The sequence below is a fragment of the Cetorhinus maximus genome, chromosome 6 (assembly GCF_964194155.1).
Source record: "Cetorhinus maximus chromosome 6, sCetMax3.hap1.1, whole genome shotgun sequence".
NCBI lineage: Eukaryota > Metazoa > Chordata > Chondrichthyes > Lamniformes > Cetorhinidae > Cetorhinus > Cetorhinus maximus.
The window spans coordinates 157,207,237-157,495,594 of record NC_135884.1 but is presented as its reverse complement, the minus strand read 5'-3'; the positions used below and the strand labels follow the sequence as shown (position 1 = coordinate 157,495,594).

The 288,358-nt window shown below is 46.0% G+C and overlaps 2 protein-coding genes across 7 annotated transcripts in view; one reads left to right on the top strand and one right to left on the bottom strand.

Moving 5' to 3' along the window:
• Nucleotides 1-90,139: 90,139 nt before the first annotated feature.
• LOC144682263 (protein CBFA2T3-like) lies at nucleotides 90,140-272,823 on the top strand. Of its 6 annotated transcripts, XM_078544718.1 has the most exons (14): nucleotides 90,140-90,290; nucleotides 93,269-93,511; nucleotides 94,191-94,293; nucleotides 95,955-96,248; nucleotides 209,951-210,192; nucleotides 216,225-216,314; nucleotides 217,810-217,991; nucleotides 221,780-222,030; nucleotides 235,763-235,854; nucleotides 238,705-238,897; nucleotides 246,619-246,681; nucleotides 253,878-254,068; nucleotides 257,686-257,841; nucleotides 269,748-272,823. In XM_078544718.1, exons 5-14 carry the CDS (start codon nucleotides 209,953-209,955, stop codon nucleotides 270,183-270,185), a joined length of 1,896 nt encoding a protein of 631 aa, XP_078400844.1. In that variant the 5' UTR covers nucleotides 90,140-90,290; nucleotides 93,269-93,511; nucleotides 94,191-94,293; nucleotides 95,955-96,248; nucleotides 209,951-209,952; the 3' UTR covers nucleotides 270,186-272,823. The 6 variants fall into 6 exon arrangements, with proteins under 6 accessions (XP_078400844.1, XP_078400845.1, XP_078400843.1 ...); XM_078544719.1 differs by lacking the exon at nucleotides 94,191-94,293; XM_078544717.1 differs by lacking the exons at nucleotides 93,269-93,511; nucleotides 94,191-94,293.
• Nucleotides 272,824-283,866: 11,043 nt separating this feature from the next.
• trappc2l (trafficking protein particle complex subunit 2L) overlaps nucleotides 283,867-288,358 on the bottom strand; it is an 18,592-nt gene continuing 14,100 nt past the window's right edge. The window contains 2 exon segments of the mRNA XM_078543024.1: nucleotides 283,867-285,386; nucleotides 286,455-286,534. Of these exon segments, the coding sequence (XP_078399150.1) occupies nucleotides 285,341-285,386; nucleotides 286,455-286,534 (126 nt within the window). The 3' untranslated portion in view covers nucleotides 283,867-285,340.

Genomic DNA, 288,358 nt, shown 5'->3' with positions numbered 1-288,358 from the left:
CCCCTCCTATTTCTCATCTACATGCTGGCCCTCAGCGACATCATCTGAAGGCACATTGTTAATTTTCACATATATGTTGATGACACCCAATTCCAGGAGACCACCGTCTCTCTCAACTCCTCCACTGTTACAAATTTATCAGACTGCTTATCTGATAGCTGGTACTGGATGAGTTGAAAGCATCTTTTAAAGTGAAACTAAAACTCAGTTTGACCTTTCTTAACACATAGATACAGAAATACAAATCAAACTTAAACTTTAAAACTAAAACACATTCCTAACACCCACAAAATACAAATAAACTTACTTAAACTGTCTCTTTTTCTAACAACAATATGCTTCTCTTTTATTTTTCTTGCCAAAATGGACAATTTCACAATTTTCCCAGATTTGCCAGATCTTTGCCCACTCACTTAACCTATCTATATCATTTTGTAGCTTCCATATGTCCTCTTCACAACTTACTTTCCTACCTATCTTTGTGTCATCGGCAAATTTGGTAACTATCCCTTCATCTAAGTCCTTTATACAAATTGTGAACAGTTGAGGTCCCAGCACCGATCCCTGTGGCACACCACTCGTTGTATCTTGCTAACCTGAAAAGACTCATTTATGCCTAATCTCTGCTTCCTGTTAGCTAGCCAATCTTCTATCCATGCCAATATATTACCCCCTATACCATGAGCTTTTATTTTTTGCAATAACCTTTGATGTGGCACTTTATCAAATGCCTTCTGGAAATCTAACTACAGTACATCCACCGGTTCCCCTTTATCCACAGCGCATGTTACTTCCTCAAAGAACTCCAATAAGTTGGTTAAACACGATCTCCCCATGTTGACTCTGCCTGATGACCTTGAGCTTATCCAAGTGCCCTGCTGTAAGTTCTTTAATAATAGCTTCTAACATTTTCCCTATGATAGATGTTAAGCTAACTGGCCTATAGTTTCCTGCTTCCTGTCACCCTCCCTTTTTGAATAATGGAGTTACGTTTGCTATCTTCCAATCCAATTGGACCTTCCCCAAATCTAGGGAGCTTTGGAAAATTAAAATCAATGCATCAACTATCTCACTAGCCACTTCTTTTAGGACCCTAGGATGAAGTCCATCAGGACCCAGGCGCTTGTCAGACTGCAGCTCCAACAATTTACTCAGTACCACTTCTTTGGTAACTGTAATTTTCCCGATTTCCTTCCCCACTTCCATTTCCTGATTTATAGCTGCTTCTGGGGTGTTACTTGTAGCCTCTATAGTGAAAACTGATGCAAAATACTTATTCAATTCATCTGCCATCTCTTTCTTTTCCATTATCAATTCTCCAGACTATAGGACCAATGCTCACTTTGTTAACTCTTTTCTTCTTTAAAAATTTATAAAAACTCTTACTATTTGTTTTTATATTTCTGGCTAGCTTTCTCTCATACTCTAATTTTTCCCTCCTTGTTAGTCTTTTAGTCATTCTTTGCCGTTCCTTATATCCAGTCCAATCTTCTGACCTGCCACCCATCTTTGCACAATTATATGCTTTTTTTTAAGTTTGATGCTATCTTTAACCTTCTTAATTAACCACGGATAGTATGTCTGTCCCTTGGAATTTTTCTTACTCATTGGAACATATCTATTCTGTGCATTCTGAAATATCCCCTTAAATATTAGTCACTGCATCTCTATTGACCTATCCCTTAACCTAATTTGCCAATTCACTTTAGTCAGTTCAGCATTCATGCCTTCATAATTGCCTTTATTCAAGTTTAAAAATTAGTCTCAAACCCACTCCCCTTTCCCTCAAATTGAATGTAAAATTCAATCATATTATGGTCGCTGCTAACTAGGGGCACCTTCACTATGAGATCATTACGAGGTGTCAGCTGTGGCTCAGTTCATAGCACCCTCGCCTTTGAATCAGAGGGTTGTGGGTTCATGTCCCACTCCCGGAAACCAAGAACTGTGATTGTACTCGAAAGAGTTGCAATCTGTGACTGTTGATAACTCGAAAGAGTTTCACTATGAGATCATTAATTACTCCCATCTCATTGCACAATACCAGGTCCAGTATAACCTGCTCTCTGGTTGGCTCTGGAACATGCTGTTCTAAGAAACTATCCCGAAAACATTCAATGTATTCCTCATCTAGGCTATCTTTGCCCATCTGACTTTTCCAGTCTATATGTAAATTAAAACCTCCCATGAATATCTCTGTGTCTTTCTGACAAGCTCCAATTATTTCTTCTTTTATGCTCAACCTTACCATGCGGTTACTGTTAAGGGGACCTGTACACAACTCCCACAGGTGACTTATTGCCTTTACCATTCCTCGTTTCCTGAACTTAGGTCATCCCTCTCTGTGCTGATACCATCATTAATTAACAGAGCCACCTCGCGACCTTTTCCTCACTTCCTGTCCTTTCTAAATATCCTGTACCTTCAATATTCAGGTCCCAGTCCATGTCCTCCTGGAGCCATGTAATGGCTATCAAATCCTAATTATTTATTTCGATGTGCACTCTCAGTTCATCTGTTTTGTTTTGAATGCTACGTGCATTCAGGTACAGAGCTTTTAGTTTTATCCTTTTATTCTTTTTATAACCTCTAATTTCATCTGTTGATTTACTGTTAGATTTGTACTCTCTAGTCCTTCCTGTCACAGTCTGTTTTTCATTTCCCGTAATAATACGGGAATTTTGTCTTGTCTCTACTCTTTGGTTTACCACATCTTCCCAAATTTGATCCCTTGCCCCCACTATTTAGTTTTAAACCCTCCCTACTTCCCGGGTTGTGCGGCTCACAAGAACACCGGTCCCAGCACGGTTCAGGTGTAGACCACCCCAACGGTACAGATCCCACTTTCCCCAGTACTGGTGCCAGTGCCCCACGAACTGGAACCCACTTCTCTCACACCAGTCTTTGAGAAACACATTCATCTCCCGCATCTGATTTGTCCTGTGCCAATTTGCATGTGGCTCTGGTAATAACCCAGAGATTATGACCCTTGGGATTCTGCCTCTTAATTTGATGCCTAGGTCTTCATACTGACTATGCAGAACCTCCTTTTTTGTCCCGCCTATGTCATTGGTACCTAAATGGACCACGATGACTGGATCCTCCCCCTCCCACTGCAAGTTCCTCTCCAGCCCTGAGCAGATGTCCTGCACCCTGGCACTGGGCAGGCATCACAGCTGTCTGCACTCACGCCCTTTGCTGCAGAGAACAGTGTCAATCCCTCTGACTATACTATCCCCTACTACCACTACATTCCTTTTAGTTCCCCCCCACTTGAATGGCTTCCTGTATCACGGTGCCATGGTCAGTTAGCTCATCCACCCTGCAGCCCCAACTCTCATCCAAACAAACTGAAAAATCATCAAATCTGTTGGACAATCATAAAGGTTGAGGCTCCTGTGCTTCTGCCCTCTGAGTCCCCTTACCTGCCTCACTTGCAGTCACACTCTCCTGTCCCTCACCACTGACCAAATCAGAAGACCCTGACCTAACAGGTGTGACTGCCTGTACAAAGAATCCAGGTAACTTTCCCCCACCCTGATGCATCGCAGAGTCTATAGTTCAGCCTGCAGCTCATAAACTCTGAGCTGAAGCTGCTTAAACCTCAAACACTTAATGCAGACGTGTTTGTCCTGGATCAAACTGGCATCCAGGAGCTCCCACATGCTGCAGCTGTGACACATCACCTATTCTCACGCCCTTAATGTGTTCTAATTAACTATTTAATTATTTTATTCAATTATATATTTTACTTTTGTTTTTATATATTTTGTTAACCTTACCACCAGTTGCTAGACTATTTTGAACCTTAGGAATAGAATAAACCTTAGTCACTTACCAGATACTCACCAATTACTAGCTTCTTCTCCTCTAGCAGAGTACGACCACTTCCTGAAGGCTAAGAAAGTTAGAAAGCAGAAAACAAAAGAGCACATCTTTCCCTTCCTTCCCTAACTCCCTTAATTACCCAACTCCCAGTCGAATGACATGGTTGTGAACATTCAATTTTCTAAATTATTAATGAGACTGGTAAAAAATTGATGATAATTAATGCTGAAAATCTTACTGTTGCTCCCGAATGAAACTGTTCCAAACTTTCCCTGTTTGACTTCAACTTTGGCTTCAAGAGTTTGTGTGCCAGGTTGCTTTCAGTCCACGCAAAAAGTGTATGCTGTGAAGGATCAGTTTGCCTGCATACACAATCGCTGTAGTGTGTTTCAAACACTCTGAGAGCATGCCGAGTTCATGTAATGTGTCATACATCAGAGCTAAGTCTAAGAGAAACCGTTTTGAGGAAATTCTCTTTAACAGTGTTATGACAAGTCCCTAAGCAAGGTTTTCCAATTTGTTAACTTCCTAAATGGGACCCCAATTTTGTTATGTTCCCAGGTGAGAAGGAATAAGCTGGCTACCCTTCTTTATCCAATCCCCTCGGTTGGTTGCAACAAGGTTAATTATAAGGGATCTCTTCCACCCATGGATACCTTTTCCCAGTCCAAATGTATTTTTTTGTCAGAAAGAGCCAATTTAACCAGACTTTCTTGAGTCAAAGGAAAAGTAAGTTTATTAATTATTAAAAACCCGAGAAAAGTAATAAAAATGCAACGCGTACATACAGATGCATACATACAGATCAGAAATGAGAAGTTAAGAGTACAAATAAAAGTTTTAAAAATATATGAATCAGTCTTTGGCTTGTCTGTGAGGCGTCGATGGCGATACATTGCAGCTATTAAGTTGGGTGATTCTGGTAGAGCTGACTTTGACAGTTTCGCAGTTGGTTTGGAGACACTTGGTTCTGCAGGTTGGCTGAAGAAGCTGGCTTATTTTCTTTTTGATTGTGGCTTTGCTGAGCCTTGCCTCCAGCAACAGACAGCAAGAGAGAGAGAGACAGAGAAAGAGAGAGAGATCTCGCCAACTGCAGGGGAGATTAGTTGGTCTTCTTGTGCTGTCACTCTCACAGTGCACTAGAACTGCTCTGCATCTAACTTATTAAACCCATTTTCCTGGTGTATTCCTGTAAGAGAAAAAAACCATGTCTTGGACCCAGAGTCTGTTTTCTTTGATCTCCAACATTCTGAGATATGAATCAACAGCAGATGGATTTTAGATTCCTGCTGAAACATGGTAATGAGTCTTTGTTAAAGTTCAGTCTTTTGCATTTTTCCTGTCTCCCTTTCACATGTCTCTGCTTGAAGAAGACCATGATACCTTTTCTGGTGCGACATTCCATATTCCCACAGGACAGGTCTGTCAGTATAATCCACATAGGAATTTTCCAGAAAGTGGTCACTTTACATTATCAGCCATCTTTTGCTCAGTGTCCTTGCTTGTATTTCTTTAAAAACACACACACAATATTCCTTAAAAAGTTCAATATTCAAAGTTTAGTAATTAATGGTTGTAATTGGCTTTTCATGACAACAGAGCTTTATAGGTTTTCCTGTCAGACACAGACCTTGTTTCATCTTTCATTGCCAGTTCAAAATGAGCACGTAATGCTTCATCGTTGCACCACACAGCCGTTACTGTTCAAAATGAACTTGCTACCCATCTGGTCCTTAAAATGTGTCCTATTTTGGAAATTTGTTGTTCTAATTCAGCAGCTCATTCTACTAGTTGCCTCTGATTGAGAGGTGATCTGTTATACGCAGTGTATAATTTGTCCATGAAGGAATGGAAATGGTTCACTCCACTACCTTCTGTTACCGAATTGCCCACTGCAAGTTCTAATCTATGGTTCAGACAATGCCAAATAATAATATCCAGGTATTTCTCCATAGGTCTGTGAGCTCCACCTGATTTGGTGCCCAGCATAACACTTGCGCCATCACTAACAAACGCAACAAGATGCTGTTTCAGGTCGGAGTCATCAAAACTATGTTTCACAAGACATTCAAGAAGATACTTAACTATTGTATCAGCTTTTTGATCTGGAAATTCAATCATCGGATCTAAAAACATGAAGTATGGATCATCCTTCTTATCACTTTCACGTTTCAAGTAGACTACTAGAGTGGTTTTGGTCCTTAGGCTTGTAGATTCATCAATAAGAATCAATATTTTATCCTATATTACTTTGATATGCAGGCAAATTTTCATCCTCACCTGGGTACCTATGTGGTCAATAATTTCTGCAGCACAGTAGTGGGAATACAACCCAATTCCCGCGTCAACACCAACTGCACTTTGAAGTTCCAGCAAGCCAAAGTGGTCAGAGTAAAGTCTGTTGTTTTGACTCGGGTAGCAAGCGGAGTGGAAAACGGCACAAGTCACCTTTAGCTGAGATGCATTCAGGTTGCCACAAACATTTCCAAGAGTTTCTTCCTCTGCTTGTTCAGTGGCATGTTGCGCAGTGATGTGAGCTTTCGACAGTTTGTGTTCTAAAATGTTTTTCCGAGAGATTTTAAACATGCGCTGCAGTTGGTTCCATTGTCTGTCACTTAGTACAAATGTCATTCATTTGAAAGTCTGAATCCCTTGGACGTGAAAAGTGATAAGCTACTAAAATTTTCACACACTTCACACCCAAGTTTTTCACCCTTATAGTCTAACCAAGGACAGATATTCCTGGCCGGCACATGCATGAAAGTCCCGAGAGCTGCCAAAGCCTTCCAGGATATGTAGTTCCTGGCCTGGCCTCCAAGGTCCTGATCCGATTTCCGACTTCTAGGAACACGGCAATGCCAGTGTGTTCATCGGGCTCAGGGTTAGGGAATCATCAGTGGTCAGAACAGGAGGTGCCGGAGCGGTGTTCTGATGTGCTCCGGCAGCACTACACCCCTGCTCCTGACTTAGACAGTCGTAAATAGAATGGTTGCAGCACAGAAGAAGGCTATCCGGCATGTTGTGTCCATCCTACTGTCTACGAGAGCAACTCACCTTGTCCCACTCCCACGCCTTTTCCCCAGAGCCCTGCAATTATTTTTCTCTTCAGGTAATGACCCAGTTATCTTTTGAAAGCCTTTATTCTGCCTCCACCACACTCTTAGGCAGTACATTACAGATCCCAACCATTTGCTGCAGAAACATTTTTCCTCATGTCATCGTTGCTTCTTTTGCCAATTGCCTTAAACCTGTGCTGTCTGGTTCTCAATTCTCCAACAGTGGGAACAGTTTCTCCCTATCTACTCTGCCCAGACCTCTTATGATTTTGAATACCTCTATCAGGTATCCTCTCAACCTTCTCTTCAAGGAGAACTGTCCCAACTTCTCCAATTTATCCACGTAGCTGAAGTTGCTCATCCCTCGATTCACTCTCGTTAATCTTTTCTGCACCCTCTCTAAAGCCTTCACATCCATCCTAAAGTGTGGCGCCCAGAATTGGACACAATACTCCAGTTGAGGCTGACCCAGTGCTTTACACAGGTTTACAATAACTTCCTTGCTTTTGTACTCTATGCCTCCTTTACAAGTCCCGAGATTCTGAATGTCTTATTAATGGCTTTCTCAACCTGCCCTGCCATCTTCAATCATTTTTTAAAGTTTGTTCTTTCATAGGATGTGGGCTTCGCTGGCTGGGCCAGCGTTTCTTGCCCATCCCTAATTGCTTTTGAGAAGGTGGTGGTGAGCTGCCTTCTTGAACCGCTGCAGTCCATGTGGTGTAGGTACACCTACAGTGCTATTAGGGAGGGAGTTCCAGGATTTTGACCCAGCGACAGTGAAGGAACGGTGATATATTTCCAAGTCAGGAAGGTGAGTGGCTTGGAGGGTGGCGGTGTTCCTATGTGTCTGCTGCCCTTGTCTTTCTAGATGGTAGTGTTGTAGGTTTGGAAGGTGCTGTCCAAGGAGCCTTGGTGAATTCCTGCAGTGCATCTTGTAGATGGTACACACTGCTGCTACTGTGGTGGAAGGAGTGAATGTTTGTGAATGTGGTGCCAATCAAGTGGCCTGCTTTGTCCTGGATGGTATTGTGAAAAGTGAGAAGAATATTGAAAGATAGACTTCAAGAGGTCATGGACAAGGTTGGTGGAATGGGAGGACAGGTGACAGATGAAATTTAATACAGAGAAGTGTGAAGTGATTCATTTTGGTAGGAAGAACAATGAGAGACAATATAAAATAAAGGGTACAATTCCAAAGTAGGTGCAGGAGCAGAGAGACTGGGGATATATGTGCACAAACAGGGGAAGGTGGTGGCGCAATGATAATGTGACTGGACTGGTAATCCAGAGGCCCAGGCTAATGCTTTGGTGGACATGGGTTCAAAGCCCACTGTGGCAGTTGGTGGAATTTGAATTCAATGAATAAAATCTGGAATATTATGCTAGTCTCAGTAACATCAATTGCTGAGGGTTGTTGAAGCTACCTGGATGAGTGCTGCTCCAACAACACTCAATACTTACTAGTTTTGTGTTATCTTTGCCCTGTGCGCCAAGGTCTAGGTTATTAATATATCAGGAAGAGCAGGGCTCCTAACATTGACCCTCTACTGAATACCTTACTCCAATCCAAAAAACATCCATTAACCACTACTCTCTGTTTCCTGTCACTTGACCAATTTCGTATCCATGTTGCTTCTGTCCCTTTAATTCCATGAGCTCTAACTTTGCTCACAAGTCTGTTGTGTGGCACTTTATCAAATGCCTTTTGGAAGTCAATGTACACCAAACCAACTGCATTACCGTCATCATCCCTATTACCTCATCAAAAAATTTAAACAAGTTGTCCTTAACAAGCTTTCCTTAATTAATCCACATTCGCCCAAGTGACTGTTAATTTTGTCTTAAACTATCACTTTTATTACTAGTATTCCAGAGACCCAGGATAATGTTCTGGCAGATGGTGAAATTTGAATTCAATAAAAATCTGGAATTAAAAGATTGCAAAACCATTACCAATTGTCGTAAAAACCCATCTGGTTCACTTACGTCCTTTAGGGAAGAAAATCTGCTGACCTTACCTGGTGTGGCCTACGTGTGACTCCAGACCCACAGCAATTTGGTTGACTCTTAAATGCCCTCTGAACAAGGGCAATTAGGGATGGGCAAGAAATGCTGGCCCAGCCAGCGATGCCTGCATCCCATGAATGAATTAAAAAAAACTTTAAATGCTTCCCCACCACAAGGGGTAAACTGACTGGCTTGCAGTTGCTGGACTTATCCTTACACCTTTTCAACAAGGGTGTAACATGCAATTTTCCAGTCCTCTGGTACCACCTCTGTATCTAAGGACGAATGGAAAATTTATTCCAATGCGCTCCTTGCTGACATACCCCATTCTATTCTTTGTAAATTTGAGGTCATCCAGAATTTTGCTGCCTGTGATCTAACTTGCACCAAATACCATTCACCCATCACTCCTGTGCTCATTGACCTACATTCACTCAGAGGTAAGCAATGCCTTGATTTTAATAACCTCATCCTTGTTTTCAGATCCCTCCATATCTTTGTAATTTTCTCTAGCCTCACAATGCTCCGAGATATATGCACTTATTTAATTCTGGCCTCTTGAGCAATCCCTATTTTAAACGCTCCACCATCGGTGGCCTACCTGGACCCTAAGCTCAGAAATTCCCTCCTCACACTTCTTTGCCTCTCCTCCTGTCTTTCTTCCTTTAAGATGCACCTTAAAACCTTCCTCTTTGACTAAACTTTCGGGCATCTGCCCTAATGGCCTAGATCTTCCAAGCAGCAATGATCATTGGATTGCTGCTGCATTTGAAAATTCCCCAACTCCTCGCTGCTACTCAAATCTTCCAGGATCTTCCGAGCCCCGCTTCCACAGAAATGCGCAGCACAGCATCATTAGTAGGAACTCCGTCAGAGCAGAGTCGGGGTGAGACAGGACACGCTTCCTTTTTACAGCAGTAAGTTTAAATGTCCAGTCTGAATGCCAGTAAATGGGTGAGTGAGTGAACGGGTAGGTAGGTAAGTGGGTAGGTGGGTAAAGTGGGTAAAGCAGGTATGTGGGTAAAGTGAATAGGTGGGTAAGTGGATAAGTGGCTAGGGTGGGCAAGGTGGTAGATGGGTCAGGGGGTAGTCAGTTCTGGTCAGGAGGGGTAGTCGGCTGGTTGGGGGGTTTAGTTGGGTTGGGTCAGGAGTGTGGTTGGGACAGTGGTGCAGTCGGGTGGTCAGGAGGGGTAGTCAGGTCAGGGGATTCGTCAGGTGGTCAGGGTTTGCGTGGTCAGGGAGGTAGTCGGGTGGTTGGGGGAGTAGTCGGGTCAAGTCGGGGTAATTGGGTCAGGTTGGGGGGTAGTCTGTTGGGGTCGGGAGGTAGTTGGATGATGGTGTGGTAATTGGGTCAAGTCGGGGGGGGGCTCTGGTCAGGTCGCTGGGAGTAGTTGGCTGGTCGGGGGTAGTTGATTGGTAATCAGGTGGTCAGTGGGGTAGTTGGATGGTCAGTGGGGTAGTTGGATGGTCAGGGGAGTAGTCAATTGGTAGTTGGGTGGTCATTGAGTTGTCGGATGGTCATGGGGGTAATTGATGATAGTCAGGTGGTCAGGGGGGTAGTTGGGTTGTCAGGGGTAAAGTCGATTGGTAGTTGGGAGGTCGGGGGGGAGGTGGGGGTAGACAGGTCTGGCCGGGTTGGAGGCGTAGTCAGGTCAAGGGTAGCTGGGGATGTCATGGGTAGTTGGGTGATCAGGAGGGATGTCAGGGTGGTCGGGGGGTAGGGGGGTGTGATTGGGGAGTCGGATTTGTAGTTAACCCGATGTTGGACTCAGTTTTAATCAGTCTAACATTTCCTGGGTAACTACCCAGGTAATTACCGTGGAACTGTCCTACATCTCTGATGCTAATTCAAAGTCAGTAACATTCAAGGAGGCTCCTGTGCTGCAGGGCAAATGCCCTTCAGAAGTTGAAACATCCCAGGCAATTCCCACGTAGCTCCACGTGTCGGAACTTTCACAGGGTCCCAACACGCAGTCATACGTCTGGTCCCCAACAATCCGGAGACGGATGATTTGGGCCATTATCTCAACAAAGAACAAAGAAAAGTACAGCACGGGAACAGGCCCTTCGGCCCTCTAAGCCTGTATCGATCATATTGCCTGTCAAACTAAAACATTTTGCACTTCCGGGGTCCGTATCCCTCTATTCCCATCCTATTCATGTATTTGTCAAGCTGCCTCTTAAACACCACTATTGTACCTGCTTCCACGACCTCCTCTGGCAGCGAATTCCAGACACTCACTACCCTCTGCGTAAAAACTTACCCCACACATCTCCTCTAAAGTTTTCTCCTCTCACCTTAAATCAATGACCCCTAGTAATTGACTCTTCCACCCTGGGAAAAAGCTTCTGACTATCTACTCTGTCCATGCCACCCATAATTTTGTAAATTTCTATCAAGTCGCCCCTCAATCTCCGTCGCTCTAGTGAGAACAATCCGAGTTTCTCCAACCTCTCCCCATAGCTAATAACCTCCAGACCAGGCAGCATTCTGGTAAACCTCCTCTGCACCCTCTCCAACGCCTCCATATCCTTCTGGTAATGTGGCGACCAGAATTGCATGCAATATTCCAAGTGTGGCCTAACCAAGGTTCTATACAGCTGCAGCATGACTTCCCAGCTTTTATATTCAATACCCCTGCCAATGAAGGCAAGCATGCCATATGCCTTCCTGACTACCTTATCCACCTGCGTTGCCACTTTCAGTGACCTGTGGACCTGTACAACCAGATCCCTCTGCCTGTTGATGAACTTAAGGGTTCTGCCATTTACTGTATAACTCCTACCTGTATTAAACCTTCCAAAATGCATTACCTCGCATTTGTCCGGATTAAACTCCATCTGCCATTTCTCCGCCCAAGTCTCCAACCAATCTATATCCCGTTATATCCTTTGACAATCCTCTTCATTATCTGCAACTCCTCCAACCTTAGTGTCGTCTGCAAACTTACTAATTAGCCCAGTTACATTTTCCTCCAAATCATTTATGTATAGTACAAACAGCAAAGGTCCCAGCACTGATCCCTGCGGAACTCCACTAGTCACAGCTCTCTATTCAGAAAAGCACCCTTCCACTGCTACCCTCTGTCTTCTATGACCGAGCCAATTCTGTATCCATCTTGCCAGCTCACCTCTGATCCCGTGTGACTTTACCTTCTGTACCAGTCTGCATTGAGGGACCTTGTCAAAGGCCTTACTGAAATCCATGTAGATAACATCCACTACCCTTCCATCATCAATCATCTTTGTCACTTCCTCGAAAAACTCGATCAAGTTAGTGAGACACGACCTCCCCTTCTCAAAACCATGCTGCCTCTCGCTAATACGCCCATTTGCTTTCAAATGGTAGTAAATCCTGTCACGAAGAATCTTCTTCAATAATTTCCCTACCACTGACGTAAGGCTTACCGGCCTGTAATTTCCTGGATTATCCCTGCTACCCTTCTTAAACAATGGAACAACATTGGCCATTCTCCAGTCATCTGGGGCCTCACCCATAGCCAGTGAGGATACAAAGATTTCTGTCAAGGCCCCAGCAATCTCCTCCCTTCCCTCCCTCAGTACTCTGGGGTAGATCCTATCCGGCCTTGGGATTTTCCTTAATCCTGGTTGCCAATGACTTTTCATGACCCCTTTTAGCCCTCCTGACTCCTTGCTTAAGTTTCTTCCTACTTTCTTTATATTCTCCATGGGCTTCATCTGTTCCCAGCCTTCTAGCCCTTACGAATGTTTCCCTTTTCTTTTTGACTAATCTCACAATATCCTTCGTTATCCAAGGTTCCTGAAACTTGCCATGCTTATCCTTCATCCAAGCAGGAACATGCCGGTCCTGAATTCTTATCAACTGACGTTTGAAAGCCCCCCACATGTCAGTGTTGATTTGCCCTCAAACATCCGCCTCCAGTCTAGATTCCTCAGTTCCTGCCTAATATTGTTATAATTAGCCTTCCCCCAATTAAGCACCTTAACCCAAGGACTCCTGTTATCCTTATCCACCAGTACCTTGAAACTCACTAAATTATGGTCACTTTTCCCGAAATGCTCCCCTACTGAAACTCCGACCACCTGGCCGGGTTCATTCCCTAATACCAGGTCCAGTATTGCCCCTTCCCTAGTTGGACTATCTACATATTGTCTCAGGAAGCCCTCCTGGAAGCACCTTACAAATTCTGCACCATCCAAACCCCTAGCACTAAGTGATTCCCAGTCAATATAGGGAAAGTTAAAATCACCCATCACAACAAGCCTATTGCTTTTACATCTTTCCAAAATCTGCCTACATAACTGTTCCTCAACCTCCCGCCAGCAATTGGGAGGCCTATAGTAAACCCCCAACATTGTGACTGCACTCTTCCTATTCCAGAGCTCTACCCATATTGCCTCGCTGCATGAGCCCTCCGAGGTGTCCTCCTGTCGTACAGCTGTGATATTCTCCTCAACCAGCAGTGCAACTCCCCCACCTCTTCTACATCCCTCTCTATCCTGCCCGAAACATCTAAATCCTGGAATGTTTATCTGCCAATCCTGTCCATCCTTCAACCAAGTCTCTGTAATAGCAATAACATCATACTCCCAAGTACTAATCCAAGCTCTAAGCTCATCTGCCTTGCCTGTTATACTTCTCGCGTTGAAACAAATGCATTTCAGACCCCCAGTCCCACTGTGTTCAGTAATTTCTCCCTGCCTGTTCTTCCTCTTAGTCCTACTGGCCATATTCACTGGTTCCCAGTCATTTATTTCACCTGCTGACCTATTGCTCTGTTTCCCACCCCCCTGCCATACTAGTTTAAACCCTCCCGAGTGACACTAGCAAACCTCGCAGCCAGGATATTGGTGCCGCTCCAGTTTAGATGCAACCCGTCCTTCTTGTACAGGTCCCACCTGCCCCGGAAGAGATCCCAATGATCCAGATATCGGAAACCCTCCCTCCTACACCATCTGTTCAGTCACGTGTTCAGCTGCACTATCTTCCTATTTCTAGCCTCACTGGCACATGGCACAGGGAGCAATCCTGAGATTACAACCCTAGAGGTCCTGTTTTTTAACTTTCTGCCTAACTCCCTGAACTCCCTCTGCAGGACCTCGTCACTCTTCCTGCCTATGTCGTTAGTACCAATGTTACCACGACCTCTGGCTGTTCTCCCTCCCCCTTCAGAATGTCCCGTACCCGATCAGAGACATCCTGGACCCTGGCACCAGGGAGACAACATACCATCCTGGTGTCTCTTTCACGACCACAGAAGCGCCTACCTGAGCCCCTGACTATAGAGTCCGCCATGACAATTGCTCTTCTGTGCTTTGACCCCACCCTGCTGAACAACAGAGACAGCCATGGTGCCACTGCTCTGGCTACTGCTGTTGTTTTCCCCTGATGAGCCATCCCCCCCAACAGTATCCAAAATGGTATACCTGTTAGAGAGGGGGACAGCCACGGGATTTCTGCACTGACTGCCTGCCCCTTCTAGCGGTCACCCATCTATCTGTACCTTGGGTGTGACCACATCTGCAAAACTCCTGTCAATGACGCTTTCTGCCACCTGAATGCTCCTAAGTGCATCCAACTGCTGCTCCAACCGATCCATGCGGTCTGTGAGGAGCTGCAATTGGGGACACTTCCTGCAGATGTAGTTGTCCGGGACACTTGAAGCGTCACAGATTTCCCACATCCCACAGGTGAAGAACTTCACCCCATCAACTGCCATTTCTAGAACTATTTAATAAATTAATTTAAATCTAATAACTGCTTATTAACTCCTTATTAACTATACGTTCCTAGGGCTAGATTTCTACTATAAATGCTAAATTCTAAGAACAGTAATCACCTGCTTCTGGTCTAGATACCCTCTACTTATTAATTAAGTGATTAATTTATTTGGTTTAATTAGTTTAACAATGTTTTAGTTTCAAATTCAGTGTAGATTCTCTACCAGCCAACATCTCCTTATGTTTTTCCGTGTCATAACATTTAAGAAGTATTTAGATATTCACTTGCATTGCCATAGCCTCCAGCTATGGGCCAAGTGCTGGAAAATGGGATTAGTGTAGTCAGATCTTTGTTGACTGGCGCAGACACGATGGGCTAAATGTCCTCCTTCTGTGCTGTAGACGTTGATGAGTCTACACCCCTCTGCACCCTCTCCAATGCAATCACATCCTTCCTATAATGTGGTGACCAGAACCGCATGCAGTACTCTAGTTGTGACCAACCAGACAATGCAGCACTCCCTCAGTACTGACCCTCTGACAGTGCAGCACTCCCCCAGTACTGACCCTCTGACAGTGCAGCACTCCCTCAGTACTGACCCTCTGACAGTGCAGCACTCCCTCAGTACTGACCCTCCAACAGTGCAGCACTCCCTCAGTACTGATCCTCTGACAGTGCAGCGCTCCCTCAGTACAGACCCTCTGACAGTGCAGCACTCCCTCAGTACTGATCCTCTGACAGTGCAGCGCTCCCTCAGTACTGACCCTCTGACAGTGCAGCACACAATCAGTACTGACCCTCTGACAGTGCAGCACACAATCAGTACTAGTCCTCCAACAATGCATGCTCCCTCAGTACTGACCCTCCGACAGTGCGGCACTCCCTCAGTGCAGTATCAAGCTGGGCAGTCATTCAGCAGTCCACAAGATACCACCCAGTAAGATAGGTTGTGTGCAACCAACATTCTCTTTAACGTGTGCAAGCATGGCTGATCAGAATTCTTAAAGGGACTGCGCAATGCAACAAACACGCTGCAGAGAACAGAGCAAAGTTAGAGGGAGTGTTTTTCAGTACTGACCCTCCAACAGGGCAGCACTTTCTCCATACTGACCCTCCAACAGGGCAGCACTCTCTCAGTACTGACCCTCCGACAGTGCAGCACTCTCTCAGTACTGACCCTCTGACAGGGCAGCACTCCCTCAGTACTGACCCTCTGACAGTGCAGCACTCCCTCAGTACTGACCATCCAACAGTGCAGCACTCGCTCAGTACTGACCCTCTGACAGGGCAGCACTCCCTCAGTACTGACCATCCAACAGTGCAGCACTCCCTCAGTACTGACCCTCTGACAGGGCAGCACTCCCTCAGTACTGACCCTCTGACAGGGCAGCACTCTCTCAGTACTGACCCTCTGACAGTGCAGCACTCCCTCAGTACTGACCTTCTGACAGTGCAGCACTCCCTCAGTACTGACCCTCTGACAGGGCAGCACTCCCTCAGTACTGACCCTCTGACAGGGCAGCACTCTCTCAGTACTGCACTAAAGTGTCAGCCTGGATTACACGCTCAAGTATGTGGAGTGGGAGTTGAATCTGCAGATTTCTAACTCAGAGATGAGAGGGCTCTGCACTGAGCTAAGGCTAACATGATATATCTAAAAGCAAAGAAATGATGTTGAATTTATAGAAGATGGGCAGGCTACAGTTGGAGATTTGTGTACGGTTCTAGGCTCCCCATTATAGGGAGAGTTTAAGCAGCACTGCAGCCCCTTGTACAAACATTGGCAAACTCAAAATCCCTGAGCTTTTCCCTGCCTCCTGAAGGTGAGTGCTTTTGAAGGCACATTATCAGAGCACACCCAACATCCCACGTCCCACACTCAACAGCCTACACCTAATGGCCCAGACTCAATAGTCCATTCTGCAGATCGAGCAAGTGACTGAGCTGTGTCAACAAAGTAAAACATTCCTGAAAGATTGAAATGATCTCTCTCCTAGTAAATGCCGATGATGATGGAGCTCAATGAAGATTGTGGTGAGATACCAGAGTTTACACTTGGGAAGAGAGAGCCGTGACTGGACAAGCAATTCCCTTCATATTTCAATTAGATCAGAGCAACAGCATTTTATGCATTTCTGTACCTTCAAGATTAGAGTGTGCGCAATAACATCTGACACTAATTGCAGAGCTCAGGCAGTGCTGGAATGTGAACAACTTTATACATTTAAATCACATCCTTTGACATTATCTGAAGTGACGGTAAATCTGTCGGAAGACAGGACATACATTTAATATTTAATATAAGATAACAAGAAATAATTACAGCCTGTCATGGCTGCTCTTTGGTTAACAGCTGTGAGGGAGCAATTATGAAGATATCAGCATTGTCTAATATGTTGTTACAGCCAGGGTTTCTACCCAGGAATGGTCTCCAATCGCTCGACAACTCTGATCTAATTCATTCATTCGAAGTAATATTTGACAGGATGTTTCACAGGTCTCCCAAGGATCTGTCCTCAGCCCACTCCTTTTTCTCAACTACATGCTGCTTCCCCCCAGCGACATCCTCTGAAAACACAACGTCAGGTGCCACAATATACACTGCCGACATCCAGCTCTACTGAACCCCCATCTAGAATCATAGAATTGTAGAATCATAGAATCGTAGTTACAACACAGAAGGAGGCCATTTGGCCTGTTGTGTCCATGCTGTCCGTCTGCAGGAGAGATTCACCTAATACCAGTCCCCAGCCTTTTCCTTATAACCCCGCACATTTTTCCTTTTTGGATGATAATCCAATTCCCTTTTGCCTCCACCACATATCAGACAGTGCATTTTTAAAAATTCTTTCATGAAATGTGGGTTTCGCCGACTAGGCCAATATTTTTGCCTATCCCGAATTGCCCTTGAGAAGGCGGTGGTGAGCTGCCTTCTTGAATCGCTGCAGCCTGTATAGTGTAGGTACACCCACAATTCTGTTAGGGAAGGAGTTCCAGGTTTTTGACCAAGTGACAGTAAAGGAACGGAGATGTATTTCCAAGTCAGAATAGTGAATGACTTGGAGGGGAACTTGCAGGTGGTGGTATTCCCTTGCGTCTACTGCCCTTGTTCTTCTAGGGGTAGAGGTCATGGGTTTGGAAGTTGCTGCTGAAGGAGCCTTGGTGAGTTACTGCAGTGCATCTTTTAGCCATGTGCATCAGTGGTGGAGGAAGCAGATGTTGAAGGTGGTGGATGGGGTGCCAATCAAATGGGCTGTGTAGCCCGGGGTGGTATCGAGCTTCTTGAGTGTTACGGGAGTTGCACTCATCCAGGCAAGGGGAGAATATTCCATCACACTCCTGACTTGTGCCTTGTAGATGGTGGACAGGCTTTGGGGAGTCAGGAGGTGAGTTACTCTCCACAGAATTCCCAGCCTCTGACCTGCTTTTGTAGCCACAGTATTTATCTGGCTAATCCAGTTCAGTTTCTGTCAATGGCAACCCCCAGGATGTTGAAAATGAGGCATTCAGTGATGGTAATGCCATTGAATGTCAAGGGGCGATGGTTAGATTCTCTCTTGTTGGAGATAATCATTGTCTGACACTTTTATGGCATGAATGTAACTTGCCACTTGTCTTCCCAAGCCTGAATGTTGTCCAGGTCTTGCTGCATTTGGACATGGACTGCTTCAGTATCTGAGGAGTCGCAAACAGTCCTGAACATTGTGCAATCATCAGCGAGCATCTCTACTTCTGACCTTATGATGGAAGGAAGGTTTTTGATGCAGCAGCTGAGTACAGTTGGGCCTAGGACACTAACCTGAGCAACTCCTGCAGATATGTCCTGGGACTTTCCTGTCTTGCACTCCCTTTAGAATTGTATCCTTTATTTTGTATTGTCTTTCTACATTTTTCCTACCAAAATAAATCACTTCACTCTTCTCTGCATTGAATTTCACCTGCCACTTGTCTGCCTATTCCACCAACCTATGTCCTTTTGAAGTTCCACACTACCTTTCTCAACACCTCCACTGTCTTGAGTTTGTCACACTGCTTGTTCAACATCTCCTCCTGAGTGAGAAGAGATTTCATCTAATTAAATATTAGGAAGAGTGAAGCCATTTTCTTCAGTTCCTTGCACTAACTCTGTTTCCTAGTCCCCCCACCTTGTGCTTCTGCCTTGTCAATGTCTGAGGCTGCACCAGATTATTAGCAACTCAGGTGTCCAACTTAACCATGAGCTAAGCTTCTGACCCCATATCCTCTCCAATATTAAGACTGCCTGCTTTGACCTCTGTAACATTGCCTGTCTCTACCCCTGCCTCACCTCATCTGCTGCTAAAACCTTCATTCACATTTACCTCCAGACTTAACTATTCCAATGTTCTCCTGGTTAGCTTCCCATCTTCCATCCTCCTCAAACTTGAGTGTCCAGAACTTTGTTGCCCTTATCCTAACTCTCACTAAGTCCTGTTCACTCATCACTCCTGATCTTAGTTACCCTTATAGGCTCCCAGCCCAGCACCACCTCGATTTTAAAATTCTTGTCTTTGTTTTCAAATCCCTCCATGGCCTCACCCCTCCCTATCTTTGTAACCTCCACGAGCCATATGACCCTTCGAGATATCTGCGCTCCTCCAATTCTGGTCTCTTCCATATCTCTGATGCTTAATGTTCCACTGCTACTGAGGACCTAGGGCCTGGAATTCCCTTCCTAAAGCTCTCAGCCTCCCGAGCTGAAAAACATTCACCCATGGTATGCAACCACTGAGCGCTGTTCACCCATTCTACACACACGCACAAAGTATTGTTCCTCCATTGTACACATAAGGCAGAAATTTTGGCTCGACAGGTGGGAGGGTGCCTGACCCGCTCGAGTGTGAAATGAGGCACGTTGATGTTGGCTGTGTGTGCCGAAGTCAATGTGTAGACATCTGATAGTTCAGTCAGCAGGCGTGCACCGGAGACGGCACCGTGCCCACCAACAATTAAAAGGCCTGTTAAGGCCCTTCAGTTATCAATTAACATAAAGTTTTCACATTTTTGCATTTGCATTTTTTTTGGAAACCTCATCCACGGGTGGGATGAGGTTTCTAAAAGCAAATAAAAATAAAATAAAAACTTTAATTTTTCATAAATAACATGCCCCTGCACATGAGCAATGTTTTATTACATTTTTATTTTAAAAAATTTTTTAAATTGGGATTAAAGGGATGGTAGATGCGTGGATACAAAACTGGCTAAGAAACAGAAAGCAGAGAGGAGTGATGAAGTTGTTTTTCAGAGTGAAAGAGTTGTATTCCTCAGGACCATTTCTCTTTCTCATATATATTAATGACCTGGGGTTGGATGTACAGGGAAACTCAGGAATGCAGTCAACAATGAGGATGTTAGTAAAAGAATTCAGGGGGACACAGAGCGGTAAAATGGAAGATGAAATTGAATGCAGGGAAGTACGAAGTGGCATATTTTGGTAGAAAGAATGAGGAGAGGCAATGCAAACTAACTGGTATAATTTTAAAGGGGGTGAAGGAAGAGTTGATAAAGCTGTTAAAAGTGGTTCTCCAGAACTAGCTACACAAGCTGTTCCAGTACAGCTTCAACACTGGCATCTACCTGACAATGTAGAAAGTTGTCCAGGTGTGTCCTGTCCACAAAACGGACAAATAAAATCCGGACAATAATCACCCTATCAGTCTAACCTCAATCATCAGAAAAGTGATAAAAAATGCTGTTGACTGTGATGTCAAGTGGCATTTACACATTAATAACTTGTTCACTGATGCTCAGTCTGGGTTCTGCCAGGACCACTCAGCTACAGACCTCATTGCAATCTTGGTCCAGACACGGATAAAAGAGCTGAATTCCAGAGGTAAGAGTGGTTACGCTTGTCATCAAGGCAGCATTTTACTGAGTGCAGCATCAAGGAGTGCCAGTAAAATTGAATAAATGGGAATCAAGGGAGGAAAACTGGTTGGAGTCATACCTAGCACAAAGGAAGATGGTTGTGATTGTTGGAGATAAATCATCTCTGCAGATGTTCCTCAGGATAATGTCCTCAGCCCAGCTGCTTCATCAATGAAATCTTCCCTCCACCATAACACTTGAAGTGAGGATGTTCACTGATGATTGTACAGTGTTCAGTTCCATTCACAATTCCTCAGATACTGAAGCAGTCCATGTTCACATGCAGTGAGACCTGGACAACTTTCAGGCTTGAGCTCAGAAGTAGCAAGTAATGCCACACAATGCCAGACAATGACCATTTCCAACTGGAGAATGTTAGAATCATATCTCTCAGGAATGAATTTCTCTTTTACAAAATGGAAGGACATGGTATGATCTGGACATTTGGATGCTAACCTTGGATTTTTTTTAAAAGACGGTACAAGTTCATCTTGGGACTGTCAGCAAGCAGGCCTCTTCCAAGAAATCACCTGACCTTTCTGGTACTTGAGGAAGATCTGGTTGTTTGTTTTGAACAGCATCCACTTTAATTGATGGAGAAAAAACTGAACAGGAAGGTTGGTAACTTGCTGGAAATCACACAGGAGAGAGAGAAAAAAATCTTAAGCTGTGAACCTGCTGGTTTTGAAGGCAGTCTTACTGGGGACAAGCTGAGGAAGGAAGGCTACCCTAACTGGCTCTCTCTCTACCTTGCCTGCGATTGTGTGTGGCTTTCAACCTGTAGCCAGAGAACCCTCGTCTGAGTGTAACTGGTCTGTATTTGGACCTGCAAAGCTGAGACCAGGTGGTGAGAACATCCAGGTAACCACTGGGACCAGTGGCCTGTCTTCACACGAGGGAACTCCAGGTCAACAGCGTCGAGACCCTGTGGACTTTATCCTTTATTTTATAATGCCCATTCTCAAAAGCCCATCTCTGCCGAGAGACTCTATCTGTTTGTCCTTTGTTTATCTGTCTGTGTGTGTGCTCGGGAGGAATTCTTTAGGATCAGATAGATAGTTATACTTCCCGATTACAATTGTGTGTTATCCAGTACTTGCAACTTGTTAAAAGAGTTTTGTTTTAAAATAAATTAATCATTCAGAATTTTTCTGAAAGAAGCCTAGTAAGGGTCTCTTCTGGGTATTAGAGGCATAGGTAAATGATTATTGGTGAGAATGGTGAAATTGGTGAGAAAATTAAACATTTATATTATTGGTACGGCCTGCGGAGTAGTGGAGCTTGATAATTCATGAACTCTTCCCATCCTGGTCATAACAAGAGAGTTTAACCATCCCCCCTTTCACATTCAATGGGATTACAATTGCTGAATCTCCCACCATCAACACCCTGGGGGTCACTATTGACCAGAAACTGAACTGGACCATTTAAATACTGTGGCTACAAGAGCAGGTCAGAGGCTGAGAATTCTGCGGAGAGTAACTCACCTCCTTCCCCAAAACTTGTTCACCATTTATAAGGCACAAGGCAGGGATTGATGGAATATTCTCCACTTGCCTCTATTCTCCAAGTTCCAAGAACCCCATTTCCATATTCCTGCATCTCCGAGTTGCCCCCAGCCCACCAACAATCTACCAGATCCCCACTCCCCACACTCCTTTATTGCCCAGCTTCCCCATCTTCACCGCCCTCCTGTCCCCAGTCACCCCCAGCCTCCAGTACTGTCAGTAACAAGGCCCAAAGGTAAAACCTCGACTGGTTCTGAAAGTGCAAAAGGCTGTCATGCAGAAAGTAATGGCAACATGAATGTTTCATTAGCAGAGCAACATTGAGAGCTGTGAACATCTGGTCCAAACCTTCAGGGACAATGACACTGCTAAGATTGGCTGGAGTGTAACATTGAATACACACAATATAATACAGTCTGACATTCCTCTGATACATTCCCCACACTCCCCACAATAGCACAGATATACCCCAATCACCACACTGAAGAACTGATATTCCACATCCCACACTGTAACACTCAAATATACTCCACACCTCTCAGTGTAACACTCTGAGATACCCCATACCCCTCACAATAACACTCTGATATGCCCCACACCCCTCACTGTAACACTGTGATATACCCCACACCCCTCACTGTAACACTCTGATATACCCCACACCCCTCACTGTAACACTCTGATATACCCCACACCCCTCACTGTAACACTCTGATATCCCCCACACCCCTCACTGTAACACTCTGATATACCCCACACCCCTCACTGTAACACTCTGATATACACCACACCCCTCACTGTAACACTCTGATATGCCCCACACCCCTCACTGTAACACTCTGATATACCCCATACCCCTCACTGTAGCACTCTGATATACCCCACACCCCTCACTGTAACACTCTGATAAACCCCACACCCCTCACTGTAAAACTGATATACCCCACACCCTTCACTGAAACACTCTGAAATACCCCACATCTGTCACTGTAGCACTCTGATATACCCCACACCACTCACTGTAACACTGATATATCCCACGCCCCTCACTGTAACACTCTGATATACCCCACACCCTTCGCTGTAACACTCTGATATATCCCACACCCCTCACTGTAACACTCTGATATACCCCATACTCCTCACTGTAGCACTCTGATATACCCCACACCCCTCACTGTAACACTCTGATATACCTCACACCCCTCACTGTAACACTCTGATAAACCCCACACCCTTCGCTGTAACACTGATATACCCCACACCCTTCACTGTAACACTCTGAAATACCCCACATCAGTCACCGTAGCACTCTGATATACCCCACACCACTCACTGTAGCACTCTGATATACCCCACACCGCTCACTGTAACACTCTGATATGCCCCACACCCCTCACTGTAACACTCTGATACACCCCACACCCCTCACTGTAACACTCTGATATACCCCACACCCCTCACTGTAACACTCTGATATACCCCACACACCTCACTGTAACGTCAGATGGACCCCACACCCCTCACTGTAACACTCTGATATACCCCACACCCCTCACTGTAACACTCTGATATACCCCACACCCCTCACTGTAACACTCTGATATACCCCACACCCCTCACTGTAACACCCTGATATCTTCCACACCCCTCACTGTAACACTCTGATATACCGCACACTTCTTATGGAGCAATCCCAAATGGAACAAGAGTACTACAAGTTAGAGTATTGCTGAAAAACGAGGCATGCTATCAAAGATTTTTTGTTTTGCACACCATCAGGACAGACGCAGGAATGCCAAATTTCAAAGGGAGCAACAAATTATACTGCAGGAGGAAAGGGCACTGATTAGTTGGCAGGTTGACTCTGATTGGTTGAGGCACCAGGGGATTATTATCCCCCACACATTTGTTTTATTCAAAAAAGGCGCAATGCCTGACGATATTCCTTTTTACCTGCAGAGGACAGGCCTCTGCCTATGAATGTATGTAGCTTCCGGCAAGTGTAAGTGGGACAAGTTATGAGTTCAACTGATAATTTTAAATTGATTGTTAGTGTAATTCTTGTTCCATTTGGGATTGCTCCATAAGTGTTGTCCAATTGCAGAATCACATCCAGCAGTAGACATTATGTTTTGAGTTTTGCAAGCACGTGCTGGTTGAGTACAGTCAATATTCTGCTTATTGTAAAAGGGACGAGCTGTTTGAAACGATTTGCTAGTTGTTGGGCCATACCAGCACTGAAACTTTTCAGCAATACACTGATATACCTAACACTGTCATACTAATATACCTCAAACTTTAACAGTAAGGAGTTAAAATTGTTTTGTCACTGGACTAGTAATCCAGAGACCCAGGGTAATGCTCTGGGGACCCGGGTTCAAATCCCACCAGAGCAGATGGTGGAATTTGAATTCAATAAAAATCTGGAATTAAAAGTCTAATGATGACCATGAAACCATTGTCGATTGTTGTAAAAACCCATCTGGTTCACTAATGTCCTTTAGGGAAGCAAATCTGCCGTCCTTACCTGGTCTGGCCTACATGTGACTCCAGACCCACAGCAATGTGGCTGACTCTTAAATGCCCTCTGAAATGGCCCAGCAAGCCACTCAGTTGTAACAAACGTCTTCAAAGTCACAATAAAGTAACAAAACCAGTCAGACCACCCGGCATCAACCCAGGCACTGGAAACAACAACAGCAATCTCAGCCCTGTTGACCCTGCAAAGTCCTCCTTACTAACATCTGGGGGCTAGTGCCAAAATTGGGAGAGTTGTTTCATAGACTAGTGAAGCAACAGCCTGACAGAGTCATCCTCATGGAATCATATCTTACAGATAATGTCCCAGACACTACCATCCAGCAGAGGTGGCAGCACAGTGGTATACAGTCAGGATGGAGTTTCCTGGGAGTCCTCAACATCAACACCGGACCCCATGAAGTCTCAAGGCATCAGGTCAAACATAGGCAAGGAAACCTTCTGCCAATTACCACATACCACCCACCCTCAGCTGATGAATCAGTGCTCCTCCATGCTGAACACCATTTGGAGGAAGCACTGAGGGTGGCAATGGTGCAGAATGTATTCTGAGTGGTCAACTTCAATGTCCACAACCAAGTGTGGCTCAGTAGCACAACTACAGACCTAGCTGGCTGAGTCCTAAAAGGCATAGCTACTAGACTGGGTCTGCGGCAGGTGGTGAGGGAACCAACAAGAGGGAAAAACATTCTTGACCTCATCCTCACAAACCTACCTGCTGCAGATGGACCTGTCCATGACAGTATCGGCAGGAGTGACCACCACACAGTTGTTGTGGAGACAAATTCCCGGCTTCACATTGAGGATACCCTCCATTGTATTGTGTGGCACTACCACCGTGCTAAATGGGATAGATTTCAAACAGATCTAACAACTCAAGATTGGGCATCCATGAGGCGCTGTGGGCCATCAGCAGCAGCAGAATTGTACTCAAACACAATCTGTAACCTCATGGCCCAGCATATCCCCCACTCTACCATTACCATCAAGCCAGGGGATCAACACTGGTTCAATGAAGAGTGCAGGAAGGCATGCCAGGAGCAGCACCAGGCATACCTAAAAACGAGGTGTCAACCTGGTGAAGCCATAACACAGGACTACCTGCAGGCCAAACAGCATAAGCAGCAAGTGATAGAAGCTCTAAGCGATCTCACAACCAAGGGATCAGATCTAAGGTCTGCAGTCCTGCCACATTCAGTCATGAATGGTGGTGGACAATTAAACAACTCACTGGATGAGGAGGCTGGGAAAAGTGCCCTCTGCAGACACCATTGCCGGGAAGCGGGCTGGGAAGAGTGTCCTCTGCAGTCATCGTCGCCGGGAAGCAGGCTGGGAAGAGTGTCCTCGGCAGTCACTGTCACCGGGAAGCAGTCCGGGAAGAGTGTCCTCTGCAGGCACCGTTGCCGGGAAGCAAGCTGGGAACAGCATCCTCTACAGTCACCGTCGCCGTGAAGCAGTCTGGGAAGAGTGTCCTCTGCAGTCACCGTCGCCGTGAAGCAGTCCAGGAAGAGTGTCCTCTGCAGTCACCGTCGCCGTGAAGCAGTCCGGGAAGAGTGTCCTCTGCAGTCACCGTCGTCGTGAAGCAGTCCGGGAAGAGTGTCCTCTGCAGTCACTGTCGCCGTGAAGCAGTCTGGGAAGAGTGTCCTCTGCAGTCACCGTCACCATGAAACAGTCCGGGAAGAGTGTCCTCTGCAGTCACCGTCGCCGGGAAGCAGTCCGGGAAGAGTGTCCTCTGCAGTGACTGTCGCCGTGAAGCAGTCTGGGAAGAGCGTCCTCTGCAGTCACCGTTGCTGTGAAGCAGTCTGGGAAGAGCATCATTTACAGTCATTGTCACCGTGAAGCAGTCTGGGAAGAGCATCCACTGCAGTCACCATCGCCGTGAAGCAGCCTGGGAAGAGTGACCTCTGCAGTCACCGTAACCGGGAAGCAGTCCGGGAAGAGTGTCCTCTGAAGTCACCATTACCATGAAGCAGTCTGGGAAGAGTGTCCTCTGCAGTCACCGTCGTCGTGAAGCAGTCCGGGAAGAGTGTCCTCTGCAGTCACTGTCGCCGTGAAGCAGTCCGGGAAGAGTGTCCTCTGCAGTCACCGTCGCCATGAAACAGTCCGGGAAGAGTGTCCTCTGCAGTCACCGTCGCCGGGAAGCAGTCCGGGAAGAGTGTCCTCTGCAGTGACTGTCGCCGTGAAGCAGTCTGGGAAGAGCGTCCTCTGCAGTCACCGTTGCTGTGAAGCAGTCTGGGAAGAGCATCATTTACAGTCATTGTCACCGTGAAGCAGTCTGGGAAGAGCATCCACTGCAGTCACCATCGCCGTGAAGCAGCCTGGGAAGAGTGACCTCTGCAGTCACCGTAACCGGGAAGCAGTCCGGGAAGAGTGTCCTCTGAAGTCACCATTACCATGAAGCAGTCTGGGAAGAGTATCCTCTGCAGTCACGGTTGCAGAGTGAAAAAAAACAAAGAGTGACATCACAGGAAAACCTTAAGTTCATTGGTTGGTAAGTAACTGCTAGTTTGAACTGCCTATTCTAAATTGATTTCAGATTTAAGGTGACCACTGGGGCCCAGGATCGGAGCTCTAACACTTCAGCTTCAACTTAGCACAGAGAATGAGTTCCAGTTGATTTTAAAAAGTGTATTTAGAATCTCTATTCTAAGTTGCTTTCAGATTAAAGGTTAATAGGAGAAACATTTTACAGATTGATAAACTAAAGACCAGTAGGAAATTTTAAAACAAATTTAAAAAGTGATTATATAAAATAGAGATGCAGGGCCAGGCAATGTGTTGTAGCTGCATGATGGGGAACTTGTAGGCCCCATTGTGGTTCCTAGTGATCACATCTGTGGCAAATGTAGGTTGCTCGAGGAACTCCGGCTCAGAGTTGCAACACATCAGGTAGGGGGAGAGTTACCTGGACGCAGAGTTTCAGGAGACAGTCACACCCCTTAGATTAACTAGTTTAAATTTGGCCAGGGGTCAGGGACAGGGGGGTGTGACTATGAGTGAGGCAGGTAGAGGGATCCAGGAAGTAGCATTACAGGAGCCTCAGTCCTTGACCTTATCCAACAGGTTCGAGATTCTTGCTCCCTGTGTGGACGAGAGCGGGGACTGTAGGGAGGATGAGCAAACTGACCAGAGCACCATGGTACAGGGAGCCATTCAAGTGGAAGGAGAAAAGAGAAATGTAGTTGTAATCGGAGATAGTATAGTTAGGGGAATAGATACTATTCTCTGTAGCCATGATCGAGAGTCCCGAAGGCAGTGTTGCCTATCTGGTGCCAGGGTTAAGGATATCTCATCTGGGCTGCAGAGGAACTAGGAGTGGGAGAGGAAAGATCCAGTTGTCGTGGTCTACGTAGGTACCAATAATATAGGTAGAACGAGGAAAGAGGTTCTGCTGAGGGAATACGAGCAGCTTGGAGCTAAATTAAAAAGCACAACCAAAAAGATAATAATCTCCGGATTATGACCTGAGACATGAGCTAATTGGCACAGGGTCAATAAGATTAAAGAGGTAAATGCGTGTCTCAAAGATTGGTGTGGGAGAAATGGGTTCGAATTCATGGGACATTGGCACCAGTACTGGGAAAGAGGGAGATATTCCGTTCGGACAGGTTCCACTTAAATCATGCTGGGACCAGTGTCCCTGCGAATCGCATAACTAGGGTTGTAGGTAGGGCTTTAAACTAAATAGTGGGGGGGAGGGTTCAGTTGCATGGAAATATAAAAAATCAAAGTTTAAGGAGAGGATAAGAGTGCAGGTTAGTGACGAGGCTGATTGCTACCAAAAAGTGAAAGGAAGGGACAGAGTGTGTGAGCGCCATATTGCAAAGAGTCATATAAGAGTAGGGAAAATTGACAATAGGGCAAACTTAAAGGCTTTGTATCTGAATGCACATAGCATTCGGAATAAAACTAATGAGTTAACAGCACAAATTGAGATAAATAGGTATGATTTGGTGGCGATTACTGAGACGTGGTTACAGGGAGAACAGGCTTGGGAGTTGAATATCCAAGGGTACCCAGTGTTTCGGAAGGATAGGCAGAAAGGAAAAGGAGGTGGTGTAGCTTTGTTAGTAAAGGAAGAGATCAGTGCTATAGTGAGGAATGATATAGACACTGGAGAGCAAGACATAGAGTCAGTCTGGGTAGAAATAAGAAATAGCAAGGGAAAGAAGTCCCTAGTGGGAGTAATCTATAGGTCCCCAAACAGTAGTTTAGCAGCAGGGCACAGTATAAACCAGGAAATACTGGGAGCATGTAAGAAAGGCACGGCAATAATCATGGGTGATTTTAATATGCATATAGACTGGACTAATCAAATTGGTAAGAGTAGCCTTGAGGGAGAGTTCATAGAGTGTTTTAGAGATTGTTTCTTGGAGCATTATGTTGTGGAACCAACCAGGGAGCAGGCTATTCTGGATTTGGGTTTGTGTAATGAGATGGGATTAATTAATGATCTCATAGTAAAGGACCCTCTAGGGAAGAGTGATCATAGCATGCTAGAATTTCAAGTTCAGTTTGAGAGCGAGAAACGTAAGTCCCACACTTGTGTTCTGGAGTTTAACAAAGGTAACTACATAGGTATGAGAGCAGATTTGGCTCTAGTGGACTGGGCATGAAGACTACAAGGTAGGACAGTTGATGAACAGTGGCAGATATTTAAGGAGATATTCAATTCCTCCCAAGTAAAATATATTCCAAAGAGGAAGAAAGATGGTAAGAGGGGGAAAAAGCATCCATGGCTAAGCAAGGAAGTTAAAGATAACATAAAGGCAAAAACTAAGGCATACCAAATTGCAAAGGTCAGTGGCAGGCTGGAAGATTGGGAAACTTTTAAAGATCAACAAAGGGTTACTAAAAAAATAATAAAAAGGGCAAAGGTAAATTATGAAAGAAAACTAGCGCAAAATGTAAAAACTGATAGCAAAAGCCTCTACAAGTATATAATAGGAAAGAGAGTAGCTAAAGTGAATGTTGGTCCCTTGGGGGACGAGACTGGGGAGTTAATAGTGGGGAACGCAGAAATGGCAGAGACGCTTCATCAATATTTTGCCTCAGTGTTCACGATGGAAGACACTAGTACCGCCCCAATAGTGATAGGTAGAGCAGAAGGTATAGAGAAGGAGGAACTTAGAACAATCACCATCACTAGAGAAAAAGTACTGGGCAAACTATTGGGATTAAAGGGTGACAAGTCTCCAGGACCTGATGGCCTACATCCCAGGGTCTTAAAGGAAGTGGCAGCAGAGATAGTGGATGCATTGGCTATAATATTCCAAAATTCCCTGGATTCTGGAAAGATTCCAGTGGATTGGAAAAATGCTAATATAATACCCTTATTCAAAAAGTGGGGGGAGGCAGAAAGTAGGAAACTATAGACCAGTTAGTTTAACATCTGTCATTGGGAAATTGTTGGAATCTATTATTAAGTAAGTAGTAAAGGGGCATTTGGAAAGTCAAAATGCAATCCATCAGATTCAGCATGGTTTTATGAAGAGTAAATTGTGTTTGACTAATTTGCTAGAGTTCTTTGAAGATGTGACAAGCAAAATGGATAATGGGGATCCTGTAGATGTATATCTGGACTTCCATAAGGCCTTTGATAAGGTGTCGCACAAAAGATTCATACACAAGATAAGATCACACGGAGTTAGGGGTAATATATTAGCTTGGATAGAGGATTGGCTAACCAACAGAAAACAGAGAGTCGGGATAAATGAGTCTTTTTTCTGGATGGCAAGCAGTAACTACTGGGGTGCCACAGGGTTCGGTCCTTGGGCCCCAACTATTTACAATCTATATTAATGACTTGGATTCAGGGATAGAAGGTACTATAGCTAAATTTGCAGATGACACCAAAATAGGTGGGAAAGTAAGTTGCAATGAAGAAATAAGAAATTTACAAATGGATATGGACAGGTTAGGTGAATGGGCCAAAATGTGGCAGATGGAGTTTAACGTGGATAAGTGTGAGGTTATCCATTTTGGTCGGAAGAATAAAAAGGCGACTTATTATTTAAATGGAGAGAAACTTCAGAATGCTTCAGTGCAGAGGGATCTGGGTGTCCTTGTGCCTGAATCGCTGAAAGCTAGTATGCAGGTAAAGCAGGTAATAAGGAAGGCAAATGGAATTGTGGCATTTATTGCTAAAGGAATAGAGTATAAAAATAGGGAAGTGTTGTTGCACCTGGAGTACTGTGCACAGTTTTGGTCCCCTTACTTGAGGGAGGATGTAGTTGCATTGGGGGCGGTTCAAAGGAGGCTCACTAGATTAATTCCAGAAATGCGGGACTTGTCTTATGAGGAGAGATTGAGCAGTTTAGGCCTATACTAGAGTTTGGGAGGATGAGAGGAGATGGAAGGGTGCTTTTCTGAATGGAGAGCTGTGACTAGTGGAGTTCCGCAGGGATCAGTGCTGGGACCTTTGCTGTTTGTAGTATACATAAATGATTTGGAGGAAAATGTAACTGGGCTAATTAGTAAGTTTGCAGCCAACACTAAGGTTGGAGGAGTTACAGATAGTGATAGTCAAAGGATACAACGGGATATAGATCGGTTGGAGACTTGGCCGGAGAAATGGCAGATGGAGTTTAATCCAGATAAATGCGAGGTAATGCATTTTGGAAGGTCTAATACAGGCAGGAATTATACAGTAAATTATACAATAAACAGGGCAGAACCCTTAAGTGCATCGACAGGCAGAGGGATCTGGGTGTACAGGTCCACAGGTCACTGAAAGTGGCAACTCAGGTGGATAAGGTAGTCAGGAAGGCATATGGCATGCTTGCCTTCATTGGCAGGGGTATTGAGTATAAAAGCTGGGAAGTCATGCTGCAGCTGTATAGAACCTTAGTTAGGCCACACTTGGAATATTGCGTGCAATTCTGGTCACCACATTACCAGAAGGTTATGGAGGCGTTGGAGAGGGTGCAGAGTAGGTTTACCAGGATGCTGCCTGATCTGGAGGTTATTAGCTATGAGGAGAGGTTGGAGAAACTCGGATTGTTCTCACTAGAGCGATGGAGATTGAGGGGCGACTTGATAGAAGTTTACAAAATTATGAGTGGCATGGACAGAATAGATAGTCAGAAGCTTTTTCCCAGGGTGGAAGAGTCAATTACTAGGGGACATAGATTTAAGGTGAGAGGAGAAAACTATAGAGGAGATGTGAGGGATAAGTTTTTTACGCAGAGGGTAGTGAGTGTCTGGAACTCGCTGCCAAAGGAGGTGGTGGAAGCAGGTACAATAGTGGTGTTTAAGAGGCAGCTTGACAAATACATGAATAGGATGGGAATAGAGGGATACGGACCCCGGAAGTGCAAAATGTTTTAGTTGACGGGCAATATGATCGATGCAGGCTTGGAGGGCCGAAGGGCCTGTTCCTGTGCTGTACTTTTCTTTGTTCTTTATTCTTTGATATCTAATTGACTTATATAAGATGCTAAAGGGGATAGACAAAGTAGACGTGGAGCAGATGTTTCCCCTTGTGGGGTATTCTAGAACGAGAGCCCATAGTTTTAGGCTAAGGGGCGGTAGATTTAAATCAGAGATGAGGAGGAAATACTTTTCTCAAAGGGTCGTGAATCTGTGGAATTCACTACCTCAGAGTGCAGTGAATGCTGGGACGCTGAATAAATTTAAGGAGGAGATAGACAGATTTTTAACCAGTAGCAGGTTGAAAGGTTATGGGGAGAGGGCGGGAAATTGGAATTGAGGTCGAAATTAGATCAGCCATGATCGTATTGAATGGCGGGGCAGGCTCGAGGGGCTGAATTGCCTACTCCTGCTCCTAGTTCTTATGTTCCTTATGTTCCACAAATATCCCCATCCTCAATGATTGAGAAACCCAGCACAGCAGTGTAAAAGATAACAAAACAAAAAACGCTGGAAAAACTCAGCAGGTCTGACAGCATCTGTGGAGAGAAAGACTGAGTTAACATTTTGAGTCCGTATGACTCTTTCTCAGAGCTAAAGGGAAGTAGAAATATGGTGAAATATATACTGCAGAACAAGTGAAGCTGTATAGAAGGCCAGTGATAGGTAGAGGCGAAGGAGAGGTTTTCAAAAGATGTCGTAAACAAAAGGTCAAAGGGGTGTTAATAGTGGTGGTACAGGCTAAAGAAGGTGCTAATGGTGACATTAAGAGTGGAAAGCAGAATGTGATAATGGCAGGACCAGGGTAAGCACCCTGGAAAGTGACAGATGGCCCTAGTGGGGGGTGGGGTGGAGGGAGAGGACGGTGGTGGGAATAAAGATCAAAAAGGTTAAAAGCTGGGGATAAAACAATGAATAAAAATGGAAATAAATTTAAACAATAATAAGAATGAAAATAAGTGGGGAAAAATTAAAATTAAGAAATAAAAATGAACAAGGGAAAAGGGGGGGGATCAAAAAGGGGTGGGGATGGGGGAGAGAGTTCATGGTCGGAAGTTGTTGAACTCAATTTTCAGTCCGGAAGGCTGTAAAGTGCCTAATAGGAAGATGAGGTGCTGTTCCTCCAGTTTGCGTTGAGTTTCACTGGAACATTGCAGCAAGCCAAGGACGGTCATGTGGGCACGAGAGCAGGGTGGTGTGTTGAAATGGCAAGTGACAGGAAGGTCTGGGTCATGCTTGCGGACAGACCGAAGGTGTTCTGCAAAGCGGTCACCCAGTCTGCGTTTGGTCTCTCCAATGTAGAGAACACATTGGGAGCAGTGAATGCAGTAGATCAATTTGAAGGCAGTGCATGTGGAGCACTGCTTCACTTGAAAGGAGTGTTTGGGCCCTTGGACGGTGAGAAGAAGGGAAGTAAAGGGGCAGGTGTTGCACCTCCTGCGGTTGCATGGGAAGGTGCCGTGGGAGGGGGTTGAGATGTTGGGGGTGATGGAGGAGTGGACCAGGGTGTCTCAGAGAGAACGGTCCCTAGGGAATGCTGACAGGGGGATGAAGGGAAGATGTGGTGGCATCATGCTGGAGTTGGTGGAAATGGCGGAGGATGATCCTTTGAATGTGGAGGCTGATGGGGTGAAAAGTGAGGACAAGGGGACCCTATCATGTTTCTGAGAGGGAGAGGAAGGTGTGAAGGCAGAGGCGCAGGAGATGGGTGGGACACAGTTGAGGGCCCTGTCAACCACCGTGGGTGGGAAACCTCGGTTAAGGAAGAAGGAAGACATGTTAGAAGCGCTGTTTTGGAAAGTGGCATCATTGGAACAGATGCGACGGAGGTGAAGGAACTGAGAGAATTGGATGGAGTCCTTACAGGAATAAGGGTGTGAGGAGCTGCAGTCGAGGGAGCTGTGGGAGTTGGTGGGCTTGTAGTGAATATTGGTGGACAGTCTATCACCAGAAATTGAGACAGAGAGGTCAAGGAAGGGAAGAGAAGTGTCAGAGATGGACCATGTGAAAGTGATGGAGGAGTGGAAATTGGAAGCAAAATTGATTAATTTTCCAGGTCCAGATGAGAGCATGAAGCAGCACTGAAACAGTCATCGATGTAACAGGGAAAGAGTTGTGGGAGGGGGTCTGAGTAGGACTGGAACAAGGAATGTTCCACATACCCCATAAATAGACAGGCATAACTGGGGCCCATGTGGGTACCCATAGCCACACCTTTTATTTGGAGGAAGTGAGACAAGTTTAAGGAGAAATTGTTCAGTGAGAGAACAAGTTCAGCCGGACGGAGGAGAGTGGGGGGTGGATGGGGATTATTCGGGCCTCTGTCCAAGGAAGAAATGGAGAGCCCTCAGACCATCCCATTGGGGGATGGAGGTCTAGAGGGATTGGACGTCCATGGTGAAGGGGAGGCGAGGCCAGGGAACTGGAAATTGTTGCTATGATGTAGGGCATCACAGGAATCGCAGAGGGTACAACACCTACCACTTTACTTCCCACCTCCTCATCGTTCAAGGGCCCAAACACTCCTTTCAAGTAAAGGAGCATTCACTTGCACTTCCCTCAATTTAGTCTACTGCATTCGCTGCTCCCAATGCGGTTTCCTCTACATTGGAGAGACCAAACACAGACTGGGTGACCGCTTTGCGGAACACCTTCGGTCTGTCCGCAAGCATGACCCAGACCTTCCTGTCACTTGCCATTTTAACACTCCACCCTGCTCTCATGCCCACATGTCCGTCCTTGGCCTGCTGCATTGTTCCAGTGAAGCCCAACGCAAACTGGAGGAACAACACCTCATCTTCTGATGAGACACTTTACAGCCTTCCGGACTTAACATTGAGTTCAACAACTTCAGATCATGAACTCTCTCCCCCATCCTCACCCCTTTTTTGATCCCCCCCTTTTTTTCTTATTCATTTTTATTTTTTAATTTTTATTTACTTTTTTCCCCACTTATTTTCATTCTTATTATTGTTTAAATTTATTTCCATTTTTATTCATTGTTTTATCCCCAGCTTTTAGCCTTTTTGATCTTTTTTCCACCACCATCCTCTCCCCCCACCCCACCCCCACTAGGGCCATCTGTCACTTTCCAGAGTGCTTACCCTGGTCCTGCCATTATCACATTCTGCCTTGCACTCTTAATGTCACCATTAGCACCTCCTTTAGCCAGTACCACCACTATTAACACCCCTTTGACCTTTTGTTTATGACGTCTTTCGCAATCTCTCCTTTCCCTCCACCTATCACTGGCCTTCTATCCAGCTTCACCAGTCCCACCCCCCTTAAACATTATATATTTCACCACATTTCTACTTCCCTTTAGCTCTGAGAAAGAGTCATATGTACTTGAAACATTAACTCTGTCTTTCTCTCCACAGATGCTGTCGGACCTGCTGAGTTTTTCCAGCATTTTTTGTTTTTGTTTTAGATTTCCAGCATCCGCAGTATTTTGCCTTTATCTTAGTGCAAAAGATAAGGCTGAAGCATTTGCTACAATCTTCAGCCAGAAGTACCGAGTGGATGATTGATCTCGGCCTCATCCGGAGGTTCCCAGCATCACAGATGCCAGTCTTCAGTCAATTCAATTCGCTCCATGTGATATCAAGAATCAGCTGAAGCCACTGGATACTGCAAAGGCTACGGGCCCTAACAATATTCCAGTAATAGTACTGATGACTTGTACTCCAGAACTTGCCACGCCCCTAGCCAAGCTGTTCAAGTACAGCTACAACACTGGCATCTAACTGGCTATGTGGAAAATTGCCCAGGTATGTCCTGTACACAAAAAGCAGGACAAATTCAACCCTGCCAATTACCGCCCCATCAGTCTACTCTCAACCATCAGTAAAGTAATGGAAGGGGTCATCAACAGTGCTATCAAGCAGCACTTGCTTAGCTATAACCTGCTCACTGATGCCCAGTTTGGGTTCCGCCAGGGCCACTCAGTTCCTGACCTCATTACAGCCTTGGTTCAAACATGGACAAAAAAGCTGAACTCCTGAGGTGAGGTGAGAGTGACTGCCCTTGACATCAAGGCAGCATTTGACTGAGTATGGCATCAAGGAGCCCTAGCAAAATTGGAGTCAATGGGAATCAGGGGGAAAACTCTCCGCTGGTTGGAGTCATACCTAGCACAAAGGAAGATGGTTGTGGTTTTTGGAGGTCAGTTATCTCAGCTCCAGGACATCACTGCAGGAGTTCCTCAGGGTTGTGTCCTCGGCCCAACCATCTTCAGCTGCTTCATCAATGACCTTCCTTCCATCATGAGGTCAGAAGTGGGGATGTTCACTGATGATTGCACAATGTTCAGCACCATTCGTGACTCCTCAGATATTGAAGCAGTCTATATCCAAATGCAGCAAGACCTGGACAATATCCAGGCTTGGGCTGACAAGTGGCAAGTAACATTTGCGCCACACAAGTGTCAGGCAATGACCATCTCCAACAAGAGAGAATCCAACCATCACCCCTTGATGTTCAATGGCATTACCATCACTGAATCCCCCACTATCAACATTCTGGGGGTTACCATTGACCAGAAACTGAATTGGACTAGCCATATAAATACTGTGGCTACAAGAGCAGGTCAGAGGCTAGGAATCCTGTGACCAGTAACTCACCTCCTGACTCCCCAAAACCTGTCCATCATCTACAAGGCACAAATCAGGAGTGTGATGGAATACTCCCCACTTGCCTGGATGAGTGCAGCTCCCACAACACTCAAGAAGCTTGACGTTGTCCAGGACAAAGCAGCCTGCTTGATTGGCACCACATCCACAAACATTCACTCCCTCCGCCATCAACGAACAGTAGCAGCAGTGTGTACCATCTACAAGATGCACTGCAGGAATTCACCAAGGCTCCTTTACTAGCACCTTCCAAACCCACGACCACTACCATCTAGAAGGACAAGGGCAGCAGAAAAATGGGAACACCACCACCTGTAAGTTCCCCTCCAAGTCACTCACCATCCTGACTTGGAAATATATCGCTGTTCCTTCACTGTCGCTGGGTCAAAATCTTGGAACTCCCTTCCTAACAGCTCTGTGGGTGTACCTACACCACATGGACTGCAGCGGTTCAAGAAGGCAGCTCACCATCACCTTCTCAAGGACATCTAGGGATGGGCAATAAATGCTGGCCCAGCCAGCGAGGCCCACATCCCATGAATGAATTTTTTAAAAGTTAAAGGTAGTTTTAGATCAAAGGAGGAGGCTTATAATGTTGTTAAAAGAGTAATAAGTCTGAGAATTGGGAGGATTTTAGAATTCAGAAAAGGAGGACCAAGAAATTGATAAGGAAAAACAAAAGTGAATATGAGAACAGACCAGCAAAAGTAATTAAAACAGATTGCAAAAGTTTCTATAGGCGTGAAGATGGAAAGAGATTAGTGAAAGTAAACATGTGCACCTTTCAAGGCAGTGACTTTGGGGAACAAGGAAATGGCAGAGACAGTAATTATTTTGGCCGGGATTTTCTATGCCCGCTGGTGTGGGTGTGTTCAGCAGCATAAGCTAACACTATGGCACGAAGGCTAAAAATTAGTTTCAAGACATCGTGAAACCAGTTTCTGGTCGTCCGCTCCGCCCGTTGAAGGTGGGGCGTGTTCCCCGCCATCGGACATCGGGAACCTCATTGTCATACATCAGCATGTCATTCTTAGGCCAGCCTGCCAGTTTCATTCCCCCTCCCCGCCCCCCCAGCTGGATTGTCTGCCCTCGTCGGCGGGAATACACGCTGTCATGTTTCACAATAGCATCCATGAGGCGTGCACCTGGTGGGCTGCACTTCGCTCAGGACTTCACGTTTTGTTTGTCTACCTTGCTTCTCGCAGTCATCAGCTCCAAGCTGCACAGACAGCACCACATCATTTTTAAGGGGGCTCATGGGTAGGTCTCTGCCTACCAGGTCAGCCATATGGGGGTGGCTTTTCAACAGCTTTAGGGCAAGGTCTTGCTTGGCAAAGGGGGAGAAGCGGCCTCAGGCAAGGGAAGAGGCTGCAGGGTGAGGGCTGTACTGGAGATGGGGAGTATCCCAGGGTGTGTGTGGGGGCACATGTTGATCTGTGCAAGTGACCTCAAGATGGTGTGGGCTGAGGAGGTAGTCTCCGGAGGAGGTGAGGCCAGATGGACATGTGAGGGTATGTATGTGAGAATGGGTGGTGATGTCTCTTGAGCTGGCAGTGAGTGAGATGCCAGTGAATGGGTGATGGGCTTGAGTGTGTGAGTTTAGAGTGGATGAGATGGCTGCAGAAGGTGGCTGTACGGTTGAGATCATTCATCCTCCACCTGCACTGGATGGCCAACCTCTCCTGTGCAACATTGGCACTGATCACCACTGCCATTGCCTACCAAGCCGGGGTGGTAATGTAGCTGCCCCTCCTGCGGCCGGAGCGGGGTTAGAAGACATCACAGCGAGCCTACACGATGTCTAAAATGCGCTCAAGGGCTGCAGTCTTCCTGTCTTTCCGGGGCCATGTCTTCTTTGCTGCAGTCCTGGGCTGGAAGCACTGAGCACGGCTGTATTTTAAATGTGGTGCTTGGTGTAATGAAGCAGCGAGGTGACGGTGTGGCAGGCAAATCGAAGCCTGCCCGCCATCAAAAAGGCACATTTCCCGGGAATGCATAATTAACCCGGCGGGTTTGGAACAATACAGCGTGAAAAGCCGCCATTGCGGCCGGCGAGTAAAACATCGTTTTACATGCCCGCTACCACACTGAGTGCAAATCTGGGACGATTCTGCCCTTTGTTCCTGTCTTCATGGTGAAAGGCACAAACAACATTTTGGGAATACTGGGGAACCAAGGATCTGGCAAGAATTAGCAACTTAAAGAAAAAATGAAGAAATCGTACTGGAGAAATTACTGAGACAAAATGGTTACAAGTGTCCTGGACCTGATGACCTACATCCTAGGGTTTTAAAGGAGGTGGCTGCAGAGATGGTGGATGCATTGGTTTTGATAATACAGAATTTTTTAGATTCTAGAAACAATCCCAAGCATTGGAAGGTAGCAAAAATCCCACTATTTGAGAAAGAAGGAAGAGAGAAATCACAGAACTGTAAGCGAGTTAGCCTAACATCAGCAGTTGCAAAATGTTAGAATACATTATTTGGGACGTGGTAAGAGGGCACTTAGTAGATCATAATATGATTAAGCAGAGTCAACATGGATTTATGAAAGGGAAGATGTGTTTGACAAATGTGGTTTTTTTTGAGGATATAACTAATAGAATGGATAAGTGTACTTGGATTTTCAAAAAGCATTCATTAAGATGCCACATTTGTTATGGACCAGAGCAGGATTAATTTAAACAGTCCTGATTTCTCCTCTCACTACCTGTCGATAAACAAAAAGGAGTTTTTGATTTCTGTTTCCCACCTTTATAAATGATGGCGTGTTTTCCCCAACCCTTCAGTTTGAAGTGATCCAATCTTCTATTGATAAGTCCACAGCAAACTCAAGATGAGGGAAAAGAGGGGTGATTTATTTTAAACACACAAAACGTGGGGAAGGTGTTTCACAACATCCACCCCTTTTTGCACTCATACAATAAAAGAAGGATAAGGGAAAGAAAGAGGCACAGGGTAAGAACACGTTAAAAATAAGAGTTATGGTTTCACGTGAGTCCAGAGTCCAGAATCAAAAGTCCAGTGGCATATTACTTCAGGCAGGCTGGAACTGATGTAGGATGACTTGACTTTCCAGAAGTGAGAACATCCATGATGGGAGAAGGCACGTTGTAAGGAACATATCTTTTTATTTCTGTTGGACTATTGTAAAAGACATATCTTTTTATTTTCTGTTGGACTGTGGGTTAAAATTATAATGGCTGCAGTTTGAAAGACATGTCCACTGGAACAGGATGAGAGATATATACAATGTTGCAGCCCTGGAACAGAGTGTGCTTTGAAAAACAGGATGGTGCCAGAAATAAGTCCTGGACCAAGGGAGCTGCCTGGCAACAACGGTTTAATTGACTCCTGACCAGATGACCAGGTTTTTTGTGAGGACAGTGCAGCAGAATAGCTCCTGGCCTGAAAGGAAAAAGACCTAAAACCTCTTGCTCCTATGTATGAAAGATTCCAGTAATTCCACAGTAATAGCTAGCTGGCTTTTTCTCCTCATATTTCTATAACCTGCTCTCTCTCAGAAAACCCCTGTCAAGTGGCAAAGGGGAAAATCACTGTCAGAGACATTGAAAGGCAAGTGCTGAACCAGTGAACTAAATACTGAAAGTGCTGGAAGACCACCTCGTGTCATCAACAAAAACTGAAAGAAATTTGGAAGACATCGATCAAAAACAACCCATTGAATCCTATACTCTGGAATTGGTGCTATTGAACTGTTTTATCCCACCCTTAAAATCCATGTTTTTAAATGCCTTATGTGTCTTGTATGTTTGTGTATAGGAACTTAAGAAGGGGGTAGAGTTTAAGTTATAGTGTTAGAAATTAGCAGTTCATATTTCTTTCTTTTGCCACTGGTTAACAACAGTTTGTTCATTAAACAGTTATTTACTTATTAAGTTTACAAACCTGGTGCTCATACTCTGTTAACCGAAATTAAACATAAGAACATAAGAAATAGGAACAGGAGTAGACCATTTGGCCCCTTGAGCCTGCTCCGCCATTCAATAAGATCATGGCTGATCTTCTTGTGTTTCAATTTCCACATTCCCATCTAACCCCGGTTAGGTTGAATTGGAGCAATCTGGTGGTTTAGTCAAGCTTTTCATATTTAGAACATAAGAATTAGGAGCAGGAGTAGGCAATTCAGCCCCTTGAGCCTGCCCCACCATTCAATACGATCATGGCTTATCTTATTTCGACCTCAACTCCAATTTCCCACCCTCTCCCCATAATCTTTCAACTCGTTACGAATTAAAAATCTATCTCCTCCTTAAATTTATTCAGCATCCCGGCATCCACTGCACTCTGAGGTAGTGAATTCCACAGATTCATGACCCTTTTGAGAAAAGTAATTCCTCCTCATCTCATTTGTCACGGCTCAGGGAACAGTGGGCCTTACAACTCACTATCCCCAATGAGTCATGGCAATGTAGGGATGAATTAGTCTTGAAGGCACAGATACAGAAGTTCCAATGTTTCAATAGTTCACAGTGTAGGTGAGGGCCAGGCACTTCACCTGGATAGAGCTCTTTCTGCTGCTACTTATTAGATGGTAAAATGGTAGACTGTCTGGGTTCAGTTCCACACGGCAATATTACAGGTTCTAGTAGCTTGGATGAGGTCGTGTGACATATCTCCCACTTCCTCTCCCGGGTGTTGGACAAAGTATGTATTTTCCCTGGTCTAGAATCTTGAGGTGTTTAATAGAGCAGTCAGAGTCCCTGTCATCCTTGCAGACATACCATCTCCGTTGGCCATAGCTCTGCCTTAGAAATGCAAAGAGGGCTGGTGCATTTGATTGCCAGCCGTCACAGACGCATGAACACCTCTTTAAAGATAATGAGGTTCCTGCTGGTTTCTGAAGGTTAGAAATTCCTCTGGTATGAGTCATGGCTAGTTAGGGTAAAGCCTTGTCCATATTGAAAATAAAATTAATAATTTCATAAAGTAGTTAGTTATATATATATATATATATATGGCTTCTGGCCGGGACACATTGGAGGTTATTACACAAAATTCGGACTCAACAAATTGAGTGTAATATATAGCTTCCTAAAAAACAGCATGCTAATGAAATTTGCTTTCCCAAAAGAAAGCATGCGATTGTTATGACCACAGCCGGTGTTAATTGCTGCGCAAACCAAACCCCAGAGGGAAATTGACTTACGGATCATACCCTTTTTTTGTATTCTGAAAACAAGAAGAAGACATACCAATCTCAGCAGGAAGAAGCCAAGAAACACTTTTGGGATTTTAAAAATGAAAAGTACAAGTTTTATTAACAAGAATAAAAGAAAGCTTAAGATTACAGTTAAACTTAGTCTTACAAAACATTCCCCCCAAAAGACTCTTTTCTTGGTCAGACCCACAAGTACACACCTCCAGGCAACACTCCCTTATGGATGTTAATTATAAAAGAAATTCAGTAATATTACACAAGACAAACTGCTGTAGCTTCAATAAAGGCATACCACATGACCTCTACCCTCTTCCACTCTGCGGCACAATCCCCTTCGGAATAAAACTGCTTGTTGCAGCCCAAGACTTTTCTTGACTAGATGGTTGATTCAAACTGCACCTCCTCCCAGCCCATAGCTCTAGCTATAGCTCAACAGTTCAAACAGCTCCAGCTATCTCTCCCCTAAGTTCTCCACAGTAACTCTAAAATACCTTTTTCCCTCTTTCATCTTCAGTTCCATTGTTCTCACACCTCTTTGAAACTCAAACCCTTCCAAAGATAAAATCTTTTATGTTTCTATCTTGTCTTTGCTTTTGGGTCAATGAAATATCATATCCCCACTACTAATTTACCTATGGAACTCCTGCAAGATGCAAACATGTTCCTAGTTACCTCTAACTCCCCTTAGATATCCAAACTAACTCTCAACTTATCTAAAAATGCAAATGTTAGATCTAACCTATTTACTTGTACCTCAAACTTAACACCCCTATCCTTTTCATGTATTAAACCCCCACAGACAACCTGATTCCTATCAATCTCTAGCTTAATTAAATCAAACACACACAAACATACACACACACAGACACCCAACCTTCTTTACAAAATAACACAATATTCCCCAAAATATTTTTAAAAAAACATCCATTCTCACAGTGATAATGGTGGGGTTACAATCCTGACCTTTAATTTTTACACTAAAAACCTACCAGTTGCTTGAGCCTAACTGGCCCAAAAATCCTTTTTCAACATACTACTTATTAATTTACTACTCTTTCTACATACGTCCCGCTCACAGTTTCCCTCTCCTGAACTCCTCGCTCCCTCATGCTTGCTGCTTCCCTCTCCCTCCCTTTCACCACTTCCCTCTCCCTCCTCCTTGCTGCTTTGCTCTGCCTCCCTCTCATTTCTCTCACCCTCCCACTGAGCGCTTCCCTCTCCCTTTCGCTCATTGCTTCTCCCTCCTTCCCATTCACTGCTTCCCTCTCCCTCCCGCTCGCTGCTTCCCTCTCCGGCCTTCTCACTGATTCTCTCTCCCTCTTGTTCATCGCCTCCCTCTCTGCCCCTTTCACCACTTCCGTCTCCCACCTGCTCACCACTTCCTTCTCCCTCTCTCTTGTCGCTTCCCTCTCCCTCCCCCTTGCCCCTCCCCTCTCCCCCCACTCACTGCTTCCCCCTCTCTCCCTCTCACCACATCCCTCTTCCTCCTTCTCACCACTTCCCTCTCCCTTCCTCTCGCTGCTTCCCTCTCTCTCCCATTCAGTGCTTCCCTCTCCCTCCCTCTAGCTCCTTCCCTCTCTGTCCCGTTATCCACTTCCCTCTCCCTGACTGGCTGCTTCCCTCTTTGTCCTATTCACTGCTTCCCTCTCCCTCCCCCTTGCCCCTCCCCTCTCCCCCCACTCACTGCTTCCCCCTCTCTCCCTCTCACCACATCCCTCTTCCTCCTTCTCACCACTTCCCTCTCCCTCCCTCTTGTAACTTTGCTCTCCCTCCCTCTCACTTCTCTCACCCTCCCACTGAACTGCTTCCCTCTCCCTTCCTCTCGCTGCTTCCCTCTCTGTCCCATTCAGTGCTTCCCTCTCCCTCCCTCTAGCTCCTTCCCTCTCTGTCCCGTTATCCACTTCCCTCTCCCTGACTGGCTGCTTCCCTCTTTGTCCTATTCACTGCTTCCCTCTCCCTCCCTCTTTCCATTTCCCTCTCCCTCCCTCTCGCTGCTTCCACCTCACTCCCACTTGTCGCTTCTCTCTCCCTCCCTCTCGCCACTTCCCTCTCCCTTCTGCTTGCTGCTTCCCTCTCCCTCCCTGTCGTCTGTTATCCACTTCCCTCTGTCCTGGCTTGTCGCTTCCCTCTCCCTCCCCCCCTCTCCCTTCCTCTTGCTGCCTCCTTCTCCCTCCCATTCGCCGCTTCCCTCTCCCTCCCTCTTGCTGCCTCCCTCTCCCTCCCTCTCACCGCTTTCCTCTCCCTCCCTCTCGCTGCCTCCCTCTCCCTCCCTCTCGCTGCCTCCCTCTCCCTCCGTCTCACCACTTCTCTCTTCCTCCGTCTCGCTGCCTCCCTCTCCCTCCCTCTCGCCGCTTCCCTCTCCCTCCCTCTCGCTGCCTCCCTCTCCCTCCCTCTCACCGCTTCCCTCTCCCTCCCTCTCGCTGCCTCCTTCTCCCTCCCTCTCACCGCTTCCCTCTCCCTCCCTCTCACCGCTTCCCTCTCCCTCCCTCTCACTGCCTCCCTCTCCCTCCCTCTCGTCACTTCCCTCTCCCCCACTCTTGCCGTTTCCTTCTCCCTCCCATTCACCACTTCCCTCTCCCTCCCTCTTTCTGCTTCTCCCTCCCTCCCTCTCACCACTTCCCTCTCCCTCCCTCTCGCTGCTTCCCCCTCACTCCCACTCGCCACTTCCCTCTCCCTCCCTCTTTCTGCTTCTCTCTCCCTCCCTCCTGCTCTCGCTGCCCCCTCCCTCCCTCTCGCTGCTTCCCCCTCACTCCCACTCGCCACTTCCCTCTCCCTCCCTCTCGTCACTTCCCTCTCCCCCACTCTCGCCGTTTCCTTCTCCCTCCCACTCGCCACTTCCCTCTCCCTCCCTCTCGCCATTTCCCTCTCTCTCCCGTTCACTACTTCCCTCTCTGTCCCATTATCCGCTTCTCTGTCCATCCTGCTCGCTGCTTCCCTCTTTGTCCCATTCACCACTTCCCTCTCTGCGCTGGTCAAACAAGTACCTAACTATTCTAATCCCATTTTCCAGCACTAGGCCCATAGCCTTGTATGCCATGGCATCGCAAGTGCACATCCAAATACTTCTTAAATGTTATGAGGGTTTCTGCCTCTACCACCATTTCAGGCAGAGAGTTCCAGATTCCCACCACCTTCTGGGTGCAAAAATTCTTCCTCACATCCCCTCTAAATCTCCTGCCCCTTACCTTAAAATCTATGTGCCCTGGTTCTTGATCCCTCCACCAAGGGGAAAAGTTCCTTCTTGTCTACCCTATCTATGCCCGTCATAATTTTATACACCTCAATCATGTCCCCCCTCAATCTCCTCTGCTCCAGGGAAAATAACTCCAGTCTATCCAATCTCTCCTCATAACTAAAACTCTCCAGCCTAGGCAACATCCCGGTAAATCTCCTCTGCACTCTCTCCAGTGCAATCGCAGAATCAAAGAATCACACAGCGCAGAAGAGGCCCTTCGGCCCATCGAGTCTGCACCAGCATGTGAGAAACATCTGACCTACCTACCTAACCCCATTAACCAGCACTTGGCCCATAGCCTTGAATGTTATGACGTACCAAGTGCTCATCCAGGTACTTTTTAAAGGATGTGAGGCAACCCACCTCCACCACCCTCCCAGGCAGTGCATTCCAGACCGTCACCACCCTCTGGGTAAAAAAGTTTTTCCTCACATCCCCCCTAAACTTCCTGCCCCTCACCTTGAACTTGTGTCCCCTCGTGACTGACCCTTCAACAAAGGGGAACAGCTGCTCCCTATCCACCCTGTCCATGCCTCTCATAATCTTGTACACCTCGATCAGGTCGCCCCTCAGTCTTCTCTGCTCCAATGAAAACAACCCAAGTCTATCCAACCTGTCTTCATAACTTAAATGTTTCATCCCAGGCAACATCCTGGTGAATCTCCTCTGCACCCCCTCCAGTGCAATCACATCCTTCCTATAATGTGGCGACCAGAACTACACACAGTACTCCAGCTGTGGCCTCACTAAGGTTCTATACAACTACAACATGACCTCCCTACTTTTGTAATCTATGCCTCGATTGATAAAGGCAAGTGTCCCATATGCCACTTATCTGCCCATTTGACCATCCCATCTATATCTTCCTGTAGCCCAAGACACTCAACCTCACTGTTAACCACCCGGCCAATCTTTGTGTCATTCACAAACTTACTAATGCTATCTCCCATATAGTCATCTATGTCGTTTATATAAATGACAAATAATAGGGGACCCAGCACAGATCCCTGTGGTACGCCACTGGACACTGACTTCCAGTCACTAAAGCAGCCTTCTGTCATCACCCTCTGCCTCCTACAACTAAGCCAATTTTGAATCCACATTATCAAATTACCTTGTATCCCATGTGCATTTGCCTTCTTTATAAGTCTCCCATGTGGGACCTTGTCAAAGGCTTTGCTAAAATCCATATAAACTACATCAACTACACTACCCTCATCTACACACTTGGTCACCTCCTCAAAAAATTCAATCAAATTTGTTGGGCAGGACCTCCCTCTGACAAAGCCATGCTGACTATCCCTGATCAAACCTTGCTTCTCCAAGTGGAGATAGATTCTCTCCTTCAGCACTTTCTCCAGTAGTTTCCCTACCACTGATGTGAGACTCACTAGTCTGTAGTTCCCTGGCTTATCTCTACAACCCTTCTTAAATAGCGGAACCACATTAGCTGTTCTTCAGTCCTCTGGCACCTCCCCCATGGCCAGAGAGGAATTAAAAATTTGGGTCAAAGCCCCTGTGATGTCCTCCCTTGCCTTCCTCAGCAGTCTGGGACACAAATCATCCGGACCTGGAGATTTGTCTACTGTTAAGCCCGCCAACACCTCCAATACCTTGTCACTCCCAATATCAATTTGCTTAAGAGCCTCGCAGTCTCTCTCCCCGAGTTCCATACATTCATCCTCATTCTCTTGGGTGAAGATGGATGTGAACTAATTGTTCAACACTCTACCAATGTCCTCTGGCTCCACCTATAGATTGCCCCCTTGGTCCCTAATGGGCCCTACTCTTTCAGAGAATGGCTGCAGAATTCTGAGGTGCAGAGGGATCTAGATGTTCTAGCACATGAATCAAAACAAGTTAGTATGTTGTTACAGCAAGTAATTAAGAGGGCTTATGGAATACTATCCTTTATTACAAGTGGAATTGAACATTTTTAAAATTCATTCATGGGCCTTGGGCTTTGCTGGCTTGGCCAGAATTTATTGCCCATCCCTAATTGCCCTTGAGAAGATAGTGGTGAGCTGCCATCTTGAATCGCTGTAGTCCATGTGGTGTAGGTACGCAGTAGTTCAAGAGAGTCGGGGGGCAGAGGTGAGTATGGTGGCCATTACCAAGGAGAAGGTGCTAGGAAAACTGAAAGATCTGAAGGTGGATAAATCACCTGGACCAGATGGATTACACCCCAGAGTTCTGATGGAGATAGCTGAAGAGATAGTGGAGGCGTTAGTGGTGATCTTTCAGGAATCACTGGAGTCAGCGATGGAAAATCACTAATGTAACCCCCCTGTTTAAGAAAGGAGTGAGGCAAAAGACGGGAAATTACAGGCCGATTAGCCTGACCTCGGTCATTGGTAAGATTTTAGAGTCCATTATTAAGGATGAGATTTCAGAATACTTGGAAGTGCATGGTAAAATAGGGCAAAGTCAGCATGGTTTCATCAAGGGAAGGTCATGCCTGACAAATCTGTTAGAATTCTTTGAGGAGGTAATGAGTAGGTTAGACAAAGGAGAGCCAATGGATGTTATCTACTTGGACTTCCAGAAGGCCTTTGACAAGGTGCCGCACAGGAGGCTGCTCAGTAAGATAAGAGCCCATGGTGTTAGAGGCAAGGTACTAGCATGGATAGAAGATTGGCTGTCTGGCAGGAGGCAGAGAGTGGGGATAATGGGGTCCTTCTCAGGATGGCAGCCGGTGACTAGTGGAGTTCCGCAGAGGTCAGTGTTGGGACCACAACTTTTCACTTTATACATTAATGATCTAGATGAAGGAACTGAGGGCATTCTGGCTAAGTTTGCAGATGATACAAAGATAGGTGGAGGGTCAGGTAGTATTGAGGAGGCGGGGAGGCTGCAGAAGGATTTGAACAGGTTAGGAGAATGGGCAAAGAAGTGGCAGATGGAATACAACGTGGGGAAGTGTAAGGTCATGCACTTTGGTAGGAAGAATAGAGGCATAGACTATTTTCTAAATGGAGAGAGAATTCAGAAATCTGGAGTGCAAAGGGACTTGGGAGTCCTAGTCCATGATTCTCTTAAGGTTAACTTGCAGGTTGAGTCGGTAGTTAGTAAGACAAATGCAATGTTGGCATTTATTTCGAGAGGACTAGAATATAAAAGCAGGTATGTGCTGCTGAGGCTTTATAAGGCTCTGGTCAGACCACATTTAGAATATTGTGAGCAATTTTGGGCCCCATATCTCAGGAAGGATGTTCTGGCCCTGGAGAGGGTCCAGAGGAGGTTCAAGAGAATGATCCCAGGAGTGAAAGGTTTAACACATGAGGAATGTTTGAGGACTCTGGGTCTATACTCGATGGAGTTTAGAAGGATGAGGGGGGATCTGATTGAAACTTACAGAATACTGAAAGGCCTGGATAGAGTGGACGTGGGGAAGATGTTTCCATTAGTAGGAGAGACTAGGACCCGAGGGCACAGCCTCAGAGTAAAGGGAAGACCTTTTAGAACAGAGATGAGGAGAAACTTCTTTAGCCAGAGAGTGGTGAATCTATGGAATTCATTGCCACAGAAGGCTGTGGAGGCCAGGTCATTGAGCATATTTAAGACCAAGATAGATAGGTTCTTGATTGGTAAGGGGATCAAAGGTTACAGGGAGAAGGCGGGAGATTGGGGTTGAGAAACTTATCAGCCATGATTGAATGGCGGAGCAGACTCGATGGGCCAAATGGCCTAATTTCTGCTCCTATGTCTTATGGTCTTATGGTAGGTGGTGGCTTAGTGGTTTTGTTGCTGGACTCGTAATCCAGAGACCCAGGGCAACCTGGGTTCGAATCACACCACTGTAGATGGTGGAATTTGAATTCAATTAAAACCTAGAATTAAAAGTCTAATGATGACCATGAAACCATTGTCGATTGTTGTAAAAACCCATCTGGTTCACTAATGCCCTTTCAGGAAGGAAATTTGTCATCCTTACCTGGTCTGGCCTACATGTGACTCCAGACCCACAGCAATGTGGTTGACTCTTAAATGCCCTCTGAAATGGCCCAGCAAGCCACACAGTCTCAAAGGAATGAAAGTGGATGGACCACCCGGCATTGACCTAGGCACTGTAAACAATAATGGCAAACTCAGCCCTGTCAACCCTGCAAAGTCCTCCTTACTAATAGCTGGGGGCTAGTGCCAAAATTGAGAGAGCTCACAGACTAGACAAGGAACAGCTTGACATAGTCATCCTCACGGAATCATACCTTACAGACAATGTCCCAGACACCACCATCACCATCTCTGGGTATGTCCTGTCCCACTGGCAGGACAGACCCAGCACAGGTATACAGTCGGGAGGGAGTTGCCCTGGGAGTCCTCAACATCAACTCCAGACCCCATGAAGTCTCATGGCATCAGGTCAAACATGGGCAAGGAAACCTCCTGCTGATTACCATGTACTGCCCAACCCCCACCACTCAGCTGATGAATCAGTGCTCCTCCATGTTGAACACCACTTGGAGGAAGCACTGTACTCTGGGTGGGGGACTTCAATGTCCATCATCAAGAGTGGCTCGGTAGCACCACTGCAGACCAATCTGGACGAGTCCTAAAGGACATAGCTGCTAGTCTGTGGCAGGTGGTGAGGGAACCAACAAGTGGGAAAAACATACTCATCCTCACCAACCTGCCTGCCACAGATGCATCTGTCCATGACAGTATCAGCAGGAGTGACCACTGCCCAGTCCTTGTGGAGACAAGGTCCCTTCTTCACATAGAGGATACCCTCCATCGTGTTGTGTGGCACTAGCACCATGCTAAATGGAATAGATTTCAAACAGATCTACCGGTTGAAGACTGAGCAACCATGAGGCGCTGAGGGTCATTACCATCAAGCCAGGGTATCAACCCTGGTTCAATGAAGAGTGCAGGAAGGCATGCCAGGAACAGCACCAGGCATATCTAAAAATGAAGTGTCAACCTGGTGATGCTACAACACAGGACTACTTGCGTGCCAAACAGCGTAAGCAGCAACTGATAGAGAGCAAAACGATTCCACAACCAATGGATCAAACCTAAGCTTTGCAGTCCTGCCAAATACAGTCGTGAATGGTGGTGGACAATTAAACAACTCACTGAAGGAGGAGGCTCCACAAAAACCCCCATCCTCAATGATGGAGGAGCCCAGCACCAAAAGGGGAGCCCAGCAAGTCAGTGCAGAAAGATAAGGCTGAAGCATCTGCAGCCAGAAATGCCGAGTGGATGATCCATCTCGGCCTCCTCCAGAGGTCCCCAGCATCACAGATGTCAGTCTTCAGCTGATTCGATTCACTCCACATGATATCAAGAAATGGCTGAAGGCACTGGATACTGCAAAGAGTACAGGCCCTGACAATATTCCAGCAATAGTACTGAAGACTTGTGCTCCAGAACTTGCTGCGCCCCTAGACAAGCTGTCCCAGTACAGCTACAACACTGGCATCTTCCCGGCTATGTGGAAAATTGCCCAGGTATGTCCTGTACACAAAAAGCAGGATAAATCCAACCCGGCCAATTACCGCCCCAACAGTCTATTCTTGATCATCAGTAAAGTGATTGAAGGGGTCATCAACAGTGCTATCAAGCAGCACTTGCTTGGCAATAATCTGCTCTCTGATGTTCAGTTTGGGTTCCGCCAGGGCCACTCAGCTCCTGACCTCATTACAGCCTTGGTTCAAACATGGACAAAAGAGCTGAACTCCAGAGTTGAGGTGAGAGTAACTGCCCTTGACATTAAGGCAGCATTTGACCAAGTGTGGCATCAAGGAGCCCTAGCAAAACTGGAGTCAATGGGAATCAGGGGGAAAGCTCTCTGCTGTTGGAGTTATACCTAGCACAAAGCAAGATGGTTGTGGTTGTTGGAGGTCAATCATCTCAGCTCCAAGACATCACTGCAGGAGTTCCTCAGGGTAGTGTCCTTGGCCCAACCATCTTCAGCTGCTTCATCAATGACCTTCCTTCCATCATAAGGTCAGAAGTGGGGATGTTCGCTGATGATTGCACAATGTTCAGCACCATTCGCAACTCCTCAGAGACTGAAACAGACCATGTCCAAATGCAGCAAGACCTGGACAATATCCAGGCTTGGACTGACAAGTGGCAAGTCACATTCACACAACACAAGTGCCAGGCAATGACCATGTCCAACAAGAGAGAATCTAACCATTGCCCCTTGACATTCAATGGCATTACCATCACTGAATTTCCTACTATCAACGTCCTGGGGGTTACCATTGACCGGACTAGCCATATAAGTACTGTGGCTACAAGAGCAAGTCAGAGGCTAGGAATCCTGCAGTGAGTAACTCACTTCCTGACCCCCCCCCAAAGCCTGTCCACCATCTACAAGGCACAAGTCAGGAGTGTGATTGAATACTCCCCACTTATCAGGATGAGTGCAGCTCCAACAACACTCAAGAAGCTTGACACTGTCCAAGATAAAGCAGCCCGCTTGATTGGCACCATATCCACAAACATTCACTCCCTTCACCACCAACGCACAGTAGCAGCAGTGTGTACCATCTACAAGATGCACTGCAGAAACTCACCAAGGCTCCTTAGATAGCACTTTCCAAATTCACGACTGCTATCACATAGAAGGACAAGGGCAGCAGATAATTGGGAACACCACCACATGGAAGTTCCCCTCCAAGTCACTCACTATCCTGACTTGGAAATATATCGCCGTTTCCTCACTGTCGCTGGGTCAAAATCCTGGAACTCCCCCTCTAACAGCACTGTAGGTGATAAATACATGAAAATAAGGAGGTTATGCTTCAGTTATACAGGGCATTGGCAAGACCACATCTCGAATATTGTGTGTAATTTTGGTCTCCTTATTTAAGGAAGGATGTAAATGCGTTGGAGGCGGTTCAGAGGAGGTTTACTAGATTGATACCTGGAATGAATGGGTTGTCTTATGAGGAAAGGTTAGACAGACTGGGCTTGTTTCCACTGGAGTTTAGAAGAGTGAGGTGTGATTTGATTGGAGTATACAAGATCCTGAATGGTATTGACAAGGTGGATGTCAGAAGGATGTGTCTTCTTGTGGGTGAGTCCAGAATTAGGTTTTAAAAGTAGGGTTTCCCTTTTAGGACAGAGATGAGGAGAATTTTTTTCTCTCAGAGGGTTGTGCAACTTTGGAACTCTCTGTCTCAGAAGGTGGTGGAGGCAGGGTCATTGAATATTTTCAAGGCAGAGGTAGGTAGATTCTTGTTAGGCAAGGAAATCAAAGGTTATCAGGAGTAGATGGGAATATGGAATTAGAAACACAAACAGAGCAGCCATGATCTTAATGAATTGCAGAGCAGGGTCGAGGGACTGAATGGCCTACTTCTGCTCCTATTTTCTCTTTCTAAACTCCTGTCCCCTCCAGTGGGAATTGTTTTCTTGTTGAGTAGAATAGTTACAATAAGCATTTTATAAATACTGGTTATGGCTCAGTTCGGGCATTGTGGCTCATTCTGGGCAACACACTTTCAGAAGAATGTCAGGGCCTTGGAGTGGATGCAGAGGAGATTTACTAGAATGGTACCAGGAGTGAAATGCTTCAGTTAGGGCAGGGATTGGAGAAGTGGGGTTGTTCTTTTTGATCGAGCAGGTTAGGAGATATTTAATGGAAGTGTTCCAAATCATGAGTGGTAAATAATGAGAAACTGTTTCCAGAGGCAAGAGAGTTGATAACTAGAGGACAAGGATTTAATTGGTAATTGGCAATCCAGTCAGAGAGATGATAATTGCTTCAATTGTATAGAGCCTTGGTAAGACTGTATATGGTCTCCTTATCTAAGGAAGGATTTACTTGCCATAGAGAGAGTGCAACAGAGGTTCACCAGACTAATCCCTGGGATGACAGGATTGTTTTATGAGGTGAGATTGAGGAAGTTGGGCCCGTATTCTCTAGAGTTTCGAAGAATGAGAGGGGATCTAATTGAAACTTACGACAGGGTAGATATGGATAGGACGTTTCTCCTGGCTGGTGAGTCTAGAACCAGGGGCCACAGTCTCAGGATAAGGTGCAGGCCATTTAAGACTGAGATGAGAAATTTCTTCTCTCAGAGGGTGGTGAATCTTTGGAACTGACTGCCCCAGAGGGCTGTGGGAGATCAATCACTGGGCATGTTCAAGACAGAAATTGAAAGATTTCAGGATATTAATGGCACAAGGGATATGGGGATAGTGGGGAAAAATGGTGTCAGATATAAATGATCAGCCATGACCTGTTTGAATGGCCAAGCAGGCTTGATGGGTCGAATGGCCGACTCCTGATCCTATTTCCTGTGTTCCTAAAAGGATTTTTTTTTAACAAAGTGTGTTGTGATATGGAACGTGCTTCCTGAAAGGAAAGTGGAAGGAGATTCATTAATAACTTTCAAAGAGAATCGGATAAATACTTCAAAAGCAGACAATTTGCAGGACTGTGGGGAAAGAGCAGGTGAGCAGGACTGAATTGAAAGAGCTGGCAGAGGCACAATGGATCAAATGGCTTCTGTCAGTGCTGTATAATTCTATGACAGCCAAACAGTTCTGGTACCAGTTTCCAAACTGAGAGTTTGTGAGCTCAATTCCACCAGGACAAGTTGTGAAATTGAATTTCATTCATTTGGTTAATTTATGTGTTGACAGCCGAATATAGCCATAAAACCTTCTGGACTAGTCAACTGTGTTACTAATGCCCATCAGAGCAGGGAACCTAGTACCCTCGCTCAGTCAGACCTATAGGTGACTTCAGTCCCAGTCTGACCCGGTCTGGTCTACACGTGACTCCAGTCCCACCTCAACCTAGTCTGGCCTACATGTGACTCACTCCCACACTACATGATTGATTCATAGTGAAGTGGTCAAGCAAGCTTTCAGGCTCGAAGGGCTGGTGGCCTACTCCTGTTACTAAGTCCTGTTACTATTCAGTGGTAATTGATTATGGACTAGTCATCATCACTCTCATCTTGTGAACTAAGAAAGCCTGAATTTAAATCAAATTCAAATTTGAAATCTTTATGTTTACTGAGGAAACACACAGCTACTCAACAAATATCAGTACAGACCAAGGTTCATCTGCTATATGTCCCTTTGTATCTCTCTCCCCCACCACACACACTCTCTCTCTCTCTCTCTCTCTCTGTCTCTTCAGTTCATCTATCTTTCTCTCTTGCTCTCTCTGATTCTCTTTGTCTCTCCCTCTATCTTATTCTCTCTCAGTCTCTTGCTCACATCTCTCTCTGGCTATTTATTTCTTTGTTTCTCCGTCTCTTTATGTCTCTATTTCTCCCTGTGTCCAGACTTTTCCAGTGCCTCTGGTTCCTGCAGCATTGGAATGCCAGACACATACACGCATTAATTAATGGGCAGCCCAGTAGGAGATTGACCGCTAGGCTGCAATTACATCCCTATTAGTTCCCATCCATCGCCTCTGACAGGAATGAACTAAACCTTCAGAGGAGATCTGCAGCAGAGATCATGCAGCTGACATCTTCTGATTAATAATTTTTGAATTTGACTTAATTATCCTGGAAGTGAGAAAGAGCTTGAGATAAAGAAATGCCTAGGCAGAACAATTCAACAAAATGAGGAGACATAATATAACTCCATCTACCCTCCCCCTCACCACCCCCACAATCAACCCAAACCTGAGACTATTGATTTAAACTAGAACACCCACTCCAGTCAGCCTGTTCACAGAAACAGACAGAGATCCTAGCACCCTACTGAGCAAATGTGGGAATAATAGGCAGGTGTGTTTAAGAGTGAAAAACAGACAGGCAGAGAGAGAGACAGAGAGAGAGCAACCGAGGCAAAACAGATAGAGGGAGAGATTATGAGGTTAAATTACAAGAACCAGTAGGATAAATTTGGCTTGGTGTTCCTTGAATTTAAAAGGTTGAGGGGTAACCTAATTGAGGTGTTTAAACTAATAAGTGTTACAAAGGATTACATAGGATATACGGCACAGTAACAGGCCATTCAGCTCAAGCAATCCATGCCAGTGTTCATGCTCCCATAGAGCCTCCTCTCATCTTTCCTCATCAAAATCTTATCATAACCTTCCATTCTTTTCTCCCTCATTTGCTTGTCTAGCTTGCCCTTAAATGCATCCAAATTATTCACGTCAACTGCATTCCCACATTCTCACCACTGTGTGCAAAGACATTTCTTCTGAATTCCCTATTGGGTTTCTTGGTGACTATCTCATATTGATGCCCTCTAGTTATGCTCTTCCCCACAAAAGGAAACATTCTCCCTGTATCCACTCTATCAAAACCTTTAATAATTTTAAAGACCTCTATTAGGTCACCCTTCAGCCTTCTTTTTTATAAAAGAGACCCAGCCTGTCAAACCTCTCCTGATATATATTCTCACCCATTTCAGATATTATTCTTGTAAAATCATCTCTGCACCCTCTCCAGTGACTCCATCTCCTTTTTGTATAGCAATCAGAACTGCATGCAGTACTCCAATTGTGGTAATAAAAACAGTACAAGTTTAGCATAACTTCCCTACTTTTCAATTCTATCCCTCTAGAAGTAAAGCCCAGTAACTGGTTTTCTTTTTTATGGCCTTGCTAACCTGTGGTGTAACTTTTAGTGATTGATGTATTTATACTCTGAGATAGGGTGAGCAGGTTTTCAAAAGTCAAAACAGGGACACATTGAAAATTATTCATAAAACAAATTCTCCATCTTCAGGTACCATGGCCTAAAGAGCACTGGCGACCATTGGCCTCCATGTTAACCTTTCTCTGGAGGCATGGGTCATCTTCATTGGTGGTACATTCATCCAGTTTGCAAGGCTGTTTAGAAAGATCATTCTCTGTCCACCTCAATCTCATCATTGATCTTGTCCATCAGCATCAAACTTTCTAAATCTTATTACATGCCCAAGAAATTCCAACTGTATCTTTCTGATCTTGGTCAGCAGAGTTCTTTGGTCTCAAATTTTCCTAACACCTCTTCATTAGTAGTGTGACTTACCCAAGATATCTTCATTATTTCTCAAAAACCACAACTCTGCAGCCTCAGTTCTTCTCTGCATTGCTTCACTGATCAGCCAACATTCACTTCCATAAGTCAAAATTGGTGTGATGTATCATTCCAGGATTCTCAGCTCTATTTTTATGACTAATTTTGAGTCAATCATAATCTTTTTCATTTTTTGAAATGCACCTTTGGCCAATCCTTTGTCTTATTTCTTGGTCACGCTTTCTGTTCGATGTTAACTTACTTCCTACGTGACAAAATTTGTCTACCTGTGTGGCCTTTTCATTCTTCACTGTGATATTACATTCTGGTATGACTTTCTTTTTGGACACCACTAGACATTTCGTTTTCTTACAATTTATTCTCAGCCCTTTCTTCTCGCATTCACTCACTATTCGATCCAAAATCTTTTACAGTTTCTCTTCAGTGTCGACAATAAGAAGTGTCCCGGCGTATCTTACACTCTTAAGGTTGTAACCTCCAACTAATAATCCAGGAAGGTGTTCAATCTCTCTAAGAACATTTTAACTATACAAACTGAATAAATGAAAACACACCCCTGTCTGACCCCACTTTTAACATATACAAAATCACTTAAATTGTTTTCAACTTTTTTAAAAAATCACTCATAGAATGTGGGCATTGCTGGCTGGGCCAGCATTTATTGCCCATCCCTAATTGCCCTTGAGAAGGTGGTGGTGAGCTGCCTTCTTGAACCGCTGCAGTCCATGTGATGTAGGTACATTCACAGTGCTGTTAGGGAGTTCCAGGATTTTGACCCTACGGATGCACTTTGTTTCCAATAAAAATTTCTTATCACTCTAAGATCCTTGCCATCAAGGTCAAGAGACTCTAACATGCTCATCAAATCAACAAATTACATCATTTTAAAACAGGTTATTATAATGGAATATGTATTAACGGTGTCTCTATTATATAATTCAACATGATGTACTTGAATTTCTTGATACAAAAGTTTAATATCAGTCAAATCTTAAGTATAATAACCATTTAGTTTATATTAGCTAATACCTATCTTCATATTGAATTTTGACTAGCTCATGGACAGGAGGGTGTTGGGGAGGATTTAAACTACATTGACAGGGGAATGGGAAACTGAGAGGGAACTCAGGTTGGAGGGAAGGAAAATTGGTAATGGGAAGTAGAAAAGTAGTAAGTGAAATTTAGAAGGCAGGCAAAGCGAAGGCAAGCATCAAATAGGATCAGAATGCAGAATAATGTTAAAAAGACAAAGCTAAGGGCGCTCTATCTGAATGCACGCAGCAATCATAATCAAGTAGATGATTTGAAAGCACACATAGAGATGAATGGGTATGATTTAATTGCCATTACAGGAACGTGGTTACAGGGTGTCCAAGACTGGGAACTGAATATTCGAGGATATTCGTCATTTAGGAAGGCTAAGCAGAGGGAAAAAGGAGCCGGGGTAGCACTGTTAATAAGGGACAAGATCAATACATTAGTGAGAAAGGATCTTAGATTAAAGGATCAAATGTAGAATCAGTTTGGGTGGAGCTAAGAAACAGCAAGGGGCAGCAAACATTGGTGGGAGTTGTTTATGGGCAACCAAACTGCAGTGGTAACATTAGGCACAGTATAAATCAGAAAATTAAATCTGCATGTAACATGAGAATGTTATGACTGGGATGGGAACAGTTTCTTTAGCTCCACTACTCCACAAGTCATACCATAAGTGTAAATGTTTAACTCATTCAACAAAATGGCCAATTGTTTACTTTTCACAGAATCACAGAATCACAGTACAGAAGAGGCCCTTTGGCCCATTGAGTCTGCACCGACATGTGAGAAACACCTGACCTACCTACCTAATCCCATTTACAAGCACTTGGCTCATAGCCTTGAATGTTATGATGTGCCAAGTGCTCATCCAGGTACTTTTTAAAGGATGTGAGGCAACCCGCCTCCACCACCCTCTCAGGCAGTGCATTCCAGACCGTCACCACCCTCTGGGTAAAAAAGTTTTTCCTCACATCCCCCCTAAACCTCCTGCCCCTCACCTTGAACTTATGCCCCCTTGTGACTGACCCTTCAACTAAGGGGAACAGCTACTCCCTATCCACCTTGTCCATGCCTCTCATAATCTTGTACACCTCGATCAGGTCGCCCCTCAGTCTTCTCTGCTCCAACGAAAACAACCCAAGTCTATCCAACCTCTCTTCCTAACTTAAATGTTTCATCCCAGGCAACATCCTGGTGAATCTCCTCTGCACCCCCTCCAGTGCAATCACATCCTTCCTATAATGTGGCGACCAGAACTGCACACAGTACTCCAGCTGTGGCCTCACTAAGGTTCTATACAACTCCAACATGACCTCCCTACTTTTGTAATCTATGCCTCGATTGATAAAGGCAAGTGTCCCATATGCCTTTTTTACCACCCAACTAACGTGCCCCTCTCCCTTCAGAGATCTATAGACACACACGCCAAGGTCCCTTTGTTCCTCAGAACTTCCTAGTGTCATGCCGTTCATTGAATACTTCCTTGTCAAATTACTCCTTCCAAAGTGTATCACCTCACACTTTTCAGGGTTAAATTCCATCTGCCACTTATCTGCCCATTTGACCATCCCATCTATATCTTCTTGTAGCCCAAGACACTCAACCCCACTGTTAACCACCCGGCCAATCTTTGTGTCATCCGCAAACTTACTAATCCTACCCCCCATATAGTCATCTATGTCGTTTATACAAATGACAAATAATAGGGGACCGAGCGCAGATCCCTGTGGTATGCCACTGGACACTGGCTTCCAGTCACTAAAGCATCTTTCTGTCATCACCCTCTGCCTCCTACAACTAAGCCAATTTTGAATCCACCTTATCAAATTACCCTGTTTCCCATGTGCATTTGCCTTCTTTATAAGTCTCCCATGTGGGACCTTGTCAAAGGCTTTGCTGAAATCATATAAACATATAAACCACATCAACTACACTACCCTCATCTACACACCTGGTCACCTCCTCAAAAAATTCAATCAAATTTGTTGGGCAGGACCTCCCTCTGACAAAACCATGCTGACTATCCCTGATCAAACCTTGCCTCTCCAAGTGGAGATAGATATTCTCCTTCAGCACTTTCTCTAATAGTTTCCCTACCACTGACGTGAGACTCACTGGCCTGTAGTTCCCTGGCTTATCTCTACAACCCTTCTTAAATAGCGTCTTTTGATGTTATTAGATCCAGAATAAAAGAGACTTTAACCAGGCTTATTTTAATAAACTCAGAATGGCTGATTTATTATGAAATAAAACTTCTTTTTTAAAAACAAATTCCAGAAACTGGATAACATACAATTTGAAATCCAGAAGTGTAACTATATAATTTTTAAAAACATATCGTTCTTGGAGATATGTATTCATAACAGGAAACACAGTAATAAAAGGTGACTTTAATTTACATATAGACTGGGTAAACCTAATTAGCACTAATGCTGTGGAGGATGAATTCCTGGAGTGTGTATGAGATGGGATTCTGGAGCAGTACGTTGAAGGACCACATGAGGATCAGGCTATTTTAAATTTAGTATTATGTAATGAGAAAAGAGTAATTAATAACTTTGCTGTCAAGGAGCCTTTAGGAAATAGTGCCCATAATCTGATTGAATTTTACATTACGTTTGAAAGTGATATAGTTCGTTCTGAAACTAGGGTCTTAAATCTGAACAAAGGAAACTATGAATCAATTAGTTTGGATGTTTGAATGTTTCTGTGGCTGGAAGTCTGTTTCCAGTGGGGTTCCGCAGGGTTCGGTGCTGGGGCCCTTGCTGTCTGTGGTGTACATAAATGATTTGGACTTAAATGTAGGGGGTATGATCAAGAAGTTGCAGATGACACAAAAATTGGTAGGGTGGTAAATAGTGAGGAGGATAGCCGTAAACTGCAGGAGGATATCAATGGACTGGTCAGGTGGGCAGAGCAGTAGCAAATGGAATTCAACCTGGAAAAGTGTGAGGTAATGCACTTGGGGAGGGCTAACAAGGCGAGGGATTACACTATGAATGGTAGGACCCTGGAAAGTACTGAAGATCAGAGGGACCTTGGTGTGCATATCCACAAATCCCTGAAGGTAGCAGGGCAGGTAGATAAGGTGGTTAAGAAGGCATATTGGATACTTGCCTTTATTAGCCGAGGCATAGAATACAAGAGCAGAGAGGTTATGCTGGGACTGTATAAAATACTGATTAGGCCACAACTGGAGCGCTGCATGCAATTCTGGTCACCACATTATAGGAAGGTTTGATTACACTGGAGAGGGTGCAGAGGAGATTTACCAGGATGCTGCCTGGGTTGGATGGTCTGAGCTCTGAAGAAAGATTGGATAGGCTGGAGTTGTTTTCCTTGGAGCAGCAAAGGTTGAGAGGGGGACCTGATAGAGTTGTATAAGATTATGAGGGGTGCAGATATGGTGGATAGGAAGGCACTTTTTCCATTAGTAGAGGAGTCATTACCAGGGGCATGGATTTTAGGTAAGAGATAGAAGGCTAAGAGGGGAGTTGAGGAGAAATTTTTTCATCAAGGGGGTGGTGAGAGTCTGGAACTCACTGCCTGAAAGCGTGGTTGAGTCACAAACTCTGGTAACATTTAAAGAATTATTTAGGTATTCACTTGCATTGCCATAGCCTCCAGGGCTATGGCCAAGGGCTGGAAAATGGGATTAGTGTAGTCAGATCTTTGCCGACCAGTGCAGACACGATGGGCCGAATGGCCTCCTGTGCTGTAAACGCATATGAGTCTATAAAGGTATGGGGGGGCAAGTTGGTTATGGTGGATTGTGAAAATACACTAAAAAATTTGATGGTAGACAGGCAATGGCTAGTATTTAAAGAAGTATTACATGGTCACATTGCAACAAATATACGCTCCTCTAAGACACAAAACCCCAACAGGAAAAGTGAATCAACTGTGGCTTTTTTTTAATTCATTCACGGGATGTGGGCTTCGCTGGCTGGGCCAGCATTTATTGCCCATCCCTAGTTGCCCTTGAGAAGGTGGTGGTGTGCTGCCTTCTTGAACTGCTGCAGTCCATGTGGTGTAGGTAGACCCACAGTGCCTGTTAGGAAGGGAGTTCCAGGATTGTGACCCAGTGATAGTGAAGGAACGGCGATATATTTCCAAGTCAGGGTGATGAGTGACTTGGAGGGGGATTTCCAGGTGGTAGTGTTCCCATCTATCTGCTGCCCTTGTCCTTCTAGATGGTAGTGGTCGAGGGTTTGGAAGGTGCTGTCGAAAGAGCCTTGGTGAGTTCCTGCAGTGCATCTTGTAGATGGTACACACTGCTGCTACTGTATGTCAGTGGTGGGAGGAGTGAATGTTTGTGGATGTGGTGCCAATCAAGCTTTGTCCTGGACAGTGTCAAGCTTCTTGAGTGTTGTGGGAGCTGCACTCATCCAGGCAAGTGGGGAGTATTCCATCACACTCCTGACTTGTGCCTTGTAGATGGTGGACAGGCTTTGGGGAGTCTGGAGGTGGGTTACTCGCCACACGATTCCTAGCCTCTGATCTGCTCTTGCAGCCACAGCATTTATATGGCTTGTCCAGTTCAGTTTTCAGAAGTTAAAGATTGCATTAGATCAAAGGAAATAATTAATAAGATTGTCAGAAAAAGTGGTAAGCCTGAGGATTGGGAGCAATATAGAATCCAGCAAAGGAGGACCAAGGAACCGATAAAAAAGGGAAAAGAGAATATGAATGCAAGCTAATGAGAAACATAAAAGCGGACAAAGATCAGCAAGGACAAATGTGGGTTCATTGCAGGTAGAAGTAGGAGAATTTATAATGGAGAGTAAGGAAATGGCAGAGAAACTAAACAATTACTTTATGTCTGTCTTCATGGAAGAAGATACAGAAAAAGCATGGAACCAAGGGACTTGTGAAAATGGGGAGCTAGAAGAAATTAGTATTAATAAAGAGGTAGTAATTGAAGCATTAATTGGATTGAAGGCTGATAAATCCCCTAGACCTGATGAGTTACATCCCATAATGTAGAAGGAGGTGGCTGTTATAATTAGTCTTTCAGGGACTGCAGCATGACATCACTAGAAAGGAGCTGTGTCATGTGATCCAGGTTTAGTTTCACTTTTGCTTTTAAGCAGAGTAAACACAAACAGCTCTGTAGATCTGATGTCTTCAAACTTTATGCCTCTGTATAAGTATTCCCATGTGCCTAGTCTCAATAAATGAACCCACAACATGTTTGCATAATCCCTTATGAGTGATTGGTGCTTTTTATATCATTATAAAAATAATACATGCTGCGCAGCAGTGGTTCCTTCTAAATGACATGGTGCAAGATTAAGTACAGGTATGACATGGTGAACAGCCTTCGATCATAGCATGAGACCACCCTTGACATTTTGGTCAGGCTGCAATGGAGCCGCAGTGTCAAAAGGTGTTGAAATTGCAGTGTGGTGACTGCACAGACAGGCTTTAGAGACACAGTGCAAGATAGTGTTCAAGTAAAGAGCAGGTAAGCAGAGGGATCCCTCATGGTGAGTAGGACAGCACGTCGAGAGGACTACCACCTGGTTGGCCCAGTCAGGAAAGGTGAGCGGTCAGGGTGTGGGCCAAATCGATAGCAAGGGAAAATCAAACTAAAAGATAAAAAAGATAATAAAATCCGGCCAGAGAAGGTTGCAATTATAATGGGCGGCTTCAGGAGTTGCTGAACAATATATTAATTAAAACAAGGAGGAAGGTCAAAGGGAACTTGTCAGGATGTCCACAAACCTCCCCAGTTTAAACTGGACTGCAGCTGACCTACTATCCAAATTCAGAATGTTTAAACAGTGTACAGAGCTATGGTTTCTTGATTCAGGTGTGTCTGAACCAGACAAGCAGGCTATAAAAATTCACCTAGCAATTTGGAATGAAGGTCTACACAGGCTGAACATGTCAGGATTAACAGCAGAAGAGCTAATGGATCCCCAAAAGTTATGGACTACATTGGAAGGCCGCTTCAGAATCAGGTTAAATTTCCGTATTCATCGACTAGAGTCCATGTCATTTCGACAGAATCCATAGACCACTTCATCAGCAGATGCAGAGAACTGTGATTTTTTTCAAATTCAGAACAAGCAGACAGAATTGTTCAGTTCGTGATCACATCCACTCCCATGAAAACATTCCAGAAAGATCCGTTAGACAAGCCCAAAACATATAGCATCACAGAACTACAGGATGGACTGAAGTACAAAGTGATCCTCGCAGGTCGATGAAGCTTACAGGTCCTAAGTACAACCCCAATTGTTGATGCACTCACTAGAACATCTAAGCCTAACAAGCCATGTGGAAGGTGTGGTCTTTTGCATGCACCAAGGAAATACCCAGCTTTCCACCAGTTCTGCAATACATGTGGCAGAAAGGGGCCATTGGCAGTGGCAGTGCATTAGAACAAAGGCTGATGCAGCTACAAAGAGCCATGCACTGATCCAAACAGGCCGTACACAACGGGTACCTTCAAGCAACAAGAATGACTATCCGGTATCCTGTCAAACACATACATGAGGTGATTGACAAACCAGAAAATTTTGACAATGTGCATGATGAGACAAAGAGTGGTGAACACATGTTTTACAACCTCAATCTTGTGAAAAAACACAGACACCATCATACCATCCAAAGTGTTTGCCAAAATTAAAATGATCTGTCCTAAGAAAGTTGGCAACTATTCGTTATTGGCCAAGATTGACACGGGGCAAATGCTAATATATTACCCCTGCAAATTCTAAAAGACATATATCCACAGACACAGAAGGCCATGGCAAAAACTACTACTGCGCAACTTTCAGTGTACAACGGTTCGCTAATTCCATGTGCAGGATCCATAGTCCTTGGGTGCAAGTACAATTAATCCTCCTGGGTATCACAGATATTCTACATCATGGAGACTAAAGGCCCGGCAATTGCAGGTCTACTGGCATGCCATCACCTCACACTGGTGACAATCCATGGAATTAACCAGCCTTCACAATACATATCAACCTCAGAAACTATCCCTATCACCTCAGTTCACGATATCCAGAACGTTTCAACAAAATTGGCAGTTTCAAGGGAGCTGTAACATTACGCTTGCAGGAGAATGCAAGTCCGTCAATTGATCTGGTACATTTTGTGCAACGCAAATCCCAACATCTACTAGAAGAAATGGTGAAAGATTCCACACTACAGAAACTGTGGAAAGCCACCACTGAAGGATGGCCTGATTCAATTCAGCATGTGAGACTATTTGGTCTCACTGGGATGAGCTAGGCTTCTCACAGAATCACAGTGCAGAAGAGGCCCTTCAGCCCATCGAGTCTGCACTGACCGGTGAGAAACACCTGGCCTACCTACCTAATCTCATTTATCAGCACTTGAAGCCAGGGAGTCATTTTTAAAGGCAGGGAGGTCATCATACTGAAATATTTGCGACCTGATATTCTTCAATAACTTCATCAATCACACATGGGGTGGAATATTCCCAAATTTGCTCTAGGTGCGGTAGCAGGCGGGTAAAACAATGTTTGAAAACGTACGGGTTTTCATGCCGTATCGTCCCAAACCCACCTCATTATTTATGCACTCCCGGGAAACACGCCGTTTCCATGGCGGGCGGGCTCTCATTCACCCACCCGCCATCACCCTGCTGCTGCATCACACTGGGCGCCATGCTTAAAGTCCAGCCGCAAGCACACATCTCAGTGCTTCCAGCTCACCACTGCTGCATGGAAGACATGGCCCTGAAACTGAAGAAGACTGCAGCCCCCAGGTTCAGTGACATGTCTCTCAAACGGCTTTTGGATGCTGTGGAGGGCTGCTGGGATGTCCTCTGCCCCCGCTCTGGCCACAGAATGGGCAGCAATAGCACCAACCTGGCTTTGGAGGCAGTGACAGCAGTGGTCAGTGCCAACACCCTGCAAAGAAGAACAGCTGCCCAGTGCCGCAAGAGGATGAATGATCTCCTTTGTTCCGCCAGGTAAGCCACTCTTCTCATCACTCAAATCACACTCACAAACTCATCACACATCCGCAGGGCCCGTACTCACCGCTGGTTCAGGGGCATCACCATTCACTCTCTCACACTCACTGTCATTGTCCTCATCCCATCCATGGGACCACTCAACACCCACACAGGCCAGGCATACTTGTCATCTGAAACAAAAACAGAAAATGCTGGAAAAACTCAGCAGGTCTAACAGCATTTGTGGAGAGAAAAAAACAGAGTTAACGTTTCGAGTCCGTGTGACTCTTTTTCAGAATGAAAGAGGAGCAAAAATGCGATGAAATTTATACTGTTAAAGGGGGGTGGAGCAGGTGAAGCTCCATTTCCAAATAAAAGGTGTGGCTATAGGTACCCGCACGGGCCCCAGTTATGCCTGTCTCTTTCTGGGGTATGTGGAACATTCCTTGTTCCAGTCCTATTCAGACCCCCTTCCACAACTCTTTCTCCGGTATATCAATCACTGCTTCGGTGCTGCATTGTGCTCTCATCTGGGCCTGGAAAAATTTATTAATTTTGCTTCCAATTTCCACCCCTCCATCATCCTCACATGGTCACCTCTGACACTTCCCTTCCCTTCCTTGACTGCTCTGTCGTCTTAATTTCTAGTGATAGACTGTCCACCAATATCCATTACAAGCCCACCGACTCCCACAGCTATCTCGACTACAGCTCCTCACACCCAGCTTCCTGTAAGGACTCCATCCCATTTTCTCAGTTCCTTCGCCTCCGTCGCATCTGTTCCGATGATGCCATTTTCCAAAACGGCACTTCTGACATGTCTTCCTGCTTCCTTAACCAAGGTTTCCCACCCACTGTGGTTGACAGGACCCTCAGCCGTGTCCGACCCATCTCCTGTGCCTCTGCCCTCACACCTTCCTCTCCCTCCCAGAACCATGATAGGGTCCTCTTGCCCTCACTTTTCACTCCACCAGCCTCCGCATTCAAAGGATCATCCTCCGCCATTTCCACCAACTCCAGCATGATGCCACCACCAAACACATCTTCCCTTCACCCCCCGCCCCCATCAGCATTCTATAGGGATCATTCCCTTTGGGACACCCTGGTCCACCCCACCATCACCCCCTCCCTCTCACGGCACCTTCCCATGAAATTGCAGAAGTTGCAACACCTGTCCCTTTACCTCCTCCCTCCTCACTGTCCAAGGCCCCAAACGTGCCTTTCAGGTGAAGCAGCGCTTCACTTGCGCCTCCTTCAATTTGGTTCACTGCATTCGCTGCTCCTAATGCGGTTTCCTCTACATTGGGGAGAATAAACATAGACTGGGTGACCGCTTTGCAGAACACCTTCAGTCTGTACGCAAGCATGACCCAGACCTTCCTGTCACTTGCCATTTCAACACCCCACCCTGCTCTCATGCCTACATGTCCGTCCTTGGCCTGCTGCGTTGTTCCAGTGAAACCCAACGCAAACTGGAGGAACAACACCTCATCTTCCGAGTAGGCACTTTACAGCCTTCTGGACTTAACATTGAGTTCAACAACTTCAGACCATGAACTCTCTCCTCCATCATTACCCCTTTTTTACCCCTTTTTTTCAATATTCATTCTCATTTCTTAATTTTAATTTTTATTTTTATCCACTTATTTTTATTTATATTTATTTTCATTTTTATTCGTTGTTTCATCCCCACCTTTTATCCTATTTTCAATCTTTTTTCCCACCACCGTCCCCTCCCCCCACCCCACACCCACAAGGTCCATCTGTCACTTGTTCATGTTGTTTTTTCCAGAGTGCTTACCCTTGTCCTGCTATTATCACATTCTGCTTTCTGATCTTAATGCCACCATCAGCACCTCCTTTAGCCAGTACCACTATCATTAACACCCCTTTGTCCTTTTGTCCATGACATCTCTGGCAATCTCTCCTTTGCCCCCACCTATCCACTGGCCTTCTATCCAGCTTCACCTGCTCCACCCCACTTAAACAGTATAAATTTCATTATATTTTTACTTCTCTTTAGCTCTGAAGAAGAGTCATAAGGACTCGAAACATTAACTGTTTTTTTCTCTCCACAGGTGCTGTTAGGCCTGCTGACTTTTTCCAGCATTTTCTGTTTTTGTTTCAGGTTTCCAGCATCTGCAGTATTTTGATTTTATACTTGTCATCTGGCCTGGTAGGTGTCCTGCTTACACTTTCTCCACTCTATCCACGTAGGACAAGCTGGAACACAACAAGAGAGATTGCAGACTGGTGGGAATGCCCAAAATCAAGGTCCTCAAAGACTTTGAAAACAGAGCCATCCAGCTGGCTAGCAAGGATCTGGACTGATCCTGTGCTGATGGTGATTTCGGCGCTGCTCTACCAAGTGAGGATCCAGCTGTGCAACATCCATCAGATAACCATGCTGTGAGTGATGTGTCCTCTTTCACAGGCCACTGCCATGTACTAATTATCTCCTCTTGCTTTCACAGGCACATCTGGCAAACAGCTGACAGAGTCCATGACCCAGGGCCTCCAATCAAGCCCCGAAGAAACCTCTGAAGAGGAATCTGGAGGCACCCTCCTTGAAGTCCCGTCACAGCGTCACCCACACCCTCCACCAGCACAGAGACACACACCCTGATGGAACCTAGCTTTAGAGTAGCCTCGGGATCACAATCTGGTGAGCACATCACACTGTCTGATCCACAGTAGGCGGAGGCAGGAACTTCCCAGATGACTGGCACTGGGAGGACCGCTGGAAGCCAGAACGTTGCTGAGTCCGAGTCAGATGATGAGCCTCTGGAGTCGGTCATGTCACAGTTGCTGGAGCTGCAAAGGCAAGCTCAGGAACATCAGGAAGGGATGTCCGCTGCACTCCTCAGATTGCAAGGCATGAAGGAGGACTCCGTCTGCCTTCAGGCTGAGGTGATAGCACAGGCATTGCAATACACCGAGGTCAACACTGGCAGGATGGCGGCTGCCATGGAGACCTTGGTCCAGGACTTCGCTCCTGCACTGCTGCGCGGGCTCAACTCCATCACTGATGCCATAGTTGGCCTCCAAGGGGTGCCAGGCAGCTTGATCTCACTCCAGCTACTCCTGCTGCTCAAGGAGTCAGTCTGGGGCCCACAAGCACCCGTCGGGAGGAGGATCCGCAGGTGCGCACTCTGGACCCATCCACCCAGGTGACTCCAAGGGTGTCTGGCCCATCCAACTCTCCTCTTCCTGTGACCTCACCAGGTCCAGCTCCACAGGCCAAGGAGGGTGCCACTGCCACATAGCAGGACCCTGAAAGTAGGCCGGGGTCCTCCAGGTCTCAGCCCTCCAGAGGACGCCCGCCAAAGTCATCACAGACAAGGCGTTGCAGTCAGCAGGCTGCCTCCGCCTCTCCTGTGGATGTCCGGGGAGCACCAAGGTATAGCGGCAGAGTTAGAACAGTTAAAGAGAATTAACTCTTTTGGGAGTCAACGAATTAAACTAAATTAACAAAATGAGGGATAAAATAAACACAGCCCCTAAATTAGGAAGACTGTAAAACCAAAGGCAAAATTTAAAGGAAACTTACAAACATTAAACCAAAATGTGATTAAGGGGGTCGATAAAACGCCCCAGTCCCCGCAGTGCCCACCGGGTACGGAAAGCCTTGATGGTGCCAGCAGACATTGCGTGCTCCCTCTCCAGGGACACCCGGCCGTGAATGTAGCTGCGGAAGAGGGGCAGACAGTCAGGTCGGATGACCCCCTCGATCGCCCGCTGCCTGGACCTGTTAATGGCTAACTTGGCCAGACCCAGGAGCAGGTTCATGAGGAGGTCCTCCTCCCTCTCGGCGCCCCCTCTGCACCAGGTGCCCGTAGATCAGGAAGTTAAGGAGAATTAGTTGTACACACTGGACATGGCTGTTAATCACTTGTACACACTTCACTATTGTCAATAAGCTCCCAAGAATCTCTCCCTGCCTATGGTTCCTTGTTCTGATGATCAGTGTTCTTGTCACTTAGATGAAACCTTTCTGCACAAGATAAAGGCAGGTGTCTCAGTCCAGGGCCTCTTCCCTGTGCTCTGTGCAGCCTTCAGACCACAGTAGTGGTCCAGCCTCACACTCCCTGGAGACATTACTGATGCTCGCAGTGCTTGTCATTGCTGCCAGAATGTAGTGGGCAGGCACCACAGAGTTCTCTCATTCTCTCAATGTGCACCCACCACCTTTATGGAGGGGTTGGCCCCCATTTCTTCAGCATCTGTGACCACTGATGCTGTGCTCCAGCTCCTGAAGGGCTCAGGTGCTGAAGGTGGACACAGCATCAGATGCATCTAAAGTTTCATGGCTGTGTCTCTGAGATGGCCCTGATCATGGAGCTCAAGCGGGCTGCCCTCGGCCAGACAGGAGTCGGACATTCTCAGAGGCTATGTGAAGACTTATGGAGTGTCCTCAATGTCGTCATCATCCTCCTGCAATCGAGTGACTATTGGGGCCTCCATCGCGCTTCCATGACAGGAGCAATGTCACAGAAGGTATTCACGGTGCCATAAGCCAGACTGGAGTCAAACAATCACATATGCAATGTGAGGATTTATGGAAACACCTCACTGCGTGATGTCGTTATCCTCCACAAATCTAGCAGCTATGAGGGCCTCCTGAGCATGCCTGCCTTGTCTAACCAGTATGAGAGCCTCATCCTCGTCATCGTTGCCTCCGAGGACCTCCTGAGCCTCAGCCCCATCAGTGTCCTCCTCATCGGAGATGCAGCTCCTCCATCTCCTCCTCAACCAGCTTGACTCCCCTTTGGAGCACCAGGTAGGTTGTAAAGGGTGCAGCAGACGACAACGATGCATGACACCCTCTGCGGTCTGCATTAAAGGGGTCCACCAGACTGGTCCAGGCACCGGAACCGCATATTCAGCATCCCGATGGTCTGTTCCACCAAGCTGCGAGCTGCTGCATGAGCCTCACTATAGCGTCACTCTGCTGCAGTCTGAGGCCGCCGCACGGGTGTCATCAGCCATAGCTGCTGCGGGTAGCCCTCGTCCCCGAGGAGCCAACCCTGCAGCCTTTGTGGACCCTGGAAGACTCCAGGGATCTGTGACCAACTGAGGATGTAGGCGTCGTGCACACTCCCTGGAAACTGTACACACACCTGCAGGATGCACTTCTGGTGGTCGCACACCAGCTGTAAATTCAGCAAATTGAAGCCGTTGCAGTTGATGTAGTCCACTGACTGTAGTGACGGAGACCTGAGCGCCACATGAGTGCAGCCAATCGCACCCTGCACCTGTGAGGAGGCCGAGTTTTGGGCGAATCCAATCACTGTTGCATCCTGGCTGTCCCGGTCCCGGGCAAAATGCACAAAGTTGTGCCTCGTGAAGATGCATCCTTGACCTCATGGACGCATTTGTTGGTGGAGGCTTGAGAGGTCCCACTGGGGTCACCTGTGGAGCCCTGACAGGAGCCACTGGCAGAGAAATTGAGCACTGTGGTCACTTTCGCAGCCACGGCAGTGGACGCCCTCCATGTCCCTATGGCGCCAAATCCTGCAGTAAATGGCAGATGAGAGTGACGAGTTCCGTAAACATGCGCAGACTTTGATGACCTTGGTTCTCAGTCACTCTGCAGGAATATAAACCCTGGGTGTCACTAGGCGCCGACCAGGAACAGCTCGCTGTGGCTCTTGGGTGGCGTGTGCACCCCTTCTTCCTGAGGCTGCTGCTCCCGCCTCTGCGCAGCCAGGAGCCTCAGTCACTCTCTCGTCCATCTTCTTCACGTTTTGTAGGCCATCAGGCATACAGCTGGTTCACCATGATCACTCCATGATCCTGATGTACTCCTCTGCAGGGTGAAAGAGAGAGACACGTGGTTAGTATGGGTGTACTAAGAATCTGTCTTGGTTAAGTGTGACAGCCCCTTAACACTTCCCAGAGAGTGCTGGTCACCACTTGGATGGCCAGAGATTAGTGCGCTGCATGGCTACCCCGTTAGCTTGAACCATGGGGGAGACTGGTCCAAACTGGGATAATTACATTGCAAGAGGCTGTGAGCACCTCCAGTAGTGACTGCTCCATGTCCAGCTTTAGCGAGGAGATTGTACAACGTGTGCAGTCCAACTGCTCTGCAGTCCATTAAAGTGCTCATGAATTCACAGTCTGTGTCGGGGAGCAGGGGCGGGTTGGAGCTCTGCAGAACTCGGTGGCACTTTGATGCCTCAGCATTGCTTGAGTGGGCTAGGAGTCCGATCCCAATCATATCAATGTTTTTAAAAATTTATTCATGGGGTGTAGGCATCACTGGCTGGGCCAGCATTTATTTCCCATCCCAAATTGCCCTTGTTTCAGAGGGCATTTAGGAGTCAACCACATTGCTGTGGGTCTGGAGTCACATGTAGGCCAGACCAGGTAAGGACAGCAGATTTCCTTCCCTAAAGGGCCTTAGTGAAACAGGTGGGTTTTTACGACAATTGGCAATGGTTTCATGGTCATCACCAGACTTTTAATTCCAGATTTGTATTGAATTCAAAGTTCACCATCTGCCCATGGTGGGATTTGAACCTGGACCCCCAGAGCATTACCCTGGGTGTTTCGAATAATAGTCTAGTGACAATACCACTATGCCACCACCTCCCCTGTAGTATAGTGGTATTGTCCGCTATGTGGCTGCACCTGAACTGTCTCATTTACTGAGGAATGGTCACTTTCTACAGATTTCCTGAATGTGTGGCCACTTCCCTCACCCACCCTAACCCTTCCCAACCCGAATGCTTGTGCGTTATATTCAACAGCAGGGCTGCCCTTGCCCACCACCCCCGCCACCAGTCACCTCAGAGACAAGGCTGCACTTGCCCCTCCCCTCATAAGTCACCTCAATAGCAAGGCTGCACTTAACCCCTGCTCTCCCTCACTCTCAAAAGTCACCTCAGAGGCAGGGCTGCACTTGCCCTCTGATCCACAGCCACCACCAGTCGAGCAGGGCGGCACTTAACTTTAACCCCCCCGGTGCCCCTGAAGCCGGCAAAGCAACAGGCGACCCTGGCAAGCTCTGCAGAATGTTGCTGTGCACTGACCCGCAGTTCACCCAAAGTGCAGGCTGCCAAGTGCACGTTGCCTCTGTGCTGTTGTGAAACACGTTGGCGTGCTTTCCCACCGGCGTGGAAGGACAATCCAGTGGGGGGCAAGAGCCTGGTGGGATGGCCTGATAATGATATGCTGATGTATTACAATGAGGTTCCCAATGACCGATGGCTGGAAACGTGGCCTGCCATCGGCTGGCTAAGCGGACAATCACGACCTGCCTTCCCGCCATTGTAAAACCAATCGTGCCATATTGTCCGCTCACGTGACCCATCACGCCCGCTGCCAGCGGGCACGGAAAATTCCGTCCATGGTCATAAATCAGATGAGAAGGCTTGCAAGAAATACAGTCTATTGGCTGGGTATGAACAATGACATTGAAGTCACTGTCAAGAGCATTTGCCAGATCAGCACAAAGAACCACTGATTCTACACCAAGTTCCTACCCATCCTGCGTCCAAAATTACATCTGACCGCTTTCCTGTCGATGGCACTGACTTCATCGTCATCGTCGACTACTTTACCAAGTACTCCATTATTTGAGAATTGCACAATATGTCAAGCACAATTGTCAGGCACATACTAAGTGTTATTTTCACTTTATTTGGTGTGCCTAGAAAGATCATTACAGAAAACAGTACGCAGTTTATTGGTAAGCCATTTCAGGATATGTGTGAGAATTGGAATATTGATCACACTCCTTCTTCTCCTCATTGCCTTAGATCTAACGGCCTAGCTGAACTAGTGATTCACATGGTGAAGTCCCTGATTCTCAAATGTAGACAGATCAAGCAAGATCTATACGTTACAATGTCACATCTCAGAGTTTCGAAGAATGAGACGTGATCTCATTGAAACTTACTAAACTCTTACAGGATGTGACAGGGTGGATGTAGATAGGATATTTCCCCTGGCTAGTGAGTCCAGAATCAGGGGGCACAGTCTCAGAATAAGGGACAGGACATTTAAGGCTGAGATGAGGATTACTTTCTTCACTCAAAGGGTGGTGAATCTTTGGAATTCTCTACCCCAGAGGGCTGTGGAAGCTCAGTCATTGAGTATGTTCAAGACAGAAATCAATAGATTTCTGGATACTAATGACATCAAGGAATATGGGGATAGAGGGGGAAAGTGGATTTGAGGTAGATGATCAGCCATGATCTAATTGAATGCGGAGCAGGTTCGATGGGCCAAATGGCCTACTCCTGCTCCTATGTTCCTAGCAGAGTTATTTAATTAATTAATGTTATCTTACCTTCATCCTTCAGATATGATGATCAAATAAGATGCAATTTCTGTTGGCAATCCATGCTGTCTGCATCTCGCAGCGAGCAGCTTCTTTGCAGCAAACACTCAATAAGGGCAGCGCACACCCTGGGCCTGGGGTCTGAGTGCACACAGTGGGTAGACCTGGTGCATGGGGTATTCTCTGTCCTTGAGACTGTTTTATTCCTTTGCCTGCGCCATCACCACTCATTTCACTTGTAGCTGGTCAGAGTGCCCTTGTTCACCATCACAATGAAAAAGGAGCTGAATCTGTAAAAAACCATTGCACACAACTTCAAGAAAACATTCGCATCTTGGCAACATTTCTCTGTCCCCAGCTCAGGTGCCGACTCAGGCAGCATCTCCAGCCATTTCACTCCTTCCCTGGCTCTATTTAACCCCAGCATCATAATGTTGGTAGGCCTCCAACGTATCTTCACCATCAGCTCCAATGCAGCATCCACCCCACAGCTTGCTGATGTCACACTCCGAGCACCCATTCCTTGTTGAAGGGCCAGGTCTGGCACATAAGGGCCATTCTGTGTTCATTGTGGCCAAAGGAAAATTGCAAATCACTGTGCACATTAGGTATTTGTTACTGATAGGAATGATCATAAAAAATATATGCAGTCTATATTTTTACAGTTAGAGCAGTTTAAAGGTTATCCAAAAAGAGAAAAGGGATAACTGGGACATTGAAAATCTGGGACTGTCCTGGCAGACCAGGACATCAGGGCACCTACTCCAAAAACCAAAAACCGGGACGTCTGAAAACCTACTCCAAAAACCAGGACATCTGGGCACCTGCTCCAACATCCAAAAACCAGGACGTCTGGACACCTACTCCAAAGACCAAAAACCGGGATGTCTGAGAACCTACAACAAAAACTAAAAACCGGGATGTCTGAGAACCTACAACAAAAACCAAAAACCGGGATGTCTGGGCTGGAGTACTGCGTTCAGCTCTGAGCCCATACTTTAGGAAGGATGTGAAGACATTGGAGAGGGTGCAGAAAAGATTCATGAGAATGGTTCTAAGGATGAAGGGCTTTAGTTATAAAGATAGATCGGAGAAGTTAAGACTATTTTCCTTCGGGAATAGAAGGTTGAGAGGAAATTTGATAGAGGTGTTCAAAACCTTGAGGGATCTGGACAGAGTAGATGGGGAGAAACTGTTCCCACTTGTGAAAGGATTGAGAATGAAAGGGCACAGAGTTAGAGTAATTGGTAGAAGAAGCAAAAGCAACATGAGGAAAAACCTGTTCACACAATGAGTGGTTAGGGTCTGGAATGCACTGCCTGAGAGAGTGTTGGAGGTAGGATCAGCTGAAGCATTAAAAAGAGAATTCATTATCCAAAAAGGATCCTGGGGGAGAAGGTGGGAGAATGGCACTATGTGAATTGCTCATTCAGAGAGCTGGTGCTGACATGATGGGACAAATGGCCTCCTTCTGTACTGTAACATTTCTGTGATTCTTTCTGTGAAGATCACCTCTCATTCTCCTAAGCTTTAATGGATACAGGCCCAACCTTTCTTTATAAGATAACCCATTCATCCCAGGAATCAATTGAGTGAACCTTCTCTGAACTGCTTCTAACACAATTGTATTCTTTCAGAGGTAAAGAGAGCAAAACTGTGCACTGTACTCCAGGTGTGGTCTCACCAATGTCATGAACAACTGTAACAAAATTTCCCTGCTTATATTTCCCACTGGCCTTGCAATAAGCAACAACATTCCATTTCCATTCCTAATCACTTGCTGTACCTGCATATAAACCTTTTGTGATTCATGTATCAGGACACCCAGATGTAATCTCTCTCCATTTCAACAATATGCTGCTTTTCTATTCTTCCTGCCAAAGTGGACAAGTTCACATTTCCCCACATTATACTCCATCAGCCAAACTTTTGTCCACTCATTTCACCTATCTATATCTTACAGAAACTCTGCATAGAAACATAGAAAATAGGAGTGGAATAGGTCATTTGGCCCTTCAAGCCTGCTCTGCCATTCAATATGATCATGGCTGATCCTCTATCTCAACGCCATACTCCTGCTCGCTCCCCAGACCCCTTGATGCCTTTAGAGTCCAGAAATCTATCTATTTGCTTCTAAAATATATTCAGTGACTTGGCCTCCATAGCCTTCTGTGGTAGAGAATTCCACAGGTTCACCACCCTCTGAGTGAAGAAATTTCTCCTTATCTCACTCCTAAATGGCCTACCCCATATCCTGAGACTGTGGCTCCTTGTTCTAGATACCCCCCAGCCAGAGGAAACATCATCCCTGCATCCATTCTGTCCATCCCTGTTGGAATTTTATGCGCTTCAATGAGGTCCCCTCTCATTCTTCCGAACTCCAGTGAATACAGGGCTAGTCGACCCAATCACTCCTCATGCAACAATCCTGCCATCCCAGGAATCAGCCTGGTGAACCTTCACTGCACTCACTCTAAGGCAAATATATCCTTTCTTACGTAAAGAGACCAAAACTGCACACAATACTCCAGGTGCGGTCTCACCAAGGCCCTATACAGCTACAGTAAAGAGGTCCTTGCTCCTGCATTCAAGTCTTCTCACAATGAAGGGCAACATACCATTTGCCTTCTTAACTGCTTGATGCACCTGCATGCTTGCTTTCAGTAACTGGTGTACAAGGTCACCCAGGTCCCTCTGTAAATCAACATTTCCTAATCACACAACTTGTCTAAATCTCCTTGAAGCCTCTTAACATCCTCCTCACCACTTACATTCCCACCTAGTTTTGTGTTGTCAGCAAACTTGGAAATATTATGTTTGGTTCTTTCATCCATATCATTGATTTATATTGTGAATAGCTGGGGCCCAGGCACTGGCCCTGCAGCACCCCACTAGTCACCACCTGCCACTCTGAAAAAGACCTCTTTATTCCTACTCTCTGATAACCAAATTTTCCTGTCTGCTAACCAATTCTCAATCCATGCCAATATATTACCCCCAATTCCATGTGCTTTAATTTTGCACACTAACTTCTTATATAGGACTTTATCAAAAGCTTTCTGAAAATCCAAATACACCACATCCACTGGTTCTCCCTTATCTATTCTGCTAGTTACATCCTCGGAAAACTCCAGTAGGTTTGTCAAACATGATTTCCCTTTCATAAATCCATGTTGACAATGTCTAATCCTGTTGATATTTTCTAAATGTCCTGTTATCACATCCTTAACAATAGACTAGCATTTTCCCTATTACTGATATTAGGCTAATTGGTCTGTAATTCCCTGTTTTCTCTCTCCTTCCTTTTTTAAATAATGGGGTTACATTTACCCTCCAATCTGACGGGACTGTTCCAGAATCTATAGAATTTTGGAAGATGACAACGAACACATCCACTATTTCATGGCCACCTCCTTTAGGATCCTGGGATGTAGATTATCAGGCCCTGGGGATTTATCGACTTTCATTCTCATTAATTTCTCCAGTACTATTTCTTAAGGAATACAATTTCCTTTAATTCATCCTTCTCACTAGACCCTTGGTCCTAAGCATTTTCGGGAAGTTATTTGTGTCTTCCTCCGTGAAGACAGAACTAAAGTAGTTGTTTAGTGGGTCTGCAGTTTCTTTATAGACTCATAGATGTTTACAACACAAAGGAGGCCATTCGGCCCATCGTGTCTGCACCAGTGAACAAAGATCTGACTACACTAATCCCATTTTCCAGCGCTTGGCCCCTGGAGGCAATGGCAATGCAAGTGAATATCTACTTAAATGTTACAGGAGTTTCGGACTCAACCAACTTTTCAGGCAGTGAGTTCCAGACTCACACCACCCTCTGGGTGAAAACATTTCTCCTCAACTCCCCTCTTAGTCTTCTACCTCTTACCTTAAACCTGTGCCCCCTGGTTATTGAACCCTCTACTAATGGAAAAAGTGCAGTTTTATCCACCTTATCTATCCCCTCATAATCTTATATACCTCTATCAGGTCCCCTCTCAACCTTTGTTGCTCCAAGAAAAACAACCCCAGCCTATCCAATCTTTCCTCATACCTCAGGCCCTCCAGCCCAGGCAGCATCCTGGTAAATCTCCTCTGCACCCTCTCCAGTGTAATCACATCCTTCCTATAATGTGCTGACCAGAACTGCATGCAGTACTCCAGTGGTGGCCTAACCAGCATTTTATACAGTTCCAGCATAACCTCCCTGCTCTTATATTCTATGCCTCGGCTAATAAAGGCAAGTATCCCATATGCCTTCTTAACCATCTTATCCACCTGTCCTGCTACCTTCAGGGATCTATGGATATGCAAACCAAGGTCCCTCTGATCTTCAGTACTTTCCAGGGTCCTACCGTTTATAGTTAATCCCTCGCCTTGTTAGCCCTCCCCAAGTGCATTACCTCACACTTTTCCAGGCTGAATTCCATTTGCCACTGCTCTGGCCACCTGACTAGTCCATTGATATCCTCCTGCAGTTTACGGCTATCCTCCTCACTATTTACCACCATACCAATTTTCGTGTCATCCGCAACCTTCTTGATCATACCCCCTACATTTAAGTCCAAATCATTTATGTACACCACAAACAGCAAGGGCCCCAGCACCGAGCCCTGTAGAACCCCACTGGAAACAGATTTCCAACCACAGCAACATCCCTCTACCATCACCCTCTGCTTCCTGCCTCTCAGCTAATTTTGGATCCAATGTGCCACTTTGCCTTGGATCCCATGGGCTCTTACTTTCTTGAACAGTCGGCCATGAGGGACCTATTAAAAGCCATGCTAAAGTCCATGTAGACCATATCAAATGCATTACCCTCATCAACACTCCTGGTTACCTCCTCAAAAAATTCAACCAAATTTGTCCAACACGACCTTCCCTTAACAAATCCATGCTGACTATTCCTGATTAATCTGTGTCTCTCCAAGTGCAGGTATTTTCTGACTCTCAAAATTCTTTCTAGTAACTTTCCCAATACTGAGGTTAGACTGACTGGCCTGTAATTTCCTGTTCTATCCCTTCCTCCCTTTTTTAATAATGGGACAATGTTTGCAGTCCTCCAGTCCTCTGGCACCTCACCTGTGGCCAGAGAGGATTTGAAAATTACTGCCAGGGCCTCTGATATCTCTTCCCTTGCCTCTCTCAACAGCCTGGGATAAATCTCATCCAGGCCTGAGGATTTATCCACTTTTAAAGCCGCTAAACCCGCTAGTACCTCCTCTCTCTCTATGTTAATTTCCTCTAATATTTCACAGTCCTCCACCCTGATGTCTATATCTGCGTCATCCTTTTCCATTGTGAAGACCGACGCAAAGTATTCATTGAGGATTGTACCCACGTCTTCCGGGTCCACACACACATTACTTCCATGGTCTCTAATTGGCCCGACTCTTTCCCTAGTTATTCTCTTGCTCTGTATATATTTTAAAAACCCCTTTGGGTTTTCCTTTATTCTACCCACCAAATGCTTTCTCATGCACACTCTTAGTTTTCCTAATTTCCTTTTTAAGTTCCCCCTGCACTTTTTATACTCCTCTAGGGACTCTGCTGTATTGAGCCCTTGGTATCTGCCATAAACTTCTCTTTTTTCCTTAATCCTGACCTTTATGTCCCTTGACATTCAGGGTTCTCCAGACTTTGTCTCCCCTTTGTCTTTACAGGAACATATCTGCCCTGTACTCTCGCTATTTCCCCCTTGAATGCCTCCCACTGCTCTGACACAGTTTCATCTGCAAATAGCTGCTCCCAGTCCACTTGGGCCAAATCGTATCTCATCTTAGTAAAATTAGCCTTTCCCCAGTTTAGAACTTTTATTCTCGGGCCAACCTTATCCTTTTCCATATTATTCTTAAATCTAACTAAGTTATGGTCACTATCTCCAAAATGCTCCCCGACTGATACACATTCCACCTGCCCTGGCTCCAAATATTAGGTCCAGAACTGCCCTCTCCCTTGGTCGGCTTTCTACATACTGACTAAAAAGTTCTCCCAGATGCAACTTAAGAATTTTGCTCCCTCCCTACCTTGCACACTAAAACTATCCCAGTTAATATTTGGGTAGTTAAAATCCCCTACCATTACTGCCTTATTATTCTTACACTTCTCTGAAATTTGATTACATATTTGATCCTCTATCTCTCCCTGACTGTTTGGGAGCCTATAGTACACACCCAACAGCGTGTTTGCCCCTTTTGGGTTTTTTACTTCTACCCATATGGCCTCATTTGATGATCCTTCCAAGATATCATCCCCCTTCACTGCTATAATTGATTCCTTGATGAATATTGCGACCTCTCCTCCTCTTCTATCCCCCTCTCTATCTTGTCTGAATACCCTATAACCAGGAATGTTGAGCTGCCAATCCTGCCCTTCTTTTAGCCAAGTCTCGGTTATAGCTATGATCTCACACTCCCATGTGTCTATCTGTGCCCTCAGCTCATCTGTCTTATTCCTCAGGCTCCTTGCATTAAAATATATTCCGTTTAGCCTTGCTAAACTCACTTCTTTCTTTATCTAGCCTATGTTTCCTCTGCCTTCCAGACTCACTCACTAGTGTTTTAACTTCTAATTCCATCTCAGCTTCTCTCCCCTCTGAACCATTTTTCAGGACCCCATCCCCTGCCAATTTAGTTTAAATCCACCCCAACAGCATTAGCAAACCTCCCCACAAGGATGTTGGTCCCGTTCCTGTTCAGATGTAACCCGTTCAACTTGTACAAGTCCCACCTCCCCCAGAAATGGTCCCAATGCCCCAGGAATCTAAAGCCCTCTCTCCTGTACCCTCTCCAGACACGCATTCATCCGCTCTATCCTTCTGTTCCTATACTCACTACTGTGTGGCACTGGGAGTAATCCGGAGATTACTACCTTTGAAGTCCTGCTTTTCAATTTCCAACCTAACCCCCTAAAGTCTGCTTGCAGGACCTCATTTCTCTTTCTTTCTATGTCATTGGTCCCAACATGGACCACGACCTCTGACTGTTCACCCTCCCCCTTCAGAATGCCCTGCAGCCATTCCGTGACATCCTTGACCCTGGCACCTGGGAGGCAACATACCATCCTGGAGTCACGTCTACAGCCGCAGAAGTGCCTGTTTACTCCCCTCACTAACAAATCCCCTATGACCATTGCCCTTCCACACTTCTTCCTCCCTCCTGAGCAGCTGGACCACCCACAGTGCCCTGGCCTTGGCTCTGCTTGGCCTCCACAAAGGAACCATCACTCTCACTGTTTTCCAAGTTTGCGAGTGAGATGCACTCAGGGGATTCCCTCACTACCTGTCTGGTCCCCTTCTTCTGTCTGCTTGCGTTTCCTTAAGCTGCGGGGTGACCACATCCTGAAACGTGCTATCCACGAAACTCTCAGCCTCGTGAATGCACCGTAGTTTCCCCAGCTTCTGCTCAAACTCCAAAACCTGAAACTCAAATTGCTCCAGTCAGAGGTACCTCCTGCATACATGGTCATCTGGACCGTCAGGAGCGTCTAGCATTCCCACATAGCACAGGATGAGCAACTCACAGGACTGAGCTCCCCAGACATATCTTAACTAAATGGAATATGAACCCTTGTTTTTATTTTACCCTTACTCCTACTTGAGCCTTGCTGTTTTAACCACTCTCTCCCGAAGTCTCACTGTTTTAACCACTCTCTCCCGAAGTCTCACTGTTTTAACCTCTCTCTCCCGAAATTAAACTGAAGTCCCCACCGCTCTCCGCGCCCTTTTTAAACTGAAGTCTCTCCCGCTCTCCATGTCCTTTTTAAACTGAAGTCCCCAACGCTCTCCGTGTCCTTTTTAAACTGTAGTCCCCACCGCTCTCCGTGTCCTTTTCAAACTAAAGTCCCTGCCGCTCTCCGCATTCTTTTTAAACTGAAGTCTCTCCCGCTCTCTGCGAGCTTTTTAAACTGAAGTCTCTCCCGCTCTCCATGTCCTTTTTAAACTGAAGTCCCCACCGCTCTCCGCGCCCTTTTCAAACTCTTGTTCTCTGTTATAAATTCTCCTGTTTCAGACCATAAGGGATCTACATTTGTCTCCACTAATCTTTTTCTTTTTACAAACTTATAGAAGCTTTTACAGTCCGCTTTTATGTTCCTTGCAAGTTTACTCTCACACTCTATTTGTCCCCTCTTAATCAATCTCTTGGTCCTCCTTTGCTGAATTCTAAACTGCTCCAAATCCTCAAGCTTGCTACTTTTTCGAGCAACTTTATATGACTCATCTTTGGACCTAATACTCTGCTTAATTTCTTTTGTTGCCATGGTTGGGCCGTTTTTCCTGTTGAATTTTTGTGCCAGAAAGGAATGTATAACTGTTGCAATGTATACATTCGTTCTTTAAATATTAGCCATTGTCTATCCATTGTCATGCCTTTTAGTGAAGTTCCCCGATCCATTGTAGCCAGGTCACCCCTCATACCTTCATGGTTCCCTTTGTTTAGATTTACAACCCTAGTTTCAGATCAGGCTACTTCATTCTCCATCCTAATGAAGAATTCTATCATGTTATGGTCACTGTTCTCTAAAGGACCCTGAACAACAAGATTATTAATTAACCCTTTCTCATTGCGCAATACCAAATCTAGGATAGCTTGTTCCCTAGTTGGTTCCATGACGTACTGGTCTAAAAAAAACTCGTACACACTCCAGGAATCCATCCACCACAGTGTTATTGCTAATTTGTTTGCCCAGTCTACATGTAGATTAAAGTTACCCGTGATTACTGTAGCACTCTTGTTACATGCATCTCTAATTTCCTGTTTAATGCCTCCCCTACCTTATCACTACTGTTTGGAGGCCGATAGACAATTCCCACGAATGATTTCTGCCCCTCATTGCTTCTTAGCTCCATCCAGACTGATTCGACATCTACATTTTCCGAGCCAATATCCCTTCTCACTATTGCACTGATTTCATCCTTAACTAACAATGCCACCCCATCTCCTTTTCCTTTTTGCCTGTCCTTTCTCAATATCGAAGACCTTTTGATATTCAGATCCCAGCCTTGGTTACCCTGCAGCCATGTCTCCATAATCACCATCATATCGTACCCGCTTACATCTATTTGCATTGTTAATTTGTCTACCTTCTTGTGAATGCTCTGTGCATTCAGATACAGTGCCTTTAGACTTGACTTATTAACATTTTTACACATCTCTTTCAGTACTATGGCCCTATTTTCTATCTTTGTTTCCCTCCTTTGTGTCTCCCCGCTCAGGTTCCCATCCCCCTGCCACTCTACTTTAAACCCTGCCCACAGTACAAATGAATACTCCTTTGAGGATATTGCTCCTGGTCCTGCTGGTGCAACCCATCCAGCTTGTACAGGTCCCATCTTCCCCAGGTAGTCACAATGCCTCAGGAATCTATATCCCTCCCTCCTACACCAACTCTCCAGCCACACATTCATCTGATCTATTCTCCTATTCTTGAATATTCTATCCTATTCTCCTATTATTTGCTAGCACATGACACTGCGAGTAATCCTGAGGTTACTCCCCAGCATCACATATGCCAGTCTTTGGCCAATTCGATTCACTCCACGTGATATCAAGAAACGATTGAAGGCACTGGATACTGCAAAGGCTATGGGTTCTGACAATATTCCGGCAATTGTACTGAAGACTTGTGCTCCAGAGCTTGCCGTGCCCCGAGACAAGCTGTTCCAGTACAGCTACAACACTGGCATCTACCCGGCTATGAGGAAAATTGCCCAGGTATGGCCTGTACACAAAATCCAACCCGGCCAATTTTCACCCCATCAGTCCACACTCGATCTTCAGTAAAGTAATGGGAGGGGTCATCAACAGTGCTATTAAGTGGCACTTGCTTAGCAATAACCTGCTCACTGATGCTCAGTTTGGGTTCCACCAGGGTCACTCAGCTCCTGACCTCATTACAGCCTTGGTCCAAACATGGACAAACTAGCTGAACTCCAGAGGTGAGGTGAGGGTGAATGTCTTTGATATCAAGGCCATATTTGACCAAGTGTGGCTTCAAGGAGACCTAGCAAAACTGGAGTCAATGGGAATCAGGAGAAAAACTCTCTGCTGTTGGAGTCATACCTAGCACAAAGGAAAATGATTGTGGTTGTTGGAGGTCAGTCATCTCAGCTCCAGGACATCACTGCAGGAGTTCCCCAGGGTAACATCCTCAGCCCAACCATCTTCAACTACTTCATCAATGACCTTCCTTACATCATAAGGTCAGAAGTGGAGATGTTCGCTGATGATTGCACAATGTTCAGCACCATTCACGACTGCTCAGATATTGAAGCAGTCCATGTCCAAATGCAGCAAGACCTGGACAACATCCAGGTTTAGGCTGAAAAGTGGCAATTAACATTCGCACCACACAAGTATCAGGCAATGACCATCTCTAACAAGAGAGAGTCCAACCATCGCCCCTTAACATTCAATGGCATTACCAGCACTGAATCCCCCACTATCAACATCCTGGCCGTTACCATTGACGGGAAACTGAATTGGGCTAGCCATATAAATACTGTGGCTACAAGAGCAGGTCAGAGGCTAGGAATCCTGCATTGAGTATCTCACCTCCAGACTCCCCAAAGCCTGTCCACCATCTACAAAGCACAAGTCAGGAGTGTGATGGAATACTCCCCATTTGCCTGGATGAATGCAGCTCCCTCAACAGTCAAGAAACTTGACACTGTCCAGGGCAAAGCAGCCCGCTTGATTGGCACCTCATCCACAAATATTCACTCCCTCCACCACCGACACATAGTAGCAGCAGTGTGTACCATCTACAAGATGCGCTTCAGAAATTCATCAAGGCTCCTTTGACAGCACCTTCCAAACCCACGACCACTACCATCTCGAAGGACAAGGGCAGCAGATAGATGGGAACATCACCACCTGCAAGTTTCCCTCCAAGTCACTCACCATCCTGACTTGGAAATATATCGCCGTTCCTTCACTGTCGCTAGGTCAAAATCCTGGAACTCCCTTCCTAACAGCACTGTGTGTTTACCCACACCACATGGACTGCAGCAGTTCAAGAAGACAGTTCACCACCACCTTCTCAAGGGCAACTCGAGGTGGGCAATAAATGCTGGCCCAGCCTACTACGCCCACATCCCGTGAATGAAAAAAAAAACTACCTTTGAGGTGCTTAATTCCTCTTCACCACCTTCTCTTCCACTTATCTTTGTGTCATCAGCAAATTTAGCAACCAGATATTCAGTCCCTTTATCCAAGTCACTGATATAGATTGTAAATAATTGAGGCCCCAGAACTGATCCCTGTGCCACTTCATTAGTTGTATATTGCCAACCTGAAAATAACCCATTTATCCCTACTCTCTGCTTCTTGTTAGCTAACCAAATCTCTATCCATGCTGACACTTTACCCATGAGCTCTTATTTTATGTTGTAACCTTTGATGTGGCACCTTATTAAATGCCTTTTGGAAATCCAAGTGCATCACGTCTACAGGCTCCCCTTTATCGGCATTGCCTGTTACTTCCTCAAAGAACTCAAATAAATAAGTCAAACACTATTTCATTAAACCATGTTGACTCTGCCTGATGGTATGAGGATTTTCTAAGTGCCCCGCTATAACCTGTTTAATAATAGATTCCAGCATTTTCCTGGTGACAGATATTTGGCTAATTGGCCTAATGTTTCCCGCTTTCTGTCTTATACGAACATATGAGTTAGGAGCAAGAAATCCAAGTATAGTATATACCAGTTCCCCTTTATCCACAGCACGTGACTCCTTCAAAGAACTCCAATAAATTGGTTAAACATGATTTCCATTTCACAAAGACATGTTGACTCTGCCTGATTGCCTTCAATTTTTCTAAGTGCCCTGCCATAACATCTTTAATAATAGTTTCCAACATTTTCCCTATGACAGATGTTAGGCTAACTGGCTTATGGTTTCCTGCTTTCTCTCTCCCTCCTTTTTTGAATAAAGGAATTTTTAAAAAGTTACATTTGCTGTTTTCCAATTTAATGGCACCTTCCCCGAAACCAGGGGATTTTGAAAATTGAAACTAACACAGCAACTATCTCACTAGCCACTTCTTTTAACACCCTAGGATGAGATCCATCAGGACCCGGGGATTTGTCAGCCCGCAGCTCCAACAATTTGCTCAGTACCACTTCCCTGGCGATTGTAAATTTCCTGAGTTCCTCCCTCCCTTCCAATTCCTGATTTACAGCTATTTCTGGGATGTTATGTATATCCTCTATAGTGAAAACTGATGTAAAATACCTGTTCAATTCATCAGACATCTCTTCATTTTCCATTATTAATTCCCCAGACTCACCTTCTATAGGAGCAACACTCACTTTAATTCTTTTCTTATTTAAGTATCTATAGAAACTCTTAGTATCCATCTTTATATTTCTAGCTAGCTTTCTCTCATACTCTAATTTTTTCCTCTTTAGTAATCTCTTGATCATTCTTTACTGTTCTTTATATTCTGTCCAATCTTCTGACCTGCTACCTCTTTGCGCAATTATATGCTTTTTCTTTAAGTTTGATGCTGTCTTTATCTTTTTTAGTTAACAGAATCACAGAATTGTTATGGTGTAGGAGGCCATTCAGCCCATCGTGTCTGCACCGGCTCTTTGAGCATTTTAACGTGGTGCCAATCTCCTGCCTTTTCCCCGTAACCCTGCACATTGTTTCTATTTAAATAGTCATCCAATACCCTCTTGAATGCCTCAATTGAACCAGCCTCCACCACACTTCCAGGCAATGCATTCCAAACCCTAACTACTTGCTGTGTGAAAAAGTTTTTTCTCACATTGCGTTTGCTTCTTTTGCAAAACACTTTAAAAATGTGCCTTCTGGTTCTCGATCCGTTTACGGGCAGGAACAGTTTCTCCCTATCTACTCTGCCCAGACCCCTCATGATCGTGAAAACTTCTAACAAGTCTCCTCTCTAGTCTTCTCCTCTCCAAGGAAAACAGTCCCAACTTCCCCAATCTATCCTCATAAATTAAGTGTCTCATCCCTGGAATCATTCTCGTAAACCTCTTATGTACTCTCTCCAATATAGTGTGGCGCCCAGAACTGTACACAATACTCCAGCTAAGGTCTAACCAGTGTCCTATATAAGTTCATCATAACCTCCCTGCTCTGGTACTCTATGCCCCTATTAATGAAGCCTAGAAACAGCTCTCTCTTCCTGTCCTGCCAACTTTAATGACTTATGTACATATACACCCAGATCTCTCTGCTCCTGCACACCCTTTAGAACAGTATCCTTTATTTTATATTGTCTCTCCATGTTCTTCGTACCAAAGTGTATCACCTCACACTTCTCCGCATTGAACTTCATTTGCCACCTATCTGCCCACTCCGCCAATGTATCAATGTCCTTTTGAAGTGCCACACTGTCCTCCTCACAGTTTACAATTCTCCTAAGTTTTGTGTTGTTTGCAAACTTTGAAATTGTCCCCTGCACACCAAGATCCAGATCATTTATATATATCAGGAAAAGCAAGGGTCCCGATACCAACCCCTGGGGAACTCCTCTACAAACCTTCCAGCCCAAAAAAATACCCATTAACCATTACTCTCTATTTCCTATCCCTCAGCCAATTTGGTATCCATGTTGCTACTGCCCCTTTTATTCCATGACCTATAACTTTCCTCACAAGTCTGTTGTGTGGCACTGTATCAGACACCTTTTGGAAATCCATATACACCACATCAACGACCTTGCTTTCATTAACCATCTCTGTTACTTCTTCGAAAAACTCCAGCAAGTTAGTTAGACTCAATTTTCCTTAACAAATCCATCCTGACTCTTCCGAATCGGTCCATATTTTTCCATGTGACTATTAATTCTATCCCAAATAGTTGTTTCTAGAAGCTTCCCCACCACCGAAGTTAGGCTGACTAGTCTGAAATTGCAGGGCAGATCTTTACAACCTTTTTTGTCTGCAATTCTCCAGTCCTCCGGCACCTCCCCCGAATCCAGGGAACGCTGAAAGATTATTGCTAGTGCCTCTGCAACTTCTACTCTCACTTCCTTCAATATCCTTGGATGCATCTCATCCAGTCCCAGTGCCTTATGAACTTTAATTACTGACAGCTTATCCAATATCTCCTCCTTATCAACTTTAAACCCTTCTAGTGACTCAGTTTCCTCTTCTGTCACCATGGCCTGGGCAGCATCTGTCTCATAGGTAAAGAAAGATCAGAGTATTCATTTAACGCCTCAGCCATGCCTCTTATCTCTATGTGTAAATCCCCTTTTTGGTCCCTAATCGGCCCTACTCCTCCTTATACCATTGATGTGCTTATAGAATATTTTGGGATTTCCTTTTATGTTAGCTGCCAGTCTGTTTTCATAATCCTTCTTTGCTTCTTGTATTTGCTTTTTCACATCCCTTCTGAACCTTCTGTATTCTTCCTTCTGTAATCACGGATGGTGGATCTTCCCCTTGGAATTCTTCTTTCTCATTGGAATGTGTCTATTCTGTGTATTCTGAAATATCCATTTAAATGTCCACCACTGCATCTTTATTGACCTATTCCTTAATCCAAATTGTCAATTCACTTTACCTAGCTCTACTTTCATTCCCACATAATTGCCCTTATTTTAGTTTAAAATACTAGTCTTGGACCCACTCTTCTCTCCCTCAAATTGAATGTGAAATTCAATCGTATTATGACTGCTGCTACCCAGGGGTGCCTTCACTATCAGGTTATTGATTAATCCTATCTCGTTGCACAATACCAGGTATTGTGTAGCCTGCTCTCTGGTTGGCTCCAGAACATGCTGTTCTAAGAAACTATCCTGAAAACGTTCGGACTGGGTTTCGGGTCTCCCTCCTTTATTGAATAGACAAGTTACATTCGCTATTTTCCAATCTGATGTGACCCTTCCAGAATCTAGGAAATTTTGGAAAATTACAACCAATGCATCATTCTCTCCACAGCCACTTTTTTTTAAAGAACCTTGGATGCATACTATCAGGTCCTGGGGACTTGTTAGGCTTTAATTCTAATCGTTTTCTCAGTACTCTTTCCTCGCTGATCGTAATTGTTTTAAATTCCTCCTTCCTTTCACCTCTTGATTTATAAGTGTTTCTGAGATGCTTTTGTGTTTTCTCCAGTCTCCAGAAGGCAGGCACAATATCTGTTCAACAATTCTGCCATTTCCTTATTTCCCACTGTTAATTCCCTATTCTCACTCTCTGGAGGACCAACACTCCCTTTAATTGCTCTTTTGTTTTTTGAATACTTGTGGTAATTCTATCTATTTTTATATTTCTAGCTAGCTTTCTTTCACACTCTAATTTCTCCCTCCATTTTTTAGTCATTCTTTTCTGGATTTTGAATTCTGTCCAATCTTTTGGTTTACCACTAATCTTCGTAGAATTTGACACCTTTTCTTTCCATTTGATACTATCTTTAACTTACTTTGTTAGCCACGATGGGGCATCCTTCTAGACTCATTCTTTCTCACTGGAATGTATCTTTGGCTGAGAGATCGGAAATGTCTGCCACTGCATCACTACAGTCCTGCCCTTTACCCTAATTTCCCCAGTTCACTTCAGCCAGCTGTGTCTTCTTACCCTTGTTAATACGCTTTATTTAAGTTTAAAATTCTAGTCTTAGACTCACCCTTTTCACCCTCAAACTGAATGCGAAATTCAATCATGTTATGATCACTGCCACCTAGAGGCTCCTTCACTATGAAGTAATTAATTAATCCTGCCTCATTGCACATTAGCAGGTCGAGAATAGTCTGCTCTTTGGTTGGCTCTAGCACATGCTGTTCTAAGAAATTGTCTAGGAAACACTCTGTGAACTTATCCTACAGACTACCTCTGCCAATCTGATTCATCCAATCTATGTATAGATTAAAATTATCCATGACTATTACTGTACTTCTGTCATAAACCCCATTTTTTCTTCCTGAATATGCTGTTCAACTGTGCGGTGACTGTTAGGGGTCCTATAAACTACTCCCACAACTGACTTCTTACCTTTGCTGTTTCTTATCTCTACTCAAACTGATTCTACATTTTGATCTTCAGACCTAAGATCAACTCAGGGGTAACATTATCCTGAATTAACAGAGCTACCCCTCCACCTTTTCCTCGCTTCCTGACCTTCCGAAAGGTCAAGTACCCCTGAATACCTTGGTCACCTTGTAGCCCTCTGACATTTATCTTTGGTGAACTTGCTTTCTGCAAGTTTATTTACGTCCTCCTCATCAAGCTGTTAGGGTAGGTCGAGGGAAAAGATTTCCTTCGAATTAAGATGAAGGGACAGAATCTTGAAAGCAGAAGTGAAATCAAACACCATCTTTTCACACACGAGCAAACATCTGGAATTTTCTCTCCAAGAGACTTGGGGGGTGGAGTTTCTGTCGGCGCTGCCGCGTGTTTCCATTGGCCGGCTGGCGGGGCTGTTGACTCCCCCATTGGCCAGTCGACGGTGCTGGCTGTGTTGCTATTGGCCAAGCAGTGGCAGTCAAAAGGCTCCCATTGGTCAAATGGCAAGGCTGGCTGTGCCCCGATTACTCGAGTGGCGGTGCTGGTGGCGCTCCCATTGGTCGAATGGCGGTACTAGTTGTTCCCCTATTGGCAGCGCGGAGTGACTAGAAATACTCCCATTGGTCAGGCCGCGCTGCTGTCAGTGTCCCCATTGGTGGAGCGGCTGGGCTGGCATTACCCCTACAGGAGCGGCGGGGCTGGCATTACCCCTATTGGTGGAGCGGCGGGGCTGGCATTACCCCTATTGGTGGAGCGGCGGGGCTGGCATTACCCCTATTGGTGGAGCAGCGGGGCTGGAATTACCCCTATTGGTGGAGCAGCGGGGCTGGCATTATCCCTATTGGTGGAGCGGCAGGGCTGGCATTATCCCTATTGGTCGAGCGGCGGGGCTGGCATTATCCCTATTGGTCGAGCGGCGGGGCTGGCATTATCCCTATTGGTGGAGCGGCGGGGCTGGCATTATCCCTATTGGTCGAGCGGCAGTGCAGCCTCTTCCCGCCTCCTGGCGGTTGAAGTGGCTCTGGGACCAGGACCGGGACTCGGGCTGAGGGAAAACGGGCGGCGGGGTCCCGGCACCTTCCTGCGGACTGCACTGGCCCGGGGGTCGGGATACTCTGGTTCCGGGGACAATGCGGTGAGTACAGGCAGCTCTGAGGCTCCAGCTGACCGGGACCAGGCGGTACCAGCCCAGCCCAGCCCAGCCCGGGGCTCCGAGCCCGGGAGCTGCCTCACTTCATCCTCCGGCTCTGACCTGAATCTGGGTGGGGGGGGATTCGCAGAGTTAAACAATCTTCCTGCCCACCCTGAATAGCACCAACAACCACCACCCTCAACCCCGCATTTCCCTACCAGTGTCACCCTGTCGGTGTCTGCACCTTTTGGGGGGAGGTGTGTGCATGTCCAGCTGGTGTATATGACATGTCGATGTGTGCATGTCCAGCTGGTGTATATGACATGTCGATGTGTGCATGTCCAGCTGGTGTATATGACATGTCGATGTGTGCATGTCCAGCTGGTGTATATGACATGTCGATGTGTGCCTGTCCAGTTGGTGTATATGACATGTCGATGTGTGCCTGTCCAGTTGGTGTATATGACATGTCGATGTGTGCATGTCCAGCTGGTGTATATGACATGTCGATGTGTGCATGTCCAGCTGGTGTATATGACATGTCGATGTGTGCCTGTCCAGTTGGTGTATATGACATGTCGATGTGTGCCTGTCCAGTTGGTGTATATGACATGTCGATGTGTGCATGTCCAGCTGGTGTATATGACATGTCGATGTGTGCATGTCCAGCTGGTGTATATGACATGTCGATGTGTGCATGTCCAGCTGGTGTATATGACATGTCGATGTGTGCCTGTCCAGCTGGTGTATATGACATGTCGATGTGTGCATGTCCAGCTGGTGTATATGACATGTCAATGTGTGCATGTCCAGCTGGCGTATATGACATGTCGATGTGTGCATGTCCAGCTGGCGTATATGACATGTCGATGTGTGCATGTCCAGCTGGCGTATATGACATGTCGATGTGTGCATGTCCAGCTGGCGTATATGACATGTCGATGTGTGCATGCCTAGCTGGTGTACGTGACATGTCGATGTATGCATGCCTATTCAGCGTGCACGACCTGTCGACGTGTGCACGCCCAGTCAATATATATATCAATGCCTTGTTGGTGAGCGTGTCCTGTTGATGTGCATGTCCTGTCAGTATACGTGCTTGTCTTGTCAATGTGTGTATGGCTTGTCCATGTGCGTGCGTTCTGTTGGGAATGCGTGCCCAGTCAGCATACGTGTGCTCCCAGCCGGTCTGCATGTGCACCCAGTCGGTGTGTGTGCCCAGTCAGCGTGTTTGCATGCTCAGTCACTGTGCCTGCCTGCTTAGTCATCATGTATGTGGGCCCCGTTATTGGGCATGTATGTGCAGTGTGTATGTGTGTGTGCGCGCGCACGATGTGTACGTGTCCTGTCAGTGCATGCCCAATTGGTGTATGCTGTTTCCCTCAAGCACTGTTATGTTATAGTGGGTCAATTTTATGCATCTTTATTAGAGCACTACCAGTTCAGATTTCAAGTGCAGTTTGTGTCTGAGGGTTTCGTTGGGAATGCATCATGATTAATAATGTTTAGAATTGAAGAAAAGGGTGAGCAGGATTGACCAGAACCCGTCATCTCTTCAGTGTCCAGTGTTCACTTTTCTTACAATCAAGGAGCAGCTAGCAATATTCAAATGGGCACAAGTATAAGAAAGTAACTTGTTGGTGACTGGAGGAAGGCCAAGTTCATGCATTGTAAGAGTCAGGATGCAATGACTAACAAAGGCTGTTTTCTCCACGTCTTGGATGGCAGCTCAGTGCTTAACAAATCTTCAGGAGGTTATTCTGGACTGAGGAGTTTAAACTTCAGAGCAATACTAAAATCTGATGATTTTTGACAGATGTCAGCTGCTGTTGAATTTTAGGTCATCCTTGTCATACTAGGAGTTTAAATCCTGTCACTTCAAAGTGGCCCGCTTGTTTCTCCAAAGGGAGAGTTCAGTAATCTCCTCAGCAGTGATCCGCAATACAACCATTCCTTTCCTTGACTGTTACGTTTATTAAGCTAAGGGTGCCGAATTAGGGAGGGAGTAATTTAGCCAGTGTGCCTGTTCTTGGTTACGATCCAGTGATTTCTTCTGGGAAATGCACACAGAATTAGGCTTGCCTTGAATGCCTCTTTGGCCAAATAGCTTGCTCACACTTATCGTCAAGGCTCACGCACAAAGACTGATTGTTTGGGCAAGGAATTGCAGGCTGATTGCCCCAGTCGTTTCCTGTACCCATGGCACCATGTCCATGGAAAAGTATTCTGCACCCACTGAGCATAGTACTAATACTCTCACTGAAATGGAATATAGGCCTGAGTATCGTAGTATAGCAGTTATGTTACAGAACACGAGAGGCCTGGACTAATTATCCGAATGCTGGAATGCAAATTCCACCATGGCCATTTGAGAATTTGAATTTTGTTAAATAAAAAGCTCGTAACAATAATGGTGACCATTAAACTACTGGATTGTCGTAAAAACCCATCTGGTTCACTGACATCCTGCAGGAAAGGACGTCCTCTATCCTTACCTGGTCTGGCCTAGATGTGAGACCAGGCCTACAGTACAGTATTGTCATTGACTCTTAACTGCCCTCTGAAATGGCCGAGCGAGCCACTCAGTTATAACCACTCCAAAAAGTTGAATAAGAATAAAATCAGATGGACCACCTAACATCAACCTCGGCACTGGAATCGCCAAAGGCACAACCAACCCCACTTAACCCTGCAAAGTCATTCTGACTAACTAACCTCAGGGAACAATGCTAAAATTGGGAGAGCTTTCCTACAGACTAGTGAAGCAACAGCCTGACATAGTCATACTCACTTAATAATCAGAGACATTTCCCAGGCAGAGCAAAGAGTACAAAACATTCAATTGGAATGAATAAATTTTGGGCCCTTCAGAGTAGTTGGTGAATGTTATCACAACTTTTGGCGGGAAATATAATTTAATGGTATTCATTTTTAGTGATGTCACCTGTGCTCCTCTGAACATTATGTATTTGTTCCTCCAGAGTTGCAGGTCCTACCCTTGACCTGATCCCAAGACTTCCCTCCCTGCTGCATCCTCAATGTGTTGCCATCACCTCCACCAACAGGAGAGAATCCAGCCATCGCCCCTTGATGTCCAATGGCATTACCATCACTGAATCCCCCACTATCAACATCCTGGGGGTTACCTTTGACCAGAAACTGAACTGGACCAGCCATATAAATACTGTGGTTACAAGAGCAGATCAGAAGCTGGGAACTCTGCGGTGAGTAACTCACCTCCTGACTCCCCAAAGCCTGTCCACCATTTACAAGGCACAAGTCAGGAGTGTGATGGAATACTCCCCACTTGCCTGGATGAGTGCAACTCCCACAACACTCAACAAGCTTGACACCGTCCAGGACAAAGCAGTCCATTTGATTGGCATCCCTTCCACAAACATTCACTCCCTCCATCACCGACACACAGTAGCAGCAGTGTGTACCATCCACAAGATGCACTGCAGAAACTCACCAAGGGTCCTTACACAGCACCTTCCAAATATGTGATCTCTACTGCCTAGAAGGACAAGGGCAGCAGACACATGGGAACACCACCACCTGGAAGTTGCCCTCCAAACCACACACCATCCTGACTTGGAAATATACCGCTGTTCCTTCAGTGTTGCTGGGTCAAAATCCTGGAACAACCTTCCTAACAGCACTGTGGGTGTACCCACACCACATAGACTGCAGCGGTTCAAGAAGGCAGCTCACCACCACCTTCTCAAGGGCAACTAGGGATGGGTAATAAATGCTGGCCCAGCCAGCAGCACCCACATCCCATGAACATCTAATCTAACTCATTCATTTCCAGGACTCTCAAACTGTCTTCCCTTCACATAATTTGCCAGTGTTTAAAACTGAATTTGACACTGTCTAATCACTCCTCCCTAATTTTTCTAGGCTCTGACTTTTTCGAATCTTGTTGGTATCTTGCACTGTGGCCCTGGTCCTCCTCTATTTTAACTCCGTGTATTCTGCTGTGAGCTTTAACGATGCCAATAAGGTGCGTTCTTGGGGAGCAGTTGTGTTACTCCATGCACTCTGCCATTTTCTCTGGCTTTATACCCTTTCAATGCAAGTCACCATTCAGCTTGCTCCTACAATTGAACCAAGCAATGATTGCTGTGTTGACCAGCTCCTAAGATCATAAGATCATATGAAATAGGAGCAGGAGTAGGCTATGTGGCCCCTCTAGCCTGCTCCATCATTCAATAAGATCATGACTGACCCGATTGTGACCTCAACTCCACGTTCCTGTCTGGCCCCATAGCCCTCGCCGATTAAAAACCTAACTCGGCCTTGAATATGTTCAATGACTCAGCCTCCACTGCTCTCTGGGGAAGGGAATTCCAAAGACTAATGATCCTCTGAGAAAAGAAACTCTTCCTCATCTCCAACTTAAATGGGAGATACTTTATTTTTAAATTGTGCCCCATAGTTCTAGATTCCCCCATGAGGGGAAACATCCTCTCAGCATCCAACCCCCGACCACCCCCCACCCCCCGCCAAGCTCAGAACCTTACATGTTTTAATAAGATTACCTCCCATTCCTCTAAAATCCAATGAGTAAAGGTCCAATCTGCTGAACCTTTCCTCATAAGACAACCTCTTCATCCCAGGAATCAGCTGAGTGAACCTCCTCTGAACTGCTTCCAATACAAGTATATCCCTCCTGAAGTAAGGAGAACAAAACTGTACACAGTACTCCAGGTCTGGTCACACCATTGTCCAGTTAGCTGTAGCAAGACTTCCCTATTTTTATACTCCATTCCTCTTGCAATATAGGCCAACATTCCATTTGCCTTCCTAATTATTTGCTTTACTTGCATGCTAACGTTTTTGATTCATGTACAAGGCCACCCAGATTCCTCTGTACTGGAGCATTCTGCAGTCTCTCTTTATTTAAATAATATTCTGCTTTTCTATTTTCCCTACCCACTTAACAATGGGTGCTAGCACTTTGCCAATGACAGATGTTAGACTAACTGAGCTATAGTTTCCTGCTTTCTATCTCCTCCCCTTTCTTGAATAGCTGTGTTGCATTTGCAAGAAGGAACAGAAGGTGTGAGCACATGGGAGGAAAGGGATTTTGGGGCGGCTGTGTATCTGGTTGTATCTGAGGGTTTGGACATCCACAGTAATGGTGATGGAGCTTTTCATTTTCAGTATTGTGCCTGGAACAGTAAAGGAGAGAGCAGCTATTATTATTTCTGACTGTGAGAAGCAGATTGCAGTGGCTTTGATCAAAGCATTGTGTTCACCTGCATTCAGAAAGTGGCAGTTGCAATGCTCTGGAGAGATGATGAGTTTATTGAGATCTTTGAAACTGCAATATTCCTGCTGGTTTCAGTGTTTGCTACTGTGCTGGGTGAGCGTTGGTTAATGGAATTGTTTTCCTGGTCAATCCTATGGTGTACATTGATCATCCTGTCCTGGGCATCACTGCATGTTATCAATGAACAGTGCCTCAGATTTGACAGATTTTAAATGCTGATGAGTGCAGGAAGCATGTGCACAATGAATGTTTATCTAGTGTGGGAGCAGGGAAAGGATGTAGCTGGGTGTGATTATTGAGGATTGACTGACTGACTAAATACAATGTGAGCTGCTTAGGTTTCACAGGCATTTAATGATGCTGGTACAGATTATTTTAATTTTGTTTAGGTCAATGTTGGGGCCACGGTGAAATATTGAGAGCATATTTGGACAGCCTACCTTCAGAAGAGCACTGAAATGCAACAGAGATAAACCTCGCACACTACGTTTGGAATGGATCTTCTTCGAGCTGAGCTTGTTTTTGGAGAAAAGAAGATTGCGATGGAAGGTGATATGGATCTGTTGAAGTGCTGAGAGGAGTGGAGAATGTAATGTGAGCAGGGATTACACTCTGAGGGCATGGGTGTAACACTGACCAGCCTCAACCAAGATTGAAAACTGTAATTCTTCCCTGGTGAACAGGTAAGGTAAACTCTTAGAAACATCCTTCAGATTAAAGAGCTGAATGAATCTCTTTATACTTGCCAAGCCTCTTCTTACATGCAGCTAATTAACTAGGATAGTTTGTCTGGCTCGAACCTTGATAGTGCTGTTAGTGAAAGGTGACTGGACAGGGGTTCATGATGTTGATTGTGATGTTTGACTGAGATCCATGACTGTCATTCCAGGGTCATGGAGTATCCTGTTGGCAGTTTTATCCAATGGATTTTTGCTTCTTTCAGAAGATTAAATATTATGCAGGAAAGAACAGATTTAACAGATTGAAGGCTGTGTTCAAATAACTGAAATTTACAGAGTAAACCTGTGTATTCTGAAAGGTCTCTGAGGATTTTACAATCCCTATGATAGCAGGAAGATGTAATTTGTGCTATGGGACTAATGGGGGAATCAGAGCGCAATGGGATGTGTGTATCAGGTCAGCGATGGTGTTTCAGTCCTCTCCATGGAGGCCCAATGTATTACAGAACAATACATTCTCTATCGAGAAATGAAAATTTACCATAGGCCCCAACAAGCTTCTCTCCTTTTGAAGGACCAACTCCTCTCCATGTCCTTCAAGCCCCACCCCTTCACCCAGTCCATCTCTCCCCGCTCCTCCTCCAGTCCCTCTTCCCGCTCCTCCCTCAGTCCCTCTATCCCCCACTCCTCAATCATTCCCTGGACAGCACATCCCTCACCCAGTCCCTCCACCCCCTCACCCAGTCCCTCTCCCCACTCCTCCCCCAGTTCCTCTATCCCCCACTCCTCAACCAGTCCCTGGACCCCCCCCATCCCTCACCCGGTCCCTCTCCCCACTCCTTCCCCAGTCCCTCTATCCCCACTCCTCCTCCAGTCCCTCTAACCCCCACCCCCTCACCCAGTCCCTCCTCCCCGACCCCCCACCCTCATCCTGTCCCTCTCCCTCACCCCGTCCTTCTATCCCCACCCCTCACCCAGTGCCTCTAACCCAACCCCCTCACCCCGTCCATCAACTGCCACCCCCTCACCCAGCCCCTTTACCCCCATCTTCCAGAATTACATCTAATTGCCTTTTGGCCCAATATATAGAGTTTTTGGCTAAAACATTCCCCAACTTCCTGTTACTCCAAACTTCTTCATTTTAACATGTCCTCTGGGATTAAAGCTTTCATCAAATGGACCATCTTGTGATTTTCCTCCATATTCTTGAATCTCCAGCTCTGAAGTAGTCATATGGACACGAAACGTTTAATTCTATTTCTCTCCCCACAGGTGCTGCCAGACCTGCTGAGTCTTTCCAGCATTTTCAGTTTTTATTTCACCTCGATGTCTCTATTCCAAAGAAAGCAAGCTCAGCTTCCTCAGTCTTTATTCTTGGCTTAAATCCCTGAAATCTGGACTAATTTTCCTTGCTGTTTCTGTCCCCCACAATGGTAATAATATCCCTCTGTGATCCTTGAGTGAACAGAACTGTCCACAGTGCCCGAATGGCTCTGATTAGCATCTTGTGTTGCAACAATACAATCTCCTTCTATTTGGGCTATTGTTGTATGAATGAAACCCAGCAACCTATTGCCTTTTTGTGCTACAGTTAAGTCGTGCATTGAGGAATTCATAGAGTAACCCACTTCTTTCTCTGCCTCTGGGTCAACACGCTGTCCCAATGAAGACCCATTATACCTCCTAGAACTCTGTGGCTTAAAATACCCTTTCAGTTATCACTCAGTAACACCTCTCACCATATCTCTTTCTTTCTTCTGCCCTGTTTATTTAGATTGGCTGTAATCCAAACGGATTCACTTCGGGAGTGTTTGTTTGACAATATGAGGACATGTTAGGGAATGAGCTTAAAGGAAGACAGAAACCTGGCTGATATACAGGTGCTAGATTGGAGTAATGTTTGCATCAGAGGCAGCTACAAACCCTCAATGCACACTAAGGGACATTTTGGGGAAGGTGTGTCTGTCCTTGTCGAATCCATTCTGTTAGAATTCTTTATGGGAAGAGGATAACTGCCTTCATACAGTACTCCGACCCTGCTTTCACTCTGCACTCTATAGGACAGTTACTTTATTAGTAGAATTTTAGTTGGACTGAATTACTCAAGCTCCAACATTCACCTTTTATTACCTCTTTACATTTATTGATTAGGGTTCTGGAGTTTTTTTAACATTTATTTGCACTGAGTGTAGTTGTATTAGTGGCTGACAGTGCTTGCCTTTGGTCTAGAGTTTGTTAATGTGCTTGTGCAGTACTGTGTTGAGCAGTCCCCTCCCATGTGGTGGGCACCAGCTTTGGCCATTCAGCAGACAGCCCTTATACTGGAATTCAGTTGAATGATTATTGTTTATTTACAAATAACTTACTCATTCTCACACTTGCTCTCCCTCAAAAGCTGTTTTTTCTTTTGTCTACACTTGTCACCTTTCCCTCTTTCTCATTCATTTCCATCCTGACATGTTCTCACTCGTATTTGCATTGTGTCATGCGTCCTTTATGTGCTTTCTTGCACAGTCTCCAACTCTTGTTCTGGACTAGTAATCCAGATGACTGGACTAATGCTTCGGAGGGCAGCCAAGAGAATTTAAATTCAATGGCTTAATAAATCTGCAATAAAAATGCAGGTCTCATTAATAATGACCATGACACTGTCATTAAAAACCCATTTAGTTCACTAATGTCCTTTAGTGTAAGAAATCTGCCATCCTTACCCAGTCTAGTCTACAAGTGATTCCAGATCCACAGCAATGTGGTTGACTCTTAACTGCCCTCTGAAATGGCCTAGCAAGCCACTCAGTTGTATCGAGCTGCTGCAGAAAAAATTCAACTGTGGCTGTAGCTACACCAGATGGACTGCAGCGATTCAAGAAAACGGCTCACCACCACCCTTACAAGGGCAATTCGGGATGAGCAATAATGCTGGCCTTGTCAGTGACACTCACATCCCATAACGAACCAAAAACAAAGGGAAGCCTTTTAATGAACTGATATTAGAGACTGTCATTCAATCAGTGCTAAAGTAAAAATGCCCCCAGTGTGTATGAGATAGGCTCTGTGCAACAGACTGACTGTGGTACCTCTTACCCCATCAATCTGCAAGTTATAAACATGTAACTCACTGCACTGTCATGAACACTTTAATCGCAGAAAATGGTTCATCTTCAAGGTTCAGCTGGAAGAATTTATGTTTGAAAAGACACTGTCCCTTAAAGGGTTAACGCAGGACTCTGATTGCTATTCTTGGAGAAAGGGTAATTAAGCAGTTGAAAAAAAAACTGTCAACCTCTTGACCCGGGTGGACTGTACAAAGGGGGTCACACGGGTTTGATGACTCTGAAAAAAACCATGCCTGGAAGACTGTGCTTTAAAAAGTGGGTTTTGGTTTTGCTTTGAGAAGAGAAGGACCAACTGCTTAAGAAGGAAGACAGCGCCTTTCTGCAGTCCAGAGACAGTCTACAAACGGAAGTAAATAAATGCTGCACCTGAGCTGATCTACATGCTGGAATAGAGTACCCTTGAGTATTCCATGAGTCCACCTGAAAAGCAATGCAAGAGTCTTTGATTATTTCGCGGATCAGTGCTGAGAGCAACTGTATAACCCAGTTGCCATCTCAATGCTTTTTCCTAACTGGGAGCAGCGCAGAGGCAGGTCAGGAGCTGGGAGCAGCATAAACACAGCCTGGGGATCAGAGGGCGTCCTTTCCTACCTGGGAGTGGAGCAGAGGCAGGTTGGGGACCAGAAGCAGCATAAATAGAGACAGGGGATAGGAGTGCAGCCTTTCGTACCTGGGAGTGGAGCAGAGGCAGGTCGGGAACTGGGAGCATTTCAGCTTCTGAAGAAACTGATTAGGGAAGAAACAACTATGACATCAGAGGAAACCAGTGAGTTAATTGGTCAGTAAGTGCTTGGTGTAAGGGACAGTGTTAAAAGCCAGCTTAGGATACAGGAGTTAAGGTAGATCTATAAATAACAAGAAGTAAAACATTAAAATAAAAAATAAATACTTAAAATAATTAAAATAAATACCTAAAACACGCACCCGTGTAATTAAGAAACGTATAACTTTTAGTTGTAATTGTGGCTGGTCCTAACATTTAATAAACACAGTAAATTGTAATATACATAGGAATTATTCCAAATTAATTAAGAAAATAATGAAAATAAATTAGTAAATTAGAATAAATTAGTAAATAAATACTGCACTAAACGCTTTATCTAAAGTTTAAGGTATGTCAGTGCAGCTTGGCCATGTAGAATGTACATCTTGTGGCACGTGGAAAGTCGTGCAGGCACAAAGTGCCCTCGATGAGTACATCTGCAGGAAGGGTCGCCAGCTGCAGAAACTTGAGCTCCGAGTTGCAGAGCTTGAGTGGTGGCTGGAGTTACTGTGGTGCATCCGCAAGACTGAGGATTACTTGGACAGCACGTTTAGAGAGGTGGTCACACCACAGCTAAGAAGTACACAGGCAGAGAGGGAATGGGTGACTGCCAGAGTATCTAAGAGAAACAGGCAGGTAGTGCAGGAATCCCTGAGGCTCTTTTGTTTACTAACTACCTTTCCATTTTGGATACTGGTGAGCAAGGACGTTCCTCAGAGGACTGTAGCAAGTGCCAAGTCCGTGGCACCACGGGTGGTTCAGCTGCACAGGAGGGGAGGAGGAAGAGTGGAAGTGCTATAGCAGTATGGGTTTGGGGAACAGAGAGGCGTTTCTGTGGCCATAGACATGAATCAAGGGTGGTATGTTGCCTCCCTGGTGCCAGGGTGAAGGATATCACCAAGCAGCTGCAGGACATTCTTTTGGGGGAAGGTGAACAGCCAGAGGTCATGGTCCACATTGGGACCAATGACTTCAGCAGGAAAAGGGATGAGGTCCTGAAAGCAGATTTTAGGGAGTTAGGAAGGGAATTAAAAAGCAGGACCTCAAGAGCAGTAATCTCAGGATTACTCCCAGTGCCACGTGCCAGTGAGCATAAGAATAGGAAAATTGAGCAGTTCAACACATTGCTGGAGAAATGGAGTAGAAAGGCATTGGTATCGGTTCTGGGGCAGATGGGACCTGTGCAACGAGACCTGGGTGTCCTTGTACACCAGTCGCTGAAGGTAAGCATGCAGGTGCAGCAGGCGGTAAAGAAGACAAATGGTATGTTGGCCTTCATAGCCAGAGGATTCAAGTACAGGAGCAGGGATGTCTTGCTACAATTGTACAGGGCCTTGGTGAGACCACACCTGGAATATTGTGTGTAGTTTTGGTCTCCTTATCTGAGGAAGGATTTACTTGCTATAGAGGGAGTGCAACGAAGGTTTACCAGACTGCTTCCTGGGATGGTGGGACTGACATATGAGGAGAGATTGAGTCGGTTAGGATTATATTCGCTGGAGTTCAGAAGAATGAGAGGGGATCTCATAGAAACCTATAAAATTCTAACAGACTACACAGGGTAGATGCAGGAAGGATGTTCCCAATGGTGGGGGGGTCCAGAACCAGGGGTCACAGTCTGAGGATACGGGGTGGACCATTTAGGACTGAGATGAGGAGAAATTTCTTCACCCAGAGAGTGGTGAGCCTGTGGAATTCGCTACCACAGAAAGTAGTTGAGGCCAAAACATTGTATGTTTTCAAGAAGGAGTTAGATATAGCTCTTGGGGTGAAAGGGATCAAAGGATATGGGGAGAAAGTGGGAGCAGGCTATTGAGTTGGATGATCAGCCATGATCATAATGAATGCCGGAGCAGGCTCGAAGGGCCGAATAGCCTACTCCTGCTCCTAGTTTCTATGTTTCTAAGAAGTTTGGGTTACACCTTAACAGGACTGGATGAATGGCCTCATGGGGAGGTTTGATAGTGCTGTTAGGAAGGGTTTAAACTGGATTGGCAGGGAGATGGGAACCTGAGGGGAAATTCAGAGTGCAGAGGAGAAAAACTGGCAGTGGGAAGTAGTGAAGTATCAACTGATAACGAGGATAAATCAGAGAGTAGTATCAAGGTAGATAGAATAGTTGGAGAGTTTGATAGAATTAGAGTCGGCAATAGTAAGGCAAGGGCCAGAATAAGGGAGAGAGTGAAAAAGACTAAATCAGGGCTAATGTGCATATATGTGAATGCACAGTGTGTGGTTAATAAGATTGGTGAACTGCAGGCACAGGTTGACAATTGGAATTATGATATTATTGCTATAACAGAGGCCTGGCTCAAAGAAGGGCAGGGAGTGGCAGTATTGATTAAAGATGGCATTACAGTACTGGAGAGGATGTTCCAGAGGGGTCAAGGATGGAATCTCTCTGGCTAGAGGCAAGGAATGGGAAAGATGCAATAACATTGATTGATGTAGTATATAGACCACCAACTAGTGGAAGGGATGTGGAGAAACAAATTTACAAAGAAATTACGGAGAGGTGCAAGAATCATAGAGTAATCATAATGGGGGGCTTTAATTATCCAAATATAGACTGGGATAGGAATAGTACAAAGGGACAAGAGGGACGAGAGTTCTTGGAATGTGCTCAAGACAATTTTCTGCAGCAGCATGTCCAATGAGAGGACAGGCACTGTTGGACCTGGTTCTGGGGGATGAGCTGGTCCAAGTGGATCGAATATCAGTGGGAGAGCAGCTAGGAGACAATGTCCATTGTATCACAAAGCTTTGGTTAATCATGGAAAAGGACAAAGAACAATCCAGAGCAGGGATAATTAACTGGGGGAAAGCCAACTTTGATGGGATGAGAATGCACTTGAGTTGACTGAGTTGGAATCAAATGTTGGTTGAAAAGATTGTGGCTGAACAATGGGCCACCTTCAAAGAAAAAGTATTGAAGGCAACGTCAAGGTATATTCCCTTAAGGGGAATGGTAGGACAAATAAATCCAGAGCGCCCTGGATGACAAGACAGAAAGAGGTGAAGATGAAAAGAAAGAAGTGCAGGTATGACAGGTGTCAGAGAAAATACAATGGCGAATCAGGCTGAATATAGAAGGACCAGAGGGGAAGTGAAGAAACTAATAAGGAAAGCAAGGAGAGAGCATGAAAAGAGGCTGGCAGCAAACTTAAAAGGGAATCCCAAGGTCATCTATAAGCATGTGAATAGTAAAAAGATAAAAGGACGGTAAACAAAGTGTGGGGCTAATTAGGGACAAAAAAGGGGACTTGCATGTGGAGGCTGGGGAAATAGCACAGGTGTTGAATGAGTACTTTGCATCTGTCTTCACAAAGGAAGAGGATCCTACCCGGGCCGAGGTGAGAGAGGAGGTAATTAGTACACTAGAAGAATTTACAATCAAGAGGAAGGAAGTGTTGGAAAGGCTATCCTTACTTAAAATAAATAAGGCACGAGGACCGGATGGGATGTATCCTAGGGTACTGAGGGAAGTGAGAGTGGAAATTGAAGATGGCGCTAGTGATAATCTTCCAGTCTTCCTTAGACACAGGGGAGGTGCAAGAGGACTGGAGAATTGCGAATGTTACACCCTTGTTCACAAAGGGGTGTAAGGATAAAGCTGGCAACTACAGGCCAGTCAATTTGACCTCAGTGGCAGAGAAACTTCTGGAAACTATAGTATGGGATAAAATCAATAATCACTTAGACAAGTGCAGGATAATTAAGGAAAGCCAACATGGATTCATTAAGGGAAAATCATGTTCAACTAACTTGCTGGAAATTTTTGAAGAGGTAACAAAGAAGATTGATAAGGGAAATGTTGTTGATGTGGTGTATATGGATTTTCAAAAGGCATTTGATACAGTGCCACACAGCAGACTTGTGACCAAAATTCTAAGTCATGGAATGAAAGGGAAAGTAGGCATTTGGATAAGAAATTGGCTGAGTGACAGGAAACAGAGAGTAGTGTTAAATGGTTGTTTTTCAGATTGGAGGAAGGTTTGTAGTGGAGTTCCCCAGGGGTCGGTGTTGGGACCCTTGCTCTTCCTGATATATATTAATGACCTAGACTGTGGCGTGCAGGACATGATTTCAAAATTTGCAGATGATACGAAGACTGGAAGTGTTATCAGCTGTGATGAGGATTGTCGTGAACTTCAAAAGGACATGGACATGTTGGTGGATTGGGCAGACAGATGGCAGATGAAGTTCACTGCAGAGAAGTGTGAGGTGATTCGTTTTGGCAGGAAAGCTATGGCAAGACAGTGTAAAATAAAGGGAGAGTCTCTAAAGGAGGTGCAGGAACAGAGGGACCTTGGTGTGTATGTACATAAGTTATTAAAGAAAACAGGGCATGTTGAGAGAGCAGTTAATAAAGCATATAGTATCTTAAGCTTTATTAATAGGGACATTGAGTACAAGAGTAAGGAGGTCATGTTGAACTTGTATAAGGCATTAGTTAGGCCTCATCTAGAGTACTGCATCCAGTTCTGGCTGCCACACTTGAAGAAGAATGTGAAGCCATTGGTGAGAGTACAGAGGAGATTCACAAGAATGATTCCCGGGATGAAGAACTGTAGCTATGAGGATAGGTTGGAGAGGTTGGGACTGTTTTCCTTGGAGAAGAGGCTGAGAGGAGGCTTGATAGAGGTATTCAAGATCCTGAGGGATATGGACAGGGTAAATAGTGAGAAACTGTTTCCACTCAAGAGAACATCAAGAACTAGAGGGCACAGATTCAAAATAATTGGCAAACAGAGTAAATGTGATGTGAGGAAAACATTTTTCACCCAGAGGGTGGTTGGAGACTGGAATAAACTTCCTAAAAGGGTGGTGGAGGCAGGTTCGATTGAGGTATTCAAAAAGGAATTGGATTGCTACCTGAAAAGAGAGAATGTGCAAGGCTATGGGGATAAGGCAGGGGAGTGGCTCCTTCTGAGAGCCAATGCAGATTCGATGGGCTGAATGGCCTCCTTCTGCACTGAAAAGATTCTGTGAAGAGCTCCACCATCTATCCTTTGCACTTGAACCATTGACTTTTAACCTTTGGCAGAATTCCTCCATTTCTATTTTTATTTCATTTTGTGAGAGTGTGTGTGTGTGACTTGGGTACCTTGAAAGAGTAATTAGTATAATTTTATATTTCATACTATATGTTGATAAGCTTTGCCTTTCTAATCCACAAGACTGATTTATAATAAACTGATAAGTTTGTTATTTATTTAAAGGAGCCCGGTTAAAGTCTCTAATTGTGGTTAGTGAGGGTAAATAATTGGCCATTTTGATGAGTGAGTTGAACATTTAAACTAATGCTGTGACCTGTAGAGTAGTGGGGCTAGATCAGCTGTGCTCCTCCTCCCATCCTGGCCATAACAGCACAAATATACAGTACAAATATAACATCCTGAACGGTCTTGACAAGGTGGACATCGAAAGGATGTTTCCTCTTGTAGGTGAGTCCGGATCTAGGGGGCACTGTTTTAAAATTAGGGGTTGCCCTTTTAGGACAGAGATGAGGAGAACTTTTTTTCTCTCTGAGGGTTGTGTGACTTTGGAATTCTCTGCCTCAGAAGGTGTTGGAGGCGAGGTCATTGAATATTTGTAAGGCTGGTGGTAGATAGATTCTTGTTAGGCAAGGGAATCAAAGGTTATCGGGGGCAGATGGGAATGTGGAACTCGAAACACAAACAGATCAGCCATGATCTTATTGAATGGCGGAGCAGGCTCGAGGGGCTGAATGGCCTACTTCTGCTCCTATTTCATTTGTTCATATGCGCAATTGGGTCATTAGCAAACTCTCTGTAAATAATGTGTTAAGAGTTCATACTGGTGCTGTATCAGTGAGAACTGTGATCACACTGAGCCTGTGTATCGGTCTGTATCAGTGTGAGCCTGTGTACTGGTCTGTATCAGTGTGAGCCTGTGTATCGGTCTGTATCAGTGTGAGTCTGTATATTGGTCTGTATCAGTGTGAGCCTGTGTATCGGTCTGTATCAGTGTGAGTCTGTGTATCGGTCTGTATCAGTGTGAGCCTGTGTATCGGTCTGTATCAGTGTGAGCCTGTGTATCGGTCTGTATCAGTGTGAGTCTGTGTATCGGTCTGTATCAGTGTGAGCCTGTGTATCGGTCTGTATCAGTGAGAGTCTGTGTATCGGTCTGTATCAGTGAGAGTCTGTGTATCGGTCTGTATCAGTGTGAGTCTGTGTATCGGTCTGTATCAGTGTGAGCCTGTGTATCGGTCTGTATCAGTGTGAGTCTGTGTATCGGTCTGTATCAGTGTGAGCCTGTGTATCGGTCTGTATCAGTGTGAGCCTGTGTATCGGTCTGTATCAGTGTGAGCCTGTGTATCGGTCTGTATCAGTGTGAGCCTGTGTATCGGTCTGTATCAGTGTGAGCCTGTGTATCGGTCTGTATCAGTGTGAGCCTGTGTATCGGTCTGTATCAGTGTGAGCCTGTGTATCGGTCTGTATCAGTGTGAGTCTGTGTATCGGTCTGTATCAGTCTGAGTCTGTGTATCGGTCTGTATCAGTGAGAGTCTGTGTATCGGTCTGTATCCGTGTGAGTCTGTGTATCGGTCTGTATCAGTGTGAGTCTGTGTATCGGTCTGTATCAGTCTGAGCCTGTGTATCGGTCTGTATCAGTGTGAGCCTGTGTATCGGTCTGTATCAGTCTGAGCCTGTGTATCGGTCTGTATCAGTGTGAGCCTGTGTATCGGTCTGTATCAGTGTGAGCCTGTGTATCGGTCTGTATCAGTGTGAGTCTGTGTATCGGTCTGTATCAGTGTGAGTCTGTGTATCGGTCTGTATCAGTCTGAGCCTGTGTATCGGTCTGTATCAGTGTGAGCCTGTGTATCGGTCTGTATCAGTGTGAGTCTGTGTATCGGTCTGTATCAGTGTGAGTCTGTGTATCGGTCTGTATCAGTGTGAGCCTGTGTATCGGTCTGTATCAGTGTGAGTCTGTGTATCGGTCTGTATCAGTGAGAGCCTGTGTATCGGTCTGTATCAGTGTGAGTCTGTGTATCGGTCTGTATCAGTGTGAGCCTGTGTATCGGTCTGTATCAGTGTGAGTCTGTGTATCGGTCTGTATCAGTGTGAGTCTGTGTATCGGTCTGTATCAGTGTGAGTCTGTGTATCGGTCTGTATCAGTGTGGGCCTGTGTATCGGTCTGTATCAGTGTGAGCCTGTGTATCGGTCTGTATCAGTGTGAGTCTGTGTATCGGTCTGTATCAGTGAGAGTCTGTGTATCGGTCTGTATCAGTGTGAGTCTGTGTATCGGTCTGTATCAGTGTGAGCCTGTGTATCGGTCTGTATCAGTGAGAGTCTGTGTATCGGTCTGTATCAGTGTGAGTCTGTGTATCGGTCTGTATCAGTGTGAGCCTGTGTATCGGTCTGTATCAGTGTGAGCCTGTGTATCGGTCTGTATCAGTGTGAGCCTGTGTATCGGTCTGTATCAGTGTGAGCCTGTGTATCGGTCTGTATCAGTGTGAGCCTGTGTATCGGTCTGTATCAGTGAGAGTCTGTGTATCGGTCTGTATCAGTGAGAGTCTGTGTATCGGTCTGTATCAGTCTGAGCCTGTGTATCGGTCTGTATCAGTGTGAGTCTGTGTATCGGTCTGTATCAGTGTGAGCCTGTGTATCGGTCTGTATCAGTGTGAGCCTGTGTATCGGTCTGTATCAGTGAGAGCCTGTGTATCGGTCTGTATCAGTGTGAGCCTGTGTATCGGTCTGTATCAGTGAGAGCTTGTGTATCGGTCTGTATCAGTGTGAGTCTGTGTATCGGTCTGTATCAGTGTGAGTCTGTGTATCGGTCTGTATCAGTGTGAGTCTGTGTATCGGTCTGTATCAGTCTGAGCTGACACTGATATGGACATGTCTACACTGTATCCATAGAATCTCGCAGTTAATACCTAGTAGCTGTATCCAGTCCACTTTCACCAGCTTCACTCACAGCTTTGTGCTGTGGGTGTACCTACACCAAATGGACTGCAGTGGTTCAAGAAGGCAGCTCACCACCATCTTGTCAAGGCCATAAAGGCTGTCCAGCCAGCAAGCCCACACCCCGTGAATGCATAAAAAAAATTGCCTTCCCCCAATTTAGAACTTTTACTCCTGATCTATCTTTGTCCTTTTCCAAATGATGCCAAATCTAATTGTATTATGGTCACAATCTCCAAAATGGTCACCCACTGCAACTTCATCCACTTGCACAACTTAATTTCCTTAGACTAAACTTAGAATTGTGCCCCATCTCATAGGGTTTGTTACGTGCTGGCTGAAAAAGTTCTCTTGAATGCACTTCAAGAATTTTGCTCCCTCTGTGCCCTTCACACTGGTCGTATCCCAATTGATATTGGGGTAGTTGAAGTCCCCAACGATTACTGCCCTATTGTTCTTGCACTTGAAATCTGCCTCCATATTTGCTCTTCTAACTCCCTTCCACTATTAGGGGTCTATAGTACATTCCTAGCAGTGTGGCTGCCCCTTTTTTATTTCTGAGCTCAACCCATTTGGCCTCATTTGATGCTTCATTTAGTCGATCATCCCTCCTCACAGCTGTAATTGTTTCTTTAACCAATAATACTACACCCCCACCTTTTTTATCCCCCTCCCTATCCTGCCTGAAAGCTCTATATCCAGGGATGTTGAGCTGCCATTTTTGCCCCTCTTTAAGCCAAGTTTCTGTTATAGCGATGATATTATGCTGCCATGTGTCCATCTGTGCCCTCAGCTCATTGGCTTTATTTACTATGCTCCTTGCATTTACATATATAACTTTTAACACTGCCAAATTCCTGTGCTGTACACTTTTTAACCTGTGCTGCTTCTGTCTTTTAGAATCACTCACTAATTCTCCATCTCCCATCCCTTGTTCTGAATTTGCCCTCAGGTTCCCATCCCCCTGCCAATCTAGTTTAAACCCCTCCAACAGCACCAGCGAATCTCCCTATGAGGATATTCATCCCAGTCCTGTTCAGGTGTAGACCGTCCGGCTTGTACAGGTCCCACCTTCCCCAGAATCGGTCCCAATGCCCCAGAAATCTGATGCCCTCCCTCCTACACCAGCTTTCCAGCCACATGTTTAATCGCTCAGTTCACCTATTTCTGCACTCGCACATGGGACTGGCAGTAATCCTGAGATTACTGCTTTAAAGGTCCTGCTTTTCAATCTTCCTAGCTCCCTGAAATCTGCTTTCAGGACCTCATCCCCTTTCGTACCTAAGTCATTGGTACCAACGTGGACCATGACCTCTGCAGACAGAAGAATGTCCTGCAGCCGCTCCGTGACATCCTTGACCCTGGCACCAGGGAGACAACATACCATCCTGGAGTCACATCTACGGCCACAGAAACACCTGTCTGCTCCCCTAACTAACGAATTCCCTCTCACTACTGCTCTTCCCCTCTTCTTCCTCCCCTCCTGTACAGCAGAGCCGCCTGTGGTGCCACAAACTTGGCTCTGACTGCACTCCTCCACGGAACCAACACCAGCTTCCAAAGCGGAAAACCGATTGGTGAACGCGACCACAGGGGACTCCTGCACTACCTGCCTAGTTCTCTTGGATTGCTTGGCGGTTCACCCATTCCCTTTATACTTCCAGGCTCCTAAGCTGCAGTGTGACCACCTCTCTGAACGTGCTATCCATGTAGCTCTCAGCCTTCCGGATGCGCCACAGTGTCTCCAACCGGGTGAGCCGCTCAAGCTCCGAAACCTGTAGCTCAAGGTTCTGCAGCTGGTGACACTTCCTGTACATGTGGTCATCCAGGACACCGGTAGCATCCACGATTTCCCACATACGACAAGACACGCATTCCACACAACCGAGCTGTCCTGGCATGTCTTACCTTTATTTCTCTACGTTAACTTTATTTTACTTTGGTTTATTTATACTACTTTATTTTACCAGGGCCTTGACTTAACTTGACTTCTCCATTGCTTGTTTCTTACTGAAATCGAAGTAACCCCTTCTTTTAAAAAGAATGTGTTTGTCTAATTTTCAGCTACCTGAAGACCCTTCCTAACAGCAGTTTCTCACCAACCAATGAACTTATGTTTCTCCTGTAATGTCACTCTTGGATGTTTTCAAAACAGCCCTCTTGTGCAGCATTTCAATTCCTGGTCTCCTGGAGGCTGAGAAAGATAGAGAAAGAAGAAGAAAAGAGCAAGAATAAAGGACCTCCCTCCCCTCCTTACTGAACTCCCTTACTTACCAAACTTGCAGTAATTCCACTCTGCACCAGTTGCTGTCACACACGGTCAAATGCTGCCTTGATGTGAAGGGCAGTCACTCTCACCTCACCTCTGGAGTTCAGCTCTTTTGCCCATGTTTAAACCAAGACTGTAGTGAGGTCAGAAGCTGGGTGACCCTGGTAGAACCCAAACTGAGCATCAGTGAGCAGGTTATTGCTAAGCAAATGCTGCTTGATAGCACTGTTGATGATCCCACCATCACTTTACTGATGATCGAGAGTAGACTGATGGGGCAGTAATTGGCTGGGTTGGATTTGTCCTGCTTTTTGTGTACAAGACATACCTGGGCAATTTTCCACATAGCCGGGTAGATGGCAGTGTTGTAGCTGTACTGGAACAGCTTGGTTAGGGTCGTGGCAAGTTCCGGAGCACAAGTCTTCAGTAATTTTGCTGGAATATCATCAGGGCCCATAGCCTTTGCAGTATCCAGTGCCTTCAGCCATTTCTTGATATCATGTAGAGTGAATCGGATTGGCTGAAGACTGGCATCTGTGATGCTGGGGACCTCTGGAGGAGGCTGAGATGGATCATCCACTTGACACTTCTAGTTGATGATTGTTGTGAATGCTTCAGCCTTATCTTTTGCATTGATGTGCTGGGCTCCTCCATCATTGAGGATAGGGATATTTGTGGAGCCTCCAGTGAGTTGTTTAACTGTCCACCACCATTCACAACCTGATGTGGCAGGCCTGCAGAGCTTAGATCTGATCCATTGGTTGTGGAATCGCTTAGCCTTGTCTATCACTTGCTGCTTATGCTGTATGGCACATAAGTAGTCCTGTGTTGTAGCTTCACCAGGTTGACACCTCATTTTTAGGTATGCCTGGTGCTGCTGCTCATCTGCCCTCCTGCACTTTTCACAGAACCAGGATGAATTGAATGGGGGATATGCCAGGCCATGAGGTTACAGATTGCAGTTGTTTACAATTCTGCTGCTGCTGATGGTCCACAGCACCTCATGGATGCCCAGTCTTAAGTTGCTAGATCTGTTTGAAATCTATCCCATTTAACACGGTGGTAGTGCCACACAACACGATGGAGGGTATCCTCAATGTGAAGACGGGACTTCATCTCCACAATAACTGTGCGGTGGTCATTCCTACCAATATTGTCATGGACAGATGCATCTGCGACAGGCAGGTTGGTGACGATGATGTCAAGTATGTTTTTCTCTCTTGTTGATTCCCCCACCCAGAGTACATCCTGCACCCTTGCCACCCTTAGTGCTTCCTCCAAGTGATGTTCAACATGGAGGAGCACTGATTCATCAGCTGAGGGAGGGCAGAACGTGGTAATCAGCAGAAGGTTTCCTTGCCTGTGTTTGACCTGATGCCATGAGACTTCCAGTGGTGTGATTCCGTGATTATGATTATGTTAGGCTGTTGCTCGGTTAGTCTGTGAGACAGCTCTCCCAATTTTGGCACCGGCCCCCAGATGTTAGTAAGGAGGACTTTGCAAGGTCGACAGGGCTGAGTTTGTTGTTGTTGTTTCTGGTACCGAGTGGTGAATCCAGTTTCATTCCTTTTTATTAGCTTACAATTGAGTGGCTTGCTGGGCCATTTCAGAGGGCATTTCAGAGTCAACCACATATGCAGTGGATCTGGAGTCACATGTAGGCCAGACTAGGTAAGGACAGCAGATTCCTTCCCTAGAGTGCATTAGTGAACCAGGTGGGTGTTTATGACAATCGGCAATGGTTTCATGGTCATCATTAAACTTTTAATTCCAGATTGTTATTGATGGGGATTTGAACTCAGGTCCCCAGAGCATTACCCTGGGTTACCAGCCCAGCGACAATACCACTGTGCCACCACCTCCCCATGTTAGTCCTGGTTCTGCTAAGGTGCAACCCATCCATCTTGTACAGGTACCCACATCATTAACATCACTAAAACAGATGATGCGGTCATTATCACATTGCTGTTTGTGGGAGCTTGTTGTGTACAAATTGGCTGCTGCATATCCTACATTACAAGGTATTTTCATTGGCTGTAAAGTGCTTCGGGGTGTCCTGAGGTTGTTCAAGGAGCTATGTAAATGAAAGCCAGGTTGTTCCCACAGAACCATGTAGGACACTGCTGCCCACTTCAACTGCTGGGTGAGCTGCTGAGGGTGGTTGGCATTCTTGAAATGTGTACCCCAGCCAGCGATGACACTGCAAGGAAGGGAGAAAATTGGAAACCTTTTTCTTGAAAACATTATGAAAACACACTTTTGGGATTGGATGTTTCATTTTCAACCCCGGGACTTGTGCTCTCTACAGCAGTTGAAAAACCATCAGCCACTCAGTCCTTCATGGTGAAAATATTTTTTAAAACCTTTATTTGTTCAAATGAAACAAATGTATAAAAGCAAAGAAGAACGAATGAGACAATCATTGAAGGGAAACGGCAGCTAGAAAGTGCCTGAGTTGGATGGGTTTGTGGACTGTCAGGAATATTAATAAACTCCCACAGAATAACTTCCCTGGTTCTGTAGTTATATTATCAGGAGCATGTCTTTGTCAACCTGTATTAATATTGACTGCAGAAGACAGATAGGGAACGGCTAATGCCAGGGCTCAGCTTTATCTGCCAGGAGCAGACAGAGCCTGAGCTGTTATCAGCAGACAGCAGTGTGTGTACTGAGCAGCTCGCACTCTCAGCTGGCACTCACCGGCTATTTTGACAAGGAATAAATTCACTTTCCGACACAGCAGAGAGTTGGGCTACGGGCGAAAGTGGGGTTGGGGGAGTGGAGGGGAAAACAAAATAATCAGTCATCGCTTTGATTTCATATTTAGTTTCCAGGAGCATTCTCAGGTACTCCTTTTCTTACTCATTTTCTTCTTTTGCCAGTCTCCATTTCTCTGCTTTCAATCCCACCTGATTGTGGTTTAACATCAAAGGATCTTGTGCTGTTGCTCTATTAAGTGATTTTTGGATCTCATGTGAAGCACTGTGGCGTAATCCAGTGAAGTACTGAGGGAGTGCTGCACAGTCGGAGGGTCAATACAGAGGGAGTGCTGCACAGTCGGAGGGTCCATACAGAGGGAGTGCTGCACAGTCGGAGGGTCCATACTGAGGGAGTGCTGCACAGTTGGAGGGTCCATACTGAGGGAGTGCTGCACAGTCGGAGGGTCAATACAGAGGGAGTGCTGCACAGTCGGAGGGTCAATACAGAGGGAGTGCTGCACAGTCGGAGGGTCAATACAGAGGGAGTGCTGCACATTCGGAGGGTCAATACTGAGGGAGCACTGCACTGTCAGAGGGTCAGTACTGAAGTAGTGCTGCATTGTCGGAGAATCAGTACTGAAGTAGTGCTGCACTGTTGGAGATTCAGTACTGAGGGAGCGCTGCACTGTTGGAAGGTCAGAACTGAGGGAGCGCTGCACTGTCGAAGGGTCAGTACTGAGGGGGTGCATCACTGATGGAGGGTCGGTACTGAGGGGCACTGCACTGGCAGAGGGTTGGTACTGAGGGGTTGTTGCACCAATGGAGGGTCAGTACTGTGGGAGTGCTGCACTGTCGAAGGGTCAGTACTGAGGGAGCGCTGCACTGTCGAAAGGTCAGTACTGAGGGGGCGCTGCATTGACAGAGGATCGGTACTCGGAGTGGTATGCTGTTGGAGGTGCAATCCTTTGGGTGAGTTGTAAAATCGAGGCCACGTCTGCTCTCTGATGTGAATGTAAAAAATAAAATGCTCCTGTTGGTCAAAGAACAGGTGAGTTCTCCCCGGTATACTCAATCAGCCGAACTGAAACAGATTAGCTGGTCATTTGTAATCGCTGTCTGTGGGATCTTGCTGTGTGCAAATTGGCTGCTGCAGTTCCCATATTCCCTTGGTGACTATATGTCAGTGACAGTAAAACTGTTTGGCCATCCTGAGGTGGTGAAAAGCTCCATGTAGATGCAAGTCTTTCTTTTACAGTTCCAGGAACCTAATCATTGGAACAGTCTCACTGAGAGGAGAAATAAATATCTGAGGAAATATTCAGAAAGTTGAGATAACTTTGAGATAAGCTGATTGTTCATTGCTTTCTTAATCTTCACAAAGTTGATCTGTACATATTGTTCTATGTTGTCCAAGTCCCAGGTGACGATTGTTAAAGGATTTAAGAATGAAGAAAATTTGCGTTGAAGTATTCAGCCAAACGGTAAGCAGGTTGTGGGATAAGTTATCAGGGCAGGAGATTGAAGCTGGCAGGAAAACATAGAGCTAAAGAGCAAATAGATGTGTTTCTGAAGGAAGAAAATTGTCAGGTATAGTCAGTGAGTGCGTGAACAGATGCGTAGGTTTAATGCAGGGAAAAGAGATCTGCAGTTGGGCTAAATGACCTTATCCTGTTCCAAACAATAATTACCCTATGGATTTTTAAGTCTGTGCTGTGATAACAGTAGAATCGCTGCAATTATTCTTCGTGTTCCTGGGAAAGGAAAGGGTTCGCAATCCTCATCACTATCCAGTAACTCTTGCATAATATTATGTTGAGTAATACTATTTAATTGCTGCTTATATGTAAATAAAGATGAATCCTCTTTCCAGTGGGATTCCCCTGTGCAAAGCTGTATTCAATCCAATAATCAGATTACTGTTGGTGAGGTCATCTTTTAAATTGAGTAGTAACTCTAACCAGGTAGAGCACAGGAAAGGTTCAGCGTGGATCAGTTCAATACAAGAGTTGTCAGACTGTTAAAGAGAAAAGACTTGTGTTTCGAAGGAGAAATTAGAGTATGAGAAAAAGCTAGCTAGAAATATAAAATGGAGTTTCCTCAAGCATTTAAAAAGGAAAAGAGTAACTAAAGTGAATGTTGGTCCCTTAAAGGGTGAGACTGGGGAATTAATAATGGGGAACAAGGAGATGGCAGAAGTCTTGGGCAGGTATTTTGTGTCTGTCTTCACTGTAGAAGACACAAACTGCCCAAGAATACTTGAAAATCAAGAGATGAAAGGGAGGGATGAACTTAAATCGATCACAATCATTGGGGAAAAGTTACTGGGAAAACTATTAGAACTAAAGGTTAACAACTCTGAAGAAGGGTCATACAGACTCAAAACGTTAACTCTGTTTCTCTCTCCACAGGTACTGTCAGACCAGCTGAGTTTTTCCAGCATTTTCTGTTTTTGTTTATGGTTTTGTGAGTAATAGAGTTATTTGAGGAAGTATCAAGCAAAGTGGATAAAGAAAAATCTGTAGACGTGGTGTACCTGGATTTCCAAAAGGCACTCAATAAGGTGCCACACAAAATAAGAACTCATGGTGCAGAGGTAACAGGTTAACCTTGATAGAGGATTGGTTCACTAACAGGAAGCAGAGAGTAAAGAAAAATGGGTAATTTCTGGGTTGGCAAGCTGTTACTGTTGGAGTACCAGAGGGATCAGTCTGGGGGCCTCGATTATTTACAATATATAGCAATGATTTGGATGATGGGACTTACTGTATGGTAGCTAAATTTGCTAGTGACACAAAGAGAAGCAGGAAACTTTTAAAAAATTCATTCATGGGATGTGGGCTTTGCCGGCTGGGCCAGCATTTATTGCCCATCCCTAGTTGCCCTTGAGAAGGTGGTGGTGAGCTGCCTTCTTGAACCTCTGCAGTCCATGTGGTGTAGGTACACCCACAGTGCTGTTAGGAAGGAAGTTCCAGGATTTTGACCCAGCGACAGTGAAGGAACGGTGATATATTTCCAAGTCATGATGGTGAATGACTTGGAGGGGAACTTCCAGGTGGTGGTGTTCCCATCTATCTGCTGCCCTTGTCCTTCTAGATGGTAATGGTCGTGGGTTTGGAAGGTGCTGTCGAAGGAGCCTTGGTGAATTCCTGCAGAGCATCTTGTAGATGGTGCACACTGCTGCCAATGTTCGTCGGTGGAGGGAGTGAATGTTTGTGGATGTGGTGACAATCAAGAGGGCTGGTTTGTCCTAGATGGTGTCAAGCTTCTTGAGTGTTGTGGGAGCTGCACTTATCCAGGCAAGTGGGGAGTATTCCATCACACTCCTGACTTGTGCCTTGTAGATTGTGGACAGGCTTTGGGGATCAGGAGGTGAGTTACTTGTCGCAGGATTCCCAGCCTCTGACCTGCTCTTGTAGCCACAGTATTTATATGGCTAGTCCAGTTCAGTTTCTGGTCAATGGCAACCCCAAGGATGTTGATAGTGGGGGATTCAGTGATGGTAATGCCATTGAACATCAAGGGGTAATGTTTGGATTCTCTCTTGTTGGAGATGGTCATTGCCTGACACTTGTGTGGCGCGAATGTCACTTGCCACTTGTCAGCCCAAGCCTGGATATTGTCCAGGTCTTGCTGCATTTGGACATGGACTGCTTCAGTATCTGAGGAGTTGTGAATGGTGCTGAACATTGTGCAATCATCAGCGAATATCTCTATTTCTGACCTTATGATGGAAGGAAGGTCATTGATGAAGCAGCTGAAGATGGTTGGGCTGAGGACACTACCCTGAGGAACTCCTGCAGTGATGTCCTGGAGCTGAGATGACTGACCTCCAACAACCACAACCATCTTCCTTTGTGTTAGGTATGACTCCAACAGCAGAGAGTTTTCCCCCTGATTCCCATTGACTCCAATTTTGCTAGGGCTCCTTGATGCCATACTCGGTTAAATGCTGCCATGATGTTAAGGGCAGTCATTCTCACCTCACCTCAGGAATTCAGCTCTTTTGTCCATGTTTGAACCAAGGCTGTAATGAGGTCAGGAACTGAGTGGCCCTGGTGGAACTCAAACTGGGCATCAGTGAGCAGGTTATTGCTAAGCAAGTCCACTTGATAGCACTGTCGATGACCCCTTCCATTACTTTACTGATGATCGAGAGTAGACTGATGGGGCGGTAATTGGCCGGGTATAATTTTGTCCTGCTTTTTGTGTACAGGACATACCTGGGCAATTTTACACATAGCCGGGTAGATGCCAGTGTTGTAGCTGTACTGGAACAGCTAGGCCATGGGTGTGGCAAATTCTGGAGCACAAGTCTTCAGTACTATTGCCGGAATATTGTCAGGGCACATAGACGTTGCAGTATCCAGTGGCTTCAGCTGTGTCTTGGTATCATGTGGAGTGAATTGAATTGGCTGAAGACTGGCATCTGTGATGCTGGGGACCTCCGGAGGAGGCTGAGATGAATCATCCACTCGGCACTTCTGGCTGAAGATTGTTGCGAATGCTTCAGCCTTATCTTTTGCACTGATGTGCTGGGCTCCTCCATCATTGAGGATGGGGATATTTGTTGAGCCTCCTTCTCCAGTGAGTTGTTTAATTGTCCACCACCATTCACAACTGGATGTGGCAGGACTGCAGAGGTTAGATCTGATCCGTTGGTTGTGGAATTGATTAGCTCTGTCTATTACTTGCTGCTTATGCTGGTTGGCCCCTCATTTTTAGGTATGCCCGGTGCTGCTCCTCGCCTGCCCTCCTGCACTCTTCATTGAAGCCTCATGGATGCCTGGTCTTGTGTCACTAGATCTGTTTGAAATCTATCCCATTTAGCATGGTGGTAATGCCACACAACATGATGGAGGGTATCCTCAATGTGAAGGTGGGATTTCGTCTCCACAATGACTGTGCGTTGGTCACTCCTACCGATACTGTCATGGACAGATGCATCTGCGGCAGGCAGGTTGGTGAAGATGAGGTCAAGTATGTTTTTCCTTCTTGGTTCCCTCACCACCTGCCGCAGACCCAGTCTAGCAGCTATGCCCTTTAGGACTCAGCTAGCTTGGTCAGCAGTGGTGTCCCCCACCCAGAGTACATTCTGCGCCCTTGCCACCCTCATTGATTCCTTCAAGTGGTGTTCAACATGGAGGAGCACTGAATCATCAGCTGAGGGAGGGCGGTACGTGGTCATCAGCAGGAGGTTTCCTTGCCCATGTTTGACCTGATGCCTTGAGGCTTCATGGGATCTGGAGTCAATGTTGAGGGCTCCCAGGGCAACTTCTTCCTGACTCTATACCACTGTGCTGCCATCTCTGCTGGGTCTGTCCTGCCGGTGGGACGGGACATACCCAGGGGTGGTGATGGTGGTGTCTGGGACATTATCTGTAAGGTATGATTCCATGAGGATGACTATGTCAGGCTGTTGCTTTACTAGTCTGTGAGACAGCTCTCCCAATTTTGGCACTGGCCTCCAGATGTAAGTAAGGAGGACTTTGCAGGTTGGACAGGGCTGCAATTGCCGTTGTCGTTTCCGGTGCCTAGGTTGATGCCGGGTGGTCCGAACGGTTTCATTCCTTTATTTGTGACTTTGCAGCAGTTTGTTACAACTGAGTGGCTTGCTAGGCCATTTCAGAGGGCATTTAAGAGTCAACCACGTTGCTGTGGGTCTGGAGTCACATGTAGGCCAGACCAGGTGACGATGACAGATTTCCCTCCCTAAAGGACATAGTGAATCAGATGGTTTTTACAATAATTGACAATGGTTCCATGGTCATCACAGACTTCCAATTCCAGATTTTTATTGCTGTAGCGGGATTCAAACCTGGATCCCCAGAGCATTACCCTAGGTCTCTGGTTTACTAGCTCAGTGACAATACCACTCCGACCCTATGTCCTTTTGACAACTAAATTGTCAAAAGGACACAAAGAGTGTACAAGGGATTTAGATAGGTTAAATGAGTGGGCAGTATTTGGAATATAATTGGGAAAATGTGAACTTGTCCATTTTGGCAGGAAGAATAGAAACGCAGTATATTATTTAAATGCAGTGGGATTGCTGAACTCAATGGTACAGAGGTATCTGGGTGTCCTGGTACCTGAATCACAAAAAGTTAGTAAGCAGGTACAAGTGTTAGGGAGACAAATTGAATGTTAATATTTATTGCAAGGGGAATCGGGTATAAAAGTAGGGAAGTGTTGCTGCAGCTGTACGGGCCTTAGGTGGACCTCATCTAGAGTACTATTTTGGTCGCCTGACTTAAGAAAGGATATAATGGCATTGGAAGCAGTTCAGAGAAGGTTCACTTAACTGATTCCTAGGATGAGTGGGTTGTCTTGAGGAATGGTTGAGCAGGTTGGGCCTATACCCATTAGAGTTTAGACGAATGAGGTGATATTATTGCAACATATAAGATTCTGAGGTGATTTGACAGGGTGGATGCTGAAAGGATGTTTCCCTTTGTGGGGTTTTAGAATTAGGGGGCACAGTTTCAGAATAATGGGTCTCCCATTTAAGGCTGAGATGAGGAGAATTTTTTTCTCAGAGGGTCGTTTGTGGAATTCTGTTCCTCAGAGAGCAGTGGAGGCTGGATCATTGAATATATTCAAGGCTGAGTTAGATTTTTGATAGACAAGGGAGTCAAAGGTTATGGGGGACATACAGGAAAGTGGAGCTGAGGCCACAGTCAGATCAGGCATGATCTTATCGAATGGTGGAGCAGGCTCGAGGGGCCGAATGGCCTACTCCTCCTAATTCTTGTGTTGCTATGTTTCTGTACCTCCTTTCAAGACCTCAAGATGTCCCAAAGCATTTACAGCCAATGATGCACTTTTAAAATGTGGGAAACATGAAAAGCAATTTGTGCACAAGTTCCCACAAATAGCCATGTGACCATGACCAGATAATCCATTTATTTGGTGATATTGGGTGAGAACTCCCCTGCTCTTCTTCAGATAATGCAATGAGATCTTTTATATCAACCTGAAAGGGCAGAGGGGACATGGCTGAAAAAAAGAGATATGTCAAAGCTGTTCATCTTGCACTCATCAGGACACCTGGCAAGAATACCAATATACCAAGAATACCAATATCAAGTTTACAAAATTGTGAGGGGTATAGACAGAGTAAATGCGAGAAGGCTCTTTCCACTTAGATTAGGAGAAATAAACACGAGAGGACATGGCTTTAGGGTGAAAGGGGAAAGGTTTAGGGGGAACATTAGGGAGAACTTCTTCGCTCAGAGAGTGGTGAGAGTGTGGAACGAGCTACCATCTGATGTGGTAAATGCGGGCTCACTCTTAAGTTTTAAGAATAAATTAGATACGTGGATGGGAGAGGTCTGGAGGGTTATGGACTAGGTGCAGGTCAATGGGACTAGCGGAATAATATTTCAGCACAGACTAGAAGGGCCGAATTGCCTGTTTTCTGTGCTGTAGTGTTCTATGGTTCTATAAGGAAAAACAACAATTTATACTGTATGTGAAGGGAGGGCTGATTGGTTGTAAGTGGATTCTGAAGGTGTGCCTTCATCCTAAATCAAACGGGAAGAGGCATTTGCTGAGTTTGAACTCCTCTACTCCCAACTGTCCGGCCACAAACCAGTGTTCACTGAAGATGCTGAATCCTTGAAAATATGCCTAGCTGATCTAGCACACGCAAATTGCGGGGTTCAAAATGACCTGTCTAACTTTCACATTCAACGCGAATGTCTTAAGCATTGTGAGGCCTTAAGACCAACCCGTCAGTAAACCTGATACAGGGATGGGAATAGTCATCCTTAATAAGCGTGACTATATCAAAAAAACACAGACCATTCTTAATGACGGGTCCAAATTTGTATTCATTGGACCTGTCGCTCAACATGACTGGACAGCCTTGCTTGACAGTAAGCTTAAAAAAAAACGCTTGCTAGACTTGTGTAAGAGCGGTGAGCTGCTGTGTGATATATATGACAGGGTTCATCCTCACGGCTCACTGTGTCCGTGTATGTATGGGCTCTCCAAGACACACAAAAGTGATGTCCCTTCACGCCCCATCTTACCTATGACCGGTTCTGCACAACACGAATTGGTCAAATGGTTTGGGGAATTGTTAAAACCAGTTTTGACCAAGTTTTCCACATACACGGTGAAGGAGTCCTTCACATTTGCGAAGGCCGGACAGGACTTGCATATCGATAACAATGCTGTGTCCATGTGCTCATTTAACATTGCTAGCCTATTCACCAATGTTCCACTTAAGGAAGCCATTAATATTTGTGCTGCAGCACCTTATCATGGTGATCGAGACCCGCCGCCATTGTGTGAATCAGTATTCATTGAACTTATGAACTTGGCAACACACTCAATTAAGTTCAGTCTCAATGACACCATGTTTTCCCAAATAGACGGTGTTGCCATGGGATCCTCCCTAGGCTCAGCTCTCGCAAAAAACTTTGTTGGGTTCCATGAGAAATGTGTCTTTGATGGAATGACACCCAACCTCCTACCCCTTGCATATTTCTGATATGTGGATGATACATTTGCTATATTTAAATCTGCAGCAGCATGTAATAGTTTCCTTGCATGTCATAATGGGCTTCATCCTGCACTCAAATTCACCCTTGAAATGGGGCAGTCAAATGAACTCCCCTTCCTTAATATACTAGTTGAGAAATCTGCCAGGGGGTTCTCTTATCACTGTCTACCGCAAGCCTACCTTCATTGGTCAATATACACATTGGGATTCTTACAGTTCCACACACTATAAGATTGGTCTTATCGGCAATCTTGTAAATAGGGCCCAAGTCATTTGCTCACCATGCAAGCATGATGCTGAAACAGGGCTCATCAGAGGCACCCTGCGGGATAATGGCTACCTTGATCAGATCATTTTGCGTTGAATATCAGACAAACTCAAGAACGGGCCCAAGGCTGTCACTTTCAGCCTGAAAAATGACAGAATTTTAACAGCACAGAAGGAGGCCATTCGGCCCATCATGTCTGCACCGGCTCTCCAAATGAACATTATGACCTAGTTCCATTGTCCAGCCGTTTCCCCGTACCCCTGCACATTGTTTCTATTCAAATAATCATCTAATGTCCTCTTGAATGCCTCTATTGAACCTGCCTCCACCACACTTCCAGGCAGCGCATTCCAGACCCCAAACACTCGTTGTGTGAAAACGTTTTTTCTCATGTCACATTTGCTTCTTTTGGAAATCACTTTAAATCTGTGCCCTCTCGTTCTTGATCCTTTTATGAGTGGGAACAGCTTCTCCCTATCTACTCTGTCCAACCCCGCATGATTTTGAACATCTCTATCAAATCTCCTCTCAGCCGCCTTCTCTCCAAGGAGAACAGTCCCAACCTCTCCAATCTATCATCATAGCTGAAGTTTCTCATCCCTGGAACCATTCTTGTAAACCTCTTCTGCACTCTCTCCAATGTGTTCACATCCTTCCTATAATATGGTGCCCAGAACTGTACACAATACTCCAGCTGAGGTCTAATGAGTGTCTTTTATAAATTCAGCATAACCTCCCTGCTCTTGTACTCTATGCCCCTATTAATAAAGCCCAGGATACTGTATGCTTTATTAACTGCTCTCTCCACCTGTCCTGCCGCCTTCAATGACCTATGCACATATACACCCAAGTGCTCCTGCACCCCCTTCAAAATTTCACCCATGAAATTTTTATGAAACCATTGCTGATTGTCGTAAAAACCCATCTGGTTCACTAATGTCCTTTAGGGAAGGAAATTTGCCATCCTTACCTGATCTGGCCTATGTATGACTCCAGACCCACTGCAATGTGATTGACTCTTAAATGCCCTCTGAACAAGGGCAATTAGGGATAAGCAATAAATGCTGGCCCAGGCAGCGATGCCCACATCCCACGAACGAAAAAAAACAATATAAATTGTTGTTTTCCCCTTATGTTGATATTCTTGTGAAGTGTCCTGATGAGTGCAAGATGGAAAGCTTCGACATGTCTCTTTTCTCAGCAATACCGAGGGAGCTTTGGTTAAACATCCAAAAAATAGTGCAACACTTGCTCAATACCAAGCCTCTGAAATTGCAGTGCTCCCTCAGCTCTGACCCTCGGACAGTGCAGCGATCCCTCAGTACTGACCCTCGGACAGTGCAGCGATCCCTCAGTACTGACCCTCGGACAGTGCAGCGATCCCTCAGTACTGACCCTCGGACAGTGCAGTGATCCCTCTGTACTGACCCTCCGGCAGTGCAGTGATCCCTCAGTACTGACCCTCCGGCAGTGCAGTGATCCCTCAGTACTGACCCTCCGGCAGTGCAGTGATCCCTCAGTACTGCCCCAACGACAGTGCAGTGATCCCTCAGTACTGACCATCCCGACAGTGTGGCGCTGTCTCAGCATTGACCCTCCGACTGTGCAGTGATCCCTCAGTACTGACCCTCCGACAGTGCGGCGCTCTCTCAGCAATGACCCTCTAGCAGTGCAGCAATCCCTCAGTACTGACCCTCCAGCAGCGCAGCGATCCTTCAGTATTGACCATCCAAAGGTGCAGCGATCCCTCAGTACTGGCCCTCCGACAGTGCAGTGCTCCCTCAGTACTGACCCTCCAAAATTGCAGCACTCCCTCAGTACTGACCCTCCGACAGTTTAGCAATCCTTCAGTATTGACCCTCCAATAGTGCAGCGATCCCTCAGTACTGACCCTCCGACAGTGCAGCATTTCCTCAGTACTCACCCTCCGACAGTGCAGCACTCGCCCTGTCCTGACCCTCCGACAGTGTGGCGCTCCCTCAGTACTGACCCTCCGACAGTGCAGCACTCGCTCTGTACTGAGCCTCCAACAACACAGCACTCCCTCAGTACCTCCTAGACACGATTTCCCCAACGCTCTCTTCACTGGCCTCTCCCAGAGATTGCAGAGCTCTGAAATGCAGAGGGATCTGGGTGTCCTAGTGTATAAATCACAAAAGGCTACTATGGGGTACAAGTAATTAGGAAAGCTAATAGAATGTTATTGTTTGTTGTGAGGGGATTTGAATATAAAAGTAGGGAGGTTGTGCCTTACTTGTACAGGACACTGGTGAGACCACATCTGGAGTACTGTGAATAGTATTGGTCTCCTTATTTAGGGAAAGATGTAACTGCATTAGAAGCAGTTCAGAGAAGGTTTACTGAACCAGTACTAGGAATGGGTGGGTTGTCTTATGAGGAAAGGTTGGACAGGTTAGGCTTGTATCTGCTGGAGTTTAGAAGAGTAAGAGGTGACGTCATTGAAACATATAAGACCCTGAGCGGCCTTGACAGGGTGGATGTGGAGAGGATGTTTCCTCTTGTGGGAGAACTGGGGGTCACTGTTTAAAAATAAGGGGTCACTCATTTAAGACATGAGAAGGAATTTTCTCTCTCAGAGGGTTGTGAGTTTTTGGAACTCTCTTCCTCAAAAGGCGGTGGAAGCAGAGTTTTTGAATGTTTTCAAGGCTGAGCTAGATAGATTCTTGATAAACAAGAGGGTGGAAGGTTATCAGGAGTAGGCAGGAGGTTACAGTCAGATCAGCCATAAGCTTATTGAATGGTGGAGCAGGCTCGAGGGGCCGATTGGTCTACTCCTCCTAAATCATACCTTTGTATGTTTGTACCTATCCTCTATAAGATCCAACTTGTCAATGATCTTCTATCTATATTATGTCCCACATTAAGTCCTGAATTGAAGCCGAGGATCTGCCACGATCATATGGAATGGCAGAATAGGTTCGATGGCTCTGTGGTCTTCTCCTGCACTCATTTCTTATGTTCCTATGTCTCCCTTCAGCCCACGATTGGTGACAGAGCCTTCAGGTGGCTTGGTGCTTCTCTCTGGAAAGCTACTTCAGTGAACAACCCTCCAAACCCCATCTGCCACTTCCCAACTCTCCTCAACTTCTTAAATAAGAACTTTCTCAGACACCCATTTTGACTCGATCTCCAGTCAGCCTTCCTAATCTTTCCCACTGTGGCCCCACATCCACTCATTTGGCTATGAAATAGTTTTCCCCAATTCCTCTCTGTAAAGTGCCGTGGATTAATCTCCATGTTAAAGGCATTGAGGAAATGTAAGTTAGATATTTATTTGTGTGGGGCAGTGGAGAATTTGGTTCTTTGGGGATAGTCCCTGTGGGTTGCCTGTCTCTTTTGCTGCACAGAGGTTTGCAGAGCGTTGATGTGCTGACATTTATTAGTTTGTCTGTGGGGCTGAAAACTGAGATGGGGCCGGGGCTGCTGCCTGTGTTAAGAGTGCAGGCACTTTCCATGGTTGCTGGATGTCAATGTTAAATGAAGGACAGGAACATATCTGCACTAACTGTTGCTGATCACAGTGGTGCTCTTCTTCTCCATCTGCTTCCTAATCATGGTTCCTCGTTAGAGAGACTGTACTTCAGAAGGCGAATCAACATATTCTCCCCAGGAAACTACCATAATCTAACAACTCCTCTCCGCAACCAGTCAACATTAGCTTCAATACAGCAAACTATTACAGTAAAGCCCATTGTAACTTCATTGGTTTTGTTTTCCATCTACTTTTCTTACTTCTGGTTTTGATACAGAGTAAAGCTCCATTGTCCCCGTCAAACACTCCCAGGACAGGTACAGCACGGGGTTAGATACAGAGTAAAGCTCCCTCTACACTGTCTTCATCAAACACTCACAGGACAGGTACAGCACGGGGTTAGCTACAGAGTAAAGATCCCTCTACACTGTCCCCATCAAACACTCCCAGGACAGGTACAGCACGGGGTTAGCTACAGAGTAAAGATCCCTCTACACTGTCCCCATCAAACACTCCCAGGACAGGTACAGCATGGGGTTAGATACAGAGTAAAGCTCCCTCTACACTGTCCCCATCAAACACTCCCAGGACAGGTACAGCACAGGGTTAGATACAGAGTAAAGCTCCCTCTACACCGTCCCCATCAAACACTCCCAGGACAGGTACAGCACGGGGTTAGTTACAGAGTAAAGCTCCCTCTACACTGTCCCCATCAAACACTCCCAGGACAGGTACAGCACGGGGTTAGTTACAGAGTAAAGCTCCCTCTACACTGTCCTCATCAAACACTCCCAGGACAGGTACAGCATGGGGTTAGATACAGAGTAAAGCTCCCTCTACACTGTACCCATCAAACACTCCCAGGACAGGTACAGCACGGGGTTAGATACAGAGTAAAGTTCCCTCTACACTGTCCCCATCAAACACTCCCAGGACAGGTACAGCATGGGGTTAGATACAGAGTAAAGCTCCCTCTACACTGTCCCCATCAAAAACTCCCAGGACAGGTACAGCACGGGGTTAGATACAGAGTAAAGCTCCCTCTACACTGTCCCCATCAAACACTCCCAGGACAGGTACAGCACGGGGTTAGATACAGAGTAAAGCTCCCTCTACACTGTCCCCATCAAACACTCCCAGGGCAGGTACAGCACGGGGTTAGATACAGAGTAAAGCTCCCTCTACACTGTACCCATCAAACACTCCCAGGACAGGTACAGCACGGGGTTAGATACAGAGTAAAGCTCCCTCTACACTGTCCCCATCAAACACTCCCAGGACAGGTACAGCACGGGGTTAGATACAGAGTAAAGCTCCCTCTACACTGTCCCCATCAAAAACTCCCAGGACAGGTACAGCACGGGGTTAGATACAGAGTAAAGCTCCCTCTACACTGTCCCCATCAAACACTCCCAGGACAGGTACAGCACGGGGTTAGATACAGAGTAAAGCTCCCTCTACACTGTCCCCATCAAACACTCCCAGGGCAGGTACAGCACGGGGTTAGATACAGAGTAAAGCTCCCTCTACACTGTCCCCATCAAACACTCCCAGGACAGGTACAGCACGGGGTTAGATACAGAGTAAAGCTCCCTCTACACTGTCCCCATCAAACACTCCCAGGACAGGTACAGCATGGGTTAGTTGTTAGTGGGTGCCTGGAGACAGGATGTTCTGATGTTGGAGACTGGTGCTGAACCTCTTTGCCTTCACAACAACACCCACCCCACCCCACCCCCACAACCACCAACTCCCACTCCTGTCAACATGGATGTGTCAGAATTGCCTCTATTTGGTGTTGGGTATGAATCCCATCCCTGTTGGAGTAGAACTGGGGTTGGAGCTCTGTCCTCAGTGGAGTGCGCTATAGTTAACCCAGCTGCCATTAGCAGCATTGTCAATTGCTTGCAATATTCTTACCTACCTCTTTCTTAACAATCAACCCAAACTTCAAACTGATTTCTTTCTTGCAGTTCTCAGAGTCGTGTCTCTGATCTGTAGCGTGTTGTTTCCCTGCCGCTGTGTAGTCCTTCCCTGAAGGACATGTCTGTAATAAGTGTGAGCCTCTGTTCTTTGCTTCCTCTGATAACACTGCTGCTCTCTCTTGTGCTGAATGATTGACCTTGCTTCCCTTTTCTTCATGTGAAGTAACTGTCTGTTATCTATAATTAAACTGGCAAACTCTGATGGGACAATTAGGGTTATCAGATTCACACTGCAGCCTCCTTCTCCTTTCCCCCCATTGGCTCTGCCTGTTATTGCCTGCATTGTGTTGAAAATATCAGCCACACGAACTGTGTATAATTGGAGTGAATATGTTCGCGGTCCCACCATCTCCCCATCCAACCTGTGGAAGGAGGGACTGTGAGAAATAGCAACTTGTCTCTGAGTCACACAGTGCCCCCCCGCACCGGGTGAGAGCTATCGCTACGAGCCCAGTATCTTTGGGACTATTACAAGGAGTGATGGGAGTAGGGAGGCATTTGGAGGTTTAAAGAAAATTGCATTTTTTCCTGTGCTGACGTTGCTGATTTTTGTGCGGTTTCATGTGGCCAAGTGCTATCTGGTAAGATAGACTTTGGATTTATACAGTGTCTTTCACAACCTTGGAATATCTCAAAGTCAATAAAGTGTTGTCAATGTTGTAATGTATGTAACATTTCAGCCAATTGGTGCATAGTAAGGTCCCACAAACAGCAATAGGACATTGACCAGATCATCTGTTTTTGAGTGATGTTGGTCGAGGGATAAATATTGGCCAGCACACTAGAAAAACTCCCCTGTTCTTCCTTGAACAGTAATGTCCCCCTGAGAGAGCAGCTTTAACATCTCACCTGAAAGACAGTGTAGCGCTCCCTCCGGACTTGCTGCAGCGAGGTACCGTCTAGATTTTCAAGTGGCGCAATCTCTGGCTCCAAATCAGGAGAGTGACACCCTGAGTCACAGCTGACATGTCCCTCAGTGGTACCTCACCAAGTGGCTGTTAACATGAGCCTAGATGGTGGTTGCTGACAGGCTGTGGAGGGCGTCATGAGTGAGTTCAGTCCTGTCATCTATCATTTCCACGTGCTTTCTGTCCAGGGGTCACTGGACACTGTAATTTAGTCCATTTTTATTTTCCAATCAGTGTCCTAAACCAGCTGGAGCCTGAGCCTGGTGTTCTTTCTCAGCTTCCCTTCAGTCGAGATCAGTAACTCAGCAACTCTGAGGTAACACTGTTGTAAAATGCACTTGCTCTCCCGTTTGCAGTGATCTCCAGTTGCCGTTTGTTTGTTTGTTCCAAATGTGGATTCTGCGTTTACATTTAATTCTTGTTCAGTAACTAGAGCTATGCTGTAACATGTTCAGTAATGTACAATGCCATTGGCAACTGTAACTGGATTACATCTCTCTCGATGAGTGCTGTGAGGAGAACTGAGACTGTCAGTTAAGAGATATACCTTCGTGGTTTGGGGCTCAGGTTTTTATTCTGTTCGATTGGGGCTGCGCTTGGCTTTGGAGAAAAGTCCCCAATGGTCTAAGGCACCTGTACATCTGCAGTAACATCAGAGGTTATATGTAGTGACCTCAGAAATAAATTGCATTTCCTGTTCAAATTGTTAGTGTGAGAGAGCACAAGGGCCATGCAGTGATGGTGGTGAGGATTGGGCAGTGTACATAGGAGACGCAATGATAGTGTGTGCAGTCAACTCTGTATCGCCTACCCCTTCCCTGTAATTCACCTTTGGAATCAGAACCTTTAGTCACCTTCTCCCCAGCCACCACCCCAGCACCTCCACTTGTCCTATCGCACCCTCTCTCTCTTTCAAATGCCTTCCTAAAATCTCCCTCTCTGACCTGCTTTCTGTCATTTCCTAAACTCTCTTATCTGCCCAGTTATTTTCATCTCTGTGAAGAATTCTGAGCAATTTTATCACATAAAAGACATTATGTTCTATTTCTTAGGTAAAAGCAAAATACTGCAGATGCTGAAAAATCTGAAATAAAAACAGAAAGTGCTGGAAATATTCAGTGGGTCTGGCAGCATCTGTGGCGAGGTGGTGGCGGAGTGGTAATGCTGCTGGATTAGTAATCCAGAGACCCAAGCCAATGTTCTGGGGATATGGGTTCAAATCCCACCATGGGATTTAATAAACCTGGAATTTAAAACTAGTCTCAGTAATGGTGACCATGAAATTATCATTGATTGTTGTAAAAACCTTTCAGGGAAGGGAATCTGCCAGTCTGCCCTACATGTTGACTCTTAACTGCCTTCTGAAATGACCCAGCAAGGGCAATTAGGGATGGGCAACAAATGCTGGCCTTGCCGGTGACACCCACATCCCATGAAAGAAACAGAACTCAAGAACTGAAGAAGTCATCTTCGACTTGAAAAGTTAACCCTATTCTCTCTCCACAGATGCTGAGTATTTCTGGCACTTTTTGTCTTTATTTGTGTTATTTCTTGTTGTGCTCAGAGATCTGTACTAATAACCCAGAGATGTAAGTTCAATCCCACCACAGCAGCTGCGAATTCAATTGATTAATAAGTCTAGGATAAAATCTAGATTCAGTAATGGCGACAATGAAACTACCAGATTGTTGTCAAACTCCATCTGATGCCCTTTCGAGAAGGAAATTACCTGCCCTTACCTGGTCTGGCTTACATGTCTCTCCAGACCCACAGCAATGTGGGTGACTCTTAACTTGACCCAGAAATGATCCAGCAAGCCACTCAGCCGTATCTCAAAGTGGGAAATAATTGCTGATGTCACCAGCGATGCCCACATCCAAGAGTCATATCCACAGCTTCCAATTTCAAGGTGATCATGTTCCCAATGGAGCCTGGCTGACAGGATGCAGCTTAATGGCTGCAGTTTCTCTCCCAATCATTTCTTCACTGTCTTCTGCTGAGGGCAGCTGAATTAAGGCCAGTCTGATCACAGTGATTGAAAATCAGTGAAACTCAAGAAACACTACCCATTACCATCAGCAGAGGGCAGTAGTAATCCACATTCACACTCCTGCCTCTCATTGGGGCACTTGCTTGCAGCAGTGTACAGTGTGATTGGCCCACCTCCCTGTAATAAATGGAAGAAGTTATGTATACTTCCCTGATATATAGTTTCCTGGGACGTGGAGATCCCAGGGACCCTGATCGTTCAAGACTGAGGCTCTGCTTCTGTAATCCAGACAATATGGGACAATATGTAGGACTGCGCAAGACTGTGGTACATTCTCAGAGGAAGCATCCACAGAAAGTCATGAACAATCCAACAGAAACTTTATGCTTGTATTTATTTAATAAATCAGCTCATAATGCAACTACAACAAAGATCCACACTTGTATGTTCATGCAGAGTTGCATTGGGACTGTCTGGCACCTGATGTCCAGGTGCCCTGGTACTCTAAACTGCATTGAATTCATCACTACCCTATCCAACACCCTGACATATAGACAATTAAACACTTCCCCTCAAGACTTTAGCATCTGCAATTAATCTATACTTCCGAGTGAGCCCAACCCTGTTTTTTGGATCAATGTTACTTTCTCACTATGTCTCTTGGTCCTCTCTCTCCTCCCACTATTGAACTCATTTGTACTGCCTGTGTATTGTGTATTTCCAGGGAAACATGGCTTGTGAATCAGGCTGAACTCTACCTACCCTTGGGTCTGATTCAGTCCAGTTCTGGCATTTCCAATGTGGTGGTTTGGAGCTCATTCAGACACAGAGGCAGCGTCTCCCTGAGAGCGCTGATAATTGACCTTTTGTCTGCTGGGTCACTGTTTACTTGGGAGAATGTGTCTGTGAGGTGCTGATATTGAAATCAGATGAGAACACACTTGCTTTGCCTCACAAACAAATCCGCTAATGCAGCCAGCAGTTCCTGGTGATAAGCAGTTTTCATTTGCAGGGTCAGGGCTATGTTGAGGACAGCGAGTGATGCCAGCCTGTAATCTCTGTCATTAAGTACCAGTGCCATTCTGACATGGTGAACACTGATAAAGAGTCAGGGAATGATTCAATCACAGGCTGTCTGGGTATTCCGTCTTTGTGTGTCTCTGTTGCTTAATATTTTCACCCCTCTTTTTTCTCTCTCATTCCCTCCTTTTTTCTTTTGTCTGTCTCCCTCATTCACTCTTGCTCTCAGAATTGGAGGCCATTCAGCCCATCAAGACTGTGCTGGGTCTCTGCAAGGTCTATTTACCTGGTCCCTTTCTCTCACCCTTTCCCTGTAGCCCTGCAATTTTTCTTTCAAGTTCTCAGCACACACCTTTTTGAAAGCCACGGTTGAACTTTCCTCCACCACACACGCAGGTGGCGGGTTTCAACTCATAAACATTTGCTACATAAAAAAGTATTTCCTCATGTCACCTTCAGCTCTTTTGCTGTTCACCTCAAATTTGTGCCATTTGGTTCTTGACCCTTCCACCAATGGGAACAGTTTCTCTGTATTACTCTGTCTATATGATGATTTTGAACACCTCTATCAAACATCCTCTCAACCTTCTCCAAGGAGAACAACCCCAGCCTTTTCAATCCTATCCTCATAACTGAAGCCCCTCATGTCTGGAACCATAAATCTTTTCTGCATCCTCTTTAAAGCCTTTGCATCCTTCCTAAAGTGTGGTGCCCAGAACTGGATACAACATTCCAGTTATTCCAATATTCCACAATATGCAGGGAGATGGTGGTGTAGTGATAATGTCACTGGAAGAGTAATCCAGAGGCCCAGTCTAATCCTCAGGGTACATCGGTTCAGGTATATTTAGTTGACTAAGGTATAACTTCTCTTTTACATCAAGGCCTGACTTGCTGTAGGAATGAGTGTCTTGTTTTGTCTGAAAATAGTCTTTTTTCTCGTGATTAGCACAATACCGTCAGAAAGATTAAGGTTAAGACTTTTGCAATTTTCAACAAAGGTGCTCTGTATTGTCACCTGAGTGATTGCTTTGTTAAAAATAATTAAGTGAGGGAGGGCCAACTTCAGTAGGGTGAGAACGGATCTGACGGAAATAAATTGAAATCAAAGATTGACAGGCACAGCTGTAACAGAACAATGGCCTCCTTCTGTCCTGTAACCATTCCGTGATTCAGTCTCACCCTTTGGGGGGCCAATGTTCATTTCAGCTACTCTCTTCCATTTTGTATATTCTTATAGAAGTTCTTGCTGTTTGTTTTTATATTTCTTGGACATCTTGTTAGGAAATAGAGATAGTTTAAGTTATATTGGTATTTGTAGGTGTTAGGGATGAGTTTTAGCTTTAAAGTATTTCTGTATCTGTGTGTTAAGAAAGGACAAATTGAGTTTTAGTTTAATTTTAAAAGTGTCTGCATTTCTAATGACGTTTTTTACGACTGTTGCAACTAGGTTAAACAAACAAGGGTGGAAGAATTGGGTTGTTGCATCGCAACAGGGGTCCAGAGAGGCAGGCCCCTCCAACAGAGCCACAAAGAAAACTTAAGAAACAGCAGTTTTAAGTTCAGCTTGAAGCCAAGGCCCCAGAGAGACTGGACACTAGGAGAGGGAGCTGTAGATTTCCCAAAAGAACCAAAAGGTCCCAAGGCCAAAGGATTGAGATAGAAACAGAGGAAAGTTTCAAGCAGACCTTCTAGTCAAAGGAAGGACAGGAAACTGGAAAAGGTCCTGTTAAGTGAACCAAAACCTGATGAGGAGTCAAACGGACTCGAAACGTTAACTCTGTCTTCCTCTCCACAGATGCTGTCAGATCTGCTGAGTTTTTCCAGCAATTTTTGTTTTTGTTTCAGATTTCCAGCATCCGCAGTATTTTGCTTTTATCCTGTTAAGTGAAGTTAAGAGTGAGGGGCAGACAGAAAGGCTCCAAGCATCAGATTTAAAGAGACAAAAGCTCAGAAAGCAGATTTAAAGCTAGAACAGTTTGCAAGAGGCAAGAAGGTTCAAAGAGACATATGAAGGTCTGTAACTCTTCACTATGAGCATGTGAAGCAGTGGAACTGTTGACGGCTGAGTTGGTGAGAGAGAGAATGTGTGGAAGGCAGCTTGAATGCATGTGGCAAACCAGGGATGATAAACATTGAAGGAGAGTTCAAAACCCTGGAGGTGACTCCTTGCAGTAGGCATCTGAAAGAAAATGTCGGCTTGGGAGAAGATTCCAAGGCGAGGTCTTGGAGAGTGGAGATTGGAAACCTTCGTGTGAAAGACTGAGTTCAGTTGACTCACAGTGTGACAAGCATCTGGGGGGAGTTGAGGAGAGATTCATAGCATCTGGTTGAGGTGACATCTGTCACTTGGTTTCAGAGTTTGTTGTGCCTAACCACAGGTTGCCTTTTGGCACATGGACTGTGTACTTACTGTGAGCATTAGAGTATAAGAGAGCTTTTGTAATTTGTGTTATCCTCACAAATCTGTATATATCTGAAAAGATATAGTTGTGGGTGAAGGAGTATTGTAATATAGTTCATCTTTTCTTGTTTAATGTTTTATTCTTTTGTTAAAAGTTCATCAACTGACTCCTCTGACTGTGTTCAGTAGCTACTCTCCACGTATCTAAACAAACAAATAAAAGTTAGGATCTATGAAGCTGGGTTCCACACTCTAGGATCAGGCTTGTCCGTCACTACCCTCAGTGGGGATCATAACAAAGTGGGGGCTCTTGCGGGATTTGAAATGCAGACAGAGGGTGATCGGACACGGAATAATCACTTTTCTGGGATTGGAATCCTTGAACATTGGTGGGATCTGTGAATCCTTAAAGAACGAGTACGTGGTGGTAAAGAGGTTCTGGACATAGGAATTGGAGTTGCCGTGAGGTATAATAGGCAGGTTGGAATTCGAAATGGCATTGGAGGTTGCTAAGACATTTTTACAGATGGAAAATGTAACCCTGACTGGTTTACACAAATTTATCTAGTAAGCTAATGGAATTGGTGGATAAGTTTTTTTTTCCTTTCATGGGATGTGGGCTTCGCTGGCTGGGCCAGCATTTATTGCCCATCCCTAGTTGCCCTTGAGAAGGTGGTGGTGAGCTGCCTTCTTGAACCGCTGCAGTCCATGTGGTGTAGGTACACCCACAGTACTGTTAGGAAGGGAGTTCCAGGATTTTGACTCAGCGACAGTGAAGGAACGGTGATATATTTCCAAGTCAGGATGGTGAGTAACTTGGAGGGAAACTTCCAGGTGGTGGTGTTCCCATCTGTCTGCTGCCCTTGTCCTTCTAGATGGTAGTGGTCGTGGATTTGGAAGGCGCTGTCTAAGGAGCCTTGGTGAATTCCTACAGTGCATCTTGTAAATGTAGAGGTTTAGGGGGGATGTGAGGAAAAGCTTTTTTACCCAGAGGGTGGTGACGGTCTGGAATGCACTGCCTGGGAGGGTGGTGGAGGCGGGTTGCCTCACAACCTTTAAAAAGTACCTAGATGAGCACTTGGCACGTCATAACATTCAAGGCTATGGGCCAAGTGCTGGTTAATGGGATTAGGTAAGTAGTTCAGGTGTTTCTCACGTGTTGGTGCAGACTCGATGGGCCGAAGGGCCTCTTCTGCACTGTGATTCCGTGATACACTGTTGCTACTGTGAGTCGGTGGTGGAGGGAGTGAATGTTTGTGGATCGGGTGCCAATCAAGCGGGCTGCTTTGTCCTGGATGGTGTGGAGCTTCCTGAGTGCCGTGTGAGCTGCACTCGTCCAGGCAAGTGGAGAGTATTCCATCACACTCCTGACTTGTGCCTTGTAGATTGTGGACAGGCTTTGGGGAATCAGGAGGTGAGTTACTTGTCGCACAATTCCTAGCCTCTGACCTGCTTTTGTAGCCACAGTATTTATATGGCTAGTTCAGTTCAGATTCTGGTCAATGGTAACCACCAGGATGTTGATAATGGCGGATTCCGTGATGGTAATGCCATTGAACATCAAGGAGCGATGGTTAGATTCTCTCTTGTTGGAGATGGTCATTGCCTGGCACTTGTGTGGTGCGAATGTTACTTGCCACTTGTCAGCCCAAGCCTGGATATTGCCCAGGTCTTGCTACATTTGGACTTGGACTGCTTCAGTATCTGAGGAGTTGCGAATGTTGCTGAACATTGTGCAATCATCAGCGAACATCTCCACTTCTGACCTCATGATGGAAGGAAGGTCATTGATGAAGCAACTAAAGATGGTTGGGCCTAGGACACGACACTGAGGAACTCCTGCAGTGATGTCCTGGGACTGAGATGACTGACCCCAACAACCACAACCATCTTGCTTTGTGCTAGGTATGACTCCAACAGGAGAGAGTTTTCCCCCTGATTCCCATTGACTCCAGTTTTGCTAGGGCTCCTTGATGCCACATTCGGTCAAATATGGCCTTGATGTCAAGGACAGTCACTCTCACCTCACCTCGGGAGTTCAGCTCTTTTGTCCATGTTTGAACCAAGGCTGTAATGAGGTCAGGGGCTGAGTGGCCCTGGCAGATCCCAAACTGGGCGTCAGTGAGCAAGTAATTGCTAAGTAAGTCCCGCTTGATAGCACTGTTGATGACCCCTTCCATTACTTTACTGATGATCGAGAGTAGACTGATGGAGCAGCAATTGGCTGGGTTGGATTTGTCCTGCTTTTTGGGCAATTTTCCACATAGCTGGGTGGATGCCAGTGTTGTAGCTGTACTGGAACAGCTTGGCTAGGGGCACAACAGGTTCTGGAGCACAAGTCTTCAGTACTATTGCCAGAATGTTGTCAGGGCCCATAGCCTTTGCAGTATCCAGTGCCTTCAGCCACTTCTTGCTATCATATGGAGTGAATCAAATTGGCTGAAGACTGGCATCTGTATTGCTGGGAACTCTGGAGGAGGCCAAGATGGGACATCCACTCAGCACTTCTGGCTGAAGATTGTAGAAAATGCTTCAGCCTTATCTTTTGTACTGATGTGCTGGGCTCCCCCATCATTGAGGATGGGGATATTTATGGAGCCTCATCCTTCAGTTATTTAATTGTCCACCACCATCCACGATTGGCAGGGCTGTAGAGCTTAAATCTGATCCATTCCTTGTGGGATCACTTAGCTCTGTCTATGACCTGCTGCTTATGTTGTTTGGCACGCAAATAGTCCTGTGTTATAGCTTCACCAGGTTGATGCCTCATTTTAGGTATGCCCGGTGCTGCTCCTGGCATACCTTCCTGCACTCTTCATTAAACCAGGGTTGATCCCCTGGCTTGATGGTAATGGTAGAGTTGGGGATATGCTAGGCCATGAGGTTACAGATTGTGTTCAAGTACAATTATCTGCTGCTGATGACCTTGTGAATGTCCAGTCTTGAGTTGCTAGATCTGTTTGAAATCTATCCCATTTAGCATTGTGGTAGTGCCATAAACACGATGGAGGGTATCCTCAATGTGAAGGCAGGATTTCGTCTCCACAACAACTGTGTGGAGGTCACTCCTACCAATACTGTCATGGACAGATGCATCTGCGGCAGGCAGGTTGGTGAGGATGAGGTCAAGTATCTTTTTCCCCTCTTGTTGGTTCCCTCCCCACCTGCCGCAGACCCAGTCTAGCAGCTATGTCCTTTAGGACTTGGCCAGCTCGATCAGTAGTGGTGCTACCGAGCCACTCTTGGACATTGAAGTCCCCCACCCAGACTACATTTTGTGCCCTTACCACCCTCAATGCTTCCTTCAAGCAGGTTCAACATGGAGGAGCACTGATTCATCAGCTGAGGGAGGGCGGTATGTGACAATCAGCAGGAGGTTTCCTTGCCCATGTTTGACCTGATATCATGAGACTTAATGGGTCTGGAGTCAATGTTGCGGACTCCCAGTGCAACTCCCTCCCGACTGTATACCACTGTGCTGCCAACTCTGCTGGCTCTGTTCTGCCGGTGGGACAGGACATACCCAGGGATGGTGATGGTTGAGTCTGGGACATTATCTGTAAGGTATGATTCTATGAGGATGACTATGTCAGGCTGTTGCTTGACTAGAATGCGAGACAGCTCTCCCAATTTTGGCACTGGCCCCCAGATGTTAGTAAGGAGGTCTTTGCAGGGTCTTTTCTGGTGCCTAGGTCAATGCCAGTCTGTCCAGTTTCATTCCGGGTTTCATTTGATACAATTGAGTGGCTTGCTAGGCCATTTCAGAGGGCATTTAAGAGTTACATGTAGGCCAGACCAGGGAAGGATGGCAGATTTCCTTCCCTAAAGGACATTAGTGAACTAAGTGGATCTTTGCAACAATCAGCAATGGTTTCATGGTCATTTTAATTCCAGATCCACCATCTGTCATGGTGAGATTTGCACCTAGGTCCCCAGAGCATAAACCTGGGTCTCAGGATTACTAGTCCAGTGACAATACCGCTACACCATCACCTCCCCCTAACTCCCTTGTTGGAGTTGGATTTGGAGTTAGCTGAAGGAGCGAGGAAAGTAGATATAGTTGAGATAATAGCACAGCATTTGAAATTGGAAGGAATACTAGAGAGACCGTGTTCTCCAGGGGGTGAGTCAACTGAGTTAGCTAAGATCCAGTTGCAAATGAAGCAACTTGAACATGAAAAGGAACTGAATAAACTTTAAGTAGAGGTGAAAGAAAAAGGACTGGAATTGAAAAAGCTAGAGGTTAAAGAAAAAGAAAAACAGACAGTATTTCAAAAAGAAATGGAATGTGAAAACTCGTATTCCAGTTGGAGAAGTTGGCAATGGAGGAAAGAGAGAAGGAATGACAAAGGGAATACTGGCTAAAAAGGCTGGACCTTACAAAAGAGATCTCAGATGCTGAGGGAAGTTCTGCTGATGAAAAAACCTTCAACCTAAAACCCAGTGGGGAGATGCTTAAGTTTGTACAAGTTCTCCCAAAGTTTCAGGAAAGGGGTGTCGAGGCGTTCTTATTTCATTTGAGAAGGTGGCTAGGCAAATGAAGTGGCCAAAAAAAATCTTTCATACTTTTACAGTCTAGGTTGGTCGGTAAAAATGAGGTTTATGCTTCACTTTCAGAAGAGGTATCGGTGGATTATGATGCAGTAAAAATGGTTATTCTGAGTCCGTATGAGTTAGTCCCTGAGGCATACCAGCAGAAATTTCGTAATATAAGGAAACAGCCTGGGCAGACCTATATTGAGTTTGAGGGGGTGAAGTAAAGTAAATTTTGACTGTTGGATAAGGGCATTTAAGGTGGAGATGACATATGAAGCACTTAGGGAAATAGTTCTCTTGGCAGAACGTAAAGATTCACTTCCTCTTGTAGTTAGAACCCATGTTGAAGATCAGAGGGTTAAAACAGCTAGACAGGCAGTGGGGATGGCAGATTATTATGAACTGGTCCATAAATCTGAACTCTTTTCCCGTCATCCCCATAAAGCTGAGAAGGATAGAAGATGGGAAGGTGAAAGGAAGGCAAGTAGCCAGGGAAGAGAAGGGACAGCTGGAGATTCTCAGGAAATTTCTCCTCAGACCAGGAAGCAAGGTACTGTAACAAGGTTAGGCAGATTGCTGGAAATTAAATGGTAGCCCTATTGCAGTAGTGGGAATGCTTAGAGAATCCTCAGGAAAGGTTGCATCAGAAAAAGAAATGGTTGTTAAAACTGTAGCAGTGATACAGGTGAAACTTGTTCCCTCAGAGCCTACAGGAAAGGAGGATATGGCTTAGGATAGTCCAGCGAATTCTTCTTTGATTACTGGTGAAGGAAGTCAGGCTAACAGAGCGTCTGGATGTTTTGTGTCAAAGGGAGAAATATTCTCTTACTGCCCCAACAAAATAAGTAAACAGATTAAAATTTTGAGAGATACAGGGGCAGGTCAATCATTGATGGTGGCTGATGATGCAATTTGTGTTCCGGATAGTTTTATGAAGGAAAAAGTATTAATAAGAGGTATTAATGGAACTTATAAACCTGTTGCTTTGTGTAAAGTTAGCTTATAAAGTCACTTTGTAAATGGAATTGTTCTGGTGGGAATTATTCCTAAATCACCTCATGGAGGGGCAGATTTTATTCTGGCTAGTGGAGACAGTAATGTGGCAATGACTGTATTGCAGCAGGCTGTTGATCATGTTGACCTTAACAAACTTCAGAAAACTACTGTGGCCCACAATGAGATGCTACTTGCAGATTATCGTAGAAAACCAACTTTCACGTATAAAAGAGGAGTTTGCTAATGAAAGAAGTTAATTGGTGAGAACAATTGAGAATCAGTCACAGAAAGTAGAACACTTGACTGAGGACTTGAAATGTCTAAATGATAAAGTTGTAGGAGTAAATTTAACAAAGGTCAATCTTCAGTTAAATCTTGATGAACTTCACGCATCAGAAGTCTCTATGAAATATCAGGGAAAACGCCTTGATTAGGACAAGGAATTGTTAGTAAATCAGAATAATTAGTTGAATGCAGAATTGAAAATCAAAATGGCCTGGAAAAGTCAACAACCAGAGACACTGATTTACAAGTGATTGCTGGTGCCAGTATACAAAATACAGCAGTTGGAATCCAGGCAAGTGGACAGGTTGCAAAAGACTATTCAAAACCTGGAAAGGAGTGGAATGATAAAATTTGTGGACTATGCAAAAGAATTGAAGGGTTGGAAAGAACTATGAAACTCCACAGGGAGAACCTAATTGACATTGCGCAAAAGGAATTGGAAATGACCTGTTCGAAATGGGATCTGGAGAAACAACAATATCATAAAAAGTTTAAAGATCAAACGAAGTAAGAATATGAAACCCTCTTGTGTGAACATAAAAAGCATCTCAATAACATCCTTGAAACGGCAAAAAGAGATTTTGACCAGAGAAGAAATGAGCTGTTAACTCTCAAAAATGCCATTTTTACTTTGCTAAGTCGAAATGAGAATTTACCACATTTGAGGTCGGAAAATGAGCTAGTGGAATTACGCCTACAGTGATCAAAAATGACAATTGGGCTGTAGACTTAAATGAAACATTGAGTTAAAGACTGAGTAAATTAATTGAGTTAAAGCTGAGTTAAAGACTGGAAATAAGAAGAAAAAGAAGCATAAGAGTTGAGTTATGAAAATGCTTTGATGTGCAAATTCTACTAATCTTATTATGTTGATTGACTTTATTTTGCTTAAATCTTTGTAATTGTATGATAGCATGTCTAACTGTGAAATGAAGGGGAACATTTATTTGTATAGTATGTAATAAGCTATTGTTAGAGATTTATGCTGTAAATTTTGTGTGAGGCGAATGTAAGGCCATTGTAAAGAAACCTTCATTGTTATGGAGCTTTCTTTCCCCCAAAGGGGAAGGTGTTAGGAGATAGAGATGGTTTTATATTGGTACTTGTAGGTGCTAGGAATGAGTTTTAGCTTTAAAGTTTAAGTTTGATTTGTTTTTCTGTATCTGTGTGTTAAGGAATGTCAAATTGAGTTTTAGTTTCACTTTAAAAAGGTGCGTGCATTTCTAATGAAGTTTTTTATGACTGTTGCAGCTAGGTTAAACAAACAAGGGTGGAAGAATTGGGCAGTTGCCTAGCAACAGTGGTCCAGAGAGGCAGTCATAAGTTCAGTTTGAAGCCAAGACCCCAGAGAGACTGGACACTGGGAGAGGGAGCTGCAGATTTCCCAAAAGAACCAAAAGGTCCCAAGACCAAAGGAGTGAGACAGAAACAGGGGAAAGTCTCAAGCAGACCTTCTAGTCAAAGGAAGGACAGGAACCTGGAAAAGCTTGTAAACAGCCCAGTGCTTCTAATGTTTTTACAGTAGAAGTAGGTAGAACTGAAAAAGAATACAAGGGGTTTATATTGGAAGGGAAGCCACTCCATTTTTGTCCAAGAAAGAGCCTAGAAAAATTGTTAACCCGAGAGATACTGGTTCAGTTCAGAGGTTATTGTTAGCAAATGATTTGGATCTTTAATCAGAAAGTTCACTGAATCGGAATGTATTAATACAGGATATTGAAAGGAAGTGTATGTCTTACCCATCGCATTGAGTGAATGTAAATTGCGCTTTGAAGAAAGGGCCTTGTGTGGTTGCAGTTGCTCCAAAATTACCTATTGCAAATGTAGACTTCATATTGGACAATGATATAGTGGGCAGTACCATTTTTCCACAACTTGGGATAGAGTGTCATAGTTCTGAAGTTGTTCCTATGAAAAAAAACTCTTTGTCAAATTGTGACCCAGTTGAGCCAAGAACTGATCCAACTAACAGTACTGTTGTATTAACCTCAGTAATGGACAGTACAGAAGCAACAGAAGGTCCTGCAGAATTGAAAACTAAGAATTGTCAACGAAACCACAAAACAGTCTGGAAGGGTCAATGACCGTGGACACTGAATTGTAAGAGCTTGCCAGTGTTGACACACAGGGTATAACAGCAGGAATCTAGGCAAGTGGACAGTTCGCAAAAGACCATTTCAAAGCTGCAGAGGAGCGGAATGACATGGCTCGTGAATTGCACGAAAGAGTTGAAATACCGGAATGAACAATAAAAATCCAGAGTGAAGAAGTGGTCGACATTGCTTGAAGAGAATTAAGTAAGACACGTTTGGAATGGGATCAAGATCTTAAAATGTTTAAAGATCAAACCAAGCTGGAGCATGAAGCCACCTTCACAGAATCTCACAGTGCAGAAGAGGCCCTTTGGCCCATCGAGTCTGCACTTTGTCTGAACATAAAAAACATCTCAATAACATCCTTGAAATGGCTAAAAGAGATTTTGATCAGAGGAAAAATGAGTTTTAATGAACAAAGAAGCTATTTTGATCTCATTGTCTCGAAATGAGAACTTACCACGTTTGAGTTCAGAAAATGAACTTGAAGAGGGAATTACACCTACAGCTGACGAAAAGAACGACAATTGAGCTGCAGACTTTGAGCAAAACATTCTTTGCCAAGTTAAAGACTGGGAATAAGGAAAAAGAAATGCAAGCATTAAGCTATGGTACTCCTATGATGTTTAAATTTTGCTAATTCTGCTTGCTACATGTATTGGCTTTTGTCTTGGTTAAACCTTTATAACTTTATAAGATGACATGTGTAATTGTGAAACAAAATGAAAATTTCATCTGTATAGTTATGTAATAAGCTATATGTTAGAAGGTTATGATGTTAAGTCCTTGGAAAGAAAGTGTGAAGCCATTATAAGGAAACCTTCACAGAAATGAAACTTTCTTTCTTCCAAGAGGAAAGGTGTGATGAAACCTATACTTAACTTTGAAGGTCGGGAACTCTGATACCCAAAGAACCTTGGGCCTCCTGCGCATGCTCCGGCCGGGAACTGGCTGCACCTGCGCAGTTCAGGTTTTTCATGCTCTTCAGGCCGGGAACCAGCCCTGCACACCTGCGCAGAAGGAAGAAAGAGAGAACGGCGCAAGATCCCAGGTCAGATGACCTGGAAGGGAACACCATTATCAAGTAGATGTCCCAGGGACTGCGACATGGGAGGGGCAGTGAGAGGTCCCAAACCAGGAAGAGTGACAGGGAGAGGTTCTAAAAAGAAATCCCAGGTAAAGGACTAAACCAGGGGACAGAAATAGTTCCCATTAAGGCCAGTTAAAAGAGCAGAGAAAAGGCTCCAAATTCAAGAAAGAGCTGCAGCGAGGGGTCTTCAAGCAAAGTGGGCTGGGGAGAAGCTCTGGAGATCCAAGAAGGCAGCTGAAGGTTGTTGACTCTGTGCTGCGGGCCGTTGGGACAAAGTTACCCCTTTGGAGCAGTGGTGTTCTGCTTGGCACGGCTGAAGATCTGAAATTGTGCTTGTAAGGTGAAGCTTGAGTGTACTAGGAGATCCAGAGGAAAAGAATCTCAGGAAGTGAGATTGAAACCCTGCGAGGTGAGTTGTTGTTGAAGCCAACCGAGTGGGAACGACTTTTGGGGAGAATTCCAAGGCAAGATCTGCAAATATGGAAATGTGAAACCTTTGTGAGAAAGACAAATTGACTTGCAATGTCTGGCTGGGTTGTTGAGAAATCCATGGAACCTGTTTTGGTGACGTCTGTCATGTATTGTGGAGTGTGGTATGTCTGACCACAGTTTGCCTGTTAATTCACATGCACCTCATACTTACCCTGAATGTTAGAGTATAAGATAGATATTGTAAATTCTTTTTCCTTTCTGAACTTGTACAGTAAAGTATATTTTTGTTTATCCAAAACCCGTGATATCTTGTGGCTTTCATTTAGTAAACCTTTTGAATCTCAAACTTTATCTACTTTAAACAAAATGTTATTGGTCCCTAACTGGAGCTCCCTCCACCGGGGTCTGGCCAAGAATCATAACAATCTCTGTCCCTGCCTGCTACACTCTGATTTTCATTATCTAAATCGCTGCCCTGCACTATTGCCTTGTCTAAATTTCTCCTCACAGGAACCCATCTCCCAGCTATTTAGTTTAAAGCCCTCTCCACGGCACAAGTCATGCGATTTGCCAGGAAGCTGGTCCCAGCACAGTTCATGGCCAAGGCAGCTGAAAGCACAGGTGTCAGTGATGGACCCATGAAAATTGGGGTTGTGCAGAAGACCAGAATTGGAGGAGTGCAGAGATATTGGTGGGTTCTTGGTCTGGAGGAAGTTACAAAGATGGGTAACATTGAAGCCATGGAGGGATTTGAGAAGTTTATATCTGAGACATAGCTGGATCAGGAACCAGTGTAGACCAGTGAGAACCTAATGTGAGTTAGGTTATGGGCAGCAGAGTTCCTGTCTAACAGGAACACTTCTCCGAGATTGTCTCAGTTAACAAGATGGCCTTGGAACCAATTTGACTAACAGAGACCTGACCTAACGAGAGCTTCTCAATTTACTTCTCCCTTTTATATGCACCGTAAAAGGAAGTGCCCTGTCTTGTTATTGACATCTGCTTTTATCTTGCTGTTTTCTCACCAGTGATGTGAGGGACAAATTAAACCAGTGTTTAATTAGAATGAATCTGTGCTCCTGACCTTATTCAATAATAACTACCAAGATTGAGAGCTTTGGTTTCTGACTGTTTGCACTGGACCCCTGCCTGGGATAATGGGCAGGTACCCCAGCACTGACACTAGTTTCTGCCGAGAGGGAAGTTGTGGGAAACCAGTGCCGGAATTACAGGAGGGGAAGAGACGATGGGTTTGGTCACAGCTGGTTCCTGGCTGGGAAACTGTTGCTGTGTTTCAGAGCTTTATCACTCAGCACAGGCTTGCTGTTTCCCCTGTGGCAGAAAGTGCATCTCCACCCACAGGACAGCCGCCACCTCCCTCAGCAAAAGAGTTGACCAAGGTTCAGAGCCTTCTCCAGGCAAGAGCAGCTCTGGGAAAACCATCAGAAATGAATTGAGCAGCTGGTTCATTACAAGGAGTAAGATTTACTCAAACTTCATCATTGTAAATAAATTTATTTTTGGCAACTATTATTTAGTTACTGTTGCAAAATTCATATTGCCCCCACAGACTGGGGTGTTTACTGCTGGGGGGGGATATTGCCCCCACAGACTGGGGTGTTTACTGCTGGGGGGGGATATTGCCCCCACAGACTGGGGTGTTTACTGCTGGGGGGGGGATATTGCCCCCACAGACTGGGGTGTTTACTGCTGGGGGCGGATATTGCCCCCACAGGCTGGGGTGTTTACTGCTGGGGGGGGGATATTGCCCCCACAGGCTGGGGTGTTTACTGCTGGGGGCGGATATTGCCCCCACAGGCTGGGGTGTTTACTGCTGGGGGGGGATATTGCCCCCACAGGCTGGGGTGTTTACTGCTGGGGGGGGGATATTGCCCCCACAGGCTGGGGGGTTCCTGCTGGGGGGGGATATTGCCCCCACAGGCTGGGGTGTTTACTGCTGGGGGGGGATATTGCCCCCACAGACTGGGGGGTTCCTGCTGGGGGGGGGATATTGCCCCCACAGACTGGGGGGTTCCTGCTGGGGGGGGGATATTGCCCCCACAGACTGACAGGGTTGCTGCTGGGGGGGGGATATTGCCCCCACAGGCTGGGGTGTTCCTGCTGGGGGGGGGATATTGCCCCCACAGGCTGGGGTGTTTACTGCTGGGGGGGGATATTGCCCCCACAGACTGGGGGGTTCCTGCTGGGGAGGGGTATTGTCCCAACAGACTGGCGGGGTTTCGGCTGGGGGTTATTACCCCCACAGACCGATGATGTTTTGGCTGGGGGGTGGGGTAGTATTGCCGCCACAGACTGATGGTGTTCCTATTGGAGGAGGAGATTATTGCCCCCACAGACTGGCAGGGTTTTGGCTGGGGGGATTCCCCCAGAGATTGGCAGGATTTTGGATGGGACGGTGTTCTCCAGTGGAGATGGGATCTTTGGGAGAATTTTAAAACAGAAAGAACTATTCATTTACTTCCAGCTGTGAGTTGCTGAATATTAAGGAACTTTATTACGAACCCACTTGTTTCACAGTAGCTTCTTAAATCAGAGCTTGAATGTGACATTCAGTGATGCATCATAACTATGCCTGACAGTTTGAAAAACATCCAGGAATCTCAGCAGCCAATGGATCATGTGAATGATTAGAAAGTTCCAGCACATGATTCCTGATGCTGCCAGGTTAAGGTGTAATAGTGTAATGTACACAGTACATATACTGTGCAGGGCTGAGTAGAGTGTGCAATGTAGTGGTGTAATCTGTGAATTGCATTGTGTTGACCTCAGTGAATCACAGAATGTTTACAGCACTGAAGGAGATCATTCAGCCCATCCTACCTATACTGGCTTCCTGTAACAGCAATTTAACAATCCCACTCCCCTGCCTTTTCCCCATAGCTCTGTAATTTTTTTCTCTTCAGATAATGATCCAGTTTTCTTTTGAGCCTGCCTCCACCACACACTCAGGCAATGCATTCCAGACCCTAGCCACTCACTATTTAAAGAAGTTTTTACTCATGTTGCTGTTGCTGTGGCCGATCACTTTTTGTTGGTGTCATCTGGTTCTGGATCCTTACGCCAATGGGAACAGTTTTTGCCCATCTACTCTTTCTAGACACTTCATGATTTTGAACATCTTTATCGAATCAAATTTAATTCAAAATTAATTAAAATTAATTAGCTACTTAATTAAGATACAATAAGGGTGGCAGGGCAGGTGATGTGCTGCAACTGTAGATGTGGGAGCTCCTGGGTGCCACTGTGGTCCAGTACAAACACATCTGCCCTGAAGAAGAGTCATCCAGACTTGAAACGTTAACCCCGTTTCTCTCTCCACAGATGCTGCCAGACCTGCTGAGTCTTTCCAGCATTTTCTGCTTTTATTTCAGATTTCCAGCATTTGCAGTATTTAGCTTTTGCAGGAAGTGTCTGCAGCTTGAGGAGCTTCGACTCAGAGTCAATGAGCTGGAGGCTGAGCTGTGGACACTGCGACACATCAGGGAGGGGGAATATTATCTGGACACTTTGTTTCAGGAGGCTGTCACATCCCTTAGGATAGGAGCTTCTCATCTTGTCAGTGGTCAGGGACAGGAGGGTGTGACTACAAGTGAGGCAGGTAAGGGGATCGAGAAGGTAGAAGTGGAGGATCCTCAGTCCTTACAATTGTCCAACAGGCTTGAAGTGCTTGCAGCCTGTATAGGCGAGATTGGAGCTGCAGGGTGGATGAGCAAACTGACCATGGCACCATGATACAGGAAACCATTCAAGCCGGGGCAGCTAACAGGGATAGTGGTAGTGTGGGACAGTATAGCAAGGGGGATAGGCACAGTTCTCTGCAGTCAAGAGCGAGAGTAAATAACATTAGAGAGTTAGATGCGTGGCTTAAAGATTGGCGTAGGAGAAATGGGTTTTGAGTTCTGGGGCACTGGCCTCAGTATTGGGGAAAGAGCTGTACCATTGGGATGGTCTTGACCTCAACCATGCTGGGACCGGTATTCTGGCGAGTCGTACAACTAGGGTAGTAGAGAGGGCTTTAAACTAAATAGTGGGGTTGGGGGAAGATGTGATAGACTAAGAGAGGAGAAGGTAAGAGAGGAATAAGGGAAATGATTGTCAAAGTGTGTCAGGAAGAGACAGAGCAGACCAACATAAGGGTGTGCCAGCTGTTAAGGCTAGAGGTTGTGAAAATAATAAGTCAGAATTAAAGATACTCTACCTGAATGCACGCAGCTTTCACAAGATAAATTCATTGTCGGCACAAATAAAAGTAAACAGGTACAATCTAATTGCCAATGCCAAGACATAGCTACAGGAAAACCAAGGCTGGGAACTGAAAGTTCAAGGGTATTCGGCATTTAGGAAGAAGAGACAAAAAGGAGGTGGGGTTGCTCTGTTAATAAAGGATGGGATCAGTACATTAATGAGAGAGGACCTTAGATCGGAAGCGGTGAGAATCAGTTTGGGTGGAGCTAAGAAACAGCAATGGGCAGCAAACACTGGTAGAAGTTGTTTATAGGCCACCAAACAGTAGTGGTAATGTAGGACACAGTATAAATCAGGAAATTAGAGGTGCATGTAATCATGGGGGATTTCAATCTACACATAGACTGAATAAATCTAAGTAATACTAATGCTGAGGAGGACGAATTTCTGGAATGTATATGCGATGGTTTTCGAGAACAGTTTGTTGAGGAACCAACTCGAGAATGTAGAATACACATTCTAGTATTGTGCAATGAGAAAGGTCGAATTAATAATCTTGTTGTAAAAGAGCCTTTCGGTAAGAGGGACCATAATATAATAGAATTTTACATTAAGTTTGAAAGTGATGTAGTTCAGTCTGAAACTTAGGATCTTTAAACAAAGGAAACTATGAAGATATGAGGGGCAAGTTGGCTGCGGTAGACTGGGAAACTGCATTAAAAGATATGACATTAGGCAGGCAATGGCTAGCATTTAAAAAATTAATACATGGTTTACAACAAATTTACATTCCATCGAGGCACAAAAACCCAGTAGGAAAGGTGTTCCAACCATGCAATCTAGACTAACGAGAAGGTAAGGATTTTATCAGATCAAAGGAAGAGGCTTATAAAGTTGCCAAAAAAGTAGTAAGCCAGAGGATTGGGAACATTTTAAAATTCAGAAAAGGGGGACCAAGGACCAAGAAATTGATAAAGAAAAAGAAGTAGAATATGAAATTAAACTAGCAAGGAACATAAAAACAGACTACAAAAGCTTCTATAGGTCTGTAAAAAGGAAAAAGTTAGTAAAGGCAACTGTGGACCCACTACAGGCAGAGACAGAATTTATAATGGGGAATAAGGAAATGGCAAAATTTTGCCCTCGTCGGGAGGTCCAAGGAGCAGCCACGAAGCTGACCACTGCCCGCAATCGGGCCCCGACATGGATTTCATGCTGGCTGGCTAATTAAAGGCCAGCTAGTGTGAAACGCACACTGCAGCGCTTGGCGCTGCCAGGGTGGGGGTGGGAGGAGTGTGAGCGTGGAAGTGTGCACATGCGCGGGAGTGGGTGCAGTAAAAGCTCCCTGAGGCACAGTGCTGCCTTGAGGAGCTGAAGAATTTTGAAAATAGAAGATAAAGAATTTAAAAATGTTAATAACATATCCCCTCATGTGACTCTGTCACATGAGTAGGGACATGTTAGAAATTAGTTTGAAAAATTTTTCTTTTTCTTTTTACTCACTGATCAAACTTCATCCCGCCCATGGGTGAGGTTTCACAAAAATCCAAAGGTTGGCCTTTTCGCCTCCCCACCAACCATAAGGTTGGATAGACAGGGAAAAATTTCATTTAATTAAAATTTATGGCCTTAATTGGCTTCACGTCTCCTTATATAAACCTTTTACTATTTATATGCTTAAAGACAACTTTTGCATTCCCTCTTATGTTGGCTGCCAGTCTCTTCTCATACTCTCTTCTTGCTTCTCTGATTTGTTTTTTCACCTCCCCTCCAAACCTTTTTATTGAGCATAATCCTCAATCACGTTGCCCACCTGATATCTATCATATGCATCATTTTTCTTCTTACACTATTTATTTCATCATCCAAGGAGCTCTGGATTTCTTAGCCCTACCTTTCCTCCCTGTGGAAATACACCCCGACTGTGCCTGAAATATCTCTTCTTGAAAGACAGCCCACTGTTTTGTTGAAATTTTGCCTGCCAATCTTCGATTCTAGTTTATCTGGGCAAGATCTGTTCTCATCTGATTGTAGTTGGCCCTCCTCCAATTAAATATTTTTAGTCTAGATTGCGCCTTGTCCTTTTCTGTAGTCAATCTAAACGTTATGATATAATGATTGTGGTTCCCTAAATGTTCCCCTACCAAATGGCCTCCTTCTGTGCTGTAAACATCTATGAGTCGAGTGACACTTAATCCCCTTGATCCGTTTCCTTTCCCAGAACCTGATCTAACAATGCCTCCTTCCTCATTGGATTGGAAACATACTGATGTGGAAAATTCTCCTGAATACACTTTAGAAACTCTTGCCCCTCTTTGCCCCTTACACTATTACTATCCTAGTCAATATTAAGATAATTAAAGACCCCCATTATAACTACTCTAGAATTCCTGCACCTCTCTGTAATTTCCCTGCAAATTTATTCCTCTATCTTTCCCACTAGTTGGTGGTCTATAGATGACACCAGCGATATAATAGTCACACTATTTTTCCTTAGCTCTAACAAAATAGATTCTGTCCATTACCCCTCTTGACTCACCTCTCTCTCCGGCACTGTAATGTTCTCCTTAATCAATGCTGCTACCCCTTTGCCTCTGTTTCCTTCCCTATCTTTTTTAAACACTTTGTATCTAAGAATATTTAATATCCCTTCTTTAAGCCAGGTGTCTGTTATCACTACATCATATTTCCAGGTGCAGCTCACCAAATTATTTACTACACTATCTGCATTCACATACATGCACAGTAACCGAAATTTAGACCATATTCCCTCTTATTCTGACCCCACCTAATACTTTACTCTTACTGACTCAAATGCTATCTGTCTTTCCTAATTCTCTCTGCATCTTGGTTTTCTTCTCTGATATTACTGCCTGGTTCCCATGCCCCTGCTAAGTTAGTTTAAACCCTCCCCAATAGCATGAGCAAATCGCTTTGTAAGGAAATTAGTCCAGGTGCAACCTATCTTTCCTTTACAGGTGCCCTTCACTCAGAACTGGTTCCAATGCCCCAGGAATCTAAAGCTTTCCCTCCTGCACCATCTCTCCAGCCGTGCATTCATCTGCTTTATCCTCCTATTTCTGTACTCACTATCACATGGCACTGGGAGTAATCCGGAGATTACCACCTTTGAGATTCTGCTTGCTCATTTCTTTCCTAGCTCCATAAACTCTGTCTGCAGGATCTCATCCCTCTTTCTACCCATGTTATTGGTACTGGTATGAACGCAACCACTGGCTGAACACCCTCCCTGCTCAAAGTGCTCTGCAGCCTCTCTGTGATACCCTTGACCTCCGCACCAGGGAAGCAACATATCACCTGAGATTCAGGTCTGTGGTTGCAAGAACTTCTGTGTGTTCGCCTAACTATCGAATCCCTATCAGTGTGGTTTTTCCAATCTTCTTTGTGCACCCCCCTGTGCTGCTGAGCCATCCGTGGTCCCATGGACTTGGCTCTGGCTGCCCTCCCCAGATGAACCATCTTTCTATTCAGAACTGAATTTGGGTTGGAGTGTGGGATGCACTCAGGGGCTCCTGTGCTATCTGCTTGGTCCCCCTTGACTTCCTGACAGTCACCCATTCCTGAGTTGTTTAATGTGAGCATTATTGTGTATTCAGAGTGTAATGCTTTTGCTGTGTAATCTGTGTTGTGTTAGCTGCAATGTGATGAATAAGGTGCGCCATTGTGCAACTAGATATTGCTTAAAGAGCAGTGCAATTATTGCAATCATGACAGTGCAGCATCTGCCTAAAGTGTGCTGTGAATGTAAGCTGTACCTTAGTCTAAATCTGTACAATTGCAGTTCAAATATCCATATAATGTGCATAAAGGTATGTAAAAAGTACAGTTCAATGTAATTTGTATAATATGTACAATGCTAATGTGTATTTTATAGTGTAAAATCATCATCAATACGGTTGACACAGTTTAATAGTTACAGTGCAGTATTGTTTAGACTTTCAAATGGCTCTTCTTAAAATCTTTCATAAGAGACTTAACATTAAGGTCCATAATATTTTAGGTAGAGTGGTGGTGTGGATTGAAGGCAAAAAGTCAGGCTAGATGGATGCTTCTCACATTGTCAAGAAACAGTGGTGCAGCACAGGATCTGTGTTCAATTCCTTTGTACCTCTTTCTCTCTCCACACCCCCCCTAAGGAACTGTGTGTTCCTTCCCTGTTTCGCTCTTCCCCCGTTCCCCCTTCCGTGAGGGCGTTGTGGGAGGCATCGAGACAATAGCAAAATGTGCTGATACTGAATTAGAGAGCGTGGCAGCCCAAGAAGAAGAACAGGGAGACCACAGAATTCCATAGAATCAGATGTCAGGTGGTGCAGCAGAGAGCAGAAAATGCCATCAACAGTAAAATTTTCAATCAAGTACAAGATGCCTAGAGCCTGATCCATAAATTTAAGGGTGAGGAAATGATGATGAACCTGTACGGACAATGATAGAAAAATAGCTGGAGTTCTGTGTGTAGTTGTGGGCTCCCCACTTTCAGATGATTAGTGGAGCCAGAGAGAAGGTATTTACATGGGGTGAAATCATGAAGAGGATAGTTGTGGGAGATTTATAAAACCAGTGCTGTAGTTACTGGAGCAGAGAAGATTAAGAGCGATCTAATAGGAGCGATTAGAATAAAAGCAGTAGAGTGGAGCTAGCAAGGGGCCACACACGACGGATCTCAGTCTGTGCTGGAATTGCTGATTGGATCATGATGTGTGCAGCATAGCGACCAGAATTTGGTTTAATAATAACTGTCTTTTTTTGAACAGAGGCTCAAGTGCAGTCCTCCTGTGGCTGTAAGAACATGAGAATTAGGAGTAGGAGTAGACCATACAGCCCCTTGAGCCTGCTGCACCGTTCAATATGAACATGGTTCATCATTGACCTTCACTCCACTTTCCCGCCCGTTCCCCATATCCCTCAGCTCCCTGAGAGATTAAAAATCTGTCTCAGCCTTAAATATTGGGAAAATATTGGTCCCCACTCCAAAGTCTGTTCCCTAGCTACTGACTCCATCTGTCTCCCTGACCACAGTATGAGTTTAAGCTGGTCTATTCACAATCCTGGTGTCACATTTCATCCCAAGATGAGCTTCTGACCTCATATTTGCGCCATCATTCAGTTTATTTCCACTTCCGTAACATCGCCTTACTCCGCCCTGTCTCAGCTCATTTGCTCCCGAAACCCTCATCCATGCCTTTGTTACCTCTAGACTCAATTACTCCAAAGCCTTCCTGGCTGGTCTCCACCCTACCTAAACTTGGTCATCCAAAACTCTGCTGCCCATGTCTTAAACCATAGCAAGTCTTGTTCACCTATCACTCCTGTGCTTGCTTGACTGGGAGCCAAGTCAACAGTGTGTTGACTTTAAAATTCTCATCCTTGTTTTCAAATCCATCCATGGCCTCAGCTCTCCCTATCTCTGTAATCTCCTCCAGTACCACGACCCTTCAAGATATTTCTGTTGCTCCAATTCACAAGATAAGGGCTCATGGAGTAGGGGGTAATATATTACCATAAATAGAGGTTGGTTATCGGACAGGAAGCAGACCTTAAGATAAACAGGGCATTTTCAAATTGGCAGGCTGTGACTAGTGCAGTGCTGCATGGATCAATGCTGGGGTCTCCTGTAACTACCCTACTGGTTACATCCTCAAAAAAAAACTCTAATAAATTTGTCAAATACAATTTCCCTTTCATAAAAATATGTTGACTTTATCTGATCATACTATGATTTTCTAAGTACACTGTTAAGAGTTTCTCAATAATAAACTGTAGCATTTTTTTGATGATGACGTCAGACTAACTTGCCTGCAGTTCCCTGTTTTCTCTCTCCATCTTTTCTTGAGTGGCAAAGTTACATTTGCTAATTTACACTCTGCTGGGATTGTTCTAGGACCTAGGGAATTTTGGAAAATTATAACCAGAGCATTCACTATTTCCACAGCTATCTTTTTGTTTTCAAAAAAGAGCTCCAGGATGTAGCCCATCAGATCAGATTTGTTGGATTTTAGCCCCTTCAGTTTCTCTAATACATTTTCTCTGTTGATATTAATTACCTTAAGTTTCCCACCCTTATTAGCCCTTTAGTTACCCTTGATTTTTAGTTTGTAATTTGTGTTTTCTACTATGGAGACAGACACAAAATATTTGGGCAATACTTCACAATCACGCAAAATGTGTTTCCTGAAAGTGGTCCATGAGCTAATAATTTGCTTGTGTGTATGTAGCCCCCTTTTAATTTGAGTGGTTCACTTTAAAAATAACCCAGCAGACAAGCTTTAGTCTTAAACAAGATAAAGGTTAGTTTCTTACAAAACAAGTGCTGAAAGTTACTTAGGTAAATGTGATATAGTTATTAACTAAAACAGTTACAGAGTTAAAATGCAGATAAAGGAAAAAGATACTGAAAGATGAGATTTTAAATCAGTCTCTGTGAGATATCATTGTGAGCAAATTGCTTGAGTTCCTTCTTTCCAAAGTGAAGGGGTTGAAATTGGAGGTTTGGTTTAGCAGCTGCAATGGTTTCTGCAGTCAACTAGTTGGTGTTTGCCTTTTTCAGGTGGACTCAGCAGGTCAAACAGGTTCTGGGAGAGAGGTAAGGTTTCCCGTTTCTCACTAATTCTGCAGTTATGACACTCGAAGATTGCCTGGACTCTTTTGGCTGAACAGCAGTGGATTTCTTAATACCTTCCTCTTTGACTCCTGGCAGCAGAGAGAAAACTGTTCTTATATCTCTCAGAGTTCTTCTTGGGAGTTCCTGGTTGTTTCAGCTGAGGGCTGTCTGTTGCTATTGTCTCTCACAGTGCCACACAAGATGGCTTCTTACAGCTTGCTTTATACAGTTCAAAAAACACAAAAATGGCTATGTTAATTTTCAAGGAGTCATTGTTTCACCAGGTAAAAAAGTTAATTATGTTGTGGTCCTTTGAAGTCCCTTCCTGTCTACAGTTCTCTCAGAAGCCAAAGGGTTTTCAAACCTTTTTAGGAGGATACAATGGACATTGTTGGATGAGTCTTTTGCATTTTAATGACTCTGTAGGCAGCTCTATAAATATGAGTCTGACAAGGTTTGGACTAACACAGAGAAAGTGCCATGTTGTCTGTCCGTACTTACATTTTGAAATAAGCTTTTAAACTCAATGCAAAGGTTCGAAAACAGGAATGTACCTTGAAAACAATTGTCTTTAAGATCTGTAATATAATTACACATTCATGACAAATATCTCTGCCATTTCTTCACAATATTTTTTCCTGTCCCTGCTTCTAAGGGACCAATGTTTAGTTTAGCTACCCTCTTTTTTATACACCTGTAAAAGTAGTTGCAATCTGTTTTTATATTTCTGGATAGTTTACTCTCATTCTATTTTTTTCCATTTTTAATCAACTTTAGTGGCTCTTTGCTGGTTTCTAAAACATTCCCAATGCTCAGGCTTACTATTATTGTTTTCTACATTATAAGTCTATTAATCTAATACTATCCTTAACTTCCATAGTAAGCTAGGGTTGGATCTTTTTTTGCTAATTTTTTGTCTTTTTTAAATTGGAACGTATTTTTGTTGAACATTTTGAATTGAAATGTTTCCCACTATTTCTTTATCGTTATATCTTTTAGTCTATTTACCCAATCAATCTTAACCAACTCTCCTCTCATAACTATGCAGTTGGCTTTTTTAAGATTCTTGTTTGGGACTGGAGTATGTCACTTTCAAATTTAATATGGAAATCAGTTGCATTATGATCACTTTTTGCCAACAGATTTTTTATGAGGAGATTACTAATTAGCCTTGTGTCATTGCACAATACTAAATCTAAAATAGCTTTCTCCTAGTCAGTTCCACAACATATTGTTCCAGGAAACTTTCACAAAAATGTCCTACAGACTCATCTTCCAGACCATTTGCCAATTTGATTTGTCCAGTCTATTTGAAAATTAAAACCCCCCACAACAACTTTATATTGCCTTTACTACAAACTCCAATTATTCATTGCTTACTGCTTCGCCAAAAAGTATAATGACAGTGAGGGGTCCTATAAACTAATCCCACCAGCATTTTCTGACCTTTGTTATTCCTAATTACCACCCATACTAATTCTACTTTGCGATCTTCACCACAGTGATTGTGTCATCTTTTACCATCAGAACCAAACCATTTTTCCCATTCTGTCTGTCTTTTCAAAATGTTGTGTAGCCTGGATAATTTATTTTCTAATCTTGGTCACCTTGTAACCATGCCTCTGTAATGGGAATTCAGTCTGAACTATTGATCTCTATTTGTGCTATTAGTTTATTCACCTTATTGCCAACGCTTCATGCATTCAGACAAAGAGCCCTTAAATTTTTAAAAGCTATTATTGCATTGATTTATTTGCTGATGCCCCCATTATCATTGAACACTCAGTCCTTTCCTGTCTGACTCTGTTGTCTTTCCCCACATTGCGACAATTTTGTTGCTGCAACATTTCTGTTTAGGTTTCTAAATTTTCCTTCACCTGAACCATTCCCACCCCCACATTTTATTTAAAGCCAGCCATAGTTAGACAATTCATCAGGAGACTGATCTCAGCCTGGCTTAAATGGAGCCCACCCCAACAGAACAGTTCCCTCATTCCTGAATACTGGTGCTAGTGCTCCATGAATTGAAACCCCTCCTTCTCACACCACTCTGAGCCACAAGTTTGATTCTCTGATCTGCTTGACCCTATGCCAATTGGAAGATGATTCGGGTAACAATCCAGACATTATTATCTTTGAGGTTCTGCATTTTAACTTGGACCTTAACTCTTTACACTGTCTCAGCAGAATGTCATTCCTGGTACTATATGTGTCATTGGTTCCTACATGGACTATGACAGTTGGATCCTCCCTCCTGCCACTCTAACTTTATCCCCAGCTACAAGCAGATATTCTTGACCCTGGCACAGGCAGACGACATAACCTTCGGAACCCAGGTCACGGCTACAAAGGGTATTAGTTCCCCTGACTTTCCCCTATCACCACCACATCACTTCTCACTCTCCCACTTGAATGGCTTCCTGCACCACATGTCATGATCAATTTGAACATCCACCCTGCAATCCTCATTCCCTTTCTGATGCACAGAAATATTTGTAACTCAGACTCTGGCTCTGCAACTCTGAGCCAAAATTGCTCAAACGACAGACACTTACTGCATATGGTTGTCTGGGGCTGCAATGCATTCCACAAACTCCCACATTTTGCATCCAAGGCACACCACCTGTCTTGCCATGTCTTTTTTCTTTATTATTCATTCATTCCTTCATGGGATGTGGGCTTCGCTGGCTAGGCCAGCATTTATTGCCCATCCCTAATTGTCCTTGAGAAGGTGGTGGTGAGCTACCTTCTTGAACCGCTGCAGTCCATGTGGTGTAGGTATACCCACAGTGCTGTTAGGGAGGGAGTTCCAGGATTTTGACCCAGCGACAGTGAAGGAACGGCGATATATTTCCAAGTCAGGATGGTGAGTGACTTGGAGGAGAACTTCCAGGCGGTGGTGTTCCCATGCATCTGTTGGTCTTGTCCTTCTGCATGGTAGTGGTTGTGGGTTTGGAAGGTGCTGTCTAGGGAGCCTTAGTGTGTTTATGCAGTGCATTTTGTTGATGGCACACACTGCTGCCGCTATGCATTGGTGGTAGAGGGAGTAAGTGTTTGTGGAAGGGGTGCCAATAAAGCAGGCTGCTTTGTCCTGGATGGCTGTGGGAGCTGCACTCATCCAGGCAAGTGGAGAGTATTCCATCACACTCCTGACTTGTGCCTTGTAGACAGTGGACAGGCTCTGGGGAGTCAGGAGGTGAGTTACTCGTCACAGGATTCCTAGCCTCTGACCTGCTCTTGTAGTCACAGTATTTATATCACCAGTCCTGTTCAGTTCTGGTCACATGGTAACTCCCAGGATGTGGGTTGGGGGTGATTCAGTGATGGTAATGCCATTGAATATCAAGATGAGATGGTTGGATTCTCTCTTGTTGGAGATAGTCATTGCCTGGCACTTGTGTGGAGCGAATATTACCTGCCACTTATCAGCCCAAGCCTGAATGTTGTCCAGGTCTTGCTGCGTTTGGACATGGACTGCTTCAGTGTCTGAGGAGTCATGAATTGTGCTGAACATTGAGCAATCATCAGTGAACATCCACACTTATGACCTTATGATGGAAGGAAGATCACTGATGAAGCAGCTGTAGATGGTTGGGCTGAGGTCACTACCCTGAGGATTCTGCAGTATTGTCCTGGAGCTGAGATGACTGACCCCCAACAACCACAACAAACTTCCTTTGTGCTAGGTATAACTCCAACCAACGGAGAGATTTCCCCCTGACTCCCATTGACTCCAGTTTTGCTAGGGCTTCTTGATGCCACAATAAGTTAAATGCGGCCTGGATGCCAAGGGCAGTCACTCTTACCTCACCTCGGGAGTTCAGCTCTTTTGTCCATGTTTGAACGAAGGCTGTGATGAAGTCAGGAGCTGAGTGGCCCTGGCGGAACCCAAACTGAGCATCAGTGAGCATGTTATTGCTAAGTAAGTCTTGCTTACTGATGGAGAGTAGACTGATAGGGCGATAATTGGCCGAGTTGGATCTGTCCTGCTTTTTGTGTACAGGACATACTGGGCAATTTTCCACATAGCCGGGTAGATGCCAGTATTGTAGGTGTACTGGAACAGCTTGGCTAGGGGCCCAGCAAGTTCTGGAGTACAAGTCTTCAGTACTATTGCCGGAATATTGTCAGGGTCCATAGCCTTTGCAGTATCCAGTACCTTCAGCCGTTTCTTGATATCACGTGGAGTGAATTGAATTGGCTGAAGACTGGCATCTGTGATGCTGGGGGCTTCCGGAGGAGGCTGAGATGAATCATCCACTCAGCACTTCTGGCTGAAGATTGTTACAAATGCTTCAGCCTTATCTTTTGCACTGCTGTGCTGGGCTCCCCTATCATTGAGGATGGGGATATTTGTGGAGTCTCCTCCTCCAGTGAGTTGTTTAATTGTCCACCACTATTCATGACTAGATGTAGAGGACTGTAGAGTTAGATCTAATCTGTTAGTTGTGGAATCGCTTAACTCTGTCTATAACTGGCTGCATATGCTGTTTGGCACGCAAGTAATCCTGTGTTATAGCTTCATCAGGTTGACTCCTCATTTTTAGGGTATGCCTGGTGCTGCTCCTGGCATGCCCTCCTGCACTCTTCATTGAACCAGGGTTGATCCCCTGCATTGATGGTAATGGTAGAGTGGGGGATATGCTGGGCCATGAGGTTACAGAGTGGGGTTGAGTACAATTCTGCTGCTGCTGTTGGCCCACAGGGCCTCACGGTTGCACACTCTTGTTGCTCGATCTGTTTGAAATCTATCCCATTTAACACGGTGATAGTGTCACACAACACAATGGAGGTTATCCTCAATGTGAAGGTGGGACTTCGTCTCCACAATGATTGTGCGGTGGTCACTCCCACCGATACTGTCATGGACAGATGCATCTGCGGCAGGCAGGTCGGTAATGATATGTTTTTGCCTCTTGTTGGTTCTCTCACCACCTGCCGCAGACCAAGTCTAGCAGCTACGTCATTTAGGACTTCGCCAGCTCGGTCAGTAGCGGTGCTACCGAGCCACTCTTAGTGATGGACATTGAAGTCCCCCATCCAGAGTACATTCTGTGCCCTTGCCACTCTCAGTGCTTCCTCCAAGTGATGTTCAACATGGAGGAGCATGGATCAGCTGAGGGGGGTGGCAGTACATGGTAATCAGCAGGAGGTTTCCTTGTCCATGAGACTTCATGGGGTCCGGAGTCAATGTTGAGAACTCCCAGGGCAACTCCCTCCCGACTGTATACCACTGTGCCGCCATCTCTGCTGTGTCTGTCCTGCCAGTGGGACAGGACATACCCAGGGATGGTGATGGTGGTGTCTGTGACATTATCTGTAAGGTATGATTCCGTGAGGATGACTATGTCAGACACTAGTAAAGAGGACTTTGTAAGGTCAGGAGGGCTGAGTTTCCAATGCCTAGGTCAGTTCCGGGTGGTTCGGCTGGTTTCATTCCTTTGAGACTTTTTAAGCAGTTTGATAGGCCATTTAAGACCGTGTGGGTCTGGGGTCACATGTAGGCCAGACCAGGTAAGGACGGCAGATTTCCTTCCCTAAAGGGCAGAGGGTCCTTTAGTGAATCACACGTTTACGACAATTGTTCATGGTCATCCAGATTTTTATTGAATTCAAATTTCACTATTGGTACCGTGGTGGGATTTGGACCCAGGTCCTCAGAACATTACCCTGGGTCTCTGGATTACTAGTCTAGTGACAATACCACTACGCCACTGCCTCCTTATTTTAACCATATTTATTTATTAGACTCCTTAACTAAATTAGTAATTACTAAACTAAGGTAATAGCAAGTTACATTTCCTTACCTTAGAGACAAAAGAAAAACACTCACCAGTTACTGGAGATAAAGGAAAAGAATAAAAAGCAGTACCACCTTCATGCTCTGCGCCAAATTCCCAATTTAGTTACTGGATCATTCTGTGCTTCACCACTCTGTGCAGTAGCAAACACTGCTTATACAGAGTGCTTATGACTCATACCCAAGTTACGATGCTAACATTGTAGGCAACCAGTTTCAGTTGATTAATGTTTAATTGCCATTGCTAGGCTATTTCAGTTAACTGGATATCTCTGTTAGCTTGCAGATTGTTTTACAGTTTTAAAGTTCTAAGTCAGATTCTAACTGTTAATTGAAATTACAATTTAAGAAATATTTACCAGAGAGATCCCATTTGCACCAAAATTCCTGACTTAGCACTCGGTTCACAAAATACTCTGTGCTTCCCCATGCTCAATATGCCTCTGGTGATGTAATTAAGATAATGAACACAGTGCACAAGGCCTGCTTTATGCTAGTTAAGGAAACCAGTACAAGGAGCGATTGTAGTGTTAATTGGAAATAAAAAAACAGAAAATGCTGGAAACACTCAGGTTCTGATGAAAGGTCACAGACCAGAAACATTAACACTATTTTTGCCACAGATGCTGCCAGACCTGCTGAGCATTCCCAGAATCTTCTATTTTTATTTCAGATTTCCAACATCCACAGTATTTTGTCTTTGTATTCTTGTAGTTCTAATTAGACACTGTGACTTCTTGTGAACTCAGCAAGAGAGTCCATTACATGCGGTATGGAACTGGAATACAATGCACTCTTCTTGGAGGGCTTTTAAACTGCACCTGTGGACAGGTAGAAAAGTGAACTTGTCTGATAAATGCTCTCCTTCTGCCTGCCAGACTAGGCCTTCTTATACCACCACAAATCTTGCCTTTTTCTATCTTATCAATACCATTATTCTTATTTATCTTGTGAACTTTCCTCTCTTGTGTCACAAGTTCCAAATCCTTCCTCCTTCTTGTGTTGACATGAAGAGTTAACACATGGCCTATTATGCTGAACTCATCCTTTCCCAGGAAGCCAAAGCTGTAGAACTCTTTCCCCATCCATCTCCCTTCTACGATGTGAAGACTTTTAAAAACCAAACCCAAATTACCTAATTCTACTTCCTGATTTATCTTATCTTTGTTCCTCCTTGTTCAACTTTGGTCATGACCTGTTATTTGGCTCTCAACAAAAAACGCGGCTAAGAAAAACACAGACTCCAGAAATCGCAGTGCTGCTGATATGAGGTGACCTCGGCCTGTGTTGTGCCTACATTTTGGGTTGTAAATCTACACTTGCATATTAACTGCATAAATGCATGAAGGTTCCGAGTTGAGGACAGAGCTTTGTAAATGACATATCTTGGAAGCAGCAAAAACAATCCAAGAAATTCACCTGCATTGTCGTAAAGCAGTTACACCTGAAAATCCTGCTGGAGGAAAATGGTGCAGTTATGGCAGAATTTTGCAGGAAATTCTGGGCAATGTACAAAGATTTGTAACAGAAGAGGTTCCAATTCAGACCCAGGGAAGTGAATCTTTAATGAATCAGAGGCTGCTTGTCTCATACAACGGCAAGTGTTTAACAGACTCTTTCCACTCAGCAGCTTGCATAGTCAGTGATGAAGGAAGACAAGCACAGAGACAGGACCAAAAAATACCAAGTCTCTCTCTTTATTAATGAGCACCCAGGCTTTAAACCACAGTTACAGCAGCAAAGGACTTCCTGTCTCACAGATGTCCAAAGTGCGGACACAGCTGCGCTCCCTGATAAACACAGAAGTCACTGCTTTCTGTCATTTCGCTGTCTCACAGTGTGGGTTTTATCAGTTTGCAACACGCCAGAGACTTTCAGGAGATGAAAACGAGAAGCAGTAACTAGTCACTTGGCGATGTTTGCTCGATCAGATGGTGGCTGTTTCATTACTGAACTCCTGATGCTATCTTAAAAACTGAATACTTGGGCATCAACCACCAGCCCCTACTGGCATCCAGTTGCTTAAATCCAGTCTTAGCCAGATAATTTCCAGTAATGGCTTCTCTTCTTGCTCTGCAGTGTTCTCTCTAGGGTTCCCCAAGAATCATTCTTGGTTGCATCCTCTTTCTCATCTGTGTTGCCCCATGTGGTCAGCTTCTACATGTATGCCAATGGCACTCTGCTCTACCTCCCCACAACCTCTCTCAGCCTTGCCACTGCTTCGGCTGTTCGATAGCTTGCACAATATCCAGTCTTGGATGAGCTGCAGCTTCCTCCAGTCAAACATTGGGAAGACCAACACTATTATCTTCAGTCCTTGCTGCAAACTCTGTTGCTCTCCATGACCATTGTCTCAGTTTGAACCTATCCGCAACCATGGCATCCTTTTTAACCCTGAGTTAAGTAGCTGTTCCCCGAAACTTTCCATCACAAAAATCTTGGAAGAAGTTGGTAGCTCTTGGTCCCAGACTCCTCCCTCACCATCCCCAGGTGTGTCTTACCCACCAGCAGGATAGACAAATCAGTGGTACAGTGTAAGGAGGGGTGGCCCTGGGAATCCTCAACATTGATTGCGGATCTCATGAAGTTTCATGGCATCAGGTCAAACATGTGCTGATTACCACCTAACATCCTTCTTCAGCTGATGAATCATTACTTCTTCATATTGAACTCTTGGAAGAAGCACTGAGGGTAGCAAAGTCACAGAATATACTTTGGGTGGTGGCCTTCAATATCCATCACCAAGAGTGGCTCGGTAGTACTATATTGGCCGAGCACGTCTGTCAGACTGGGCCTGCAGCAGGTGGTGAGAGAACAAACACAACTTATTTGACCTTGTCCTCACCAACCTATCAGTAGTAGATGCATCTATCCAAGACTGCATTGGCAGGAGTCACCTTTATAGTCCTTAGAGAGATAAAGTCCTGATTTCACATTGAGGCACCCTCCTTTGTGTTGTGTGGCACTACCACCGTGCTAAATGGGATAGATTCAAAATAAATCCAACAACTTAAATCTGGGCACCCGTGAAGTGCTGTGGGCCAGCAGAGGCAGTACTGTGTAGCCTTAGGGCTTGGCATATCATTCATCATCATTACCATCAAGCCAGAGGACCATAAGACATAGGAGCAGAAATTAGGACATTCGGCCCATCGAGTCTGCCCCGCCATTCAATCATGGCTGATAAGTTTCTCAACCCCATTCTCCCGCCTTCTCCCCGTAACCTTTGATCCCCTTACCAATCAAGAACCTACCTATCTCGGTCTTAAATATACTCAATGACCTGGCCTCCACAGCCTTCTGTGGCAATGAATTCCATAGATTCACCACTCTCTGGCTAAAGAAGTTTCTCCTCATCTCTGTTCTAAAAGGTCTTCCCTTTACTCTGAGGCTGTGCCCTCGGGTCCTAGTCTCTCCTACTAATGGAAACATCTTCCCCACGTCCACTCTATCCAGGCCTTTCAGTATTCTGTAAGTTTCAATCAGATCCCCCCTCATCCTTCTAAACTCCATCGAATATAGACCCAGAGTCCTCAAACGTTCCTCATATGTTAAGCCTTTCATTCCTGGGATCATTCTCGTGAACCTCCTCTGGACCCTCTCCAGGGCTAGCACATCCTTCCTGAGATACGGGGCCCAAAATTGCTCACAATATTCTAAATGTGGTCTGACCAGAGCCTTATAAAGCCTCAGCAGCACATCCCTGCTTTTATATTCTAGTCCTCTCGAAATAAATGCCAACATTGCATTTGCCTTCCTAACTACCGACTCAACCTGCAAGTTAACCTTAAGAGAATCCTGGACTAGGACTCCCAAGTCACTTTGCACTCCTGATTTCTGAATTCTCTCCCTATTTAGAAAATAGTCTATGCCTCTATTCTTCCTACCAAAGTGCATGACCTCACACTTCCCCACGTTGTATTCCATCTGCCACCTCTTTGCCCATTCTCCTAACCTGTCCAAATCCTTCTGCAGCCTCCCTGCCTCCTCAATACTACCTGTCCCTCCACCTATCTGACCAACCCCAGTTCAATGATGTGTCTAGGAGAGCATGTTAAGAGCAGCACCACGTGTACTCAAAATGAGCAGCCAACCTGGTGAAACAGCACCGCAACATGAAACAGTGGAAGCAGCAGGCTAAGTCATCCCACAACCAATGGATCAAATCTCTATGACCCTGCCAGATCCAGCTGCGTATGGTGGTGGACAATTAAACAATCGACATGTGGAAGAGGCAACTTCTTGAGAGCAATTAGGGATGGGCAACAAATGCTGGCCTAGCTAGCGAAATCCACATCCCATGAAAGAATTTTTTAAATTCCCATCTTCAGTGATGGGGGATCCCAAAATGTGAGTGCAGAAGATGAGGCTGAGCAATTGCCACCATTTTCAACCAGAAGTACTGAGTGGATGATCCAAGTCGGCCTCCTCCTGAGCTCCCCAGCACCACAGATGCCAGTCTTCAGTCAATTTAATTCAGTCCACATGATGTCAAGAAATGGCTGAGTGCGGTAGATACTACACAGCAAAGGCTTTGAACCCTGACAACATCCTAGCTGAAATACTGAAGATTTCTACCCTAGAACTAGCTGCATTTTTAGCCAAGCTGTTCCAGTAAAGCTACAACACTGGCAGTCAGTCATCTCAGTCTCGGACATTGCTGTAGGAGTTCCTGAGATTGGTGTCCTAGGCCCAACCATCTTCAGTTGCTTCATCAATGACCATTCCTCCATCATAAGGTCAGAATTGGGGACATTTGCTGATGATTGCACAATGTTCAGCACCATTCGCGACTCCTCAGATACTGAAGCAGTCCATGTCCAAATGCAGCAAGACCTGGACAACACTCAGCCTTGGGTTGATAAGTGGCAAGTAACATTCGTGCCACACAAGTACCAGGCAATGGCCATCTCCAACAAGAGGGAGTGTGATCACCTCCCATTGACATTCACAATTGGATCCCTTGCCACCAACATCTGGGAGGTTACCATTGACCAGAAACATAACTGGACTAGCCATATAAATACCGTGGTACATGAGCAGATCAGAGGTTGGGAATTCTGAGGCAGGTAATTTACCCCCTGACTCCCCAAAGCCTGTCGATCATCCACAAGGCACAAGTCAGGAGTGTGATGGAATGCTCCCCACTTGCCTGGATGAGTGCAGCTCTAACAACACTCAAGCAACCCGACACCATCTGAGACTAAATAGCCCACTTGATTGGCACCTACTCATGCCTTAGACATTCACTCCCTCCACCACTGATGCACAGTTGCAGCAGTGTGTACCATCTACAAGATGTACTGCAGCAACTCGCCAAGGCTTCTTTGATAGCTCCTTCCAAATTCACGACCTCTACTACCTAGAAGGAAAAGGGCAGCAGATTCATAGGAATGATGCAAGTTACCCTCTAAGTCACACACCATCCTGACTGGGAAATATACTGCCACTCTTTCCTGGAAATTAGGAATAGCAAGAGTCAGAAAACACTGGTGGGAGTAGTTTATAGGCCCCTTAACAGTAGTTATACCGTTGGGCAGAGCATTAATTAAGAAATTATTGGAGCTTGTAACAAAGGCAATGTAATAATTGTGTGGGACTTTAATCTTCATATAGACAGGTACAATCAAATTGGCAAGAGTGGTCTAGAAGATGAGTTTGTAGAATGTTTACTTGACAGTTTCTTGGAGCAAAATGTTGTGGAACCAACCAGGGATAAAGCTACCCTGGATCTAGTCTTGTGTAATGAAGCAAGATTAATTAGTAATGTTGTGGTAAAAGATCCTCTGGGAAATAGTGATCATAATACCATTGAATTCCATGTTTAGTTTGAAAGTGACATATTTCAAGAATCTTAAACTTAAACAAAGCCAATTGCATAGGTGTATGGGGAGAACTGGCTAAGGTTAATTGGATAAATAGACTAAAACGTATGGAAACAATCCAAAATCTTCAACACAAATACATTTCATTGAAAAACAGAAACTCAATGAGAAAGACCCATATGTGACTCTCTCAGGAAGTTAAGGATAGTATTAGATTAAAAGAAGAGGCTTACAATGTTGCAAAAAAACAGTAGCAAGTCTGTGGATTGGGATTGTTTTAGAAACCAGCAGAGGGCCACGAAAAAGTTGATAAAAAGGGAAAAAAATAGAATATCAGAATATACTAGCCAGAAATATAAAAACAGATTATGAGTTTTTATAAGTATATAAAGAGAAATAGAGTAGCTAAAGTAAACATTGGTCCCTTAGAAGCAGAGATGGGAGAAAATATCATGGGGAATGAGGAAATGGCACAGGCAAATTCCTGGGACCTGATGGCCAACACCTTCAGGTTCCAAAAGAGATAACTGCAGAGATAGTGGATGTGCTTAAATTTCTTAAATTTAGGAACAGTCCCATTAGCTTGGAAGTTGGCAAATGTTGCACTGCTTTTCAAGAAAGGAGGGAGAGAGAAAACAGTGAACTACAGGCCAGTTAGCCTAATATGTTGGGAAATGCTGGAATCTATTATTAAGGAAGTCTTAACAATGCATTTAGGAAAGCATAGTATGATTAGAACAAATCAGCATGATTTTATTCAAGGAAAATCCTGTTTGACAAATTTATTAGAATTTTTTGAGGAGGTAACTAGTAGGGTAGATAAAGGGGAACCAGTAGATGTAGTATACCTGGATTTCCAAAAGACATTTAATAAGGTGACACACAAAATGTTAATAGGCAAGATAAGGGCTCATGGAGTTTGGGGGTGATATTTTAGCATGGATAGAGGATTGGTTAAAGAACTGGAAGCAGAGAGCGGGCATAAATGGGACTTTTTCAAGTTAGCAGGTAGTGAATAGTGGAGTGCTGCAAGGATCAATGCTGGGTCCCCAGCTATTTACAATCTATGTTAATGACTTGGATGAAGAGACAGAGAGTAATGTATCTAAGTTTGCTGATGATACCAAGCTAGGTGGGAAGGTAAGCTGTGGGGAGGACACAGAGAGGCTGTAAAGAGATATACACAGGTTAAGTGAGTGGGCAACAAGATGGCAGATGGAGTATAATGTGGGGAAGTGGGAAGTTATTCACTTTGGTCATAAGAATAGAAAAGCAGAATATTTTTGAAAAGGTGATCTGTAAGTATTGATGTTCAAAGAGGCTTGGGTTTGCTTGTACAGGAAATGCAGAAAGTTAGCATGCAGGTGCAGCAAGCAATTCGGAAGGCAAATGGCATGTTGGCCTTTATTGCAAGGGGACTGGAGTACAGGAATAAAGAAGACTTGCTACAATTGTTTAGGGTTTTGGTGAGGCCACATCTGGAATAGTGTGCGCAGTTTTGGTCTCCACATTTAAGGAAGGATTTACTTACATTGGAGATGGTACAGTGAAGATTCACTAGATTGGTCCATGGGATGAGGGGGTTGTCCTATTATGAGAGGCTGAGTAAATTGGGTTTATATTCTCTGGAGTTTAGAAGAATGAGAGATGATCTCATTGAAACCTACAAGATTCTGAAGCGGTTTAATAGGGTGGACGCTGAGGGATTGTTTCCGCTGGTCAGGGAATCTAAAACATGGTGGCACAGTCTCAGGATAAGGGGCCAATCATTTGGGACTGAGATGAGGAGAAATTTCTTCACTCAAAGGGTTGTGAATCTTTGGAATTCTCTACCCCAGAGGGTTGTGGATGCTCCATCATTGAATATGTTTAAGGCTGAGATAGACAGATTTTTGGTGTCTCTGGAAATTAAGGGGTATGGGGAGTGGGTGGGAAAATGGAGTTGAAGCCCAAGATCAGCCATAATCATATTGAATGGTGGAGCAGGCTCGATGGACTACATGGTCTATTCCTGCTCCTATTTCTTGAGTTCTTCATCATCGCTGGGACAAACTGCTTGAACCCACTCCCTAACAGCACTGTGGGAGTACCTACACCTCACATAGTCAGTAAATTGTTGGATTTAAGCTCTCTCGAGGGACTTGATCACATAATCTAGGTTGTCACTTTGATGCAGTACTGAGGGATTTCTGCGCTGTCGGAGGTACCATCTTTTGTATGAGATGTTAAACTGCAGCCTTGCCTGGGCTCTTATGTGGGTCATAGAGTCATAGAGGTCTACAGCACAGAAAATGGCTCTTCGGCCCATCAATTCTGTGCTGGTCAAACAAGTACCTAACTATTCTAATCCCATTTTCCAGCACTAGGCCCATAGCCTTGTATGCCATGGCATCGCAAGTGCACATCCAAATACTTCTTAAATGTTATGCGGGTTTCTGCCTCTACCATCCTTTCAGGCAGTGAGTTCCAGATTCCCACCACCCTCTGGATGAAAAAAATCTTCCTCACATCCCCTCTAAATCTCCTGCCCCTTACCTTAAATCTATGCCTCCTGGTTATTGATCCCTCCACCAAGGGGAAAAGTTCCTTCCTGTCTACCCTATCTACGCCCCTCATAATTTTATACACCTCAGTCATGTCCCCCTCAACCTCCTCTGCTCCAGGGAAAATAACTCTAGTCTATCCAATCTCTCCTCATAACTAAAACTCTCCAGCCCAGGCAACATCCTGGTAAATCTCCTCTGCACTCTCTCTAGTGCAATCACATCCTTCCTATAATGCGGATTGCAGAACTGCGTGCAATACTCTAGCTGTGGCCTAACCAGCGTTTTATACATTTCCAACATAACCTCCCTGCTCTTATATTCTATGCCTCAGCTAATAAAGGCAAGCATCCCATATACCTTCTTAACCACCTTATCTACCTGTCCCGCTACCTTAAGGGACCGGTGGACATGCACACCAAGGTCCCTCTGATCCTCGGTACTTCCCAGGGTCCTACCATTCATTGTGTATTCCCGTACCTTGTTTGTCCTGTCCAAGTGCATCACCTCACACTTATCCGGATTAAATTCCATTTGCCACTAATCAGCCCATCTGACCAGCCCATCTATATCCTCCTGTAATCTAAAGCTATCCTCCCCACTATTTACCACCCCACCAATTTTTGTGTCATCCGCGAACTTACTGATCAACCCTCCTACATTCAAGACTAAATCGTTTATATATACCACAAACAGCAAGGGACCCAACACCGATCCCTGTGGAACCCCACTGGACACAGGCCTCCAGTCAGAAAAACACCCCTCGACCACCACCCTCTGCTTCCTGCCACTCAGCCAATTCTGGATCCAATTTGCCAAATTGCCTTGGATCCCATGGGCTCTTACCTTCGTTATTAGTCTCCCATGCAGGACCTTATCAAAGCCTTGCTGAAGTCCAAGTAGGCTACGTCAAATGCATTGCCCTCATCTACACACCTGGTCACCTCTTCGAAAAATTAAATTAAATTGGTCAGACATGACCTCCCCTTAACAAAGCCATGCTGACTGTCCTTGATTAATCCCTGCCTCTCCAAGTGTAGATTAATTCTGTCCCTCAGAATTGCTTCCAATAGTTACCCACCACTGAGGTTAGACTGACTGGCCTGTAGTTCCCTGGTTTATCCCTTCCTCCCTTCTTGAATAATGGTACCACATTGGCTGTCCTCCAGTCCTCTGGCACCTCCACTGTGGCCAGAGAGGTATTGAAAATTATTGCCAGCGCCCCTGCTATCTCCTCCGCTGCCTCACTCAACAGCCTGGGATACATTTCATCCGGGCCTGGAGATTTATCTACTTTTAAGCCTGCCAGACCACTTAGAACCTCCTCCCTTTCTATGCCAATTTCTTTAATCATATCACAGTCCTTCTGCCTGATTTCCATACCTACATCGTCCCTCTCACTTGTGAACACCGACACAAAGTATTCATTTAGAACCCTACCTACGTCTTCTGGTTCCACACACAAATTACCACTATGGTCCTTAATGTCCTAATCATTCCCTAGTTATCCCCTTACTCTTAATGTACTTGTAAAGTAACTTCGGATTTTCCTTTAGTTTAGCTGCCAATGTTTTTTCATGCCCTCTTTTTGCTCACCCAATTACCTTTTTAAGTTCCCCCCTACACATCCTATACACCTCTAGGGCTTCCACTGTTTTGAGCCCTCAGTATCTGCCATAAGCCTCCCTTTTTCTTTTTATCCAATCCTGTATATCCCTCGACATCCAGGGTTCCCTGGATTTGTTGGTCCCACCCTTTGCCTTTACTGGAATATGTTGGCCCTGTACTCTCCCTATTTCCTTCTTGAATGAGCCCCACTGCTCTGACGCAGATTTACCTAAAAGTAGCTGCTCCCAGTCCACTCTCGCCCAAATCATATTAAAATCAGCCTTCCCCTAATTTAGAACTCTGATTTCTGGCCCATCCTTGTCCTTTTCCCTAACAACCTTGAATCTAATGGAGTTATGATCACTATCTGCAAAATGTTCCCCCACTAATACCTCTACCACTTGCCCAGCTTCATTCCCTAAAATTAGTTCCAGGATCACTCCCTCTCTTGTAGGATCTTCTAGGTACTGGCTTAAAAAGCTCTCCTGGATGTATTTTAAGAATTCCGCTCCCTCTAAACCTTTAACACTATGACTAACCCAGTTAATGTTGGGGAAGTTGAAATCCCCCACTATTGCTACCCTAATATTTTTACACTTCTCTGAAATTTACCTACATATCTGCTCTTCTATTTCTCTCTGACTGTTTGGCGGCCTACAGTACACTCCCAGCAATGTGATTGCCCCTTTTTTGTTTTTCAGTTCTACCCATATGGCTTCATTTGAGGAGCCTTCTAAGATGTCATCTCTCCTTACTGCTGTAATTGATTCCTTGATCAATATTGTGATACCCCCTCCTCTTTTACCTCCTTACCTGTCTCGCCTGAAGACCCTATATCCAGGAATATTGAGCTGCCAATCCTGCCCCTCTCTCAACCATGTCTCTGTGACAGCAATGACATCATACTTCCATGTGTTAATTTGTGCCCTCAACTCATCTGCTTTATTTGTCAGACTCCTTGCATTAAAATAAATACCATCGAACCTTGCCAAACTCCCTTGTGACTTAACTGGCCTGTAATTTCTATGCCTTCCAGACTGACTTGCTCTCTCTTCTAATTTTGGCTGTGCATCTCCCCCTGCTGAACCTCCTCTCAGGATCCCATCCCCCTGCCAAGTTAGTTTAAAACCTCCACTAAAGCACTAGCACATATCACCGCAAGGATGTTGGTCCCATTCAGATTCAGGTGCAGCTCATCCGCCTTGTACAGGTCCCACTGCCCCCAGAAATGGTCCCAATGTCCCGGAAATCTAAAGCCCTCCCTCCTGCACCATCTCTCCAGCCGCGCATTCATCTGGACTAACCTCCTATTCCCATACTCACTGGCGCGTGGCACTGGAAGTAATCCAGAGGTGGGTGTAAAAGATTCTATAGCCATATTCAAAGAAGAGTAAGATGTTCTCAAAGTACCTTGGCTAACATTTATCCCACAATCAGCATCACTAAAACAGATTAACTGGTCATTTATCTCATTGCTTTTTGTGGGCCCTTGCTGTGCGTAAATTTCCTACACTGCAAGAGCAATTGAACTTCAAAAGTACTTCATTGGTTGTGAAGCACTTTGGGATGTCCTGAGCTTGTGACAGCTGCTATTGGAATGCAAATTCTTTCTTTTTCTAAAATGGTCAATGGAAGCCTTAGAACAAATTCAAAACTTTCCTCAAATAACAAATCTACCACATTCGCAGTTTGTTTCTGGAATCTTCTCATTATGCAGTGATAGATTTCCCTTTGAACTGATGTGTAATAATGACACCCGCCGCTGATTCTGCTTTCGAAAGCAATTTTTGGGCTATTCAGGAGCTGCGTTATTTGAAGTTTGCCGATATTTCATGACCGATTGCTATTCAGTACAGTGTGTGTCCATCAGAAAAAATATGACTAGGTTTCTAGTTAAAAGGGAATTGGAAGTAAAATATTAGAGTCTGGGGAAAGGATGGGAAATGCGTTTGGGGTGGACAGCATGGATGGTGAGTCCGGAGTTGAGTGGGCACGACGGGCTGAATGATCATCTTCCATGCCGCAATTTTTGTGATTTAACTGTAATTTAATTCTCAAGGCAGCTGTTGAAGATCTGTCTCAAAACACTTGTCATTAAAGGCTCAGGTACAGTGGGACGTGACCAGCAATACACAGATCATTAGTTCAAGTCTTGAACTTGAATTCAATAAAACTGGTCATCTGTGAGCTGACACGAGTTCAGGGCAGGAAATCCACTGTCCTTACCTGATCTACACTGCCATGTGATGCCAGTCTCACACTGAGAGATTGAATCACTGCCCTCGGGAATCTAAAAATGGGCAATAAATGCTGCTGTACTCCTTGTGTAACAATGAAGAGTAATTATTCATTCTGCAGGGCAAGATTTACTCACTGTGTAATAATGAAGACTTTTTGTTCATTCTACAGGGTAAGGGCTACTCCTTGTGCAGTAGTGAAGAGTAATTATTCATTCTGCAGTCTAAGGGTTACTCATTTTATAGTAGTGAAGAATTACTACTCATTCTGAAGGGTAAGGGTTACTCACTGTAACAGTGTAGTTAGTATTCACCCTGCAGGGTAAGGGTTAATTGATATGTTTGGAAGGAAGATAACAGACTTGATTAGTTCAGTCGTTGTCATATTAAGCAGTTCTTGTGTACCTCAACCCAGGTCTCACACTGTCCACACTCCTTGCTCCAAACTGCCAGGCACCTTCCTCAATTTGATTCTGTTTCTTTATTGAGAGCAATTTTCAATAGAATAGACTGTGTTCTGGCCAGTAAATCAGTGAAGAAGAAATTCTAGTATTTTAAATGTTGGTGGAACCTTAAATCAAAGAAACCAATAAGCGAGATTGCTGTTGGTGCTGAGTATTGCAGGTGTTGGGAAGTTAAAACCCGGCTCACTGCCTGTGGTGGTGAGGTTGCAGATGTCCACGGAGTAGCTGTGTACACACTCACAGCTGCAAACACAAACTCCTATTAATAACTCATACTTCCTGCTTATGCCAGCCACATGACATGAGGGGGGAGGACTGTCTGACATCAGCCGCATCCCTACAGGGATTGTGCTAGCAGTTTGGGGCCACATTATTCTGACAGTCCCAGCAGATGTGAATTGAAACGGGTGAGTACACAATAATTTATTCAACGTGTGTTTAATTTTCTTCAGTCTTTCCAAGACCTCGTTTCTCTGCATAACTCCTTACCCTGTCACTGTGATTTGGTCAGAAGCTTGGTGTAGTCTCTCGGCATTGACATCTGGGCAGTGAAATGGTTATCCTTACAGTCACACAGTGGACAGTGAGAGGCTTACTACAGTCTCCTTGCCCTGGTAGAGCATGGAGATATATAAGTCACAGTAGAAGGTAAGAGCAGGTTAGTGGTCTGTGTAATCTTTGGAGTAATCAACCAACCAGCTCTGGCTTGTAATTTCCTCCCCTATTCCAAAACAACTGTTTGCTCAACAATGCAGTTGGGAGAAGTATAAAGGGTGGGTTTAATGAGAGACTATTGAAATAAGGACTGATAGATTATAATGCAAAATATTTTAAATTGTTAAGGCACTAAAAACTCGTGTAACATTGTAAAATATGTCCTTCAGTTCCAAGAGGCTGACTGTACAGAAAGGTGACAAAGTGAATTGAAACTTAGAGAAGGTGAGAGAGAAAGTTTGGTGCTAAGGAAGAGAAAGTTTGAACCTAGGAATAAGATAGGTAAGAATTAGTCACAAAGTTAATATTTCTGATGAGTGCAATGAGTTGGGGATATAGATGTGGGGCCATGAGCTGGACTAGTGATGTGTGTGTGTCCAGTGATGTGTGTATGTGGGTGTGTGTGTGGGGTGTGCGTGTGTGTGTGGGGTTGTGAATATGTGTGTGTGTGTAGGTGTGTGTGTTTGTGTGTGTGTGTGCACGCGCGCATGATGGGATGTGGATATGTGTGTGTGTGATGTGTTGTGTGTGTGTGATGGGTTGTGAGTGTGTGTGATGGGTTGTGAGTGTGTGTGATGGGTTGTGAGTGTGTGTGATGGGTTGTGAGTGTGTGTGATGGGTTGTGAGTGTGTGTGATGGGTTGTGAGTGTGTGTGATGGGTTGTGAGTGTGTGTGATGGGTTGTGAGTGTTTGTGATGGGTTGTGAGTGTGGGTTGTGTGTGTTTGATGGGATGTGTGTGTTTGTGTGTGATGGGTTGTAAGCGTGTGTGTGATGGGTTGTGTGTGTGTATGTGTGTGTGTGATAGATTGTGTTTGTGTGACAGGTTGTGTGTGTGTGTGCGAGAAGGGGTATGTGTGACGGGTTGTGTGTGAGAGACGGGGTGTATGTATGTATGTGATGGGTCGTGTGTGTGTGACAGGGCGTGTATGTGACGGGTTGTGTACGTGTGTGTGATGGGGGTGTGTGTGTATGGGGTGTGTGTGTGTGTGTGATGGGGTGTCTGTGTGTATGTGTGAGTGAGACGGGGTGTGTGTGTATGTGGGGGGAAGGAATTGGATCTGCACATTACCAGTACAAATGCACAAAGTGTCAGGGTTCAGCTGCTCAGGCAGAAGAATGCTGAGCTGGGGGATGGGCTGGTGCACTTCCCTAAATACTTGGGCAGATCAGCTTTCTGGAAGATGCAATCCAGGAAGGGTCACCCCACAGATAAGGTGAAGCAGAGGGGGAAGTGCATGATTACCCTTGGGGGAACTGCCATTAGAAAAAGCTTGACTCATCCAGTAGGTGCACTGACCTGACAACTAGGCTGAGAACACGGGTGAAGGCACAGAGCAACACTGTGGAACCCAGGCTTACTCATGGGGGAAAAGAGCGATGCTATCCACAGGAATAGGTGTGTATAAGGGGATTCCATATCTGGAAAAATAGACTTAGTTCTTTACAACCATGACCAAGAGTACATAAGGTGTCTCTCTAATGCAACTCATGGTAGAGAATTCAGATATAATTCATGATCTAATACTGCAAACAATAATCCAGGAAAGGGTGGGATAGAGGTTTTGTAAGGGGCTAGATTTCAGATTGGAAGCATGATCTTGAGGGTAATCTCAGGTTTACTCCTGCTCCTGCTGACTTCTTCTGACAGAAGCAGATTGGATACATCAACTCATGATTCACTTAAATTGACCCAGTGGCAGCTTTGTTATAGAGAGGGGGAGGGTTTAAACTAGTAAATTTGGAAGGGAGACTAAACCAGACAGTTGGCAATCTTGGTGTCTTATTTGACTTTGAGATGAGCTTCAGACCACATATTCTTGGCATCACTAAGAACATCTATTTCCACCTCCGTAATATTGCCCACTTTTGCCCCTGTCTAAGCTCATCTGCTGCTGGAACCCTTATTTGTGCCTTTATCACCTCCACACCTGACTATTCCAACGTACTGGCTGAACTTTCACATTCTACATTCTGTAAATTTGAGGTAATCCAATACTCTGCTGCCCATGTCCTGACCTGCACCAAAACCATCGAAGCAAAATACATTGGATGCTGGAAATCTGAAATACAAACACAAAATGCTGGAAAAACTCAGCAGGTCTGGCAGCATCTGTGGAGAGAGAAACAGAGCTAACATTTCCAGTCCGTATGCTCTGAAGGAGAGTCATGTGGACTCAGAATGTTAACTCTCTCTATTCTCCTTAAGACATTCCTTAAAACTTACCTTTTTGACTAAGCACTTGGTCATCTAACCTAATTTCACCTTATGTGGCTGTGTCAAATTTTGTTCTATAATGTTCCTGTGAAGCACCTTGGAACGTTGCATTATATTAAAGGTGCTATATAAATGCAGGTTGTTGTTGTTGGATAATAAAACAGAGATCAAATTAGAAAAGAAATGCTGTGAAGGATAGGTTTAGCCAACTTGTGAGCATACTGAAGACACTAAGCTCAAGGCTATTTTGGCATCGTTAATCCCTGTGGTGGAGAGCAATGCAACATGCACAAAAGAACAGACGATACAGAAAAGGAGGGAAAGAACCCATTGGAACAGGCTAAGCTTCCCAATGAAGTTGAGCTGCCAGAATTACATTGTGCAAAAGGAACAGAGATCATTTTAGGTGTTTGCTATAAACCATTAGGTCGGAAAAAAGAGCAGGTGTGGGGGGTGCGGGGGGTGTGGGGGGTGCGGGGGGTGGAAGTCTCAGCTGGTTGGGGTCATACCTCACCCAAAGGAATATCATTCTGGTTGTTGGAAACAAATCGGTGCCAATCATCTCAGCCCCAGGATATTGTGCAGGAGTTTTTTTTAAAATCCATTCATTAGATTTGGGCATCATTGCCAAGGCCAGCATTGATTGCCCATCCTCAGGTGAATGTCCTAGGCCTAACCATTTTCAGCTGCTTCATCAATGACCTTTCCTCCTTCTCAAGGTCAGAAGTGATGACTGAACAGTGTTCAGTTCCATTTACAATTCCTCCGATATTGTAGCAGTCCGTACCTGCATGCAGCAAGACCTGGGCGCCATTCAGGCTGAGGCTGTTAAGTGAGGAGTAATATTTGCACAACAATGTGCCAGGTATTGTCCATCATCTACAAGGCACAAGTCAGAAGTGTGATGGAATCCACTCTACTACCCTGCAAGAGTGCAGCTACAACACTGGAGAAGCTTGACACAATCCAGGATAAAGCAGCCCACTTGATCGGCTCCTCATCCACCACCTTAAACATTCACTCCCTCCACCACTGACGCACAGGGGCAGCAGTGTGTACCATCTACAAGATCCACTGCAGCAACTCATCAGGACTTCTCCTTCCAACCCACAACCTCTATCACCTAGAAGAACAGGGCAGAACTTGTGTGTCTTGTCCTTCTAGGTGGTAAATGTTGTGGGTTTGGAAGGTGCTGTGGAAGGAGCCTTGGTGAGTTGCTGCAGTGTATCTTGTAGATGGTACACACTGCTGCTATTGTATGTCGGTGGTGGAGGCAGTGAATGTTGGATGGGGTGGATTTTCAGAAGTCTTTCGATAAGGTCCCACACATGAGGGTAGTACACAAAATTAGAGCACATGTGATTGTAGTTAATACACTGGCATGGGTTGAGAAGCGGTAATGGACAGTAAGCAGGAAGTAGGAATAAATGGATCATTCTCAGCTTGGGAGGCTCTGACTAGTGGGGTACCACAGGGATCAGTGCTTGGGCCCCAGCTATTCACAATATATATCAATGATTTGGATGTGGAACCAAATTTAACATTTCCAAGTTTGCTGATGTCACAAAAATAGGTGGGAATGTGAGTTGTGAGGAGGATGCAAAGAGGCTTCAAGGAGACTTAGACAGGCCAAGTGAGTGGGCAAGGACATGGCAGATGGAATATAATGTGGAAAAATATGAAGTTATCCACTTTGGTAGGAAAAACAGAAATGCAGAGCATTTCTTAAATGGGAAGAGTTTGGAAAGTGTTGATGTCCAAGGGACCTGAGTGCCCTTATCCATGAGTTACTGAAAGCTAACAAGGACGTGCATCAAGCAATTGGCAAGGCGAATGATATATTGGCCTTTATTGCAAGAGGATTTGAGCACAGGAGTAAAGGTATCTTGCTGCAATTATATCGAACCTTGGTTAGAGACACTTGGATTGTTGTGTGCAGTTTTGCTCTCCTTAGGTCAGGAAGGGTCACAGAGGCAATTAAATGAAGGTTCACCAGGTTGATTCCTGGGATGGTGGGATTGTCCAATGAGGAGAGATTGAGGAGACTGGGTCTGTATTCTATAGAGTTTAGAAGAATGAGAGGTGGTTTCATTGAAACTTAGAAAATTTTACAGGGATTGACAGGGTAGATGCAGGAAGGATGTTGTGGGGGATTTAGAACCAGGGGACAAAGTCTCAGAATAAGAGTTTGGCCATTTAGGACTGAGAAGAGGAGGAATTCCTCCTCTCAGAGGGTGGTGAACCTTTGGAATTCTCAGCCCCAGAAAGCGGTGGAGGCTCAGTTATCGAGCGTATTCAACACTGCGATCAATAGATTTCTAGATATTAAAGATATCAAGGGATATGAGGATAGTGAGGGAAATGGCATTGAGGTAGAAGATCAGCCATGATCTAATTGAATGGTGCAGCAGGCTCGAGGGGCCAAATGGCCGACTCCTGCTCCTTATTTCCTCTGTTCATCACCTTCTCAAGGACAGTTGAAGGTGTTCAGTTAACACTGATCTTGTCAGCCATGTTCACATCATGTGAATGAATGAATAAAAGCAGACTTGGGTTAACAGAGAGCATGCAGTTCATTATACAACAAGGTGTGGGTTTGGAGAGGTCACCTGCCCCAGGCACAGGATTGTGGAGGTCACCTACCCCCAGGCACAGGATTGGGGAGGTTACTTATCCCCAGGCACAGGATTGTGGAGGTCACCTACCCCCAGGCACAGGATTGGGGAGGTTACTTATCCCCAGGCACAGGATTGGGGAGGTCACCTACCCCCAGGCACAGGATTGGGGAAGTCACTTACCCCCAGGCACAGGATTGGGGAGGTTACTTATCCCCAGGCACAGGATTGGGGAGGTCACCTACCCCCAGGCACAGGATTGGGGAAGTCACTTACCCCCAGGCACAGGATTGGGGAGGTCACTTACCCTCAGACACAGGATAAGGGAAGTCACTTACCCCCAGGCACAGGATTGGGGAGGTCACTTACCCCCAGGCACAGGATTGGGGAGGTCACTTACCCCCAGACACAGGATTGGGGAGGTCACTTACCCCCAGACACAGGATTGGGGAGTTCACTTACCCCCAGGTGCAGGATTGGGGAGGTCACTTACCCCCAGGTGCAGGATTGGGGAGGTCACTTACCCCCAGGTACAGGATTGGGGAGGTCACTTACCCCCAGGTGCAGGATTGGGGAGGTCACTTACCCCCAGGTACAGGAATGGGGAGGTCACTTACCCCCAGGTACAGGAATGGGGAGGTCACTTACCCCCAGGCGCAGGATTGGGGAGGTCACTTACCCCCAGGCACAGGATTGGGGAGTCACCAGAAGTGGCAGCAGTTACCTAGCTTCTTGGCACTGACAGCTTCATTCCCCCACCACTGTATTATTTGTATGAGTGTCTGCTGACTTCCACTGGGATATATTAACCTGCCACAATACCATCCATGACTTTGATAAGAGCCATGTTGGTACTGTGGCAGGTGCAAAAACCTGATTGGAGGGATTCAAGCATGGAGTTGCAGGAAGGCTGATCATGGATTTGCTAGCCAACAACATATTTGACGATTTTGGAGAGTCTCCCTCGATTGCACTGAATTGTTTCTTTTTTCTGTAGAACGTTGGAATTGGAGGCTGGCTGGTGATGGGCTTGGTCAGACACTGCTCTTCATCTCAGTCTGTTCTGCATTTACGCACCCATTTGGAGCAGATCAGTAGCCCATTTTTCTACCCATTAGCGCATTCCATTAGGCAAATTTCTGCCCAATTTTTAACACATGGAGGAGAAACATGAGCCAATCTGGGAGGGAGATATGGGACAAAAACAGAATTACCTGGAAAAACTCAGTAGGTCTGGCAGCATCGGCGGAGAAGAAATCAGTTAACGTTTCGAGCCTTCATGGCCCTTCGGCAGAACTGAAGCATAGTTAGAGCGAAGTGACTGTAGTTATATGTGTATTGAGAGGAACTGCAAGTCCTGGACTCTGTGTCTTGTCTCATTATCTCTCAGTCAGCAAGAGCTGGAGAGCAGAGTTCAACAAGCAACAATAAAGAGTTGCTGTGCTTGACATCTCAGGCTTGATGCTGGAGACCTACTGTTAACTTGTTCCTGCCTGCAATGGTTCCAAATACAATGGAAAATAATGGCAAGTGATGACCAGTTTGTATGGTCAGTGTCCACTCCTCAGTAAATGATTCATGCTCATCTTCATCAGCTTGAGTGAGATTTATAGAATTTTATATTGTGTTTTGAAAATATTTTTTGATGGAAGAAAATGAGATTCACACTGAGCCTGAAGAATTATTTATGGCTTTTCAGATGCAATTACACCAGCTGTTGATGGCTATGTCTAATGTAGCGGCTGGGGACCAGATACTCAATGCTACCTGTTCCCCCAGGCCCCTGTAAATGAGCGGGATATTGGCACATGTGTTATGATCCCTGTGAGGGCCGACAACTTTTAAAAATAAATTTGAATTTCCAGTTAATAGTTGAACAGATGACCCAACACGATTTCATGTTTAAGACATTTACTGTAACAGAGTTCTGAAGAAGAGTCTTACGGACTCAAAATGTTAACTCTGTTTCTCTCTCCACAGATGCTGTCAGACCTGCTGAGTTTTTCCAGCATTTTCTGTTTTTGTTCAAGAAAGGGTATGATCTACTTCTGCTGCACTTCCCATGTTGTTAGCATGTCAGCCTAGATTATGTGCTCAGGACCTGGAGTGGGGTTTTGATCCACAACCCTTATTCCTTACTTCACGTCCTCCGACCCTCCTGCCACTTTGGACTCTCTGCAAGCTCATTGTGTTGCCAAATACAAACCAGGTAGAGATGCATTCTCATTGACTCATAGACACGTACAGCACAGAAAAAGGCCATTCGGCCCATCGTGTCCGTGCCAGTCAAACAACTACCTAACTATTCTAATCCCATTTTCCAGCACTAGGCCCATAGCCTTGTATGCCATGGCATTGCAAGTGCACATCCAAATACTTCTTAAATATTATGAGGGTTTCTGCCTCTACCACCCTTTCAGGCAGTGAATTCCAGATTCCCACCACCCTCTGGGTGAAAAAATTCTTCCTCACATCCCCTCTAAACCTCCTGCCCCTTACTTTAAATCTATGCCCCCTGGTTATTGATCCCTCCACCAAGGGGAAAAGTTCCTTCCTGTCTAACCTATCTATGCCCCTCATCATTTTATACACCTCAATCATGTCCCCCCTCAAGCTCCTCAGCTCTAGGGAAAATAACCCCAGTCTATCCAATCTCTCCTCATAACTAAAACTCTCCAGCCCAGGCAACATCCTGATAAATCTCCTCTGCACTCTCTCTAGTGCAATCACATCCTTCCTATAATGCGGATTGTAGAACTGCACGCAATACTCTAGCTGTGGCTTAACCAGCATTTTATACAGTTCCAGCATAACCTCCCTGCTCTTATATTCTATGCCTCGGCTAATAAAGGCAAGTGTCCCATATGCCTTCTAAACCACCTTATTTACCTGTCCCTTTACCTAAAGGGACCGGTGGACACGCACACCAAGGTCCCTCTGATCCTCGGTACTTCCCAGGGTCCTACCATTCATCGTGTATTCCCGTGCCTTGTTTGTCCTGCTCAAGTGCATCACCTCACACTTATCCGGATTAAATTCCATTTGCCACTGATCAGCCCATCTGACCAGCCCGTCTATATCCTCCTGTAATCTAAAGCTATCCTCCCCACTATTTACCACCCCACCAATTTTTGTGTCATCCGCGAACTTACTGATCAACCCTCCTACATTCGAGACTAAATCGTTTATGTATACCACAAACAGCAAGGGACCCAACACCGATCCCTGTGGAACCCCACTGGACACAAGCATCCAGTCACAAAAACACCCCTCGACCATCAACTTCTGCTTCCTGCCACTCAGCCAATTCTGGATCCAGAAGTTCTGTTGAACGGTCACGAGGACTCGAAACGTCAACTGTGCTCTCCTCCGCCGATGCTGCCAGACCTGCTGAGTTTTTCCAGGTATTTCTGTTTCTGTTTTTGTTCTGGATCCAATTTGCCAAATTGCCTTGGATCCCATGGGCTTTTACCTTCGTCATCAGTCTCCCATGCGGGACCTTATCAAAAGCCTTGCTGAAGTCCAAGTAGACTACATCAAATGCATTGCCCTCATCTACACACCTGGTCACCTCTTTGAAAAATTCAATTAAATTGGTCAGACATGACCTCCCCTTAACAAAACCATGCTGACTGTCCTTGATTAATCTCTGCCTCTCCAAGTGTAGATTAATTCTGTCCCTCAGAATTGCTTCCAATAGTTTTCCCACCACTGAGGTTAGACTGGATGGCCTGTAGTTCCCTGGTTTATCCCTTCCTCCCTTCTTGAATAATGGTACCACATTGGCTGTCCTCCAGTCCTCTGGCACCTCTCCTGTGGCCAGAGAGGTATTGAAAATTATTGCCAGCGCCCCTGCTATCTTCACCCTTGCCTCACTCAACAGCCTGGGATACATTTCATCCGGGCCTGGAGATTCATCTACTTTTAAGCCTGCTAGACCACATAGAACCTCCTCCCTTTCTATGCTAATTTCTTTAATTATATCATAGTCCTTCTGCCTGATTTCCATACCCACGTCGTCCCTCTCACTTGTGAACATCGACACAAAGTATTCATTTAGAACCCTACCTATATCTTCCGGCTCCACACACACATTACCACTATGGTCCTTAATAGTCCCCACTCTTTCCCTAGTTATCCCTTTACTCTTAATGTACTTGTAAAATAACTTTGGATTTTCCTTTATTTTACCTGCCAATGTATTTTCATGCTCCCTTTTTACTCTCCTAATTTCCTTTTTAAGTTCCCCCCTACACATTCTATACTCCTCAAGGGCTTCCACTGTTTTGAGCCCTCGGTATCTGCCATAAGCCTCCCTTTTTCTCTTTATCCAATGTATATCCCTCGACATCCAGGGTTCCCTGGATTTGTTGGTCCCACCCTTTATCTTTACTTGAATATGTTGGCCCTGTACTCTCCCTATTTCTTTCCTGAATGGGTCCCACTGCTCTGAAGCAGATTTACCTGAAAGTAGCTGCTCCCAGTCCACTCTGGCCAAATCATATCTGATCTTATTAAAATCAGCCTTTCCCCAATTTAGAACTCCGATTTCTGGCCCATCCATGTCCTTTTCCATAACAGCCACTTGCTCGGCTTCATTCCCTAAAATTAAGTCCAGTCCCCCTGTCGTGTAGGATCTTCTAGGTACTGGCTTAAAAAGCTCTCCTGGATGCATTTTAAGAATTCCGCTCCCTCTAAACCTATCACACTATGACTATCCCAGTTAATGTTAGGGAAGTTGAAATCCCCCACTATCACTACCCTATGGTTGAATTCCATTTGCCACTTCTCTGCCCACCTGACCAGTCCATTGATAACCTCTTGCAGCTTACGGCTATCCTCCTCACTTTTTAACACCCTAGCAATTTTCATGTCATCCTCGAAATTCTTGATCATACCTCCTACATTTAAGTCCAAATTGTTTATGTACACCACAAACAGCAAGGGCCCCAGCACCGAAGGAACCCCACTGGAAACAGATTTCCAACCACAGAAACATCCCTCTACCATCACCCTCTGCTTTCTGCCTATCAGCCAATTTTGGGTCCAACGTGCCACTTTGCCTTGGATCCCATGAGCTCTTACTTTTTAAAATTCATTCTCGGGATGTGGGCTTCGCTGACTGGGCCAGCATTTATTGCCCATCCCGAGTTGACCTCGAGAAGGTGGTGGTGAGCTGCCTTCTTGAACCGCTGCAGTCCCTGTGGTGTAGGTACACTCACAGTGCTGTTAGGGAGGGAGTTCCAGGATTTTGACCCAGCGACAGTGAAGGAACGGCGATACATTTCCAAGTCAGAATGGTGAGTGGCTTGGAGGGGAACTTCCAGGTGGTGGTCATTTCTTGACGTTTTTCTTCTATTCTTCTCTACAAAACATTTCTTGTTCCCAGAAAGCAGATCTAAGATATTTTCCTTTGCTTAGGAAGGACCTGTGTTTGAATCCCGTTTTCACAAACATCTGATTTTCATGGACAGTCACTGGGAAGCCTGCAGGAGCTGCTTCGTCAAACAGTCACTCAAGACTGGCCTGAGTGGCATGGGGAACATGGAGGAGAGAGTGTGGAGCATAGTAAATCCTTATACAATACTCTGAAGCAGCTTTGCTCTGCTTTGTACTTCTGGTGGGAAGCTGGCAATCACTAAGCGTCTGTACGAAGCTGTGGGGAAACTATCCCATATGTACCGTGAAGGAGCACCGAGACACATTGACTTCCTCTAGCTCATCACACACATCAAGCAGTGACATTGGTGTTTGGCCAGAATATGGTGAACTGCTCTATAACAATCAGGACTTTTTACTTTAAAGGAGCGTGGTGTGAAAAGTATGTGGATACTGTGGGCAGAGGGTGGATACTGTGGGCATAGGGTGGATACTGTGGGCATAGGGTGGATACTGTGGGCAGAGGGTGGATACTGTGGGCAGAGGGTGGATACTGTGGGCAGAGGGTGGATACTGTGGGCAGAGGGTGGATACTGTGGGCAGAGGGTGGATACTGTGGGCAGAGGGTGGATACTGTGGGCAGAGGGTGGATACTGTGGACGGAGGGTGGATACTGTGGGCGGAGGTTGGATACTGTGAGCAGAGGGTGGATACTGTGGGCGCAGGGTGGATAGTGGGGGCGCAGGGTAGATAGTGTGGGCGGAGCATGGATACTGTGGGTGGAGGGAGGTTACCGGGGCGCAGGTGGATAGTGTGGGCGGCATATGGATACCGTTGGCACTATGTGGATATTGTGGGCAATGTGTGAATACTGTGGGCAGAGGGTGGATACTGTGGGCAGAGGGTGGATACTGTGGGCAGAGGGTGGATACTGTGGGCAGAGGGTGGATACTGTGGGCAGAGGGTGGATACTGTGGGCAGAGGGTGGATACTGTGGGCAGAGGGTGGATACTGTGGGCAGAGGGTGGATACTGTGGGCAGAGGGTGGATACTGTGGGCAGAGGGTGGATACTGTGGGCAGAGGGTGGATACTGTGGGCAGAGGGTGGATACTGTGGGCAGAGGGTGGATACTGTGGGCAGAGGGTGGATACTGTGGGCAGAGGGTGGATACTGTGGGCAGAGGGTGGATACTGTGGGCAGAGGGTGGATACTGTGGGCAGAGGGTGGATACTGTGGGCAGAGGGTGGATACTGTGGGCAGAGGGTGGATACAGTGGGCAGAGGGTGGATCCTGTGGGCAGAGGGTGGATCCTGTGGGCAGAGGGTGGATCCTGTGGGCAGAGGGTGGATCCTGTGGGCAGAGGGTGGATCCTGTGGGCAGAGGGTGGATCCTGTGGGCAGAGGGTGGATCCTGTGGGCAGAGGGTGGATCCTGTGGGCAGAGGGTGGATCCTGTGGGCAGAGGGTGGATCCTGTGGGCAGAGGGTGGATCCTGTGGGCAGAGGGTGGATCCTGTGGGCAGAGGGTGGATCCTGTGGGCATTGTTTGGATACTGTGGGCAGAGGGTGGATCCTGTGGGCAGAGGGTGGATCCTGTGGGCAGAGGGTGGATCCTGTGGGCAGAGGGTGGATCCTGTGGGCAGAGGGTGGATCCTGTGGGCAGAGGGTGGATCCTGTGGGCATTGTTTGGATACTGTGGGCGGGGGGTGGATACTGTGGGCGGGGGGTGGATACTGTGGGCGGGGGGTGGATACTGTGGGCGGGGGGTGGATACCGTGGGTGGTGTGTGGATACCGTGGGCAGGGGGTGGATAGTGTGGGCGGCATGTGGAAACTGTGGGTGGCGTGTGGAGACTGTGGGCGGCGTGTGGATACTGTGGACGATGGTTATATACTATGGGCAGAGGGTGGATACGGTGGGTGGTGTGTGGGTACTGTGGGCGGTGTGTCGATGCTGTGGGCAGAGGGTGGATACCATGGGCAGTGTGGGTACTGTGGGTGGCATGTGGATACTGTAGGTGGAGGGTGGATACTGTGGGTGGAGGGTGGATACTGTGGGTGGAGGGTGGATACTGTGGGTGGAGGGTGGATACTGTGGGCAGTGTGTGGGTACAGTGGGCGGTGTGTGGATACTGTGGGTGGAGGGTGGATACTGTGGGCGGTGTGTGGGTACTGTGGGCGGAGGGTGGATACTGTGGGCGGAGGGTGGATACTGTGGGCGGAGGGTGGATACTGTGGGCGGAGGGTGGATACTGTGGGTGTTGTGTGAGTACCATGGGTACTGTGGGTTCTGTGTTGGTACTGCTGAGTGTTACACAAGCTGCTGTGCCAATTCTATGAAGATGCATTGCAGATACAGCACTCCCCGTACACAGCACCAACCCTTACTTAACCCTCTGGCATTATCGAGTGCCAGAGTTTAGAAGTTGCCACTGACTAAGAATTTCACCCTACCGCAAAACCAGCCAAGTCCATGCTGCTAATCTTACACTCAGAGTTATCCCTACCCTCCTGTCTTCTCTACCTCTTACATCCTACATTCTGCATAGCCCCGCATTCTCTCCACCCACTTGTATCCTTTCTCCACCCTACCCTCAATTTTCTCATGTCCTTCCCTCCCCCGCACTCTGCCCAGTTGCCTCCCCCCAGTACTCCCTCCACAGGGATGATGATGTGTAAGAGAGAAGCTATATACAGAGTGGAAGAAGAAAGTAAGAAGGAAACAAGTGAAAGTGGCCTTATGCAGAGAGATAAAGTGGGTGAGAGTGGGAGAGAGCAGTGCCTAACTTGCCTTGTTTGGTTTGAACTGTAATCTGTACCCTCGGTGGAGGAGACTGAGTGATAGGCCCAGATGCTAGTCCAGTTGGTCAGAATCATCAAGCTCTGGTAGCAGTTTCAGCCTGATCTGAGAGGAGCTGGCAGACGGGGGCTGAGGAGCACCAGGTGCATTCATTGGAAGCTGCCCTCTGGCTCTTTACCTTACCTCCTGCTCTCAGTGTCACTGTCACAGTCAGTGTCTGTGGAAATTATTTATTTAGGGAGTGAGATAATCTTGTGAACCTTGGTGAAGTACTCCCTGTGGGACAGTCCAGTGTCCCAGCAGCATCGCTGAGATGCCCCTTCAGCTGCCCCCCATACTTGCCTGAATTGGACAGTTTGTAACTTGATGGAACCTAAACCTGTGAAAGCTATTAGTAGACACCCAGCTGTGGGTTTGCAGATCACTGAGGGTGATTCCTCGCGGTGACTTGCTGTTAAAATCTGTGAACAGGATCCAGATAAAGTGGTCCGGAGCTCGGAGGCAGTTTTCTCCATTTAACCCTGAGGGCTACGAATGAATTGATTCCTGTTTCCTTTATACTTGCTGCCAGTGATCCATTTTAAAATCGGAGTCTCCCGAAGGAGGAATCTGTAAGGTGAGTGGAAGCTGTTGTTTATCCAGACTGGGCAGAAAGTGGACGAATGGACCTGTGCTCGGCCAATGATCCAGCCATTTGCAGGCATAGTCTGTGCCAAGAATAGAGCAGGAAACACTGTCAGGTTAAATTTGGTGAACAGGCTAAATGTGTGAGGCTGCTGCTTTACAAAGGCTGAGCTGCCCAACAAGCTAAGCCCAGGCTCTGTCTGGTTGTAACTGTCTTCCTCAGTCCACCCTGCAAACACATTGGGTGATGCAGTATGTCACTGGCCTGCCACAAAAGCCCTGCTAGTTTGGTGCTGCTTACAACTAACCACTACCTGCTACCTCTTCACATAGGAAGCTAGACAGTGACAGCCAGCAGCCTATTCAATCATGGTACACATCACAGGCAAATCCAACCTTACCCTCAGCCGATTCCCACAGGCATGTACATCTTTCCAGTAAAATACACGGGCGCTGTGAGGGATGAGAATGAAGTCTTGTGTCCTTTGTTAAACTCTTAAGTCCAACACAGGCTTGGATTTCAAAATTGGAAGGTGTGGTTGCTAAATTTGCTGATGACACAAAGATGGGTGGGAAAGTAAGCTGTGAAGAGGACATGAGGCTACAAAGAGATATAGGTAGGTTAAGTCAGTGGGCAAAGATCTGGAAAATGCGAAATTGTCCATTTTGGCAGGAGAATAAGAAAGAAGTGTATTATTTAAATGGTGAGAGATTGCAGAGCCTTGAGGTGCAGTGGGACCTGGGTGTTCTAGTGCATGAATCACAAAAGGTTAGAATGCAGGTACAGCAAGTAATGCGAGGGGAATTGAATATAAAAGTAGGGAGGTTATGCTTCAGTTATACAGGGCACTGGTGAGAACACATCTGGAATATTGTGTACGGTATTGGACACCTTATTTAAGGAAGGATGTAAATGTATTAGAAGCAGTTCAGAGAAGATTAACTAGACTAATACCTGGAATGGCTGGGTTGTCTTATGAGGAAAAGTTGGACAGACTGGGCTTGTATCCACTGGAGTTTGGAAGAGTAAGAGGCGACTTAATTGAAACATATAAGATCCTGAAGGGTCTTGACAGGGTGGATGTGGAGAGGATGTTTCCTTTCATGGGAGAATCGAGAACTAGGGGTCACTGTTTAAAAGTAAGGGGTTGCTCATTTAGGACAGAGATGAGGAGGAATTTTTTCTCTCAGAGGGTTGTGAGTCTTTGGAACTCTCTTCCTCAAAAGGCGGTGGAAGCAGAGTCTTTGAATGTTTTTAAGGCAGAGGGTGGATAGATTCTTGATAAACAAGGGGGTGAAAGGTTATTGGGGGTAGGCATCAATATGGAGTTGAGGTTACTATCAGATCAGCCATGATCTCATTGAATGGCGGAGCAGGCTCGAGGGGCCGAGTGGCCTCCTCCTGCTCCTAATTCGTATGTTTGCATGGATTTACTGCTTTAACAGAAACATATAATTCTGCAGCACAGAATGAGGCTCATCACACCTGTATCTATCTCTAAAAAAGCGATTCCATTCCCCTTTCCTTTCCCTATATGGCTTTTCTTTTCATTGTGTTCCACAAAAGGTACTTCCTCCTGTTTATCTGAATCAAACTGTTAGCAACTTCAGAGTACTATTCAACTCCGAAATGAACTTCTGACCCCATATCCTCTCTGTCACAAATACCTCCCATGAGTATGAGCTGCTCTGTCCTGGTTGATGATGATGTTACCAGGTGAGTAGTGAACATTCTATCTCACTTCTTTAGATGGAAAGATTGAGGAATCAGGAGGTGAACAACATTTCGCAGAATACAGTGCTGATATGGCTAGACCAAGAGTCCTGGGAATATCTAGCATTGCCCATCTCCGCCCATGCCTTAGCCCAGCTACAACTGGATCTCTCACTTTTTGCCTTTGCACCTCCAAACTCAACTATTTGAATGCTCTCCTGGCTGGTCTCCCATTCTCTGCGCTCTATAAACTTCATCCAAACTTACACCAAGTCCCCATTCATCCCCATTCACCCATCACCCCTTCGCTCACTGACCTACATTGACACCTGGTACCCTAACATCTCAAATGTAAAATTCTCATCATTATGTTCACAATCCTTCGTGCCCTATACATAAATGCAAGTTGTTCTTGAAATACATTTGCTACTCAGCTAGCTTGTTTACACCTTTCTGCAATCTGTTGTCTTTCCCCTACCAGTCTTGTCTCAGTGGGCAGCACTCTCTGTTAGGAGGCCATGGGTTCAAGTCCTTTCCAGACTTGATTACATTATACAGGCTGACACTCCAGTGCAGTAGTGAGGGAGTGCTGCACTGCCAGAGATGCTATCTTTCAGGTGAGAAGTTACACCGAGACTCTGTCTGCTGTCTCAGATGGACACTTATGTGTGGAAATTAGCTGCCGATTTTCCATTACAACAGTGACTTTGACTGTTCAATGTCTCTGAAGTGCTTTGAGTAATCCTGAGATTGTGAAAGGTGCTGTAGAAATGCAATTTCTGTCTTTTCTCAACCCCTTAATTTGGTATCAAAAAATATTTCCCAGAACATGATGGTTCTCCAGTTTCCCTAGGGCTCCTTGATGTCACACTCAGTCAAATGCAGCCTTGATGTCAAGGGCAGTCACTCTCACCTCATCTCGGGAGTTCAGCTCTTTTGTCCATGTTTGAACTAAGGCTGTAATGAGGTCAGGAGCTGAGTGGCCCTGGAGGAACCCAAACTGGGCATCAGTGAGCATGTTATTACTAAGCAAGTGCCACTTGATAGCACTGTTGATGATCCCTTCCATTACTTTACTGATGATTGAGAGTAGACTGATGGGGTGGTAATTGACTGGGTTGTCCTGCTTTTTGTGTACAGGTCATACCTGGGCAATTTTCCACATAACTGGGTAGATTCCAGTGTTGTAGCTGTACTGGAACAGCTTGGCTAGGGGCGTGGCATGTTCTGAAGCGCAAGTCTTCAGTAATATTGCCAGAATATCGTCAGGGCCCATAGCCTTTGCAGTGTCCAATGCCTTCAGCCATTTCTTGATATCATGTGGAGTGAATCGAATCGGCTGAAGACTGGCATCTGTGATGCTGGGGACCTCCAGAGGAGGCCGAGAAGGATCATCCGCTTGGCACTTATGGCTGAAGATTATTGCGAATGCTTCAGCCTTATCTTTTGCACTGATGTGCTGGGCTCCTCCATCATTGAGGATGGGGATGTTTGTGGAGCCTCCTCCTCCAGTGAGTTGTTTAATTGTCCACCACCATCCACAACTGGATGTGGCAGGACTGCAGAGCATAGATCTGATCCGTTGGTTGTGGGATCACTTAGCTCTGTCTATCACTTGCTGCTTATGCTGTTTGGCACACAAGTAATCCTGTGTTATAGCTTCATCAGGTTGCCACCTCATTTTTAGGTGTGCCTGGTGCTGTTCCTGGCATGCCCTCCTGCACTCTTCATTGAACCAGGGTTGACCCCCCTGGCTTGATGGTAATGGTAGAGTGGGGGATATGCTGGGCCATGAGGTTACAGATTGTGGTTGAGTACAATTCTGCTGCTGCTGATGGCCCACAGAGCCTCATGGCTGTCCAGTCTTGAGTTGCTAGATCTCGTCGAAATCTATCCCATTTAGCACGGTGGTAGTGCCACACAACATACTGGAGGGAACCCTCAATGTGAAGTCGGGACCTTGTCTCCACAAGGACTATGCGGTGTTCACTCCTACCGATACTGTCATGGACAGATGCATCTGCGTCAGGCAGGCTGGTAAGGATGAGGTCAAGTATGTTTTTCCTTCTTGATGGTTCCCTCACCACTTGTTGCAGACCCAGTTTAGCAGCCATGTCCTTTAGGACTCGGCCAGCTCAGCCTATGGTGGTGCTACCGAGCCACTCTTGGTGATGGACATTGAAGTCCCCCACCCAGAGTATATTCTGTGCCCTTGCCGCCCTCAGTGGCTTCTTCCAAGTGATGTTCAACATGGAGGAGCACTGATTCATCAGCTGAGGGAGGGCGGTACGTGGTAATCAGCAGGAGGTTTCCTTGCCCATATTTGACCTGATGCCATGAGACCTCATGGGGTCCGGAGTCAATGTTGAGGACTCACAGGGCAACTCCCTCCCATCTCTATACCACTGTGCTGCCACCTCTGCTGGGTCTGTCCTGCCGGTGGGACAGGACATACCCAGAAATGGTGATGGTGGTGTCTGGGACATTGTATGATTCCATGAGTATGACTATGTCAGACTGTTGCTTGACTAGTTTGTGGGACAGCTCTCCCAATTTTGGCACAAGGTCTCACCTTCCTCCACCAGTCTGTGATCTCTCCCTTTTGTTGTGTATCAGCTTGTCCGGCATGAATACAGATAGAGAGAGTGTAAGCAGGGTGCCTGCCAGGCCAGATGAGGAGGGTGCCTGGCATGTGTGGGTGGTGAGTGGTGCCATGGATGGGATGAGGGCATGATCCACAGGGCAGATGAAGGTGTGTGTGAGAGAGAGTGAATGGTGATGTCTCTTGAACTGGCAGTGGGGGAGATCCCTGTGGATGTGTGATGGGTTTGTGAGTGTGTGAGTTAAGAGTGATGAGAAGAGTGACTAACCCAGGTGGAATGGAGGAGATCATTTATCCTCTTTCTGCACTGGGTGGCTGTCCTCTTTTGCAGGGCGTTGGCACTGCCCACCGCTGCCACCGCCTCCCATGCTGGATTGATGACCTTGTTTGCTGGTCTTTGCCCAAAGTGGGGGTAGAGGACTTCACGGTGGGGCTCCACTGTATCCAGTAGGTACAAGAGGGAGGCGCCACTAAATTTGGGGGCACCTCCCTTTGGTAGCCATGACTTTCCAGTAGCTTTTGATGCCTTAGAGTGTGCTGGCTCTGAGCAGTGACGTCCTTTAAACATTCCACGTGGATCATTGGAGGCCTAAGGTGACAGAGGGGTGGGTGAATCAGAGATCACCAGCGATCCGGAGTGTTTCCCATGAATGTGTTATTAATGAGGTGGGACGCACCAGGAATGGGACGATAAGGTGCAAAAGCTTGCCATTGCAGCCGGCGGGTAAAACAACCTCTTTCACACCTACTACCGCACTTAGTGCAAATCTGGGATAATTCCACCCATTGTCTCTCCCTACACTGATTAACTGGATAGTGTTGGACATTATCCTTGGGTCACTGTGCACTTTGCGATGAAGATGCTTCCACAACTGTTCCAGGTAGGGAAATCCAGAATAGTGACCCAGCCACGAGAAAGGAAAGGCAGTGTTGGTGTGTTACTTGGTTAAGGATTGCAGTTGATAGTGCTCCCATGATATCATTGTGAATGGAGAGGTTGGGAGTTATTGCATTTGCATCTGGTAGATTGCAGCCACTGTGCTGATCTTGGATGGAGTGGATTTTGCGTTCAGTGCAAGGGCATCGATCACGTGGGATGTTTTGTTCTGTTCTGGATGGTGGTTTTGTGTTTGCACCTATCCAAGTGAGTGGTGAAAATTCCATCCCCCTCCTTTCGATGGAGAAACTTTGAGGGGTTAGGAGGTGAGGCACTTTTCACAGAATACAGCGTTGATATGGCTCGGCCAAGGATCCTGGGATGTCTGAAAAAACCAAGGTTTAATCATGTTCATTGTGATGGCTGACTGAAATCTGGGAGTTTCATTCCATTGGTTTCAGGGTCAAGGGAAAATGTCAGACTTCCTGCTGCAGTCCATTTTGCCCTTGGTTTCACACTTTCCCAGGAGGATCACAAATTCTGTACTCCCAGGGGATTGTGTGGGTCAGAGTTAGGCCGTTGTTCAGTTGCAGACTTTTGGTCACATCGAATACTGCAAATTATGGGATGAGGGTTGATAGAATTTACTCTGAAGTACTTGGGGTAGAGTCCCTGACTGGACACAGTGTACAGTGTCTGTGGGGATAGTCCCTGACTGGGCAGTATGTACAGTGTCTATGGGGATAGTCCCTGACTGGGCAGTGTGTACAGTGCCTGAGGGGATAGTCCCTGACTGGGCAGTATGTACAGTGCCTGAGGGGATAGTCCCTGACTGGGCAGTATGTACAGTGCCTGAGGGGATAGTCCCTGTCTGGGCAGTGTGTACAGTGTCTGTGGGGAGTAGTCCCTGTCTGGGCAGTGTGTACAGTGCCTGAGGGGATAGTCCCTGACTGGGCAGTGTGTACAGTGTCTGTGTGGAGTAATCCCTGTCTGGGCAGTGTGTACAGTGCCTAAGGGGATAGTCCCTGACTGGGCAGTGTGTACAGTGTCTGTGTGGAGTAATCCCTGTCTGGGCAGTATGTACAGTGTCTGTGGGGAGTAATCCCTGTCTGGGCAGTGTGTACAGTGTCTGTGGGGATAGTAACTGACTGGGCAGTGTGTACAGTGTCTGTGGGGAGTAATCCCTGTCTGGGCAGTGTGTACAGTGCCTGAGGGGATAGTCCCTGACTGGACAGTGTGTACAGTGCCTGAGGGGATAGTACCTGACTGGGCAGTGTGTACAGTGTCTGTGGGGAGTAATCCCTGTCTGGGCAGTGTGTACAGTGCCTGAGGGGATAGTCCCTGACTGGGCAGTGTGTACAGTGTCTGTGGGGAGTAATCCCTGTCTGGGCAGTGTGTACAGTGCCTGAGGGGATAGTCCCTGACTGGGCAGTGTGTACAGTGTCTGTGGGGAGTAATCCCTGTCTGGGCAGTGTGTACAGTGCCTGAGGGGATAGTCCCTGACTGGGCAGTGTGTACAGTGTCTGTGGGGAGTAATCCCTGACTGGCAGTGTGTACAGTGTCTGGAGTAATCCCTGTCTGGGCAGTGTGTACAGTGTCTATGGGGATAGTCCCTGACTGGGTAGTGTGTACAGTGTCTGTGGGGATAGTCCCTGACTGGGCAGTGTGTACAGTGCCTGAGGGGATAGTCCCTGACTGGGCAGTGTGTACAGTGCCTGAGGGGATAGTCCCTGACTGGGCAGTGTGTACCGTGTCTGTGGGGAGTAATCCCTGACTGGGCAGTGTGTACAGTGTCTGTGGGGAGTGACCCCTGTCTGGGCAGTGTGTACAGTGTCTGTGGGGAGTAATCCCTGACTGGGCAGTGTGTACAGTGTCTGTGGGGAGTGATCCCTGTCTGGGCAGTGTGTACAGTGTCTGTAGGGAGTAATCCCTGACTGGGCAGTGTGTACAGTGTCTGTGTGGAGTGATCCCTGTCTGGGCAGTGTGTACAGTGTCTGTGGGGAGTAATCCCTGTCTGGGCAGTGTGTACAGTGTCTGTGGGGAGTGATCCCTGTCTGGGCAGTGTGTGCAGTGTCTGTGTGGAGTGATCCCTGTCTGGGCAGTGTGTACAGTGTCTATGGGGATAGTCCCTGACTGGGCAGTGAGTACAGTATCAGTGGGGTGTCGTCCCTGTCTGAGCAGTGTGTACAGTGTCTGTGGGGAGTAATCCCTGACTGGGTAGTGTGTACAGTGTCTGTGTGGAGTAATCCCTGTCTGGGCAGTGTGTACAGTGCCTGAGGGGATAGTCCCTGACTGGGCAGTGTGTACAGTCTCTGTGGGGAGTAATCCCTGACTGGGCAGTGTGTACAGTGTCTGTGGGGAGTAATCCCTGACTGGGCAGTGTGTGCAGTGTCTGTGGGGAGTGATCCCTGTCTGGGCAGTGTGTACAGTGTCTGTGTGGAGTAATCCCTGTCTGGGCAGTGTGTACAGTGTCTGTGGGGAGTAATCCCTGTCTGGGCAGTGTGTACAGTGTCTGTGGGGAGTAATCCCTGACTGGCAGTGTGTACAGTGTCTGGGTGGAGTAATCCCTGTCTGGGCAGTGTGTACAGTGTCTATGGGGATAGTCCCTGACTGGGCAGTGTGTACAGTGTCTGTGGGGATAGTCCCTGACTGGGCAGTGTGTACAGTGTCTGTGGGGAGTGATCCCTGACTGGGCAGTGTGTACCGTGTCTGTGGGGAGTGATCCCTGTCTGGGCAGTGTGTACAGTGTCTGTGGGGAGTAATCCCTGTCTGGGCAGTGTGTACAGTGTCTGTGGGGAGTAATCCCTGACTGGGCAGTGTGTACAGTGTCTGTGGGGAGTGATCCCTGACTGGGCAGTGTGTACAGTGTCTGTGGGGAGTAATCCCTGACTGGGCAGTGTGTACAGTGTCTGTGGGGATAGTCCCTGTCTGGGCAGTGTGTACAGTGTCTGTGGGGAGTAATCCCTGACTGGGCAGTGTGTACAGTGTCTGTGGGGAGTAATCCCTGACTGGGCAGTGTGTACAGTGTCTGTGGGGAGTGATCCCTGTCTGGGCAGTGTGTACAGTGTCTGTGGGGAGTGATCCCTGTCTGGGCAGTGTGTACAGTGTCTGTGGGGAGTAATCCCTGTCTGGGCAGTGTGTACAGTGTCTGTGGGGAGTAATCCCTGACTGGGCAGTGTGTACAGTGTCTGTGGGGAGTAATCCCTGACTGGGCAGTGTGTACCGTCTCTGTGTGGAGTGATCCCTGTCTGGGCAGTGTGTACAGTGTCTGTGGGGAGTAATCCCTGTCTGGGCAGTGTGTACAGTGTCTGTGGGGAGTGATCCCTGACTGGGCAGTGTGTACAGTGTCTGTGGGGAGTAATCCTGTCTGGGCAGTGTGTACAGTGTCTGTGGGGAGTAATCCCTGTCTGGGCAGTGTGTACAGTGTCTGTGGGGATAGTCCCTGACTGGACAGTGTGTACAATGCCTGAGGGGATAGTCCCTGACTGGGCAGTGTGTACAGTGCCTGAGGGGATAGTCCCTGTCTGGGCAGTGTGTACAGTGCCTGAGGGGATAGTCCCTGACTGGGCAGTATGTACAGTGCCTGAGGGGATAGTCCCTGACTGGGCAGTGTGTACAGTGTCTGTGGGGAGTAATCCCTGTCTGGGCAGTGTGTACAGTGTCTGTGTGGAGTAATCCCTGTCTGGGCAGTGTGTACAGTGCCTGAGGGGATAGTCCCTGACTGGGCAGTGTGTACAGTATCTGTGGGGAGTAATCCCTGACTGGGCAGTGTGTACAGTGTCTGTGGGGAGTAATCCCTGTCTGGGCAGTGTGTACAGTCTCTGTGTGGAGTAATCCCTGTCTGGGCAGTGTGTACAGTGTCTGTGGGGAGTAATCCCTGTCTGGGCAGTGTGTACAGTCTCTGTGTGGAGTAATCCCTGTCTGGGCAGTGTGTACAGTGTCTGTGGGGCGTAATCCCTGTCTGGGCAGTGTGTACAGTGTCTATGGGGATAGTCCCTGACTGGGCAGTGTGTACAGTGTCTGTGGGGAGTGATCCCTGACTGGGCAGTGTGTACAGTGTCTGTGGGGAGTAATCCCTGACTGGCAGTGTGTACAGTGTCTGTGTGGAGTAATCCCTGTCTGGGCAGTGTGTACAGTGTCTATGGGGATAGTCCCTGATTGGGCAGTGTGTACAGTGTCTGTGGGGAGTAATCCCTGTCTGGCAGTGTGTACAGTGTCTGTGGGGAGTAATCCTGTCTGGGCAGTGTGTACAGTGCCTGAGGGGATAGTCCCTGACTGGACTGTGTGTACAATGCCTGAGGGGATAGTCCCTGACTGGGCAGTGTGTACAGTGCCTGTGTGGAGTAATCCCTGACTGGGCAGTGTGTACAGTGTCTGTGTGGAGTAATCCCTGTCTGGGCAGTGTGTACAGTGTCTGTGGGGAGTAATCCCTGTCTGGGCAGTGTGTACAGTGTCTGTGGGAAGTAATCCTGTCTGGGCAGTGTGTACCGTGTCTGTGGGGAGTAATCTCTGACTGGGCAGTGTGTACAGTGTCTGTGGGGAGTAATCCCTGACTGGGCAGTGTGTACCGTCTCTGTGTGGAGTGATCCCTGTCTGGGCAGTGTGTACAGTGTCTGTGGGGAGTAATCCCTGTCTGGGCATTGTGTACAGTGTCTGTGGGGAGTAATCCCTGACTGGGCAGTGTATACAGTGTCTGTGGGGAGTGATCCCTGTCTGGGCAGTGTGTACAGTGTCTGTGGGGAGTGATCCTTGTCTGGGCAGTGTGTACAGTGTCTGTGTGGAGTGATCCCTGACTGGGCAGTGTGTACAGTGTCTGTGGAGAGTAATCCCTGACTGGGCAGTGTGTACAGTGTCTGTGGGGAATAGTCCCTGTGTGGGCAGTGTGTACAGTGTCTGTGGGGAGTAATCCCTGACTGGGCAGTGTGTACAGTGTCTGTGGGGAGTGATTCCTGTCTGGGCAGTGTGTACAGTCTCTGCGGGGTGTAATCCCTGACTGGGCAGTGAGTACAGTGTCTGTGGGGAGTGATCCATGTCTGGGCAGTGTGTACAGTGTCTGTGGGGTGTCGTCCCTGTCTGAGCAGTGTGTACAGTGTCTGTGGGGAGTAGTCCTTGACTGGGCAGTGTGTACAGTGTCTGTGGGGAGTAATCCCTGACTGGGTAGTGTGTACAGTGTCTGTGGGGAGTAATCCCTGTCTGGGCAGTGTGTACAGTGTCTGTGGGGAGTAGTCCCTGTCTGGGCAGTGTGTACAGTGTCTGTGGAGAGTGGTCCCTGTCTGGGCAGTGTGTACAGTGCCTGTGGGGAGTAATCCCTGTCTGGGTAGTGTGTACAGTGTCTGTGGAGAAAGTGGCATTTCTTGGACTTGATTATTTTGGTGTGTGCTTTCTGCAGCTTCGAATTCTTTCCCTCCTTCCCTTCCTGCCCCTCCTCCCTGAGCAACTGTGTTAACTAGTCTGCAGCTCTCTACCGCTTCCCCTACATGTTGGTGTATTAGAGGATTCTGTAAATGATTAATGAGAACAGCTTTCAGTGTGCCATGTTCTTATTCCCACAGGAGTGCTGGAATAAAACTTGGAACAATGCCAGATTCACCAGCTGATGTTAGAGCCCAGTCCCGATCAACCCCCCCACCGATGCCACCGCCACCTCCCACCATTACACAGGGACCCGCTCGAAATGCTTCCTTCACTCCGGCAACCAGTGAGTAAAACCCATGATTATGGGATCTGCCCAAAATACAAACAGGGTGAACCCTTACAATATCCATCTCACATCAGCATCACAGGACTTTACCTGAAACCCTACTTAAATCGATTGAAACCCATTGAGAACAGGTTCTGTAATTTGTAGAGATAAATAGATCAATCCCAGACAGAGAACTGATGGGAAATGCACCTCACATACCTTTTCTGGTGATGTTCTTGGGATCTGTAACTGATCTTTCTAATGCTCTGTAACCTTTTTTATTCAGTTGTTAAATGTGAGAGTTGCTAGCTAGGTCAGCATTTATTGTCCATCCCTAATTGCCATTGAGAAGGTGGTGGTGAGCTGCCTTCTTGGATCGCTGCTGTATGTGTGGAAAAGCTCCAACTAGATGAAGAGAAATTTCTTCACTCAAAGGGTTGTGAATCTTTGGAATTCTCTACCCCAGAGGGTTATGGATGCTCCATCATTGAATATGTTTAAAACTGAGATAGACAGATTATTGTCTCTTAGGGAATCAAGGGATCTGGGGAGCAGGCAAGGAAAAGGAGTCAAGGCAGAAGATCACTCATGATTGTATTGAATGGTGGAGCAGACTCGGGTTGCCATATGGTCTGCTCTTGCTCCTATTTCTTATGTTCTTACCTTCTTACAGTGCTGTAGGGAGGGAGACCCAAGATTTTGACTGAGTTAAGATGGAGGATCGATTATATACTTCCAAGTCAGAATGGTGTGTGGCTTGGAGGGGAACTTGGAGCTTCTGGTATTCCCAGGCAACTGCTGCCCTTGTCCTTCTAGGTGGTAGGGGTCGTAGATTTGGAAGATTCTGTCGAAGGAGGCTTGGTGAGTTGCTGCAGTACATCTTGTAGATGGTACAGACTGCTGCCACTGTACAACAGTGGTGAAGCGAGTGAATGTTTAAGATGGTGGATGGGGTGCCAGTCAAGTGGCCAGCTTTATCCTGGATGGTGTCGAGCTTCTTGAGTGTTGTGGGAGCTGCACTCATCCAGGCAAGTGGAGAGTATTCCATCCTGACTTGTGCCTTGTAGATGGTGTACAGGCTTTGGGGAGTCAGGAGATGAGTTACTCGCCGCAGGATTCCTAGCCTCTGATCTGCTCTTGTAATCATAAGACAAGTTTTGAGGAGGATACAAGTGGTCTGCAAAGGGACAGAGATAGGTTAAGTGAGTGGGCAAAAAATTGGCAGATGAAGTATAATGTGGGAAATGTGAGGTTGTCCACTTTGGCAGGAAGAATAGAAAAGCAGAACATTAGTTAAATGGAGAGAGACTGCAGAATGCTGCAGTACAGAGGGATCTGAGTGCCATCGTACATGAGTCACAGCAAGTTAGCATGCAGACACAGCTAGTAGTTAATAAGGAAAATGTAATGTTGGCATTTATTGCCAGGAGATGGATTATGAAAGTAGGGAAACCTTGCTACAGCTACACAGGGCATTGGTGAGACAGCGCCTGGAATACTGTGTACAGTTTTGGACTCCTTCCCTAAGGAGGGATATATTTGCTTTGTAAGCAGTTCAGAGAAGGTTCACTCGCAATTTCCTGGGATGAAGGGATTGTCTTATGAGGAAAGGTTGAGCAGGTTGGTCCTGTACTCATTGGAGTTTAGAAGATTGAGATGCGATCTCATGCAAATATATAAGGTTCTGACCGGGCTTGACAGGATGGATGCTGGGAGGATTTTTCCCCTCGTGGGGGAATCTAGAGCTAGAGGTATAGTTTAAAAATAAGGGTCTCCCATTTGTGATGCAGATGCTGAGGAATTTCTTCATTAGTCTTTGGAATTCTCTTCCACAGAGAACAGTGGAGGCAATGTCATTGAATTTACACTAGGGGCTGGGCTAGACAGATTTTTGATCTACAAGGAAATAAAGGGTTATGGGGGTGGGGCAGGCAGGAAAGTGAAGTTAGGGTCACAATCTATTCAGCCATGATCTTATCAAATGGCAGTGCAGGCTTGATGGGCCGAATGGCCTACTCCTGCTCTGGTTTCTTATGATCTTATAATGGAGTGTGAAACCGCTGAAGGTGGTTGGGCCCAGGACCAATATGCCTTCTAATTTCTCTTTGCTGTTTGTGGCCTGTTATTGCACTGTATGGCCCTTTAGTGATTGTTGCACTCATACATTTTAAAGGGATTGCTAGTTTTGCATGGCCTCTGTGCCCTGTGCAGTATGTTCTAGATTGCTGCCTGAGTGCAGACCCGCACAGTTCAGAGGAAACACTTCTTCAGACATTGTCCTGAGGAACTCTTGCTGCACTATCCTGGGACTGCGATGATTAACTTCCAGCAAACACACCCATCTTCTTTTGTTCTAATGCACATGGTCATCGACCTTAAAGATTAACTCTGTTTTTAGCTCAAAGATGCTGCCAGGCCTCCTGAGTATTTGTAGCATTTTTATCTTCCTTTGTGCTGGTTATTGCTGTGATATCACTTTAAGGATATTGTGATATTGCTTTAAAAGAATATGCCAAGTGTGTAAACATGTCGTCAGTGAAGGAACAGGATGTAAATGTGTAACCAGCAGGCCATTGTCTGTGTTGAACCTCGAGGTTAGACATGTTAGCTAAGCTTTCCTGTAATTTGTATACATCAGTACTACTCTTCAAATAAAAGAATCTACATTATCGTTTACCAACCCTGTGTGTGTGAGTGGTGATTTTACATGAAGAAAGCCAGTAACAACAGTTAGATAAAGGCAAAATACTGCGGATGCTGGAAATCTGAAACAAAAACAAAAAATGCTGGAAAAACTCAGCGGGTCTGACGGCATCTGTGGAGAGAAAGGCAGAGTTAACGTTTCGAGTCCGTATGGCTTTGAAGAAGAGTCACACGGACCCGAAACGTTAACTCTCTTTGTCTCCACAGATGCTGTCAGACCTGCTGAGTTTTTCCAGCATTTTTTGTTTTTGTTGTAGTAACAACAGTTGTTGCTCCAGCCAGTGGAGAGATTGTCCCCTGGTTCCCATTAATATCAATTTTGTCAAAGCTTTTTGAAGCCACACCCTGTCAAATGCTGCCTTTATGTTAACGATAGTCACTCTCACCTGAGCTCTGGAATTCAGGTTTTTTTGTCCATGTTTGGGTCAAGGCTGTAATGAGAGCTGAGTGGGCCCTGGCAGAACCCAAACCGAGCAGGTTATTAATGAGTCAGTGCTGATTGTCAGCAACTCCTTTCTTCATTTTTCTAATAATTAAGAGGAGTCTGATGGAGCAGTAATTGGCTGCTTTGAATTTGCCCTGCTCTTTGTGAACAGGACATATGAACATACAAAATAGGAGCAGGAGTAGGCCATTCGGCCCCTCGAGCCTGCTCCGCCATTCAATAAGATTATGGCTGATCTGATTGTAACCTCAACCCCACATTCCTACCTACCCCCGATAACCTTTCACCCCCTTGTTAATCAAGTATCTATCTAGCTCTGCCTTAAAAATATTCAAAGACTGGGCAATTTACCACTTTGTCGGTTGGCACTCTGTAACTGACCATTGTCTCCCAGTGCGATGTAGTGCCTGAGCCATGTCTGTGAGTGATGCACCTGTTCATTCAGGACCATGTTACAGCACCAGTCCTTTTATATGGTATTGTGGTTCCTTCACTCTCTGAGTCCCTTACACCCTTTGAAAACAGACGGGGAATCAGCACACACAAAAGCGGGAGACTTTGAAATGTTTTTGCTAAACAGATAACAGAGCTATGTAATATAAAGTGAAACAGCGTAGGATGTGATCTTCTGTTTCACAGTGCAGGACACCACCGGTATTAGAAAGAATCGGAGAGCCAATGAGCTAAGTCACAAAGTAATAGTTTTAAAAGCTCTAGGTTGTAGAAGGAAGGGGAGACTGAGGGATTCCTTAGTTTCAGTTTACGCGAAAGAATAAGATAGATAGGAAATAATGAGGAGGGAAAGGGTATAGAATAGAGCATCTGGAGCCAGATTTCCTTTCATCTCATGTTGAGTCCTGCATCTCTGCTTCAGCAAATGAATGCAGTCACACAGTTATATACAGTGGAGCTATAGGTCTATGGGATTGTGCTGTAAGAACAATGGACAGAGAGAGATCCAGAAGGATAATTAAGGGGTTGTAATGTGCAATGGTTCATTTCTGAGATTCCAAAGGTACATATTGGGCTGATGCAGGATCTTAGCGTTAGCTCTTTCTTTTCAACCTGATGCTCTAATGTCCTTTAAAATTAGTAATCTGAGTTTCTGATGCTTTAGACACATCTTTAGTTGAAATAGTAATTTTCACAGCAGGGTTACAAAAAGTCATGGATTATTATAAGTCACTTGGCTTTTCTTGTACAAATTCAGTTTCAATGGCCTCAAGGGGCGTTTCCGTAACCAATACTGTGTACCAATACTGTACACCAATACTGTATACCAATACTGTGTACCAATACTGTACACCAATACTGTGTACCAATACTGTGTACCAATACTGTACACCAATACTGTGTACCAATACTGTACACCAATACTGTACACCAATACTGTGTACCAATACTGTACACCAGTACTGTACACCAATACTGTGTACCAATACTGTGTACCAATACTGTGTACCAATACTGTACACCAATACTGTGTACCAATACTGTACACCAATACTGTGTACCAATACTGTGTACCAATACTGTGTACCAATACTGTGTACCAATACTGTGTACCAATACTGTACACCAATACTGTGTACCAATACTGTGTACCAATACTGTGTACCAATACTGTATACCAATACTGTGTACCAATACTGTGTACCAATACTGTGTACCAATACTGTGTACCAATACTGTACACCAATACTGTATACCAATACTGTGTACCAATACTGTGTACCAATACTGTACACCAATACTGTGTACCAATACTGTACACCAATATTGTGTACCAATACTGTATACCAATACTGTGTACCAATACTGTATACCAATACTGTGTACCAATACTGTGTACCAATACTGTACACCAATATTGTGTACCAATACTGTATACCAAGCCAAGTCATTTCCTAATAAAAAATCCACGTCATCCGTAAGCAAATTATGAACCACCCGCACAATTACAGCATGGGTAATTAAACCACATTTTAAATTAACCCTATACAAAGGATTGGGTAAATAATTTATATCATTACCCATATCAATATATTTTTATTTAGTGACTTTTCTGGGGGTAAATTCCCATCACCTGTCAACATCTGTGACTGTGCATATCCTGAATCTCTTTGAATAACCATTGACTTCTATATAAATTAGGAGCAGGAGTAGGCCATTCAGCTCCTTGAGTCTGCTCCACTATTCAGTAAGATCATGGCTGATCTGATAGTGGCCTCAATGCCACTACCCTGTCTATCCCCAATACTCTTTGATTCCCTTGTTAGTCAAGAATCTACTTCTGTCTTAAAAATATTCAATGACACTGCCTCTAGCGCTCTCTGAGATGACACTGTCTCTAGCACTCTCTGAGATGACACTGTCTCTAGCACTTTCTGAGATGACACTGCCTCTAGCGCTCTCTGAGATGACACTGCCTCTAGCACTCTCTGAGATGACACTGCCTCTAGCGCTCTCTGAGATGACACTGCCTCTAGCGCTCTCTGAGATGACACTGTCTCTAGCACTCTCTGAGATGACACTGCCTCTAGCGCTCTCTGAGATGACACTGCCTCTAGCACTCTCTGAGATGACACTGCCTCTAGCGCTCTCTGAGATGACACTGCCTCTAGCACTCTCTGAGATGACACTGCCTCTAGCGCTCTCTGAGATGACACTGCCTCTAGCGCTCTCTGAGATGACACTGCCTCTAGCGCTCTCTGAGATGACACTGCCTCTAGCGCTCTCTGAGATGACACTGCCTCTAGCACTCTCTGAGGAAAAGTTCCACAGACTCAAAAAAATTCTTCTCCTCTCCGTCTTAAATGGGAGACTCCTTATTTTTAAACTGTGTCCCCTAGCTCCAGTCAGTCCCGCAAGGGGAGACATCCTTTCAGCATCCACCCTGTCAACCCCCTCAGGATCTTATATGTTTCACTCAGATCACCTCTAATTCTTCTAAACTCCAACGGATACAGGCCCAACTTGTCCAACCTTTCCTCAGAAGATAACCCCTTCACCCCAGGAAATAACCTCGTGAACCTTCTCTGAACTGCTTCCAATGCAAGCATCAGTTGAGTGAACCTTGTCTGAATTGCTTCTAATGCAGTTATATCCTTTCTTAAATAAGGAGACCAGAACTGTGCACAGTACTCCAGATGTGGTCTCACCAATTCCCTGTATAACTGTAGCAAAGCATCTCTACTTTTATATTCCATTCCCCTTGCAGTAAATGACAACATTCCACTTGCCTTCCTAATCACTTGCTGCACCTGCATACTAACTTTTTGTGATTCATGTACCATGACACCCAGATCCCTCTGTACCTCAGGGTTCTCTAATCTCTCTCCATTTAGATAATATGCTGCTTTTCTATTCTTCCTGCCAAAGTGGACACATTCACATTATTCCACATTATACGCCATCTGCCAGATTTTGCCCAGTCACTTAACTATCTATATCCCTTTGCAGACTCTGTACCTCGTCTTGATAAATTACTTTTCTACCTATCTTTGTGTCATCAGAAAATTTAACTATACATTTGGTCCCTTCATCTAAATCATTGATATAGTTTGTAAATAGTTGAGGCCCCAGCGCTTTTGCTTGTGGCACTCCACTTATTATACCTTACCAACCCAGAAATGACCGACCTACTTATGCCTATTCTCTATTTCTTGTTAGCTAACCAAACGTCTGTCCATGCTAATATGTTACCCCCTACACCATGAGCTCTTATTTTGTGTAGTAACCTTTGATGTGACACCTTGTCAAATGCCTTCTGGAAATCTAAGTACAGCACATCCACAGGTTCCCCTTTATCCACATTGCTTGTTCCTTCCTCAAAAAACTCTAGTAAATTAATCAAACACCATTTCCCTTTCACAAAACGATGTTGACTCTGCCTGATTGCATTGAGATTTTCTAAATGCCCCGCTATAATAATAAATTCCAGCCTACTATAGATGTTAAACTAAATGGCCTGCAGTTTCCTGCTTTCTGTCTTCCTCCTTTCTTGAATAGAGTAGATACAGTCACTATTTTCCAATCTGATGGGACCTTTCTATAACCGAGAGAGTTTTGGAAAATTAAAACCAATGCATCTACTTTCTCAGCAGCCACTTCTTTTAAGACCCTAGGATGAAGTCCATCAGGACCTGGGGATTTGTCAGCTTTTGGTTCTAATAATTTTCTCAGTCCCCTTTCCCTGGTGATTGCAATGCACTCGGCCTCGAGTCTGCACCGCCATTCAATAAGATCATGGCTGATCTGATTGGAACTTCAACCCCACATTCCTACCTACCCCTGATAACCTTTCACCCCCTTGTTAATTAATCTTGAGTCACAATTATTTCAAGGATGTTATTTGTATCCTCTACAGTGAAGACATGCAAAATACATGTTCAATTCACCCGCCGTTTCCTTATTTTCCATTATTAATTCCCCATTCTCACGCTAGAGGACCAACACTCACTTTACTTACACTTTTCCTTTTTAAATACCTGTAGAAACTCTTACTACCTGTTTTTATGTTTCTAGCTAGCTTTCTCTCATACTCTAATTTCTATTTTGTTAGGAACTAAAGATAGTTTAAGTAAGTTGTATTTGTATTTGTCGGTGTTAGAAATAAGCAATAGCTTTAAGTTTTAGCTTTAAGTTTAATTAAGTTAAATGTTTTATTTGTGGGTTAAAGGGGTGAAACCTGGGTCTGGTTTTGCTTTAAAGAATGTTACCTGCAAGTTTGTGGGTTTGTTTGTATACCTGCATTCTAATGAGGTTTTATGATTCTTGAAGTAGAAAAACTGGGCTGTTGCTTAGCAACAGGGGGTCCACAGACACAGGGAGAAACAGAACAGCAGATTTTTAGTGCAGTTCAAAACAGGAACTAGGAGAAGCTGGACAGGAGGGAGCTGCAGGAAGCAGATTTCCCCAAAGAGCCGAAGAAAGGGGGTCCCAAGAAGACCTCCTAGTCAAAGTAAAAGAACAGGAATCTGGAAAAGGTTCTGTTAAGTGAAGTTAAGAGTGAGGAGCAGAGGAAGGCGCCAAATTTAAAGAGAGAAAGCTGCAGGATGCAGACTTAAAGCAAAATAGGCTTGCGAGAAGCCAAAGATCCGAGGAGAGAGCCAAAGGTTGCTGACTCTTTATTATGGGCATGTGAAGCAGTGGTGTTCGGTTGGCACGGATGAGTATCTGAGAGAGAGTGCATGAAAGGCAAAGCTTGAATGTACCTGGTGATCCAGAGGAGAAGAACATTAGAAGGAGAGTTCAAAATCCTGGAAGTGGGCCCTTGTGGAAGGTGCCCAAAAGAAAGCGTCATTTGGAAGAAGTTTTCGAGAGTGGAGATTGGGAACCCTCATGTGAAAGACGGAGTTCAGTGAGACCAGTTGGTTCACGCTGTGACAAGTGTCCAGGGGATGTTGATGGGAGATCCATAGCCTCTGTCTGGGGTGGCATCTTTCACTTGGTTTCAGAGTGTGGGGTGTCTGACCACAGGTCATCTATTGGTTTACATGGACTGTACTTATTGTGAAAATTAGGATACAAGCTTTTGTAAGTCGTGCTATCCTTATGAATTTGAATATATCTGTAATGGTATAGGTGTAGGTGAAAGAGTATGCTAATATAGTTAATCTTGTTTAATAAGTGTTTTATTCTTTTGTTATAAGTTCATCAGCTGACTCCTGTGACTCTGTTCAGTAGCCGCCCTCCACGTTTCTAAACAAAAAATAAAAGTCAGGATCCATCAAGTCGGTTCCATCCTGGAATCTGACTTGTTCAGTGGTAACATCAGCTAGGATCATAACACCTTCCTTATTAATCTTTTAGTCATTCTTTGCTGTTTTTCATATTCTGTCCAATCTTCTGACCTGCCACTCACCTTCATGGAATTGTACACTTTTTCTTTCAATTTGATACTCCCTTTAACTTCCTTTGATTGCCACGGCTGGTGCGTCCTTTCCTTAGAGTCATTCTTTCTCATCTTTGCTGAGTGTTATGAAATATCTCCTTAAACATTCACAATGCATCTCTGCTGACCTATCCCTTAACCTAATTTCCCAGTTTACTCTAGCCAGCTCTGTCTTCATACCTTCATAATTGTCCTTATTTAAGTTTAAAGCAATAATTTTAGACCCACTCTTCTCTCCCTCAAACTAAATGTGAAGTTCAGTCATGTTATTTTCGCTGCTACCTAGGGATGCCTTTACTATGAAGTCATTAATTAATCCTGTCTCGTTGCACATTACCAGATCTAGTTTAGCCTGTTCTCTGGTTGATGCTAAAACATGCTGCTCTAAGAAGCTGTCCTGAAAACACTGTATGAACTCGTCATCCAAGATACCCTTGCCAATCTGATTTGTTTAATCTATATGTAGATTAAAATCACCCATGATTATCTCCATACCTTTGTCACAAGCCCCATTATTTCTTCCTGTATACCCCGTCCTACAGCGTGGTTACTGTTAAGGGGCTTATAAACCACTACCACAAGTCATTTCCTACCTTTACTATTTCTTAACTCTACCCAAACTGATTCTACATCTTGATCTCTAATGCACTAATGCCACCTTTAATTAACAGAGCTACAGCTCCACCTTTACCTAGCTTCCTGTCCTTCCAAAATGTCATGAACCCTCGAATAATCAGGTCCACGACATTGTCATCTTGCAGCCATGTCTCTGTAATGGCTGTCAGATCATACATATTTATTTCTATTTGCGTTCTCAATTCGTCTGTTTTGTTATGAATGCTACAGGTATTTAGATACAGAGCCTTTAGTTCTGGGTATTTACTATTTTTGCAACCTCTAGCTTTATCTGCTCACTCACTCTTAATTTTGTATTCTCTGTCCCTCCCTGCCATACTCTGATCATTATTTCACTTAATGCTACCTTGCTCTCTTGCCTTGTCTTCTCTCAATTTAGTTTAAAGCCTTCTCTACCATCCTAGTTATACGACTTGTGAGAACACTGGTCCCAGATGGTTCAGGTGAAGACTGTTCCAAAGCTACAGTTCCCACTTTCCCAAGTCTTGGTGCCCGTGCCCCAAGAATCGAAACCCATTTCTCTCACATTGAAACCCATTTCCCCCTGCTTCACCAGACAAGAATCAGGATACTTCACTTTTAAATAAAAACATCCATAATTTCCTGCACCCTGACCCACTTTAGTAGCGAATAAAAGGGAATATATAAGTTTGTCATCATCTTTTAACCACCAGAGCACTATTTTCTGGAGGAGCACTGTGCAATCTTACAAATGCTAAAGTTTTGCTTTTTGATTTCCAACATTTAGCCTTCACATGTCCTTTTTTATAATGAAGACAGCATGTTAGTACTCTTGAATCAACCTTACCCTCCTGTCTCTCTTACTACTCTGAGGAGGGACTGTTTCTTCACCCAGGCCATTTCCTCATTATGATCAGGTTTCTTACCTCTCCAGATTCTCTGTGAGCTTACAAACAAACTTTTGTTGCTAAAATGCTTGTCAGACAACTCATAATCGCCTGCCTAACATAGAGATGTAATGGTCTTCCAGGTGGGACCTTATTCCCAAAGGGACACTTTTTAAAGTCTTCTATCAGCATCATCTCTCTAAGTCTTGTTCAACCTTCATAGACCAAAAACACCTATCAAACACCATTTCCTTTTTTCTAGCAAATTCCACAAAAGTCTGACACTGTTTTTTGCCTTTAATTCCTGTCAGTAAACCTCGGGCACTAACTCATAGGAATTCAAAACAGCAGTTTTCACTGTACCATAGTCACCGGTCATTCACATTGAAAGAGATGAGTCCACTTCCAAAGCTTCTCCTATGAACACACTCTTCAGTAAAATAGTCCAATTTTGTAGCAATTTTCTCGAATGACACAAAATACATTTCACTTCCTCACTGAATTTAGGCACTAATCAAATACTATATTCCTTACCAAATCAAAGCCAAGAGTTAATTCTGAGTCTTCCTCAAATTTTATTGCCACCCCTTGTTTGCGTAAATCTATACTTTCCTCTGTCTAGTTCAAACTTTCTCACTCCTCTTTCTCTCTCTCTTTAGAATTTCAAGTTTTTTTTCATTTCTTTCTTTCTCAAATTCAAGTTTTCTCTTTTTTTTCTTTTTCCTCTCTTATGGATTCAAGTTTTTGTCCTTTTCTATCACTTTACAATTCAAGTTGTTTCATTTGTAATTGAAGTCTAGCTAACTCTACATGATCGCTAATAGGAACGTCCTTTTCCTCCTCAAGGTTCAAGTGCTGAGCCACTATTTCAACAACCTCTCACCTTTTAGCTCCTACTTTCAAGTCATACTCTAATTTCTCCACCGTGGCCTTCAAATTAATCTTTGTTAACTGTCAAGGCACTAACAGACAAATTTTGGCCTTCCAAAAATGCATGAGCAACAGAAGTAGCCATGTTGACATCCCACTGAATACAGCAGAAGTAAATGTGAAATCTTATTTGTTTAAATTCTGCAAAATGCCTGTGTGTCTGTTTTACAGCCTTTGTATTCAATTGTGCAAGAGCCCTCAATCTGTTCTGATCCCCGTAGAGATCAATAACTTTTAAAAAGAATTGTTCAGCAATCGATGGAAATAACCAACAGATAAGATTTCACATTTTAAGACTTTTACTGTGGCAAATAAACTAAAATGAACATAGATCAAACATTACTTAACGGGCAACTAATACATCAAACTAAAGAAAAGGTACTTTTACATTAACTATCTAATGCTTAGTGTCAGAGAAAAATGAGCCTGCTGGTGAGTCGGGATTCACTTTGGGCTTGTTCCCATAACACTACACACCTGACAGAAGTGTGTTGCATAGAGAAAGGGGTTGTAAGATGTATCTTGATTGTGTTAGAACTCTGGAGTTTTCTAGAGTTTAAACAAATGGGATTTCACATTTATTTCTGCTGTATTCAGTGGGATGTCAACATGACTATTTCTATTGCTCAGGCATTTTTGGAAAGAGAAAATGTATTTGTTGGTGCCTTAAAACAGTTAACAAAGTGTCAATATTTGCAGGGAATCCCTGGGAGTGCGTCTGTATTTGCTGGGGGTTCCTTGGGGGACTAAACAGCCTGCTCCTGTTCCTCGTGTGTGACTATGATGGTCCTCGATCACATCATTTGTGTACCAAATTGATGAACTCGGTATCGGAATGTGATATCATCAGTATTGGGGTGAATGGATTGGGTCCCATCAGCCACTCCTAACTTTACCCTGAATTGCAACTAAGCCCACCTCTTTCTGTTTCTCTTAGCAGAGATGAATGGGAATAGTCACTCACTGACTGCAATCAGCAGAGCTTCATCCACCCCCAACGGGTTCAGCAATGGTCCTGCCACCTCAACCACCGCCTCTCTCACTAATCAACAATTACCTCCTGCCTGTGGAGCCAGACAACTTTGCAAACTGAAGCGTTTCTTGACCGCACTGCAGCAGTTCGCCAATGATCTATCCCCAGAAATCGGAGAGCGTGTGAGGAGCTTGGTGTTGGGACTTGTGGTAGGTGGTTCCCTGATCTTAATTGAACAATCCTCAGCAGATCTTAGCTAATAATTGGGCCCTTCTGTAATTCTCTGAGGGCAGTGTGGCACAGATCCATTGATAACTGGAATCAGTTCCTATTTTACTCCGAATTTATTGGACTTGAACTGTTCCATGCTGCTTGTCTGGGTCTGTATCCTGGAACCGGTTCCCTAATTTCATTTAGGTAATGAAACCTGCTTCCCTTACCCATTCTGGGCCTATATGTGACTCCAATCCCACATTAACATGATTGATTCTTAACTGCCCTCCAGCTTGTGGTTCAAGTAGACACCAGCTAACCACCTTCTCAGCACACCAACAGGCAATAAATGCCGGCCTTACTAGAGATGCCCACAGCCCCAGATACCTTTTTTAATGTCTCAGTTGAGTTTTGGATGGTGCAGACACTGAACAGTGCTTCTCCAAATTCGACATGAATATTGCGATTAATTGGAGAATGTTATTCAGAGGGACCACCAGATGACTAGTCCAAGAAGTGGCAAAATATGTTGTGAGGCAGCATTCTTCTGAGTTTTGGGCTGAAGATAATGCTGCTTAATTCCATATCTGCATTTGATGGGACAGTGCGGACAGAGTTTTCCTGTGTTTCTAACCCCATTTTTTGCCTGCCTTGGGAGTGTTTGATGAGGACAGTGTAGAGGGAGCTTTACTCTGTATCTAACCCCATGCTGTACCTGCCCTGGGAGTGTTTGATGGGGAGAGTGTAGAGGGAGCTTTACTCTGTATCTAACCCCGTGCTGTACCTGCCCTGGGAGTGTTTGATGGGGACATTGTAAAGGGAGCTTTACTCTGTATAGAACCCCGTGCTGTACCTGTCCTGGGAGTGTTTGATGGGGACAGTGTAGAGGGAGCTTTACTCTGTATCTAACCCCGTGCTGTACCTGCCCTGGGAGTGTTTGATGGGGACAGTGTAGAGGGAGCTTTACTCTGTATCTAACCCCATGCTGTACCTGCCCTGGGAGTGTTTGATGGGGACAGTGTAGAGGGAGCTTTGCTCTGTATCTAACCCCGTGCTGTACCTGCCCTGGGAGTGTTTGATGGGGACATTGTAGAGGGAGCTTTACTCTGTATCTAACCCCGTGCTGCACCTGCTCTTGAATGTGTTTGATAAGGTAATATAGAGAGAGCTTTAGAGTGAGCCTTACTCTGACGGCCCCTAGCCCTACCTCACCATCACTTCCCTCAACCCCCTCACTGACTCTAAATTATCTGACTGCTTGTCCAACATCCAGAACTGGATGAGCAGAAATTTTCTCCAACTAAATATTGGGAAGAATGAAGCCATTGTCTTTCATTGTCTTTGGTCCCCATTAAACCCTATTGCCTCGCTACCAACTTCATCCCTCTCCCTGGCAGCTATGTGAGGCTGAACAGAATTGTTCAAGAACACTGGTAATAGGAGTAGTAGTAGTCTATTCATCCCATCGAGCCTGTTCCGCCATTCAGTACAAACATGTCTGATCTCGGCCTTCAACTGCACTTTCCCATCTGCACCCCATTACCCTTAATTCACTGAGAGACCAAAAATCTATTCACCCAAGCCTTAAATGTATTCAACAATAGTGCATCCACAACCCTTTGGGATAGAGTTTCCAACTTTGATGTTGCATTTGACCCTGAGATGAGATTCCAACCACGTATCTGCGACATTACTAAGACCGCCTATATTGCCTGACTCTGCTGTGTCTCATCTGCCACTGAAATCCTCAACCTTGTGTATCTATTCTCTGGACTTGAGTATCCCAATGCTGGCCTCACAGTTTCCACCCTCTGTAAACTTGAAGTCATCCAAAACTCTCTCCTACCCATGTTTTTTTATTAATTTACGGGATGTGGGCTTCGCTGGCTGGGCCAGCATTTATTGCCCATCCCTAGTTTCCCTTGAGAAGGTGGTGGTGAGCTGCCTTCTTGAACCGCTGCAGTCCATGTGGTGTAGGTACACCCACAGTGCTGTTAGGGAGGGAGTTCCAGGATTTTGAACAAGTGACAGTAAAAGAACGGTGATATATTTCCTAGTCAGGATGGTGAGTGACTTGGAGGGGAACTTCCAGGTGGTGGTGTTCCCATGTATCTGCTGCCCTTGCCCTTCTAGATGGTAGTGGTGTGGATTTGGAAGGTGATGCCTAAGGAACCTTGGTGAGTTCCTGCAGTGTATCTTGTAGATGGCAAACACTGCTGCTACTGTGCGTCGGTAACGGAGGGAGTGAATGTTTGTGGATGTGGTGACAATCAAGTGGGCTGTTTTGTCCTCGATGGTGTCAAATTTCTTGTTGGAGCTGCATTCATCCAGGCAAGTGGACAGTATTCCATCACACTCCTGACTTGTGCCTTGTAGATGGTGTCCAGGCTTTGGGGAGTCAGGAGGTGAGTTACCCGTCACAGGATTCCTAGCCTCTGACCTGTTCTTGTAGCCACAGTGTTTATGTGGCTAGTCCAGTTCAGTTTCTAGTCAATGGTAATCTCCAGGATGTTGATAGATGGGGATTCAGTGATGGTAATGCCATTGAATGTCAAGGGGCGATGGTTAGAATCTTTCTTGTTGGAGATAGTCATTGCCAGGTACTTGTGTGGCATGAATGTTACTTGCCACTTGTCAGCCCAAACCTGGATATTGTCTAGGTCTTGCTGCATTCGGACATGGACTACTTGCATGTCTTGGCTTGTATCAAGTCCTGTTCACCTATCGCTTCTGTTGTCGCTGACCTACACAGGCTCTGACTTAAACAACACCTCGATTTTAAATTCTCATCCCAGTTTCCAAATCCCTCCCTTCCCTATCTCTGTAATCTCCTCCAGCCACACAAATCCTCTGAGATAATTGCACTCCTCCATTTCTGGCCTTCCTGATTTTAATAGTTCAGCTGCCTGAGTTCTAAGCTCTGGAATTCCCTCCCTAAATCTCTCCATCTCTACTTTTCTTTCATCCTTTAAGACATTCCTTAAAACCCACATCTTTGACCAAGCTTTCGGTCATCTGACCTGATATCTCTTATGTGGCTCAGGGTCAAATTTTGCTTGATAATGCTCCTGTGAGTGCTTTGGGATGTTTTAAAGGCTTTACCTAAATAGAGGCTTTTTAAAAATTCTTTTGTGGGATGTGAGCATCACTGGCAAGGCCAGCGTTTGTTTCCCATCCCTAATTAGCCTGGGACTAAGTGGTTTGCTGGGCTATTTCAGAGGATAGTTCCGAGTCAACCATATTGTTGTGAGTCTGAAGTCACATGTAGGTCAGACTGGGTAAGAATAGCAGACTTCTCTCCCTCAAAACATTAGTGAACCAGATGGGGTTTTACAGCGATCAATGATAGTTTCATGGTCTCCATTACTGAGACTAGTTTTATATTCCAGATTTTATTAATTGAATTTAAATTTCACCAGCTGCCATGGTGGGATTTGAACCAGTGTCCCCAGAGCTTTAGTCTGGGCTTCTGGATTCCTAGTCTAATGGCGTTACCACTACGGCATAACGTTGTATCTAACCTGTGCTGTCATATTGCTGTTATTTTTCTCTCTCTCCCTCTCTTTGTTTTCCCCTTTAAACGTCACACTGGTTTACATGCCCCCTGTGGCTAATGGATGTATGTCCTGGAGTGCTCGCTGTATCATGGCCAGTCAGGAGCAATAGAATGGTAGCTCAAGCATCCTCTTGCTCCTGTTCGACGTTGTTGGTAAACTGGTTGATGGATCCTGTTTCATTCTAAATAATTAATCTGAAAATAATTCTTCAATTACTTCAAAAGTAATTTTTGAACTCAAGGGCATTCCTGATGTCCAACTCAAAACATAACCGTGGCCAATTGTGTGGAGCAATTTTGTCATTCTGCTTCCACCCTCCAGAACCTGCCGTGAAATTCTTCTGTGATGTGAATGTTTGATTACCTCTCTTTGCCCCCTCCCTTCTCCCACTCACCCCATCATTCCTCCCAATTCTCACTCCTCCCACTCTCCCCTCCTCCATCTCACCCAATTCTCCCTCCTCATTCCCTCTACTGTCATTCTCTCCCCACTTTCTCTCTGCCCCACCTTTGCCCCAAACACCACCTCTCTGCCACTCTCCCCACCCTCTGCCATCTCCACCTCTGCCCTTTTCCCTCTCTATACCCCTGTCACAGCTTCTATGCCCCTTTTTCCCCTCCCTCTGTGCCTCACCTACTTTATGCCCACCTCACCCCTCTATGTCCCTCACACCCTTTATGTTCTCCTCACCCCTCTATACCTCCTCACCCACCCATACCCCCCCCACCGGCCCCTTCTATGGCCGCCCTCCCTCATGCCCTTCCCACACCCCCTCCCAGCCCCATCCCTTGCCACCCTTCCTCACTCCCTTCCCTCAGTCCTCTCCCGCACCTTCCCTCCCCTCCACTCTTCCCTTCATTACATCGACCCTCCTGCTCCCCACTCTCCAACCCTTCCTGTCCCCTTCACCCTCCCCCTCCTCTCTCTCCCTCCCCACAGTCTACCCCCCTTCACCCTCCCCCTCCTCTCTCTCCCTCCCCACAGTCTACCCCCCTTCACCCTCCGCACTCCTCTCTCTCCCTCCCCACAGTCTACCCCCTTCACCCTCCGCACTCCTCTCTCTCCCTCCCCACAGTCTACCCCCCTTCACCCTCCCCCTCCTCTCTCTCCCTTCCCACAGTCTACCCCCCTTCACCCTCCGCACTCCTCTCTCTGCCCTCCGCACAGTCTACCCCCCTTCACCCTCCGCACTCCTCTCTCTGCCCTCACCTATCTGCCCTCCTGTTACTTCCTCCGTTCTCTCCCTTTGCCTCCTCATCTCCTCTCTCCGACTTCCCTCTTCTCTCTCCCCACCCTCTCTCCCCCCACTATCAACATCCTGGGGGTTACCACTGACTGAAACTGAACTGGACCAGCCATATAAATACTGTGGCTACAAGAGCAGGTCAGAGGCTGGGAATCCTGCAAAGCGTAACTCACCTCCTGACTCCCCAAAGCCTGTTCACCATCTTCAAGGCCCCAGTCAGGAGTGTGATGGAACACTCCCCACTTTTTGCCTGAATGAGTGCAGTTCCAACAACCCTCAAAGCTCAACACCATCCAGGATAAAGCAGCCCACTTGACTGGCACCACATCCACAAATATTCACTCCCTCCACCACCGACGCACAGTAGCAACATGTACTGTATAGGATATACAACACAGAAAACAGTCATTCGGCCCAGCCTGTTCATAGCAGCATTTATGTTTCCATCGAGCTTCCTCCCATCTTTCCTAATCTAAATTTCTGATTCCATGGGCTTCAATTTTGCTAACAAGCTTAATATGTGGTACTTTATCAAACGCCTTGTCCATTCACACAACATCTTTTACTTCATCCCAAAACTCATTCAAGTTAGCCAAACACTATCTTCACTAAATGAATCTATGCTGGCTCTCTTTCACTAGCCCATGCTCATAAGCGGCTGTTCATTTTCTCCTGGATGATAGTTTCTAAAACATTCCCTACCACTGACATTAAACTAACTGTCTTGTAATTGCTAGGTTTATCCTTCTCTCCTTCCTTTGAACAAGGGTGTAACATTTGCAAACTTTCATTCTTCTGACACACTCCTGTAGCTAAGTAGGATTGAAAAATTACTGTCATCTGCATTTCTGAAATTTCTACCCTTCTCTCAGCAACCTTGAATACTCTGTCTCCCTCTCGCCTCTCCACCCTGTCTCCCACCGTTCGCTTGCTGTTTGATGTAGCTCAGTGTGTCGCAGTTGTGACACAGTATGATCCCCTCCTTTTCACTTGAAAAGTATAAATTTAAAACTCACTGCACATGAGCATGCGCAGTGTCTCAGGTGGCCCAGCTCAATTTCAGATGCTTGCTGCTACTTGCCATTTTGTTTCTCAGTGCCTGTCCATTGCTATCTTTGATATATCTATGTTACAGTGATGTTGTACTGTTGATGTGCTCATGATGTCAATGTGTTGCTGCTTTTGGTGATCTGAGATGATCACACGTTATTTTTGTCTGTTGCAGAATTCCACCTGGACCATTGAGGATTTTCATTCAAAGCTGCAGGAAGCAACAAACTTCCCCCTGAGACCTTTCGTCATTCCTTTCCTGAAGGTAGAGAGCCGCCTCATTTTATCCTCTTTCCTGGGTAAGGTCCTGGTCTAGAAATGATATTTGTCATCCCTGTAATCTTGAGAGCATCAGAACTCTGTGTTGATGCTGAGGAGTATAATATCAGTTTAAGTGCTCCAAAGTCATAAAGGAGAAGTTTAGCTTTAACTGAATCCCTGCTTTCTCCTCACCCGGAGCAGCCACTTTCTCTTTCCCTCGCCATGCTGCTTTCTCCCCTCACTCTTCCCATCTGCATTCTCCTTTCTCACACCCCTCCACCCTTGGCTTTCTCTGACACCACCCTGCCTTGGTTTTTCCACCCCACTCCCCCTGCTTCCTATCCCCCCGGCTGTCTCTCCCTCCCACTGCAACCGTCCCCTGCTTTAAGAACATAAGAACTAGGAGCTGGATTAGGCCATTTGGCTCTTCAAGCCTACTCTGCCATTTAGTGTGGTCATGGCTGATCTTCTACCTCAAATGGACCAGTTGCACTATCCCAATATCTCTTCATTTCCTTGGGCTTGTGGCAGATTTCTGTCTTGTAAGATGACGGTTTGCACTGTGGTGGTCAGCTCTGCCTGGTGTGCTTCAGGAGCCCCACTCTGGCATGGCAGTCTCTGTTTCATTTGCTACAGAAGAAGACAGTGGGCTCAGGAGGTGCACGAACCCTGCCCTCTGTTTTCTCTGGACCCTCTTCTTGGCCAGTTGAACTTTTCGTTTCTGCTCACCTGTTCCAACGCCCTTCCAAACAGCCGGCCTCCAGAGGTCACAACCGTCAGCAGCTGTCTCCCAGTTGTCAATGTCAGTATCTGCCATCTTCATATCTCAGTAGCAGGGGTCATTGCCAAAGAGGTGTGGACACCCAGGAGGTCATGACCCAGTGGCCATTTCCTTAATTTCCTAAGTATCCAAACACCTATTGACCTAAGTCTTGAACATACTCAAGGACTGAACATCCGCAGCTCATTGAGGTCCAGAACTTCAACATTTTACCTCTCTTTCTCTCCTGTCCCTGGCTTTCTTTTTCTCCCATCTCCCCCTGCTTTCCTTTACCCAATGGTAATGTTGCAGTGCCACCACTGCCAGGAGGATGTAACTGCAATGTGACAAGTTTACATAGGTAGTTTCCATTCTGAATGTTGGATAGGGAATTAAGGTAGAAACTGAGAGGACACAAGAGGAAGCTTTACAACCTTGAGCGAGATTTTCACGTACAGGATAATGGATGTGGAACAACATCCTCAAAAGATTTTTCTGGATTACTTGGCGCCTTTAGAAGTAGAATCAGTATCAGTTTAGAACGCAGGTTGAGGGTGAGTGAGAGGTTAACAGCACCATCGGATTATTTCAGGGCAGGTTGTAAAGGAAAAGATGGAGTTGGGTGGGAGGTGAAAGACTCTATATGGAAAAATCATCCTGTATGCTCGAGACAAGGTGGGACTGTGGGTCAAATAGCCTTTTCTCACTCTGGTCTTTATTGTTATTCTGTATATTTCAGGCCAATCTGCCACTGTTACAACGGGAACTTCTCTACTGTGCTCGGCTTGCAAAGCAAACACCAGCTCAGTACTTGGCCCAGCACGAACAGTTGTTTCTCGATGCTAATTGCACCTCGTCCATTGACTCCTCAGAAATCCTGCTGGAAGTGAATGAAAATGGTAAACGAAAGACCCCTGACAGGTGGGTGTGGCATCACCTAACTGAAACCTCAATCGCCTTCAGTCACCCCTCAAGCCAGAGCAGAAAGCTGTTACTTGAAGAGTATCCAGCATGTTACACTGACACACCGTGTGCATTGTTACCCTTACCTCTGTGTTTTTATAGGCCCATAATCCTCTAAACCAGGACTGCTGGCTGCATGATACCTTTTATTGAGTCAGGTCTGATGACAGACATCCTGATACCTTGCAACTTAAGTAAATGGAAACTTGATTTCTGACAATATGGGATCAAACATTCAGTGAGATCATAGGAATGGAAGGAGGCCATTTGACAGCCCCTTGAGCCTGTTCCACACCATTCGATTAGAATATGGCTCATCTGTATCTTAACTCCATCCAATCATCTTAGTTCCTTAAAACTTTTAAACCCTTAATCAGTAAAAATCCATCAATCCCAGTTTTTAAATTACATCCTCAGCCTCACAGCTTTTTTGGAGGAAAGAGTTCCAGATTTCCACTATCCTGTGTGTGAAGAAGTGCTTTCTGACATCAGCCTGGCTCTAATTTTCAGGTTAAGCCCCTTGTTTTGGCTTCCTGCACCAGAGGAAATCATTTTTCTCTATGTATCCTATCAAATCCTTTAATCTTCTTAAACACCTCAATCAGATCACGTCTTAAATTTCAATACTAGGGGGAATACAGGCCTAGTCTATGCCAGTGGTTGTCAAACTTTTTTTGTTGAAGGACTCTTTTTCAAATGGATAAATAATCATAGACACCGATTTAAATTATAACACCAGATAATACTCGTAATATAGAATTGCTGCATGTAAGGAATGTTCTAATAATGCTTTTTGGGGAGGCGGTGGCATAGTGGTATTGTCGCTGGACTAGTATTCCAGAGACCCAGGGTAATGCTCTGGGGACCCGGGTTTGAATCCCACCATGGGCAAATGGTGAAATTTGAATTCAATAAAAATCTGGAGTTAAAAGTCTGATGATGACCACGAAACCATTGCCAATTGTTGTAAAAACCCACCTGGTTCACTAATGTCCTTTAGGGAAGGAAATCTGCCATCCTTACCTGGTCTGGCCTACATGTGACTCCAGACCCACAGCAATGTGGTTGACTCTTAAATGCCCTCTGAACTCTTAATAAATGCTGGACTAGCCAGTGACACCCACAACCCATGAATGAATAAAAAAAAACAGGCATTTATGAATAGAAATCAGTGTGATGAGATGTTTGCTTCTTGTTGCCGAGTTTGTCTGTCCTTGGTATGATGTTTGACAGTGGCACTCATAAATCAGTTGCCACCTCCAGCTGGGATGTGCACTAGTTTTTATTGCTGCCAAAGCAGAAAGTGATGTTCCATTATGTTCATTGCTGGGAAAGTTAACAACATTTTCATTGCTTCTTTTACCAATTCTGACTACTCCAAGCAACAGATGGCCAAAACTGGGAAGGTGTTTGCTGCTCAAACTTAATTCTCATTGACTGGTCATAGGATAGTTCCATCAGCTCCCCTTCTGCTGTGATAACAAGTGATGTACAAAAGTTCAAAATGCAGCCTGAACCCAGTTGTGCTTATCCGTTTATATTTTCAAAATAAACACTGAAATACTCTGCCAAGCTTAATGCCGGATTTGCACAGATGGAAGATCCAGTAGCTCTTTACGAAGTTCAGAATAATCAGCTGAGAGATAACCAATGTACTTCAACGTGAAACAATAATTCTTCATGTCCTGTACCCCACAGCTTTGCAAACAAATCTGAATCACAGGTCTGGCCTTTACAAAGTTCACAGCTATCACAGCTGCATTTGTGTAATTCAGGCTCCATTCTTTTTGAAATAAGGGCTTGGTGACGTAACATACAATCTGTCACCATTACCTGTGAGTTCACAACTCTTATTCTTGCACAACATCATTTCCATTGTCTGACGTATTGGCAGCATCATCTGTGCAAACAGAAACACTATTCTCCCACTTGAGCCATTCTGATACCATGAAGTTATACAGTAACTTGAAAAATTCCTCATCTGTTGCTCATTCTAGTAAAGCCCGACAAGAAACAAAACCTTGTAAAATTTCCTCCAGTCAAACATGGCGAATATCAATGTCCATAGAGACCAGTAAATTTTAAAAAGAAATTTGAATTCCCAGAGACCAACTTAAGATTTCAAATTTTACCACTTTTAGTGCAACAAACTAAAAGCAAAATTAATTACACACCATTTTTGTAAGCAACTTATAATTTAAACTACAGAACAGAACTTACACTTTTACTCTTAACGTGACTAAAAATCCCACTCCCCAGTTATACTTTACACTGTCCCCTAAGTAGACATTCAATTCTCCCAGAAACAGTCCAAAGTGATTCTTAGCTCCCCAGGGTTTATTTCCATTCTTTTCCTTTCTCAGTTTTCTCAGCACTGCCTTTCATGAGGGTTTTTTCTGGAGATTCTCCCTCTGGCTCAAGTCAGGCATATCTTCCAGCCTTGTTTTACATCCTCACAAGTTGGTCTTTTCAAACTGGGCGCGACCTCCCACCTGCATTTTGCGCAGTGAACTATAGATTTACTGCTTCTATCTGCTCTCTCTCTCTCTTGGATCCTGCCAGATTGACCCCACCTATGAGGTTCAGTGATATTTTAGAAGAGAAAAAAAAGCCTGCAAGCAGATATAAGCCCATCCCCATGACAGCATGAATCACATGGGCCTTGTATCCAGGTAGAAATGCTAATTAGCTATCCTTTCAATTCCCAACTTCATTCTATCTTGAAATTTAATAGACAATTAAAGTATAACCATTTATAAAAGCGGGCATTCTTAACACCCTCCTGGGACTTTGGAGAGTAACAATCTAACCTCTGTCAGCACAGATGCATCTGTCATCGTCTATAAGAGTAAACACCTTGCACCTGCTTCCTGGTAAAACAACCTTTAACAATCAAACCAACCAGATTTACTGCCAGCAGAACTCAGAACACGTCACATGACCCCCCGTAATTCCTCCATTTCACCCTATATTAATACCACATTCCCACAGCTCCTTCACTGTCGCTGGGTCAAAACCCTAGAACTCTGTCCCTTACAGCTCTGTGGGTGTATCTACAACACATAGGCTGCAGTGGTTCAAGACAGCAGCACACTGCCACCCTCTCGAGGGCAATTAGCAATGGGCAATAAATATTGGCCTAGACAGCAACATCCACATCCCATGAACGCATAAAAAAACATAATCTTACAAAAACAAAAAATGCTGGAAAAACTCAGCAGGTCTGATAGCATCTGTGGAGAGAAAGACAGAGTTAACGTTTCAAGTCCATATGACTCTGCTTCAGAGCTCTGATGAAGAGTCATATGGACTCGAAACGTTAACTCTGTCTTTCTCTCCACAGATGCTGTTAGACATGCTGAGTTTTTCCAGCATTTTTTGTTTTCATTTCAGATTTCCAGTATCCGCAGTATTTGGCATAATCTTACAAAATCTTGCATTTGTAACAATAAACTAATGATTGTGCTGCATTACCAATGTCAGTTGTCTCAGTGAGCTCATTTCAAACTGCTCACATTCCTTTCTGTCAATTGGCATTTTATATCTCTTGCAAGTTCCTCAGTTTTTCAATTAACTGTGTCATTAGAAAGTACTTTGGCCTTGAACTTCTGTGTTGTGTCTTCAATCACCATCACTTCCCACATTTCTACAGCAGCTGGAAGGATCAGCTCCTCTCCCATTGTGTGGACTTCCTTGCTTTTAGCTTGACGCGTTGACATTTGACTTTGTCTCTGCTTCTTTTGCAGGACCAAAGAGAATGGGTTAACTTCTGACCCGCTACACGCAGAACACCTCAGTAAAAGGCCATTTACGCTCAGTCCTGGCCAATGTTTCAGTCCAAGCAATGGGCTAAATCACCAACCCAATGGACTGCCGCACCAGGCACCACCACCACCACAGCACTACCGGCTGGAGGACCTGGCTGTGGCCCACCACTACAGGAACGCTTACAGGCACCTGGAACACAGGAACCTCAGGGATCGACACGGGCCTGCAGGTCAGTTCATTATACCCGCCTGTTGGTCAATAAGTACGAACACTCTGACACCCGCCTGTTGGTTAATAAGTACGAACACTCCGACACCAGCCTGTTGGTCAATAAGTACGAACACTCCGACACCAGCCTGTTGGTCAATAAGTATCAACACTCTGACACCAGCCTGTTGGTCAATAGGTACGAACACTCTGACAACAGACTGTTGGTCAATAAGTACGAACACTCTGACACCAGCCTGTTGGTTAATAAGTACGAACACTCTGACACCAGCCTGTTGGTTAATAAGTACGAACACTCTGACACCAGCCTGTTGGTTAATAAGTACGAACACTCTGACACCAGCCTGTTGGTTAATAAGTACGAACACTCTGACACCAGCCTGTTGGTTAATAAGTACGAACACTCCGACACCAGCCTGTTGGTCAATAAGTACGAACACTCCGACACCAGCCTGTTGGTCAATAAGTATCAACACTCTGACACCAGCCTGTTGGTCAATAGGTACGAACACCCTGACAACAGACTGTTGGTCAATAAGTACGAACACTCTGACAACAGACTGTTGGATAATAAGTACGAACACTCTGACAACAGACTGTTGGTCAATAAGTACGAACACTCTGACACCAGCCTGTTGGTTAATAAGTACGAACACTCTGACACCAGCCTGTTGGTCAATAAGTACGAACACTCTGACACCAGCCTGTTGGTCAATAAGTACGAACACTCTGACAACAGACTGTTGGTCAATAAGTACGAACACTCTGACAACAGACTGTTGGTCAATAAGTACGAACACTCTGACAACAGACTGTTGGTCAATAAGTACGAACACTCTGACACCAGCCTGTTGGTCAATAAGTACGAACACTCTGACAACAGACTGTTGGTCAATAAGTACGAACACTCTGACAACAGACTGTTGGTCAATAAGTACGAACACTCTGACAACAGACTGTTGGTCAATAAGTACGAACACTCTGACAACAGACTGTTGGTTAATAAGTACGAACACTCTGACAACAGACTGTTGGTCAATAAGTACGAACACTCTGACAACAGACTGTTGGTGAATAAGTACGAACACTCTGACACCAGCCTGTTGGTTAATAAGTACGAACACTCTGACAACAGACTGTTGGTCAATAAGTACGAACACTCTGACAACAGACTGTTGGTCAATAAGTACGAACACTCTGACAACAGACTGTTGGTCAATAAGTACGAACACTCTGACAACAGACTGTTGGTTAATAAGTACGAACACTCTGACAACAGACTGTTGGTCAATAAGTACGAACACTCTGACAACAGACTGTTGGTTAATGAGTACGAACACTCTGACACCAGCCTGTTGGTTAATAAGTACAAACACTCTGACACCAGCCTGTTGGTTAATAAGTACGAACACTCTGACAACAGCCTGTTGGTTAATAAGTACGAACACTCTGACACCAGCCTGTTGGTCAATAAGTACGAACACTCTGACACCAACCTGTTGATTAATAAGTACGAACACTCTGACAACAGACTGTTGGTTAATAAGTACGAACACTCTGACACCAGCCTGTTGGTCAATAAGTACGAACACTCTGACACCAGCCTGTTGGTTAATAAGTACGAACACTCTGACAACAGCCTGTTGGTTAATAAGTACGAACACTCTGACACCAGCCTGTTGATTAATATGTACGAACACTCTGACAACAGCCTGTTGGTTAATAAGTACGAACACTCTGACACCAGCCTGTTGGTCAATAAGTACGAACACTCTGACACCAGCCTGTTGGTTAATAAGTACGAACACTCTGACACCAGCCTGTTGGTTAATAAGTACGAACACTCTGACACCAGCCTGTTGGTTAATAAGTACGAACACTCTGACACCAGCCTGTTGGTTAATAAGTACGAACACTCCGACACCAGCCTGTTGGTTAATAAGTACGAACACTCCGACACCAGCCTGTTGGTTAATAAGTACGAACACTCTGACACCAGACTGTTGGTTAATAAGTACGAACACTCTGACACCAGCCTGTTGGTCAATAAGTACGAACACTCCGACACCAGCCTGTTGGTTAATAAGTACGAACACTCTGACACCAGACTGTTGGTTAATAAGTACGAACACTCCGACACCAGACTGTCAGTCAGTGAGTGCCCACACTCCGACACCAGCTTGTGAATCTGCAATTGGAAACACAGAAACTAGGAGCAGGAGTAGGTCATTCAGCCCTTTGAGCCTGCTCCGCCATTCAATATCATCATGGTCAATCCTCTATCTCAAAGCCATATTCCCACTCTCTCCCCTTGACGTCTTTAGAGTCCAGAAATCTATTAATTTCCTTCTTAAATATATTCAGTGATTTCACCTCCACAGCTTCTGTGGTAGGGAATTCCACAGGTTCACCACCCTCTGAGTGAAGATGTTTCTCCTCATCTCTGTCCTAAATGACCTACTCCATATCCTGAGACTGTGACCCCTTGTTCTAAACCCTGCATCCAGTCTGTCCGCCCCTGTTAGAATTTTATATGTTTCAATGAGATCCCCTCTCATTCTTCTAAACTCCAGTGAATACAGGGCCTAGTCGGCACAGTCTCTCATACAACAATCCTGCCATCCCAGCAATCAGTCTGGTGAACCTTCGCTGCACTCCCTCTATGGCAAATATATATTTTCTTAGGTAAGGAGACCAAAACTGCACACAATACTCCAGGTGTGGTCCCACCAAGGCCCTGTATAGCTGCAGTAAGACATCCTTGCTCTTATACTCAAGTCCTCTCGCAATGAAGACCAACATACCATTTGCCTTCTTAACTGCTTGCTGCACCTGCATGCTTGCTTTCAGTGATTGGTGTACAAGGACACCCAGGTCCCTTTGTACATCAACATTTCCCAATCTATCACCATTTAAATAATACTCTGCCATTCTGTTTTTCCTTCTGAAGTGGATAACTTCATACTTAAACACATTATACTGCATCTGCCATGTATTTGCCCACTCTCTCGACTTGCCTAAATTGCCTTGAAGCCTCTTGACAACCTCCTCATCACTCACATCCCCATCTAGTTTCATGTTGTCAGCAAACTTGGAAATATTACATTTGGTTTCCTCATCCAAATCATTGATTTATATTGTGAATAGCTGGGTCCCAAGCACTGATCCCTGCGGTACCCCACTAGTCACCACCTGCCACTGCGAAAAAGACCCATTTATTTCTACTCTCTGTTTTCTGTCTGTTAACCAATTCTCAATCTATGCCAATAAATTACCCCTAATTCCATGTGCTTTAATTTTACACACTAACCTCTTATGTGGGACTTTATCAAAAGCTTTCTGAAAATCCAAATACGCCACATCAACTGGTTCTCCCTTATCTATTCTGCTAGTTACGTCCTCAAAAACTCCAGTAGGTTTGTAAAACATGATTCCCCTTTCATAAATCCATGTTGACTTTTGTCTAATCCCATTGATCTTTTCTAACTGTCCTGTTATCACATCCTTTATAATAGACTCCAGCATTTTCCCTACTACTGATGTTAGGCTAACTGGTCTGTAATTCGCTGTTTTCTCCCTCACCTTTTTTAAATAGTGGGGTTACATTTACCACCCTCTAATCTGCCAGGACTGTTCCAAAATCTACAGGACTTTGGAAGGTGACAACCAAAGCATCCATCGCCACTTCCTTTAGTATCCTGGGATGTAGATTATCGGGCCCTGGGGATTTAATGGCTTTCAGCCCCAATAATTTCTCCAGCATTATTTTTTTAGTAAGACTAATTTTCTTCAATTCCTCCTTCTCACTAGACCCTTGGCTCCCTAATATTTCTGTGAAGTTATTTGTGTCTTCCTCCGTCAAGACAGAACTAAAGTAGTTGTTTAATTGCTCTGGCATTTCCTTGTTCTCTATTATAAATTCTCCCATTTTGACTGTAAGGGACCTACATTTGTCTTCATTAATCTTTTTCTTTGTATATACTGACAGGGAAGAATTTTTTGTTTTATGTGTGGTGGGCGGGCCCCGCACATCCGCGTGTAAAATGATGTGTGGTGAGGTTGGGCGAGCGTCCTGACGTCACCGCGCGCCATCGCCATATTTCGCTGGGCAAGCGAGCGTTGATCTCCAATGCGCGCCTGCCAACAATTAACGGGCTACTTAAGGCCCTTTAGTCTTCAATCGACACCGATTTCTTGGCGCCCGTGTGATCATCGGGTCTGTGCACGGGTGCAATGGGCGGGTGGATAGGAAACATTTCTATTAACCTCATCCACAGGCGGGATAAGAGGGCTCAAACGGGTCGTGAATCTGCTCTGTGAAATATTTATTGGAGAAACTTTTTAAAACTTGCCTGTGTGATCTGCAGTACTTCAGAATGTATCCCAGCTGCTTTTTATGGACTCTTAATCTTCAGATCAGCACCTTGCAGTGAGGAATCTTTTCCGGGCCCGCAGGCTTCAGGAAGCCTTCCTTTAGCCTGGGCATGGGATCTGATCTGTCCACTGGAGGCAGCCCCTCTGAGGAGGAAGGGAGGGCTAGAATAAGGAGGAGGCTGGGAGTGCACATTCAGCCTCCAGGGGAGCCACCTTTGGGAGGACAGGCGCAGGCACAAGGGGTGCAGGGCCAAGAGGTTGTCCAAGGTGGAAGGGGCTGTAGAAGACGCCACTATCCTGCTGCCAGGGTTTGCAGGCGGTGAAGCAGCTACCTCAATATGTCTGAGGTGCAGTGCCGAAGGAGACTCCGACTCTCAAGGGAGACAGTCAACTATATCTGTCAGATGATTGGGCCTGGGATATCCCGTAACTGTGTGGGTGGACACCCCATGCCAGTGGCTCTGAAGGTCACAGCTGCTCTCAACCTCTATGCCTCTGGCTCCTTCCAGGGCTCGGTGGGTGATCTTTGCGGTGTCTCCCAATCTGCTGTCCACACTTGTGTCAAGCAGGTTACAGACGCTCTGTTCAGGTGTGCATTGACCTTCATCCACTTCTGTTGGGACCAGGCAAGTCAGGCACAGCGAGCTAGAGGCTTTGCAGCCATTGCTGGGTCCCCCGTGTCCAGGGTGCTATAGGCTGTAAACATGTGGCCATCAAGGCGCCAGCAGGTGAGCCCGGTGCCTTCGTCAACAGGAAGGGCTTCCACTCCATGAACGTGCAGATAGTGTGTGATCACAGGATGCTGATTCTACAAGTCAGTGCAAGGTACCCAGGCAGCTCCCATGATGTCTACATCCTCAGACACTCCCAGGTGCCGGGGCTCTTCAGTGCTCCAGCCAGGCTTGATGGATGGCTGCTGGATGACAAGGGCTATCCCCTCAGAGAATGGCTCATGACGCCTCTCCGCCATCCAAGAACAGAAGCTGAGCAGCGGTACAATAGGAGGCACGGCACCACAAGGGCTGTGGTGGAGAGAGCCATCGGTCTTCTCAAGATGCGCTTCCGATGCCTGGACCGTTCAGGGGGCGCACTCCAGTACCCCCCAGATCGTGTGTCGGTGATAGTGGTTGCATGCTGCACTCTCCACAATCTTGCGCTGGAAAGGGGGGACACAGTGGACGATGAAGACATCGACGCAGTGGCTGCGGCTGCACATGATGAGTCCAGCAGTGAGTGCGAGGATGAGCACGCACAGGGAAACGCTGAGGGGGTAGACGCTGACCCGGGCATGCTCCAGGGAGGCAGAGACACCCGGGAGGCTTTAATCCAACAAACCTTCAGCTAGCACAGATGGATCAGCAGGACCAGCCTTGGCTGCAGGCTCCATACTCGAGTGCAAGTGCAAAATCTGTAAGGTCATCAGCACTAACTAAGGGCCTTGTACATAAAGGTTAATGTCCAAAAAAACCCTCATGACACTTTTCTTAAACATACACATGCAGAAGAAACGAGGCACCCTCAGCCACGGTGACACATCTGGCATATAATGTGTGAATCAGAAGTTATCACAAATATTAAACAATAGTGTAAACAATCAAAAAGAAATTATAAGGACCTAAACTCGGGCCAGCACAAAAGCACCAGTGAGAAACTCGTGGTGTGCCTAATGTGCCCCATGCCTTCGTTTCTGGGTGCTATGTCTTGGTGCTGCCCCATCACTCAGAGTGGCATCTGAGCCAGCCTGCTGACTCTGCTGTCCTGTTGGCCTCGATGACCTTGGTGGTTGTCCTCCGGCCTGTGGACCCTGTGCTGGCTCCGCCTGGGATGGAGCTGCCAGTGCCACAGCTGGCATCTCCCCAGTCACCGCAGCCTCACCGGATGCAACGGTCACTGGCAGAGGGGCGGAGGAGCTGGTGCCCTCACCCAGAGCGCCCTGAGAGGAGCCCGCAGAGATGACAGGAAGCTGCTGCGCCGACATAAGGTCACCTCAGACCTCCCTGCTCACCATGGATGGATGGGCACTGAGCTGGGAAGCTTGATGCCCAGACCATCTCCCACACTGGCACTGACCAGCTGAGGTCAATGCCGATGTGAGGGCTTGCTGGTCTGTGTGCATTCCCTGGAAGCCCTGATTGGTCTCCTGGAGGAGCCTCTCCACGAGAGTTGCCACCCTCTGTCTCTGCTAGCTCCTCCAGCAACTGTGAAGTGCCCTCATCACTGTGCCCCGGGACACTAGCCGATGTTTGAATTCCCACCGAGGTGCCAGTATCTGCGCTGGTGCCTGCCTGTCAGAGATGGTGTGACGCTGGTGAGACTTCAGGGCCCTCAGGTGTGAGAGGTCCACACCTGCTCCCACTCCTGCTCCCCCCACCCCCAAATGGAAAATCCTGGTCATAGAAACTTTTACAGTCCACGTTTATGTTCCTTGCAAGTTTATTCTCATACTTTATTTTTCCCCTCTTAATCAATCTCTTTTGCCTCCTTTGCTGAATTCTAAACTGCTCCCAATCCTCAGGTTTGCTACTTTTTCTAGCAACTTTATATGACTCCTCTTTAGATCTAATACTATCCTTAATTTCTTTTGTTAACCATGGTTGGACTGCTTTTCCTGTTGAGTTTCTGTGCCAGAAAGGAATGTATAACTCTTGCAATGTATACATTCATTCCTTAAATATTAGCCATTGTCTCTCCGCCATCATGCCTTTTAATGAAGTTCCCCAATCTATCTGAGCCAGCTTATGCCTCATACCTTCACAGTTTCCTTTGTTTATATTTAGGAACCTAGTTTCAGATCGGACTACTTCAGTTTCCATCCTAATGGAGAATTCTAACATGTTATTTTTAGTCACTGTTCTTGAAAGGATCCCACACAACAAGATGATTAATTAATCTCTTCTCACTCCACAATACCAAATCTAGGATAGCCTGTTCCCTAGTTGGCTCCCCAATGTACTGGTCTAAAATCTCGTAAACACCCCAGGGCCAGGATTTTCCGTTTGGGGTGAGGGGGAGTGGGAGCAGGTGTGGGCAGGCGCAGACCCAATCACTGCCCGCAATCGGGTCCACTCCGCCAGTTTATGTGGGCAGGTCATTTAAGGCCCGCCCAGTGTATTTGCCGATTCCCGTGGATAGTGGGAGTGTGCGGGCGGTGGCGGGCGTGCATAGACCGCCGGGTTTAATGCCAACCTGGCAGCCTGTTTAAGAGAAGGCCTGGCAGCCTTTTGTAGGCTGCTCACATTGGCCAGTTCCAGGCCGCAGCACAGGAGTTCAGGTGAGCAGGCCAGGCTGCAGGGTAGGCCAGAGGAGCAGGCCAGGCTGCAGGGTAGGCCAGAGGAGCAGGCCAGGCTGCAGGGTCTGCCCCAGGAGCAGGCCAGGCTACAGGGTAGGCCAGAGGAGCAGGGCAGGCTGCAGGGTAGGCCAGAGGAGCAGGCCAGGCTGCAGGGTCTGCCCCAGGAGCAGGCCAGGCTGCAGGGTAGGCCAGAGGAGCAGGCCAGGCTGCAGGGTCTGCCCCAGGAGCAGGCCAGGCTGCAGGGTAGGCCAGAGGAGCAGGCCAGGCTGCAGGGTAGGCCAGAGGAGCAGGGCAGGCTGCAGGGTAGGCCAGAGGAGCAGGCCAGGCTGCAGGGTCTGCCCCAGGAGCAGGCCAGGCTGCAGGGTAGGCCAGAGGAGCAGGGCAGGCTGCAGGGTAGGCCAGAGGAGCAGGCCAGGCTGCAGGGTCTGCCCCAGGAGCAGGCCAGGCTGCAGGGTAGGCCAGAGGAGCAGGCCAGGCTGCAGGGTAGGCCAGAGGAGCAGGGCAGGCTGCAGGGTAGGCCAGAGGAGCAGGGCAGGCTGCAGGGTAGGCCAGAGGAGCAGGCCAGGCTGCAGGGTAGGCCAGAGGAGCAGGCCAGGCTGCAGGGTCTGCCCCAGGAGCAGGCCAGGCTGCAGGGTAGGCCAGAGGAGCAGGGCAGGCTGCAGGGTAGGCCAGAGGAGCAGGCCAGGCTGCAGGGTCTGCCCCAGGAGCAGGCCAGGCTGCAGGGTAGGCCAGAGGAGCAGGCCAGGCTGCAGGGTAGGCCAGAGGAGCAGGGCAGGCTGCAGGGTAGGCCAGAGGAGCAGGGCAGGCTGCAGGGTAGGCCAGAGGAGCAGGGTAGGCTGCAGGGTAGGCCAGAGGAGCAGGGTAGGCTGCAGGGTAGGCCAGAGGAGCAGGCCAGGCTGCAGGGTGGGCCAGCGGGGGGGCTAATGCGCCCCTCGTTTTTCAGATGAATGCTTTGCTGCCCTCCTCGAGGAGGTGGCAGCACGGCGGGTGGTGTTGGTCCCCCAGGAAGAGAGGAGGAAGACCCCCCGCATGACCAAACGTGCCTGGGAGGGGGAGGCAGAGGTGGTGAGCTCCTGCGATGTGGTGCAGCGCACCTGGATCCAGTGCCATAAGCGCTTCAACAATTTGTTTTTTTTTTTGCAAAAATATACTTTATTCATAAAATATCTTCAACCACATTCCAAACCATTTCAAAAACACCATTACAAGGGTACAATCCAGGTTAAACTTTTACAAAATGTATCACCAGGTGCATCAGTACAAACAATATTACAATCATTTACAGCCTTTCATTTTGAGCTGTACAGCCCGAGGGGCTCTAAACAGTTCCCAGTCTCTCGGTGCGCTGTGGCAGAAAGGTCTTAGACAGCGACCCTTCCCCATTGCGCCTTTGCGGCAGCTGCCCCAAGCTTTAGTGCGTCCCTCAGCACGTAGTCCTGGACTTTGGATTGTGCCAGTCCGCAACAATCGGTCGGGGACAACTCTTTGTGCTGGAAGACCAACAAGTTTCGGGCAGACCAAAGCGCGTCTTTCACCGAGTTGATGATCCTCCAGCTGCAGTTGATGTTTGTCTCGGTATAGAGGTTGAGAGCAGCTGTGACCTTCAGTTTAAAGCCTTCCCAACAGCATTAGTAAATTACCCTGCAAGGAACTCAGCCCTGGCTCTGTTTAGGTGCAACCCCTTCTGACGTGTACATTTCCTACATCCTCCAGAGCTGGTCTTACTGTCACAGGAAACTAAAGCCTTCCCTCCAGCACCATATTTCCAGTCATGTGTTCATCTGTTTTATCCTCCTATTTTTATACTCACTTGCTCATGGCACTGGGAGTAATCCGGAAATTACTACTTTTAAGGTCCTGCTTGCTAATTTCCTACCTAGCTCCCTAAATTCTGACTGCAGGAGCACATCCCTCTACCTGCTTATGGTGTTGGTATCGTGGGGACCATGACTGCTGGCTGTTTACCCTCTCCCCTCAGGGCGCTCTGCAGCCATTCAGTTACATCCTTGACCCTGGCACCAGAGAGGCAACACATCATCTTAGATTCATGTCCTTGGCTGCAGAAATTTAATTAATGAATAAAATCAAATTATTTAGTAAATCTGGAATTCAAAGCTAGTCTCAGTTTCTTGCTCACCATTACTATCATTGATTGTCGTAAAAACCCATCTGGTTCACTAATGTCCTTTAGGGAAGGAAATCTGCCACCCTTACCTGGTCTGACCTACATGTGACTCCAGACTCACAGCAATGTGATCGACTCTTAACTGCCCTCTGAAATGGCCTAGCAAGCCACTCAGTTATACCAAACCTCTGCGGAAAAGTCAAACCCGATAAACTGCAGCGGATTCAAAAGGCAGCTCACCTCCTTCTTGAGGGTAATTAGGGATGGCAACAAATGCTGGCCTTGCCAGCAACACCCACATCCCATGAAAGAATTTTTAAAAAGCTTTGGCACCAACCTGTCATTCGGTAACACTCTGACACCAGTCTGTCATCCTGTATTTGACCACACACCAATACCAGTCCCTCGGTCTGTTCCCTAGCCAGCAGCTCTAGCCCTCTCTGTGGTCACCTATTCATTCTGAACCAGACTATTCATAACATTTGTTATGATCCATTTTGGGACCATTAATATTTGAACAGAAATCCAAATATCTTGTTTTAACCAATTGAACAAAGCCACAAGATTTCACCTTTTTTTAACAAAACAAACTTTATTGTACATAAAAGACTTGAACAAAACATGCACTATTAACTTCACAATATGGTTTAGAACTATATATATTATGCACTCAGGTTTACTTCCTACTTCCAAGAGTTCTCTTAGAAGATATATATAGGGAAGATGGTGGCATAGTGATCATGTCACTGGGTTGGTAATCCAGAGGCCCAGGCCTTTGCTCTGGGGATGTGGGTCCAAGTCTCACCATGGCAGCTGGTAGAATTTGATTTCAATTAATAATAAAACCTGGAATTGAAAGCTAGTCTTAGTAATGGTGACCAAGAAACTATCATCGATTGTCGTAAAAACCCATCTGGTTCACCAATATCCTTTAGGGGAGGAAATCTGCCGTCCTTACTTGGTCTGGCCTACATGTGACTCCAGACCCACAGCAATGTGGTTGACTCTTAACTGCCCTTGAAATAGCCTAGCAAGCCATTCCACACTAGGGAAATTAGGAATGGGCAACAAATGCTGGCCTTGCCAGTGACACCCACATCTCATGAAAGAATAACATTTTAAAAATCAATTTAAAGTTATTTACTTCTGTAGGGACCACCATGAAAATGTCACAGTCCTCTGGAGAAATTTTCCTCAGCTCAGCTATTCTCAGAGGTAAAACTTTCTTGATTGTGGAGGTCTCAGTCCATTGTTCTGATTATTTTTCAGTACTTCCAAGCTAATCTGCTGGTTATTTTCTTTTGCAATAAGGTACTGTGAGGCATAGTCTAGATTCTCCCACTAGCTTCAGTTAGGCAATCTTTCAGTTTCTGTTCCTCACAAAATTCAAACTGAGGTTAAGCCTCACCTGCCTTCCATGCGGCCAATGATGAAGTTAGTGTTTTACTTTGTTTACCGTGCAGGTCTATCTAACTGCCATTTATTTTGGCTAACTCCATTCAGTGAGATGCAAACCCCACAAGGTCCGAACTGCAACTAAAAACCTCTCCCAGCAAACATGAAGATAAATTGAAAGCAGAGAGCCTTCCTAAGCTCCAACCATCTCCATGACAATGTAGTCTGCTCTGGGCTATCCTCAAACTGACCCTTAAGTTAATTATCCTTCATTTACAATTTCTTTTAGATCTGATGAAGTAAATAGGTATTGCAACCTTCCAGAGTTTACTGAATGCTTTTAAACTGATTTAGCTCTAATTTGCAAAACAAAATCAGCTCTCTGGTCTGTACTTTGCAAGCAGTGTAGACATAATGTTTCCAGTTCTGCAGTTAAATAAGCCCACCTGCTGTTTTATAGCTCAATTTATTCTATTCTGACCTTTTTAACCTACCATCTCTTGAGGTGTTTTAGTGATCTCTAAAGCCCAGCATTTTAATTACCTTACCTTTATAAGAATAATCTTCCTAGAACCAAATATTACCTCTAAAATATTAACATGAATCATGAGCTAGGTATTCCTAACACATTGACATCTTATTTGATCCTGAGCTGAATTTCGAGTCCTTCTACATTACAATTTGGCTGCACATTCAAATACCAGGCCTGTTGGTCACAATTTTTAAAAATTCTTTCACGGGATGTGGGCAACGCTGGCTAGGCTAGCATTTATTGCCAATCCCTAATTACCCTCGAGAATGTGGTGGTGAGCTGCCTCCTTGAACCGTTCCTATACCTGTGTGATGCTGTTAGGGAGGGAGTTCCAGGATTTGGACCCAGCGACAGTGAAGGAACAGCGATATGTTTTTAAGTCAGGATGGTGAGTGGCTCGGAAGGCAGCTTGCAGGTGGTGATGTTCCCATGCATCTGCTGCCCTTCTAGGTGGTAGAGATCGTGAGTTTGGAAGGTGCTGTCAAAGGAGCCTTGGTGAATTTCTGCAGTGTGTCTTGTAGATGGTATACACTGCTAGCACTGTGCGTCTGTGGTGGAGGGAGTGAATATTTGTGGATGTGGTGCCAATCAAGCAGGCTGCTTTGTCCTGGATGGTGTCAAGCTTTGAGTGTTGTTGGAGCTGCACACATCCAGGCAAATAGAGAGCATTCTATCACACTCCTGACATGTGTCTTGGTGGACAGTCTTTGGGGAGTCAGAAGGTGAGTTACACACATCAGAATTCCCAGCCTCTGACCTGCTCTTGCAGTCACAGTATTTATATGACTGGTCCAGTTCAGTTTTGATCAGTGGTAACACCCCCAGGATGTTGATAGTGGGAGATTCAGCAATGGTAATGCCATTGAATGTCAAGATGAGATGGTTAGATTCTTTCTTGTTGGAGATAGTCATTGCCTGGTATTTGTGTGGCACGAATGTTACTTGCCACTTGTCAGCCCAAGCCTGGATATTGTCCAGGTCTTGCTGCATATGGGCATGAACTGCTTCAGTATCTGAGGAGTCGCGAATTGTGCTGAGCATTGTGTAATCATCAGTGAACATCCCCACTTCTGACCTTATGATGGAGGGATGGTCATTGATGAAGCAGCTGAAGATGGTTGGGCCTAGGACACTACCCTGAGGAACTCCTGCAGTGATGTCCTGGGACTGAGATGACTGACCTCCAACAACCACAACCATCTTCCTTTGTGCTAGGTCTGACTCCAACCAGTGGAGAGTTTTCCCCCTGATTCCCATTGACTCCAGTTTTGCTAGGGCTCCTTGATGCCATATTCGGTCAATTGTTGCCTTGATGTCAAGGGCAGTCACTCTCACCTCACCTCGGGAGTTCAGCTCTTTTGTCCATGTTTGCACCAAGGCTGTAACGGTCAGGAGCTGAGTGGCCCTGGCAGAACCCAAACTGAGTGTCAGTGAGCAGGTTATTGCTAAGCAAGTGCCGCTTGATAGCACTTTTGATTACCCCTTCCATTACTTTACTGATGATCGAGAGTAGACTGATGGGGCGGTAATTGGATTTGTCTTGCTTTTTGTGGACAGGATATACCTGGGCAATTCTCCACATTCCGGGTGGATGCCAGTGTTGTAGCTGTACTGGAACAGCTTGGCTAGGGGCATGGCAAGTTCTAAAGCACATGTCTTCAGTTCTAATACTGGAATATTATCAGGGTCCATAGACTTTGCACAATCCAGTGCCTTCAGCTGTTTCTTCATATCACGTGGAGTGAATCAAATTGCCTGGAGACTGGCACCTGTGATGTTGGGGACCTCCGGAGGAGGGCAAGATGGATCATCCACTCTTCTGGCTGAAGATTGTTGCAAATGCTTCAGCCTTGTAAAATGCTCACATTCTGGTACCATGCTGGATGTGGGTGGTGACTGGAGGCCTGGAATTACAGAGTTTAGTGTCCAGTGTTTAGTTACCGTTCTGAACTCGGTTTGCGTTTACCAGGATGGGCTACAGTTTCTGATCGCTGCTGATGTTGGCATTTTGTTTCCAGCTCCAGGAGTACATGGATCCCGACAAGAAGCAGTAATTGATCATCGCTTGACGGACAGGGAGTGGGCTGAGGAATGGAAGCACCTGGATAATGTAGGTGTGGGGAATTGACAAATGCTGTTGAGGGTTTACTCTAAAATGTTCTGAAACAGAGAGCTGAATGTTCAGTAGTTTTAACTGTTTTTATTTTCCTTACCATCTCTCCTGAAGAAGCGGATTCAGGCTGAGAATGGGTTCAAGGGCCCTGGGTACAGGATGCTGGCTGTCCTCTGTAATCCCACTCACATGAGCCCAGACAGTGATGGAGGGGCATGGGTGTCACATCTGAAAGCAGCCTATTAGTGTCTGGCTCTACCTCAACGCCTCTCTCAACCAATATATTCTTTCTGATTTGTCAGTCAGGACTGGATCAGTCAATTTCCTCCAATTAAATATTGGAAAAACCAAAGCCATTGTCTTTGGTCTTGGCCGTAAACTCCAATACCTAACCACTAAGTCCATCCCACCCGCTGGCCACCACTTCAGGCAGAACTAGACTGTTTGAAACCTGGACATCCTATTTGACACTGATATGAGTGTCCTAACATTTGTTTCCCTTTAAAAAGACCACTTACTTCCACCTCTGCAATGTCACTCCTGCCTCAGCCCATGTGCTGCTGAAACCCTCACCCATGCCATATCCCCAGACTCAACGATTCCAATGCTCCTCTAGCTCCACTAAATTACACAACACTACATTATTTCATTATACTGTCTTGTATTGCACTACTACACTCTGTTACATCATGCTGCGGTGTACTCTAACACACTATACATAGGATTCCATAAGATATAGTGCACAGAAACAGGCCATTCAGCCCACCGAGTCCTGCTGGTGTTTCTGCTCCACTTGAGCTGTCTCCCATCTTTTCTGATCTAAATCTAACATCATAACCATCAATTCACTTCTCCCTTCCCTTAAATGTATCTACACCATTCATTTCAACCACTCTCTGTGGTAACGAGTCCTGCATTCTCACCACTCTTTGGGTAAAGAAGTTTCTTCCGAATTCCCTGTTGGATTCCTTGGTGACTATCCTATATCCTATATCAATGGCCTCTAGTTATACTTTTCCCCACGAGGGGGAACAATTCCACTGTATCCACTCTATCAAAACCTTCTATAATTTTAAAGACCTCTAATAGGTTACCCTTCAGTCAATCCTTTCCTGATATATCCACACATTTCTGGTAGATGGGTTTATAAATATACGAATTAGGAGCCTGGTTTGATTTCTTATGGCCTTGCTAACCTGTGGAGTAAGTTTCAATGATTGATGTATTTGTACTCCGAGATCCCTTTGTTCCTCTACCCCTCCAAAGTAATAAGTGAACTCCTATTCTTCCTACCAAAAATGTACTGCGCTGTACCATATTATACTTAATTCTTTAAAATTCATTCATGGAATGTGGCCTCCGCTGGCTGGGCCAGCATTTATTACCCATCCCTAATTGCCCTTGAGAAGGTGTTGGTGAGCTGCCTTCTTGAACCGCTGCAGTCCATGTGGTGTAGGTACACCCACAGTGCTGTTAGGGAGGGAGTTCCAGGATTTTGAACCAGTGACAATAAAAGAACGGTGATATATTTCCAAATCAGGATGGTGAGTGACTTGGAGGGGAACTTGCAGGTGGTGGTGTTCCCATCTATCTGCTGCCCTTGTCCTTCTAGATGATAGCGTTGTGGGTTTGGAAGGTGCTGTCAAAGGAGCCTTGGTGAATTCCTGTAATGCATCTTGTAGATGGTACACACTGCTGCTACTGTATGTCGGTGGTGGAGGGATTGAATGTTTGTGGATGTGGCACCAATCAAGTGGGCTGCTTTGTCCTGGACGATGTCAAGCTTCTTGAGTGTAGTTAGAGCTGCACTCATCCAGGCAAGCGGAGAGTATTTCATCACGCTTCTGACTTGTGCCTTGTAGATGGTGGACAGGCTTTGGGGAGTCAGGAGGTGAGTTACTCTCTGTAGCCACAATGTTTATATGGCTAGTCCAGTTCAGTTTCTGGTCAATGGTAACCCCCAGGATGCTGATAGTGGGGATTCAGCAATGGTAATGCCATTGAATGTCAAGGGGCGATGGTTAGATGCTGTCTTGTTGGACATGGTCATTGCCTGGCACTTGTGTGGTGCAAATGTTACTTGCCAATTGTCAGCCCAAGCCTGGATATTGTCCAGTGGACATGGACTGCTTCAGTGTCTGAGGAGTCACGAATGGTGCTGAACATAACATACTCCATAACCTTATACTAAACTGCTCTATAGTACAAGATATTGCCTTGGACTGTATTATGCATTATACTTAACACGTTAAAGGGGCAGCGTAGTGGTAATGTCACCGGACTAGTAATCCAGAGACCCAGGCTAATGCTTTGGAGGCATGGGTCCAGATCCTACCATGGCAGGTGGGGGAACTTAAAATCTGGAATATAGAGCTCGTCTCAGTAATGGTGACCATGAAACTATCATCAATTGTTGTAAAAACCCATCTGGTTCACTCATGTCTTTCAGGGAAGGAAATCCGCTGTCCTTACCTGGTCTGGCCTACATTTGACTCCGACACACAGCAATGTGGTTGACTCTTAACTGCCCTTTGAAATGGCCTAGCAAGCCACTCAGTTCAAGGACAATAGGGATGGGTAACAAATGCTGACCTTGCCAGTGATGCCCTCATCAAATCCAAGAATAAAAAACAAAATTAACTGGTTATTTATCATATTTTTGGTCAAATTTGACTATGGACCAATTGTTACCGACATAACAGCGTTCACGCTTAAAATAATTAGTTGATACTTTATGAGACCCCGAGGATAAGAAAATGCGGCATAAACATTCTGTTACACTTCAGTCTTTCTGCAGCTCAGCCTCTCTTTCCTTTCACTTGGCTGATTTCTGCCTTTACCCCATAGCTCCTGAACTGTATAATGGATATGGTGGAGAAGACTCGGCGTTCACTAACTGTGCTGCGCCGTTGCCAGGAAGCTGACCGGAACGAACTTAATCATTGGATCCGTCGCTATAGTGACACTGATGATATTGGAAAAGCCGGGAATTCAATGCAGCCTCCTCAGAACTCCTCCAGCCTAGAAGGTCCGCAACTAGGTACAGAATTTCCATTCTTTGCTAGTGTCAATATGTCCTGCTCTATGTGTAATAATGTCCTGTAGAAAATACTAGTTGGTACCAAGGGCTGAAATTTCTGCCACAATCACAATTCTACAAGAATTTTGCCTTTGCTCCTTACCCTATAAAGTAATATGGAGAGCCGGGTATTGATACAAAAAATCAGATGGAGATTGAACTCCAATAACTATTTCTTAATTTTGTGTTCTGCGTGGAAAAAGGAAATATTTATTTTCACAGTCTCGAAAATTGTTCCTGCCTTGCAGTGTATTACTGCACGATCTTCACTCTCCCTCACTCTTCCTTTCCCTCCTATTCCCTAGTAGAGACATTAACCCAGTGACAAGCAGTATTCTGGATCCTGTACCCCAGTGAGAAGCAGTGCCTGTGGGTCCCATACCCCAGTGAGAAGCAGTTCCTCTGGATCCTGTACCCCAGTGAGAAGCAGTGCCTGTGGATCCCATACCCCAGTGAGAAGCAGTGCCTGTGGGTCCCATACCCCAGTGAGAAGCAGGTCCTGTGGATTGCATACCCCAGTGAGAAGCAGTGCCTGTGGATCCCATACCCCCAGTGAGAAGCAGTGTCTGTGGATCCCATACCCCAGTGAGAAGCAGTGCCTGTGGATCCCATACCCCCAGTGAGAAGCAGTGCCTGTGGATCCCGTACCCCCAGTGAGAAGCAGTGCCTGTGGATCCCATACCCCCAGTGAGAAGCAGTGCCTGTGGATCCCAGACCCCCAGTGAGAAGCAGTGCCTGTGGATCCCATACCCCCAGTGAGAAGCAGTGACTGTGGATTGCATACCCCAGTGAGGAGCAGTGCCTGTGGATCCTATACCCCCAGTGAGAAGCAATGCCTGTGGATCCCATACCCGCAGTGAGAATCAGGTCCTGTGGATCCCATACCCCCAGTGAGAAGCAGTGTCTGTGGATCCCATACCCGCAGTGAGAAGCAGTACCTGTGGATCCCATACACCAGTGAGAAGCAGTGTCTGTAGATCCCATACCCCAGTGAGAAGCAGTGCCTGTGGATCCCATACCCCCAGTGAGAAGCAGTGTCTGTGGATCCCATACACCAGTGAGAAGCAGTGATTGTGGATCCTGTACCCAGTGAGAAGCAGTTCCTCTGGATCCCATACCCCAGTGAGAAGCAGTGCCTGTGGATCCCATACCCCAGTGAGAAGCAGTGACTGTGGATCCTATACCCCAGTGAGAAGCAGGTCCCGTGGGTCCCATACCCCAGTGAGAAGCAGTGTCTGTGGATCCCATACCCCCAGTGAGAAGCAGTGTCTGTGGATCCCATACCCCCAGTGAGAAGCAGTGATTGTGAATCCTGTACCCAGTGAGAAGCAGTTCCTCTGGATCCCATACACCAGTGAGAAGCAGTGTCTGTGGATCCCATACCCCAGTGAGAAGCAGTGATTGTGAATCCTGTACCCAGTGAGAAGCAGTTCCTCTGGATCCCATACCCCAGTGAGAAGCAGTGTCTGTGGATCCCATACCCCAGTGAGAAGCAGTGCCTGTGGATCCCATACCCCCAGTGAGAAGCAGTGCCTGTGGATCCCATACCCCCAGTGAGAAGCAGTGTCTGTGGATCCCTTACACCAGTGAGAAGCAGTGCCTGTGGATCCTATACCCCAGTGAGAAGCAGTGATTGTGGATCCTGTACCCAGTGAGAAGCAGTTCCTCTGGATCACATACCCCAGTGAGAAGCAGTGTCTGTGGATCCCATACCCCAGTGAGAAGCAGTGTCTGTGGATCCTATACCCCAGTGAGAAGCAGTGCCTGTGGATCCCATACCCCCAGTGAGAAGCAGTGTCTGTGGATCCCATACCCGCAGTGAGAAGCAGTACCTGTGGATCCCATACACCAGTGAGAAGCAGTGTCTGTAGATCCCATACCCCAGTGAGAAGCAGTGCCTGTGGATCCCATACCCCCAGTGAGAAGCAGTGTCTGTGGATCCCTTACACCAGTGAGAAGCAGCATCTGTGGATCCTATACCCCAGTGAGAAGCAGTGATTGTGGATCCTGTACCCAGTGAGAAGCAGTTCCTCTGGATCCCATACCCCAGTGAGAAGCAGTGTCTGTGGATCCCATACCCCAGTGAGAAGCAGTGTCTGTGGATCCTATACCCCAGTGAGAAGCAGTGCCTGTGGATCCCATACCCCAGTGAGAAGCAGTGTCTGTGGATCCCATACCCCCAGTGAGAAGCAGTGTCTGTGGATCCCATACCCCCAGTGAGAAGCAGTGATTGTGAATCCTGTACCCAGTGAGAAGCAGTTCCTCTAGATCCCATACCCCAGTGAGAAGCCGTGTCTGTGGATCCCATACCCCCAGTGAGAAGCAGTGATTGTGAATCCTGTACCCAGTGAGAAGCAGTTCCTCTGGATCCCATACCCCAGTGAGAAGCAGTGTCTGTGGATCCCATACCCCAGTGAGAAGCAGTGCCTGTGGATCCCATACCCCCAGTGAGAAGCAGTGCCTGTGGATCCCATACCCCCAGTGAGAAGCAGTGTCTGTGGATCCCTTACACCAGTGAGAAGCAGTGCCTGTGGATCCTATACCCCAGTGAGAAGCAGTGATTGTGGATCCTGTACCCAGTGAGAAGCAGTTCCTCTGGATCACATACCCCAGTGAGAAGCAGTGTCTGTGGATCCCATACCCCAGTGAGAAGCAGTGTCTGTGGATCCTATACCCCAGTGAGAAGCAGTGCCTGTGGATCCCATACTCCCAGTGAGAAGCAGTGTCTGTGGATCCCATACCCGCAGTGAGAAGCAGTACCTGTGGATCCCATACACCAGTGAGAAGCAGTGTCTGTAGATCCCATACCCCAGTGAGAAGCAGTGCCTGTGGATCCCATACCCACAGTGAGAAGCAGTGTCTGTGGATCCCTTACACCAGTGAAAAGCAGCGTCTGTGGATCCCATACCCCCAGTGAGAAGCAGTGTCTGTGGATCCCATACCCCAGTGAGAAGCAGTGCCTGTGGATCCCATACCCCCAGTGAGAAGCAGTGCCTGTGGATCCCGTACCCCCAGTGAGAAGCAGTGCCTGTGGATCCCATACCCCCAGTGAGAAGCAGTGCCTGTGGATCCCATACCCCCAGTGAGAAACAGTGCCTGTGGATCCCATACCCCCAGTGAGAAGCAGTGACTGTGGATTGCATACCCCAGTGAGGAGCAGTGCCTGTGGATCCCATACCCCCAGTGAGAAGCAATGCCTGTGGATCCCATACCCGCAGTGAGAATCAGGTCCTGTGGATCCCATACCCCCAGTGAGAAGCAGTGTCTGTGGATCCCATACCCGCAGTGAGAAGCAGTACCTGTGGATCCCATACACCAGTGAGAAGCAGTGTCTGTAGATCCCATACCCCAGTGAGAAGCAGTGCCTGTGGATCCCATACCCCCAGTGAGAAGCAGTGTCTGTGGATCCCATACACCAGTGAGAAGCAGTGATTGTGGATCCTGTACCCAGTGAGAAGCAGTTCCTCTGGATCCCATACCCCAGTGAGAAGCAGTGCCTGTGGATCCTATACCCCAGTGAGAAGCAGGTCCTGTGGGTCCCATACCCCAGTGAGAAGCAGTGTCTGTGGATCCCATACCCCCAGTGAGAAGCAGTGTCTGTGGATCCCATACCCCCAGTGAGAAGCAGTGATTGTGAATCCTGTACCCAGTGAGAAGCAGTTCCTCTGGATCCCATACCCCAGTGAGAAGCAGTGTCTGTGCATCCCATACCCCAGTGAGAAGCAGTGATTGTGAATCCTGTACCCAGTGAGAAGCAGTTCCTCTGGATCCCATACCCCAGTGAGAAGCAGTTCCTCTGGATCCCATACCCCAGTGAGAAGCAGTGTCTGTGGATCCCATACCCCAGTGAGAAGCAGTGATTGTGAATCCTGTACCCAGTGAGAAGCAGTTCCTCTGGATCCCATACCCCAGTGAGAAGCAGTGTCTGTGGATCCCATACCCCAGTGAGAAGCAGTGCCTGTGGATCCCATACCCCCAGTGAGAAGAAGTGCCTGTGGATCCCATACCCCCAGTGAGAAGCAGTGTCTGTGGATCCCTTACACCAGTGAGAAGCAGTGCCTGTGGATCCCATACCCACAGTGAGAAGCAGTGATTGTGGATCCTGTACCCAGTGAGAAGCAGTTCCTCTGGATCACATACCCCAGTGAGAAGCAGTGTCTGTGGATCCCATACCCCAGTGAGAAGCAGTGTCTGTGGATCCTATACCCCAGTGAGAAGCAGTGCCTGTGGATCCCATACCCCGAGTGAGAAGCAGTGTCTGTGGATCCCATACCCGCAGTGAGAAGCAGTACCTGTGGATCCCATACACCAGTGAGAAGCAGTGTCTGTAGATCCCATACCCCAGTGAGAAGCAGTGCCTGTGGATCCCATACCCCCAGTGAGAAGCAGTGTCTGTGGATCCCATACCCCCAGTGAGAAGCAGTGATTGTGAATCCTGTACCCAGTGAGAAGCAGTTCCTCTGGATCCCATACCCCAGTGAGAAGCAGTGTCTGTGGATCCCATACCCCAGTGAGAAGCAGTGTCTGTGGATCCTATACCCCAGTGAGAAGCAGTGCCTGTGGATCCCATACCCCAGTGAGAAGCAGTGTCTGTGGATCCCATACCCCCAGTGAGAAGCAGTGTCTGTGGATCCCATACCCCCAGTGAGAAGCAGTGATTGTGAATCCTGTACCCAGTGAGAAGCAGTTCCTCTGGATCCCATACCCCAGTGAGAAGCAGTGTCTGTGGATCCCATACCCCCAGTGAGAAGCAGTGATTGTGAATCCTGTACCCAGTGAGAAGCAGTTCCTCTGGATCCCATACCCCAGTGAGAAGCAGTGTCTGTGGATCCCATACCCCAGTGAGAAGCAGTGCCTGTGGATCCCATACCCCCAGTGAGAAGCAGTGCCTGTGGATCCCATACCCCCAGTGAGAAGCAGTGTCTGTGGATCCCTTACACCAGTGAGAAGCAGTGCCTGTGGATCCTATACCCCAGTGAGAAGCAGTGATTGTGGATCCTGTACCCAGTGAGAAGCAGTTCCTCTGGATCCCATACCCCAGTGAGAAGCAGTGTCTGTGGATCCCATACCCCAGTGAGAAGCAGTGTCTGTGGATCCTATACCCCAGTGAGAAGCAGTGCCTGTGGATCCCATACCCCCAGTGAGAAGCAGTGTCTGTGGATCCCATACCCGCAGTGAGAAGCAGTACCTGTGGATCCCATACACCAGTGAGAAGCAGTGTCTGTAGATCCCATACCCCAGTGAGAAGCAGTGCCTGTGGATCCCATACCCACAGTGAGAAGCAGTGTCTGTGGATCCCTTACACCAGTGAGAAGCAGCGTCTGTGGATCCTATACCCCAGTGAGAAGCAGTGATTGTGGATCCTGTACCCAGTGAGAAGCAGTTCCTCTGGATCCCATACCCCAGTGAGAAGCAGTGTCTGTGGATCCCATACCCCAGTGAGAAGCAGCGTCTGTGGATCCTATACCCCAGTGAGAAGCAGTGCCTGTGGATCCTATACCCCAGTGAGAAGCAGTGCCTGTGGATCCTATACCACAGTGAGAAGCAGTGATTGTGAATCCTGTACCCAGTGAGAAGCAGTTCCTCTGGATCCCATACCCCCAGTGAGAAGCAATGTCTGTGGATCCCATACCCCCAGTGAGAAGCTGTGCTTGTGGATCCCATACCCCCAGTGAGAAGCAGTGTCTGTGGATCCCTTACACCAGTGAGAAGCAGTGCCTGTGGATCCTATACCCCAGTGAGAAGCAGTGATTGTGGATCCTGTACCCGGTGAGAAGCAGTTCCTCTGGATCCCATACCCCCAGTGAGAAGCAGTGTCTGTGGATCCCTTACACCAGTGAGAAGCAGTGTCTGTGGATCCTATACCCCAGTGAGAAGCAGTGTCTGTGGATCCTATACCACAGTGAGAAGCAGTGCCTGTGGATCCCATACCCAGTGAGAAGCAGTTCCTCTGGATCCCATACCCCCAGTGAGAATCAGTGTCTGTGGATCCCATACCCCCAGTGAGAAGCAGTGTCTGTGGATCCCATACCCCCAGTGAGAAGCTGTACCTGTGGATCCTACACCCCCTTGAGAAGCAGTGATTGTGGATCTTGTACCCAGTGAGAAACAGTTCCTCTGGATCCCATACCCCAGTGAGAAGCAGTTGCTCTGGATCCCGTACCCCAGTGAGAAGCAGTTCCTCTGGATCCCGTACCCCAGTGAGAAGCAGTTCCTCTGGATCCCGTACCCCAGTGAGAAGCAGTTCCTCTGGATCCCGTACCCCAGTGAGAAGCAGTTCCTCTGGATCCCGTACCCCAGTGAGAAGCAGTTCCTGTGGATCCCGTACCCCAGTGAGAAGCAGTTCCTGTGGATCCCATACCCCCGGTGAGGAGCAAGTCCTCTGGATCCCATACCCCAGTGAGGAGCAGTTCCTGTGGATCCCATAGCCCAGTGAGAAGCAGGTCCTGTGGATCCCATACCCCCAGTGAGGAGCAGTTCCTCTGGATCCCGCACCCCAGTGAGAATCAGTTCCTGTGGATCCCGTACACCCACTGAGGAGCAGGTCCTCTGGGTCCCGTACCCCAGTGAGAAGCAGTGTCTGCGGATCCATAGCCCAGTGAGAAGCAGGTCCTGTGGATCCTGTACCCCAGTGAGAAGCAGTTCCAGTGGATCCCGTACCCCCGTGAGGAGCAATTCCTGTGGATCCCGTACCCCCAGTGAGAAACAGTTCCTGTGGATCCATAGCCCAGTGAGGAGCAGTTCCTGTGGATCCCGTATCTCAGTGGAGGACAAGGGATAAAACTAAGGAAAATGTCCTGAGTTGCAGCTAATCCTTTTCATCAGAGAGTGGAGCCCAGGGTTTTCATGTTACTTTCCTATACCCTGATCATACCATTCTGAATCTCATGTTCTGAACTCCACCCTCTCACTGGTTCAACACTCCCCACCCTATTCAAGCTGCTCCCTCCCTCAGCCATGATCTATTTGAATAACAGAACAGGTGCAAAGGACTGAATGGAATCCTCTGCCCCCATGTGCTACACTATCACATTGTCCTGATGTCCTACATCTGGCCACAATATGGCCACCCAAAAAATGAGAGAAATATTCTAAAACTGCCTTCAATGAAGCCTTCAAATTAAACATTGAAGGACAAAGGGCAAAGAGGGTTTGTTTATGTGGAATATACATTATTATTCATGGGCTGGGTACATCTAGGTAGATCTGAACCTTGGGCCACCCTCAGCAGTGCCAGCTTAACCCTGACCTGGATGCTGAGCAGCAGCCTGGTTTTTTTAAACATTCTTATATCTTCATGGGGTGTGAGAGGCACTGGCAAGGCCAGCATTTTATTGCCCGTCCCTAATTGCCCTTGAGAAGGTGATGATGAGCCACCTCCTTGAATCACTGAAGTCCATGTGGTGTAGGTACATCCACAGTGCTGCTGTGAAGAGAGATCTGGGATTTTCACCCACTGATAGTGAGGGAACAGCGAAATATTGCCAAGTCAGGATGATGAATGACTTGGAGGAGGACCATGCATCTCCTGCCTTTCTTCTTCTAGGTGGTAGAGGTCATGGGTTTGGAAGGTGCTGTCGTAGAAGCCTTGACGAGTTGCTGTTGTAGAATATGCATGTAAGTGATGTTGGGAATGGTTTATGCACATCTCCCACTTAAGGGTTTTTGTTTTGTGTTTTCAGAAATACATGCAGCGATACTGCAAAGACAGGGTTACACACGGGAAGAGATCTGGGAAAAAGCCGGTAGGCTGCACTGCTGTTAATTTGTAAATGTGGATCTCAACCCTCCCCCCTCTCTCAGTATAAGGCGTCTGACCCACCATTCCCCATTGTGTGCCCTCTATATGCAGGGAGCTACCTCACTTGCTGCTACTCAGTGAATGGACTTTTCCACCCTTGCATAAAAGGGTAACAGAGTGCTGGGGCAGGCTGTCCCAGAGAGGAACTAAATTAAATAGAAAGAAAGAAGTAAAGACTTGCATCTTTATAGCGCCTTTCACGACTTCCGGATGTCCCAGGATGTTTCACAGCCAGTGAAATACTTTACGAAGTATAGTCACTGAGTATGAGAAAAGACTGGCGGCTAACATCAAGGGGAATTCAGAAGTCTCTATAGACACGTAAATAGTAAAAGGATCGTAAGAGATGGGGTGGGGCCATATAGGGAGCAAAAACGGATTTATGCCTGGAGATGAGGGCATGGCTGCAGAACTGAATGAGTACTTTGCACCTGTCTTTACCGAGGAAGAAGATGCTGCTGAAGTTATAGTGAAAGAGGAGGTTGTTGAGACACTAGATGGGCTAAAAATGGACAAAGAGGAGGTATTAGAAAGGCTGGCTGTACTTAAAGTTGTTAAGTCACCAGGACCAAATGGGATGCATCGTGGATATTGACGGAATTAGGGGTGGAAATTGCAGAGACACTGGCCATAATTTTTCAATCCTCCTTAGATACAGGCATGGTGTCAGAGAACTGGAGAATTGCAATTATTGCATCCTTGTTTAAAAAAAGGATATAAGGATAATCCCAGTAACTACAGGCCAGTCAGTTTAACTTGAGGGTGGAGAGAATTTTAGAAATGATAATCTGGGACAAAATTAACAATCACTTGGACGAATATGGAATAATTAAGGAAAGTTGGCACAATTGTGTTCAAGGGCAAAATTTTGAGTTTGGCGGGAGGGCGTGGTTGGTGGGCCTGGGATCGGCTGGGAAAGGGACCGCTGCCTGCGACCGGCCTCTAACTGCAATTTCACGCTGACGGACCAATTAAGGCCCACCCAGCATCAAATGCGGCTCCGCACTGGTTGGGAAAGAGCGAGGCGGGGTGCAGGAGCGGTTTAAAAACAGCCCAGGCAGCCCCTGGAAGGCTGCCGAGGAAGAACGTCTGTTCTACATTAGCAAAGTGATGGAGTTGAATGCGGCTGGAGACGCCAGGCGGGAGGGCAGTTCAGGTGGACGCTCGGTCCCCTGCTTTTTGGATGAGTGCCTCGCGGTCCTCCTGGAGGAGGTGGCTGCCAGGAGGGATAACCTTGTCCCCAGGGATGGAAGGAGGAGGCCACCGCACCTCACAAAGAGGACATGGGAGGAGGTGGCAGCCTGGGTGAGCAGCCGTGACATGATGCAGCGCACATGGGTGCAGTGCCGGAAGAGGTTCGATGATCTACTGCACTCAGGAGGGGTGAGTACCATGTTGGCATGGATCAGTGTACAGAAGTGTTAAGCTGCTGCCGTCCGAGCTGTGGACCTCAGGTGTGCTAGAGTCTGAGTGCCAACTGTCAATGACACCAGAGCTGGCCAAGTGGGTAAGCCCTGGCTGCTTGGACTGAGTGCCTTGCGGCTTGAGGGCCATGACTCGGACCTGCCCTGCGAGGTGTTCCTCAGCTGGGGTTGGCCAAGCTGCAATGGTGTTTCAGGTAGAGAGGGGACTCATCAATGCTCCTCTGTCCTTTCAGGAAAAGACAAGCCATAACCAATCAGAGAGGCCACGTCCAGGCCGAGGCTCTGCCCACCCTGCTGATGCTCTCCCGGTTCGAGCAGGATACCCTCCACGTGCAGCCGGGTGTGGAGAGGCGGGGGTGCCAGACGAAGGTAAGAGCGCAGGGCACAGAGGTGAGAGTTTCGGATTGTGCAGCCGCTCTAGTGCAGTCTCTTCATTGATGGGAGCCTCAAACCTGGAGTCCCCATTGATCATTGAAAGACGATGGCACCATGATGCAGATCTCCATTGTCTCGCCAGGGTGCCTGGCATGCACAGTGACAGTGAGATTACTTTAACTAATGACATGTCCTTCTTCTCCCTTTTAGATTCGCCAGCAGGCACTCACTTTCTGGACCCCACTTGGCCACCCCTGATGCCAGAGGACCACCGGGCTTTACTAACACCTACATCACACCCGCACTCTGAACCAGGCACCAGCGCAGATACCAGCACCTTGGTGGTCATTAGATCAGCAGCTAGAATGTCGGTGCACTTTGGTGAGGGCACTTCACACTCGCTTGAGGCTCAGGTGGAAGCAGAGAGTGCCCAGGGCGCCGGCAGTCGGAGGACGTGCAGGAGGAAACAGAGAGTGGGAATAAATGGGTCTTTTTCCGGGTGGCAGGTGGTGACTAGTGGGGTACCGCAGGGATCGGTGCTTGGGTCCCAGCTATTCACAATATATATAAATGACTTGGACGAGGGAACCAAATACAATATTTCCAAGTTTGCTGATGACAAAACTGGGTGGGGTTGTGAGGAGGATGTAAGGAGGCTTCAGGGCGATTTAGACAAGTTGTGTGTGTGGGCAAACACATGGCAGATGCAGAATAACGTGGACATATGTGAAGTTATACGCTTGGGTGTGAAAAACAGAAAGGCAGAGTATTATTTAAATGGTGAAATATTGGGAAATGTGGATGTACAAAGGGATCTGGGTGTCCTTGTACACCAGTCAATGAAAGTAAACAGGCAGGTGCAGCAAGCAATTAGGAAGGCAAATGGTATGTTGGCCTTCATTGCAAGAGGATTTGAGTTCAGAAGTAGGGGTGTCTTACTGCAGTTATACAGGACCTTGGTGAGACCACAGCTGGAGTATTGTGTGTAGTTTTGGTCTCCCTACCAAAGAATGGATATACTTGCCATAGAGGGAGTGCAGCAAAGGTTCACTAGGCTGATACTGGGGATGGCAGGACTGTTGTATAAGGAGAGATTGGTTTGACTGGGTCTGTATTCACTGGAGTTTAGAAGAATGAGAGGGGATCTGATTGAAATGTATAAAATTCTAACAGGGCTGGACAGACTGGATGCAGGGAGGATGTTTCCCCTGGTTGGGGAATCTAGAACCAGGAGCCACAGTCTCAGGTTACGGGGCAGGTCATTTAGGACTGAGATGAGGAAAAATTTCTTCACTCAGAGGGTGGTCAACCTGTGGAATTCTCTACCACAGAGGCTGTGGAGGCCGGGTCACTGGGTATATTCAAGAAAGAAATTGATAATTTTTTGGTTATTAGGGCATCAAGGGGTATGGAGAGAAAGCGGGAATATGGCGTTGAGATAGAGGATCAGCCATGATCATATTAAATGGTGGAGCAGGCTCGAAGGGCTGTAATGGCCTACTCCTGCTCCTAGTTTCTATGTTTCTATGTAGGATTTGGCGGAGATCCATGAGGGTCTGCATGCCACGGTCTCTGTTATGGAGGAGTCCATGTGGAACATGAGCACTGCATTGACCCTCATGTCCGAGCGCACTGCCTTATCCATTGAGAGAATGGTGACTCTCATGGAGAGGCAGCTCCAGGGACAAAATAAGGGGTTCCTGGGGTTGCCCTCGGACCTGCAGCCCTCATACAGGCACTGACCTAAGGTGGTCAGTGTCAGTATGGGAGATGGATTAGGCACCCAGTATCCCAGCTCGGTGCCCGTCCATCAATGGTGAGGAGGGAGGTCCCTCATGGTGCATGAGCTGCCTGTCGTCTCTGCAGACTCCTCTCAGGGGGCTCTGGATGATGGCAGCAGCTCCTCTGTCCCTCTGCCAGTGACCGTCACATCTGATGAGGCTGCGGTGACTGGGGAGATGCCAGCTGTGGCACTGGCTGCTCCCTCCCAGGCGGGACCAGCACAGGCTGCACTGGCCAGAGGACGACTGCCAAGGTCAACAAGGCCAACAAGACAGTAGAGTCAGCAGCTGTCTCCAATGCCGGTGCCAGCAAGGGGGGAGCACCTAGACATAGCACTCACAAACGTAAGTTAAAAGGCACTATGAGCACAAGAGGGATTGGTCACGGGTGATTTTCTGTCCATTTATGTTTGGTTTATATGTCTGCTGATGTGGACATCAATACCAGTAATGGTCATGTCATTATACATTCAGTGTGACAATAACATTAAATTTGCCTTGGTTCTGATGGCCTGAGTATGCTTCACCGTTTTTCTTTCTGGTGCAGGATACGCCAGTCTGTAATACTGGATGTGAGTGGCTGGATATTTATTGCGCAGGCATTGAGTGGACTTTGGGTGCAAATGAAAGGGTCATTTCAGATACCCGGGATGGAGGCAGCAGCCCTGGCACGAGGTGGAAGCAGATCTTTGGTAGCCTAGCTGAAGGAACATTGGATCAAGGTGTCCCTGGTGTCCTTGCCTCTCTGAAGGTTACTGAGGTCTGGCTCCACACCCTCAGCGTTCTCCTCACCGTGCTCCAATTCTGACTCACTACTGGATTCATCCTCTGTGGCCTGTGCAGCTGCGTCAAGATCCTCTTCCTCCAGTGGGCCCCCCCCTTGCCAGTGTCAGATTGTGGAGAGCGCAGCATGTAACCACTATCAGGGACACCCGCTCTGGGGGGTATTGTAGTGCACCCCCTGAATGGTCCAGGCATCGGAAGCACATCATCAGAAGACCTATGGTTCTCTCTACCACCACCTTTGTGGAGGGGTGACTCCAAGTATAACGCTGCTCTGCCTCTGTTCTTGGGTGGCGGAGAGGCCTCATGAGGCACATCTTCAAGGGATAGCCCCTGTCACCCAGCAGCCACCCATCCAGCTGGGTCGGAGCACTGAAGAGCCTCGGCACCTGGGAATGTCTCAAGATGTACACGTAATGGGAGCTGCCCGGGTACCTTGCACAGACTTGTAGAATCTGCATCCTGTGATCACACACTATCTGCACGTTCATGGAGTGAAAGCCCTTCCTGTTGACGAAGGCACCCGGCTGACCCCTGGCGCCTTGATGGCCACACGTGTACAGTCTATAGCACCCTGGACACGGGGGAACCCAGCAATCATGGCAGAGCCTCTGGCTCGCTCTGTCTGGCTGGCCTCGTCTGTACAGTAAAGAATAAAGGCCAGTACCCAACTGAACAGAGCTCCTATCACCAGCTTGACACAACTGTGGACAGCTGATTGGGAGACTCCACACAGATTCCCCCACTGAGCCCTGGAAAGAGCCAGAGGCATAGAAGTTGAGGGCCACTGTGACCTTCAGAGCCACTGGCATGGGGTGTCCATTCACACAGTCGGAGCTGATGAGGCGGAACATTCTTTGGCATTGAAGCTCAGACATATTGCATACTGCATCGTCGTCTGTAAACCCTGGCAGCAGGATGGTGACGTCTTCTGCGGCCCCTTCAGCCTTGGACTTCCTGCTGGCCCTGTGCCCCTTGTGCCTGCGCCTCTCCTCCCACAGGGCCCTCCCCTGGAGGCTGCATAGGGACACCTGTCCTCCCCTCCCTTGGGCCCATCTCTTCCTCCTCAGAGGAGGTACCTCCAGTAGAGACACAATCCCATTTCCCAGGGTAAGGGAAGGCTGTGTGATACCTGGAAGGGTCCACACAGTCTGAATCCTCCGGGGGCCTCGGAGACACCAATAAGTCCTGAAATGAGGCCTGGAAATGTTAACAATGAAGCCCCAAACAGAGGTGAAGCTGCCAAGTACCAATAAGCAACCAGCAGCAAACTATCTCCCAAACTCCTCACTACTCACCCTGGCAATGCTGCTGACCCTTTTTATCCTACCCTTGGGTGAGGTTTAGCAAATTGTCGGCTGCCGGCCTGAGCATGAGCAATGTAAAAGTCCAGCTTAATTGCTTTTTTAATGGTCTTAACTGGCCTCGTAACTGATGGCTGGTGCAGCTCCGACTCCTGCACGCGCCCACGGCCGAAATATCGCGTGAGTATGCCATAACATCGGGATGCTCATCCGACGTCATCACGCGCTATTTTACACTCGAGCAGGTTGGACATGCGCCCGCCCGCTCAGTGAACATTTCTGCCCTAAGTTGGTTTTTTTATGATGTAACAGAAAGGATTCATGAGGGTAAAGTGGTTGATGTGGTGTACGTGGACTTCCATATGGCATTTGATAAATTGCCACAAAACAGGCTTGTCAGCAAAGTTGAAGCCCATGGAATAAGATGGACAGTGGCGACGGCAGAAGTTGGCTGAGTAACAGGAAACAGAATAGTGGTGAGTGGTTGTTTTTCAGGCTCAAGGAATGTAGACAATGGGGTTCCCTGGGAGTCGATATTAGGACCACTGCTTTTATTGATCTATACCAATGACCTAGATTTGGGTGTGCAGAGCATTATTTCAAAATTTGTAGATGACACAAAACGTGGAAGTATTGTGAACTGTGAAGAGAATAATGATGGACTTCAAGAGGACATAGACAGGCTGGTGGAACAGGTGGATAAGTGACAGGTAAAAGTAATTGCAGCTAAGTGTGGAGTGTTACATTTTGGTAGGAAGAATGAAGAGAGACAATATAAAATAAAGGGTCTATTACTAAAGGGGGTGCAGGAACAGAGGGACCGGGGAGTAAACGTGCAGAAATCATTGAAGGTGGCAGGGCAGGTTGAGAAAGTGGTTCAAAAGGCACAAAGGATCCTGGGCTTTATAAAGAGCACCATAAATACAAAAGCAAGGCAGATATGATGAACTTTTATAAAACTCTGGCTTGGCCTGAACTTTTTAAAAATTCATTCATGGGATGTGGGTGTCGCTGGCTGGGCCAGCATTTATTACCCATCCCTAATTGCCCTTGAGAAGGTGGTGATGAGCTGCCTTCTTGAACCGCTGCAGTCCATGTGGTGTAGGTACACCCACAGTGCTGTTAGGGAGGGAGTTCCAGGATTTGGCCCAGCAACAGTGAAGGAACGGCGATATATTTCCAAGTCAGGATGTTGAGTGACTTGGAGGGGAACTTCCAGGTGGTGGTGTTCCCATGTGTCTGCTGCCCTTGTCCTTCCATATGGTAGTGGTCGTGGGTTTGGAAGGTGCTGTCGAAGGAGCCTTGGTGAGTTGCTGCAGTGTATCCTGTAGATGGTACACACTGCTGGATCTGGATCACACAGCAAGAATGTTCCAGGTCCTGCCTGAAATGCAGCCACATGATGTAAGTCTCAAAACACAAACCCAAGTACAGCTGCAGACTGGTTTTAATGTCTCCTTTTCTCCCTCCCAGAAGAAGCGGTGAATGAGGTGAAGCGACAGGCCATGATGGAGCTAAAGAAAGCAGTACTGGAAGCAGAATGCAAGGCCCATGAGATGATCACAGCCGAACGAGCAAAGATGGAACGTGCACTGTCTGAGGCGAAGAGGCAGGCATCTGAGGATGCCCGGTCCACCATCAACAAACAGGAGGACTCCAATGAGGTGAGAGCATGGCTCCAGTCTCCCGCTGGAGGAGGTCCAGAGAGCCACCAGCCCAGAAATTTAAAAGCAAAATACCGCGAATGCTGGAAGTCTGAAACAAAAACAGAAAATGCTGGAAAAACTCAGCAGGTGTAACAGCATCTGTGGAGAGAAAAAAAGACAGTTAACATTTCGATTCCAATATGACTTCTCCGGTCCCAAAAAAAGAATCATCCAGACTTGATACGTTAGCTCTGCTTCTCTCTCCACAGTTGCTGCCAGACCTGCTGCATATTTCCAACATTTTCTATTGTGCTCCAGCAATTAATTTAATAATTTTAGATGAAAATTTTCCTTTCCTTACTGAAATTTTGTGGTCTTTAATTTCTTTTTAATGGAAGAATCCACTTGCGTAGATCTAGGTTTCGATACAGAGTAAAGCTCCCTCTACACTGTCCACATCAAACACTCCCAGGACAGGTACAGCATGGGATTAGATACAGAGTAAAGCTCCCTCTACACTGTCCCCATCAAACACTCCCAGGACAGGTATAGCATGGGATTAGATACAGAGTAAAGCTCCCTCTACACTGTCCCCATCAAACACTCCCAGGACAGGTACAGCACGGGATTAGATACAGAGTAAAGCTCCCTCTACACTGTCCCCATCAAACACTCCCAGGACAGGTACAGCACGGGGTTAGATACAGAGTAAAGCTCCCTCTACACTGTCCCCATCAAACACTCCCAGGACAGGTACAGCACGGGGTTAGATACAGAGTAAAGCTCCCTCTACACTGTCCCCATCAAACACTCCCAGGACAGGTACAGCATGGGATTAGATACAGAGTAAAGCTCCCTCTACACTATCCCCATCAAACACTCCCAGGACAGGTACAGCACGGGGTTAGATACAGAGTAAAGCTCCCTCTACACTGTCCCCATCAAACACTCCCAGGACAGGTACAGCATGGGATTAGATACAGAGTAAAGCTCCCTCTACACTGTCCACATCAAACACTCCCAGGACAGGTACAGCATGGGATTAGATACTGAGTAAAGCTCCCTCTACACTGTCCACATCAAACACTCCCAGGACAGGTACAGCATGGGGTTAGATACTGAGTAAAGCTCCCTCTACACTGTCCACATCAAACACTCCCAGGACAGGTACAGCATGGGATTAGATACAGAGTAAAGCTCCCTCTACACTGTCCCCATCAAACACTCCCAGGACAGGTACAGCATGGGATTAGATACAAAGTAAAGCTCCCTCTACACTGTCCCCATCAAACACTCCCAGGACAGGTACAGCATGGGATTAGATACAGAGTAAAGTTCCCTCTACACTGTCCCCATCGAACACACCCAGGACAGGTACAGCATGGGATTAGATACAGAGTAAAGTTCCCTCTACACTGTCCCCATCGAACATGCCCAGGGCAGGTACAGCATTCTCTGGCCCAGTGAATTGGTCACTCCCTTGCTGGTGGCCACTCACTCCTATGCCTGGTATTTACAATTCAGACATCTATTTGCTTTGTTATCCATCCTGATTATTACTGACTGCCTGATTATTTGTGGCCCATATTTGGAGTTATTGAATCATATATGGAACTCCAGTTTAGAATCTTTCCAATTAGGTTTCTATCCCTGTCTCAGTACTGAAACTACTTTTTCAATTCTAAATGACATCCAAATGACTGTGACAAAAATTAGCTAACCCTCCCTGTCCCTGTTGACCTTTGACATGGCTGTCCACACCATCCTCCCACAATGCTTCTTCACTCTTGCCTAGCTGGGTGGGAATATTTACCTGGTCCTATTCATACGATCCAGTTGTAGCCAGAGAATTGTCTGCAATGGCTTCTCTTCCTGCTCCCCACCATTACTTTTGGTATCCTCCAACGATCCTTTGACCATTCCTATTTCTCATCTACATGCAGCCCCTCAGTGACATCATCTGAACATGTGTCAGTTGCCATATATATGGTGATGACAGCCAGGTCTACCTCACCACTACCTCTCCCTATCCCTATCATTGAATTATCAGACAGTCTATCTGAGATTCAGTACTGGATGAGCAGACATTTCCTCCGATGATATTGGGAAGATGAAAGCTATTGCCTCTGGTCCCCATTACAAACTTCTTTCCCTAGATTCTATCAGGCAAATATCTGAGGCTGAACCTGACTGTTCACAAAGTTGGTATCACATTTGACCATGAGATGAACTTCTGTGACATCACTCTTTCCACCTCAATAACATTACCCAAGGCTGCCCCTGCTTCAGCTCTTCTGCTGCTGAAACCCTCGTTCATGCCTTAGTTACCTCTAGACTTGACTATTCCAATGCTCTCCTGGCTGGTCTTACACATTCTACTCTCTGTAAACTTGAGGCAATCTAAAATTTTGCTGCCAGTGTCCTAACTCACACAAAGTGCTCACTGACCCTGTGCTCACTGACCTACCCCTCGCTCCCAGTTAAGCAAGCCTTTAAAATTCTCAGACTCGGTTTCAATCCCTCCATAGCCTTGCCCCCCCCTATCTCTGTAATCTCCACCAGCCCTACAGCCCTTCAAGATATCTGTGCTCCTCCAATTCTAGCTTCTTGAACTACCTTGATGTTAATTCCTCCACCATTGGTGGCCATGCCTTTAGCTGCCAAGGGCTTAATCTCTGGAATTCCTCCCTACAACTCTCTGCCTCTCGATCTCACTTTCCTTCCTTAAGGCATTCCTTAAAACCTACCTCTTTGATTTTTGATCAACTGCCCTAATATCTTACATGGCATGGTGTCAAATTTGATTTGATAATATCCCTATGAAGAACTTTGGGCTGTTTTCTACAGTTTAGATGCCTGTTAAAATACAAATTGTTGACATCGTTGTATACTTGTTATTCTGTTTAAAATAGATGGCGACAAAGCTCATTGAGTTTGCTTTTGGGGCATTTTACTACTTTAAAGGCATTATATAAATGCAAGTTGCTGTAGTGCAGAAGGAGACCCATTCAGCCCATCACGCCTGTGTGTGCTCTTTGAGAGAGCTATCTGATTTATCTCACTTCCCCGCTCTCCCCTTATTGTCAGCTTCCACATTTTGTAGATGAATTTGTATTTGAGCATCCTGAGGCTGTCAGTGTGATGTAAATTGGGAGGATTTAAAAGTTTTATATGTCCTTTTGTTTCTAAATTTTCCATTTCCAGTCAGAAAGTTTTAGCTGGGCTCTGTACTGAATTAGCTGAGATCGGAGATGAGGTTCCCGAAATTGACCTTAAAAACCCCTAAAGGAGCAGGGGAAATCATCCCGAGTTCCCACTTCAGTCCAATGCCTCCTGCCTGACAGTGCATGTGTGGACTTCTGTTTATGTTTCCTGTGGTTTGATATCCTGCTGAGGCTTGAAAAGGAGACATTCAGGGTATCTTGGGGCCAGCATTCGTTATCTGATAGAATATTGCAGGAACTCAGGGGTAAGGCTTTCAGATTGGAACAGCAGAGGCTGGTGGGACATCCTGGGAGAGGGGGCAGGGGAAAGGTAGCACCATGGCAGAGGACATGTGGCATGGAGAGAACTGACCCATTTTATTTACACATTCAGCCACTTTATTTGCTTTTCTGTGTTTCCTTTCTTTCAAGGCCTCCCGCATCCACACAGCCTCCTGGAGCCGGGAGGGCGAGGCGGACGGGCCTGCAGACATACCCACCATTGCCAGGGCCATTCTGTGTTCATCCGACAGGAGGCGCACTCCCGGTGGGCCCAGGCAGATGGCCTCGGTTACTCCTCTCTCGGAGGTGAGATGATTTGTTCCTTGAAACTCATCCCGTGATTCATGGCTGGATCAGGGCCAACTCAAACTGCTCGTAGAGTACCTGATCAATCGCTCAGAAGATCTGGAGCCCAGAATGGTCAATTGGCTTTATTAATGCCCCACAGTGTGAGAGAGTGACTGTGACAAAATTAGTTCAAATGTTTTGTTGTTTTTTGAATAAAACAGCTGTTAAAGGGGATGATCAGCCATCAGAACAGGCTCGATGGGCTGAATAGCCTGCTCCTATGTTCCAGCTCATCTCATCAGGTGCACAGGCATATTTTAAGGAGTTAGGAAAAGGATTAAGAAGCAGGACCTCAAAGATAGTAATCTCAGGATTACTCCCTGTGCCATATGCTAGTGAGTACAGAATAAAGAGGACGGAGCAGATGAATGTGTGTGTGGAGAGGATAGCACAGGAGGGGGTGGATTTAGATTCTTGGGTATTGGGACCGATTCTCGGGAAGGTGGCATCTGTACAGGCCAAATGGGTCACACTCAACAGGGCCAAGACCAATATCCTCATGCACAGGTTTGTTAGTGTTGATGGGGAGGTTTAAGCTAGCTAGACTGATGGGAAGTTGAGCATTGATTCAGAAGAGAGAAAAACAGAGCTGCAAATGGAAAGTTAGCATGAGAATTTGAAAAGCAGAGCAAACAAGTGTTTGAAAAAAGACAAAAAAAGGAGTCTGGTTGTGCTTAATGATATTTGCCTAAATGCACAAGAACACGAGAAATAGGAGCAGGAGTAGATTGTACGGCCCATCGAGCCCGCTCCACCATTCAATATGATTATGGCTGATCTTGGACTTCAACTCTATTTTCTCACCCGCTCCCCATAACCCTTAATTCCCTGGGAGACCAAAACTCTGTCTATCCCAGACTTAAACATATTCAACGATGCAGCATCCACAACCCTCTGGGGTAGAAAATTCCAAAGATTCACAACCCTTTGAGCGAAGTAATTTCTCCTCATCTCAGTCCTAAATGATCGGCCCCTTATCCTGAGACTGTGCCCCCGTGTTTTAGATTCCCTGACCAACGGAAACAATCTATCAACCCTGTCAAAACCCTTCAGAATTTTGTAGGTTTCAATGAGATCGCCTCTCATTCTTCTAAACTCCAGAGAATATAAACCCAATTTACTCAGCCTCTCATCATAGGACAACCCTCTCATCCCAGGGACCAATCTAGTGAATCTTCACTGTACCGCCTCCAATGCAAGTATATCCTTCCTTAAATGTGGAGACCAAAACTGCACACACTATTCCAGATATGGTCTCACCAAAACCCTGTACAATTGCAGCAAGTCTTATTTATTCCTGTACTCCAATCCCCTTGCAATAAAGGCCAACATGCCATTTGTCTTCCTAACTGCTTGCTGCACCTACATGCTAACATTCTGTGTTCCTTGTACAAGCACACCCAAGCCTCTTTGAACATCAATACTTGCAACTTTCGCACCTTTTAAAAAATATTCTGCTTTTCTATTCTTAACAACCGAAGTGAATTTCCCTGCATTATACTCCATCTGCCATCTTGTTGCCCACTCACTTAACCTGTCTATATCTCTTTGCAGTCTCTCTGTGTGCCCCCCACAACGTATCTTTCCATCTAGCTTTGTATCATCAGCAAACTTAGGTACAGTACTCTCTGTCTCGTCATCAAAGTCATTCATATAGATTGTAAAAAGCTAGAGACCCAGCACTGATTCTTGCAGCACTCACTATTTACTGTCTGCAAACTTGAAAAAGCCCCATTTATGCCCATTCTCATTTTTCTATCCATTAACCAATCCTGTATCCATGCTAAAATATCACCCCCAACTCCATGAGCCCTTATCTTGGCTATTAATCTTTTGTGTGGCACCTTATCAAATACCTTTTGGAAATTTAGGTTTACTACATCTACCGGTTCCTCTTTATCTATCCTACCAGTTATAGCCTGAAAAAACTGTAATAAATTTGTAAAACCGTGTTGATTTCTTCTAATTATGCATTGCTTTTCTAAATGCATTGTTAAGACTCCCTTAGTAATAGATTCCAGCATTTTCCCAACAACACATGTTAGGTTAACTGACCTGTAGTTCACTATTTTCTTTCTTCTTCCTTTCTTGAGAAGTGGTGTAACATTTACCAACTTCCAATCTAATGGGACCATTCCCAAATCTGAGAAATTTTGGAAAATCATAGCCAGCACATCCACTATCTCTGCAGATGTCTCTTTTAGAACACTAAGCTGTATGCCATCAGGTCCCAGGGATTTGTCAGATTTTAGTCCCTCAAGTTTCACCAATTCTTTTTCTTTCCTGATATCAATTTCCTCACACTTTTTAACCCCTAGGTTACTGTCTATTTCCAGTATGAAACTTGTGTCTTCTACTGTGAAGACAGACACAAAATATTTGTTCAATGCCTCTGCCATTTCTTCATACCCCACGATAATTTCTCCTGTCTCTGCTTCTAAGGGGCTAACATTTACTTTAGCTACTCTCTTTCTCTTTATATACTCTTACAATCTGTTTTTATATTTCTGGCTAGTTTACTCTCATTCTACTTTTTCCCTTTTTATCAACGTTTTCGTGGCCCTCTGCTGGTTTCTATACACACCTGAGCCTCTTCTTTTAATCCAATAGGAGATTAGAAAGAGGAGTTGATGCCTGGGGAAGATCAGCAATGATCTTATTGAATGGCGGGGCAGGCTTGAGGGGCCGAATGGCCTACTCCTGCTCCTATTTCTTATGTTCTTAATAATATCCTAAACTTCCTGAGAGAGCCACGGAGAGATCTTTCTTGCTGAGTTCTTGTTTTAAATGGAATGTATTTTTGTTGAAGATTTTGAATTATTTCTTTAAATGTTTCCCAATGTTCATTTACCTCCATACTATTTAGTCTGTTTATCCAATTAACCTTAGCCAGTTCTCCCCTTATACCTATGTAATTAGCTTGTTTAAGTTTAAGATTCTGGTTTACGATTGGAGTATGTCATTTTCAAATTTAACATTTAGTTGAATGGTATTATGATCACTATTTCCCTGTCGATTTTTTACTATGACATTACCAATTAACCCTGCTTCATTACATAATACTAGATCTATGGTAGCTTCATCCCTAGTCAGTTCAGCAACATATTTCTCCAAGAAACTGGCATGAAAACCTTCTACAAACTCATCTCCTAGACCACCCTTGCCAATTTCATTGTCCCCGTTTATGTGAAGATTAAAGTCCCCCATAAATGAAAAGAGTATAGTGAATAATGAGCTGTGGGCACAGATTGACATTATGGAATTATGACCTTTTTTAGCCCAGAGAGGGGTAGGAATGGCACTTTAATGTTCCTGGTTACAGGGTTTTCAGATGAGATAGAGAGGGGGAGTAAAAAGATGAGGGTAACAATATTGATTAAAGAAACAATTAAAGGCATGAAAAGGGTTGATATGTTAGAGGAATCATCAAATGATGTTATATATGTTTTGAACTAATGAACAAAAAAGGGGCAGTCACACTGCTGGGTGTATGCTCTAGACCCCCAAACAGTCAGAGGAGGATAGAAGAGCAGATTTCGTGGCAATTTCTGAGAACACTAAACCAATAAGGCAGTAATAGTGTCGGATTTCAATTACCCTCATATTAACTGGGATACGTAAATTTTTATTCATTCATGGGATGTGGGCATTGCTGGTAGGCCAGCATTTATTGTCCATCCCTAGTTGCCCTTGAGAAGGTGGTGGTGAGCTGCCTTCTTGAATCACTGCTGTCCATGTGGTGTAGGTACACCCACTGTGCTGTTAGGAAGGGAATTCCAGGATTTTGACCCAGCGACAGTGAAGGAACGGCGATATATTTCTAAGTCAGGATGGTGAGTGGCTTGGAGGGGAACTTCCAGGTGGTGATGTTCCCATCTATCTGCTGCCCTTGTCCTTCTAGATGGTAGTGGTCGTGGGTTTGGAAGGTGCTGTCGAAGGAGCCTTGGTGAATTCCTGCAGCGCATCTTGTAGATGGTACACACTGCTGCTACTGTGCGTCGGTGGTGGAGGGAGTGAATGTTTGTGGATGTGGTGCCAATCAAGCAGGCTGCTTTGTCCTGGATGATGTCAAGCTTCTTGAGTGTTGTTAGAGCTGCACTCATCCAGGCAAGCAGGGAGTATTCCATCACACTCCTGACTTGTGCCTTGTGGATGATGGACAGGCTTTGGGGAGTCAGGAGGTGAGTTACTCGTCACATGATTCCTAGCCTCTGACCTGCTCTTGTAGCCACAGTATTTATATGGCTAGTCCAGTTCAGTTTCTGGTCAATGGTAACCCCCAGGATGTTGATAGTGGGGGATTCAGTGATGGTAATGCCATTGAATGTCAAGGGGCGAGGGTTGGATTCTCTCTTGTTGGAGATGGTCATTTTCTGGCACTTGTGTGGCGCAAATCCCAAGCCTGGATATTGTCCAGGTCTTGCTACATTTGGACATGGATTGCTTCAGTGTCTGAGGAGTTGCGAATGGTGCTGAACATTGTGCAATCATCAGCGAACATCCCCACTTCTGACCTTATGATGGAAGGAAGGTCATTGATGAAGCAGCTGAAGATGGTTGGGCCGAGGACACTACCCTGAGGAACTCCTGCAGTGATGTCCTGGAGCTGAGATGACTGACCTCCAACAACCGCAAACATCCTTCTTTGTGCTAGGTGTGACTCCAACCAGTGGAGAGTTTTCCCCCTGATTCCCATTGACTCCAGTCTTTCTCGGGCTCCTTGATGCCACACTCGGTCAAATGCTGCCTTGATGTCAAGGGCAGTCACTCTCACCTCACCTCAGGAGTTCAGCTCTTTTGTCCATGTTTGAACCAAGGCTGTAATGAGGTCAGGAGCTGAGTGGCCCTGGTAGAACCCAAACTGGGCATCAGTGAGCAGGTTATTGCTGAGCAAGTGCCGTTTGATAGCACTGTTGATGACCCCTTCCATTACTTACTGATGATCGAGAGTAGACTAGGAAGTTCTGAGGAACAAAGGGACCTTGGCGTGTGTGTCCATAGATCTCTGAAGGCAGAGGGGCATGCTGGTGGGGTGGTGAAAAAGGCATATGGGACACTTGCCTTTATCAATCCAGGCATAGATTACAAAAGTAGGGAGGTCATGTTGGAGTTGTATAGAACCTTGGTGAGGCCACAGCTGGAGTACTGTGTGCAATTCTGGTCGCCACATTATAGGAAGGATGTGATTGCACTGGAGGGGGTGCAGAGAAGATTCACCAGGATGTTGCCTGGGATGAAACATTTAAGTTAGGAAGAGAGATTGGATAGACTTGGGTTGTTTTCGTTGGAGCAGAGAAGACTGAGGGGCGACCTGATCGAGGTGTACAAGATTATGAGGGGCATGGGCAGGGTGGATAGGGAGCAGCTGTTCCCCTTAGTTGAAGGGTCAGTCACAGGGGGGCATAAGTTCAAGGTGAGGGGCAGGAGGTTTAGGGGGGATGTGAGGAAAAACCTTTTTACCCAGAGGGTGGTGACGGTCTGGAATGCGCTGTCTGGGAGGGTGGTGGAGGCGGGTTGCCTCACATCCTTTAAAAAGTACCTGGATGAGCACTTGGCACATCATAACATTCAAGGCCATGGGCCAAGTGCTGGTAAATGGGATTAGGTAGGTAAGTCAGGTATTTCTCATGTGTCAGTGCAGACTCGATGGACCGAAGGGCCTCTTCTGCACTATGATTCTGTGATTCTGTGATGGGGCGGTAATTGGTCGGGTTGGATTTGTCCTGCTTTTTTTTTGTGTACAGGACATACCTGGGCACTTTTCCACATAGCTGGGTAGATGCCAGTATTGTAGCTGTACTGGAACAGCTTGGCTAGGGGCGCGGCAAGTTCTGGAGCACAATTCTTCAGTACTATTGCCAGAATATTGTCAGGGTTCATAGCCTTTGAAGTATCTAGTGCCTTCAGCCATTTCTTGATATCACGTGGAGTGAATCGAATTGGCTGAAGACTGGCAGCAGATACATGGGAACACTATCACCTGCAACTCCCCTCTGAGCCACTCTCCCTCCTGACTTGGAAATATATCGTTGTTCCTTCACTGTCACTGGGTCAAAATCCTGGAATTCCCTTCCTAACAGCACTGTGGATGTACCTACACCACATGGAATTCAGCAGTTCAAAAAGGCAACTCACCACCACCTTCTCAAGGGCAGCTGGGGATGGGCAATAAATGCTGGTCCAGCCAGTGAAGCCCACATCCCATGAACAAATTTTTAAAAAGTCATTTATATATCACAGAAAAGCAGTGGTTCTCATACTGACCCTTGGGGGATCTTAACGAATACCGTCTCAAAATCCAAATATGTTACATCGACTGGTTCATCAACAGGACTTTAAACTAGAAAGTAGGGGGGAAGGGTAAAACTCCAAGAAATATGACTAATGGGAAACAAAGCAGCAGGTTAGCATGTGAGGGGGTGGATTCAACTTCATGGAAAATTATAAAAAAACTGAAAAGGAGAGCCCAGGAGAGGCTATTAAATTCTCCAGAGCACAAAATAGGACAGAGTGTTTGGAAAGGGTTAGGAATCTAACTTCAAGCACATCAGATAAAGGGACAACAATGAGAAAGGGGACGGGAAATACAGGACTGAAAGTGTTTTATCTGAATGCACGCAGTATACGAAATAAGGTAAATGAGCTTGTGGCGCAGATTGAAATTGGCAGGTATGATGTGGTGGGCATCACGGAGACATGGCTGCAAGGGGATCAGGACTGGGAGCTAAATATCCAAGGATATACATCCTATCAAAAAGATAGGCAGGTTGGCAGTGGAGGTAGGGTTGCTTTGTTAGTAAGAAATTCAATTAAATCGATAGCAAGAAACGACGTAGGGTCAGATGATGTAGAATCTGTGTGGTTAGAGTTGAGGAACCGCAAAGGTAAAAAAAACCATAATGGGAGTTTTGTACAGGCCTCCAAACAGTAGTCAGGATGTGGGGCACAAGATACACCAGGAGATAGAAAAGGCGTGTAAGAAAGGCAAGGTTACAGTGATCAAGGGGGATTTCAATATGCAGGTAGACTGGGAAAATCAGGTTGGTAGTGGATCCCAAGAAAAGGAATTTGTGGAATGCCTACGAGATGGCTTTTTGGAGCAGCTTGTGGTGGAGCCCACTAGGGAACAGGCAATTCTAGATTTAGTGATGTGTAATGAGGCAGATTTGATAAGGGAGCTTAAGGTGAAGGAACCCTTAGGAGGAAGTGACCATAATATGATAGAATTTACCCTGCAATTTGAGAGGAGAAAGCTGGAATCAGGTGTAATGGTATTACAGTTGAATAAAGGCAACTACAGAGGCATGAGGGAGGAGCTGGCCAGAATTGACTGGGAGATGAGCCTAGCAGGAAAGACAGTGGAACAGCAATGGCAGGAGTTTCTGGGAGTAATTTGGGAGACACAACAAAAATTCATCCCTAGGAAGAAGAAGCATAATAAAGGGAGGACGAGGCAACCATGGCTGACAAGGGAAGCCAGGGACAGCATAAAAGCTAAAGAGAAAGCATACAATGCGGCGAAGAGCAGTGGGAAACCAGGGAATTGGGAAGCCTACAAAAACCAACAAAGGACAACTAAAAAAGAAATAAGGAGGGAGAAGATTAAATATGAGGGTAAACTAGCCAGTAATATAAAAGAAGATTGCAAGAGTTTTTTTAGATATATAAAGTGTAAGAGAGAGGCAAAAGTGGACATTGGGCCGCTGGAAAATGATGCTGGAGAAGTAGTAGTGGGGAACAAAGAAATGGCGGAGAAACTGAATAGGTACTTTGCGTCAGTCTTCACGGTGGAAGGCACGAGTAACATCCCCAAAGTTCAAGAGAGTCGGGGGGCAGAAGTGAATATGGTGGCCATTACCAAGGAGAAAGTGCTAGGAAAACTGAAAGGTCTGAAGGTGAATAAATCACCTGGACCAGATGGATTACACCCCAAAATTCTGAAGGAGATAGCTAAAGAGGTAGTGGAGGCGTTAATGATGATCTTTCAGGAATCACTGGAGTCAGGGAGGGTCCCAGAGGACTGGAAAATCGCTAATGTAACCCCCCTGTTTAAGAAGGGAGTGAGGCAAAAGATGGGAAATTACAGGCCGATTAGCCTGACCTCGGTCGTTGGTAAGATTTTAGGGTCCATTATTAAAGATGAGATTTCAGAATACTTGGAAGTGCATGGTAAAATAGGGCAAAGTCAGCATGGTTTCTTCAAGGGGAGGTCATGCCTGACAAATCTGTTAGAATTCTTTGAGGAGGTAACGAGTAGGTTAGACAAAGGAGAGCCAATGGATGTTATCTACTTGGACTTCCAGAAGGCCTTTGACAGGGTGCCGCACAGGAGGCTGCTCAGTAAGATAAGAGCCCATGGTGTTAGAGGCAAGGTACTAGCATGGATAGAAGATTGGCTGCCTGGCAGGAGGCAGAGAGTGGGGATAAGGGGGTCCTTCTCAGGATGGCGGCCGGTGACTAGTGGAGTTTTGCAGGGGTCAGTGTTGGGAACACAACTTTTCACTTTATACATTAATGATCTAGGTGAAGGAACTGAGGGCATTCTGGCTAAGTTTGCAGATGATACAAAGATAGGTGGAGGGACAGATAGTATTGAGGAGGCGGGGAGGCTGCAGAAGGATTTGGACAGGTTAGGAGAAAGGGCAAAGAAATGGCAGATGGAATACAACGTGGGGAAGTGTGAGGTCATGCACTTTGGAAGGAAGAATAGAGGCATAGACTATTTTCTAAATGGGGAGAGAGTTCAGAAATCTGGAGTGCAAAGGGACTTGGGAGTCCTAGTCCAGGATTCTCTTAAGGTTAACTTGCAGGTTGAGTCGGTAGTTAGGAAGGTAAATGCAATGTTGGCATTTATTTCGAGAGGACTAGAATACAGAAGCAGGGATGTGCTGCTGAGGCTTTATAAGTCTCTGGTCAGACCACATTTAGAATATTGTGAGCAATTTTGGGCCCCGTATCTCAGGAAAGATGTGCTGGCCCTGGAGAGGGTCCAGAGGAGGTTCATGAGAACAATCCCAGGAATGAAAGGCTTAACATATGAGGAACGTTTGGGGACTCTGGGTCTATACTCGATGGAGTTTAGAAGGATGAGGGGGGATCTGATTGAAACTTACAGAATACTGAAAGGCCTGGATAGAGTGGATGTGGGGAAGATGTTTCCATTAGTAGGAGAGACTAGGACCTGAGGGCACAGCCTCAGAGTAAAAGGAAGACTTTTTAGAACAGAGATGAGGAGAAATTTCTTTAGCCAGAGAGTGGTGAATCTATGGAATTCATTGCCACAGAAGGCTGTGGAGGCCAGGTCATTGAGTGTATTTAAGACCAAGATAGATAGGTTCTTGATTGGTAAGGGGATCAAAGGTTATGGGGAGAAGGCGGGAGAATGGGATTGAATGGCGGAGCAGACTCGATGGGCCGAATGGCCTAATTTCTGCTCCTATGTCTTATGGTCTTATGGTTCCCCTTATCTATATTACTGGTTACACCTCAAAAGATTAATAGTTTTGTCCAAAGTGATTTTCCTTCCATAAAATATTTGGCATCTTTGAAAGTAGATCAGTAACCAGGCCCAGATGAAATATATCCTGGACTGTTAAAGAAACAATGGAGGAAATTACAGAGGCTCTGACCATTATATGTCAATCCTGCCTGACCACATTTATTCTCTCTAATCATTTCCAAGTGCCCTGTTTGCCATGTCTCTAATAATAGATTCTAGCATTTACCCAGCTACTGATCTAACTGGCCTCCAGTTCCCTGTTTTCTCTTTTCCTGAACAGCGGTGTTGCATTTGCAACCTTCCTAGCCATGAAGACATTCCAGAATCTAGGGACTTCTGGAAGATCAAATCTAGTACATGCACTATCTCTGTAGTCACTGCTTTTAAAATATTAAAATGTAGACCATTAGGCACAGGAGATTTGTCCCTTTGTCCCATCAATTTCTCCAGTACTTTTTCTTTACCGATATTAATTAATTCAAGTCCTTGGACTCTAGGTTCCCCAATATTTCTGTTTGTTTGTTGTATTTTCGATGTGAAGGTAGATACAAAATATGTATATTTTAATTTATTCTTTCAAAGGATGTGGGTGATGCTGGCTCTGCCAGCATTTATTGCCATTAGAAGGTGGTGGTTAGCTGCCTTTCAGACCTGCTGTAGTCCATTTGTTTAACGTCTCAGCTATTTCCCTTTATAATTTCTCCTATCTCTGTCTCCAACTCTAAGGGACTTACTTTTGCTAATCTCTTCTTTTTTACTCACTTGTAAGAGCTCTTACAATTCAGTGTTTATATGTCTTGCTAGTTAACTCTCATTCTGTTTTCTTCCTCTACCAATTTCTTTGCTTAAAACAAACCCTCCCAATCTTCAGGCTGACAACTCTTTTTGGCAACATTATAAGCCTCTTCTTATAATGAAATATTATTTTTAATTTCTCCATTTAAATATGGTCATACCATTTTTCCAGTGGAGGTTACATTCTTCAAAGGAATGTATATCCATTCAGAGTTGTGAATTATTTCTTTAAATGTTTGCCATTGCTTTTCTTCCATCATAATCTAATTTCGCAATTTACCTCCACCAACTTGACCCCGCCATGCTTCTGTAATTGGCTTTGTTTAAATTCATGACGCTGGTTTTAGGCTTAACCCTATCACTCATAGGTTCAATATAACACTCTATCATGTTATGATCACTTTTTCCCAAAGGATCCTTTACTATACAATTGCAAATTAATCCTGTTTCATTGCGCAATACCAGAAAATGCTGGAAAAACTCAGCAGATCTGGCAGCATCTGTGGAGAGAAAAAGAGTTAACGTTTCGAGTCCATATCACTCTTCTTCAGAGTCCTACAGACTCAAAACGTTAACTTTGTTTCTCCCTCTGCAGATGCTGCCAGATCTGCTGAGTTTTTCCAGCATTTTCTGTATTTTTTCATCTTTCCAGCATCTGCAGTATTTTGCTTTTATTTTAGTGTGAGTTAAAGAATAAGTAACAGTAAAGGGATAGCAGGTGAAAGTGAGGGACTGAGTCATAGCAAGGTGGTAAGTAGTGTGGGCCAGAGCACAGGGAGCTTTACTCTGTATCTAACCCCGTGCTGTACCTGTCCTGGGAGTGTTTGATGGGACAGTGTAGAGGGAGCTTTACTCTGTATCGAACCCCATGCTGTACCTGTCCTGGGAGTGTTTTTTGGGACAGTGTAGAGGGAGCTTTACTCTGTATCGAACCCCGTGCTGTACCTGTCCTGGGAGTGTTTGATGGGGACAGTGTAGGGAGCTTTACTCTGTATCTAACCCCGTGCTGTACCTGTCCTGGGAGTGTTTGATGGGGACAGTGTAGGGAGCTTTACTCTGTATCTAACCCCGTGCTATGCCTGTCCTGTGAGTGTTTGATGGGGACAGTGTAGAGGGAGCTTTACTATGTACCTAACCCCGTGCTGTACCTGTCCTGGGAGTGTTTGATGGGGACAGTGTAGAGGGAGCTTTACTCTGTATCTAATCCCGTGCTGTACCTGTCCTGGGAGTGTTTGATGGGGACAGTGTAGAGGGAGCTTTACTCTGTATCTAACCCCGTGCTGTACCTGTCCTGGGAGTGTTTAATGGGGACAGTGTAGAGGGAGCTTTACTCTGTATCTAACCCCGTGCTGTACCTGTCCTGTGAGTGTTTGATGAAGACAGTGTAGAGGGAGCTTTACTCTGTATCTAACCCCGTGCTGTACCTGTCCTGGGAGTGTTTGATGGGGACAGTGTAGAGGGAGCTTTACTCTATCTAATCCCGTGTCATACCAATACTTACAATGTGTTCATGTACCAGACCTGACGTTGGGTAGCTGTGCCAGTGACGGTTGGAGCTTGTGTCTTACAGAGCTGTTGGAATTGTGGTCGGAAGGCAAGTGAAACCTGCAGTGGCTGCAACACGGCACGTTACTGCGGCTCCTTCTGTCAGCACAAGGACTGGGAGAAGCATCACCATGTTTGTAGACAAAATTTTCAGGGCCTGCAAGTTTCTAGCATTGCCACCAACTCCAGCTCTGGCAGCCAGAACACTGCCATCAGCTCCCTCTCCGGCAGCCAGAACACTGCCACCAGCTCCCTCTCCGGCAGCCAGAACACTGCCATCAGCTCCCTCTCCGGCAGCCAGAACACTGCCACCAGCTCCCTCTCCGGCAGCTCCAGCAGCCAGGCCCAGCCAGATGCCGTTGCCAGCAGTGGGGCCCAAAGCCCCAGAGACACTGGATCTACAACTGCCTCCTGCTCTGTCACTCCCCCCACCCCAATCCCAGTCGAAACTGCCACTCACTAACCTACAACACAACTTTACAGCTACCTGAAGACTTCATTGAACTTTGACCTCTGAATGACCTCTTGCCCCTTGTTAATCCTCAGCGTTTCTGTAACCTCATTTGATCCAGACGAGAGAAAGAAATCCACCTGCTTTTTTATTCATTTTTTTGGTTATTTACCAAACGTTCCCTCTTCTACAGTGTCACAGCTTCTGCACGTTATTTGGAGATATATATCTCTGGGTGATGCCCTGTGATGCCTCTGGGTTGGACTGGAAACTCTGCAGAAACAACTTAAACTTCAGCAAGAACCGAAACTCAGTTAGACTAAGGAAAGCTTCTAATCTAGATAATACTTGTAAACTGCTTTAAGAATTCCAAAAATAATCACTTGGGCACTCTCTACCCTCGGACACTCGGACCCTCTCTCTCAGGCACTCGGACCCTCTCTCGGGCACTCGGACCCTCTCTCTCAGGCACTCGGACCCTCTCTCGGGCACTCGGACCCTCTCTCTCAGGCACTCGGACCCTCTCTCGGACACTCGGACCCTCTCTCTCGGGCACTCAGACCCCCTCTCCCTTGGGCACTCAGACCCTCTCTCGGACACTCGGACCCTCTCTCTCGGCTACTCGAACCCTCTCTCGGGCTCTCAGACCCTCCCTCTCGGCTACTCGGATCCTCTCTCAGGCACTCGGACCCTCTCTCTCGGCTACTCGAACCCTCTCTCGGGCTCTCAGACCCTCCCTCTCGGCTACTCGGATCCTCTCTCAGGCACTCAGACCCTCTCTCTCAGCTACTCGAACCCTCTCTCGGGCACTCGGACCCTCTCTCTCGGCTTCTCGGACCCTCTCTCGGGCTCTCGGACCCTCTCTCGGGCTCTCAGACCCTCCCTCTCGGCTACTCGAACCCTCTCTCGGGCACTCGGACCCTCTCTCTCGGCTTCTCGGACCCTCTCTCGGGCTCTCGGACCCTCTCTCGGGCTCTCAGACCCTCCCTCTCGGCTACTCGAACCCTCTCTCGGGCACTCGGACCCTCTCTCGGGCTCTCAGACCCTCCCTCTCGGCTACTCGGATCCTCTCTCAGGCACTCGGACCCTCTCTTTCGGGCACTTGGACCCTCCCTCTCGGCTACTCAGACCCTCTCTCGGGCACTCAGAACCCCTCTCTTGGGCACTCGGATCCTCTCTCTTGGGCACTCGGACCCTCTCTCTCGGGCACTCAGACCCCCTCTCTTGGGCACTCGCACCCTCTCTCTCGGGCACTCGGACCCTCTCTCCCGGGCGCTCGGACCCTCTCAAGCACTCAAAACATCGGGCACTTGGATCCTTGGGCACTCAGACCCTCTCTTGGACACTCAGACCCTCTCTCTCTCGGGCACCCAGACCCTCTCTCTCTCTCGGGCACCCAGACCCTCTCTCTCTCTCGGGCACTCAGACCCTCTCTCTCTCGGGCACTCAGACCCTCTCTCTCTCGGGCACTCAGATCCTCTCTCTCTCGGGCACTCAGACCCTCTCTCTCTCGGGCACTCAGACCCTCTCTCTCTCGGGCACTCAGACCCTCTCTCTCTCGGGCACTCAGACCCTCTCTCTCTCGGGCACCCAGATCCTCTCTCTCTCGGGCACCCAGACCCTCTCTCTCTCGGGCACTCAGATCCTCTCTCATAAACTCAGATCCTTTCTCGGGCACTCAGATCCTCTCTCTCTCGGGCACTCAGATCCTCTCTCTCTTGGGCACTCGGACCCTCTCTCGGGCACTCAGATCCTCTCTCTCTCTCGGGCACTCAGACCCTCTCTCGGGCACTCGGACTCTCTCTCGGGCACTCAGATCCTCTCTAGTGCGCTTTCCAAGAAATTACCAGTTCCATGCTTTGACACACACACACACTCAACACAAAAGTACTCCCGGTTGAACCTTGGCATTCAGGCACACCCACTCACCCTCAAGATACCCACTCACCCTCAAGATACCCGCTCACCTTCAAGACACCCGCTCACTCTCAAGACACCCGCTCACTCTCAAGACACCCGCTCACCCTCGAGACACCCGCTCACCCTCGAGACACCCGCTCACCCTCGAGACACCCGCTCACCCTCGAGATACCCGCTCACCCTCAAGATATCCACTCACCCTCGAGGCTCACCTTCCACCCTCGAGACACCTGCCCTCACACACACACACAGATATACTTGTGTTCACACTCACAGATAGAGCAAACTACCTTGCTAGCCAGCCAAGAAAATACCAGACGCACCTCAACTCCAAAGTAAACCCAAAAAAAACACCCTGTCTCAAACCTGTGTTGCACTGCCAAAGTCACTGGTGAAAGAGAGCAGCAGTCTGGAACTCACCGAGCAAGTGTGGAGCATCTATGGTGACCCCAGGCCAGACAAGCATGAGTGATACAGTGGAAAGGGCTCCTGTCTTTTTTACAGATTTACAGATATGACTAGTTTGATTTGTGATTGTCAGATATCCTAAAGACACAGAGTTACAGCAGAACCAGTGAGAGTGAGCATGTGAAGGATTCACTTTCAGCGAACTCACCACTCTTAATATAATGAGAAAAGCACCTGCTGAGGAAATGATGCCATTTTTTTGCTTTGTGAAGAAAGGAACTGAAAGATGTCAATAAATGTGACAATCATTTAATTTTTAAAATCTTTTTTTAAGCATGAATGATGTTTTGACTTGCTGGACTCTTTCAATTTTCTACCTCCCTTCAATCTTTTCTCTCACTCTATTTTTGGTGCCGATCTCCATAAGGACAGTTTTTGATGGACAGATATTTGTTGTCCGCTGTATTTCAATGTGATCTTCTGTGTTGTTCAGGTGTTTTTTTCAAACTTGTGAGAGTTTCCTGTGTGGACTGAATTCTTAGGAGACAAAAAAAACTTCCCTCCAACCCACCCCCTTCTCCATCCCTCCCCATCCTCATCTCCTCCTCACTCCCTTATCCACCTTATTCCCCCTCCTCCTCACTGCCTCTCCCCCTCACTCTCAGCCCCTCCTCCTCACCCCTTGTCCTCACTCCCTACTACTCCTCACTCCCTCCAACTCACACCCTCTTCCTCTCCTCTGCTCACTCCCTCCTCCTCAGTCTCTCATCCTCAGTCTTGCCTCCCCCTCATCACCCCCTGATCTTTACAATATCTGCCTCGCCCCCTTCCTTGCTCCCCTCCTCCACTCCCCCTTCTTCCATCTCTTCTTACCTGCCTTGGCTTCCACTCTTCAATCTTCTTCCTATTCCCTCTTCCCCCTGCCCCACTTCCCATCAGTAATAGTAGTGGGGAGAGAGTGGGTCTGGTTTTGGTTCTGACTCCATTTAGTAGGTCTTTCTGCTACTAGGTGAAATCTCAGGATTACAGAGCCAGTGAGGGGAAACCGAAAGCACAGTGACATTCAAACCATTTCCAGTCCTTTTTTTGGACTAAACATTCAGTTATTGAGTGGCTGCATTCTTTAGTTTGGACAAAAAAGGAACAAAATGAAAATGCTGGGATCCTCAGCAGGTGTATGGAGAGGAGATTATCTTTCATCAGAACTGAGCTCAGAACTGGAACCAACATAATGAACCTGTCACCTCTCTCCTGCAGAGTGTTTGGAGCATGCTCTGTTTTTACAACTGTAGTCGATGTGTCAGTGAATTTTCTGTTTGGATCACATTATAATTCATTTCCCCATTGGTGAAGCTCAGAGATTCCTTGGGCAATGTTTGTTGAGGTTGGCAGATTTGAGTAATCATTATCTGTTTGGAATGTCAGCGACACACTGTGGCACAGATGCAAATTCACCCTCCTTCAAGTCTTGTAGCACGACCCAGTGCCAAAGGAGGCTGGGACAGCTGACAAAATGAGAGGTCAAAGTCTCAGTGTGTGATGACCGGTCACTCCCCCAATGGTGTAACTGGTCACTCCCCCAGTGTGTAAACCGGTCACTCCGCCAGTGGTGTAATGACCGGTCACTCCCCCAGTGGTGTAATGACCGGTCACTCCCCCAGTGGTGTAATGACCGGTCACTCACCCAGTGGTGTAATGACCGGTCACTCACCCAGTGGTGTAATGACCGGTCACTCCCCCAGTGGTGTAATGACCGGTCACTCCCCCAGTGGTGTAATGACCGGTCACTCCCCCAGTGGTGTAATGACCGGTCACTCCCCCAATGTGTGATGACCGGTCACTCCCCCAGTGGTGTAATGACCGGTCACTCCCCCAGTGTGTGATGGCCGGTCACTCCCCCAGTGTGTGATGACCGGTCACTCCCCCAGTGTGTGATGACCGATCACTCCCCCAGTGTGTAAGTAGTCACATTCCACCTCCCCTCCCCCCACAGTAACTGGTGACAGTCCCCTCCACACCACCCCCCCACCCCACACCGGTCACTGACAGTCTCTCTAATGCGATAGAGGAGATCAAACCCCAGTGCTTTCTGCTCAAGGGCCACTCTCACAACAGAAACATTGCTGCTACATTCTCAAAGCACTGAGACTGCAATGGAGGGAAATGATTCTTATTTTATTTATTATCTGATATATGGAAAATGCCTGTTTTTCTTAGATTTCAGTAAGAGGTAATATGTAAAATATCGAAGGTGTTTTCTGCAGCCTCTGTACTTTTTTCCCCCCCAAGTTCCTCTCTTTTTCTCTCTCTCTCACACCGCCTCTCGGTCTTTGCGTTGCAGATGTCCTGTTGCTCATCAATTTCTGCACAAAACCAGTCAGTTCGACGTGTGAGCACGGCTCCTAATTCTGGCAAACATCTGGATAGAGAACAGCTGTGGCCCTGGGACTATCCCATTTGACTGATCAATGAGTTAGAAAAGTTTTTTAACACACTGACTCCAGATCCACCCTCCTCCCTCCTAAGCTCCCCCAGGCACCATTGAGCTCAATCAATCTGCTTGAGCTATAGAGTCCAGGAAGTATCGCGGAATAGCTGTTCTAGGCGCTTCTGCACACTGCGAAATGGTACCTGTCGACCCCTCTCTCTGGGGTATGGGAACCCTATCCACCCTCTCCAGGAGACGAATACTCTTTGTCGCTTTTTCTATTCGTTCATGGGATGTGGGTGTCACTGCAAAGCCAGCATTTATTGCCCATCCCTAATTGCCCTTGAGAAGGTGGTGGTGAGCTGCCTTCTTGAACCACTGCAGTCCATGTAGTGTAGGTACACCCACCGTGCTTTTAGGGAGGGAGTTCCAGGATTTTGACCCAGCAACAGTGAAGGAACGGTGATATATTTCCAAGTCAGGATGGTGAGTGGCTTGGAGGGGAACTTCCAAGTGGTGTTTTCTTCCATACACCTGCTGCCCTTGTCCTTCTAGATGGTAGTGGTTGCAGGTTTGGAAGATGTTTGTTGTCAAAGCTACCTTGGCGGGTTGCTGCAGTGTATCCTATATATGGTACACACTGTACACTGGTGGTGTTGGGAGTGAATGCTTAAGATGGTGGATAGGTTGCCAATCAAGTGGACTGCTCTGTTCTGGATGAGGTTGAGTTTCTTGAGTGTTGTTCAAACAGAACACATTCAGTAAGGTGGAGAGTATTCCATCACATTCCTGATTTGTGCCTTGTAGATGTGGACAGGCTTTGAGTCAGGAGGTGAGTGACTCGCCGAAGGGTTCCTAGCCTCTGACCTGCTCTTGTCATCATAGTATTTATATGGCGAGTCCAGTACAGCTTCTGGTTATGGTGATTCCCCAAGATGTTGTTGGTGCGGATTCAGCGATGGTAATGCCGTTGAATGTCAAGGAGAGATGGTTGGACTTCCTCTTGTTGGAGATTACCTGGCACTTAAGCGGCAAATACCATTCATGCCACACATCAGCCCAGGCCTGAATGCGCCATGTCTTGCTGCATATGGGCACAGTCTGTTATGACATCCGAGGAATCACGAATGGTGCTGAACATTGTGCAATCATCAGTAAATATCCCCACTTCTGACCTTACGATGGAAGGAAGGTCATTGATGAAGCAGCTGAAGATGGTTGGGCCCAGGACACTACCCTGAGGAACTCATAGGCACATAGAAGACACAGAAACTAGGAGCAGGAGTAGGCAATTCGGCCCTTTAAGCCTGCTCCGCCATTCAATATGCTCATGGCTGATCCTCTATCTCAACACCATGTTCCTGCTTTCTCTCCATACCCCTTGATGCCCCTAATATCCAAAAATTTATCAATTTCTTTCTTGAATATACTCAGTGACCCGGCCTCCACAGCCTTCTGTGGTAGAGAATTCCACAGGTTGACCACCCTCTGAGTGAAGACATTTTTCCTCACCTCAGTCCTAAACGGCCTGACCCGTATCCTGAGACTGTGGCCCCTGGTTCTAAATTTCCCAACCAGGGGAAACATCCTCCCTGCATCCAGTCTGTCTAGCCCTGTTAGAAATTTATACATTTCAATCAGATCCCCTCTCACTCTTTTAAACTCTAGTGAATACAAGCCCAGCCGAACCTGTCTATCCTCACATGTCAATCCTGTCATCCCCAGTAACAGCCTAGTGAACCTGCAGTGATGTCCTGGAGCTGAGATGACTGACCTCCAGAAACTACAACCATCTTCCTTTGTGTAGATATGATTCCAACCTGGGAAGAGTTTTCCCCCGGATTACCATTGACTTCAATTTTGTCAGGACTCCTTGATGTCACACTCGTTCAATACTGCCTTGACGTCAAGGGCAGTCACACCTCACCTCTGGAGTTCAGCTCTTTAGTTCATTTGAGGACCAAGACTGCAATAAGTTCTGGAGCCAAGTGGCCCTGGCAGTACCCATTCGGAGCGTCAATGAGGTTATTAGCGAGTAAGTGTCGCTTGATAGTACCATTGATGAGAACTTCCATCATTTTGCTGATGATTGATAATAGACTGATTGGGCAATAATTGGCTTGATTGAAATTCTTTTTTGTGTACAGGGCACACCTGGGCAATTTTCCACATTGTTGGGTAGATGCAAGTGTTGTAGCTGTACTGGAACAACTTGGCTAGGGGTGCAGCAAATTCTGGAGCACAAGTCTTTAGAAATACAGTCTGAATGTTGTCAGGGTCCATAGCCTTTGCTATATCCAGTGCCTTCAGCCATTTCTTGAAATCATAGGATTCAAATTGGCTGAAAGCGGGAATCTGTGATGCTGGGGACCTCGGGAGGAGGCCGAGATGGATCATCCACTCGGCACTTCTGGTTGAAGGTGGTTGCAAATGCTTCAGCTTTGATTTTTGCACTGATGTGGTGAGCTGCCCCATCGTTGAGGATGGGAATGTTTGTGGAGTCACCTCAGTTTTTTTATTCATTCACAGGATGTGGGCTTCGCTGGCTAGGCCAGCATTTAGTGCTCATCCCTAGTTGTCCTTGAGAAGGTGGTGGTGAGCTGCCTTCTTGAGCCACTGCAGTCCATGTGGTGTAGGTACACCCACAGTGTTGTTAGGGAGGGAGTTCCAGGATTGTGACCCAGCGACAGTGAAGGAACGGTGATATATTTCCAAGTCAGGATGGTGAGTGGCTTCTAGATGGTAGTGGTCATGGATTTGGAAGGTGCTGCCTAAGAACCCTTGGTGAGTTCCTGCAGGGCATCTTGAGGATGGTGCACACTGCTGCCACTGTGCATCGGTAGTGGAGGGAGTGAATGTTTGTGGATGTGGTGCCAATCAAGCAGGCTGCTTTGTCCTGGATGGTGTCAAGCTTTGTGAGTGTTGTGGGAGCTGCACTCATCCAGGCAAGTGGGGAGTGTTCCATCACATTCCTGACTTGTGCCTTGTAGATGGTGGATGGGCTTTGGGGAGTCAGGAGGTGAGTTACTTGTCACAGGATTCCTAGCCTCTGACCTGCTCTTGTAGCCACAGTATTTATATGGCTAGTCCAATTCAGTTTCTGGTCAGTGGTAACCCCCAGGATGTTGACAGTAGGGGATTCAGTGATGGTGATGCCATTGAATGTCAAGGGTTGATGGTTGGATTCTCTCTTGTTGGAGATGGTCATTGCCTGGCACTTGTGTGGCACAAATGTTAGTTGCCACTTGTCAGCCCAAGCCTGGATATTGTCCAGGTCTTGCTGCATTCGGACATGGACTGCTTCAATATCTGAGGAGTTACGAATGGTGCTGAACATTGATCTTATGATGCAAGGAAGGTTGTTGATGAAGCAGCTGAAGATGGTTGTGTCGAGGACGCTACCCTGAGGATCCCGGAAGTGATGTCCTTGGGCTGAGATGAATGACCTCCAACAACCTTTCCTTTGTGCAATGTATGACTCTAACCAGCAGAGAGTTTTCCCCTGATTCTCATTGACTCCAGTTTTGCTAGGGCTCCTTGACGTCACTCTCACTCAAATGCAGCCTTGATGTCACTCTCACTCAAATGCAGCCTTGATGTCAAGGGCAGTCACTCTCACCTCACCTCTGCCCACTGAGGTGAGAAGTACCATAAGAGGTGCCTTTGCAAGATCCTCCAAATCCAGTGGCAAGAAAGGCAGTCCTTGACCAGGTCAATAAGCTTGTTGGTTTGAAATTCCAGCCCCTGAAGTCAGATCCATTTATCCTCAAACTAGAAAACAAATGCTTGTCACTTTCTGCTGAGACCTCATTCTAGCTACAGTCTGGGATTAAGAGCTCAGTGACCTGAGTCAGACTTTGGGAGGAATCCATTTCCATAATTCTTTTTCCTGCAGGGAGATGGAATTTGAATGAGAATTCCAATCTTGAGTTCATGCCACAGAGCTCTACTTAGTAAAGGAAGGCAGGGAGAGAGGGGAGTTATCTGCTGTAAGGTCAGAATGTAATTAATTGAGCATGAAAGTTGAAGGGAAAATGAAGTGAAATTTGGTCAAATAAAATGGGTATACACACACTGAGTCAAGGAGAGCACTGCTGAGGGAGCCAGGCTGGGGCTCATGTGAACTGTTGGAAGCCCTGATTCCTCTCCCACCCACCAAGCCTACTGTTGAAGAGGTGTGAAATAAGTGGTGCTCTATGCAGTAGTACAAACTTCCACCTGTTCACCTTCATTGCTTTCCATTTCCTTCCTGGAATTTGACAAGGTGTTTACCAAAACTCACTTTCACAGCCATATTTCCTTCTTCACTGACTGTCTCCATCTCCAACTTACCCCATGTGGATTCCAACTGAAGTTCCAACTCATGTTTCGAATCCTCCCAGGATTACAGGTATCTCTGGGACATACAACGTTCTTTGGACTGCTGTTCTCACTGCATCCTGAGATCCACACACAGTGCTTTGCGCCGCCATATGTACACACCTGTCCTCTCCCTCCAGCAGCACCGACTCACCCCATCTCAAAGCTGACATCCCCAGTTTCACTTTATTCTTCGTCTCATCCGATGCCTTAACAAGAAACATTTTCTCTTTCTTTAAGGTGTTAAGGAACGCAAACTCCCAACAATTTGATACCAACGCCTACCCAGGACCCTCCACCCCTTCCCGTCCCTCTGACCCTGTCCCGTCTTCTAATCCCAGCCCCGGCCGTGTATTCATCATACCCCTGATCTTCCCCTCTCTGCTGAGTACAGAACGTTCAGCATCAAAGGACTAAGTTTCAAACACTTACACCCTCACCTCAATGAATTCTGGGCTCGGCACGATGCTAAACTCTTCTTCCACTGCCTTCGTCTCCGTGCTCACTTCTTTGGGCAGGAGTCTTCCCCCCCCGTTCAACGGATCCTTTCACCCGCCTCCAGTATTCTCCCTCCCTCTGGCCTCTTACCTGATCTTGATCTTTTCATTGACAACTGTCAGTGTGACATCGGCCGTCTCAATTTCTCTGCTCCTCTCACCCACTCCAACCTGTCTCCATCTAAACTCGCCACACTCCGTTCTCTCAAGTCCAACCCTGACATTGTTATCAAACCTGCCAACAAGGGTGGTGCTGTTGTTGTCTGGCACACTGACCACTACCTCGCAGAGGCTGAACACCAACTGTCAGACACTTCCTCCTACCTCCCCCTGGACCATGACCCCACCAGCGAGCATCAAGCCATTGTTACCAGAACTGTCACTGACCTCATCTCCTCTGGAGATCTTCCCTCCACAGCTTCTAACCTCAGTCTCCCAAACCCAGACAGCCCACTTCTACCTCCTTCCCAAAATTCACAAACAGGACTGTCTCGTTTGACACATTGTGTAAGCCTGTTCCTGCCCCACGGAACTCATTTCTTCCTATCTTGATTCCATTCTCTGTCCCCTTGACCGGTCTCTTCCAACCTACATTTGCGATTCCTCTGATGCCCTAGGTCACATCAACAATTTCCAGTTCCCTGGCCTGAACCACCTTCTCTTCATTATGGGCGGCCAATCCCTCTATACCTCCAACCCCCACAGGGTGGTCTGAAAGCTCTCCGCTTCTTCCTTGAACAGAGGCCTGTACAATCCCCACCCACCCCCACTCTCCTCCGTCTGGCTGAACTTGTTCTCTCGCTGAACAATTTCTCTTTAAACTTGTCTCACTTCCTCCACATAATAGGTGTGGCAATGGGTAGCCGCATGGGCCCCAGTTACACCTATCAGGTATCTTTAATATTCCTTGTTCCACTCCTACTCAGGCCCCCTCCCACAGCTCTTTTTTCGATACGTTGATGACTGTATCAGTGCCGCTTCATGCTCTCGTCTGCACCTGGAAAATTTATCGACTTTGTTTCCAATTTCCACCCCTCTATCACCTTCACATGGTCCATCTCCAAAACTTCTCTTCCCTTCCTTAAACTCTGTCTTCATTTCTGGTGATAGACTGTCCATCAATATTCATTGCAAGCCCAATGCCCACAGCTACTCACACCCTGTTTCTTGTAAGGACTCCATCCCATTCTCTCAGTTCCTTCACCTCTGTCACATCTTTTCTGATGATGCTACCTTCCAAAATGGCACTTCTGAGGGTTCCCCCCCACTGTGATTGACAAGGCCCTCTGACCCATCTCTCATGCCTCTGCCCTCACCCCTTCCCAGAACCATAGGGTCCCCATTGTCCTCACTTTTCACCCCACCAGCCTCCACATTCAAAGGATCATCCTCCACCATTTCCACCAACTCCAGCATGATTCCACCACCAAACACATCTCCCCCCGCACCCCCAACATCAGCATTCCATAGGGACTGTTCCTTCTGGAACACCCTGGTCCACTTCTTCATCACCCCCAACTCCTCATTCCCCTCCCACAGCACCTTCGCATGCAATCGCAAAAGGTACAACACTTGCCCCTTTACCTCCTCTCTCCTCATTGTCCAAAGGCCCAAAGACTCCTTTCAGGTTAAGCAGCGCTTCACTTGCACTTCCCTCAATTTGGTCTACTGCATTCGCAGCTCCCAATGTGGTCTCCTCTACACTGGGGAGACTAAATGCAGACTGGGTGACCGCTTTGCTCAGACTTAGCCCTTCCTGTCGCTTGCCATTTCAACACTCCATTCTGCTGTCATGCCCACATGCCCGACCTTGGCCTGCTGCATTGTTCCAGTGAAGCTCAACGCAAACTGGAGGAACAGCACCTCATCTTCCAACTAGGCACTTAACAGCCTTCCAGACTTAACATTGAGTTCAACAACTTCAGATCATAACTCTAAAAAAATTTTATTTGAAAAATTTCTTAATCCTTTTCCCTCAATCCTCACCACCCCCACCCCCCAAAAAACAGGGCCACCTATCACTTGTTCTTATGTTTTGCTTTCACAGAGTGCTGACCCTTGTTCTGCTATCTTACCTTTGTGCCACTATCAGCACCTTCTTTTGTCTTTAACACTACCATTAACAATCCCTTTATCCCGTGTCCATATGTGTCAAATCTCTCCTGAACTCCCACCTATTCCTGACCTTTTATTTTGCTCCATCCCCTCTTAAACAGTATAAAATCCATCACATTTCTACTTCTATTTAGCTCTGAAAAAGTCATACAGACTTGAAACATTAACTCTTTCTCTTTCCACAGATGCTGCCAGACCTGCTGAGTTTTCCCAGCATTTTCTGTTGTTATTTCAGATTTCCAGCATCTGCAGTATTTTGCTTTTATCTGATGTAGACTTTCACTGATTGACATGGGGAGATGGTAGCAGAGTGGAATCCAGAGGCCCAGGCTAATGTCCACGAGGCACAGGTTCTAATCCCACAACAACAGCTGGTGAAACTTAAATTCAATTAATAAAATCTGGAATTGAAAGCTAGTCTCAGTAATGGAGACCATGAAACTATCATTGATTTGTCATAAAAACCCATTGGTTCACTAATGCTCTTTAGGGAAGGATACCTGGACTGGCTGACATGTGACTCCAGGCCCACAGTAATGTGGTTGACTCATAGCAAACCACTCAGTTCAAGGACAATTAGGGGTGGTCAACAAATGCTGACCTTGCCAGCGGAACCCACATCTCATCAAGGAAAAAACAAAAAAAAACTGACTGAAAATTTCTAAACCATAAACCAAGGCAAAATTTGAATCAAGGTAATTTCATGTTCCATGATTAGATTATTTTCAGCAGAGGCTGAACCCACAGAACCTGTGCTCTCAATCCCCGCCCTGACAACTAAAAATAGCACTTTATAAAATATTTAATTTTGTCTGCTAGGGGAGGTTGATTCCTGCATTGAGCCCCATCCAGTGATTGAGGGGACGCTGTTTGTTAAATATAGAGCTGGGAGGTGAAATTCAACCCTAAGCCCCACACTGAGTCCATCACCAAGATCAATTCTGACTTCTGCCACCATCTGTCTACACCCCAGTGTACCTAGTATCAAGGATTGGCTTCTCCAATACTCACTTCTCTGGATCCCTGCCTCCACCCTATCAGCTCTTTACAGCGCCATCCCCACTCTCACTGGTTCAGTGTTCCAATGAACCCTTGTCTCCATATTTAAATCACTCCATACTGTCCCAGTGATCTGCAGCCCTCTACAAATACAATTCCAGCTTCATGGCAATACAGTCCCTGTACACAGCTGCTGTGACTGGGGCTCTTTGCTCATTTGGAGAAGCACTGCTTGGTGATTTTGCTCACCTACCCAGTAAAACCCTTGCATGCTATGCAACATACAGAGTACTAACAGGCCAGAACTGTCATCTGTGTGATGGTCCCATGTTCCTAACAGCCAGTGTGTACACAGCCTGTGCATCTTCTCCAATCACTTTTCTCAGACTAATTGCAGTTCACTGTTGATTCTAGTTTCTGATCAGCCCTGAAATCTGAATTCATTCTTAAATGGTCCAAACATTTCTGTTCCTTTTTGTTTCTCTGCACATCAGGTTCTGCATCCTGATGATAAATCTCAGTAACACACACGTAGCTAGAGACTGAGCGACATAGAAAAGATCGAAAACAATGTATGGGGCTGGATACCGACAGTTCTGTCTACGCTGTGTTGAGTGATATCACAGTGATAGATGATCCAATGCTCTCAAGAGAAGAAAATCAGGCATGATTCTTGCTCCTGATCCATCATACTTGGCTGAAATGTGAGCACATGGGGGACACTGAGCTTGAAGGGATCCCACACAATCCAAGAGCCTGCCTTACTCAGTCTGTATCCTAGAGTCATGGTGGGGGGTGTGGGCGACATTGGGAATAGTTGAAGGACAAGGAACCAATGTTGGTGAAGCTGCCTGAGCAAGAGTGGTAGATTCAGGATGTGAGAGCTGATCTGCAGTGACCAGCATGTTTGGTCCTTATCTGTCATTTCACATATCATTCTGGAAGGACCAACCGCAGTGCGTTGATCCCTGGAGCAGTGATTAAGTTTATTGATGTATTGAATTTTACTGTGCAATACTTCAATTTAAAATACTAAAGGTGGAATTTTGTTTCACTGGAATTTTCTTTAGTTCTGTGACCATTCTAGCAAAGCGATGTGACAGATGTTTGGGCATGTTGTTCTCCTTTACTTGGGCTTTCAGTATACTGTATGTTCACCTGTGACTCTGTAACATTATGATTCAGGTATGTCTGTACTTATTCTGTATGTGTTAATAAAGGATTTTAATATCACACCATTTCCTGTCTTTAGAATGTACCTGCCAAGTGTTGTGGATTTGCTCGTGTTTACACACACTTGGCAATACAAACGGCACTACTGATACACTAATACATATGGACATTTACCAGATACAAGCACAACCCACTGCAAAATAAAAATCACTTGTGAATGATAAAAGGATTCACTTATCTCCCATGGTGTTCTCCACAGGATGTGAAGACTAAGTGAAGTAACGTTATTTGTCAGCGCTGTATTTTAAAGTCACAAATTACAAATTCCTATGTCAATCTTCGTATTGGAACCAGCACATGTAAACTGGTCATGCTGTAAATATACCCTCCCACCAGTGGAAGCTGATAGGCATGCACAAACTCAAATAATAGACACTATGTATCTAACAAACTATTAGTTATCAAACCTTTAACATCTCCATTCAACAGCATGGAAAGAAACCCACAGAATCCAAATATTTGGGGCACTTCCAATTCTCAAATTGAAGATGAGATGCCTGGATTCAATCAGGACACTGCTTCCTCGAATTAGTGAGAAGAACAGCCAATGCTAGATGTGGAAGAATCAGCGAATAAAGGATTCAATTAACCAAGTAACACCTCGGCATTGGTAAAACTATATCTAATGTCCTGCTCCCTCATACAAAAGGGCATCTCCCTCCAATTCCACACAGACTCAGCCCTGCAGTCAGGACACACAAGTCTTAGATATTAGACAGGTTAAGCTGCTGAATGAGTTTTACTGGGGTATCAGACTTCACTCTTTATAACACAATTGTACAACAGTCTCGAGTGTCATGATTCATACTCTCCTTTTCTTCTATGCTTCTGGGAAATAACCAGGTAAGATCTACACACTTTACACACTCCAAGAGTATCATCTTTTAAGCTACTCATCATGCCAGGAAATACAAGATAAACATCACAAAACAAACTGCTAAAAAAAAAGAGGATGTTAAATTAGGAATGATTAGATGTTGGATTGAATCAAAAGTCTTATGCAAATTTATATAACAAACACTGTAGTCTTGATGAAACTTTCAGCCCATAAATTAAATAAATTAAAGTTGAATCCGATGGCATCTCATGTGATTTTCCATTTTATTCAGGACCTTTGTGTCACTGAAAGCTGTCCTGGAAACTTATGGAGAAGCTGGTCCACAGCACAAAGCTGGGGGAGAGCAGGAATTCCACAGATTTTCAGGGCCTCAGCAGACCTGAACCATCATGCCCGAAACCATGTTATCAAAGACCCTGGAACACAGAGCACAAGGCCATCAGTTACTGGCAGCATCCCAAAAACAGAAGATCAAGAGGTGGTCGGTGATATTATGGGGTTCTCACTGCATGCCAGGTAGGATGGGTAGGCACTGGTCTCCAGGCCCTACCGCTACCATTCCACTGCTAGAAATCTGGGAGACCAACCCCACTACCTCCCGAGTCTGAGGTGGTCATGTCTGAACAGAGATAGATTGAGTCATCTTCCTCTCCCACTGATGGACTTCATGCACTTCGCTTTCCCACTGGATGAGTTTTGATCACCCTGGGACCTGGAGCATCCTGTAACTTGGTAATTTCTGGAACTGGAGCTAACCTCACCAGTGACTCACTAATAGGTCAATAAATCAGCGAGCTACACTCAGCCTGGTTTCTCCCATCTCCCTCCAGCTGAAGTGAATCAGTTGGAAATTTTCAAATTCAAGAGTCTTCAGAAACTGCAGAGTGAATTATGCCCACGGCTGGATTTAGAGTGATCAGCCACACAGGACAGTCATCATTCTATGACTGGATGCCAAGTGATGAAGAGATTTGCCTCTCTTTCTCCCCACATGTACCATCATCAGTGGAGATAAGGAATGCAGAGGATCTGCTGATAACAGCCCTCAGGCCATGATTCCCAAACATTTAAATATCACTTCTCCAGTACAAATACACAGGAGAATGAGGGTACAGAACAACTCTGGGACTACACAGTGAGTTCCACCCCATGCTGACCCCTCCCCACCCTTTCCTATCAAACAAAAATAGGGGAAAAACTGCCCGGAAGATATAAATGACAATAGCAACAGGGAGAGGCTATTAAAGCCTGTCCCACCATTCAGCTCAACTCCATTTACTCATCTTTGCCCTAAATCCCTCAATACCCTAACAAACAAAAATATATCCATCTCAGTCTTGAAGATTTCAGCTGACTCCTATTATTCAGTCTTTTGGGTAACTTCCATTTTCCACTAGCCTTTTATCAGCATAACACATATACACCAGAACCAAAGAGCAAATCAGAGTTCGTCATCCCATGTTCAGCCCTCAAACACTCCTTACTTGGACTGAATCAGTTCTCCCGGGTTGTAGAATGGATTGCACATGACATCTGTGTAGGAATTATGGAGTTTTCTGAACATCTGGAGAGAAAAAACACACAAGAAGTGAAATGATGATGCTGCACTCGAGATTATACCGATTAATTGTCCGGTGATGTTCTAAACTTGAAGCCTAATTAGATACAAGAAAACAAATGAAGATGGTAGGGCAGGAGATAAGGCAAATGCATCTGCAGTAAGTGTCTGGTATTCGAGGAGCCATCCCAGGGATTAATTTGGTGAACCTCTGTTGCATTCCCTCCGTGGCAAATATATCCTTCCTTAGATAATAGTAGAAAAGCAGGGGGTAAAAGGAAGGGAAGAACTTTAAACAATCATGATCATAAGAGAAAAAGTATAGGGAAACTAATGGGATAAAAGCTGATATGTCCCATGGACCTGATGGCCTGTAACCTAGAGTCTTAAGGGAAGTGGCTGCAGAGATAATGGATGCACTGATTGAATCTTCCAAAATTCCCTAGGTTCTGGAAGGGTCCTAGTGGATTGGAAAACAACAACCTGTATTCAAGAAAGGAGGGAAACAGAAAGCCGGAATCTTTAGGCCAGTTAACCTAACATCTATCATTGGGAAAATGCTGGAATCCATTATTTAGGAGGTAGTAGCAGGGCATTTACAAAATCATAATACAATCAGGCAGAGTCAACATGGTTTTGTGAAAGGAAATAGTGTTTGGACAATTTATTAGAGTTCTTTGAGGATGTAACAAGCAGGGTGGTTAAAGGGGAACCAGCATGCGAGGTGTATTTGGATTTCCAAAAGGCATTTGGTAAGGTGTCACATAACAGGTTACTGCACAAGGTAAGAGCTCATTTTGTTGGGAGGTCGTATATTAATATGGAAAAAACGAAAGAAAGTTGTCATTGTCCCAAAGGACCATAGGCTGCTCTCTCATTAGAGAGACACAACTGGCAGTGAGTTTAACCTGAGGGTCACCACACCACAGGCAAGGGGGAGGTTGAGAAGGCAGGGCCTTCATGGATGACTTCAGCCGGTATGGGAATGGAACCCACGCTGTTGGTGTCACTCTGCATTACAAACCAGCCATCCAGCCAACCGAGCTAAGAGGATTGGCTAACTAACAGGAAACAGAGTCAGGATAAAGGGATCATTTTCAGGTTGGCAATTTGTAACTAGTGGAATGTCACAGGGATCACTGCTGTGGCCTCAATTATTTACGAGCTATATTAGTGACCTGGATGAAGGGACCGACTTTTTAAAAATTCATTCACAGGATGTGGGTGTCACTGGCTGGGCCAGCATTTATTGTCCATCCTTGTTGCCCATGAGAAGGTGGTGGTGAGCTGCCTTCTTGAATCGCTGCAGTCCATGTGGTGTAGGTACACCCACAGTGCTGTTAGGGAGGGAGTTCCAGGATTTTGACCCAGCGACAGTGAAGGAATGGCAATATATTTCCAAGCCAGGATGGAGAGTGACTTGGAGGGGAACTTCCAGGTGGTGGTGTTCCCATCTATCTGCTGCCCTTGCCCTTCTAGATGGTAGTGGTCGTGGGTTTAGAATGTGCTGTCTAAGGAGCCTTGGCAAATTCCTGCAGCGCATCTTGTAGCTAGTACATACTGTTGCTACTGTGCATCGGAGGCAGAGGGAGTGAATGTTCGTGGGTGTGGTGCCAATCCAGGCTTTGTCTTGGATGGTGTCAAGCTTCTTGTGTTGTGGGAGCTGCACTCATCCAGGCAAGTGGGAAGTATTCCATCACACTCCTGACTTGTGCCTTGTAAATGGTGGACAGGCTTTAGGGTATCAGGTGAGTTACTCGTCACAGGAGTCCCAGCCTCTGACCTGCTCTTGTAGCCACAGTATTAATATGGCTCAACAAAAACAGAAAG

Bases quoted from the DNA above. Each gene is read 5' to 3' on its own strand.
- LOC144682263 (XM_078544714.1), top strand. From the start codon at position 197,447: ATGCCAGATTCACCAGCTGATGTTAGAGCCCAGTCCCGATCAACCCCC. The intron at 210,193-216,224 runs GTAGGTGGTTCC...TGTCTGTTGCAG, and splicing joins GCTTGGTGTTGGGACTTGTG to AATTCCACCTGGACCATTGA. The intron at 216,315-217,809 runs GTAGAGAGCCGC...TGTATATTTCAG, and splicing joins TCGTCATTCCTTTCCTGAAG to GCCAATCTGCCACTGTTACA.